General features: G+C 41.4%; 5 protein-coding genes and 2 pseudogenes across 16 annotated transcripts; 4 read left to right on the top strand and 3 right to left on the bottom strand.

Annotated features, from left to right (window-relative positions):
• The first annotated feature begins 20,992 nt into the window (after positions 1-20,992).
• On the top strand, positions 20,993-51,086 carry RIMKLB (ribosomal modification protein rimK like family member B). 5 transcript variants are annotated; one of them, XM_079774140.1, is made up of 8 exons: positions 21,026-21,135; positions 21,362-21,443; positions 23,037-23,842; positions 36,367-36,598; positions 39,014-39,244; positions 41,402-41,488; positions 43,123-43,326; positions 47,655-51,086. In XM_079774140.1, the coding sequence occupies exons 4-8, from the start codon at positions 36,424-36,426 to the stop codon at positions 48,116-48,118; spliced, it is 1,161 nt and encodes a 386-aa protein (XP_079630266.1). In that variant the 5' UTR covers positions 21,026-21,135; positions 21,362-21,443; positions 23,037-23,842; positions 36,367-36,423; the 3' UTR covers positions 48,119-51,086. The 5 variants fall into 5 exon arrangements, with proteins under 5 accessions (XP_079630265.1, XP_079630266.1, XP_079630263.1 ...); XM_079774139.1 differs by lacking the exon at positions 23,037-23,842 and having other exon boundaries at positions 20,993-21,063; XM_079774137.1 differs by lacking the exon at positions 23,037-23,842 and having other exon boundaries at positions 21,027-21,135.
• A 23,225-nt stretch (positions 51,087-74,311) lies between these two features.
• A2ML1 (alpha-2-macroglobulin like 1) lies at positions 74,312-113,198 on the top strand. The gene is made up of 36 exons (XM_079773822.1): positions 74,312-74,402; positions 75,156-75,339; positions 75,717-75,879; positions 76,429-76,481; positions 81,291-81,311; positions 82,096-82,255; positions 82,537-82,621; positions 83,105-83,231; positions 83,703-83,817; positions 84,143-84,252; positions 85,351-85,518; positions 88,621-88,848; positions 89,704-89,764; positions 90,269-90,414; positions 90,869-91,018; positions 91,664-91,858; positions 93,104-93,197; positions 93,498-93,624; positions 94,238-94,466; positions 94,663-94,789; positions 96,263-96,384; positions 96,977-97,028; positions 97,394-97,477; positions 98,915-99,091; positions 99,269-99,350; positions 99,907-100,063; positions 102,476-102,550; positions 102,730-102,892; positions 103,603-103,817; positions 106,637-106,852; positions 107,035-107,162; positions 107,333-107,423; positions 109,128-109,196; positions 110,416-110,518; positions 111,569-111,610; positions 113,025-113,198. The coding sequence occupies exons 1-35, from the start codon at positions 74,338-74,340 to the stop codon at positions 111,607-111,609; spliced, it is 4,383 nt and encodes a 1,460-aa protein (XP_079629948.1). The 5' UTR covers positions 74,312-74,337; the 3' UTR covers position 111,610; positions 113,025-113,198.
• A 24,959-nt stretch (positions 113,199-138,157) lies between these two features.
• On the top strand, positions 138,158-159,684 carry PHC1 (polyhomeotic homolog 1). 4 transcript variants are annotated; one of them, XM_079775313.1, is made up of 15 exons: positions 138,158-138,471; positions 141,365-141,522; positions 142,596-142,706; positions 143,660-143,740; positions 144,258-144,407; positions 144,996-145,151; positions 150,909-151,404; positions 153,093-153,871; positions 154,615-154,762; positions 155,230-155,441; positions 156,050-156,164; positions 156,826-156,934; positions 157,152-157,302; positions 157,707-157,938; positions 158,725-159,683. In XM_079775313.1, the coding sequence occupies exons 2-15, from the start codon at positions 141,409-141,411 to the stop codon at positions 158,877-158,879; spliced, it is 3,009 nt and encodes a 1,002-aa protein (XP_079631439.1). In that variant the 5' UTR covers positions 138,158-138,471; positions 141,365-141,408; the 3' UTR covers positions 158,880-159,683. The 4 variants fall into 4 exon arrangements, with proteins under 4 accessions (XP_079631439.1, XP_079631437.1, XP_079631438.1 ...); XM_079775311.1 differs by lacking the exon at positions 138,158-138,471 and adding an exon at positions 138,531-139,559 and having other exon boundaries at positions 158,725-159,684; XM_079775312.1 differs by lacking the exon at positions 138,158-138,471 and adding an exon at positions 138,531-139,559 and having other exon boundaries at positions 145,020-145,151.
• Positions 159,685-159,846: 162 nt separating this feature from the next.
• Positions 159,847-172,748, bottom strand: M6PR (mannose-6-phosphate receptor, cation dependent). Of its 3 annotated transcripts, none has more exons than XM_079775316.1 (8): positions 172,536-172,748; positions 168,024-168,194; positions 167,496-167,697; positions 166,021-166,187; positions 163,833-163,942; positions 163,432-163,562; positions 161,663-161,789; positions 159,848-161,193 (listed from the first exon to the last, which is right to left on the bottom strand). In XM_079775316.1, the coding sequence occupies exons 3-8, from the start codon at positions 167,672-167,674 to the stop codon at positions 161,071-161,073; spliced, it is 837 nt and encodes a 278-aa protein (XP_079631442.1). In that variant the 5' UTR covers positions 167,675-167,697; positions 168,024-168,194; positions 172,536-172,748; the 3' UTR covers positions 159,848-161,070. The 3 variants fall into 3 exon arrangements, with proteins under 3 accessions (XP_079631443.1, XP_079631442.1, XP_079631441.1); XM_079775315.1 differs by having other exon boundaries at positions 168,024-168,197; XM_079775317.1 differs by lacking the exon at positions 168,024-168,194 and having other exon boundaries at positions 159,847-161,193.
• Positions 172,749-178,165: 5,417 nt separating this feature from the next.
• On the bottom strand, positions 178,166-227,188 carry LOC307100998 (alpha-2-macroglobulin-like). The gene is made up of 36 exons (XM_079773710.1): positions 226,998-227,188; positions 223,898-224,081; positions 222,923-223,082; positions 222,709-222,761; positions 221,803-221,823; positions 221,359-221,527; positions 220,829-220,913; positions 220,165-220,285; positions 219,308-219,422; positions 219,046-219,155; positions 216,958-217,119; positions 214,539-214,766; positions 214,249-214,312; positions 212,763-212,905; positions 211,642-211,791; positions 206,791-206,955; positions 205,999-206,113; positions 204,166-204,283; positions 202,918-203,146; positions 201,311-201,437; positions 200,842-200,963; positions 200,387-200,438; positions 194,879-194,962; positions 194,248-194,424; positions 193,840-193,927; positions 192,873-193,029; positions 192,520-192,594; positions 191,856-192,036; positions 189,558-189,781; positions 186,751-186,969; positions 186,461-186,588; positions 184,317-184,407; positions 183,578-183,646; positions 181,984-182,086; positions 181,495-181,536; positions 178,166-180,948 (listed from the first exon to the last, which is right to left on the bottom strand). The coding sequence occupies exons 1-36, from the start codon at positions 227,078-227,080 to the stop codon at positions 180,932-180,934; spliced, it is 4,431 nt and encodes a 1,476-aa protein (XP_079629836.1). The 5' UTR covers positions 227,081-227,188; the 3' UTR covers positions 178,166-180,931.
• Positions 184,822-185,275, bottom strand: LOC307101000 (small ribosomal subunit protein uS8-like; annotated as a pseudogene). Its single transcript has one exon. The product of its transcript is annotated as a small ribosomal subunit protein uS8-like (transcript).
• LOC307100999 (small ribosomal subunit protein eS24-like) lies at positions 185,511-186,454 on the top strand (annotated as a pseudogene). The gene has a single exon. The product of its transcript is annotated as a small ribosomal subunit protein eS24-like (transcript).
• Positions 227,189-248,777: the final 21,589 nt, after the last annotated feature.

Consider the following 248,777-nt stretch of genomic DNA (forward strand, 5'->3'; position numbering starts at 1 on the left):
TAATTGGAGTCTTGGATCCGAATTCTTTCTTAGCCAGAACTCAAGTACCGAGGTTGCTGAACACAGGTCCTGTCTGACTCCACAGGTCTAACACCTGCTGTCATTTTGCAGCCGACAATACTAGTCTCCCAATATCGAGAGCCACTCCCAAAAACAGCCAAAAGGAAGACTTAGACAATTCCCTCGAGAGCTGGCAATAGCTGGTGGCACCGCTGTTGTAAGTGGAGTGCAACTCACGTGTTGTCCAGACATATCTAGTCATAAACGTGGTGCAGGTCACACCTCTGTCCAATTCAGACTCTCGTGAATTTGGTATTTGGGAGTACCCATTGATCACTGATTCTGTCTCAGGTTCACCTATTGCCTTCTTATTTTCCTTATTTTGTCCTGAGAGCTTAGCTTGTCTTTCTGCCTGCGTGGGGCATTGCAGGTGATCAATTCTTGTGTGTACAGGCAACTGACCAGACAGAGATGTGGGAAGAAGAAACTTCCTTCTACCCTTCAAGGTTCTTTCGGGTTTTTTAGCGGGTCTAATAATTATATCTTCATGAGACAAATTAAAAAGAGAAAATAACCACATTTAATTATATACATATGTATAGAAACCCCACAGAGACACCCCCCACCCCATACATGAGAGATCCAGGGGCTGAAAGGTAAAATGAAGTGTGTACGTGGCATTTCAAATGAAGGAGGAGGTGAGTTGCCTCGGGGCTTCAGAGCAGAGGAAGGTCATTGCAGGAAAAGCAGATGTTTATTTGCCCTGCCCTACAGATAAGTCCAAAAAGTTATCTCTGATCATCTCTTACGTGCAAGGCTCCTCATTTCGATTTTTCTAGGTAGTTGGGGTCAGGTGAGGAGTGGGGAGGGGACAGACGTTTCTCTGCAGCCCACATACCACAGAGGCACATTTGTGACTTGTTCTGAACACCTACAGAAGGGACAACATGAAATTTTACCTGCCTCTCTCAACTAGGCACCGCAGATTAGAGATCTGAGAGAGATGAATTTGGTAAAGAATTCTCACCCTTTGCCAGCTTCTGCCAATTTTCTCGGGGTCCTACCTACAGGCTCTGAAGGAAATGGGGTGTCCTAGTGGGTCTTATTTTGTCACTAGAAAGGATCGAGGATAAAAAAATAATTTCCCCTCTATTTTTTATAGCCAGTACTTAGTTGAGACCCCCTTTTCTTTAAGGCACCTCAAAAATGGATCCAGGTGAAATGTTTCCTACTGTGGCCACTGTCATTCAAGACTACCTTTTGTTCAGCCCTTAAACAAAATTGTATTCACCTGAGGCCTCACCCTGGACCCAATCCAGTTTAAGTCAGACCTGGTCTGACCTCCAACCTAGTTGGGTTTCTTTTTTATTGTTGTTTTTTTTTTTCTTTTGTTTTTGTTTTTAAAACCAGTTGGGTTTCTAAGTTGGACGCTGTCCAACTCTGGCTGGTTTCTGGACCTAATCTGGAAAAAAAGAAATGCTCAAATAAAGTCAGGTAACTCATAACCCCGAGAGGGGCTTGCCTATGACCACCAGATGGCAAGAAAGCAGGAAACTCAGTGGGCTAGGTAGGTACCTACACTTGGTTGCTTCTTGCTCCTGGAGGTCACTGGGGGAATCGCCTTTGGTTCCTTCTTCTGAAACCAGAACTGTTAAAAGATAAACTTAGGCATGTTACATTTTTTAAGAGTTTATTTGAACACAAATAGATTAGGATTGGGTCACACCAAACAGGAGCTCTGAGAGACTTTTATAGAGAAAAGGCGAAAGCAAGGAAATTATTGATTGGCTATAGCTTAAGCCTAGCTGGCTGTTTGTGACTGCTTTTCCTTAGCTTTTGATTTCCCAACCTTGAGGCATTTGTATGCCTAGATTTCTGCCTTGCTTACATAAGCCACCATGGTATTAGAGCCACTTCATTCTAATGCCCCTTTCTTTAATTAATTTAACTTTTTTTCCCCTGTTATACACACCGCTACAGTTTATTATAGTAAAAGGATACAGATTAAAGTCAGCCAAGGAAAGAGACGCAAAAGGCAGAGTCCAGGAAAGTTCAAATCATGGACCTTCCAATTGCCCTAATTTAACATTTTTAAATGCAGATTTATGGAGGGTTCCATGGAAGAATTATAAGGAAGTCAGTGATCATCAAAATCATCCAATGTATATCAAATAAAGATATTTTTCTTTTTTCTCTTTCAAATAAGGATTATTGAGCTCTTTATTTGGTGATTTCTTTTTATTTTATTTTTAAATCTTTATTGTTAAAAGTATTACATATGCCTCCTCCCCCCCCCCCCATTTACCCCTTCTAGCCCGCCCCCCACCCCAGGCCTTCACCACCCTATTGTGTGTGACCATGAATTACGCGCGCGCATGTGCGCGCGCGCACACACACGCACACGCACACACACACACACGCACGCACACACACATGCATACAAGTTCATTGGTTGATCACTTCCCACCCATTCACCCTCCCCCACCTTCCCTCTGAGGTTCTGCAGTCTGTTCCATGCTTCTACGTCTCTGGATCTATTTTATCCATCAGTTTATTTTGTTCCTTAGATTCCACATACGAGTGAGATCATGTGATACTTGTCTTTCTCTGACTGGCTTTTATTTACCTTAAGCATAATACTCTCCAGGTCCCTCCATGCTGTCTCAAAGGGTACGAGATCCTTCTTTTTCAGTAGTAATGTTTTCAAGGAAATCTTTTTTTTCTGTGCAATATGTCCCAACAGTGGGCTTAAAGGAGTCAGTAAACCACATCATAAACAGACATACTGCTATCCAGGCACAGTTGTTTTATTTATAGGGCATAGGTAGAGTATATGCAGCATAATTCTTAAGGACCCTAGAATTTTCAGAATGGTGAATGAGCATTGGCTTAACTTAATGTCACCAGCCACATTAGCCCCTAACAAGAGAGTCAGTCTATTCTTTGATGCTTATTGACTTCTCTCTAGCTATGCAAGTCCTAGATGGCATCTTCTTCCGCTATTAGGCTGTTCCACCATTGAAAAATCTGTTTAGTGTAGCCGCCTTCACTAACTATCTTAGCTAGATCTCCTGGATCATTGGCTGAAGCATCTATATCAGCACTTGGTGCTTCACCTTGCACTTTTATGTTATGGGGACGGCTTCTTTTCTTAAAGTTTATGTACCAACCTCTGCTAGCTTTAAACTTTTTAAAAATGTTTTTTAAGTTGATTTTTTTTTTTTTTTTTGAGAGAGAGGTGCTGGGGCTGACCAGCAGACCCTGAGTGATGGATGAATGATTACTCTGACACAACGTTTGCTGTGAAAGAGAGGGCTGAGGGACTGCCAGGGTAAAGGAACCAGGCAGCCTTGATCGCCTACCTCCTGAGGCTTTTATCGTAGCAGCAGTTTGAGATAAAGCTTATCTTTTAGATACAATCAGTAGGGTAAGTAATCTCGGGAGGACACTGTGTTTGCAGTGTCCTTTAGGCAAGGACACCTAACGATCAAGCATAAGGAGTCCAGGAAACAGCCGGGGGTCTGCACATGCACAGGCTAGTTTGGGAAGGCCAAGGAATAAGGAGAAGCGCCGCCTTCGGCACTCCCCGAAGTCGGAATTCTGACAAACAGGGCGGGCCACCTTCAGCCCACTTCCCTTTTCTCGGAATGTCCTCCTTGCAAACTTTCCAACCGAGTCTCCCTTGCTCCCAACAGAGAAGGGAGAGGGAGAGAGAGAGAGAGAAACATGGGTGAGAGAGAAACATCCATCACCTGCCTCCTGCACACGCTCCACTGGGGATTGGGCCTGTAACCTGGGCATGTGCCCCAACTGAGAATCAAACCAGTGACCTCCTGGTGCATGGGACAATGCTCTATCCACTTAGCCACACTGGCTGGGCTGACACTTTTTTTCCTAAAGCTCCCTAATCTCTCATAGTTTTCAGAGAATTTAAGAGAATTAGAACCTTGCTCTGGATTAGGCTTTGGCCTACGACAGCGATTTTCAACCAGTGTGCAGCACAGAATTTTAAAACATGCCATGCCCGACTATTTAGTCAGGGGCACGGACCTCTTTTCCCTCAGACCGTCAAAAAATTGACAACAGCCAACACAACAATAGTCATCTGCTGAGAATGAATCAAAATTATACCTATTTTTTTGTCATATTGGCAAAAAAATATATATTTTTGGTGTGCTGCAGAATTTTAGTAATTAGTTTGTGTGTGTCATGAGATGAAATATAGAAGGGCTAGATAAATTTGAATTTCAGATAAACAACTGATACATTTTTTAGTGTAAGTATATTTCAGATACTGCAATATCTGGGACAAATCATCAAATAGATTTTCTCTCCCAGCATCATGAATATAAATTAGTAGTTTAGACCTTCCTTGTGGCAAATATTTGAGATAGTTATCTATTTTGTCATTTTTAGGAAATTTCAAAAATATACAATCTATCAGAAGAATATTCTCTTTATCGCTGATTCTCTTATTAACCTTTCCTAAGAAGGTTTTGTCCTACTTCTCGGGTCACCTCAGGTAACTTACTGCATCACAAAAAGCTCAAGAAACTGTTGTGTAACTAACGCTTCACACTTTTGTTTCTTTGTTTCTCCTTTTCCTTTGACACCTACTGACCTCTCTCCTCCTCTGCTCTCCAGTATTTCCTTCTGAGATCCTTGTCTCTGTTTTTGTTCAAATTGTCTCCATTGACATTTTTACCAAGGTTTTCTCTCTTTTCCCCTTTCTTCACTCTTTTTCTCTTTCTCTCTTCCTTCCTCTTTGCCTTCTCCCCAACCCTTTCATGTCAAAATTATAATCTGGCCCTAACCGGTTTGGCTCAGTGGATAGAGCGTCGGCCTGCGGACTCAAGGATCCCAGGTTCGGTTCTGGTCAAGGGCATGTACCTTGGTTGCGGGCACGTACCCAGTAGGGAGTGTGCAGGAAGCAGCTGATTGATGTTTCTCTCTCATCAATGTTTCTAACTCTCTATCCCTCTCCCTTCCTCACTGTAAAAAAATCAATAAAATATATTTTTCAAAAATTATAATCTGTAGAATCAAGTCAGGGTGCCAGGGAACAGCTTACATACAGTATTTTGTTCCAGAAGGAGATTCTGTTCTCAAAGTCCTTTGGCTACAGCCACTTGCCCGTCAGGGAAAAGAGAGCTTCAAGGAACAATTGCTTTCCCTGAGGATCTGTTGGGAGGGTGATGGATGGCACTGCAGTTACTTCAAGAACTGCAGGAAGAGGAGGGGAGTCATTGCCAGGCAGCGTGAGGGGAGGAGGTTGCTGGGAGAAAGAGCCAGTCAGGAAGAGTTTATAAAAGGGGTGGAGAATGCAGTCTGTGTGTGCTGCCTGCAAGACCTTTCTGCAGATATGGTGTCTTTGTGAGCTGACTGCAGAGGCCGTGTGCATGCGGAATGTATGTGAATGTGCGTGTTGCTGATTTCAGATCATGGGTCTGTGTGAACTGCTGACTGCAAGAAACGGGAATGTATTGTTGAAAGGATTTTGCAGTCACAGTGCTTGTTTGTGGTTGGGTGGTATGTGTGACCGATTTTTTTTTTTTTTTTTTTGCCAAATGCACTGTTCCAATTCCAGCTCTGGAAGTTTAGTGAAGTCTGGCTGCCCAAGCCAAGACACAATGAAGTCAGAAGGAAAGAAAGAGAGAAGCTGTTGCAACAGGAGACGAGAAAAAGAAGATTTGGAAAAGGGGGGAATGAGAAAACAGAAGATAAACCATATAAATTCCTTCCTTAGAAAAGGAACAAATTTGAGAGGAGGGGAAGAACAGAAACATTTCTCCAGAGATTGTTTACCCTACTTCTTCTGATACTTTGAGATAAGATAGTTGCTAGTTTTTCTCCCTTATTTCCTTTAGACATGGTTTGTGTGGACATATATGTTATAAGTATATTTTAGTTATACCCGGGACATTTAAAAACTTAACAATTATCCAGAAAGGAGCATTAATAGTTCTTAGATGAGAAAAGAAGGAGGCTTTTTGTTGTTGCTGTTGTTAGACAGGAGAGCTAAGGAACATAATGGAAAGACATTCAGATTTGATCGGAGATTAATTGAACAGAATTGGAGAATTATTTTTTTTGTGATTAAAATAATATGCGCAGTGCATGACATATTTCAAAAGCAAGGGTGTTGAAATACACTCTATCTCCATCCACATTCCAAGGATAGTTATTGTTATTACTGTGATAATTAGAATTTAACGGGGGCCACCTACACCTGGATTTGAGGATTTAACTTAGTGGGACGTCCAGTCAAGATGGTGATGTAGATAACCGAGGTTCTTGCTTCCTCCCACAACCACATCAGAATTACAACTAAAGTACACAACAGCCATCATTCAGAACCACCTGAATTCTGGCTGAATGGAAATCCTACACCTAGGGAATGAAAGAAGAAGCCACACTGAGGCTGGTAGGAGGAATGGAGACACAGACCCGGCTGGTCCCCCACCACATGTGGCAGATAAAAATTGGGAGGGATATCTCGGTTACAGAGGTCCCCCCTGAGGAGCAAGGGGTCCCAGCCCCACATTAGGCCCTTCAGCCCAGACTTCTCTTTCCAGTGACGGGAAGAGAAGTCCCCATAACTCCTGGTTGTAAAAACCAGTGGGGGATCTAGGCTGAGGGAGATGGAGAGCTGCTGGAATCCCAGGCAGTTCCTCTGAAATGGCTCATACATGGACTTACCCTTACTCACTTCCTCTGAGCTCCAGCACTGGGGCAGTGGCTTGAAAGGCAAGAGACACATAGCGGGAGGAACAGAAATGCCTGGCTTCAGGGTGGGGGCACTTCTGTCTGTCAGAGGCCCTCCTCCCCCAGAACTAAAATGTTGCTATTTACTTCTACTCTTTTATTCAGTCTCTTGGAACATGAAGTACAATATATCCAAACCGAAGACAAAAAGAGAAGCATTATATTATCAAGGGAAGCTTGCTCACAGAGATATTAACGCTATGAGAATCTGGCAAAGATACATAGGAAAATTGACAGGGGGGAAAGTTTGCATAACTGTTACCCGGAAACCCCCGGTTGGGCTCGGGCTGCCTGTCGCTGTGTCCAATAACGAAGGCAGTGTTGAATCATATTAGGCATTTGTTGAGAAGGCTGGCCATCCAAGAAGACGGGGAGCTTACAAGCATCAGATCCTGCCTTCCAGCAAGGTGCAGGGGACAGGATTATAAAGGGGAAAGGGGCTGGGGTGAGGAATGCAGCTACGTGCAGGCCTGGGGGGTCCCCAGACGTCAGCTATTGTAATTAGTCATCAGACGATGAGATGATGTTTTGACTCCTGGTGGGTTGGCCTGACCATGCTTATTGGTTCTGCTTGCTGGATCCTCAATAGCTTCACACAGGCCTTGAAAAGGAAACTTTAATAAAAACTTAACCCCCTATTCACATAAGTATATGTGTTCTAAGATTTAAAATAATATTTTCCAGATTAATTCAGGTGCTCTATCTATCAGGTTATAGGCTCTCCCCTACCATGACCCTCTCCCCCCCCCCACCCCAGCAGAGGGTCAATAATACTTAACCTATCCCTCAATCCCACTCACTGTTAAGAGCCCAATTCATGGTAATTGTACATCAGAAAAAGTAGATTATATTGGTGAAACTGTGGATAGAGCGTGCTTAAACTATTAACACACAGGCTGGGTCACTTGCCTTAAAAAAAAAAAGGGCTCCCATTCAATTCTATGCACTGTCACTATGTGCCAGACACATCCTTAAAGATTCTTAATGCATGCAAAAGGATTGCTTTTCAGAAAAAAATAACTTTTTTTTTTTTTTTAAAAAACAAGACCAATGGGAAAAAAAAATAAGGCCATATTGCTTCAACAGATTACGTAAGATAACTAGAGGCCCGGTGAACAAATTCATGCATGGGTGGGGTCTCTTGGCCTGGCCAGCGATTGGATCCGATCGGGGCTGCAGGAGGTTGGCTGTGGGAGCACACTGACCACCAGGGGGCAGTTCCTGCATTGAGCGTCTGTCCTCTGGTGGTCAGTGCACGTCATAGCGAGCAGTCGACCTGTCGTTTGGTCACTTAGGCTTTTATATATATAGATAGTTACATGAATAATGATCAAATTTATACTTCATATTTTTACATGAAGTAATAAAGCAGACATTATTTTTAGCATTTCCTTTTTTTCCCAAAGTACTTCTATTTTACCAAAGTATTACATATGCCTAGTTTTTAAAGTCAAATAGTAATATTTTTAGCATTTCCAAAATGGGAAAGCAAGGTCCAAAAGGTACATTTTCTTAGATTCAATTATAGTTTTTGTGCTTTCATGGTTGATATTTTAAGTAGCTTGTCTTGGGTTAATCATGCACCACTCATTTTTTTAACTAATAAATTAAAAATTTTCAGGGGTTTGGGGTCAGATGAATTTCTTGGGAAGACATGAGTAACCTAGCATCTCTGGAGTCAGATGAGTCTGGTTTGAAATCACAGCTTTATTTTCTAGTGGCATGGTATTGTTGCTAAACCTCTATAAGCCTGTGTTCTCATCAACAAAATGGAGATTAAGAACTTCATTAAGTTACAAGGATTAATGCGGTAACTCATATAATACACTACATAGTAAGTGCTCAATAAATATTAGCTGTTATAAGATTTGATAACAAAAATGGTCAAATATCAATGTTTAGATATGTGTGGTAATAGTCCCAAGAGTTATAAATATTTACTGCATGTCTCTATGAGTATGAGACAATCCTATCTAATAATAGAGTAACATGTAAATTACCATCACTCCGCTACGCCCACGATTGGGCGGCGGGAGGCTGGGGGACGAGACTCAGGTTGGCCTATCCGGCCATTGAGAGGCACGGATCTGCTGCCACTGAGGGGGGCTACCTTGCTGTTGAGAGGCGCAGGGGGGCGGGACTCCCACCCCCTGTGCCTCTCAACGGCCAAATCCGCGGCCGCTGAGGGGGCCTGCCGTGGACACCCAGCTGCGCCTCTCAACGGCAGGGTAGCCAGGTGTCCGCGGCAGCTCCCCTCAGTGGCCATTGAGAGGCGCAGGGGGCGGGAGTCCCGCCCCCTGTGCCTCTCAACAGCAGGGTAGCCCCCCTCAGCGGCCGTGGACCATCAAAAGTGGGGGAGCTGGGTGCCTGTCTGCTCCGGCACCAGGCCTTTCAGAAGCCACCGAGCCGGAGGCTTCTGAAAGGCCTGGTGCACCAGCGGACAGGCGCCCAGCTCCACCGCGAAAAGCGAAAGCGTGTAGGGACCCTACACGTGCATGATTCAATCATGCACTGGGCCTCTAGTTAACTATATATGACTGTTTGAAATGTACATATGATCAGGACACTTCAGTTAGTCAATCAGATTATCTCATTAGAATATAATAGCTAGATTTACAGCAAGAAACATTAAAAAAAAATCCTCACCCAAGGATATGTTCTTACTGATTTTTAGAGAGAGAGAGAGAGAGAGAGAGAGAGAGAGAGAGAGAGAGAGAGAAACATTAATCAGTTGCCTCCCATATGCTCCCTTACTGGGCATTGAACCCGACACCTTTTGGTGTATGGGACAACTCTCCAACTGAGCTACCTGGTCAGGGCAAGGAGAATTAAAAATATATATATATATTGTTAGACAATATGAAGATACTAGGGGGAAAGCGAAGGTTTGGTGAAAACAAATCTCCCAGGTCCAATCAACCCCGTGTCTCTGATTCTACTTGTGTTGCATTGGTATATATCTACATCAGCCAGAAAAGCATAACTTACCCATTATCTAGATTGCACGTCAAGCAGAAATCTCTTAAGTACCCCATAGACACCATCTGGTGCAAATCTTTTCCTCCTGGGTTTAAAGACAAGAAAACAAGCTGGGAATTGATCAAAACTAAAAGTATAAAGAGAAGAATTCTAAACAAGAATGAATCCAGGGTTGTTATCAGTGCCTAAAATTGTGTTCTTTATGGGGCACTTAGAGAAAAGGTAGGGGGTGTCTTCTAACAGACCCTACACTAGCAAATAAGGGACAGGATGGGCAGCTGCAGTACATCTAGCTCACCTCACTGCTTCCTCTCCCGGAGCCAGCCGGCTAGAACCAGCCCGACAACAGTCTTCACAGTTAGAATAGCTAAACACTGATCTAGCCTTTCTCCACCCACAGCCCTCCTCCTTTTCCTCCACTCCGTTTCTGCACATTAAACTGAGCGCCTCTCTAACTATGCTAAGAAAATGCCCATGCCAGACACAAAGGAGGAAGGCGTGGGAAAGGGAGGAAAGACCGTATATTGGCTGAATCAGAGAAGGAAAGGCTGTAAAGAAAAAAAATAATAAGAAAGACGAGCAATGTAGGTTTTACTTTCTTCTTTAATTGTACTTGGTTGTTAGTAGTATTTATTTGTCTCTACTACAAAGAAATAACCTAGGATGCTAGTTTAAAATGCAGCTTCCTTAGCCCTCATCCTTGACCTTCGTATCAGTCTGTATTTGTATCTTTGAGCCAAACTCAAAGCTTATGGAATCAGCCATAAGTCTGCATTTTAAAAAATCTTTATTGTTGTAAGTACTGCATAAAGTTCTCCTTTCCCCCCCATTAACCTCTTCTAGTAAGTCTGCATTTTTATTTATTTATTTTTTATTTTAAAAAATATATTTTATTGATTTTTACAGAGAGGAAAAGAGAGGGATAGAGAATTAGAAACATTGATGAGAGAGAAGTATCGATCAGCTGCTTCCTGCACACCTCCTACTGGGGATGTGCCCACAACCAAGCTACATGCCCTGGACTGGAATCAAACCTGGGACCTTTCAGTACATAGGCCAACGCTCTATCCACTGAGCCAAACTGGTTAGGGCGTAAGTGTGCATTTTTAATAAGCATACCAAGTAATTTTTAAGTACATGAAAGTTTAACAATAGTGTCTTTTAAAAATGTTTTTTGATTTTTTAATCAGAGTTGACAATATTACATTAGTTTCAGGTGTAGAGCATAGTGGTTAGACACTTATATAACTTACAAAGTGATCCCCTGATAAAGCTAGTACCCAACTGGCACCATACATAGTTATTAAAATACTAGAGGCCTGGTACACAAAATGCATGCATGGGTAGGGCCCCTAGGCCTGGCTGGTGATCAGTGCTTATTTGTAGGGTGACCAGCAGGGCGATTGGGGGTCCCCGCTGGCACCCCCCTTGGCTGGCCTGGTGCCACCTGCTCGCTGGCCCTGCCCCCCGCTGCCGCCACTGGTTGGGGCCTGCAGGCTGGGGGCAGCTCCTGCATTGAGTGTCTTCTCCCTGGTGGTCAGTGTGCATCATAGTGATTGTTTGTTCTGCCGGTCGTTCCACTATTGGTCGATTCGCATATTAGGGTTTTATATATATAGACTAGAGGCCCTGTGCACAAAATACGTGCACAGGAGTGGGGGGTCCCTCAGCCCGGCTTGCACCCTCTCCAATCCGGGACTCCTTGGGGCAGTCAGACATCCCTCTTGCAATCTGGGACTGCTGGCTCCTAACCGTTCACTTGCCTGCCTACCTGATAACCCCTAAACCCTCTGCCTTTCTGCCTGATCGCCCCTAACTGCCTCTGCCTGCTGGCCTGATTGCCCCTAACCACCCTCACCTGCCAGCCTGATCGCCTCTAACCGCCTCTGCCTTGGTCCCCGCCACCATGGCTTTGTCTGGATGGAGGACCAGATGACTGGAAGATGTCTGGTCGACCCAGTCTAATTTGCATATTACCCTTTTATTAGTATAGATTATTGAATATATTCTCTACTAGGGGCCCAGTGCACGAAATTTGTGCACTTGGGGGGGGTGGTCCCTCAGCCCAGCCTGCTCCCTAAGGGGAGCAGGCCTAAGCCGCAGTCTAGCCTCACTCTGCAGGAGGTGACCGGGCTAATCATGGGAAGGCGCCATCCCCATCACCCTGCTGCTGCTGCCACTGCCAGCCACTGCAGCCGCCAAGGTGTTTTCATGAACACGGACTCCAGTCCCTTCACCATGAAAAAATGCCTGTGTCTGCTCCGGGCCTGCTCAAGCTGCGCCGCAGTGGCTTGGCCAGGCCCCCCTGTCTGTGTCCCCACCCACCAGCTCCTGCCTGCCAAAGCCTCTGTCAGGAGCGGCCTCCACCTCTGAGACAGAGTGACCTTAGCCCCCGTCCCCACCCCCATCCCCGCCCGCCAGCTCCTGTGCACACGCAGCCTGTTGACCAGTCGTGACTGGGACACCATTAGGACCAATTAGCATATTACCTCTTTATATATATAGATTATATATATAGATGCTGTAGAGAATAGTGTCTTAGACAAATTACCATTTGTAAAATATTCTTGATTTAAAGTACTCATAATTTATAAACTCATTTTGGCCTCGAGCAACCTTTTAAGGTTGAGCAAATGTTGTTAGTCCCCTCTGACAGAAGAGAAAATTGAGGCTATAAGATAAAATCATTGGTGGTGATTTCCTAGTCACCTGATTCTTGGTCCACTAGAATACCTTGGGCCCTAGCCGGTTTGGCTCAGTGGATAGAACATCAGTCTGCAGACTGAAGGGTTCCAGGTTCGATTCTGGTCAAGAGCACATGCCTGGGTTGCAGGCTCAATCCCCAGTGGGGGGTGGGGGGGGGGTGCAGGAGGCAGCTTATCAATGATTCTCTCTCATCATTGATATTTTTATCTCTCTCTCCCTTTCAAAAATACAATAAGAAAAAAAAAAGTATATCAACTTGGGAAGACTGAAAGAAGAGAGAATGGAATAAGTAAATGTAGAAAGGCAGTTCTCTCTTAAGATCAAAGGAACCATCTAGTAATAAGGGGAAAAAAGAAAACAAGGGACACCCCCCCCCCCCCCCCGCCGCCACACACACAACACACAGTCCATGCATGGAAACATGACAGAATTGGTAGACATTTCAACAACAGAAGTGATGATATTTAAACCACACCAGGGCTGTGCGGATTTGTCACACATGGCAGCACCCTGAATGACTAACAACTTTTACGGACTGACTGACTGAAAGAATTCTGGAAGCACCACTATGATTGTCCTGGTTTCCTCTGCTGTCTTTTGCATGTTGGGAAGTTAGACTAGGCAGCACCATTCATTAACCCAAATTCATTTAGTTATCTTCAGTGAAAAGAAACAGTGCAATTTAAATCTATCCTGTCCAATTCTTTAGTCCTTATTATTATTTTTTTCCATTTTGTTTTCAAATCATTTTTGCTATGTTGGTTTTCAAAACCATATTGGTCATTGAGCTAGAATTAAAAAAAAAAAATCATCCTTCCTTTTCCTATTACGTTTTTCTTTTTTTATTCAACTCCACTTGGATTCCCCAAACTAACTTTTTTTTTTTTCCCCTAACTCTTTTCTTGAGTTTTCGTCTCTCCCTCAGTGCTTTTCAGTTTGGGGTTCATCCTAACAGCTTGATACAAGATTAAAAGAGACAGTAAAGAAAAAGAAAATCCATGTTGAGTGACACACTGGAATTCTTAGGCAAATCTCTCATGTATTTGTTTCTATCCTTTGGGGCTGTTTCCCAGAGGCGATCAGGCCGGCAGGTGAGGCTGGTTAGGGGCGATCAGGCCAGCAGGCAGAGGCAGTTAGGGGCGATCAGGACAACTTAGACAGTTTAGGCCAAGATAGAGGATCTGCAATCCTGGCTTGCAGGCAGAAAGGCAGAGGGTTTAGGGGTTATCAGGTAGGTAGGCAAGTGAGCGGTTAGGAGCCAGCAGTCCCAGATTGCTTGGTAAATAAATGGTGAATGAGGAAATTGCCATAGAAATATTTGAAGCATATATAGTTATATATCTGCCCCCGACCTTATAATAAAGCTAACACTTCTTAGAATATAGAATGTGCTTGGAACTTTTAACATATATAAACAGTTTAATACTCCCAATAACACTACTGGTTTTGAGTATCTTCTATTTACCAATGAGCAAACTGAGGCGCAGAGAAGTTGAGTAACTTACCCAAATTCATAGCTAGCAAGTGGCAAAACCATGACTTGAATCTAAGCCTCACAGCACATGCTCTTAACCACTTCTTTGTCAGCAGTTTCCCCCCCACTTCTTACTATGTGAAGTTTTGTTTAGATATCAATGCCTGCTGCTTTTGCTTATGTCTACAATACCATATACAAACATTCGAAAAATAATGGTACATATATATTTGAATTTGTCACAAAGGATCTAAGAGCTCATTAACCAAGCATGCTTATAAAGATTCAACAAAAGATTATTACTAATATATGTGTTCTCCAAATATGTAAAAATTCTATTTTAATCAACAAAATACAAATCCATTAAATGAATTTGCTAAAGTCATAGAAAAGGGTTTTTTTTTTTTTTTTTTTAATCTCTATGCTTTTTCTCACACTTCAGATACTAACAATTCAACTACTATCTTGTGGGAGACTGAAATGTATTGAGGTTTTAAAAGGGATCCACTGACATGCTGGACAAAAAGGGTTTAGCAGAGAAAAAGAGGCTGAGCGCCTAATAGAAAAGGGCAAAGTAGGTCAGTCCCTTGGCAGTCACAGCTGGTAGAGAGTGATGTCACTGAGAAATGAGGTGGGGGGTAGGGGCAATGAAATTTAAGGTGGGGAAGTAGGGAGACACGGAGGAGGAATTTGCAGAGGCAGACTTAAGCCAGCCTTTTATAGGCTGATGGCAGAAACAGCTGAAGCACCACTTTCTCCTCCTCCCTCCCTCCCTCCCTCCCAGCTTTCTCCCAGACCCCCTTCCCTACTTTCTATCACCATCAGACCCCCTCTGCTGGAGACAAAGACACCCTAGAAAGGAATGAGGAGAAAAACAAGCCTGAAAAAGAATTGTTTTGTCAAGGGAGAGAGTGGTGAGGAAAGAACTGAAAGAGAATTTTAATCAAATCCTGGAGAGGAAAAAACAACAAAGAAGGAAGGTAGGTTTAAAAAAAATAGTAGAAAGAACTTGGGGTGCTGAATACACAAAAGAATATATAGATGATATATTATAGAATTATACACCTGAAACCTATACATGATTTCATTAACCAGTGTTACCCCAATAAATTAAAAAGAAAAAACAGAAGGAAAGGAGGAAAAGATGGCTAAATGAAACAGAAGACATCTATGAATTGTTAAAAAAAAATAATTCTAGTGATTTCTAATTACTTATTTTTTAAAAATGAAGTGAGCAAAAAGCTGAGAAAGATGTCATAACAGCTGCAATTTGAAATATTCAAAAATATGTGGTATTATGATAACACAGCAAAACTGAGATGCTCTCGACTAAAACCTTCACCCACACCCAAGGTCAAAGTTATGCTGTCTCTGTGTTTATCTGTCTAGCTCTAGAAGTTCCCACGATTAAGTTGAATCTCGACATGTATATTTTTTAGCTTTAAAATTCACCCTGGGCCAGAGATTTTATCTCCATGCGTGCCATGCTGGGGTAACTGTAAAGAAGCACAAGAGAGCTGTTGACAATATCATACTTGTCATACTTCAAAGTCCAAATCCTTTCTAGTTTCAACATTTAGGCAACCAGGGTAAGTCCATGGCACTTGGTGTTAGCCCCTCTCGCACTTTCAGTATCCTTTTCAGCTTGTAGCTGGAAGGAGGCAGAAAGTTCACTTTTTCTGTAGTATTTTGCATCATATTTATATGTTGAGTAGTTTGTTGGCGGGAGTCTTGGTAAGGAGGCCATTTCTTCTCTGTGCTCTATCCTACTTTTTCTGAAGAATGAGGGAGGAGCTCAGAGAGGGTAAATTCAGGGACAGCTCTTCCCAGGAGGTCTGTAAAATGTGCCTCTAGCTACACAAAGTTGGTGTAAGGCAAAGAATGAGCCCTGCAATCAGGAGATCAGAATTCCAGATGTAGCTCCACCTTTATTGTGGGACCTCTGTCCATCTGAGTCTCACTTTCCTCTCTGCTTAAAAACAGTGCTTAAAAATACTGCCTTGACTTATGCCCTGAGGTACCTAAAATGAGGATAAAAATGAGACTAAAATGCTTATTAAACTGAAAAGTATGTCGATATGAACATAGCACTCGTGGATTTTCTTGTATTTAATATGGAGAGTGTTTCAAGATGTACAACACACTGTGTTTGAACTGCCAGCAGCCTGAGGGGCTCATCCTAACAAAGACTGCAACTATTCAAGGTAGTACTAGCTAGAGGATCACTACAGCTGGGTGGGATGAGGTTCTACAAATATGTATGGCCTTCAAATGGGAAGCTTACTGGCAATAGAATTTGGAATAGAACTACTGCTCTTCTTTCTATCATACTGCTTCTCTCTATTTTCTTAAAAATATTTTTTTATTTTTCAGTTACAGTTGACATACATTTTTATATTAGCGTCAGGTGTATACCACAGAGATTAGACATTATATAACTCACTAATGATCATCCCAAAAAATCTCGTACCCATCTGACAGCATACATAGTTATTAGAATACTAGTGGCCCAGTGCACGAATTCGTGCACATTTGACAGGGAATTAATTAGAAGAAGTATTTTAATATTGCTATTTGCCCTTTCTCTAAATGGAAGTATCGGAGATGAAAGAAAATTAGTAAAATGTACATGAAAGTAATATATAAATTGATTAATAAAAACCAATAACATGATATAACAACAAATGTTTTCCATGAAAATTTTACTGTCAGAATCTTCATTATTAATTTTTTAAAATATGCAGGGTATTCTGAAAAATTTATATCATTTGGACAAACTTTGCCTTTGCTGCAACATTGAGTAAAATTTCCATCAGATGGTTTTTCATTGGAGAAATTTAGGGATAGGCAAAATTGACATGTAACAGTCATTCCACCACAACTGTGTTTGATAATTGCATCTTCATTTACCCCATTTTCCCTATGAAGGCAGTTCCTACCAGTATTGGTAGTACTTGTCGATGACTGTTCTTCAGACATATTCTGTCTATGACGTTGCTTTCTTTCGGCTTCAGAGGTACATTATAGCAATAGTTGGTCTTCAGACATATTCTGTTGACAATTTCGGCTTCAGAATGTCAACAAAAACGTGATGTCATTACCCAGCGCCCACAGACACCGTTTGTGGCCTGGGCTGAGCGGGGCTGTGGGCCACATTTTGCGTCATGGCAGCGTCAGCTGCGATTTGGTGGGCTGTCGCTCCGGGGTGGTGGTGGGGCCTGTGTCCCACGTGGGGGAAGCTGAGTGTTGCTTTGTCAGCACCAGGTCCTTCGTGCCGTTTCTCTGTGTGCTTCACGGTGGCTCCTGCGTTGAGTGTCTGCCCCCTGGTAGTCAGTGCGTGTCATAGCGACCAGTCATTCCACCGTTCGATCGATTTGCATATTAGGCTTTTATTATATAGGAAGGTTATTGACTATATTCCCATTGCTGTACTTCACACCCCATGACTATTCTGTAACAACCAATCTGTACTTCTTAATCTCTTCGTCTTTTTTGCCCATCCCCCAACACCCCTCCCATCTGGCCACCACCAAAATGTTCTCTGTATCTATGAGTCTGCTTTTGTTCTTCTTATTTATTTTGTGTGTGTTTTTTTTTAGATTCAATCGTTAATCAATATATAACTGTCTTTCTCTTGCTGTTTTTAAGATTCTCTCTTTGTCTTTAACCTTTGGAATTTTATTTACTCTTTTTTTTTGAGGGGAAAAATATCCAGCATGTGTTTTCCAACAGTCAGCATTAGCAGGAAAAACTACAGGGTTTTACCTTGAGCATTTTAATTATGATGTGTCTTGGTGTGGGCCTCTTTGGGTTCATATTGTTTCAGACTCTGCGCTTCCTGGGCTTGTATGTTTATTTCCTTCACCAAGTTAGGAAAATTTTGTCATTATGTTTTCAGTAGATTTTCAACTTCTTGCTCTTTCTCTTCTACTTCTGGCACTCCCATGATGCTAACGTTGGTATGCTTAAAGTTGTCCCAGGGGCTCTTGACACTATCCTCACTTTTTTTTTTTTTTTGCTGTTCTGATTTGATTCTCGGCTTCATCTCCTCTACTGATGATTTCCTGTAAATTATTCTTCATTTCAGTTAGTGTATCCTTCATTTCTGACTGGTTATTTTTTATGTGTTTGAAGTTCTCACTAAGTTCAATGAGCATCCTTATAACCAGTGTTTTAAACTCTGCAGCGAGTAGATTACTTGTCTCCATTTTGTTTAGTTCTTTTTCTGGAGTTTTGTTCTATTCTTTCATTTAGAACATGCTTCTTTGTCTCTTCATTTTGGCAGCTTCCTTGGGTCTTTCTTATGTATTAGGTAGAGCTGTTACGTCTCCCAGGCTTGGTGGAGTGGTCTAATATAGTAGGTGTCCTGTACGGTCCAGTGGCACAGCCTCCCTGATCACCCCTTGTGGGCACTCACGGTGCACCCCCTACAGCCCTGTGTGAGCTGTGTACACCCTCCTCTTGTCGTTGAGCCTTGGTTGCTGTTGGCATGGAAATGGGAAGGATTTACCCCCAGGCGGATCACCTGCAAGGACTGGCTGTGACCACTGTGGAGGATCAGTTGTGCTGGGGCCCACCCCACAGAGCAAGACGTACTTCAGCAGGGCTCTGGTGCCAGTTGGGCCGGACCTGTGAGTGTGTTGCTTGTGGATGTGGTTAGGTGATGATGCTTTGACATGGTCTGAAGTTGTCCACTGGGTGTGCTGGCTCTAAGGCCTCCTGGGAGGTACAGGCCAAGGTCAGCCATTGCCTGCGTTCTGCCTGGGACCACACATCATGAGCTACAAAGGGATCTGCAGAAGGCGGCTACTTGTGCTAAGCTTGGAGGTGCCCAAGCTGTCAACCAAAGCTGGCTGCTGCTAGTACCGGGCATGGAGCCACTTAGTGAGAGGTCTCAGAGGTTTGGGGCATGTTGAGGCCAGATGCTGCTTGTTTGAGGAATTTTAGGAAAATCTGAAGCATGAGCCAAGTCAGGCCATTTGTATGGAAAAGCCACTGGAAACAGTTTGTGTGAGCCCTCAAGTTCCGTGGGGCAGAGCCTCAGGGAATCACCAGGGTGGGGTGAACAGTGTGAGCCAGGTTGATGTAATCTCAGATATGGTGGTGGCCTTTAAGTTCCAGGAGACTGAATACCAGAGTGGAAGAAAATAGCAACAATTTAGTTTTGTCTACTTTCTCCACTTTCTTCTGAAGATAGTATATTGTATAGTGCATTTCCCCCCTCTAAACATGTCCTTTGTGAAAATAATTTACAATCCTAGGTTACTCTCAATGGCATGACACAGCAGCAGTGAACACATAATAGTACTTGCTTTGTGCCAGGCATGAAGTGTTATACACTCTAACTCGTTTACCCCTTATAACAACTCAGTGAAGCAGGTAACTATTTTTATAAAGTATTTTTATAGTTAACTTTTGTAGTTGAGCAGATTAAGATTCAGAGAAGTTACTTCAGAAGATCACATAGGTTACGTGGAACTTGACATCTGATCCAGTCCAAAAGTTTCACGCTAGGTCCCTTGAGGAAAATCATCAGAAAAAGGCAGACCCAAAAGACTGTGAAAGGAGTGCTGAGAATTTATTGGCTGAGATGACTGAGAAGGGAGATGTGACCTGCAAGAAGGCAAACTGGTTAGGGCAATCTTTTTATATCTGGGATCTCCGGAGGTAATAAATGATGGGCTATTTGAAAATGAATCCCTTGCCGAAACCGGTTTGGCTCAGTGGATAGAGCGTCGGCCTGCGGACTGGAAGGTCCCAGGTTCGATTCCGGTCAAGGGCATGTACCTTGGTTGCGGGCACATACCCAGTAGGGGGTGTGCAGGAGGCAGCTGGTCGATGTTTCTCTCTCATTGACGTTTCTAGCTCTCTATCCCTCTCCCTTCCTCCCTGTAAAAATCAATAAAATATATTAAAAAAAAAAAAAGAAAATGAATCCCTTGCCGAAACTGGTTTGGCTCAGTGGATAGAGCATCGGCCTGCGGACTCAAGGGTCCCAGGTTCGATTCCTGTCAGGGGCATGTACCTTGGTTGCGGGCACATCCCCAGTAGGGGGTGTGCAAGAGGCAGCTGATCGATGTTTCTCTCTCATCGATGTTTCTAACTCTCTATCCCTCTCTCTTCCTCTCTGTAAAAAATCAATAAAATATATTAAAAGAAAAGAAAAGAAAATGAATCCCATGTGAAGTAGTACAGCCCTCGGTTGCTTGGATTTTATTCCTTACGATCTAGAAATGTAGTAAGGTAGTTGAACATAGTCGTATTCTTAAGCCTCCTTATATTTTCATATAGCTTGAGAATTTGCACAATGCTCTTAAATATGTTATCGAATTTCACTCTCGCATCTTTTCAAGGCTCAGAGGAAGTTAAGGGACTAATTTGCCCAAGGCTTCTACGCTGGCTCTACCACACTACCCTGCCTACATCTGTCCAACGTGGTCTCTCGAAAGCTCCGAGAATCTACGATGCTGTAGTTAAAACTTTGCCTCACAATACACAGAGGCATTGTCCTTTCTCCGTGCAGGGCAAAGGACACGAGAGATATTAATGACCTTTGTCCCCAAATCGTTGCCTCCGGATTGCAGGCGGAGGCCGTCCGAAAGGATGAGCGGGGAGGTGGGCTGGGGAGGCAGAGGCGCGGACCCTGCGTGGCTCGGTGGGCTCGGGTGCCCGGCGTGGATGAACGCCGCCGGAGAAGGGAGTGTGAAGGCGGGCAGGGTGTGCAACGGAAGGGATTCATCTCGCGGTTTCCCGTCGGGAACAAACCTCGCTCCCCCACCCGTTTCCCTTCCTCCGTGAGGACCGTTTGGGGCGGGTGGGGAAAGCGCGCCCTCGAACCGCTCTCGCGCTCCCGGTTCAGTGCGCGCGCCCCCTCGCCTCTCCACGTCCCGAGAGGCCGGCGATGGTCGCCCGCGGGGGCCGGGGAGCCCGGAGGGCGGATCCCCGCGCAGGTGTTAGACCGGCCGAGGCGGGTTCGGCCCGCCGGCCGGGCCTCAGCCCCCTCGGCCGCCGGCCGCCGCGCTGCCGCGCCAGGAGGGCGGGGCCCGGGCGCGCGCGCGCGCGGGCGCGGGGGGCTCGGCGCCGCTCCGCGGTCTGGGGGCAGCGGCGCGGGGCGGCCTCGCCGGCGTCGTGCGCGCGGAGTGAGCGGGGTCTCGCGCGCGCGCGCGCACACGCCGGGCGAGTGAGGGAGCGGGGAGCGGCTGGGTGTGAGTGTGAGTGTGAGTGTGTGTGTGTGTGTGTATGTGTGTGTGGGGGGGGGGTGGGAACGAGCGTGTGTGTGGGAGTGGGGGGGGGTGAGGGCGAGGCGCGGCGACCTGCGAGGCTGTGAGGAGGGTGGGCGAGTGTGCGAGGGCGCCCGGCCTGGCTGCGGGAGCCGCGGTGGCGGCGGAGAAAAGAGGCGGCTCCCGACCACCTCCCCCTTTCTCCTCGGACCTTCAGCCCGCCCGGCAGCCCGCGCTTCCCCTCCGAGGCCCCAGCCCCGCTCCGCCGGTCAAGATCAAGGGAGGAGCCGCCGCGCCAGGTGAGAGCAGCCCCAGCGCTTCCCTCCCCGGGGTGTCGGGGGATGAGGCGAAGGCGCGCCCGCCCCGCGTCCCTCTACCTCAGGGGGCGAGTTCGGCCGAACGGGCTCGGCGACCGGCTGGGGGCGGGAGGGCTCGGCCGGGGCCGGGGCCGGGGCTGGGCGCGCCCGCCGCGGGGGGCTCGGGCTCGGTGAGGGCCGGGGGTCGGTCCCGAGCCTGAGGCGTGGGGGGCGGGCTGCTGGGAGGGGGTCCGTGCTGGGGCGAGCGTCGGAGCGGCGGCGACCTCGGGGCGCGAAGTGAGGGCTCCGTGTGGTGAGGGGGTGTGGTAACCCCGCCGGCCGGTCCCCCGGGCTGGGGGGCTGTGCCCTGCCTCCCGCAGACACACATTCCTGCGGTGTGACCCGGGGAGGAGGATGTGGTGTTCCTCCCGCAGCCCTCCATTCCCTGTTTTCGTCCTTACGTGTGAATTTCGGGGAGGGTGACCGTCCTTCCTCTTCCCTTTGGTGGCCCTCCGGTAAGAATGGGGTGACAGAGAGTTGGTTGTTTTTGTGTGTTGTGTGTTGTGTGTGTGTGTGTGTGTGTGTGTGTGTGTGTTTACTGTGATGCAATTGTTACCTCCCCCTGATGATCCCTTAAAAAAGCCAAAAATAGGGGATCATTTCAAATTCACTTTCCTGTACCTGAGAGCAGATGTGTATTGATGAATAGGGACGGGGGCGTTCATTATATTCTGTGAGTGGGTTATACTCACCGTGGTGGGTGTAACTCGGATGTGAACTCAGTGTGTGCTGTGATTTCCCCCCTAATTATGGAATGGTCCCCACCTCTTTGTGCAGTTGGGTTAAACTGGAAATCTGTGTGGAAAGTATATGGGCATCTTAGTATGGAAGATAGTTCTGCTTTTTTTTTTTTTTTTAAATATATTTTATTGATTTTTTACAGAGAGGAAGAGAGAGCCAGAAACATCAATCAGCTGCCTCCTGCACACCTCCCACTGGGGATGTGCCCGCAACCAAGGCACATGCCCCTGACCGGAATCGAACCCGGGACCCTTGAGTCCGCAGGCCGACGCTCTCTCCACTGAGCCAAACCGGTTTCGGCGATAGTTCTTTATTTTTGTGGGCTTGGCATTCTTCTTATTTTTATGGATGCTTTTAATAACTGTAACCATTAAAATTTAAATGCTGTTTAAATCTCATGTTAAGTCTTTTACAACATTGGGTCAATTTTCCCTGTTTTTTTTTTTAAAACAATTCATTGTCAAAGACATGACAAGATATTCATTTGGAATAAAACATTGTCTGAAATTTCCTAACTTTTAGAATGAAAACCTCTTAATTTCCAAAATGAAAGTTACAGTTAAATTTTTTCTTATGGTTACTGTTATTTGGTTAGTGTGTCAATGGGGGGGGGGGAGGAGGAGGTCTATTTAGTGTTAAGGTGACCTTTTGGTTTATTGTTTTCTATGTAGGTTATGGCTATTAATTTCCTCCTTTCATGTCGTAGGGTTAGTTGTTAGTTTGGCTACGTGGCTGTTGATGTTTTTATCTTTTTCTGTCTCCCTGTTTTTCTCTGTCTTCTCTTACCCCCACCAGGTGCTGGAGTCTGCTTGTCAGGGAGGGGGGGCAGTCTGATTCTGAGAACAGAGCCAAGAAGGGGACAGCAAATTCAGTCACATACAGTTCTCCACTCAGGCAAGAGCCACTTCTTCCCACCTTTCCCCCTGCAGGGGGTAAGGAGCTGCATATCTAACCTTTAGACTTCTGGCTACCAGCTAAAATGTCACTTTTCTTAGTTTCTGTGGAGATAGCTTTTAAAAATTTTCTCATGTTTCCTTAGAGTCCCAAATGATAGCATCTGGGGGTGGTAGGGGACAGTGAAATCAAGGCTATCCTTTTTTTCCCCTTTTCTCTTCTCATTCAGTTCCTTTTTCCTCTCCGGAGGGAAATTACCAGCAACATCTTATAAATTCTCTACCCTTTTCAGCTGTATTGTGAAGAAACATACTAAAGTGAACACTCTTTTTTTTTTTCTTTCATTTGGCCAATGAATACCAATGAAGCTTCAGGCATTAGTTTGTTGGGGCACAGGATGAGCCAAATCATTTAAAATATCTCCTAAGTCTTCCTTGGCCCAGTTTGTGCCACCTGGGATTTGCTACTGGGGTAACACTGATTTCTCAAAAACTTCTCCCCATCCTGTGAGCTGAAAGACTGAACACCAGGGGGATGGGGACAGAGCAGAGTTGAGTTGCTCCACACTTTGGGAAGTAGTTTTTATCATGTTCCCTTGGGGAGCAGGCATAGAGACCTAAACTGAGTGAAAATGGGTGGAGGAAGAACTTCTATACCCACGAACAACATGTGAAGAGTGAGAGAAAACCAAACATAAAGTAAGGAGGGTGAGTTTTTAATTGTATGTTGCTTGCTTGTTTTGCGGGGGACTTTACTGATGTAGATTTGTAGAGAACTTATGGCAGGTTAGTTTAATAAGAGTATTCTCTGCAGGTGGGATTAATCCTATAGGTATATGAGAAAAGGGCCTTTAGAAACTAGTAGTTACGTTATTTTAAAATATGAGTTAGTAGATTGTGATAGGAACAATGAAAAAAGTATTATTTTTTTAAATGTTAGCTGTCCTGGCATGTACAGTTGTTTCAAGAGAGGTTGAATAGGGGAGATTAGGTACAGATGTTGGGGAAATTGTCTTTCATTACTTGGGAATTTTCCTGTTTGTCACATTAAGGGTTGTTAAGAAATAATAAAGTACCTCCAAAAATATCTATACATAACATATTTTAGATTCATGTGCCATATGTATCTGTGAACATGTTAGGTTTGCAAAAGAGAAGTAATGACTTTCTGGCTTCATAGTAACTAATGCACTAACGCCATGGTGTTATTTTCAATGGGTTTTGTTGTGTGTTTTTTTTCCCTTTTAAAATTGGCTTGGAGGACAAAAGCCACAGAGCTCTGCAGTTCTACTCCCTTAGAGCCTGGTTCTGCATGGAATCCATCTGCTTATATCTTTTTTCTTACTCTTACTGAAATTGCTCCCCTCCCCCAAAAAAACTTTAACTGTTAACAGTGCTAATTATTTCAGTTGTATAATGATGATGGAAAGTAGCATTAGGCTTGCATTTCTTTGTTTTGAGAAATGTCAGTTGGGGTACATATTTGCATGGTATTTAATATTGAAAATACCTATGGTTTTTTGAGATTCCTTTATGATTCAATTTAGCAAACAACTTTAAAATATCTCCTAACCTCCTGGTATATGAGATTCAGTGTTGCCCACTGGGGATAACAGAGAATAAAACAGGAATTCTGTATTTATGGAGATTACATTCCAATTTCATGATCCCTGTACTTTTCATCTGTCATTCAGTTCCCCCAGCAATATAAGAATGTAGTAGAGTAGTCTACTACATTCTTATATAAAATGTGTACCAATTTGTGAATTGAAGAATTAGCAAAACAAATGTGTGTAAACACTGATATGCCTGATTCATTTAGAAAGTGACAACACATAACCAAGTTGTGACCCCAAAAAATAAACAAACCTTCTCCTTACTTAAATGTCTTTAATCTATTCAACCCCTTACATATTTCATTCTCCCTCTCCCCTATCCCCTTCTGATACTTGCTCTTGGCTTCATATTCTTAGTAATAAGATCTCCAAAATTGAATATGAATTTGCTATATAAGATGAGACCAGATTTCTGTTATTGATCTGCTGTTCTATGTTGGATAAGTCTTACTACATCTTGAAACTCCATGCAGATTTGCCCAAATAGCAATTTTGGAATTCCCTGATGCTTTGGAGTTATCAGTTATTAGCCATATCTGTAAAGCCTTCAGCTTGAATATATTCATAGCTTTCCAACCCTTTTTCAAAGTAATGTCCAAATGTTCAAAGAAAATTTGGCCCAACATCTAACATGTCAAATGTAATGAACTTGAAGCTATACTGTGCATTGTGTCTCCGGAATGTTTTTCAAATCTTGTGCCATGTTCCAGAGATACTTTGATATAACATTCCTCTGTTATAAATTTATAAATCATAAATTTTATTTGCATTCCAGATAAAACTACTTTTTTAAAAAAAAGTTTAATAGATTTTATATACTACAGACTGTTTTAGGAATTTTAGTAACCAAGGTACAGGTAATTTAAGTAATACTTTTCTCACCCTTTAGTTGGAAATGTGTGAAAATTTACTTGTTAATTTGCTCATGTCATTTTTATTCCCTTTTCCAATTTTCCTTTTATTATGGTAAAATACACACGAGATAAAATTTAACATCTTAACAGTTTTTAAAGTTCACAGGTTAGTGGTTAAGTACATTTGTATTGTTGTGCAACCATCACCATATCCATCTCTGGAACTCTTTTCTTTGCAAAACTGAAATGCTCTACCTGTAAAACATTAGTTCTCTATTCCCCCAACCCCCCAGCCGGTACTTTTTGTCTCTGAATTTGACTACTTTAGATACTAAAGCAGATCATAATGTCCTCAGGGTTCATCATGTTGTAGCATGTATCAGAACTTAACTTCTTTTTAAGGCATAGTATGTATATATTGCATTTTGCTTATTATTCGTCTATTGATGGACACCTGGGTTGCTTTTACCTTTTAGCTGTTGTGAATAATGCTACTATGAACATGTGTGTACAGATACCCCTTGGAGACTCTGCTTTCAGTTCTTTTGTGTATATACCTAAAAGTGGGTTTGCTGGATCATATGGTAATTCTATTTTTAATTTTTTTGAGGCAGTGCCATACTGTTTTCTATAGCAGCTGCACCATTTTATTGCATTCCCATGGACAGTTTGCAAGGCTTCCAGTTTCTCCATATCCTTCCCAACACTTTTTTGTTTTTGTTTATAGTGGCCATCCTATTGTGAAGTAGTTTCATCATTTTGATTTCCTAATGTTTAGTGATGTTGAGCATTTTTTCTTACTCATGACATGGTAACATCAGATAATTTTTAGCTTTGTGAAGGCTGGGACTATTTCTGTTTTGTTTACCATGGTATTTTTAGATACAGTGCATTGTAAGCACTCAAATATTTTTTAAAAATTTAAATTCTTTATTGTTTAAAGTATTAAATATGTATCCTTTTTCTCCCATTGACCTCTCCCTGGCCACTCCCACCCCCCAGCATATGCCCGCACCGCCCTACTGTCAGTGTCCATTGGTTATGCTTATATGCATGCATACAAGTCCTTTGGTTGATCTCTTACTTCCCACACCCACCCTCCCCTGCCTGGGTACTCACGTATTAATTGAAGGTATTACTTAATTGAATACTTAGTTTTATGTTTACAACTACTTTTTAACTTTGAACACTTTTCTTTTTTGGGGGGAGAAGTATAGAAATACTTCTGTAGGAATGTTGTGAAAAGGAATATAAAAGTAAAATGAGCCCATCCGGCGTGACTCAGTGGTTGAACTTCGACCTATGAAGCAGGAGATCATGGTTCAATTCCCCATCAGGGCACATGCCGGGTTGCGGGCTCAGTCCCCAGTGAGGGGCGTGCAGGAGGCAGTCGATCAATGATTCTCTCTTATTGTTGATGTTTCTATCTCTCTCTCCCTCTCTGAAATCAAATTAAAAAAAAAAAAAAAGTAAAATGATCTTATTAGTGTAAAAAGAAAGTTCCACTTAGAAACAGTACCACTGCTTGCCAACATACGCAAGCTTTGATGTCAAGGTAATAATTTTCTTTAGCTTTTGAGCAAGGTATGGTAGAGTATATTTGTTAAGGTAAGGTTTAGTGGCCTAGAATAAAGAATCCCCAAATATCAATGACATAAATAAGGATAGCAGTCTATTTCTCATGCAAAAGAGTAAGTAGTTAGTCAGTCCAAGGCCATGACATACACAGTTGTTAGGGATTCAAGTTCTTCTAACATGTTGTGCTTTTCCAAGGTGGACTCCTGTCCTCATAGTCCAGAATTGTTAGGGTCGTAGCCATAACATCCACACTCCAGGTAGCAGGATGGAGCAAGGACCAAGAAGAGCCACTCCTCTTAAGTAGGCTTTCTGGAAGCTTACGTGCAGTATTTTTCACGTAGCTCTTCCTTTTTCATTCATAATCCTGTATACATAGGTGAAAATGTAGCTAATACGACCACATCTAGTTTCAGGAAAGCCTATGGAATACAGTCTTTATTTACATGGCATTGTACTCAGCTTAATATTAGATAACTTATTCCTAAGGAAAGTAGAAAATGGAAGCAAGTGGGCATCTCTCATAGAGTGGATGAAATTTGAAGCATTCTGGGCTCTACCACTTTCTAATTGTGTGTATTTAGACACCTCAACTAACATCTCCACTAGAATAGCTTCACTTGCCAAATAACGACAATGAAGTGTCAAAGAGATGGTTGTGAGAATTAAATGAGGAGATACAAATAAGCTGCCTAATGCACGCAGTATGACTGGTGAGTATACTCACTCAAAATGTCAATTTTTTTTTTCTTATCTAAGTTCCCTGTGATATCTTTAGGTATAGTGGAAAAGAGTACAAAGAGACCAGAAAACCTGACTCTCTGTCCTGCCTCTACTATTATGATATCGTAGACAGGCCAGTTTTTTAAAATGGGACAATATATGTCTGTGTTCCTCACAGCATTATGTGAGATTAAATGAAAAATATATGTGGAAGGTACTTTGTGAACTGTAAATGGAGAATGTATTTAACCTTATCTGTATGCATTGTTTTGCCTTTGTCCTGCACATATTTTTTTGTGTGTGAAGAAAGGGAATTTATAGGTACTTATATACGTAGTCCAAAGTGTTGCCTTCTGCCGAAACCGGTTTGGCTCAGTGGATAGAGCGTCGGCCTGTGGACTGAAAAGGTCCCAGGTTCGATTCCGGTCAAGGGCATGTACCTTGGGTGCGGGTACATCCCCAGTGGGGGGTGTGCAGGAGGTAGCTAATCGGTGTTTCTCTCTCATCGATGTTTCTAGCTCTCTATCCCTCTCTCTTCCTCCCTGTAAAAAAATCAATAAAATATATATATTTTTAAAAAAGTGTTGTCTTCTGTACCTTTAGTGCTTTTTCTGTTTCTGTGTAAACATTCATGTTTTACCATTATTTTTCTTTAATAGTCTGATAAAGAACCATATTGAGTTTAGTTAGGAAAATTATTATCCTCCCATTTTTTCATCCATAATCATGTATACATGGATGAAAGTTCTATAAGAAGGAGATAATATGAGTGATTGTGTCATATAAATTTTGGGAAATTAGATGTTTGTTCTGTTTTTGAGATAATGCTCTTTCAAGTATAAGGAGGGTATCATGGGGACTGTCATACATTTCTTTTCTGTCACTGTAAAGTCAATTTTGATTAATATCTAGTCTCCTGTCCTATTTTCACAGCATTCCAGTCTACCTTCAAGTTAAGGTAGTAAAGAAAATGACATTGTGCCGAAACCGGTTTGGCTCAGTGGATAGAGCGTCTGCCTGCGGACTCAAGGGTCCCAGGTTTGATTCCGGTCAAGGGCATGTATCTTGGTTGCGGGCACATACCCAGTGGGGGGTGTGCAGGAGGCAGCTGATAGATGTCTCTCTCTCATCAATGTTTCTGGCTCTCTATCCCTCTCTCTTCCTCTCTGTAAGAAATCAATAAAATATATTTTAAAAAAAGAAAATGACATTGTATGAACTCAGAACACATAACCAGTGATATTATTTTATAACTAGAGGTCTGGTGCATGAAATTCGTGCACTGTGTGGAGGGGGGGAGGGTCCCTCAGCCCAGCCTGCGCCCTCTCTCAGTCCAGGAGCCCTCTGGGATGTCCGACTGACAGTTAGGCTGCCGCAGAGGTGGAAGAGGCTCCTGCCACTGCTGCTGCTCTCACCAGCCGTGAGCTTGGCTTCTGGCTGAGTTGCGCTCTCCCTGTGGGAGTGCATTGACCACCAGGGGGCATCTCCTGTGTTGAGCATCTGCCCCCTGGTGGCCAGTGCGCATCATAGTAACCAGTCATTCCACTGTTCCGTCAATTTGCTTATTAGCCTTTTATTAAATAGGATAAGTGGCATCTTAGCTAAAGGATGTGATTATATAGGAAATACCTAGTTTCAAACGGACATTCTTTTGTGATCATTTATTGATGAACATTATTAGTGAGTAATGGTGTAACTGCACTAACACTATTAGGTAGGTATTTCTGAGACTCTTCTGAGCTTTTCATCTTATCATTTATTTATTTTCTGTACCTTTAATATTTAAAAAACCCAGCCCCCTCCACAAACAGGGTGGTTCTCCTTTTCCCCATTCTTTTTTTTTTTTTAATTCTTTATTGTTGAAAGTATTATATACCGTATTTTCCGGCGTATAAGACGACTGGGCGTATAAGATTTTCCTGGGTTAAAAAGTCGTTTTATACGCCGGAAAATACAGTAGTCCAATATATCTAATCCATTATATCTAATCCCATCAATATAGTCCAATATACCATATTTTCCGGCGTATAGAACAACTTTTTAACCCAGGAAAATCTTATATGCCCAGTCGTCTTATACACCGGAAAGTACGGTATGTCTCCTTTTTCCCCCATTGACCTCTCCCTGCCCACTCCCGCACCCCAGCACAGGCCCCTCTACTGTTTGTGTCCGTTGGTTATGCTTTTATGCATGCATAAAAGTCCTTTGGTTGATCTCTTACTGCCCCCACCCCCCTCCCCACCCTCACCTTTCCTCTGAAGTTTGATGGTGTGTTCAATGCTTCTGTGTCTTTGGATCTGTTTTTGTTCATCAGTTTATGTTGTTCATTATATTCCACAAATGAATGAGATCATGTAATATTTATCTTTCTCTGACTGGCTTATTTCGCTTAGCACAATCCTCTCCAGGTCCATTAATGCTGTTACAAATGGTAAGCTTTCTTTCTTTTTTACTGCAGTGTAGTATTCCATTGTGTGGAAGTACCACAGTTTTTTAATCCACTCATCTGTTGATGGGCACTTAGGCTGTTTCCAAATCTTAGCTATTGTAAATTGTGCTACTATGAACATAAGAGTGCATATGTCCTTTCTGATTTCTTGGGATATATTCTTAGAAGTGGGATTACTGGGTCAAATGGGAATTGAATTTATATTTTTTTGCATTTGTGTTTTTATTTCCATTCTTTCTCATTTCTATGAGCAATTCAGATCTACTTCTGATGGTCTATTGGATAAAGGAAAGGAAAGGAAAAAGGGTAAAATTTTATTATTTCTAAAATACATATTTTTATTGATTTCAGAGAGAGGAATGGAGAGGGAGAGACAAACATCAGTGATGAGAGAAAAATCATTGATCGACTGCCTCCTGCATGCCCCCTACTGGGGATTGAGCCCGCAACTCGAGCATGTATCCTGACCCGGAATTGAACCATGACCTCCTGGTTCATAGGTCGATGCTCAACCACTATGTCACACTAGTCGAGCAAGTGGGTAACATTTTTTATATATATATTCCAAATTGTTTTTTATTTGAGGCAGATTGAAAGAATTGGGGACATTAGAACTCATTGAGAGAAAAAACCTTGATAAACAACAGATCCTTGGTTAAAACCTGAGGCATCACAAAGTTGGCATTAAAAGGTACTATTTTATTATTAAGTCACATGACAGAGAGAGAGAGAGCGTAAGAGAGAGATAGAGAGAGAGATTAATTTTAAGGAACTGGCTCCTGTGATTGTGGAACTGGCCAATTCACAATCTGTAGGGGCTGTAAACAGGAAGGTTGTAGTTTTGATGCAGAGTTTCTCTGGGAAATCTCAGTTTCGCTTTTTAGTCCTTCATCTGGTTGGATGATACCTACCCACATTATCTCCTTTACTCAAAGTCAGGTGATTATAGATGTTAATCACATTTACAGAATATCTTGACAGCAACATGTAGACTAGAGTTTGACCAAACAATTGCATACCATTGCCTGGTTGGAGAGAGAGATTTAATAGGTCAATGATATATATTTGAGTTTCATGGTAATAGTTGAAACCTGGTTGAGGATGACATTTCTAGAGAAAGGAGAGAAGAGTTTAAGAAACCCAGAGGGTTATGTGCAGAAGTAGAGCTGTCAAGAAAAAGCGGTCACAGAAAAAGAGACTACGAAGGAGTGCCTACAACTCAAGATGCACATATTTGTTATTTTTCTCTATAACCTGATCCAATTTCAAATCCAAGACAGAATGATGTCATTGAAAGCACATCTGTAGTAATTGCCAAATGGAGTAAGTTTTAGTTTGTATATTAGAATTCATTTTTTCTTCTCTAATTTTACTCTTTCTCAGTCTTTTGATTCTGGGTCCATATACTATGTCTTATCTAGAATAAAGAATTTTTTTAATAATAGTAAGCAATGCCTTAATGTGTTCAGATGATAGATTGTGATTTTGCTTTTTTTCCTACCAGAATAATAACCGTTGGGAAGGGACCTCACAAGAAAAATGAATCAACCACTTTATTTATGATTCCTATTTAATTAGCTTTGCCTAGACTGTTTGAAGATGACAGTGATTTGTTAAAATTGGTCTGTCATCCAGAAGTTTACATGGGAATACTATCTCTAATATAAAAGTAAATTCTTTTTGAATTTCTTTTTATTTCAAAACTATTTTAGCAGTTTATTAGTAGCATTTATTTGATATTTGATATTGATATATACATTGTTTTTCTTCTTGATACTCTGAGGGAAATAGAGTAGGGAAACTACTTGATCTGAGTTTATATTCTAAGAGGAGAGATTATATTCTTGTGTATATATGAACATTTGCAAATGTTGGAGAGTAAACTCTTTTCTTACAGATATCTTATTGGGTAACTAAACCAACTCCTATAAATGTCAGAGGGAAAAAAAAATCCCAGTTTATTTTATAGACTCTTTTCTGTATTTAAAAATAGTGAATATAATTTGAACTTTTCTTTTTTTTTTTTAAGGACTCGGGACTATAATTTTTTGTGTGTATAGATTTGGGCTTCTGGACTGTTCACTATTATGCTTTTGTCTTATTCTTTTTTTTTTCTTTTTTTTTTTTTTTGCATATAAGCAACAGCAATTAATTTCACACAGTTCTCAAATCTGGAAGTCCAGCCTGGTCAGATTTTGGCCAGGATCCTCTTCCAGGTTGCAGACTGTCAGTTTCTCGTTGTATTTTCACGTGGCAGAATCTGCTTTTGACTTCTTATAAGCTTTTTTGTGTTTTCTTTTTCCTTGATGTTAATGGACGGGAAAAATAGAAAAGCAGATGTTTTTATATAATGTTTAGGGGAAGGAGAAGGCCATCAGAGGAGGTGCCAAACTATTGGTCTCTTTCGGGTCACAGGAAGGCAGTGTTGCCAGGCCATGGGGGTGGGGTGGGGATGATGAGCCTCTGCCGCTGGGGCTGGAGAGTCTTCACCCGAGAATTTCTTGGGTCTGGTTAGATGTGAAGCACAGTGGAATAGTCTTAAAAAGGCAAGCAGCCTCCTCAGCAGCAGCCCTGAGCACCAAGGATGGCCAGCCTCTCATCCTCGGGAAACAGGCGTGAGCCGTTGGGTGGAGGAGAGGTTGTGCCCTTTCATTTCCTGGTAATAAACTGGTCTCAGGAGATCACTAAAATTATAGTGGATAAAAAATCTAGACAGGTGTCACTTAAAGATACCAGCACCAATGAAACAATAATTAGCAAGCTGAAGGTTGTTAAGAAGTAGATGTGCCATTTACAAACTGAGGATGTCATCTACTTGGTGTACAGAAACAGAGAGTTGGAACACACTATTGCATACCTCTAGGAATCTTTACCTGAAAATTAAGGTATAACACAAGAATCTTTTGAAGCTGGTAAAGAAAATGTATTCCACATGACCAAAGATACCTCAGTTCCAAGTTCCTGCCATTTTCGCCTGCCATTTAGGCAGGCTTTGAGAAACCACAGCTGTTGACACTGATGTCAGACCTCTTCATCGCAGCCTCTACTTCTTTCACAGAGTCTCCTTTTGTAGGGGGAGAGAGCATCCTTTCAGTTCTAGATTCTGGGGTGCAGGCATCCCTTCTGAAAGGATGTATTCCAGTTGTAGCAAGTGAAATGATACCTTCAGCTTTGCTTCACCTCTCGCAGACAGGGAGGGAACATCATTTTCTTTGTTTGAACCCTAGGATCAAGAGAATTTGAGCCCATTAAAAAGAAAATGAAAGCCCTAGCTCAGTGGTTGGCAAACTGCGGCTCTTTGGCCCCTTGAGTTTTTAGCAAAGGCCAGCTTAGGAGTACCCTAATCAAGTTAATAATGTACCTACCTATATAGTTTAAGTTTAAAAAATTTGGCTCTCAAAAGAAATTTCAATCGTTGTACTGTTGATATTTGGCTCTGTTGACTAATAAGTTTGCCGACCACTGCCCTAGCTGGTGTTTGGCTCAGTGGAGAGAGCATTGGACTGCGGACTGGAAGGTTCTGGGTTCAATTCTGGTCAAGGGCACATGCTCGGATTGCGGGCTCGACCCCCAGTAGGGGGCGTGCAGGAGGCAACCAATCAATGATATTTCTCATCATTGATGTTTCCATCTCTTCCTCTCCCTTCTTCTCTGAAATCAATAAAAATAAATTTTTTAAAAATGAAGAAAGAAAGAAAATGAAAGAAGATAGCCTAATCTGAACATGCAGTTATTTGTTGCATACCAGTATAGAAACACCCAAACTTTATGTGGCCATAAAGTCAGACAAGATGGGATGCTCATGTGCATCATCTGTCGGGATTGCTGCACAACAGTGTGAGATTGCAGTCTTGGAGTGCTTTTATTGTTTGACTGTAGAATCACTGAAAATACCATGTGTGTTACTATTGCATCCTGGGCATTTTTTGAGAGCTGACATATCAGTATTGGCAGACTGTTCCTGCTTTCCAGTTGCCCGTGGCTGTAACATCCCATCCTGACTTCTCTTGGGGCCATAACTGCTGTGCAATTTATACAATGAGATTCAATCATTGGTGAACAGATGATCTTCAAGAACTAAATGTCAGGGGAGGCACAGAGATAGCTTTGGAGTTTTGGAAGACAAGGAGAGGGTGTTTCAAAAACTACCCAATATAAACATTTTAAGGGCATTTTTTATAGTTTGTCTCTCAAGGGCAACTGGGATCTCTATATTGGGTACTCGGGTGTGACTTTTCTTTTGTGGATCTTTTTCTCCTGAGTGAGACCCTTCCTAGTGGCCTGGAAGACTCTGTAAGGCCACATCCTGTCTTCCCAGTGTGTAAGTTGAGTTATTACCATATCTTACCTAGGACGCTAGTGGGTATGTTCTTGATCACAGCTAAGAAAAAAGGGTACAGAGGGCCAAGAGGCTCGGCATGAGGCATTCTCTTTGCTGGTTACTTGGGTCTTGGCCTGATGTATTAACACAGCTGAGAGCTCCTCCCTCCCATGTTTTTCCATTGCTACAAGCCCTCTCTCTTCTGTGTATCTCCCAAATTATTTTATTTCTTCCCTGCTTTCCAGTGACTGATGCCTTTGAGGCCATAGGTCATGGGGCAGGCATGGCAGGCCAAGGTGTGTGTGTGTGTGTGTGTGTGTGTGTGTGTGTGTGTGTGTGTGTGGTGTGGTGTGTCTTTCCCACCATGTTCTGGTCTTCTTTTTTATTTTAAAAAAAATATATTTTATTGATTTTTTACAGAGAGGAAGGGAGAAGGATAGAGAGTTAGAAACATCAATGATAGAGAAACATCAATCAGCTGCCTCTTGCACATCCCCTACTGGGGATGTGCCCGCAACCAAGGTACATGCCCTTGACCGGAATCGAACCAGGGACCCTTGAGTCCGCAGGCCGATGCTCTATCCACTGAGCCAAACCAGTCAGGGCCATGTTCTGGTCTTAATCATGTGCGCATCTGTGGAGTAGGCCCTTCTGGCTGAGACCCTGGAGAGGGTGTGAATGGTGCACGAGAAACCAGTTTCAGCTGTGGGGATGCTGGAGGCCATCCATCTGTATGGCCATTGCTTCCTCTAATCCTTGCCCTTGTTCTTTCCTTCAGAATTAGGCTTGCCGTATCATCTGGAATAGTACTGGAAAAGAAAGTTTTCTTTTGTTATGTTTGTTAGTAAAACAAGTTTTCATTTCTCTGAAAACTGTTTTCAACTCTTGTCTTGCTCATGATATAAACTCTGAGAAGCAAAACTATTTGCAGAAGCAAGTCCTTTTTTTGTGTTCTAGTAAACAAGCTGTGTTTACTTTTAAAAATTCTATTTAAAGAAAGAATAAAAACACTGAGTAAAAGCATGCTTCCTGATTGAAATAAACACATTTTAGTGAATGGACTTTGGCATTTATTTTGTTTTTTAAAGGTTTTTTTTTTCTACATTCTCAAATTATTTGATTAAAGTTGCTGTGTAAATTACTTGTGTTGATGCTCATCCAGTAATGTTGGTGCTACTATCTCATTTTTAAAAATGCCTATAAAAATGTTTATAAAATATACATATAACAAAATAAGGGAAAAAATTAAATAAAAAACTACAGATACATGAATATACATGACTGGAACTTATAGTGATGGGAGAGCTATGGGAATATATTATTGATAATAGTCTCTATTTTGTATCAAGAAGGGATTTGCATTTCGGGGGAGGGGATAAATTAGGTGATCAGATTAGAGTATATCCTAGACAATATATAATAGAGGGAATGACATTGAAAGTTTCTGATAAGTGATCTGCTGTAATTATAAAACTGCAGTGCTAGCTTCCCCAGTGGGTAATGGAGAAATCTTATTTCAGGGGAGGTTATCAGTTTCTAGTGGTACAAATATTTTTAATTTGAATGAAAGGGGAAAAGTCATATTACCCTATTAACCTGTTTGTATAGTTAGTAGGAATCACAGCATTTATTGGGTGAAAGCCAGATATTAAATAGATTTCTTGATTTGTATGTTTATTTTCTCTTCCATCTAGAAAGAGTTTACATCCAGGAAGAAATAATCCAGGAAAAGGAAGAATAAGCAGGTCAAGATGTGTAGCTCCGTGGCGGCCAAGTTGTGGTTTTTGACAGATCGTCGAATCAGGGAAGACTATCCCCAAAAAGAGATCTTACGAGCATTAAAGGCCAAGTGTTGTGAGGAGGAGCTGGACTTTAGGGCCGTGGTGATGGATGAGGTGGTGCTGACAATCGAGCAAGGAAACCTGGGTAAGTCTTTACTAAGTAATTTTTTAGATTTTTACTTAGAATAAGGTGACACTGCATGTTTCAGGAATAATTATGACAAAGGCATATTTAAGAGCCTTAACATACTAAGTATTACCTAATCTTATAATCTAGTATATTTTCTGGAAGAAATGGAAACAGCAGTATTTATTAAATCCCTTATTGTGCTATTTAAGAAAACAGTTGGGAGGGAAATTAAAGATAACCTACTAGTTTTCTTCTGTTATTACTGTCTTCTAGTTTTAAAATACCTTGTAATCCATTGGGTGAGGGGGGAGTAAGTTAAAAATCCATGTGTGGTTCACTTTTTTTTATTTAATATTTTATTGGTTTTTAGAGACGGGGAAGAGAGAGGGATAGAGAGATAGAAATATTAATGAGAGAGGACCATCATCAATTGGCTGACTCCTGCAGGGCTCCCACTGGGGATCGAGCATACTGGCTTGGTGGTGATGAACTCCTTCAGCTTTTTCTTGTCTTTGAAGCTCTTTGTCTGACCTTCCAGTCAAAATGATAGCTTTGCTGGGTAGAGTAACCTTGACTGTAGGTCCTTGCTGTTCATCATTTTGAATATTTCTTGCCACTCCCTTCTGGCCCGCAAAGTTTGTGTTGAGAAATCAGCTGACAGTTGTATGGGCACTCCCTTTAGGTAACCAACTGCTCTTCTCTTGCTGCTTTTAAGATTCTCTCTTTGTCTTTAACCCTTGGCATTTTAATTATGATGTGTCTTGGTGTGGGCCTCTTTGGGTTCCTCTTGTTTGGGACTCTCTGTGCTGCCTGGACTTATAATTCTATTAGTTCATCAGGTAGGGGAAGCTTTCTGTCATTATTTCTTCAAATAGGTTTTCAATATCTTGCATTCTCTCTTCTCCATCTGGCACCCCCATAATGCGAATGTTGGTATGCTTGAAGTTGTTTGTCCCAGCGGCTCCTTAAACTATCTTCATATTTTTCTTTTTGCTCTTCTAATTGGGTGTTTTTTGCTTCCTCATATTCCAAATCCTTGATTTGATTCTTGGAATCCTCTACTCTACTGTTGAATCTCTGTAAATTATTTTTTATTTCAGTTAGTGTATGCTTAATTTCTGACTGGTCTTTTTTTGTCTTTGACATTCTCACTAAAATCCTTGAAAGTCTCACCAAGTCCCTTGAAGCTCTTAACCCTTCGCACTCGCTTGCTTTTTTCTCGATTCCTTTATTCTAATGCTAACCATGTCGAGTCACACTCGACATCCGAGTGCAAAAGGTTAAGTCCCTTGAAGCTCTCATTAAGATCCTTGAGTAACCTTATAACCATTGTTTTGAACTCTGTATCCATTAGTTTGCTTGCTTCCATTTCTTTAATTTGTAACATGTTTCCTTGTCTCCGCATTTCGTCTGCTTCCCTGTGTTTGTTTCTATGTATTAGGTACAGCTATTCTGTCTCCCGGAATGGGTTGGGTGGCCTTGTATGATAGGTGTCCTTTAGACACCTGTGTGCTGCAAAGTCTTGTTGTAGTTGAGCCTTGATTGGCGTCACTGGGAGGAATTGGCATCACTGGGAGGAATTGGCCTCCAGGCCAATTGGCTGTGAGGACCAGCTGCATCTACAGTGTCTGCCTCCTGGTGGTCAGTGCGTGTCATAGCTACTGGTAGGACGGACACGTAGCCTTTTACATATATAGATATGTCATCACTTAAAAAAGAATATAATACAGATAATTACGTGGAGCAAAATGTTAAAGTTCCCTATTTTACCTTCCTCTTCCTGCCTTGCCATCCACTCACACTCAGAAATAGCCATTTATATCATTTATCTTTTCATCCATTTTCTATGCATATGCAAACACAGATAAAACTTATTCTCAGATTTGCTTTTTTTTTTTTTTAAAGTTCAGCATCTGGAAATTTTCTATTTTTGAACATGATTATAACATTGTTTTTAATGGCTATGTTGTGTTTCTTTGTATCTATTTATTTTTTATTTTTTGTTAATCCTCATCCAAGGATATTTTTCCATTGATTTTTAGAGAGTGAAAGGGAGCGGGAGAGACAGAGAGAGAAACATCGATGTGAGAGACACATTGATTGGTTGTCTCACACACACACACCAACCCGGGCTGGGAATTGAGCCAGCAACTGAGGTATGTGCCCTTGACTGGAATTGAACCTGCGGCCCTTCAGTCCTGGCTTGGGCATATTTCTTTTTATTGACACCTCCAATTATATATTTAACCAGTGAAGTTTTTTTCATTAAAATTTCTTTTCCTTATAAAGAAATATAATTTAAGGTGAGATGTCTCTTTGTCCCAATGATATATTAACAACATAGTACATTTAGTTTTGTGACTCGAGCTGTTCCTGTATTTTATTGTTTATTTCATTTTCACGGTTTTGATCTGTTCCTGTATATTTCAGGTTTGCGGATCAATGGAGAACTAATTACTGCCTATCCCCAGGTGGTGGTAGTGAGAGTACCAACCCCTTGGGTGCAAAGTGATAGTGACATCACTGTTTTACGCCACCTAGAGAAGATGGGATGCCGGTTGATGAACCGACCTCAAGCCATCCTGAACTGTGTGAATAAGTTCTGGACCTTTCAAGAGTTGGCTGGCCATGGTGTTCCTCTGCCCGATACTTTCTCTTATGGTGAGTTAACTAATAAGAATTTATAGCCTTAAGTTTTAGAGAACTGCTAGTTTTGAAAGCCATATTAAACTAACAGGGTTATGCGATATAAGGAAATATGTAAACATGAAAGGCCTTCCTACAGAAGTAATGTTCAGTTTTTACAAATTAGTTTTGTGATATGGGTAGAACAAATTCAGAAAACTTTGCTTGGAAAGGGCCAGATAGTCAATATGTGACCCTCCGTAATGCCGCTGTCCTGTGAAAGCTGCTATAGAAATGCTTAAGCAAACGAGTGTGGCTGTGTTCCAATAAAAGTTGATTACAAAAAAAGCAGGGGCCAGTCTGTCCCTTAGGCTCTAGTTTGCCAGCCTCTGTGGTAAAAGATAATAGACTTTGATGACATCTCTGTTTAATTTCTGTTTATCTTAATTACCATTTTCATGGTAATTCTTCATAAATACTTTCTTTTTTCTTAAGAAAATGACACTACACCAGGCATGCTTTAAACTCGTGCTTCTAAAACTATCCGTGGTAAAGGATCTTTTTTGTTCTTTTAAAGACCAGTTTGCTGTGTATCAATGCCCTTATAAAGTACAATATAAATATCACAGCAATGCCAACTTCCTATAAAAGCTTTTAGTGCTTACTCTTTTTGTATTTATCTGGTCACCTATCAATAGCAAAGAAGTCAGAAATTAGGCACAGGTTACTAGACCACACTGTGAGTAACACTGCTATAAATAATATTGTTGATATATTTTCTTTCTTTCCTGTTCTTCTAGTTTGGAAAGGGTAAGTCAGTCTAGTTTTTCATAAAGATATTTCTCCAAATATCACAAGGGTGAGTGCCTTGACGGGGATAGCTGGATCAGGGGTCACCTGGGACTCTTGACTGCAGTATTCATATTTGGCTACTCCACTGTGGCAGCCAATGTCCAGTAGAATGGTAGGAGAGTTAACAAGGCTTTAAAAAGAAAGCCCTGTCCTCTTCTTATTTTTAATGTTTTAAAGAAGGAAACTCTTCAAGTCTTTATAATATGTGATACATTTGCTGTTTTTAGCAGTTGCACAAGAAGAGGCCAAATGAATAGTTTGAGAATTCTGTCTTCCTGATGTTTATATCATGGCTCTATAATTCTGATTTTAAGAGAGTGGAAAGAAGGAAAGGGTTAACCAACTGAAATATTACCGGTGCTCTGAAGTTGAAGGCTTCATATTTGGGCATGGATCATCTTAATTTTTCTAAGCTGCTAATTTATGATATTGCAGTTAATAAACTTTTTCCTATTTCAGTTTTTCTATATCATCATGTTAATTTTTTACAACTACAATATATATTTTTTTTGCTTTAATCTTGCTGCTGTATCATTTGTTCCTTGGCAATATAAACAGTAAGAAGCACGACTTAGCACATTGGTACTGAGTAGTTAGTGTAGAAAGGACTATGATTAATTAATAAGAGGTAAGAAAAATTAATTTGTGTTTGAGACAGAAGGTGTGTGTACATATGCATACTCCATTTTCAACCATGGATAAGTCTTCTCAACTAACTCTTTCTTCTGTTTCTTAATCCAAACAGGGAACTGCATATACTAAAGTAGGTCTTGAGATTTCAGTTATTTGTATGGTGGAAAAATAAGGGATGAAAATATGAAAAGCCCTAACCGGTTTGGCTCAGTGGATAGAGCATCAGCTTGCGGACCGAAGGGTCCCAGGTTCGATTCTGGTCAGGGGCATGTACCTTGGTTGCGGGCACATCCCCAGTAGGGGGTGTGCAGGAGGCAGCTGATCAATGTTTCTCTCTGATTGATGTTTCTAACTCTATCCCTCTCCCTTCCTCTCCTTAAAAAAATCAATAAAATACATTTTTTTTTAAAATATGAAAAATGGTATAGAATTGGGAAACATTGTTTTAACTGAAGTATACTTAATTTCTTTAGGTTGGATATTAGACTATTTATAGTTTAAGATAGCTCTTACCCATTTTAAAAGGTGTGGTTGTTTTAAACAGATATTTAACTGTACTTTCAACTTTTATTACTTTCTCCAAGAAAAAGAAAATTTATCATGAGGTTCTTAACTTCTACCTTCCTTGTGTTGACATTAGTGTAGATAAAATTTGTCACACCCTACATCTATTGATGATGTTTTTAAAATTTTTTGTGCCCAAATCAGGTGGTCATGAAAATTTTTCTAAGATGATTGATGAAGCAGAAGTACTGGAGTTCCCAATGGTAGTGAAGAATACACGAGGTCATAGAGGTGTGTATGTTGTTGCTATGGTAACATAATTTTGACATTTACTTTTGATAATAAGGGTGATTGATTATATAGTAGATTTTTTTTTTCCTCTTAATCTTATCTAAGCAATTATTTTCTTTGTCTTTGCTCATGGTTATTGACTAGGTAGTAGTCTTGTCAACTGAAATTCATAGCTTTTGAAGCAGGGCTTCTGAAGAAAAATTAGAGGGAAATTATTAGGTGCATGGTACCTCAAACTTATAGAAGGCTACTGTGAGTTGTTTAGCTTGGCTTGAAGCTATTTCTATTCATTTAGTGATTATCCTAGAGATTTTAAGACACATACTTAATTAGATTGAGTCCCAAGTTAATACCTTTGTCTTATTCAAGAGTTCAGGGACTTTCACTGACTCCAATCATTCTCCTTCCCAATTTATGTAGTTGGAAGACTTAAATGTATAAGGCAAAAATAGACAGCTTTAGAAGACAGTGTATAAAAATATTTTAATGACTTTAGATTAAGAAAAGATTTCTTAAGGCATAAAGTGATTCATAAAATCCAAGTACTTCACAAGGGTGAGTGCCTTGACGGGGATAGCTGGATCAGGGGTCAGCTGGGACTCTTGACTGCAGTATTCATATTTGGCTACTCCACTGTGGCAGCCAAGAAATCTGTGGCTCCTACAGTGGATGCTCCAAAGAAGCGGCATGAGCTTTTATGACATGGCCTCAAAAGTCATATAGAATTTGCTTCTGCTCTATTCTGTTGGTTGAAGCAATCACAAGTCCTCCTAGATTCAGAGGGATGGGACATAGATTCCCCCCTTCGTGATGGGAAGAATGTCAAATGATTTGTAACTATGTTTTTAAAAATTTGCAAATAAAGCAATGGAATGGACTAGAGCCGTGGTCGGCAAACTGCGGCTCGCGAGCCACATGCGGCTATTTGGCCCCTTGAGTGTGGCTCTTCCACAAAATACCATGGCCTGGGCGAGTCTATTTTGAAGAAGTGGCGTTAGAAGAAGTTTAAGTTTAAAAAATTTGGCTCTCAAAAGAAATTTCAATCGTTGTACTGTTGATATTTGGTTCGGTCGACTAATGAGTTTGCTGACCACTGGACTAGAGAATTCAGAAACCAAAGTTAGGTATGTAGTGACATACTGCTATTTTAATATACAAAGTGAGCAAAAGTAGGTTTGAGTACATGAAACACAGTTCATAAAGGTATTGTAATAATCATAACCTGCATATCTTTTTCCATACGAACAACTATTAGCCTACTTTTGCACACCCCTGTATACAAATGAAGTATATTAATATATTGTACAAATTAATGACATGTTTTAACTTAGAGGGAAATGTTTTTCTAATAAGTGAATGGCATTATTGGCTAACCTGGAGGAATATAAATTTTATATCTCTACCTCACAACATATATTGAAATAAATTCTAGATTACTGTAAGAGTTTGGAGATTGAGAGACTCATGGACGGTGATTATTAACTTTTTTATGTACAATTTTTGCATTGTTTACTAATTGTAACTATATTACTTTGGTTAAAAAGTAATTGGTTCTGAAAGAACAGACTGGGACACAAGATGGAGGCAGTAGATATCAACCTACCCACAGATTTTTTATTTTTTTTCAATCACAGGCAAAGCTGTTTTCTTGGCTCGAGATAAGCACCATTTGGCTGATCTAAGCCATCTTATTCGCCACGAAGCTCCATACCTGTTCCAGAAGTATGTTAAAGAGTCTCATGGACGGGATGTACGTGTCATTGTTGTGGGAGGCCGTGTGGTTGGCACCATGTTACGTTGTTCCACAGATGGGAGGATGCAAAGCAACTGTTCACTAGGTAAAAATGATGCAGCTGTCTTCTAGTATATAAAGTAATATTACGGCTTGTCCAAGGAGTATTTGTATATAACTACAGATTTTTACTTCATAAGTTGAAAAACACATTATCTTTAACATCTAAATATGATTAATAGACTATGACTATAATACATATACTTTTGAGGTTTTTTTTTTTCAGAAATGAAATTGGATTTCTCTGAGTCATGAATTTATTTTCACTCAGGCTCAATTTGTAACTCAATGCAAACATGTATGAAATGTCTGATTAGATTTAAGGATACCCTGTTTGTTGATATACTTATTTTGTTTATAATTGGAATTCATTTAAGATAGATGTATCCTAACTCCTTTATTTTATCCATTGTTCTAAACAAGATCGCTGATTTTGATTTATCTAAATGTGTATTTTCTGAGATCTCTTATTGTTGAAATGCCACAGAACTTAGTCTGGGTTTTTTCTCTGTTTATTTCACTTTCTTGGTAAATTTATCTCGCTCCTGGCTTTAGATAAGATCTATATGTTAATACTCTCAAATTTATATCTCTATTTTAGGCTTTCTCCTTGAACTCCAGGCACATATAAATAACTGCCTACTCAGTATCTCTGTGTAGATGTCTAATAGACATTTATTTATTTATTTATTTATTTATTTATTTATTTATTTAAAGCCTTGTTGAAACAAGGCCACCAAAAATTTTGGTTGCCTCCAAAAAAAAAAAAAAATGTTTGGGAGAGAGAGAGATTATGGACATTTATTTTAATTTTAACATGTCCAGAACTGAGCTGCTGATCTAAGTCCCCCTCTTACTTGTGTTCCATATCCAGTTATCACTTAATGGCAATTCTACCTTTCCAGTTTATACCAATATCCTTATAGAGTCACCTTGTTCTCTCTCCTTTCCCTTTTTCTGTTTTCCAAATAAATAACTGGTTGTCCCAGAACTCTTTATTGAATAGTCTGTTTATTACTGGTTTGTAATACCACCTATTTTATGGATTGAATTTCCCATATATGTATTGGTTTGTTGAAGGACCCTCTTTTCAGATGCTATTCTTTCCCTGTATGAATGAATATCAATCTTAATTCTTTTGGTATTATGCCTAGGTATCTGATAGAGCAAGAGCCCTACTATCTTGTTCTTCAGAATTGAGTACCCTTATTATTTTATCTCCAGAGAGGCCTTTTTTATGATGAATGTTCTCTCATATTCAGTATTAACTGTTGTAGCAGCATTTTGTATATAGCAATGAACAAAATAGATAAAAATCACTGCTTTCATGGGCTTTGTGTTCCAGTGTTTTGCTGAAAAAAATTTAAGTTTTAGTCATAGACCATATTAGAATTTCTCTTATGTTTCAAAATTCTTATATAGTACTTACATGATCTATTCCTAGGTAGTCTTTAAAAAACACACAACCATTTAGAGTTGATTGTACCTATATTGCAAGAATCATTACTCACCACTGTTTACTCCCCAACTTTAACTTCCCTTATCTTGAGGTCTCTCTTCTTAATCATTTTCTGTTATGTTAATATCTTTTCTTGATTATTTTCCCTGGTAGGGGGTGTGAGTGATAGATATACCCCCTCTTATGTCTTTCTTTCTTATTGTTTGAGATTGGATTCTTAGATTCCAAGAGTTAATTTTCAATTCTACTGCTTTATAGGTTACACTAGAGGCCCGGTGCACGAAATTCATGCACGAGGGTGTGTGCCCCTCAGACCAGCCTGCACCCTCTCCAATATGGGACCCCTCGAGGGATGTCCGACTGCCCATTTAGACCCTACCAGGATTGGGCCTAAACGGGCAGTTGGACATCCCTCTCACAATCCAGGACTGTTGGCTCCCAACTGCTTGCCTGCCTGCCTTCCTGATTGCCCCTAACCGCTTTTGCCTGGCAGCCTGATCACCCCTATCCACTCCCCTGCAGGCCTGGTCACCCCTAACTGCCCTCCCCTGCAGGCCTGGTCCCCCCCAACTGCCCTCCCCTGCAGGCCTGGGTCCCCCCCAACTGCCCTTCCCTGCAGGCCCGGTCGTCCCCAACTTCCTTCCTCTGCAGGCCTGGTCCCCCCCAACTGCCCTCCCCTGCAGGCTTGATCACCCCCAACTGCCCTCCCTTGCAGGCCTGGTCCTTCCCAACTGCCCTCCCCTGCTAGCCATCTTGTGGCAGCCATCTTATTGTCCACATGGGGGCAGTCATCTTTGACCACATGGGGACAGCCATCTTGTGTGTTGGAGTGATGGTCAATTTGCATATTATTCTTTTATTAGATAAGATAGAGGCCTAGTGCACGGGTGGGGGCCAGCTGGTTTGCCCTGAAGGGTGTCCCGGATCAGGGTGGGGGTTCCCTTGGGGTGTGGGGCGGCCTGGGCAAGGGGCCTGTGGTGGTTTGTAGGCTGGCCATTCCCCCCGACGACCCAAGCGAGGCCCTGGTATCTGGGATTTATTTATCTTCTATAATTGAAACTTTGTAGCCTGGAGCGGAGCCAAGCCTCCTGCTCGCTCCATGGCCGTAGCCATTTTTGTTGGGATTTATGTATCTTCTATAATTGAAACTTTGTATCCTTAAGCAGAGGCCAAGGCAGGCCAGGGCTGCAGAAAGCTTGGCTTCCTCCATCGCTGGGGACAACTCAAGCCTCCTGCTCTCTCCAGCTCCGTGGCTGCCGCCATTTTTGTTGGGATTTACTTATCTTCTATAATTGAAACTTTGTATCCTTGAGTGGAGTCCTGGACCTGCCAGGGTGTACGGAAAGCTTGGCTTCCTCCATTGCTGGGGAAACCCAAGCCTCCTGCTCACTCCGTGGCCGCAGCCATCTTGGTTGGGTTAATTTGCATACTCTCTCCTGATTGGCTGGTGGGCATGGCCTGTGGGTGTAGTGGAGTGATGGTTGATTTGCATATTACTCTTTTATTAGATAGGAGGATTGTTACAGTTGAATGGTCAAATTGTGTTTTATTTTGGTAAATCACTTATTCTTTCTAAGTCTTGTCTTTTCTTTTTAGCTCAGATTTTTTCAGGATTTATTTATTTATTGTTAATCCTCACCCAAGGATATTTTTCCATTGATTTTTTTAAAAAAATATATTTTATTGGTTTTTTACAGAGAGGAAGGGAGAGGGACAGAAAGCCAGAAACATCGATGAGAGAGAAACATCGATCAGCTGCCTCTTGCACACCCCCCACTGGGGATGTGCCCGCAACCAAGGTACATGCCCTTGACCAGAATCAAACCTGGGACCCTTCAGTCCGCAGGCCGACGCTCTATCCACTGAGCCAAACCGGTTTCGGCTCCATTGATTTTTAGAGAGAGAGGAAGGGAGGGGGAGAGACACAGAGAGAAACAAATCGATTGGTTGCCTCCTACACACACCCCAACCAGGAATTGAACCTGCGACCCCTCCCGTGCATGGGGCAACGCTCATCCAACCGAGCCACACTGGCCAGGATAATAGCTTGTTATTTTTTTGATTGTTGTCTCATCATGGCTCTGCTGTGGTTGTTTGGAGAAGCAGTCATTTAATTCATGGGGTAATGTGCCAGGCTCCTACTGAGGTACTTTAAAGAAGCCTTTCTATTTCCTGGACTCCCCTCCCTACTCTTTCAGCTTCAGTGACAGGTCTCAGCTCACCTATGCAGTTACTTTTTGACCTTTTTGGGATCAAAGACATTAGGCATATTCATGTAATGTTGATCTCAGTTTTCCTCCTGTGGATACACAGCGCTATTTGAGCCAAGCTCTTCTCAAAATTCTTTGCTGCCTAGTCCTTATCTCAGAGCTTCCTGAAGCTAGTCTCCAAATGAGAGAGTCTAACTCTAATTCCTTTCTCTCAGATGCCAGCAAACCTTAAGACTTCACCTGTATTCAGTCAGCTCCCTTAAGCCCCGGAATCCTTTTGGCTGAGGAATGGAGACTATAGAAGAAGAGTGCCATGTTTAGGTTCCCTTTGTTGTAAGATTTTATCCTATCCTCCATCCATATTATGCATCTCTGCTATTTTTGTCATAATTGTATTTATGTAAGAGTTCTGCTTGGTCTATATTATTGCTAGTAAGGTAGGCTTCCGTGAAAGTTGAATGTCTTCTTCAGAATAAATAGCATATTGAAAAAGTATGAAATTAGGAATTCTCTGAGAGACTGGGTTAGAAAGGGATTCCCTAAATGAAGGAAACTTAGATTTCAAAGTCCCAATTTTACACGAGAAGAGCACCTTTGTTTTAACTACTGATTTACAAGAAAGGGCTAGCCTTAGAGGCCAGCTTTATTTTACTCCAGAAATTTATCATTTTGGTAACTTCTTATTTTTTTTTTCTCTTTTGCCAGGTGGTGTGGGGATGATGTGCTCATTGAGCGAACAAGGGAAGCAGCTAGCTATCCAGGTGTCTAATATCCTGGGGATGGATGTGTGTGGCATTGACCTGTTGATGAAAGATGACGGCTCCTTCTGTGTCTGCGAGGCCAATGCAAATGTAGGTTTCATCGCCTTTGATAAGGCTTGTAATCTAGATGTAGCTGGTATCATAGCGGACTATGCCGCCTCCCTTCTGCCCTCTGGCCGGCTCACCCGGCGTATGTCCCTGCTCTCCGTGGTGTCCACGGCCAGTGAGACTAGTGAGCCGGAGCTGGGTCCCCCAGCCAGCGCTGCTGTCGACAGCATGAGCGCAAGTTCCAGCTCTGTCGACAGCGACCCTGAAAGCACCGAGCGAGAACTGCTCACCAAGCTCCCAGGGGGCCTATTCAACATGAACCAGCTGCTAGCCAATGAAATTGAACTCCTGGTGGAGTGACTCCACTGGTAAATAATTAACCAACAAAACCCTGTAAAACTTTCTTTTTTTTTCTTCTTATTTTTTTAACCAACTTGCAATGCTGTTCATGGAATATGCTCAGGAGGATGAGAGAAAATTGAGTAGGATTAGTTAGAAGAGAAGAAAGAGGGAGATAGACAAGACCTCTGCTAGTAAGATGTTACTGTCTTGCATTTACAAATGATACAGATAGGCTAGGCAGAAGAGGTGAGATACAGAAAAATGTCAGGTTCTCATAGTTACCCTTTTAACTACTCAAAAATGTGCGTGTTCTCAGGCCATAAAGAACATACAAAATTTTTTCATGGTTCCTTGCTTTTGTTTTTGTACAGTTGGTATAAATTTCAGAGTAGCATAACTTTACATTGTGTGGCAAAGATTTATAATGGGTTTAGGAAAACATCTATCTAAATTACAGGAATTTTTTTTATACAAATCTGAAAATTCTGCCTTTACCATATTAACTAGCAGCTTTATATTCATAGTTTATGATGTCTTGAGGGGGCTCTTATTGGGATTTATTATTTCTGTTTTTAGTTTTTCCCTTAATTTGAGAGGGAGGGCAATGTGAATATGACCCAATAAAGGTTTTTTAAATGACAAAATTGGCATGTTTGCATGATAAAGGGGAAATGAACAGTATTGCAATGTCTGGTACACAAAATATCATTTACTCCAATGTAGATAAAATTACACTAGTTTAAAATATGTGCATTGACTTGTATTTGTTAGTGTTTTGGTCTTTTTTGAAAGATATATGCTCTGTTAATGTTGCATTTTTTAAAACATCCTAGTCTAACATTCCCTGATCTATGCCTGCATCTTTAACAATGGCCAAAGTGAAGAAAATGCTACCTTTTTTGTTAACAAGACACTGACTTCAAACATGCGCATTTAAAGCCTTTTATTTTTGTTCCCCTTTTTTCTTTTGGTGGTTGGGCATTTAAAGAATAAGGACAAGGAAAAATATTTTGGGTGGCAAATCAAGGGCCTGTTAGTTCTTAAGCATAAGCTGAAGTGATTTCTAATTTTTCAGCATTATATTGCATTTTTCACACTTTAAGAGGGAGTATATGTGTGTGTGTGCATGCATGCATGTGTATATGTTTTGCTTTTTGTTTACACCAACCAGTCAAAAAGGATAGATTCTAGAAAATGGAGCATGATGGGAAACACTTTTTTTTTTAACTTTAAAAAGCAGATTAGTTGTTTTCATAACTGTACTCCACTGGGGTAGAGGTACTCACCTAAAAATATAAGGAAAATAGATGCTTCTTAGGCCTTTTGGTGTATATGTTGTTGTTTGTTTATTTTTTTCTTTGTTTCTGGACTGTTCAATGTATGATTTATTCAAGGCTACACGCTTTTTTCTTCAATGCTTCTGTGTGTTTTCTCCTATTTACACATAGGTTTTGGGGTGGGGTAGACTGGGCGTTTTTGTTTGGGGACTTAGCAGTATTGAGTCTCTTGTAGCCCTACTCTGAAACCTTCAGTACTCTCCACCATTTATATTCCTTTACTTTCTGGATTTATAAAAGCCCCCAAACTGCATATAATATGAGCCTTTACAACCTGGGTAAAACTATGCCAGTGATGGTTATGAAGGAGTATTAAGAAATGGAGGTGCTCCAGAGCTCAACGTAATTTTTTTTTAAGCAGCAAGTTCCATCTCCTTACAATCCTCTGAAGCTTTTACCCAAGTCCTTTCTTGCCTCTCCAGTGCTTTTTTTCCTTCAGATGGACCTTAAACTTAATTTCTTGGACACTACTAGAGAGACTTCGAGGCAATAATAAAAGACCAGTATTAACCAGCTCTAATGATCTAACAGAATGATCATGCTTACTTGTACAGTTTTCCCCAATTTTAAAAAGGAATGTAATAAAAAATTTTTTCCATAGAATTAAATAATATTGAAATTGAGTGAAAGGTTGATTGTTGACAAATAGAATAGTACTTCTACTCTGTGCAGTGTTTCATTTCACCTGAAAAATATATACATAAGAGGAGTTTCTAATATTCTAACCTCATCTAGAAGAATTTGACTTGCACAGGGTTATTTTGGGACTAACATATATAAGTACCCCTGACTCACTAACAGAAAGAAATACTTGATACTTCTTTCACTGAATGACCATACTTTGGAGGATGTATCATATTTGGGATAAAGAAATAAATGAGGGAGAAAGAACTGCTTAATCAAATCATCATTCATATGTTTGTGTAGACACCATCTGGTTGCCACCTAAATTATGTTACATATGTTTTAAATAGTTACATATCACGTATATAGATTAATTAATTTTAAATCACAAATACCCTCTCTATTTGATGAAGAACTCAAAGGTTTGTGTCGGGTGGAATAAGGCACCAGGAAAAATGTAGGTATCTTTTTAAAAATTTTTACCAAATTAACCAATTATAAGAAATATCAGATTATTTCACCTTTGGTTTTATTCAGTATTCATCTTTCGTGCATTCACATTATATTAAAACATAGCTTTACCAACCTATTTCTAGATCACATACTCTCATGTTAGAATGAAAAGGGAAGAAATGGTCATCTTAGACTTTAAAAACATGAATATTTTCTTGAATTTCTTCAAAAATTAAGGTGAAGAATATGAACAAATTATTCTGGAAAAACCCAAATGAAAACAGCCCATATATTTAAGTGAAAGTTAAATATATTTTCATATTGTTTAATAACTTTTGTTTATTAATCTTTATTGCTATTATGAGAGGTAAAAATGTATTTATTAAATATGTATAATCATCATGCCAAAATTTGAATTACTGTAAAATTATTGTATATTATTAAAATTGTAATTCTGAATTGTATTTTAAAAGTAATTCTTTCTTATATTGTTTTTATGTTACTCATGATGACAACTGGACTATATATACATACATACACATATATAAATATGAACTATTCCATTTAAAAATTTTAATAGTTTTTTTTGTGCCTAAAATTAATCGGTCATTTCTGCTGGCTTTTACTCCACTGAACTTTAAAACCTTTCTGTACGTGCTATCAATAAGAAAATATCCTGGGACATCATAAAAATCCATCAAGAGACTTGCTTTCATCAAGCGCTTTATCAGACTTTGAGAAATGATTGAAGGCATTGAACGAAGTAATTGACTTTCAAAATCATCTCTTCTTTTTCTCAAGAAGAAAATGGAAAAACAAATTCTCTTCATTCAGTGAGCCCCCAGTTTGGGGTTTGGGAGCCTAGAGACATTGTGAAATCAAATCTTATCTTATTTTCTCCTGGCTCACTCTTTTTGAGAAGGTTAATGGGCTATATGGCTGGTGAGACACGATCCCCTCCTAAGAAAATGTAGGTGCTCAGACAGGTAACCTCTGCTGCTACTGTTTTTATTTGTTTGTTTGTTTGTTTAATTTCATTTAAAATTTGTTTTTGTTGTACTAGGATATTTTTAAATGTAATATATCACAGGATTTATAACCAGGTTTATTGCTTTCTTTCTTTTTATTAAAAAAAACAACAACAAAGTTTCATTTAAGATACATTTAGGCGCCTTTGAAGCTTGGATTTTGGAATGTTTCAGTAGTGGACAGAAATCTGCTGTTGGAATCTTCTAGTCCTCCAGGTTTAATTTGAAGTTTTTAGTTTTGTTTTGAATTTTTGTGTGGTATTTTATTTCCTTTATATCAATGCCCTTTACCATGATGTTTTGGGGTGGCTGCCTAACTCTAGTGAAAATGCTTTCTATATTAACGAAAATTTGGTGTTTGAAATTCCTTAATGTTTTGCATTTTTTTAAATTGTTTTTAAAGAAATATTCTAACTGCTTTTACTGTTACTGTTCTTTGCCAGCCTTTTCAGGAGCCAAAAAAAAACCAAAAACAAACAAACAAAAAAATACCCAGAGAAAAAACTTTCCTTCTTCCCCCTTCCTGATGATGAGTGAGAAGTATTGAGAACTTTCGGGGTCAGTGCCCTTCTAAACTCCCCTTCCCCCAATAATGCAGCTGTATAATGAATGGTAAATGCAGCGGTTTGGATTCAGGCACAGCCCCAGCCTGCTTGCAGGTAATTTGACTCTTTATCCTTTCTTTTCCATCACAAGGCTAACTACTTTCCTTTTAAAAAATTTCTTTATGTGCTTTCAAGGTAACCATGGGTTTGTAATAGCTCTCATTTAAAAAAATAATGCATAACTCTATCTAGCAAATAATTTGATTAAAGAAGAACATTTGGGGATAAAATTTGAATTGGTTGGGATGAACTCAGGACTTTCATTGGGGATGTGCTTAAACCATACAGATAACTCCATTCCTTGCATTTATGTCTATAATTACTTCCGAGTGTGACTTTTTGGCTTTGTTTTTTGCTTTGGGTTTGTTTGTTTCTTCCATTGTGCTACTCTGGCTTAAGCTTTTTCAGGGGTTGGTGTTCCGAGCACACAGTGAGCTCACAGTATAAAGACATCAATTAGGAGTTGACAGGTATGGAAAACTAGAGTTTTGAAAAGGTAAACTTAGGTTCTAGATTATATGTACGGTAAAAATTCACCATAGCATTTAGTTGACTTCAGTGCTTTTCTTTCTGTGACATCAATAAAAGTGAAAGGGAATGATGAGACAAAGGTAGCAGAAAGAATTGTAAGAGCAGCATGATTTCAGAACTAATTTATCATTTCAGACACTAGTGCTAACAAAAATAGATGTGAATAACTTGAGATTATCATAAAATAAAGGTTCAAACATTTAAAAATTATAGGTTTGAACAGATTGGAGGCCATTTCTGAAGCACAAGATTGTTAAGTAGATAAACAAAGGCCATAAAGTTATTGGCAGGAATAGCGATACAACTTGTCCATTTTAATACCCTTCCTATTTTTTAGTATACTATCCCCTCCTCTGTGTACCCTAATCCAATATATGAGTTATCATTTTGGGAGATAATCCTCTTCCTAATAGGTAGAATTTTAGTGACAGTAGTCAGGACCTTTTCAAGATACACTTCTATGTAATTTTATCCTGTGGCTCTAGATGTCCTATCCAAAGAGACTGTCCAATAAATCACTAGTTAGTGAGTAGAAAATCCTGGCTTATAATGCTATTTCTACAGCTGAAGGTATAAAATAAATCGTTAACCTGTTGTGCTTTATTTCACTCATATAAAATAAGAACAGAAACTTCCATAAGCATTTTAAGACAAAAATACTTACATGTGAACAGAAATTTACTAACGAAAGAATCCCAGCTGCACTCCTGTAGAAATTTATGATGTATGCTAAAAAAGGCTTGTATAGGAGAACCTTGTTCTCTTGTTAATGAGAATGGCCAGCTTTAGAATGTGTGGAATATGATTGCATGGGACATGGAGAATTTAGCAGCCTTCATTCTGCTGCCTCCATGAAGATCACTGACTTGATAAGAATGATCTTGCTTTTAGGTTTTACCATCATCACTTATTAGGTGGGCCTTATATAGCCTATATGCCTGGCTGCTATGGTGGGGTTTGGGAACATGAGGGGTGGGGTGAATTGTTGTTGTTTTAGGTTTCAGTCAGACAGACATCCCTGTGCCCCAGTTCCCAGAAGCACAGCAGGCCTGTAGGATCATCCGTGGGAACGGCGCAGTCCTGGCATCACCAACTCTCCTGCTCAGGCTCATCCCATATACAGAGGTCAAAAGGGTGGGGTTTGAGATGGGGGAAGGCATAGAAAGTAGAAACTGTCACGTCAGTGCTACTGTTGGCTAGCCTTTGGTGCTTATGTCAGTGTTTTATTTCTTAAGTTAGTAAAACTACATATTTTTATTTTGGGGTAAAGGTGGGGGTTGGAACAATCACAAGCCTTTACTAGCATTACTAGTTCATTATTGAACACTGTTCTTTAGTAGCTAATACAGAGTAAATTTGAAACCTAGGCCCCCAATGACAAAGAGAATGGGTATAGAAATGAATTTCAGGATTTTAACAAACAGAAAACATTAATGTGGTATTAATTTCTAGTTCTACAACTGCTATTACATTTGTTATTCTGTCATGCTTTTTTTTTTGTCCTAATTCTTTTATGTATGTATACAGTTTGAGGAAATGTGCACTTGTGGTCAGTTCTTTTAAAAGGACTTAATGGATTTATTACTCTTTTTGCAAAAAATATTCCCAATGCTTATATGGGCATACAAATGCTACCCTATTTTAAATGTAGGTGGCGTATGTGTTCGTGTTTTAATGTATTCAGAGACATTGGGCAGTAAGCAGTCCAGAACATTGAAAACTCAAGCAGGTAAAGCACCTAACACCCTTAGTTTCTAGAATTACTTTTAAAAACTCCTTTATTGTTGCATCTTCCACAATTCTTTTGGTAGTCTCTGAACTGAAAATTTGCAGGAGTTGTAGACTAGTTAACATTTTAAGTTATGCATTTATTCATAAAATTATAGGGATAGGTGAAGGAGGAAAGTATAACAGAAAAGAAATAGCTCCTTGAGATGGCAACTGTTGTGTCTAAATCTTTGCACCTTTTAAATTTTTTTTATTTTCCCAGCATAGCGTGAATGAACATTGATCATACATTGTTTGATTTCCAAAATTGGGATTTTTTTGTTGTCTTGGATTTTGGCGGGGAGGTCTTGGGGGAAACAATGAGGAAGTTTGTGCACATGTGAAAATATGAAATGTTTAATAAAGGAATTTTTCTGTTTAATCTGAATAGTAAGCAAGAACTTTTTCTGTATACCCTTCTGCTGCAGCAGAGAAATAACTGTTAGGTGGCAGCAGAAGAAGGAATTGTTCAGATTGATGACTACTGACAAAATCTGCATAAAAGAGATAGAGCATGTATACCAAGTCAAGTAAAGTTGGCAAAAAATGGAAACTGGACTAAGATTTCTAGATTCAACTCTAAATGGTAAGTCATTTTCAATTAAGAATGTATTTTCAGTACTGGTGTTATAAGTCACTGTGATGTGTAATCATAAATGCCAATAGGTCCTTGCGTTAAGATGAATTTCTTCTACTTTGAAAAAAAATTGAGCTTTATGTAAAATTAGGGATTTATCTCTAGTTAATTAATATATGTAAACCCTGTTTTCAGTTTTAAGTAAAATTGATGGATACATTTTTAAGATATTTAAAGAGGAGGGGGAAGAGAGAGAAGCATCAATCAGTTGCCTCCTACATTCGTCCTGATTGGATCGAACCCACAACCTGGGTATGTGCTCTGATTGGGAATCAAACCTGCCATCTTTTGGTGTTTGGGACAATGCTCCAACAAACTGAGCCACACTGGCCAGGGCACGCTTTTACTTTTTAATGATAAGAACATTAAATATCTTCCATCTCAGAATCAGAGTATATCTTTTCCAGCTGAGGTCACCAAGGTAAAGTGTGGTAAAAAAAAAAAAAAAATGGTTGTGAATGTGTGTGGTTTTTTTTTGTAATCTAAACAATTTGTAATATTGTGATGTTAGTTAATTTTTTCTCTTTATCTTTTTTCTCATCCAGAGTGTTTAAATCTAATTTAAGTGAGTTGTCTGTGTTTTCCTCCCTAGGTTCTTTTGAAGTAACCAGTGGTATTTTTTGCTTATTACTTCATTCACAGAATGGATGAAGATACGTTCAACTGTGTTTTTTTTCAAATGGAGGATAATATATAGTACAAGGAAGCAATAGCTCTAACCTGTTGATTCATTGTGTTTTCAAAAATAAAAACACCAGCACTGGAAATGAAGTAGCATGGAGTACGATTTGTGTTGTTGGCAGCTATTTCTACCCACTCCATTTCATATGCATTCACTTCAGTGCGTATGTCTACACTTGAAGTCTAGCTCCACATGTGTCATTTTCAGTATTCTTTTTTCACTTTTTAAAGATGAAACTGCTTTGGCTTTTGATAGACTAATCTCTCTACAATGTATTCTAAAACATTTACTCCTCCTTTTGGCACATAGGTATGTATCACATGTTTTAGAGCTTCCATGGGTACTACATGCTGCTCTCAGCCCACAAAAGCTGCCGGGTTCAAAATGCAATGGCTCATTATAGAGAACTGCCAGGAGCTACGGAGGAACTGCCAGGTAGTCTTCCTAGTAAGGGGTATATTGAGGAAAAAAGGAGAGCTGACATTATGGAAGATGGTTGAGTCAAGAACATATGTTTTTCCCCTTAAACGAAGAAAGCTCTAAACTTTCTACTGCAAAGATAGAATACATGTGGTTGAAGGCACACACAAGGAATTAGAAGGACCTTTGGCATTCATTTGTATTCACTCCTGTTTTTACTTACACTGTACAACTAATCTCTTGAATATCAAAGGAAGAAGATTTTTTTTTTAATTCACCAATTATATTGGTAGGCAGACAAGTACTTTTAGAAAAAACTGTTGCTACTTTTTTTTTTTTTTTTTTAATTAAGAATGATGGTATTGAAACAGTTCTGGAGATGGATAGTGGTAATGGTTATTCAACAGTGTGAATGTCCTTAATGCCACTGAACTATACACTTAAAAATGCTTAAAAGGGGAAATTTTGTTATGTGTGTTTTACTACAGTTTTTAAAAAATTAAACATTTGTAACACAGTTCTACCATTTAGTTTATAAGGTGCCAATTTCATCACATCTTTCATCAGCATTAAAAATCTTGACAAATTGATTTTAAAAAAGAATGATGGTATTGTATCGCAATTCTCATAGGAATTCTGTGAATTCTAATGCGAATAATATTTTCCAAGTGCATATCCAAACTCCTGAAGTTCTGCTCTTAGACATTTTTGTCCTTTGAAATCATGTTTTTGAGGCATTTCAGGCCGAGTTTAATATCAGGTCCTGCTTCCCACAGTTTGAGTCACTTGATCCCCATTTCAGCCCAACCTCTAAGTTAAATTCTGGTCTTTGGTAAAACACATCAAATATCTCTTGTCCAACAATAACACTTGGCATCAAATGGCTTTTGTTACTGGCAAGATTCTGATACTATACTCCATTTTTGGTAATTTGATTTCTGTTTTGTCTCCTATGGCTGAGTGCCTGTTTTTGTAGCCTTCCCTATACCCTAAATGCTCTGTGATTGAACTCAGACTTTCACTTAAGGGTATTTTAAGGGTCTACTATGTCCATGCACACTTTAGGTGCTGGGGTTAAATCAGCGATTAACAAATAATCTTTGCCATCACTTACTTTATAGTAAATAGGGGAAACAGACAGCAAATTATAAACGTTGTTAAGCTGGAAGTGTGCCTGGAATGTCTGAGGAACAGCAATGAGGCCAGTATGCGTGGAACATTGAGAGCCATCGTAGAGCAGAGAGGTAATAAAGGGTCAGGCAAAACAGAGCCTTAAAAGAACTGCAAACACATTCTTTTATTTTGAAAGACATTGAGAGGCATTGGACAGTTTTGAGCAGAGAAATAATATGATCTAACTTATATTTTAAAGGGACCATTTTAGCTATATTGATAACATGCTCTGAATAGTCACAGAAACAGGCAGACTACTGTGGTAACACCCGCAAGAGGACTTCTGCTCCTGGCCAAGATGAAGTAACTGAAGAGACTGAATTTACCTGGCCATCTGAAACAACGGAAAAGTGGGACATGGTTTATGAAACAATGGTTTTCAAATATTGGACATCAATTAGCACAAGGTTTATTTCTTAGAGGTGGACAGCAACTAAGGTGAGCCCTGTGATTGCCCCAGGTTACTCCCAGGGGAATTTCCAGGTCACAGTGCAGAAGAAGGCAATCCAACAGGAACCTAGTGGTCCCAATGAGGTGAAGAAATGGAGCTGAGAATTATAGGGCCAGCATAGCTAGAATTCTCAGAGCAGAGTGCCAGAGAGGAAAGAGGCACAGAGAATACAGAGATCTGCTGAGGGTCTCCCTGAGTGTTTGGGTGACTACTGCTTAGCACTTGCATATGAAGAAACTGCCCAAGGGCAGAGGGGGAAAAAAACCCAACAATAAAACCTGAAATTATCAGTGGGAAGTCCCTAGAGCTCACAAAAGGACCGGAATAGTTTGTATTCCCACCAGCCAGAGTGGAAACACTATATCACGGGACAAAAAGTAGGGAACTCAAGTGAATTTTCCATTTCAGTTATTTTAATTTTCAACTCCAGAATCTATTTGAGTCCTTTTAAAAATGTCTGCCTTTTTTTGCTCAGCCGGCATGGCTCAGTGGTTGAGCTTTGACCTAAAAACTAGGAGGTCACTGTTCGATTCCCAGTCAGAGCATTTGCCCGGGTTGCGGCCAATGCCCCAGTGCGGGGTGTGGGGGAGGCAGCCGATCAATGATTCTCTCTCATCATTGATGTTTCTATCTCCCTCTCCCTTTCTGAAATCAATAAAAATAAATATTAAAAAATTTCTACCTTTTTATTGATATGCTTTATTTGGTTAGACATTGTTCTCATTTATTTTGTAGACATGGTTTCCTTTAGCTCTGAATATATTTAAAATAATTAATGTAAAGTCTTTATCTAGTAAGTACAACATCTGGGCTTCTTCGGGGACTATTTCTATTGATTTCTCTTTTTATGTGTATAGGTCATACTTGTTCCTTGTAATTTTTTTGTTGAAATCTAAATATCTCAAGTAATGTGACATCTCTGGAAATCAAAATTCTCTTGCCTATTTTGCTGCTTGTAGTACTGGTAATTGTCATGTGTTAGTGACTTTTGGACTAATTCCATTTTTAATGTCAGAGTTTTTCAAAGTCCCTATGGATATCGCATTCTGCAGCTTTTCATTTTAAGCTTTTTGGTTAGTCTGTTGTTTGTGTCATCATCTCAAACAGCTGTGGTGTTTAAAACCTAGCAGACAGTTCAAATAATGACATTTCTTTGGAAATAAGATCCTCTCTGCTCCCCCCAGGATTAGGAATGCAGGCTGTTATTTCTCAAGGCTACAGTAGAAGTGGGGAATGGGGGATAGACTAAGGTAAATTAAAATGCCACAAAGCTCACTGCTCACCAAGATCCAGCTGTTTTTCTTAACTAAATGTCCCCTGAATTGCTGCAAGCATAGGGTTAATTTTGAGCTCTAAAGCTGATTCTGACTATTTGTCTTTTATTTTTTAATCCTCACCCAAGGATCTGTTTTATTTGTTTATTATTTTTAATTTTTAATATACTTTTTTTTGTTGATTTCAGGGAGGAAGGAGGGGGGAGAGAGAGAGAAACATTAGTGATGAGATAGAATTATTGATCAACTACCTCCTGCACACGCCCTACCCACCCCGCCCCCCCCCCCCCCCCCCCAGCCCCGGCCAGGGATCAAGCCCGCAACCCAGGCATGTGCCCTGACCAGGACTCAAACTGTGATCTCTTGATTCATAGGTCAGTGCTCTACTACTGAGCCACATTGGCTGGGCGGGAGGGAGAAAGAGAGAGAAACATTGAGAGAATACATCAATTCGTTGCTTCCCTTACATGCCTCATTCGAGGATTGAACCTGCAACCTGGGTATGGTACCCGAAACCTTTCGATGCTCTAACTGAGCCACACAAGCCAGCACCTGACCATTTTTTTTGCCAGGTTTTTTGTTTCTCATGAAGGGATAAGCTTTTGGAAGTCTTTACTGTATGATTTTTTGCTGAGATCTTTTGCTCTCATTTTTCGTTAATTCATATTTCTTAAATGCCTACCATAGCCAGATACTGTTTTAAGTGGGCTGAGAAGATACAGCATGTTCTCTGGGCTCACATGTTATATAACCACAGTAATAAAATAGTGGTTTGTGGTATAATGTAATATTAACTAATATCTGCTATGAAGAGTTTGTAGTCTTCTTGTTCTTCCTCTCTCTCTCTCTCTCTCTCTCTCTATATATATATATATATATATATATATATATATATATATATATATATATATATATATAGTTGATTTCAGAAAGGAAGGGAGAGGGAGAGAGAGAAACATCAATGATGAGAATCATTGATTGGCTGCCTCCTGCATGTCCCCTACTGGGGATCAAGCCTGCAACCCAGGCATGTGCCCTTGACTAGAATCGAACCTGGGACCCTTTAGTCCGCAGGCCAACGCTCTATCCACTGAGCCAAACCAGATAGGGCTCTTCCCCTTTTTAAAAGAGTTTTATTATTAACTAGAGGCCCGGTGTATGAAAATTCATGCACTGGAGAGGGGGTCCCTCAGCCTGGCCTGTGTCCTCTCACAGTCCGGGAGTCCTCAGGGGATGTCCTACTGATGGCTTAGGCCCACAGGGCCTACTGGTCATTCCGCCATTCAGTCGATTTGCATATTACGCTTTTATTTATGTAGGATATTTTTATTTTCATGTAGCTAAGCAAGTATTTTGCTTCCTTTGGAAATACTTGTTTCAAGTTAAACCATTCCTTTTATACCTACCAATTCCCCAAGCAACACTGTTTCATTAAGTGTATTTTAAATTTCTTTATGAAAAATAATAAGTCAACAAAAACAATTTTTTGTTTTGCTCTACTCTTTGTGGGGAAAAAAAGTGCTATTTGTAATAATATTCATTTTTTAAGATTACTATTTTTATAGTCATTTAAGTAAAAACCAAAAACAATGTCTTGGGTTAATACTGAAAAGTTTGGTCTATGTTGAATTTATAGATTTAACCAACTTGTTCTTTTAAGCAGTCAGTGAAAATGTACTGAATGCTTCCTATGTGTCCAACATTGCTGAGATTCTAGGAGACCTTAGTTCCTCTCTCCCATCAACCCCTTATACTCTCCTTTTGCAGAAGAAAGTTTATACTTCACAGGAAGCACTTCTGTCTGTTCCACCACCTTTCTACTTCCTCACCTCAAAATAGTACTGTTAAATTCCGAAAGGGTGGTTTGATAGGGATTAGCAAGTATCTCGTAGAGGGAATGCTATGATTGGGACTTAGGGGGAAGGGCTTATCTTTCACAAAGGAGCCCCCCTTTTTTTTTTTTTTAATTTGGAAGAATTTAAAGTTAAAAAGTAAGAGTAAAAACATAATGAAAACCTAGGTTAAAGAGGTTCATTGAGGCTTCTCAGTTTCATGCCATACTCCATTGAATTTTTCCTTATAACTCTAACCCAGCCCACAGACCTATCTTCTATGAATAATATTTATCATCAGTAGCACACGTTAAGTACAAAATCATATGCTGTTCAGTGGCATTTCTTTAATATTTTTTGCTTGTTATTGGACTTTTCATATGGGAATATATATTTTTTAAATACATTTTTATTGATTTCAGAGAGGAAGGGAGAGGGAGATAGAAACATTAGTGATGAGAGAGAATCATTGATTGGCTGCCTCCTGCACACCCCACACTGGGGATCAAGTCCACAACGCGGGCATGTGCCCCAATAGGGAATCAAACTGTGACCTCCTGGTTCATAGGTCGATGCTTAACCACTGAGCCATGCCAGCCAGGCCACATGGGAATATCGTATGTTATGATATATTTTCCTTGAAGTCAAAGAAAAGGTCTTCAAATATATTCTCTATTTTCAATTATGACCGATATTCTTAAAGTAATATATGTTATAGAGATAAGAGATATATAGAGAGATTTATAATTGGCTCACATATTTGTGGAGGCTGTCAAGTCCAAAATCATAGAGGAGGCTGGGGCAACTGGACCCTATCTCCAAATACCATACAGACACATTCTCAGACACGGAAAGTTAGGACTTCAATATATGAATTTTGAGGAGACACAATTCAGCCCATAACAGTGATCAATAAATATTTGTTGAAAAAGTCTTTCTCCCTAAGTGTAATCTGAGCATGTGATCTCTATGATTCTCCTTTGCCTCTTTGAATGTGAACTTTTAGGTTTTTGTTTTTTTAAAACTAATTTTGTACTTTTGGAAACGAAATGATTCATTTCCTATCTGGGTTTGGGTGTGGTTGGGTGGCAACCTCACTGAACTTTGACACATTGCATAGTTCACTGGAATGAATTTGGAAAAGGAAAAGTGAAGCCTATAATTAGTAGAGAAGGGTGGAGGAAACACTGAGGCAAGCAAGGAGTGGCCCTAGCTTCAGCTGGAGTCATCACACGGGTTCCTCCCTCCTTTGTCTCCAAAACTGTGTCTTGCCGAAACCGGTTTGGCTCAGTGGATAGAGCGTCGGCCTGCGGACTCAAGGGTCCCAGGTTCGATTCCGGTCAAGGGCATGTACCTTGGTTGTGGGCACATCCCCAGTAGGGGGTGTGCAGGAGGCGGCTGATCGATGTTTCTCTCTCATCGATGTTTCTAACTCTCTATCCCTCTCTCTTCCTCTCTGTAAGAAATCAATAAAATATATTTAAAACAACAACAACAACAACAACAACAACAACAACAACAACAAAAAACTGTGTCTTGCATTGATTAGCCCCTGCTCTACGCAGGTAGAGCCCCAAATCATCCCTTCTGGAGTGGGACAGAAATAGGCCCCTCTCTTCTGGCCTCTGGTATGAGGAGAGCAGGAAGCTGGCTTGTTGAGAATATCATCTCCTAGGTCAGTGGTCGGCAAACTCATTAGTCAACAGAGCCAAATATCAACAGGACAACGATTGAAATTTCTTTTGAGAGCCAAATTTTTTAAACTTAAACTTCTAACGCCACTTCTTCAAAATAGACTCGCCCAGGCTGTGGTATTTTGTGGAAGAGCCACACTCAAGGTGCCAAAAAGCCGCATGTGGCTCGCGAGCCACAGTTTGCCGACCACGGCCCTAGGTGATAGTGCCGAGGTATTTCCCAGGAAATTACCAAGTCAAGTAGCTTTTGGAGAGCAAAGTATTAAAAGAAAATGGAAGACCAAAAACTATGTGAAAAAGTAGAAATAATCTAGAAATGATAAAATAACATCCTTGAGTACAATGATGCAACTAAAATATAAATTATATTAAAAAAGGATCAGGGAAACTGGAATTATATAAAAAAGAACTCCACAAATACCAGAACTTTTTTTTTTCTTTTTTAGCTATACTGATGAGTGCTTCTCATCACTAATTTTTTTGGTGTGGATAAATTGGGAACTTATCAGTACTTCTGAATAACTATTATATACATACACATATAGTTATGCCTAAGATAATATACTAGAGGCCCAGTGCACGAAATTCGTGCACAGGGGGAGTGGGTGTGTGTGTGTCCCTCAGACCAGCCTGCACCCTCTCCAATCTGGAACCCCCTCGAGGATGTCCGACTGCCCTCTCACAATCCAGGATTGCTGGTTCCCAACCACTCGCTTGCCTGCCAGATTGCCCCTAACTGCTTCTGCCTGCCAGCCTGATCACCCCCTAACCACTCCCCTGCCAGCCTGACTTACGCCTAACTGCTCCCCTGCCGGCCTGATTGCCCCTAACTGCACTCCCCTGCTGGCCTGGTCACCCCTAACTGTCCTCCCCTGCAGGCCTGGTTGCCCCAAACTGCCCTCCCCTGCTGGCTCGGTAAACCCCAACTGCCCTCCCCTGCAGGCCTGGTCATCCCCAACTGCCCTCCCCTGAAGGCCTGGTCACCCCGACTGCCCTCCCCTGCAGGCCTGGTCCCCAACTGCCCTCCTCTGCAGGCCTGGGTCCCCCCTCAACTGTCTTTCCCTGCAGGCCTGGTGTGTTGGAGTGATGGTCAATTTGCATATTACTCTTTTATTAGATAGGATAGCATAAGATAATAAGCTATTATCTATATATAAAGACCCAGGGTTTGTAATGACCGAAGGCTCGACCTAACAGCAGAAGTAAGGGCTGGGTTGCCATGGCGATCCAGCACTAACTGCAGCCAGTGCCAGGGCAGTGGACCCAGCACTGACTGCCAAGGGGGCTGTGGATTAGGCCCGGAGAGAGGCTTGCAGAGACAGAGGCAGGGTCTGATCTGCAGCCTCAGTGGCAGCTGTTGATCAGCTGTTGCCTCTCTCTTTCTCTCCGGGCTTCACCAGCAGCCATGCCTCTGTTTCTCTCCTGGCCTCCTGGCTGCTGATTAGCCCTGCCTCTCTGATCAGGCCCAGAGATAGGTCCGGAGACGCTGAATGGCATAGAAACCGACCAATCAGAACCAAATCTGGGTGAAGTGCCAGGAGCCAATGGCTGCCTAGGAGGCGGGGCTTTTGATGCTGCCTGGCATAGAAATGGACCAATCAGAGCCTAATCTGGGTGAAGTCAGAGGAGCCAATGACTGCCTAGGAGGCAGAGCTTTTGACACTGACTAGCATAGAAACCAACCAATCAGAACCTAATCTGGGCGAACTATGAAGGCAGAAGCTAAGGTGGGGGCTGAGGAGGGGTTTTAAGGGCAACAGCTGTTTGGTGTAAGGTGTAAGAAAGCAGTTCAATTTTTTAAAATATATTTTATTGATTTTTTACAGAGAGGAAGAGAGAGGGATAGAGAGTTAGAAACATCGATGAGAGAGAAACATCGATCAGCTGCCTCTTGCACACCCCGCACTGGGGATGTGCCCGCAACCAAGGTACATGCCCTTGACTGGAATCGAACCTGGGACCCTTGAGTCTGCAGGCCGACGCTCTATCCACTGAGCCAAACCGGTTTCGGCAGTTCAATTTTTTTATGACCTCTTTGGCAGTATGGTGCATATGGCTGGCTATCAGTCCAGATATAGGGATTATGTGTTTTTCTCTGCCAAGAGCATCTCCTCCTGCTGAAAAAGCCCCCCCCCCCCCCATTTAAGCAATCCCATCCTATATAATCTATCTATACTAATAAAAGAGTAATATGCTAATTAGACCAGGAGACCTTCCGGACATCCTTCTGGACAAAGTCATGGTGCTGGAGCCAAGGCAGAGGTGGTTAGGGGCGATCAGGCTGGCAGGGGGGGGGGGGCGGCAGTTAAGGGCATGCAGGCCGGTGGGAGGGCAGGTGGTGGTGATCAGGCCGGCGGGAGGGCAGTTGGGGGCAAGCTGGCTGGCGGGCGGGGGGTGGGCAGTTGGAGGCCATGAGGCTGGCCAGGGAGGGCAGTTGGGGGCCATGAGGCCAGCCAGAGAGGGCAGTTGGGGGCCAAGAAGCTGGCCGGGGAGGGCAGTTGGGGATGATCAGGCTGGTGGGGGTGGGCAGTTGGGGGTGATCAGGCTGGCGGGGTTGGGCAGGCCGGCAGGGAGGGGCAGTTGGGGGCAATCAGGCCAGCAAGGGGGTGCAGTCGGGGGCGAGCAGGCCAGCAGGCAGAGTGGTTAGGGGCAACCAGGCAGGCAGGTGAGCAGTTAGGAGCCAGCAGTCCCAGATTGGAGAGGGTGCAGGCCGGGCTGAGGGACACCACCCCCCATGCACGAATTTTGTGCACTGGGCCACAAATAAGATAATATTTAATTAAAATATAATTGGTATAATTCTTACTCCAGAAATACTTTTATTGTTTACAAGAAAGGTCCACATGAAAGAAGGATTCTGATACACAGAATAAGCAAGGATTCTGATACACAGATCAAAATTCATTGAGTCAACGCTTTACAGAATCATCATTAACATGGCTATTTTATCTGTATGTGCCACACTAGATGCCAGGAATAGGTTTTATGCAGCCTAAATTTTGGAGGTTATTAAATCCCGTACATTCCCCCCACCAAATTCCAGGCAGATTATCAGGCTGATAGCTAGATTAAATGGATTTTAAAATGGATCAGAAGAGATAAAAATAATTGGTGGGCCAATTTGACTGACACAAGAGCAGTTAGCCTCCTAGCAGAGGAGTTGGTGTCAGTGGAGCTGAGTGAGTCCCCTTAGCCAGAGAGCAGAAACAGAGTGACAGGACAAAGGAGAGACAAGACTTGCTAAAATCAAGTTTATATTCTGGGCCTTTGAATGCTAAACTAACTACTCCAGGGTGGAGATTAAATTTTACATTCATGGTTTCCCTTATGCATCAATGCTTCTATGGAAGTATTTTTTAAAAAATTATAGATGATTTTTACAGGCAGCCCCTCATATTTTCTGAGCAACTCTCCTTTTCCATCGAGGGACAGTTCATCTGGATTCATTCCATGGAGAGCTCATTATTGTTGGCATCTTATTTCTTCTACCCCATATGGCTACTATTTTCATTTACTCCGGGTAGCGGAATGCCAAACTAAAATTGCTAACAATAAGCTCAGAGAAGTCCTGGGAGGAACAGACTGCAAAAGAGAAAGGATGAAGAGAGAAAGGAAGATAGTTCCATGGCCTCTTTCTATTGGACATTGGTGAGAGAAATGCAGAAGAGAGGCTGACATTCTGCACCTTTATTTTTATTTTTTAATATATTTTTATTTATTTCAGAGAGGAAGGGAGAGGGAGAGAGAGATAGAAACATCAATGATGAGAGAGAATCATTGATCGGCTCCCTCCTGCATGTCCCCTACTGGAGTTCGAGCCTGCAACCCAGGCATGTGCCCTTGATCGGAATCGAACCTGGGACCTTTCAGTCCTCAGGCCGACGCTCTATCCACTGAGCCAAACTGGCTAGGGCTCTGCACCTTTATTATCAGAATCTTGCTCCACACTCCAGGAAGGTATTCTGATTAACTGCTCTCAGATCCACCATACAGCAGCAGTTCTCAAAGTGTGGTCCCTGGGCCAGCAGCATCAGCATCACTGGGGAACTTGTTCAAAATGCGAATTCTCAGGCCCACTACAGATCAAAGAATCAAAAACTCTGGGACAGGGGCCCAGCAAAATGTGTTTTAACATTTTGTCATGTCTTCCTTACTTTTTAAAAATGTCTTCCTTATTAATAAATCCATTGAGACAGAATGGGATGTTAGCTGCAGAAAAGAATAATTAATTAATGATTCCACTAATCATAAAAGTCATACCAAACAAGAGCCTCAGACAGGGAAGGAACACTGAAAGAGTTCAGGAGATCAGGAGTAGAGGGGATTAATGTGTAGGAGTTAGGAGATGGATGGATGTGGGGTCATCTTTGCCCTTGGCCCCTCACTTAGCATTCATACTGAGTACCTAGGCTAGGAGAAGAAGGATAATCTTTGATTTTCACTCTAAAAAATTTAAAAGTATGGGTGGGGAAAAGGAATTCAAATAAAGAGTGACAAGACGGCTAACGCTGTGGTCACATTCACTCGGTCCTGAAGTTTGGGGCACAGAAGAAAGAGGAATTAGTTCTGTCTGGAGCAGTGGAGACTATGAGCTGAGTTAGAAACGCCTTCATGGAGTTGCTAGCTGCATCTGAAGGACAATGAGAAATTCTCCAGGTAGAAAAGGAGAAACGGCAATCCAGGTAAAGGGAATGGATGGCATGGACAAGAGCACATGTATGAAGAAGCTGTCTTTCAGGGTTTTCCTGTCTGCTTTGCTGTGTTTCTCTGTGCCTTCTGCAGATCATGTGGAACCCTCAGTGCACCCTAACAGGAGCAAGCATCTGTCCATAAATCTTTCCCTTTTTAATGAAAGTTACAAGCTTCTTAAATGTAAGAAATATGAGAATTAATTTACTTGGTACTATTTTTACCGCCCTCAAGATCTTTCTTTATTGTTATTATTTTAATTGTGGTAAAAAGTACATAATGCAGCCGAAACCGGTTTGGCTCAGTGGATAGAGCGTCGGCCTGCGGACTCAAGGGTCCCAGGTTCGATTCCGGTCAAGGGCATGTACCTTGGTTGCGGGCACATCCCCAGTAGGGGGTGTGCAAGAGGCAGCTGATCGATGTCTCTCTCTCATCGATGTTTCTAACTCTCTATCCCTCTCTCTTCCTCTCTGTAAAAAATCAATAAAATATATATATTTTTAAAAAGTACATAATGCAAAACTTACTGAAGCACAGAGAGGTTAATAACTTATCATGGGCACATAGCTAACAAATGGCATTCCCTGTACAGATTCCTTGCACCATTTTCTCTCTTCTGTAAGAATAGTGCCTTCTGGTTGCCAGGGCAGTAAATAGCTGTTTTAAATCTCCCTCAGCACTAATGCTGACTTCCTAGAAATACAAGCTAAATACATTTACTGTAAATAAGCACCTCTCCCTAGCTCAGGCATTACTGTTGTTTCATTGCAATGGCTAATATATTACCAGACATACAGATAGCCCCATAGCTAGAACCATACCGGTCTCCATTCTAGCTTCTCTCTTACTAGTACAGCCACAGATTGGAAAATGTTCAATAGAATTCCAAAGTTAACAAATCTTATCTGATGGAATGAAAGGGCAAGGGTAAATGAAGATTCATGGCTGGAGAGAATAAAGACAACTTTACTGGGATTTTAGAAAAGCTGAGAGAACTAGACATGTGTAATGGTGGCCCTGAATAAGTTAAAAAAAAAAAAGGGAGAAAAATTTAGAGTCAGAAAATTAAAAATAGGAGAGAAGGAAAATGTGCCAAAGGAATTATGCTAACATTCTACAGTGTCTCTTTATTTTTAATTCCCTCTGTGTTGATTTGTAAAAAATGCCTCACTCCTGCATTATAACTCAGAATGAACTTTTTTTTTTTGCTTTAGGCAGCCATTTATCTTTTAAAGTTATTAAAATTGATTTTCAATGTCTTTTATATTTATTTTATTTGATAGTATTTCCAGATATCTTAATTTGTGATTCCTTAAGTCTACCATAGTAGCACAAAAACAAACGAGTGTAACTATGCTCCAATAAACCTCTATATTCAAAACCTATGGCAGGATGAATTTCACCTGCAGGCCACAGTTTGTCAACCTGAGTCTTGTATCTTTTGCCATAAGAACTCCCTTTAATATTCTTTGTTTTTTAATAGTATGTATAGGATCCTATCATTTTTCAGGGATCAGCAAACTTTTTTTTTTTCCTTTCAAATCCTCACCTGAGGATATTTTTCCATTGATTTTTAGAGAGAGTGGAAGAGAGAGGGAAAGACACAGGAAAATATCGATTGTGAGAGAAATACATTGATTGACTGACTCCTGCACGTACCCCGACCAGGGCTCGGGCCAGGGAGGAGCCTGCAACCCAGGTACGTGCCCTTGACCGGAATCAAACCCAGGACCCTTCGGTCTGCAGGCCAACTCTCTATCCACTGACCCAAATCGGCTGGGGCAGCAAACTTTTTTTAAAAGTATGTTTTTATTGATTTCAGAGAGAGGAAAGGAGAGGGATAGAAACATCAATGATGAGAGAGAATCATTAATCAGCTGCCTCCTGCATGGGGATTGAGCCCACAACCTGGGAATGTGCCCTGACCTGGAATCAAACTACAACCTCCTGGTTCATGTGGCGATAATCAACCACTGAGTCACACAGGCCAGGCAAGAACTCTCTTTGATATTGTTGATAACACAGATCTGCTGATAATAAATTCTCTCAGCTTTGGTTTGTCTGAAAAAGTATTTTCCTTTTTTTTATTGATTTCAGAGAGGAAGGGAGAGAGAGCTAGAAACATCAATGATGAGAGAGAATGATTGATTGGCTGCCTCCTGCATATCCCCCACTGAGGATTGAACCCACAACTGGGGCATATGCCCTGACTGGGAATCGAACAGTGACCTCCTAGTTCTTAGGTCAAAGCTCAACCACCAGAGCCATGCTGACAGGGCTCCCCCTTCACTAGCCTATCTAATAAAAGGGTAATATGCAAATTAACTGCCACTCCATCACAAAGATGGCGGTGCCCATAGCCACAAGATGGCAGCACCTAGTTCTCTCAGCCCCACTGGAGTCCCCCAGTCCCAGGGGAAGGGAGGGCTGCCGCTGAGAGCAGGCAGCATGAGCGGCCTGGCGGAATGCTTGCTTCGTCACCACGGTGATGAGGCAAGCATTCCACGCCGGCCCCAGAGGGCCTCTGAGCAGCGGACGTGGAGTGGCCAGGCCCCGCAGAGAGCTACTGGCGCATGGATTCGTGTGCAGGGCTACTAGTTGAAAGATATTTCTGTTGGGTACAGAGTGCTGGATTTTCTTATACTATTTTCAAAATGTCAATCCATTGTCTTCTGGCTAACATTGGAAAAGTTTGCTATAATTCTCATCTTTGTTCTTCTATATATAATGTGTCTTTTTTCTCTGGCTATCTTTAGGACCTCCTCTTCATCTCTGATTTTCAGCAGTTTGAATATGATGCTACTAGGTGTACTTTATTTTGGTATTTTTTTCTTGCTTGGAGTTCTCTGTGATTCTTGGATTTGTTACCTCTTCTCTTTTTGATGATGTCCATTTTCCCCCCAGTCTTTGTGTTTCAGTTTGGATCATTTCTTTTCTTTTCTTTTTTAAAATTAATCTTTATTGTTGATATCATTATAGGTGTTCCTCTTTTTCCTCCCATAGATCCCCTCCACTGGTTCCCTCCCCAACCCAGGCCCTCGCCACCCTATTGTCTGTGTCCATAGGTAATGCATACTAGTACATGCATATAAGATCTTTGTCTAATCTCTTCCCACACCCCTTCCACACTTCCTTCCCTCTGAGAATCGTCAGTCTGTTCCATTTCCATGCCCCAGATTCAATGCTATTCACCAGTTTATTCTGTTCATCAGATTTTTTATTAATTTAATTTTTAGATTCACTTGTTGATAGATATGTATTTATTGTCACTTGGTTGTTCATATTCTTTATCTTTATCTTTACCTTTTTCTTCTTCTTCTTAAAGAATACCCTTCAGCATTTCATACAATACTCTAGCTGGTGGTGATGAACTCCTTTAGCTTTTTCTTGTCTGTGAAGCTCTTTATCTGACCTTCTAAATTCTAAATGATAACTTTGCTGGGTAGAGTATTCTTGGTTGTAGGTTCTTGCTATTCATCACTTTGAATATTTCTTGCCATCCCTTCTGGCCTGCATAGTTTCTGTTGAGAAATCAGCTGACAGTCATATGGGCACTCCCTTGTAGGTAACTAACTGTTTTTCTCTTGCTGCTTAAGATTCTCTTTGTCTTTTGCCCTTGGCATTTTAATTATGATGTGTCTTGGTGTGGTCCTCTTTGGATTTCTCTTGTTTGGGGTTCTCTGTACTTCCTGGACTTGTAAGTCTATTCCTTTCACCAGGTAGGGGAAGTTTTCTGTTATTATTTCTTCAAATAGATTTTCAGTAACTTGCTCTCCCTCTTTTTCTGGAACCCCCTAATTTGGATGTTGGTATGTTTGAAATTGTCCCAGAGGCTCCTTACACTATCTTCATATTTTTGGATTCTTTTTTCTTTTTGCTCTTCTGGTTGGGTGTCTTTTTCTTCCTCATATTTCAAATAATTGATTTGATTCTCAGGATCCTCTAATCTACTGTCGAATCCCTGTATATTAATTCTTTATTCAGTCAGTGTATGCTTAATTTCTCACTGGTCCTTTTCCATTTTTTTTTTTTTTTTTTTTTAGCATTCTCACTAAGATCCTTGGAAGTCTCACTAAATTCCTTGGAGGTTTCTAGACGATTCTTGAGTAACCTTATAACCATGGTTTTGAACTCTATATCCAGTAGTTTGCTTTTTTCCATTTCTTTCATTTGTGACATGTCTCTTTGTCTCCGCATTTTGGTTGTTTTCCTGAGTTTGTTTCTATGTATTGGGTAGCTACTAAGTCTCCTTGAGTTGATAGAGTGGCCTTGTGTAGTAGGTGTCCCATAGGGCCGGTGGCTCAGCCTCCCCAATCACCTGAGGTGGACACTCTTGGTGCACCCCTTTGTGGGCTGTGTGTACAGTCTTGTTGTAGTTGAGCCTTGATCGCTGTTGGTGTCTCTGGGAGGAATTGACTTCTAGGCCAATTGGCTGTGAGGACCAGTTGTGACTACAGTGGGAGAGCTGCTGTGCAGGAGACACCCTTATGGAGCAGGACTTGCTTCAGTGGGGCCTTGGTGCTCACTGAGTCTGCCTCTTGAGTGTGTTGCTTATGGTTGTGAAAAGTTGTAATCTGGTATAGTCTCACACTGACCACTGGTACACTGGCTCTTGGGTCTCCAGGGAGGTGCAAAGTCAGCCACTGCCTGGGGCCATCCAGCAGGAGCTACAAAGAGATCTGCAGATTCCTCCTCTTTATATCGGGTTTGGAAGTGCCCAGACAAGGCCCAGTTGTGAAGCAAGGCAGGCTGGTGCTGATGCTGATGTGGGGGCATTTTATTGACAGGTTTGAGGCTCCCTGACTCAGCTGCAGCTTGTTTAACAGAGTTTTAGCCTGAGAAAGGACAGACCATTCATATGCAAAAGCTGGTGTGCACAGCTTGGGTGGGGTTGTAAATTGGTAGGGCAGTGTCTCAGGGAATCACCAGGGTGGAGCAAACAGAAATGGCTGCTAGTCAGCCCTGCACCGGGGAAGTCCCAGCACAGGATCCTCTAATCTATTGTTGAATCCCTGTCATTACCGCTGGGAGCACCTCCTGCCCCGATGCCAGACCATCCAGTTTCTCCTCGTATGTGTCTGGGTCCCCCAGAGCCTCACCCGGCACTGGAGCTCAGAGGAAGTGGGAGCTTGTAATTCAGTTCATGGTGCCGGCCTTTTAAGAGGAGCAGCTGGGTCTCCAGCAGCCTGTGTGTCACTCAGCCCCAACCAGCACTGGTTTTTACAGCCCGTAGTTCTTATGGAAATAATAATAAAAAAGGTGAAAAGATCAAATGGGTATGAGAATTTGGAATGAAACCAGAAAAAAAGGGCGGAGTCCAAAATTTGTTCTATGAACATCACCACTGTGATTTCTCTGGGACCCTGGGCTGGGGGTCTGGTGTGGGGCTGGGACTTCCTGCTCCTCCAGGTGGGCCTCCTACAGAGGCGATCTCCCTCCTGATTAAAAAAGCGGCACACCCGGGTGCCGGACCAGCCCGTTCCAGGCCTCCACACCTCCTACCAGTCTCAATGAGCTTTCTTCTTTACCTCTCTAGTTGTAGTACTTCCACTCAGCCTGCTTTCCCTCGGTTCTGGATGATAGTTGTTCTGTATTTTAGTTGTAATTTTGATGTGGTTGTGGGAGGCAGAAAGTACAGGTGTTTACCTATGCTGCCATCTTGGTTCTCTGCACTTATTTTAGTTTGGATCATTTTTATGGACCTGTCTTTAAGATAGATATTGGCTGATTTTTCCTCAGCTCTGTCAAGTTTACTTATGAGCCTGAAGAAGAAGCTGCTCATTCTAATAATGTAGCGTTTCTACAGAGCCAAAGCAGCCCTCCCCAGTCTCTCTCCTACTGTTTTCTATCCTAGGACCTTCCTTGTTTCACTGTCCCAGCTTTAATAAATGTACTCTCAAAATCACCTGGATTCCTTTTGTGAAATCTTTCCTGCACAAAGCCAAGAACCCATACCCCACCGGCCAGCCCTAGGCATTCCCCCTCCCGGCTTGGTCCCCTTCCTGGTAACGGTAAGAGACAAGCAAATAATGTTACCGGAAAGGGACCAGGATTGAGGCAGATCTGCTCCCCTGCACAGTGTGGAATGTGTAAACCACTTAATTAAGGAAGATAAGATCTTGTGACATTACCTGGCTGTAAATTACTCAGCCCTTTAACTACCTGTCTCAATATCCTCGTGCCAAGGAATTTTTCTCGCTTCTTTCTGCCAGTATCAAGTCTCTAGTTCTAGACCATAAAGTCTTCAGCATTTCTCTGGTTCCTTCAGTTCTTTCTTCGTATCTTACCCATCCCAGTTACCAAAAACTCTTTTTGTTCACGTTGGTTTTAGGTGGTTTGGTCATTGGTCCAGAAAGTATTCTCACTAATTGATATTCTAGGTGGCTTTTAAGTCATGCATTGTAACGAGCACTACAAAGTAAGTCAACGTAGATTCTTTTTTTTTTTTTTTTGCATGTATGCATGTTCTCTTTTCCCATGAAGAAGCATTTCCATAGGTGTTGCTGGGTCAAAGAATATGCAAATCTGAAAAGCTTTTGATGCTCAGTGTGAAGTTATCTTCAGAAAGTTTTGGATCATTTTTATTGACACAATATTGAGTAGTGTTAATTTTTTTAAATTCCCAATTAGATAGAGGTATTCTGGTTTCCTATGGATACTGCTCCCATACCTGTGATCCCAAATACGTCTTAATAGAATAATAAAAAAGGTGAAAAGATCAAATGGGTATGAGAATTTGGAATGAAACCAGAAAAAAAGGGCGGAGTCCAAAATTTGTTCTGTGAACATCACCACTGTGAATTCTCAGCCCTGGCGTTTCCCCAAAACAGGTATGGACTGGCTGAGCCAGTATGAATGTTTCAAGGAGAAATTAACTTAAGGAAGTGAATAGAATAGAAGCCCTTCCCTCATTTACCACCATCACCTGAGGCCTCAGTAGGTGATTGGTTGGCGCTTCAATGGTAGCTCCACTCCCAGCCTGGGGAGTTAAAATATATGCTCCAGACGGGGAGCAGACCTCATCTGTGTTACCCTCAACGATGTGGGCTCAACTCCTTCTGGGAATATTGGCTCTATCACCAGCTATTGCAGAACAACTCCTTCCGTAAGTGCTAGAAATCAGAGCTGCTTTGTCTACCTTTCTCAAACCTAAATATGGGGGGAGGAGATAACCTTTGATTTATTGTAATTTCTTTCTCATCTTTTCCCTTCTTTGGTTGCATTTCCCCTTTACCCGGAGAGAAAAGTTGAGGCCTAAGAGGAAGTTTAAAAAAAAAAAGAAAATATTAAAATACAGTAGACTCCCTGTACCCTGTTCTCTGTCACAGAACTAATTTCCTCCTTGGTATACTAAGCATAGACTCTCAGTGATGGTTTCCTGATTGTGGGAGGTTTAAGGGTTGTGCACTGAGTTATTTGTCCTCTTCTTCTTTGTAGAAAACTAGTAGCCCTGTGCACGAATTCGTGCACCAGTAGCTCGCCAGTAGCTTGCTGCCACCCTCCAGTAGCTCTCTGCCTGCTGCCCCACCCTCCTGTAGCTCCCCCTGCTCTCCCTTCCCCTGTCCCCCCCTCATAGCTTGCTGCCCTGCCCCCTCCTGTAGCTCTCTGCCACCCGCTTGTAGCTCGCTGCCCCATCCTCCTGCTGATCCGTGATCCGGTCGTTAGGCGGTCGGTTGTTATGCTTCACGGTGTAATGACCATTTGCATATTACATCTTTATTATATAGGATAAGGTTTATGGAGGCAGGGGCTCAGTCTATTTAATTCACTGCTATATGCTGAGTGTTTGTGAAAGGGCTTAATTTCCCACGGAATGGATGAATCATTATGTCCTCAAACCCTTTTGCTTCTTTAACAGAAACTACCTGGTGACATTACCAGCCCAGCTTCACTTCCCCTCTACTCAGAAGGTTTGTTTGGATCTGAGCCCTGGGTACTATGATGTAAAATTCACTGTTACTCTGGAGACCAAGAACAAGGCCCAGAACTTGCTAGAACACCATGGAATGAGGAAGAGGCACTTACACTGCATGTCCTTTTTGGTAAGCACAGACTTAGCCCCGACTCTAATCCCATACTTTCCTATTCTCCTCCCTAGATACTCACTATAATCTAACTTTGTTGTCTTACTTTTGTCAAGGCCCTTAAACCTATCTCCCCTAAACCTGACTTCAATTCCTGGCCATAACTCATCCATTATTTCCCTGACCTTGCCTTTCTTCTTTTTGTTCCTGACCTTAACCTCTGACTATTGTTTCCCTTTCTCCTGGCAACTTGTTTTGTGGCTCTACCCTTGCTACTCCCATCTGACTCAGTCCTTTCCTTCTACTCTCCCATTCTTGGGTTTGCAACCAGTAGTAGATTCTGTGCCTCAGTCTCCTCCTCCTCCTCCTCCTCAGAGCTCCCCTCTCTTGGCCAGGTACCCCCTCCTGCGGGTGGCACAGAAGAAGTGGCTACAGTCCGGGTGTCGGGAACTGGAAATAACATCAGCTTTGAGGAAAATAAAACGGTTCTAATCCAGAGGCAGGGGCATGGCACCTTTGTGCAAACTGACAAACCCATCTACAAGCCAGGGCAGAGAGGTAAGAGGCACACATACAGGGTTGGACAAAAGGCTGGGGACACAGCGCAGGTATTGGTCAACAGGGGCCTTGTGATTTGGTGGCAGGCATACGGAATGATGAGAGCAGAAGAGGGGAAGGTCTGGGGGGATGCCGGGTTCCACACGCCAAAAGGCAGTAGGTAGAGTGGCTCCTGTGTGTGTGTTTCTAAAACAGGAGTGCACGTTTCTTCTGGAATAAAATTTGCAAGTATAATTGGATTGCTGGGTCCTTCAGCAAGCTGCTTGTATGTGAAATATGCAAATACACATTTGGCTTGAGCTCCTGTCACTTGCATTTGCTCCTTCTTACTTAGAGGGGCATTCCACTCTGAGGTTTCGGAGCCTGCAGCGGTGAAGGGAAATCATTTGAGGGCTTCATTTTCTCTCGGACTAGGTTTATTTTTTAAAAAATAAATCCTGATGGGGTTTTGCTGACTCAGAAGTATGTGTGAGGAAGTAGAAGGGTGGAAGGAAGAAAGATCCGAAAGAGGAAATATCCCCTTTGCTAATGATGCCTGTTTCCTCCCAGTGCACTTCCGCATCGTCACCCTGGACAGCAACTTTGTTCCAGTGAATGACAAGGTGAGAGTTTAGTTGGGAAGAAGGGAAGGGAAAGGGGTAGGACAGGCTGAGGGAATAGGGGAAAGAAGAGGTTCTTTCCAAGGGTGTGAGGAGGCGAGGCCCTCTGAGATGCAGAGTGCAGGTGGGAATTGAGATGCAAATCTAAGACCTCCTTGCCCCTGTCTGCCTGAAAACAAGCAGATACATCTAGTTCTCAGGTCCAATAGCTGAGCACATCAGTGAGGTTAACATTCCCGAGAGACGGTTACATTCCCTGCTGTTCTAAAAAATAGTTTTTGCGAACTTCAAGACTTTCCAGGAATGACACCAAGATGCTTTGCAGTTCAAATCTGAAGAAATAATTCAGGAGTGTGTTTAACAAAAGGAAGAAATGAGGATATTCACCACCCCCTCACCTTTTTTTTTTTTTCTTTTCTATGAGGCAAGGTAATTTATAACTTAGACAATTCTCTTAAGGCAACATTTAAAAATACCAAATTATAAAATAGACAGTTCTCTGAAGGCAACATTTAAAAAGTGCCAAAGGTAAAAAATGTGGTAACATTTGGTGAATACTTAAATTTTCCTTTGTACAGCTCAACTGCTAGAATCATAAGCCTTATGTGAGGTATGATCTCAATTCAGGACTTGTGTTGTTTCTACATGCTTGTGAAATACTTTGCTCTAACACACCCTTGCTGTCTTCTTTCGCCTTCAGTCACAGGCCATGAATTCAAAGGACACTTTTAACGATAATTATAGGGAGAGCATTATTTTATGTCCCTCTCCATGTTCTCAGAGCTTCTGTTTCCTTTCCCTGTGTACGGGGAGGCTATGGGCTTATGATCAGTAGCCTCCCTCATCACTGCTTTCTTTCCCAATTTAGAATTCTTTTTAGTTTCTCCTTCCCCTCATCTGTATCCTTTCTTTATCAAAAGTTTGGTAGAGCCCTAGCTGGTTTGGTTCAGTGGATAGAGCGTTGGCCTGCAGACCAAAAGGTCCCAGGTTCGATTTCGGTCAAGGGCACATGCCCGGGGTTGCGGGCTCGATCCCCAGTAGGGGGCGTGCAGGAGGCAGCCAATCAATGATTCTCTCTCATTATGGTTGTTTCTATCTCTCCATCTCCCTTCCTCCCTGAAATCAATAAAAATATATTTTTTCAAAAAAGTTTGGTGGAATATTGAATCCCTATTGTTTAACAAGTTGTTGATTCCAGAGCTAAAAAGAGGCCATGCTAAGGCGAAAGTGTAGCCACAGCCAAAGTTATCTCAGACGCTACTGCCTTCGAGGTTGATCTCATTAACCACCCCTGTTATATGATCTTTCCTGTGACCATTTCCTGAGAGGTGCTCTGATTTCTACAGTGACACTCTGTTTCTGATGTAAAATTACTCCTTCCTCTCCACTCCATTTCTCTAGCCAGCACCCTCACCCCAAGTTCCAGTTTGAACACTGAAAATTTGAAATGCTTAATTTGAAACACTGAAATTACCCAAAGGAATTTTACTGAGAAACGGAGAGACAAAAATTATGAGTATACAGAGCACAGTGTTTTAGCCTCAGGCAACTAAAGTAGACTTGAGATGAACTGACCCTGACTACTTTGGTTGCTACATCCATTCATCCAGAAACCTCAGGCAGCTTCCAGTTGGAAATGCTATCGTCCTAGTTGAACACTTGTTTCCTTTGAGAGAAAAGCGAACTGGTAACTGGTGTCCTCCCCGCCTTTTGACTCCCCGTGTGAGAAAAATACTTTGTTATCTGAGGAAGTGTTCTTTTTCTGGAATTTATAAGATTCCATAATAATCTCAGAGATAGTTGCCTCCTTATCTATCGCCTATGTAGCCCTGGTTTGTGGAAGTCCTGTCCTTCTTTGACCCGGAACTAGAGCAGAATAGGCCACCCCAAAATGTGCTGCTTTGTCATGTGGGCTATTTTGAGCTGAAGGCAGTTAAGACTCTGCAGCCCTAGCCAGTTTGGCTCAGTAGATAAAGCGTCGGCCCTTGGACTAAAGGGTCGTGGGTTTGATTCCAGTCAAGGGCACATACCTTGGTTGCAGGCTTGATCCCTGGCCCTGGTCAGGGTGTGTGTGGGAGGCAACCAATTGATGTGTCTCTCGCACATCCATGTTCCTCTCTCCCTGTCTCTTCCTCTCCCTTCTACTCTTTCTATAAAAATAAATAAATAAATAAATAAATAAATAAATAGGAAAATATCACCAGGTGAGGATTAAGAAACAAAACAAATGACTACAGACTCAAGAAAAAGTTTACTTCTCCCTTAACTGGCTGAAAGATTTTAGATGGGGAGCCTGTACCAGAGAGAGCTATTAGTCATCTCTGATCAGAGATGACTTTTTCTATATCTGAAAGACTTACTTGCATGGCAGGGCAAACATCTGGTTACCAAACATCTGCTTTTCTTCTCTTCCTGTGAATTGCCCTCCTCCGCTTGGAAGCCCCAGACTCCTATTCCATTCCTTAGCTCAGGGTGGCATCTCAGCCTCAATTGCCTGACTCCTTTTCAGTCTCATTGTCTTTGTGGTGCTCCTATATGGACGTAATTAAATTTGTTTTTTCACTATTAATCTGTCTTAGGTCAATTTAATTATTAGACTGGCCAAAGAGCCTAGAAGGGAAGGAGGGAAAAATTTTCCATCCCTACAATCTTTATCTCTCATTTCTGGCGTGACTGAGGGAATTGTCATTATCCTTGATATCAAGGCTGCTGTTTGTATTTAATGACGCTCTGCTTCTTCACTGGTCGGCATCACATGGTACTTAGAGCAAGAATCAAAGGCAAGCACCAACTAGGTTCCATTCCGTCTCCCTTCCAAGTGAGATCCAAACTCTGTACCCTCTCTAAGACCCCCATATCTAAATTCAGCTTTCAATCTCATTTAGTTGTAAGTCCTTTTAAAAGTGTGTAATACTGCCCAGCTTGTATGGCTCAATGGTTGAGTGTTGACCTATGAACCAGGAGATCACGGTTTGATTCGTGGTCAGGGCACATACCCAGGTTGCGGGCTCGATCCCCAGTGTGGGGCATGCAGGAGGCAGCCAATCAATGATTCTCTCTCATCATTGATGTTTCTATCTCTCTCTGAAATCAATAACAATATATATTTTTAAAAAGTGTGTAATACTAACTGGAGAGCCCTGAGTCCAGCAAATGTCTAGTCTCTAACCAGATTTTTAATTATATTCACACCCTAGATGCTGTAATTATCTATTTCCATGGCCATGATTTTGTAAAATTCTAAGAATTACAGTTAAAGAATTAAAACATCTCATACAAACAGAAACAATACAGTAAAAAGATAATTATCTCATAAGAAAGTTATCTTGAGCAGTCATTTTGTTTTCAACTTTTAATTATTAGAATTTTCAAACATAACACCAAGAGTCAATGTTTTTTATTTTGCTACATTTGTTTTAACCTATTATTTTTTTGCTAAATAATTTACTTGTAAATACTTTAGCATATATCTTCTAAAAAGAATATCTCTAAAAATCTTAATATCATTACCACATCTAATAAAATTAATAATTATTATTTAATATGCAGCCCTAAATCTGTTTTTCCAAATTTTCAGATTAGGAGCCCCACCCCAAAAATCCATGTATTACATTTAATTATTATGTTTTAAATTTTTCTTAATATAATATAATCTCTCTTATTTTTTTATTATATTGACATTTTTTGAGAGAGAAAGAGATCAGGTTAGATAGCTTTTATTTTTATTTTTTAAAAAATATATTTTTATTGATTTCAGAGAGGAAGGGGGAGGTAGAGAGAGATAGAAACATCAATGATGAGAGAGAATCATTGATTGGCTGCCTCCTGCAGGCCCCCTACCAGGGATCAAGCCAGCAACCCAGCAACCCAGGCATGTGCCCCTGACTGGAATCAAACCCAGGACCCTTCAGTCCGCAGGCTGACACTCTATCCACTGAGCCAAACCAGCTAGGGCTAGATAGCTTTTAAAATGTCTTCATTTTGAAATCTGACACTGATCTTAAGGAAACCTACTTGTCTTACAGAATATTTGACATTCTTAATTTGTCTGATTATTTCTTTATTGTGTGATCTGACTTGTTCCTCTGTCTTCTGGAAGTAGGTATGAGGCCTTAATTAGATTTAAGCTAAACATTCTTGGTAAATAAACTTGGTAGGTCATGCAGTGAACCTCAAATGTGTCTCTTTAGGAAGGAAGCACATAATGTCTCTTTCCCAGGATTAGTGATGATGACTTTGATGACTGGTGAAGGTGGTGACAGCTTAATTTCCCCAGTGGAAAGCTATGTCTTTTTTCCGTTTGAAATTGGCAAGCGCTTTTGGGGTGCTACTCACACCTAGCACAATGACCTGCTCCCCACCAACTTAATGGCCTCGGCATCCATTTTCTTGAGGAAACTATACATGATCCTTCAATGGAACTCTTTTAAACATTTCTTTAGAAATTGTTTTGCAGTGATTGAGAATAAGGTTCCCGCCCAGTGGCATCCAAATAGCAGAGGAGGGGCGGGGAGATAGTTGGCTCCAAGAAGAGCTCAGTCACAGAGCACTGAGGGATGCTGAAGTGTCTGAAGCTCCATTTCTTTAAATATTTTGGGAGACCAGCAACCCCTCTGAGGAAATCCCTTCTCTCTCCTCCACTAGCCAACAAGCCTTTGCCCCATTGTTACCCTTATCAGAGCAGCACAGAGCCATCTGAAAGGAAGGAGTGGGCAATGGAGAAAGAAAGGGGCCTTTGTGAACTTGCTTTCAACAAACCTAACCTTGTTGCGTATCCTGCTTTAACCCACATTATCTGGTTTTCCTTTTCAGTATTCTGTGGTGGAACTGCAGGTAAGTAGAAGTTTTTTTTGGTTTTGTTTTCCTGTCAGTGGTGGAGAAGGAGGAGTGAGTGTTTGGTGCTAAACTTGGAAGCCAGACAGAACTCTGAGATCTTGGCCCAGAGCCTGGGACTGCCCAGCACCGAGTGCCCACAATTCCACCTACGCTGTGCCTGTTCTCTTGCCTCTGCCCGCCCCAGTCCTCTCAGCCCTACACCTCTGTAAGGAAAGTCACCAACCTCTGCTGGGACTAACCCTTCCACGCTGATTCCTGTAACTTCTCCGTGCCACGCCAATGCACCTGGTTCCATACTCCTCTTAGTTTTCAGTGATGAGCTCTTGTCATAGACACTCGACAGTTGGCTATGACATGAATGCCTGTGAGAAGCGTTAAGAAGAAAAGGGGCTGGAAGTGCGAATTCCCCAGAGCCTCCCCTCCACTTCTCTGTTAAATGACCTATCTCTCATGCATCTTACAATCAATCCGTTTAGCGTTGTCCCTTAGTAGAGACCAAGAATAGAGTAAACATTCTTTGTAAAGGACATCCTAAATCCCTCTTTCTGAAACTGGTCATAACACCTTAGAGGACTCAGTCTGATCATTTGAAGGACCCTTTTCTTCCAAAATGGGGGCTGAGCCTATCTCATGCAGCAATGAGGAGAATAATAAATAACCCAGGTGCGGTTTTTCCTGGACATGGGGAGACCATGGGAGAATGCTGTACCTGCTTTTGGCAGTGCAAAGTGTAAGCCAGACTGGCAGGTACATCAAGAGGTTTCTTTTTTCACGGACACAGGATCCAAATAGCAACAGGATTGCACAGTGGCTGGAAGTGGTGCCCGAGCAAGGCATTGTGCAGCTATCCTTCCAACTGGCACCAGAGGCCACGCTGGGCACCTACACAGTGGCAGTGGCTGAGGGCAAGACCTTTGGCACCTTCAGTGTGGAAGAATATGGTAGGTGAGAGATCGATGAGCTCAAAGTGTTCGATGTAATCTGGTTACAAAATCAACAATAGTAAAGTAAAAACCTGCAATCCGAAGGGGTATTTATTCATTTTTGAATCAGTGCTAAACCGGCTAATAACTTCAGGAGTATTTCACCTTAACAAAGCCCTCCTTAATTGATTGATTGATTGATTAATTAATTAATTACTGCTTTTATACCCCACTGTTCACTACCTATATGGTCAAGTTCTTCTCCTATTCCTTTTCCATTTTCTTTCCACTCTCTCCAGTGCTGCCTAAGTTCAAGGTGGAAGTGGTCGAGCCCAGGCAATTATCAACCATGGAGGAATCTTTCTTAGTAAAAATTTGTTGTAGGTAAGAATAAGTCTCTAGATCTGGTGGAGATTAAAGCTACGTTGAGAAGTATGTTGAGGAGTGTTATGGAGAAATGGAGGTGGTGGTTAAAACTTGGGATTTTTTATGCAGTCTAAAGTCAGGACTTCTCCAAGAACACATTTCCTAATGTGTTTTTGCTCTTCTTCCCACTGCTCACTCAGTCAGCATTATGGATTTTGAGTCTACTTTGTGCTGAACGGAATGTTGAATCCCATGGAGAAATAGGAGTAAGGAAAAAGAAAGCCGCTGTTCTGTCCTTTGGATGGCACTTATTGTGTAGTGGCAATACTCTAAGGGTTTGAGTAAAGTAGGGAAATGAATGAGAGCTGCTGAAGGGTGGGATTGTCAGAGTACTTGCAGAGGTTGGAGTGTGGGAAAGAAGGAAAGTGGTGTTTTGGGGGATGAAGGTTGGCTCTCAAGTGGAATTTCCTAACTCTGACTCTGCATGCTTCTCTGGTTTAGGTACACCTATGGAAAGCCTATGCTAGGGCCAGTGCAAGTATCAGTGTGTCAAAAGGCACATGCTTACTGGTTTGGAGATGCAGAAGGGAAACAGCTACCTGACAAATGCAGGAACCTCTCTGGACAGGTGAGTAAATGGTATTTAGAAAAGGCACCCTATTTACATGTCCTAAAGAGTAAGTACCTGGTAAGCACCAACATAGAAACGTGCTAAAAAGCCTAGAGTAGAAAACATTTCACACAATTGTTATCCAAGTTTCAAAGAGCAAAGGAGTCTTTTTTATCCAAAATAGATAAAGTCTTTTAGAATCTGCCTTGTAATCAAGAAATGAACTTAAACCCTTGGGAGATAAAGTTTTCCCATTCTACAGTTGGCTCTTTTCATCTTCTCATATCTTGTAGCTTCAAAGTCATTTCATGACTATATATGTGTAGGTGTATACTCTATGCTATTGGAGAGTTTTTCTATCTTAAAGATGGAGAAACTAAAGTACGAAGGTAAGAAATTATTTCCTTCTACACTACATTATGAAATGGAAGTTGGGATCATATTATTCATCCTCTACTTCTCCCTCCTTCTCTCTAATCTACTCATTAGACGGACAAAGCAGGCTGCTTCTCAGCTTCTGTGAACATGTCCACCTTCAACCTCACTGGCTATAGGTACAGCCACAGCATCAGTATTGTGACTACTGTGGTGGAGGAAGGGACAGGTAAGTGGGATACTTCTTGGTTCATTAAGAAAAAAGAAAGGAAAGGGACTGTTTCAGGGACACACCTACTCAGAGAATTCAAGACCTACCTTCATTAGTTTGGGAGTGACTTCTAGTTCACAAAGGGAAATGCCAGATTCCAATCTGCCGCCCAGTACCTATTTCCCCCAAACATTTGGGGAGGAGGAGTTGGTTTGGATCTTTGGCTAGAAATATATTAAGCTTTATACTTCCAGAGGCACCATCCTTTCAGAGATTTTGTATTAAACATGAAAATGACGATTTCAGGCATTTAGATTAATGTACATCTGGTTTTCCTCTGCAGGCGTGGAGGCCAATAGCACTCAGGAAATCTACATTTCTTCACAAATAGGATCAATGACCTTTGAAGACACCAATAATTATTATTACCCCAATTTCCCCTTCAGTGGGAAGGTATGTTGAAGCCTGTCTCTGCACAGACAAAAATAATTGCTTACCAGCAACTGTTGCCTCCTTTCTGTAGACATCAAAATAAAACTACCAACATTGTTCTAAGTACTCTATGGCTATTCACTTATTCAATCTTTACAACCAATCCTATGAGATAGACACTATTACTGGTCCCATTTTACAGATAAGGAGACTGAAGCAAGAGAGGTGAAGTGATTTTCCCAAGGTTATATAACTAGTAAGTAATAACTATGATAAAAACTAGGCAGCCCGCATTCAGAATATATACTCTGAACTCCTTATGTTGTGCTGCCCTTAATCTCACATGAGATATATCTTGAATATTAGTGTGACTTTAGTGCCCTTCCTAATGCCAAGGGCTCATATTCTAATGTTCAAATATTTGAATTTTAGAGCTGTAAGATATTTGGAGAAATCATCTAGTCTGAGCTCCTGCATCTAGGCAAGGTTAGTATCAAACTTTCCTTGACAGAGAGCCATTTATAGATCCTTAAGCATTTTTTAAAGAAAGTTTAAAATTTTCTTTGTTAATATCTTCTGTCTAATACCTAAAATCTACCCCTCTCTCCAGCGTATTCTTCTACATTCCTAGGACAACTGGTCAACACAATAATGTACATATTTAGATCCATTTATTCCTTAGTCATCTTTTCTCTAGATCAAGAGCAGATCCAGATTTTCTTAGTCTAATGTTATACAATTTGGGAGTAGAAGAGGTTAAATCATCTGTAAAATAGGGCCAATAATAGTGTCTATCTCATACGACTGTTGTAAAGATTAAGAAAAAGAAAGCAAAAAAAAAAAAAAGAATAAAAAGAAAAGGAAAGCAAAATATTCTACAGAGCCTTAGGAAGAGCCTGTGTAGCTAATGAAGGGCCCTAATACTTCATAGCAAATATACTTCTGCTCCAGGCTAAGCTACTTCTGTTTGTTTCTCAATTCCTTGTAGATCCTAGTTTGCAAACCTTGAATACATTTAGCTTTTTCTGGACTCTTTCCTGAAATGTATTCTTAAGAGTTTCTGTTATCACGTCACTTGAACCTACTCCAAACCTAACTCTAATGACCTTTGCCCCTCAGATAAGAGTTAGGGGCCATGATGGGTTCGTTCTCAAGAATCATACAGTGTTTCTGAGGATTTTGGGCATAAATGCAACCATCAACCATACCTTAGTTACTGACAACGATGGCCTTGCTTCCTTCAAGCTGGATACGGTTCATTGGAATGGGACAGACATTTCTCTGCAGGTAAGCACTGGGGAGGGCCAGCTTTCCAGCAAGGAAAACTTCCTGAAGGAAAAACTTCAAAATGTTTCTATTTCTTTTCTTCCTCTACCACCCCATTTGTAATTCCATCACTTGCCAATTCTGCTGCCCAGTTGGCAAAAACTTCTTCTGTTTGCTTTTAATATTAATTAAATAAATGACTCTTTTTTTTTTATTTTTATTTATTTATTTATTTTTTTTATTTCTTTATTGATGAAGGTATCACATATTTGTCCTCGTCCCCCCATTCCCATCCCACACCCCTCCCCACACATGCCCCCACCCCCCTGTTGTCCTTAACCGCTGGTTAGGCTCATATGCCTGCACGCAAGTCCTTTGGTTGGTCTCCCCCTTTACCCCCACCCTTCCCTACCCTCCCTCTGAGGCCCGACAGTCTGATCCATGCCTCCTTGTTTCTGGGTCTGTTCTTGTTCATCAGTCTATGTTGTTCATTATTTCCCCTAGATGAGTGAGATCATGTGCTATTAGAAATACACTTATAAGAACCGAAAATGAGACAAGCAATAATGGTTATGGTGACAGGCAAATGAATCAGTGTGTAGTGAGTTTTTTTCTGGGCCAACAGTTCTTTTGAGACCCAATTTCAATGTCCAACAGTTCCTTATGTGTACATGTCAGCACTGACATTTCAGTTCTGGATGGTGGACAAATGGTGGTAATGCAGGTCCGACTCTGTCCGGTTTGGTCCTGGGCAATCTGCAGTGATGCACAGCTGCTAACTGCTAGTATGGGAAGGCCACATCAGCGTCTTCCGTCTCTGGACTGCTTCTCTTCTGTCTTCATGGCTGGAGTAGTCCTGTCGATTCCTCTCTTGCTGGAATCCACATGGTCTCGGAGTTGTTTTCTGAAAATATACAAACATATTCTCGACCAAAGGTTAATAAAGGAATATTTTCTATAAATTTGACTGGGGATCCTTTTTCAATTTTTGCCCAAATGATTTTCCTCTGGCTTGTTTTGTCACCTTGTGTGTTTTTCATGGGTGTCTTGCTTTTAGTCTTACAATTAATTTTCTAACGTATTAATTTTCTAGATGTAATTTACTTACAGGATATTTTTCCTTACATGATATTCCTCTACTGTCCCCTCCTTTTTTGATTTAAATGTTAGGAGGCTTTTGAAAATTTTATAGTGTATTCTTGGTGGCTTTTAAATTTTAATTTTTTGCACTATAATATAGCTGTTTTAGGTTCATTATATGGTGCACACTTTTATCATGAGATGAAGTACCAATAAAAATTTTAGTTGACTCTTTAGGAACACCTTTTTGTCTGGTACAATTAATTTTTCTAGAATATTCACTTGTTTCAACTAGCCAATTTAAATTTGTCTGAAAACTTGACTACTATTTTACTGTCAAATTTATTACTCTAACAATAATCTTGTTTTACCCTGTAAATATTGGTGGAAGGGATTATTTGCCTTCTTGAGTAGGTCCTGAGCATTCCTGGTGGTAGGCTGGATTTAGATATCGTAAACCCCCTTCCCCACACCATGGGTACAGGGCAACTCAAACAATTCTTGTTGGAGTGAGAGGGCAGCTGCTGTTGGCCAAGTCTCTGTCGGTCACCTGGGTCCTGATCTGAGCTGGGCATGGGAAGCACAAAGCAGCCTTGGGGGCAGGAGACCTCCCTCAGAAGGGGCTAGGATTCAGGCCCCTGCAATGTTGGGGGGGTGAGGGTCTGTGCCCCACCTCTGTTGATCCCCAAATTCTCTCCTGATGGCCCCTCTGCGACTGTGCCTGTCTTAGGTTGTTCCTTCCTTGAGGAATCTTACCCGTCATTGACTAACCAGCCATCCTCCGGGGCCAAGCAGGGTGACGTGAGGTTCAGTTTTGTCTCCTTGGTAGCCTATGCCCCCGTGGCCTCCATGCCCAGCACCTGCCTTGGGATCCCCTCGCCTGCTGGCGGGGTAAATAAATGACTCTTCAGATCAAAATTGCTCTTTATACTAATTCATCTTGTAACTTATTCCCATCTTCTAATTTGAAACCAGGAAGGTAAAAATGGTCCAGAGTTGTCTTCTTCCTCCTGTCCCCTTACTCATCCTATATAATAAAAGCCTAATATGCAAATTGTCCCCTCGACCTGGAGTTCAACTGGGAGTTCAACCAAGAGTTCCACCAGGGGGCAGCGGTGGCGGCAGTGGCAGGTGGAAGGGTCTCCCCAGCTGGCAGCCGCAAGGGACCCTACCTGTGCATGAATTTCATGCACTGGGCCTCTAGTTACGCATAAAAATGGCAAAGAAGAGAACTCTAGATTTTGATACTTATAAGGAAAACTACTTGTATCAATTATCAACTGACACAATGCTGCTTAACAAACAACTTTAAATTTTAGCATTATACAATAAAAAGCATGTATTGTTCATGCATCTGGGGTAGTAAGTTAGGCAGCACGAAGTATATTCTTACGTTAACAATGAGGTGCAAGAGCAAAAGTGGACATGCAAGTGCTTTTTCAAGCCTCTGCTTATCTTGCATATGCTAACATCTATTTTCAACAAGTCACCTGGGGGCCCACTGTAATATTACATAGTAAATGATGTTGATGCAAGGAGAGATGAAAAATTAAAGCCATTAATGAAATCATTTAGCTACACTACTTAAGCAAACATATGCTATTTGTCTGTGGCTAGTAGAATTATTTTTTTCCAGGCATCACTTCATCACTCTACTTAGAAATAATTATTTTCAGGCCTATTATCTTCTATACCTCATTTTTTTGTTTTTGTTGTTGTTGTTGTTGTTTTCAGAGAGGAAGGGAGAGGGATAGTGAGGTAGAAACACCGATGAGAGAGAAACACCAACCAGCTGCCTCCTGCACCCCCCCCACTGGGGATGTGCCCGCAACCAAGGCACATGCTTCCGACCAGAATCGAACCTGGGACCCTTGAGTCCACAGGCTGACGCTCTATCCACTGAGCCAAACCGGTCAGGACGACATGCCATTCTTACACAGTGAAGATTTGAGAGAGATCTATTTGAAAATCATAACAAATGATTGTGGTTAAATATGGTTAGGGTACATGCCAAAAAGAGCTTCTTTTCCCTCTCTTTCTCAGGGCAGGTTCCAAATGGAAGATTCGGTATATAATCCAGAACAGGTACCTCGATACTATCAAGATGCCTACCTGTACCTGCAACCCTTCTACAATACAACACACAGCTTCCTCAGAATCAACCAGCTAAATGGCATCTTACAATGTGGGCAGCCCCAGGAAGTGCTGGTGGAGTATGACATTGATCCAGTTGATGTAAACCCTGACCAGGAAGTCACCTTCTCCTACTATGTGAGACTGGGAAATGAGGGTTGGTGAAAATGTGTCAAGAAGGAAAGGGAATGGGGAGAGTGAACTGGAGAAATTGGATAGACTATCCAAGTAGAGAGAATGCAAGCAACATAGGTAATTTCAAAAATTTTTAAACCCACACTAAAAGAAATGGAAAACACAAGCAAAACTCAATTTTTAAAATATATTTTATATGATCAGTGTAGGTGTAAAGGAAGGGGGAAATGAGGAATAAAGAGATTATGAGCAAGATCCCAGGGAAATTGTATGGGGAAAGAAGATGAGGAATTAACAAGAAAATGTTGCTGGCCAGGGATGAAAGGGAACTGGGTGGGTGGGTGAAAGGGAAGGTGAGAAGAGAATGGGACTCAGAATAAAATTCATTCTGTGTTTTATTGACCAATATTTTACAATAGATGATACAGGGTTAAAATTAACATTGATAGCCTTGTTGGAGAAATAAAATCACAACTTGGAGCCTGAAGGAAATGTACAAAGATAAGTAGCTTTATTGGTCATCTCGGTGAGAGTGAGGATTAGATTCCTGTAGAGCTCAGGTTTGATGGTACAGAGTCTCTTCATTCTGTTATCATCCCCTCAAAGTCTCTGAGAGACTTTCTCCCTACTGAATCATCCTAGTATTTTCTATCATCCCCATGCTTTCATTAAGCTAAAACAATCATCCTGACACAAAAGAATAAGAAGGATTGGGTGGAAAATAACAAATACTGAGTCAGGCTCTGGAACTATGAAAGGAGACTCTCCTTATAGAGAGATGCAGGGATGCTCCAGAAGTAGGGTCAAGATTAATCTCCCATAACATCTATGCTATTGATTTTTTTTTCTCTTTCATAGTTAATAGGGAAAGGACGTTTGGAGATGGAGGGGCAGAAACACATAAACTCCAAAAGGAAAGGTGAGTGTTCATGCTTCTTTTGTTTTGTTTTGTTTGTTAATCCTTACCCAAGAATATTTTTTCCATTGAATTTTTAGAGAGAGTGGGAGAGAGAGGTAAAGACAGAGACAATGTGAGAGAAACACACTGATTGGTTGCCTCCTGCATGTGCCTCAACCAGGACCCAGGCTGGGGAGGAGCCTGCAACCAAGGTACATGCCCTTGACCAGAATTGAACCTGGGACCCTTTGGTCCACAGGCCAAAGCTCTATCCACTGAGCCAAATTGGCTAGGGCCATGCTTCTTTTGGAAGAGAAAATAATATTTTAACTTCCAGGAAACAGTTCTTATCCATAGAAGCAATGAGAACAGAACAGTAACAATAACCATAGAAGAATAGGAAAATGAGAAGTTACTTGCACCATTGGGCGTGCTGCTGGCCCAATGGGAAATGCAAACATGTGGTCGGATGTTGTGGGTAAGTGAGTACACTCTCATCCCTGTGTATGTCCTCTTCTCTTCTAGGACTGAAAGGCTCCTTCTCTCTCTCACTGACCATCAATTCCAGGCTTGCCCCTGATGCTTCTTTGGTGATCTATGCCATTTTTCCCAGTGGAGGTGTTATAGCCGACAAAATTCAGTTCTCAGTAGAGATGTGTTTTGACAATAAGGTAAAATAGCAGTTGAGGAGGGTGAAGAAAAAAATCTGGGAATAGAGAGAGATCTTGTGTATGCTAGGGTTGAGATAAGGCAGGGGCTGGGAAAGAAGAAGATAAGATGTCATATTGTATTTATACCTTTAATATCTTCCATTGAAATTATTTCTCTTCTGCTTCTATTTAAAAAGTCATGTCGGGAATCACACATATATAGCTATTCCAAATATAGCTAGTCCAGATGCTTTCTTATCTTTTAAACATCTATATCATTCTGCTGTGCTGCTCACTTTTCTCAACTCTATCATAAGACACTGGTTCTCAAGGGCTAGACTTTACAAAGGGAAAATCAGTATAAAAGTCAAAGAGTGGGCTGGATACCATAGTTAAAGCGGATGATCCAAGTGACGTTTTTGTATTGTCCTCTCCAGGCCTACCTGATTCCCAAGTTATATGTGTCCTTCTTCAGGTTTCCCTTGGCTTCTCACCTTCCCAGCAGCTTCCAGGATCAGATGTGGACCTACAGCTGCAGGCAGCTCCAGGGTCCCTGTGTGCCGTCCGGGCTGTGGATGAGAGTGTCTCACTACTTAGGCCAGAGAGAGAGCTGAGTAACCACTCTGTGAGTAGTCGGCTACTAAGGTGGGAAGAGGGAGTTAACAGAGAAGATAATCCGGCTATGTTAGAATAGAGGGTAGATTTCAGGGAGTGGGAAAGAAAGTCTTAGGAAAATAGTGCACCACCATAAGGTGGTAGAAAAGCGGGTATGAAAATAAAGGTGGAAATGATGGGAAAAGAAGAGCATGGTTAATATGGACATAGAGATAAAGAAAGAAGATGAGCCCAGCTGTTATGGCTAAGTGGTTGAGCATCGACCCATGAACTAGGAGGTTGCGGGTTTGATTCCCAGTCAGGGCACATGCCCAGGTTGTGGAATCAGTCAATCCCCAGTAGGGGGCATGCAGGAGGTAGCCAATGGATGTTTCTCATTGATGATTCTATTTCTCTCTTCCTCTCTTTCTAAAATAAATAACAAAGAAAGGAAAATGATGAAATAGAAGGTAAGTGTGACAGATTATGAAGAAAGGTGAGATAGAGGTTAAAATTTAAAAAGTAAAGGAAGAGGTTATGATGAAATAAATATAGGAAGAATTCTGGAGTGATGAAGATAAATAATATGGGAGCTGTGGCACCAAAATCCGAGAGAAGTTTCTCAACTGATTTCACTGTGTCAATACTTTTATTTCTTTTCCCCCTTTTATTTCAGGTCTATGGGATGTTCCCATTCTGGTATGGTTACTACCCCTATCAGGTGGCTGAATATGATGAGTGTCCAGTATCTGATCCAAGGGACCTTCCTCAACCCCTCATTGTCCCGGTGCCTGAAGAGCGCTGGAGCAGGCGTTCAGTTATGCAGAGATATTGGTTCTCTAGTGGCATGGACCTTTTCAGGTTTTTTCAGGTAGATAGTCTTACCTATTTTTTTTTTTTTACCTATTTTATTTTTATAAAACAATGGTAGTGGGAGGGGGGAAGGAAAGTCCATATTTTAAAAAATGTTTTTTTTTTATTTTTTATTATTGATTTCGGAGAGAGGAAGGGAGAGAGAGAGAGAAGGATAGAAACATCAATGATGATAGAGAATCATTGATCAGCTGCCTTCTGTATACCTCTTACTGGGGATTAAGCCCACAACCTGGACATGTGCCCTGCCTGACTGGGAATCAAACCCGCAACCTCCTGGTTCATGGGTTGACCCTCAACCACCGAGCCACAAGAGCCGGGCTGAAAGTCTGTATCTTAAAAAGCAGAGAGAATCATGTGTGCACTGACAGGGATAAAATCTTGAAAAAACCTTCTGATATATAAGGCAGTCTCTCTTAGTTCCTATGCTTGAAGAAGTTGTTTCATTGGAAGAGAACCACCATGAGAGGCTGAACACCTAGTTTTCTCAATTGGTGGTCCCCAAAGATTGATTTTCATGGATCAGTCAAGAAGGAAAATGAGAAAAGGTAGACCAGCAGTGTCTGTTCATTATTATATATTAAAAAATATTGCACCTGCCCTAACCGGTTTGGCTCAGTGGATAGAGTGTCGGCCTGTGGACTGAAGGGTCCCAGGTTCGATTCCGGTCAAGGGCATGTACCTTGGTTGCGGGCACATCCCCAGTGGGAGGTGTGCAGGAGGCGGCTGATCCGATGTTTCTAACTCTATCTCTCCCTTCCTCTCTGTAAAAAATCAATAAAAAATATATTTAAAAAAATATATAAATTGCACCTATTTTATGAACAGAAGTTGGGATGCTATGGCCCAAGTCTGACCAGGAGGCCTCTGACAGGATCCATGTCTTGTTCATATTTGCATTCTCTCTAATGCCTGATCCTTCATCATGCTCAATGTATTTTTGTTGAATTGATTGAGCTAATATGGTCCCTGGTCTCTGATAATAATATCTTTGACTAATATTTGAAAGAACCATTAAACATATTTAACAATGAAGTAAGTTTACTTGAAAGCCTTTCACGCTAGGCTGGAACAGAAGTGAACCAATCTTGGCTAAGTATTGGGTAAAAATCACCAGTATCACCACTAATAGGACACAAATGTCTTGGTTGAACCCTTTGAGGGTACAATTCCTAGGCAGTAGCCCTTGTATTAAAGGAGAGGACTTAACATTTTATTCTCTCCTCTCTTTGACACCTATCAGAACATGGGACTGAAAATACTGTCCAACGCCAAAGTCAAGAAGCCAGTGGATTGCAGTCACCACTCTCCAGAATACAGCAGAGTAATGGGTGGAAGTAAGCTACCTCTGTGACATGTGCCGTCACTGAGATGTTCGGAATCGTGGAGCTCTGAACGCTCCTTCTTTGCCTCTGGTCCTTGTCCTGAGCCTCTAGCCTCAGAATAATGGCTGTGAATCATAGATGTAGGCAGTTTCCCAAGGATATCTCTGTCTGGGGAGGGCTTTTGAAATCTGAAGGCCTTATCTATTCATTCCCTGGCCAAATGTCCTTGTCCGTCACTGGACTTGTGACTGGTAGTCGCTTCACATAAATTTATCTCACAACAGAAGTCTTCTAACATTCCCCTATTCTTAGGCTCCTTAGAAAATGATGATGCTATTCCACTGGCTTTTGGGCCCTCATCTCCATCAATTTCATCAGAGGATTCTCAGGTTCGCCAGTACTTCCCAGAGACGTGGCTCTGGGATCTGCTTCCTATTGGGTAAGTGATGCCTCAATGGTACAGCAAGATAATACAGTGTGGACTCAGCAGAAAACTCAAGATAAAATAATTTTTACGAATCTAACTCTGAAGCTAAGAAAATTGAATGGGAATACGGGAATGTATTTCTTTCCTGAATTCTTATACAATTATATACAATCACTCACAACAAATTCACGCATCTTCACATTTACACTAAGTACAGATAGTGCATTCTCACTTCAGATCTACAAAATCTTAAAGGGACATATTGGCATTAGTTTAGTTCTTGCTCACTGCTTATCTGCTCATTTCGAAAAGCCATAAGAACAGTGCCTTCATGGACTCAGAGGGCAGTGGCCTCTCTTTCAGATACATTTGCACACAGACGTGTCCACCCACACATACCACCTCCAACATACTCAAGCATCCCACTTCTCCCATATTTGTACATCTTCATTCACCTGAAGATTCACACTCTGAGATTCACGTGGTCCCCCAATTCAGTTGCCTCTTTGCTTTTCCACCCAGGCACACATCAGACAATTCACTTCTCAGCTGACTTTGTAACTTAATTCTCAAATGCTCTCTCTCATTTACTGTCTGCCTCATCTGGGTTCTTGTTTTCTCACAGTAACTCGGGGAAGGAGGCTCTCCACCTCACTGTTCCTGATACCATCACCAAGTGGAAGGCCATGACTTTTTGTACCTCCCAGTCCAGTGGCTTTGGTCTTTCACCCACTGTTGGACTAACTGCATTCAAGCCATTCTTTGTAGATCTGACTCTCCCTTATTCAGTAGTTCGTGGGGAATCCTTTCGTCTTACTGCCACCATCTTCAATTATCTAAAGGACTGCATCACGGTAAGAATGGGGGGTACAGGAAACAGGTGCCAGCCTGGGAACCACAGCCCCCACTGTAAGTTTTCTCTAAATTGGAAGCATACCAGTTTCCCCTGGGAAAGAGATGCGATGTCGGTGTCTCAGCCCCCACGTTTTCCTAAGCCTCTGTGTTCTGTCTCTTTACTTGTACCCTTTATCTCTTAAACATCCTCTTCAGGTTCAGACAAACCTGGCTCAATCAGAGGAGTACCAGGTGGAATCATGGGCAGATTCTCATGCCTCCAGCTGTCTCTGTGCTGATGAAGCAAAAACCTATCACTGGAATATCACAGCTATCAAGCTGGGTAAGAGAAGAATGAGAACTCCATCCTTTCCTCCACTGCATTTGCTTTGTTTCCTCTTTCTTTTTTTTCTTTTTTCTTTTTTTTCCATTTCCCTAGCCTCTTTTTTCCTCCTTTCTATGTCTCTGTTATAAATAAATAAGCAAGTACCCTTTGATAGATAACTTAAAGAATTATCCAAACTGGGTTATTTTGAGTGTGAAAGGGGTAACTTTTTAATATTTAGGCTACAAAAAAAAAATGTATGCCAGGACAAGGGATATATGGTCATGTTGTTAATCTGGACCAGGCATTATTCTAACTGCTCTACATGTGGTAAGTCATTTAATCATCACACTAACTCTAGGAGATGTCATTTGCTCATGGATTAAATCCTTGCAACTCAAAGTATAGTCTTCCAATAACTAATACTAGTTATTTATTGATGCTCAACAAATCACCCTACAATTTTGTGGCTTAAAAGAACAAGCATTATTACATAGTTTCTGTGGGTCAGTAATCTGGGTGCAGCTTAGCCAGGTGCCTCTGGCTCAAGGTCTCTTATGAAGTGCCATTCAAGATGTCAGTCAGGGCTGTGTTCTCATCTGAAGGCTTGACTAGGAGGTGATCTATTTCTAAGCTCATTCCACAGTCTGTTCCTCACAGGCTGCTAGACTGAAGGGTACAGTACTCACCTCAGTTGTTGGCTAGTGGTCTCCATCAGCTTCTCATCACATGAATCTGTCTACTGGGTGCCTCATGACATGACATCTGGTTTTCTCCAGAGCAAGGGGTTCAAGAGAAAGGGTGCACCCAAAACAGAAGCTGCAGTCTTTTTAAAAATGGAATCTCAGAAATGACATCTTATTACTTCTGCCCTGTCTTCTGCATCAGAAGTGAGTCATTAAATCCAGCTCACATGTAATGAGAGGTCATTGCACAACAGTGTAAATGTGAGGATGCACAGCTCTAGCTGGTTTGTTTCAGTGGGTAGAGTATCGGCTTGTGGAATGAGGGGTCCCAGGTTCGATTTTGGTCAAGGGCACATGCCTGGGTGTTGTGGGTTCAATCCCCCAGGAGGGCGTATAGGAGGCAGCAGATTGATGATTCTCTCTCTCTTTCTCTCTCTCTCTCTCTCTCTCTCTCTCTCTCTCTCTCTCATCAGTGATGTTTCTATCTCTCTCCCTCTCCCTTCATCTCTGAAATCAATAAAAAATATATATTTTTTAAAATATGAGGATGCACAGATCATTGGGGGCCCTTAGAGGCTGCCTACCACAGTGCACCAGCATCATTGCTGTCACCAGGAAGCTTGTTGGGAATGCAGAATACAGGCCCCTACCCCAGATCTACTAAATCAAAGTTTGTAGCATAACAAGATCCCCAGGTGATTTGTATGCCATTAAGTTTAAGGAGCACTGGTCTAGAGGGGATGAGACCTCATTGGTACCTCTGGCAATAGGTATAATGCTTTCCTTTATCCTTCTTTCTTCTCAGGTCATGTAAACTTTACTATCAGTACTAAGATTGTGGACAGCAATGAACTCTGTGGGGGCCAGAAAGGGTTTGTTCGAGTAAAGGGTCGGAGCGACACACTCATCAAACCAGTTCTGGTCAAGGTGAGTTTTCTGCAGGCCTAGCTTCAGAGGTACAGAGAGCCACCAAGCCCGGGACGTTCGGTGTGTGTCTAACACACCAGCTAGTCTCTCACAGCAGCCTTATTCCAACTCCAATCGGGTAGCTCACCTTTCTCCTTCCCTGGTCCTTATCTACTTTTAATGATTTGCTTAACCCACACCAACGGTCTATGAAAAAGCCTAATGCACTTTATTAGTGCCTGGTACTTCATAGTCACTCAATGAATGTTAGTTTCTCTTATTAAGTTCACTAAAGTTATCATTAGCTACTTTTTTATCCTATCACGAACCCCCATGGAATTCTGCTTCTTAGAAGTTTCCTAAACTTGTCCTTAGCTCTTGTCCTTGCCCAGAAAGAATTTTACTGAGATGCCCATCCCGTGTTGAAGTGGAGTCCTCCTGAGCTACAAAGAGTAGCTCCATCTCTAATAGAAGCCCGGGGGGGCGGGGGAGGGCGGGGGCACAGGAACGACCTCTTCTCTCCATTTCCCTTCCCCTGCCTATACCTTCTGTGCCGCCTGCCCTGACATTCATCTTCATCGTATTTACTCATCTATGTTTCTTTTTATGTCAGCCTGAGGGAGTCCTTGTGGAGAAGACACACAGTTCATTGCTGTGCCCCAAAGGTGGGTGAACTCAGAGAGGGGTTGGTAGTGAGGATTCCCTTAGGTAAGCGGAGATTTTCTTAGGCAAAAAGATGAATATACAGGACAAAAAGGTATAGCAGCATCCAGGGGTGTCATCCCCAAAGGGGCCAATTAGCTGGGAGGCAGGAGGAGGAAGAGAAAATGTACAACACAACCATGACTCTCTTTGGAAGATATTTTCAGCAAGGCTCACTATGAATAGGTTTAAAAATCTGTCTCCATCCAACAGAAAGCCCTGGATCCAGAAAACTCTTAGGAAAAGTTTTCCTCTGGTTTGGGCTTCAGAACCCCACTATTTCCACCTTCTGCCTTCTATTGTTTCACCTTTTTGTTGTCTCTCACAGGAGACGTGGCTGCAGAATCCATCTCCCTGGAACTCCCTGTGGATGTTGTTCCTGATTCAACCAAGGCTTATGTTACTGTTCTGGGTAAGCAGTTAGAGATTCTTGGCTCAAAAAAGAAAGGAGGCTGCCAAGGTGTGGAGTGGGGTGGGGCATGTGGACCCACCTGAAGGAAGGTGTGGTGGGTTAGAAGTGACGAAGGAAAAAGAACTTATTTTATATAGGGGGCAATATGGCCAGGTACAGCTAGATTGGACAAACGTAGACTCTAGTTAAAAACAGAAAAGAATGTGGGCAGGAGGAAGTTGAAGGTCTTTGAAATTTCGTATGTATTTAGGTTTAGGTGATCTATCAATTGGGTGGAGGGGAGACAAAATGTTTACAGCAACCTTTTAAAAAAATGAGCACTTGATCTAGTTGAGTGTAGTTTGGGAAAGGTTCAACCATATTTACATAGGCAGGACACTTCACTCCTTTGGGCAAGGAGAGGGAGTGAGTAGAAAAGCATTATCTTGAAAATCATATCAAACTGAGTTAGGATCTCAGTTGTGCCATTTAACAGTCATGTGACCTTGAATACGTTAGTGAACCATTCCAATCCTTCTTTTTTCTCTGGAAGGCAGTGATAATAACCTCTCTCTCAGGATTGGTGTAGATGAAATACAAAGTTCCCAGCATAATTTATAGCTTATAATAGAAACCCCTAAAGTGATAGGTTCTTTCTTTACTCTTAGCCCCTTTCAAGATCCCTTCCAGGTTAAGATTTGTCCATTTTGACTATATTTGATTCATATCTCTGGGATAGCACTCACAATGCTATAATTGAATTACAGCTCACTGCCTATCTTATACAGTGCATTGTGAACTCCTTGAGGATAAGGGCCATGTCTTTTTCATTTATGTTCCTAGTACATTTCCTACAACACAGTTGACATTCAGTACATATTTATGCATTTGAATTGGACTCTATGGCTGAAATGCAGGTAGATGTTCATCATGAGTCATTTAGTTCAGGCTTTCTGGCTTATGAAGTATATGGAGTGGTTAATAGATATAACTTGGAAAGCAGTATCAGGATTATGTGTATTTGGGAATGACATGGTGATTTGGAGGGTGGTATACATATATATAGTGGAAGAACTTAGAGATTGAGTCTAAGTATTGACAGTCTTGTTACATCACTCACATCTCCAGTGACATGTTTGTTTGTTTGTTTGTTTTTAAGCCCAAAACTCCCTCAGGTGGCCTATGTACCTCTCCATATACTACAGTACCTTGTACATTCCCAATATTGTACTACTATATTATATTGTTTACAATAAATTATAATTGCAATGTATTGTAATTTTTTGCTCCTCTGATTATGAGCTCTTTGAGGTAGAGACATGTTTGACTTACTGTGATCTCCAAGATCACTGAGTAGATCCTCACTAAATGATAGATAATAATGTTAATTGAATGATAATAACTCTTATGGGTTCCTTCTTCTACCACCACCTTCTTTCTCTCTCCTTTGGATCCCAGGAGACATCATGGGCACAGCCCTGCAGAACCTGGACAATCTGGTGCAGATGCCAAGTGGCTGTGGGGAGCAGAACATGGTGTTGTTTGCTCCCATCATCTATGTCTTGCAGTACCTGGAGAAGTCAGGGCTGCTGACCAAGGAAATCAGGTCCCGGGCAGTAGGTTTCCTGGAGATAGGTGAGTTGGTTTAATATTTCTTCTTGGTCACCTTGTCTAGGGCCAATGATAGCTTGATAAGATACAGGGAAGTTCAGCCGCTGAAATGTCCCACATCCTTGGAAGCCATGGGGGGGGGGGGGGGGCGGTGTTTTTTGAAGTTGTCACTGTAATCTAAAACTATATCTGGCTTCCCAGGGTACCAGAAGGAACTAATGTACAAACACAGCAATGGCTCATACAGTGCCTTTGGGGAGAAGGATGGAAATGGAAACACATGGTAATATGTCCCAATTATCAATTCACTAGATGCCCGGTACACAAATTCATGCACAGGGGGGGTCTGGCTGGCCTGCCCTGACTGGGGCTGATTGGGCACCCCCGATGGGGGGGGGGGGCTGATCAGGGGCAGGGCCGGCTGGGGGGAGGGGCCGTGGATGGTTGGCTGGCCAGCCCTGCCCCCTGGTTGAACTCCCAGTTGAACTCTGGTGAAGGGGACAATTGGCCTATTAGCCTTTTATTATATAGGATTCTGTACCCTAGAGCATAATTTCTGAATGGAACCATTCCTCTACCTGCCCCCTTAATGCCATTCCTTCTTGCACTCTATCCTCTACCTCTTTCATTCTGTTTATTTCAGCCACTTGTATGGTCTTCTCCCTGACCTTATGCCTCCCCAGTTCTTGTCCCCATTAATGCCTATAAATGCCTTCCTTTTCCAGGCCTTCTAGGGCATTATATTTCTTCAACTTCCCTCTGGAACCATACACTATTAAACTATGGCACCCTCACCCAGAAATCCCCCTTCATGCCATGCTTCCCTCTTTACCCAATAGGCTGACAGCCTTTGTCACCAAATGCTTTGGCCAAGCTCAGGAATTCATCTTCATTGATGACAAGAACATCCAGGATGCTCTCAAGTGGATGGCGGGAAATCAGCTCCCCAGCGGCTGCTATGCCAATGTGGGAAAGCTCATGCACACAGCTATGAAGGTACAGATCTGCCCAGGCCCTGCCCCCACACTGTTTCTGGGAGATACTTGTACCTCTGACTGAGCTGAATCAGAAGAGCACTGGCCTGGGAGCTGGTGTTGTTCAGGTCTCAGTCTAGTCTCTGGGTGGCTTGGTCAATATACTTAACCAGTCTTAGCCTCAGCTTCCATGTCTATAAAATGAGAGTATGAACGAGAGCATGGTTCTCAAAGTGTGGTTCCAGAACAACAGCATCAGCATCATCTGAGAACTTGTTTGAAATACAAATTCCAGCCCCAGCCCCAGAGCTACTCTAAGAAACTCTGGGGGTGTGGGCCAGCAATTTGTGTTTTGGGAAGCCCTCATGACTCTGATACTTGCTACAGTGTTTCTTTCTTTTTTTTTTTTTCAAGGTTTGATTATTTTTATTCTTTAAAATATATATTTTATTTTTCAACTACAGTTGATATTCAATATATTCGTCTCAGGTGTGTAGCACAATGGTTAGACATTTATATAACTCTTCCCCCCATAAGTCTTGTACCCATCCAACACCGTATATAGTATTACAATATTATTGACTATATTTCCTAAGCTGTACTTTTACATCCGCATGACTATTTTGATACTTGCTAATGTTTGTTTTTTAAAAATATATTTTATTGATTTTTTTACAGAGAGAAAGGGAGAGGGAGAGAGAGTTAGAAACATTGATGAGAGAGAAACATCAATCAGCTGCCTCCCGCACACCCGCCACTGGGGATGTGCCCGCAACCAAGGTACATGACCTTGACCAGAATCGAACCTGGGACCCTTGAGTCCACAGGCTGACGCTCTATCCACTGAGCCAAACCGGTTAGGGCGATACTTGCTAATGTTTGATAACCAGTGGACTAGAAGATTTCTGAGCCTTTTATTATATCTCTAAATCTGAAGCAAAGTGATTTGCTTTGGTGGGGACTAGTAGGCAGCCCAGTCATTTGTAAGGGGTTTTACTCTCTGCTGGGCACTGTTCTAAGTACTTTATTTATTTGATATATTTTAATGTTTACAACAAATCGTTGAACTAGGTACTGGTATGCCACTATTAATCACATTTTACAGATGAAGACACTAAGGTTCAGAGATTAAGTAGATTGCTCAAGGTGAATGCTAATGAGTGGTAGGACTAACTTGAACCCAGCAACTGGACTCCAGAGACACTGCCCCTGCCCATTACTCCATTGTCTGTCCCTCCCAAACGCGGGGGAGGTGTTGATGTGCAGGATAGCTTGTTCAATTCAGAACATGCCAGTGAAAGAAAGATTTGCATGAACTTTCCTAAAGAAATTATTTACAGTGCTGTTGCAGGACCTGGATTAAAAATCTTGAGTTTTGGAAAAAAATCTCAGTATAAGATTTGTTAGTATTCCTTATGCAGAATTTTATCTGTACCCCCCAAGTCTCTTTCTTCACTTATGCCCTGTGTGACATATACCTGGGAGTAGTACATGCCAGAAATTGAACAAGATCTCAGAGGTTTTTGTCCTCCTTTTGGATTAGAGCTGCCGATCTGTTGACTATCACATGTATGGTCAATTTTAGTGGTTTGCATAGGAGCTCCAGGGTTAAACTCCCTGGACTCAAATCCCAGTCCTGCTTATTAGCTGTGCAATCTTAAACAAGCTATTTAAATATCTCTGTAAGTGTTTTTCCTTTTATCTATAAAATGAGAATAATAATTTAGACGAAATATTTTTTAAAATTTGCTAAATCTTTCTGTGAAAGATGTTAAACAGGGAAGGTGTCACTTAATCTTCCCTGGAGAAGAGGCTGGGCTTTGTGCTACTTGAGGGGACATCCACTTGAGGAGGCTCAGATTCCATAAGAATCTGAGAATAAGAAGTCTCTTTTTACCACCGCCCTCTTTTTTAAAATCTCTCTTTGTTTCTTGGGTTCCTCAGTACCTACTCAGAGCTGAAGACCTGTTACCTCCCATAGGCTACTGTTTAAGGCTGTGCAGCGACTGAACTCCACCAGTTCTCCCTCATTGTGTGCCCTGGAGTCGGCCTGTGGAAAGGAGTGCTTTTGTTTACTTCTTTTTTCAAAGATTTTTTTATTGATTTTTAGAGAGCGAAAAAAAACACACACACATTGATGTGATAGCAAAACATCAATGGGCTGCCTCCTGCATGCCCCCTACTGGGTATCAAGCCCACAACCCAGGCATGTGCCCTGACTGGGAATCAAACAGGTGACCTTTTGGTGCATGGAATAAGGCTCAGCCAACTGAGCCATACCATCCAGGGCTTTTTTTTTTTTTTTTTTAATAATCCATCCATTTAGAGGGGGGAGGGGGAGGTGGCGGGTAGGGTGGCACCATTTTTTAATTTGCACACAATTCTTGCATGTGCTGGCTGCCCCCTGACTTACTGTCTCCCTGTTTCCCTTTAGGGTGGAGTTGACGATGAGATCTCCTTGACGGCATATATCACAGCTGCTTTGCTGGAGATGAAAAAGACCACAGATGTGCGTTTCTCTGCTCCTCTTCTTTACATTCTTCTTATCTTGCCTATTTCTAGATAAATTCACCTATTTTTTGCCCCTGCTCAGCCTTTTAAACTCAAAGAAGATATGATGATTTCCTCATCCCTTCCCATTTTACAAGAAATGCCTTATACATTCAGTTCTTCACTTTCACTTTTTAGGACCCAATGGTGAGTCGGGGACTGCAGTGTCTCAGGAATTCTGTTTCCTCCACCACCAACCTCTACACACAGGCCCTACTAGCTTATACTTTCTCTCTGGCTGGGGAGATGGGCCTCAGAAACATTCTTCTGGAACAGTTAGATCAGCAGGCTATCATCTCAGGTATGTTGGCCATGTGAAGAGTTTTTGGAAATTGTGAAAATATGCTGTGAGTTATCTATAATTTCCCCTCGTCTCCATAGTCCCATATATATTCAATTCTAGGATTCATTTTAGTAAAAGTTATTGTCATAAAATCATTGTTGAGAGTTTTGTGGGAAAGCCCATGTAAGCCCTCAAGTCATTGCTATACTTTTAACAGGAAGAGGAGATAGATGGTCGAAGCTAGTCAGAAAACTTCCTGGCATTGTAGCATCAGCCTTTTGCAGGCATTAAACAATTCTTTTGAGTAAGATCACTCTGATTAAGTAAAAAAAAAAAATGCTGAGAATTAATAAAATTTTGTTAGCCAAAAACATGCCCTAAACATGTAAGATTCTTTTAGGAAGTTTCTACCTATCTATCTCCATTAGAAATAGAATTTAGAGGGCTGTTTTCATATAATTGCTAGAGGCATTTACTGGTGCTCCCAGCTTTACTTTGGGGAATTATGTGTGAGTGTACACACACACACACACACACACACACACACACACACACACCTGCATGTATATTAGGGCCAGTAAATCAGAAGATTTTGAGAAATAATTTTTTGTAACTCATGATTAATTTTTGTCGATATTTTATTTGCTTTAAGGGGTAGCATTTACAAAGTGAATATGGGAAAGTCATTTCCTCCCAAGACCTTCCTAATTATGCTTCTTTCTCCATAGGCGAGTCCATTCACTGGAGCCAGAAACCTACTCAGTCATCGGATGCCAGTCCTTGGTCTAAGCTTGGGGCTGTAGACGTGGAACTTACGGCATATGTATTGCTGGCTTGGCTTAGCAAAGCCAGTCTGACTCAAAAAGAGATAGCCAAAGCCACTGGTATAGTGGCTTGGTTGGCCAAGCAACGCAATGCATATGGGGGCTTCTCTTCCACTCAGGTAAATAGCCTGCTCTCCACTGCCACTTGTCAGGTAGGGTGAGATCCCATGTGGAGATGGAGGAAAACCTATTGCTCTTGCCCTCTAGGTCCAGGCACTTATAATTCTATAGAGAGGGAGAAAAAGCATGTAAAAAACATATAGAAGGAGTCATAAATTGGGTCTTGTGAGTCATAAATAGCACTATATGCATTTAATGCTCTTTCTTTGCGGAGTATGAAGCATCATGAGATTCATATTGTATATGTAAAGAGGACATGTATAAGTATGGATAAATTTATATATTATATTAGAAAGCCAATTATGGGGGCTGTAAGCATAAAAGCAAGATTTTATGGGCATACCTCTTTCTACTATTTCCTAGGAAGGTATAGTCTAAAAAGTTTACAACCTAGAAGGAAAGCTAGGAAAAGTTCTATATATTACAAAGCAGGGTCTGGTTATCTACACTAATAAAAGAGAAATATGCAAATTGACCATCACTCTGCTACACCCACCAGTCAATCAGGAGGGAATATGCAAATTAGAAGGACAAAGATGGCAGCCGCCCAACTGCTCCAGGTGTGGAGCGGCTGGGCAGGGCAGGATGCCTGCTATGAGAGGGAGGGTGGGAGGCGAAGGGATCTACAGGAGCGGCATTCCAGCGCAGCGAAGACGAAGACTGCAGACTCCAGCTGGGGTCTGCAGCAAAGATGAAGATGGCAGACTCTGGCCTGAGTCTGCAGCAAAGACAGCAGACTCTGGCCAGAGTCTGCAGCGAAGACGAAGAAGGCAGACTCCGGCCGGAGCGAAGGCCTGGGTCCCGGGTGCTGGAGAAAAACCGGTGCTGGAAGCCAAGGGAAGGAAGGCCTATTGCACGAATCTCTTCGTGCAATGGGCCTCTAGTATAACATAAGAAAGATACAAAAGATATAAATATTGAATTTCAAAAAGGAGAGGGAGCTCTCATCAACTTGAGAGATAAGAAGCGTCTTCACAGGGGAATTGCATTTGAGGTAGATCTAAAAGGATATGTAAACTTTTGGTAGGCAGCTATTGAAAGGAAGAGGAATTTGCAAAAGTATAGAGTGGTTGTTGGGGAAAACTGATTTGGCTGAAACACAATAGGACTTAGGTTGGAAAGGTAGGGTAAGTTCATATTATGAAGAGCCTTTCATCAGACTTAAGATTTTGCCTAATTCTGAGGAGCTATTAATTTTTTTAACTTTGTTTCAGAAAGATTAATGTGTTACTTGGTGTATGGGATGATTTAGAGGTGGAAAATACTGGATTTGAAGAGATCAGGAGATTATTTCATTTATTTAGATTAGGAGTAAGGAGAAATTGAATTAGTGGGGTGGCAATTGGGGAAAAATGTATGATATATTTAAATAATGTCATAAAATGATCAGATGATCACAAAGAGAGTCATGATTAATTTATTTGTTCTGCAAATGTTATTAAAACATACCATGTCCAGGTTACTGAAGATACAAAAGTAAACAAGAAAACACATTTCTTGTCCACATAGAGATTATATTCTTGTTGATATTAGGGCCATTTTCATTGAAGTTATAACATATAAATTATACATGGAAGAATGAACAGATTTTAACAGGTAGAATGTCTGGAAAGATGTTAAGTGCACTGAGCTTGAGTATAGTAATAATTTAATTGGAATTTTAAAATATTATATGGTACACTGCCTCCTTATTTCAGGGAAATTCTTGGTCTAGGTTAAGGAAAGACTTCCTTCTTCTTGTTGAACCCTAAATAACTACAATATATAATTTTAAAAAGCAGTGTGTTAAATCTTTAGAATTCTCAGTGACAGATGTATGCTAGAATTGTTTTTAACTATAATCCTTGGCTATTCTAAGAAGTCACATATTATCCACATCAGTTTTTGAGGTGATGTGTGGTCCCATTACTTGAATTGTTTCACATGGGCAAGCAATAAAAACCTCCTTGGCTCTAGTTCACAGAGGGTAGACAAAAAGTTGTTTGTAGATTGTCAAGCTGCACAACTATAACTTGTTCACAGCTTCCCCAGGAGGGTGACAGGTCTTCTTCTTTTTATATGACACTGTAATATCTAAATGCAACTGTTCTTTTTCATTTGGTTCAGGAGGAAGTGGGTTCCTTTGTTCAGTAATAGCTATCATATTAAGTGTTGCGAATGTAGAAATTCCCATAACACAGAGTAAGAGAGGACAATTTTGCTGAATACCTCATTCTCCCTTACCTCCCAGCCCCTTGCAGTTGTAATTTATATAAATAAAGATAACATGTTTTCAGAATGGAAAGGTTCAAGCCACATGATACCATGTTCTGTCTTATTCCCAGATGAGAAAAAAGGATTGTCACATGGCATAATGGCTAAGAAGCCTTGGCCTGCAAGGAAGGATTTCCCAACACTCTCTCCAACTGTGCCATAGAAGATTATTACGTAGTTAAATAACTTTGAAAAATGTGCACTTTCTAGGGCTATCAAGTTGCTGTTCTTTCTTCCTCAAATAAGGAAACTGCAAAATATATACTGTTATCCACTTGCTTCTAACAAGAGCCCGTTCTGAAGCCAGGTTTGATTGCTGAATATGAATATATGAGATTAGCCTAGTGACTTATGGATGTTCAATAATAACTTAATTGAGATTTTATATACAGGTGAGATATTACGATTTCTATGTCAGCTTCCCCAGTGTGGGTGAATGTGGTTCTTAGATACCTAGAAGATATATCAACTAAGCTAGCAAACCACCACCAGATGTATAGGGTTGTTTGAGGTTAATAACAATGCCTCACAAAATGGTAAGCATATGCTTGATTGTTTTCCTCAGGATACTGTAGTTGCTCTCCAAGCTCTGGCCAAATATGCCACCACTGCCTATGTGCCATCGGAGGAAGTCAACCTGGCTGTAAAATCCACTGAGAATTTCCAGCACACTTTCAATGTTCAGGCTGTCAACCGGTTGGTATTTCAGCAAGAGACTCTGCCCAATGTCCCTGGGGTGTACACCTTGGAGGCCACAGGCCAGGGCTGTGTCTATGTGCAGGTAAGCAGTGATCCATGTGAGAACAAGTGTGTCTTGGGAAGGTGGGTCTGAGGGCATCTTCCCTTCCAGTAGAACATCCCCTCTCTATCTGTCCATCTTATTTGTAAGGAAAATAGTTTGAATTATGCAATTTCTAAAGTTCTTCTCAACTCAAATTTGGATATCTTGTTTTTTCATATTAGACAGTGCTGAGATACAATATTTTCCCTCCTAAAAATGTGGAGACCTTTAGTCTTAATGTGGAAATGGGAAAAGCTAGATGTGATCAACCAACTTCACCTCGATCCTTGACTCTTACTCTCCACACAAGGTGAGGAAGGCTGAAGTTGTGGTGGGGGCACCTGGATCATAGAAGCTGAGTTGGGAGTGTGTGTGTGTGTGTGTGTGTGTGTGTGTGTGTGTGTGTGTGTGTGTTGGGGATAGAGTATGCTGCGAGGGAAAATCATGGGCTCACACAGGCTTGCGTCTTTCTGTCCTCAGTTATGTGGGGAGTCGCAGCTCTTCCAATATGGCCATTGTGGAAGTGAAGATGCTTTCTGGGTTCAGTCCCATGGAGGGCACCAATCAGCTAGTAAGTCACTTCTCTTTTCTTCATTTACTAGCCCTCAGGAGACCTAACATTATCATAAAAAGCTGGTGAGCCCTAGCCAGTTTTCTCATTGGTTAGAGAATTGGCCTGCAGACTGAAGAGTTGTGGGTTTGATCCTGGTCAAGGGCACGCACCTTGGTTGCAGACTCAACCCCTGGCCCTGGTTGGGGCACGTGTGGGAGTCAACTAGTCTCTCTCACAATGTCTCTCTCTCACATTGATGTTTCCCTCTCTGTCTCTCCCCCTCCCTTCCATTCTCTCTAAAAAAAAATCAATGGGAAAAAAATATCCTTGGGTAAGGATTAACAAAAAATGCTGGTGAAATGAAATATATCCTATCTAATAATAGACAAATATGCAAATTGACCATACCTCCGACACACCAACAAGCCACGCCCACCATCCAATCAGAGCGAGTATGCAAATTAACCCAAACCAAGATGGCTACAGCCACAGAGAGCAAGGTTTCCTAGGTAACAGAGGAAGCCAAGCTTTCTGCCAGCCGTTGCAGGCCTAAGCCTCCACTCAAGCTACAAAGTTTCAATTATAGAAGGTAAACAAATTCAAACAAATGGCGGCAGAATGGAGCTTGAGAGAGCAGGCCAGCGTTGCCGGCGGCAACAGGGGAAGCAAAGCTTTCCGCACACCCTGGCCGGGCCCACCTGCTTAAGGCAACAAAGTTTCAATTATAACCCCAACACAAATGGCTGCGGGCCTCGGAGGGAGCCCCAGGCTTGGCTCTGCTCCAGGCTACAAAGTTTCAATTGTAGAAGGAAAATATATTCCAGATACCAGGGCCTCTGCTTGGGTTGCCAGGGGGCGTGGCCGGCCTGCAAACCACCACAGGCCCCTCACTCAGGCCACCCCATGCCCCAAGGGAACCCCACCCTGATCCGGGACACCCTTCAGGGCAAACCAGCTGGCCCCCACCCCTGTACCAGGCCTCGATCCTATCTAATAAAAGAGTACTATGCAGATTGATCATCACTGCAACACACAATATAGCTGCCCCCATGTGGTCAAAGATCCTGCCCCCATGTGGACACAAGATGGCCACCACAAGATGGCCAGCAGGAGAGGGCAGTTGGGAGGCACCCGGCCTGCAAGGGAGGGCATTTGGAGGTGATCAACCCTGCAGGAGAGGGCAGTTAGGGGTAACCAGGCCAGCAGAGGAGGGAAGTTGGGGGCAAACAGGCTGGCAGCAGAGTGGTTAGGGGGTGATAGGCTGGCAGGCAGAAGTGGTTAGGGGAAATCAGGAAGGCAGGCAAGCAGTTGGGAGCCAGCAGTCCTGGATTGTGAGAGGGATGTCCGACTGCCCGTTTAGGCCCGATCCCTGGGATCGGGCCTAAAAGGGCAGTCGGACATCACTTGAGGGGTCCCAGATTGGAGAGGGTACAGGCTGGGCTGAGGGACAACCCCCCTCCGTGCACGAATTTCGTGCACCGGACCTCTAGTGTATATATATATATATATATATATATATATATATATATATATATCATGATTGTAATATCTAAATGGCTACAAAGGTGCATCTGATATATGAAATGGGACCTGTAATAGTCTTTGTTCCTTCTCTTACCTTTTCCACCGTATACATTGTTTCCTTGACCATGTCAGAGCTTTGGAAGCTGGGGACAGGGAAGGCTCTGGCTCTTAAACTCTTTTTTCTCCTTTCTTATTCAGCTTCTCCAGCAACCACTGGTAAAGAAGATTGAATCTGGAACTGACACACTTAACATTTACTTGGAAGAGGTAGGTAGCCAAGAACTGAAACAACTATATTTTCTACAACCAAAAAAAATAGTAAGAAGAATGTCAGATTGTTTTCCATTTTTGCTTTGCCATCTGGCTTCATTGAAGAGAGTGAAGTTCTATCTGATTCTGTAGTCAATCCACTGCAATATCACACGTCAAATAGCCCCTGTACACATGTACATCAAAGAGAGTGAGAGTGAATAAAAGCAGTATTCCAAAAATAATTCTGATCTCGCAGAACCCTTGATACAGTCTTGGGGTTCTGTGAGAATTCCTGGACCACGTTTTGAGAGGCACTGTACCTTAAAAATTTCCTTTTGGAAATCTCTTCCTATTAGGCATTTTTAATTCCATATCCTAATGTACAACATGAATCTTATTTTCTTATTGTATTAGATTAATTTATACAATTGTCTTAAATTCTCCATTTATTCAGTTATTTAACAAATATTTACTGAGCGACCAATCTATGCCAGACACTCTTCGATGTGATGGAGATGCAGCAGTAAAAATAACAGACATGATCCCTGTCCTCATGGAGTTAATATCCTAGTGAGAGACAAACGATGCAAATTAAAAAATACATATATATGTGTTCACACACACATTCAGTAGTAATTTCAATAGTAAGTGCTATGAAGGATAAAGGGATAGAGTGATGGTGGGAGTAGGCCAGGATGTGACTATTTTAAAATAAGGTAGTCAGGAAAGGCCTCCTGAGGATGTCATTTGATCAGAGGCCTGAATGAATAGAAGAAAGAAAGAAGAAAATAAAAAAGAAAGAAAGGAAGAAAGAAAGAAAGAAAGAAAGAAAGAAAGAAAGAAAGAAAGAAAGAAAGAAAGGAAGGAAGGAAGGAAGGAAGGAAGGAAGGAAGGAAGGAAGGAAGGAAGGAAGGAAGGAAAGTAGGGAGAGCTGTTGGAGAAATGTCTATGTTTCTTTGGCCACTTCACTTAATTTAGTGGAGGAGTCATGGGTTAAAGTAGACTGAGGACGGAGGGAACCATTTTACAGAAGGGCCAGGAAGCTGTAAGATCCTGAGAAGAAAGAGCCAGACAGTCAGCAGGAGGCAGTACCTTTCAGCCTGGCATAGGTCAGAAGGGACATATAGAAGAGTTTCAGAAAATCTGTGTGAAGAAAAAAATATTTTAACCTCCACATCACATGCATTATTTCCATTTTAATTTTAATGTAAAATTGTGTCTATCTTCCCCATAGCTCAGTAAGAAGACTCAGACCTATACCTTCACCATCAGCCAAAGTGTGTTAGTCACCAACCTGAAACCAGCAACAATCAAAGTCTATGATTACTACCTACCAGGTGAGGGCTGAGCTTTACCTGCCTCTGCCAACATAGTTCTCATTCTTTAAAATACCTTTCCTGCCCTGGCTGGTGTGGCTCAATTGGTTGGAGTGTCTGGTCATTCCAAAGGATTGCAGGTTAAATTTCCAGTCAGGGCACAAACCCAGGTTGCAGGTTCAATCCCAGTTGGGGTGTGTGCGGGAGGTAGCCAATCATTTTCTCTCTTGCATCCATGATTTTTTCTCTCTCTCTTCTCTCCCTCTCCCTTCTGCTCTCTCTAAAATCAATAAAAACATATCCTCAGGTGAGGATTTTAAAAAATACTAATAAAATGAAATATCTTTTCTAATTTTACAAATATTCCTTCCCAAGACAAGTATCATATAATTATATTAGAGGCCCGGTGCATGGATTCGTGCACCGGTAGGGTCCCTTGGCCTGGCCTGCAGGAATCAGGCTGAAACTGGCTCTCTGACATCCCTGAAAGGTCCCGGATTGTGAGAGGGCACAGGCCAAACCAAGGGACCCCACCAGTGCATGATCGGGCCGGGGAGGGACAGCAGGAGGGCTCCAGGGCTTGTCCAGCCATCTCACCCAGTCCTGATTCTGATCAGCTGGACCCCAGCAGCAAGCTAACCTACCAGTTGGAACGTCTGCCACCTGGTGGTTAGTGCACATCATAGCAACTGGTTGGACAGTGGGAAGAACACTTACTAGTAGCATATTAGCCTTTTATATAGATAGATGATCTGATCTCTTAAGATACATTAATTCAATTATATGCCATTTTAAAAAGTCTTCTGCATTAGAGATATTTTATAGGATGTGGTCAACAGACCAAAAGAAAAATGTGGACCATTGTTCTGTAAGAGCTAACTATTAATATTCTTGCTGTGATTAATAATTTACCATAAGAGTGCAAATATTATTGTTTGGAACCTTCCTGTAATTCTGAATATAACCTGTAGGGATTCTTTGAGAAGGGCTAAAACAATAGCTTTTATGAAATATTTTCTTTCTAATGTGTGAAGCCTGCAATGTAGTAAAATATGTCATTTCATTTCACAGATGAACAAGCAATAATTCAGTATTCTGATCCCTGTGAATGAGGTAAGCCCAGAAGAGAGAAGAATGGGTTTTGGGGTAGTGTGGTAATATTCAGAAGTTAACAAGACCTTCTTCTGAGTTACTGTTATTGTCTTTTGGTAGCTTATTTTTGATAGAAAGTGGGCTTTTCTTTTTTGCCCTAAACTCTTAAAGAGGGAGTAATAATCTCCATAGTTCACATCACAGAAAGTTAATAATGCCATTTGTATGAGGGGTTCTATATGATTTTTTTTAAAAAAAACATGTTTTTATCTGATTGAAAAGAAATGAATTTTTCTAATTATATTTACACTAGAGGTCCCGTGTACGAAATTCATGCATGGGGCGGGGGGTGTCCCTCAGCCCAGCCTGCACCCTCTCCAATCTGGGACCCCTTGAGGGCAGTTGGACATCCCTCTCACAATCCAGGACTGCTGGCTCCAAACCGCTTGCTTGCCTGCCTGCCTGATTGCCCCTAACTGCTTCTGCCTGCCAGCCTGATCACCCTCTAACCACTCCCCTGACAGGCTGATCGACACCTAACTGCTCCCCTGCCAGCCCAATTGCCCCTAACTGCCCTCCCCTGCCATCCTGGTAACCCCTAACTGCCCTCCCCTGCCAGCCTGATCACCCCTAACTGTCCTCCCCTGCAGGCCTAGTCACCCAATTGCCCTCCCCTGCTGGCGTGGGTCCCCTTGTCCAACTGTCCTCCCTTGCAGGCCTGGTCCCTCCCAACTGCCCTCCCCTGCTGGCCTGGTCTCCACCTACTGCCTTCCTTTGCTGGCCTGGTCACCCCCAACTGCCCTTCTCTGCCAGCCCAGTCACCCCTAACTGCCCTCCCCTGCAGGCCTGGTCCCCCCAATTGCCCTCCCCTGCTGGCCTGGGTCCCCCCATCCAACTGTCCTCCCTTGCAGGCCTGGTCCCTCCAAACTGCCCTCCCCTGCTGGCCTGGTCCCCCACAACTGTCCTCCCTTGCAGGCCTAGTCCCCCCGAACTGCCCTCCCCTGCAGGCCTGGTCCCCCCAAACTGTCTTCCCCTGCAGGCCTGGGTCCCCCCAACTGTCCTTTCTTGCAGGCCTGGTCCGTCCCAACTGCCCTCCCCTGCTGGCCTGGTCTCCCCCAACTGCCCTCCTCTGCCGGCCCGTTCACCCCTAACTGCCCTCCCCTGCTGGCCTGATTGCCCAAAGTGCCCTACCCTGCAGGCCATCTTGTGGAAGTCATCTTGTGTCCACATGGGGGCAGCCATCTTTGACCACAAGGGGCAGCCATCTTGTGTGTTGGAGTGATGGTCAATTTACATATTACTCTTTTATTAGATATTTTTGTGCATTTGTGTGCTTTTTGTTTTGTTTTGTTTTCAAATGGGGATAAGCTCCTTTATAACTGTGAAGACTTTCTGAGTAACATGTTCTTCCATTTTTGTTTTTGTTTCCCCCTAGGATAGAAGTTGAAAAGAAACTGCATCAATCCTCTGTGACATTATTGGACAGCATTCTTCTGTCTCTTAAAGCAGAACTCATTCCATCAGATAATTTGATTTCTCTGATTGTCTAGTGAGTAGGTAACAGATGAGCGGCCTGGAGCTCAGCTACTTCTGACTACTTCACAGATACTTAGATGCCAAAATAAAAGTTTGGGGGATAAGGGCTAGGGATGGTTACACAAAGGAGCAATCACAGAGGAAAGATTGCTGGGGGAGATGTGGTTTAGCCAGTTAGGGGACGCTCCAGAGAGGAGCTGGTGGTAGAGAGTGATACAGGGAAGATAAGGATGTTTTCCTAGAGGTGAAATCTAAGGGAGGGTGTAATTTAGGACTTTTGGAGTAGACTTAACATAAATAAATAAATAAATAAATAAATAAATAAATAAATAAATAAATAAATATTCTTTTATTGAAAAGAAAATCTGTGTACTTGTCCCTGTGAATATTTCTGTGGACACCAAAACTCACATTTTGGCTTCTTCCTTAAACCTTTTGACCCATGCCAGGCCAGTGTTGCTCAGTGGTTGAGCATCAACCTATGAACTAGGGGATCACGGTTCGATTGCCCATTAGGGTACATGCCTGGATTGTGGGCTCAATCCCCGCCAAGGGGGAGGGTTATACTGGAGGCAGCCGATCAATGATTCTCTCTCATCATTGTTGTTTCTATCTCTCCCTTTCCCTTCCTCTCTGAAATCAATAAAAATATATTTCAAAAACTACAACCAAATCCTTTTGACCCAGACTTCTCAAAGAATCAAGATAACGATTCAGGGAAGGGTCAGAGTAGAGAATCCTAGTTGAGCGACTGTGTGCAGCTGGCTGTCACTGTAGGGCAAACCGTGATTGATATTTCTGCTTTTCCCCTGCATGACCCCCAGTGCTTCCGCACATGGGAAACCATCATCGTGTAAACTCTTCCTTGGTGCAATGGTTTTATTTTGGAAACAGGTTTGGAGGCAGAGGGATGGGGGAAATATGGGTGATATTGAAACTGAGAAGATTCTCTAAATAATTACACGCTTTACCCTAGATGTCCACACTCTAATATTGCTCTTGAAGATAATATACTCTGAATGACAGAGTCAGGGAAAAGTAAGTCCATGATGTAGAAATATCTCCTGAGCCCAGGGCCACATAGACTATTCATTCCCTCTCTCCTCCACCCAAGACTCTGCCCTGGTCCTCCTAGGAATTTCCAAAGTAAGAGGACATGGGGGACACACCTAAGGAGGCCACCCCAAAGCTTGCCTTACCCCTCAGGTATCACAGAAAGAGAACAGAGAGAACTCTAAAGAACATTTGGTATTATAGTAGTACTTATAGTAAGTACTCAACACATACATTTACTACATGCCAGGTACTTTATCAAGCCTGGTAATGCAAAGATAAATAAAATGAAGTTTTTATCCTCAAGGACCTCACAAACCAGTGGAGGCAAAAATAAACAAATTAAGTTAAAATACAGTGTGCCAAAATATTGGGTGTCTCAAAATAATGTATACACACACTTTGACTAATTATAAAGGCAGTGTTTATTAAAATACATTTTATTTTCAAAATTTAGCTATCAGCTGTTAAGTATATATATATATATTTTTTTGGGACACTGTATATTGATAGAAGAAAGTACAAAAAGCAATGGAAGTACATAGGCCTCATCTCCAAATGCAATCATATTGAGGATTAGAGTCAACATATGAATTTGGGAGGAACACAATACAGTCCATAACACATCTTCAAAGAGATTTTTAACTGACTAATCAGAACCACCAATTTTGTTTTCCGTGAAGCAAATATGAGAAAAAACATGAACTTTAAACATTTTTTATTGCAGATCTCCTAAAAGAAAATTTTTAAAGCATGCATTCCCTTGAGTATTTTCAACATCAAGAATTTTCATCTTGGAGAAAAACCAAGATGGCGGCATAGGTTAAACACCTAACCTACAGCCGGGCACAACAATTTCAAAAACACAACTAAAAATCAAAACGGACATCATCCAGAACCACAGGAAAGCTGGCTGACTGAAATGCCCACAATTAGAAGGAAAGAGAGGACCACAAGGAAAATCAGGGAAGCCGTAAAAGCTTGAGGTATGGAGACATGGGCGGAGACACGAGCCCGCGCGCGTGCGGGGAAGACGGAGCCAGAGAGGAAGGGGCGGCTGACGGCCTGGCTGGCGTTCTCTGGCGGGAAGGAGATAAAAGCGCCAGATTGTGCTGAACCCCAGCTCCGACTGCACTGAACCCCAGTTCCAGGCGAAACCCTGGGAAGCCGGGCTCATGCTGGGGGAGTCTGGGCTGTGGGGCGGAGATACGGAGGAGTTGCGCCGGAGCCGCGCACGGGAATGTGCGCAGAGGAGGGTCTGTTGCCTGTGCAGCTGGATTGCCCTAGCGGGAGGGAGACAAGGGCTCCGGACTGTGCTGAACCCCCAGTTCCAACTGCACTGAACCCCAGTTCCGGGAAAGACCCGGGGAAGCCAGGCTCATGCTGGGGAAAGCTGGGCTGTGGGGCAGAGGTGCAGAGAGGCGGCGAAGAGCAGAGCACCGGAGGCGCGCAGGGGATTGTGCGCGGAGGATGGGCTGCTGACTGTGCCGCTGAGTCGCCCTGGAGGGAAGGAGACAAAAGCGCCAGACTGCGGTGAGCCCCAATTCTGACTACACGGAAACCCAGTTCTGGGCAAGAATCTGGGAATCCAGATTCATTGGGGGAGAGACTAGACTGTTTGGCAGCGCGCGAAACTCCAGGGCGCTTTTCTCTCAGAGGTGTTTGCTGGGAGTACAGAGGGACACTGAGACACAGGAACCTCATAGGGCGGGGCTGACTGGAAGCCAAGGCGGTAGGCTCCGCCCTGTAACTCCGCCCCATCCAAGCTGAACACAGAGGCTTTTACAATTTTGCAAGTCTAGTTGAATGGGGCTGTCTCCCGGCATAGACACAGCTGATCCTCACAGCCAATTGGACTGGAGGTCACATCCTCCCAGTGTACCAACAGCAATCAAGGCTTAACAACACCAAGACTTTGCACTCAGCCCACAAAGGGGGGTATCAAGAGCGACCACCTAGGGAGATTGGGGAAGCTGAGCGATAGGGAGGCAGCCAAAAGGGGAAGACACCGAAACAGGTCACGAATATAAGGGATGCTGTAATTCATGCTGAGGGGCCACAGGCAGTAGCTGACCTACACTCCATTGGAGACCCAGAAACGAAGGCATCTAGTGGTCGGTGTGAGATGACACCAGATTTCAACCACTACCATAAGGGACACATTCAAGAGGCAGACGCAGTGAGCGCCAAAGCCTTGCTGCACCAAGACCCGGCAAATAAACGTGTCTCCCGCACAGCAACTCTTCCTTTATAGACACAGAGGGTCCGCACGACCAATTGGCCTGGAGGACAATTCCTCCCAGTGACACCAACAACAATCAAGACTTAACTATACAAACAAGGACCAAGATGGAGGCATAGGGCAGAAGCCTGATTGCTGCCTACCACAACAATTTTGAGACTACGACGGGAGAGCAGAGCAGACACCATCCAGAACCACCGGAGGGCTGACTGAGCAGATGCTCTACAACTAGAATAAAAGAGAGGGGTATGCGGGATGAAGCTGATGCCGGTGACCCAAAGACCACACTTTAAAAACTATGGCTCAGGCGACACAATGGCGGCCTGGATCGTGCTCGGCGCAGTTCCCCCAGCGGTCTCCGGCTGAGGGGAAGGCTTCACTCGCTGCCGAGCACGGACAGACGAGCCCCTGGGAGACATGGGGTGGGAGACTACGCGCTTGCTGACTTCCGAGTCCTTCAAGAATCTCAACGCCCCGGAAGCGGCCAGGTGCGCACGCTCGGTGACCGGCCACCGCTGCAGACCCAAGGGCCGACGCAGCCACCCCGGACCAGCCCGCCGCCGCACACCGGGCACACCGGAGCTTCGCCGAGCCCGCCGCCCAACGAGTTCTGCGGTGGCTGCCCTGGAACTCTGAGAAAATGGCCGAAGGAATTGCTGAGAGGGAATTGACCAACAGGAATTGGGATCAAGAAGATGAAACCCCACTGGGTCCCGGATCCGGGTGAAGCCGCGTGCCCCTGGGTCCGGGTGAGGCTGGGAACTGGGTCAGGGTGAGGCTGGGCCCCGGGTCCGGGTGAGGCCACGTGCCCCTGGGTCTGGGCAAGGCCATGCGTCCCTGGGTCCAGGTGAGGCTGAATCCTGGGTCTGGGCGAGGCCGTGGGCCCCTGGATCCGGGTGAGGCTGGGTCCCGGGTCCGGGTGAGGCCGTGGGCCCCTGGATCCGGGTGAGCCTGGCCCCGGGTCCGGGTGAGGCCGTGGGCCCCTGGATCCGGGTGAGCCTGGGTCCCGGGTCCGGGTGAGGCCATGGGCCCCTGGATCCGGGTGAGCCTGGGTCCCGGGTCCGGGTGAGGCCGTGGGCCCCTGGATCCGGGTGAGCCTGGGTCCCGGGTCCGGGTGAGGCCGTGGGCCCCTGGATCCGGGTGAGCCTGGGTCCCGGGTCCGGGTGAGGCCGTGGGCCCCTGGATCCGGGTGAGCCTGGGTCCCGGGTCCGGGTGAGGCCGTGGGCCCCTGGATCCGGGTGAGCCTGGGTCCCGGGTCCGGGTGAGGCCGTGGGCCCCTGGATCCGGGTGAGCCTGGGTCCCGGGTCCGGGTGAGGCCGTGGGCCCCTGGATCCGGGTGAGCCTGGGTCCCGGGTCCGGGTGAGGCCGTGGGCCCCTGGATCCGGGTGAGCCTGGGTCCCGGGTCCGGGTGAGGCCGTGGGCCCCTGGATCCGGGTGAGCCTGGGTCCCGGGTCCGGGTGAGGCCGTGGGCCCCTGGATCCGGGTGAGCCTGGCCCCGGGTCCGGGTGAGGCCGTGGGCCCCTGGATCCGGGTGAGGCCACGCGACCCTGGGTCTGGGAGAGGCCACGCGCCCCTGGGTCCGGGTGAGGCCATGCGCCCCTGGGTCCGGATGAAGCTGAATCCTGGGTCTGGGCGAGGCCGTGTGCCCCTAGATCCGGGTGAGGCTGGATCCCGGGTCCGGGTGAGGCCGTGGGCCCCTGGATCTGAGTGAAGCCGTGCCCCTGGATCCGGCCGAGACCAAACCAGAGGGAGTCGGACCTGCATTACCACCATTTGTCCACCATCCAGAGCTGAGGGGTCAGTGCCGACATGTACTCATAAGGAACTGGTGGACATTGATATTGGGTCTCAAAAGAACTGTTGGACCAGAAAGAAACTCACTACAGACTGATTCATTTGCCTGTCAGCATAACTATTATTGCTCGTCGCACATTCAATTCTTATAAGTATATCTCTAGTGACACATGATTTCGCTCATCTAGGGGAAATGATGAACAACATAGACTGATGAACAAGAACAGAACCAGAAACAAGGAGGCATCGATCGGACTATCGGGCCTCAGAGGGAGGATAGGGGAGGGGGGGGGGAGGGGGGAGAGATCAACCAAAGGTCTTGTGTGCATGCATATGAGCCTAACCAATGCTTAAGTTCAACAGAGGGTTGGGGCATCCATGGGGAGGGGTGTGGGATGGGAATGGGGGGATGAGGACAAATATGTGACACCTTAATCAATAAAGAAATTTAAAAAAATATATATATAAACAAAGAATTTTCATCTTAAATTTAAATAGTTAAAAGGATTTGATTTCTGGATATTATAATGTTGGCAAGAATAAAACTGTTATATCACTTAAGAAGTATTATCCAATGGAATGTAAAGTCCATATAGTTGATATCTACTACCCATTAAAAAATTACACAAAGAAGTTCAATAGTTAGAATTTTGACATTGTTCCTTTTTTTCCCTTCAATTCATGTTTCCATCCACTTTCATGATGGAATTTTCTTTCTAATATATTTTATGCTTAAAAGTTTTATTGATTACCCTATCAAACATAACTTGAAATAGCAAAGAGTTTATTTGTAAAACATAACAAAAAAACATACATAACTTGAAATAGGAAAGAGTTTATTTGTATTTTATAAGACTCAAAGAATTCTTGTGGATTGACTTAACAATAGAATTATTAAGAAACACAATGAGCCCTAGCCAGTTTGGCTCAGTGGATAGAGCATCATCGGCCTTGTGGACCGAAGGGTCCCAGGTTGGATTCCGGTCAGGGGCACATGCCGGGTGGCAGGCTCGGTCCAATGTGCAGGAGGCAGCCAATCAATGATTCCCTCTCAGAGATGTTTCTATCTCTCTCTTCCTCTCCCTTCTTCTCTGAAATCAATAAAAATATATTTTAAAAAAAGAAACACAATGAATCAAAACAGAACAACTTTTGCCTGGTTGGTGTGGCTCAGTGGTTTAGTGTTGAACCATGAACCAGGAAGTCCTAGCTCAATTTCCCATCAGGGCACATGCCTGGGTTGTGGGCTCGATCCCCAGTAGGGGATATGCAGGAGGCAGCCGATTGATGTTTCTTTCTCATATATGTTTCTATTTCTCTATCCCTCTCCTATCCTCTTTCTAAAATCAATAAAAATATATTTTAAAAGTATTTAGTATATAAGACAAAATAAAGAGAACACATTTTAAGAATAAATGTGGGGAAACACGGGACTTGGTTGGAAAGTCTGTAAGGAGGATTCTCCGAAAGGTCAGAGGCCTTTAGGGGGACCTTGCCGAAGGCGACAGCCCCTGCTTTGATTTTTCCAAACAAGTCCGAACCCCCGGGTATTTTACTGGAATCTCTATGTTTAGTCTTTAGACCCGACCTTGTAGAAGCATGTCTTTCTCAAGGATACTTACCCTGCTGATGGTATCTATTAGTTAATTTTAGTTCAAGCTGCTGTGACAATAAAAGCCTAAGGAGGTAGGCGAACAGGGCTGTTTGGTCCCTATAGCCAAGCAGTCCCTTAGCCCTCTCTTTTGCAAAAATGTGTGTCAGAGTAATACATTCATCCATTGCTCAGAGTCTGCTGGTCTGTTCAGGCAAATAAAAAGTTAAACAATCATACTTTGTTAAATAAATATTGAACATAAAATATAAAATAGTCTAGCCCCGTGGTCGGCAAACTGCAGCTCGCAAGCCACATGCGGCTCTTTGGCCCCTTGAGTGTGGCTCTTCCACAAAATACCATGGCCTGGGCGAGTCTATTTTGAAGAAGTGGCGTTAGAAGAAGTTTAAGTTTAAAAAATTTGGCTCTCAAAAGAAATTTCAATCGTTGTACTGTTGATATTTGGCTCTGTTGACTAATGAGTTTGCCGACCACTGGCCTAGCCTGTTTGGCTCAGTGTATAGAGCCTATGACTGAAGGATCCCAGGTTTGTTTCCGGTCAAGGGCACAGGCCCGGGTTGCGGGCTCAATCCCCAGTTAGGGGCATGCAGGAGGCAGCCGATCAATGATTCTCTCTTATCATTGATGTTTCTATCTCTCCCTCTCCCTCTCTGAAATCAATAAAAATATATTTTAAAAAATATATATAAAATAAACTCAGAAACACTGTTCCTAATGAGATGGATATAATTGTTTTCCCCCCAATTTGCTCATTTATCTATATATGATTATTTATTTCTAGAATGAGATCAGAATCAGGATTAATTTTATTCCTATTTTTAATTTCTATACATGCATTCTTTGAGCAGTATGACTTCTGTAAATAAGTAGGAACAAGGAGCATTTAGCTTTAGCAATGTCACTGAATTTTCTGAACTCTTTCACATTATATTTCAAAAAGCATATAATAATATTTCATCAAAAATCATTCTTAGTGATTTATTATCAGTACTCAGCTTGATTAGGTTCTTCTTCAATTTAGTTGAAAGTATTGTAAATCTTGACCTGAAAAAAGAATTTTCTATTAAATTAACTTACCTACACAAAGTGACAATATTTCAATTAAAAAAAAACCCACCCAGAACAGGAACAATGCACCATGGAATAAACTGAAGTTATACCTTTTTGTAAAGTGAAAAGAGAGAGGGAAAAGAGGAATGATCATGAAGCTTCAACTCCTATACGCCATTCTTAGTGAATTGTTGAGATGGAGATTTCTTGTGGAAGTTGATGATCTAGGAATTTAAGCCCTAGTACCTTTTGGAAGTCTTCACACACCCTAGAGATACAGTTTGGAAATTGCTGATTTAGTGTTCATATAACAGCTCTACAACTTGACTGACTTAGGGCAAGTTATTAAACCTGTCTACACCTGTTTCCTCCTTCTTAAAATGGGAGTAATGGAACTTAAAGAGTAAGGTGAAGTTGAAATAATACTATCTATGAAAAGTGTTTAAAAACGTATCTAGTCCTGGCTGGGTGACAAGCTGGTTAGAGCATCCTTCGTCCTGATACTCCAAGGTTGTGGGTTTGACCTCTGGTCAGGGCACATACAAGAATTAACCAATGAATGCATGAGTAAGTGCAACAACAAATCAATGGTTCTCTCTCTCTCTCTCTCTCTCTCTCTCTCTCTCTCTCTCTCTCTCTCTCCCTCTCTCTCTCCCCCCTTCCTTTCTCTCTGTCAAATCAATACATTCTTTAAAATTAAAAAATAAAACTTATCTAGCCCTAGCTGGTTTGGTTCAGTGGATAGAGCGTCGGCCTGTGGACTGAAAGGTCCCAGGTTCAATTCCAGTCAAGGGCATGTACCTTGGTTGCAGGCTCCTCCCCGGCCCGGGGCCCTGGCCAGAGCTCTTGCAGGAGGCAACCAATCAATGTGTTTCGATCACATCAATGTTTCTGTCTTTCCCTCCCTTTTCCACTCTCCCTAAAAATCAATGGAGAAGTATCCTTGGGTGAGGATTAAGAAAAAATAAAAATAAATAATAAAACGTATCTAGAAGGAGGGAGGATAGTTAATATTACACTTATTTTAGAAAGACATTTTAAAAAATATTATTTGGCATTTAGAAAGTATTCCATAAATATTACCTGTTATTGTGAGGCAAGATCCTGGGCATTTCTTTCCAGGAGTTAACATTTCCATTCTCATTTAGGTGCTCTGCGTTGTCATTGAGGCCCTCCTGTCATCCCTTTCCCCAGTCCCGGGTGAGCTCAGATGGAGGCAGCTTGTACCTAGGCAAGCATGACACATTTAGGTCAGAGAGGAGAGTACACAATGGTGTCTTCTGCATTTTTTTTAATGTATTTAAATTTTGCTTTGTTTTATTTTAGCTTATCATTTATTTTGGAGTAGATAAGACATACCAATGTAAAGATTCAATGGTACAAAAGAACATCTTTCACATCTTTTCTTTCCATTCCCTCTTCAGAAGTAGCCTCTGTCAGTTTTGTCCTATGCTAGCTCCCTGAAAACACTGCCCAAACACCCACTGGATAAAGCTGGGTTTATTCAACCCGTAGTGAGGGAGGACACTGCATTGAAGGAGCCTTGGTAATGACTGGGAGGGGAAGACGAAATCTGGATATTTGTGAAGTTTTGGGGTCTGGTTTAAGTTGGGGTGTCTTTCAGTGTAGGGGTTTGATTAAGACTGGGTGAGGATCATGGTTAAGTCTGTGGACATAGTAAGGTGAGCGTTTTGAAAAGTCTTCGAGAATAATCATTTGATAACTGTCTATTGAAAAGCTGAGCAGTTTGAAATAGTTTTTCTGGATGTTTCTGACATGAATAATACAATTATTTGCAACTTTTATTTTCTGAGCAGGAGTTTCCGGGAATATTAAAGTCCCGTTGATGAAGACAGTGGAAAAGTAAATGCAGACTGTGTGGGTGTAGATGGCTCTCAGTTTCTTGTATATGTTTTCAGAAATATTCTGTGCATATTCAGTTTTGCATGTGTAAATTTAAGAATCTTTTACCCTATAATGGTGGTTGTAGAAATCCAGAAATTGAGTATGAGATATTCCTTAGATAATAGCGATCCAATAGCATTTGCTTCGCAGTTATAGGTAATGTACTTTTTTCAGAGCATGCATATTTTAATTATTTGCATTGAGTAGAATTACTGTTTGAAGCATTCTACTCCTGTTTCCCCCCTCAGCAATGTATTTAACAGATTATGGTTTTGGCAAAACCACTGGGGCACTTTCGCTAATTCTTGGTTTCTTCTTTCCCATCATAAAGTGTAGTTACAGGGCGGCGTGGCAGGGGAAAGAAATATTATTCTACAGCACTGAACTATACAGGCAACCGGAGAGGCCTTCATGAAACATATTTGTTGGGCACCAACTGAATGCCAGGTGCCGTGCCAGGCACAAGATGAACATAACTATACTCTCTGCCCTTGAAGGGCTTGGAGCTTAGTGAGGAAGATAAATACCGGATGTATAGCTATGAGTGGAATGAATATAACAAAGGGCAGGAGTTATGGGAACCTAACCCAATCTTGGGGCTGAAGTCAGGATTCCTAGAAGTGATGCTTGCTCTGCAGGCTGAAGGATAAGCAGGAATGATACTGGTACAGCGGTGAGGTATGGGAGGAATGTTCCAGACAGAGCAAATAGCTTATGCATCCTCTGGAAATTGAGGATGTTTTCCTGTTTTCTGTGTCAGGCATTTGTTCTATGCATCTTGTGATAGTGCACACATAAAATTTCCCAGGTCAAAGTCATCATCCTGAATACATAAGAATCTATCCTGTGACTAATGTCCCTCATCAGTGTAAGCCTTTCATGTTAGTGGTCTTAAGGGAGAGACAACCCTGTACTATTTCTGTTTTTAGGAGATGCAATGAAGATCATTGTCTGAATCCTGGATAAAGTTCAAGAACTTCCCACTATTGGCAGAAAAGAGAATTACAATTTTTAAAAATTAGAAGTTTGCCCAGCATGTGTTGCTCAGTGGTTGAGCCTCGACCCACATGCCAGGGTTGCAGCCTCGGTCCCCAGTAGAGGGTGTGCAGGAGGCAGCAGATCTATGTTTCTATCTCTCTCTGAAAATCATAAAAAATGTATTTTTTAAAATAAAAGTTTCTTTAGAAATCACCTAGAAAGATCTCTTGAACTGAAAAAATTAGGAAACTGAGACCCAAAGTGCAGAATTCTTTATGATATTCAAGACAAGCAGCACAGGAAATCTGAGGGCTACAGAAACTGAACAGGTTACAAACTCACAGAAGATCTGAGGTGCTGGTGTGTCTCCCCAACAATTAGCCATTTTTGAAGTGTGGGAAATAGACTATTTAAAATAAAGGATAAGGCACCTGTTTATCCTAGGCACCGGTTTATCTACTTACTTATTTACTTTTTTAATCAGAAAAAGAAAATGTTACTCTGGAGACATTCTAAACAAATGCCCAGAGAGTCTTTTACCTAGGGGATGAGGAGTTTCTTTAATTGGGTCCCAATTTTGTTCCCTTGGAGGGACTCACCAGTTCATGTTCTGGGTGATTATGGCTGCCCCCTATGGGAGCTCTGTCTTTCCCATTATCCTTCTTGGCCACATCTGAAGATGGCTTTGGATTACTGAGCAGGTTTTACAACTTGCTCATTGCCTGCAGAAGATTAAGAATCCAGGAGTTGCCCTACCCGGTTTGGCTCAGTGAATAGAGTGTCAGCCTGTAGACTGAAGAGTCACGGGTTAGATTCTGGTCAAGGGCACATGCCTGGGTTGCGGGTTTGATCCCTCATAGGGGGTGTACGGGAGGCGGCCAATCAATGATTCTCTCTCATCATTGGTGTTTCTATCTCTCTTTCCCTCTCCCTTCCTCTCTGAAATCAATAAATATACATTAAAAAAAAAAAAAAAAAGAACCCAGGAGTCATTTTTCAGTGACAATTTTCTTAACCTACATTCATGGTTTCAAAATTTAGTTAGTTTCTTATCTATTTTATTATTGCCAGCTCCATGTGTCAGTAGATGCATTTATAATTCTTTATTTCAAGACTTAACTCTTTCTCAACTGTGAATACTTTAAACCTATTAAGCTTTGGTGGAGAACTAAATACTAAGCCTTTTTTTTTTCCTAACTGAAAGGATTTGCTGGGTAATACATTAATCCATTTGAGGCAATGCTTTGATTTGATCTTTGCCATAAAACTAAGGTCTAGTTGGCCAGCCTTTATCAAAAGCTTTCCTATGGGAGTGAAGGCATGTGTTGGGGGGTGGGAACAGCCAGGGAGAGGTCAATGGGGGTACAAGGAGACATATGTAGTACTTTAAACAATAAAGAATTTTAAAAAATTAGCTTTCCTATGAAGTTGCCTCTTCCAAGCCCATAAGTCTCCAAATTTATAGACTCGTTCTTACCCCTAACATTCCTGATTGAAAACTGGCCAGTTCTTTGTTATGGTCATCTCTTGTAGTACCTTGTCAAATTCATTTAAATGAAGTAACCAATATATGCCACTGATATTCTATTTTCAAACTTCTAGAGCTAAAAGATCATTAAACAGATGATCTGACTTTCAAGTTATTGTAGAAAAAATAAGAACATATCGTCCCAGACTTTTGGTTTCCACTAAATTTCTTCATCATCTGCTGACTGGTCCTTGAGCGAAAGTTACATATTTTAGGAATTTAATGAGAACAGCACCTTCGTTTTAGTACCAGAGTAAGAATTGGTTAGGTTAAGTCGCCAAAATGAACAACCTCAAAACTTAGTCCTTAAAGTAACAATATTCCTCATTCTACGAGTCTACTGAGGGTTGGCTAGTGCCTATGTTCTTCATTCCAGTAACCGAGGCGATTGACCAGCTGCTATGGTGAATGCTGCTCTATATTGTGGCAGAAGAAAAGAGAGGACAAAGTTAATCCTGTGCACTGGCTCTTGAGGCTTCTGCCCAGAAGTGATGCATATCATATCCACTCATATTGCACTTGCAGGAGCAAGCCACATGACTTCAAGTGGGCAGGGAAGTATAATCCTACTATATGCCTGGAAGGAGAAAGATCTGGAACTTTTGTGACCAATCTTAAAGGCTTCCTCAACATGGTAAAAACAGTTAGAGATTTAGAATTGGATATTAGGGTTTTGGCCCCGCTCTTATATTTATGTTATCATGGACAAGTCATTTTGCATATCAGTTTCGGTAACCTCATTTAAAAAATTGGAGAAAGTAGTCCTTAATTCAATGAATGCTTGAGAGGATTAAATAAGACATCACATGTAAAATTACTTAGCCCAATAAGTAATTTCCTTCTTTTCTTCCACTTACTGCCCAGAGATAATGTATCATCTGGTTCTAATACTTTTAGTAAAGAAAATTTGTATGTGTTGATTGGCTGCTTCAATTTACATCAGTAATTTCCGTCTACCCTACCATACTATAAGCTTTTTGAGAACAGGGCCAATGTTTTAGAGTTCTTCTGTACCTCTTACACTGCCTAGCACAATGTCAAAAACATAATATGTACTAAAAATACATGTATTGATTATTTGCTCCTGAAAAGTGTCTTACTTCAATGGGTTAACTCTCAGATAAAGTTTTCAATAAATTTTAATTTTCTCTCCTAGAACTTTTGTTTTATAGCCTTTTCCAATTAATTATTTTATTTTATAATTACAATATCATGGTGGCACAAATGATATTACACTTATTCATAGTTAAAAAATTGAAATTAGGGGAGCTTTTGTGGGTTCATCCCACATTTCACCTTTTGACACAAAGAACCTCAGAGGCCTCCACGCCAAGAAACCACTGACAAGCTTTTTCCCTGGTTGCCAAGGGACAAGGAGGGTCAGTCAGTGGGGAAGGTGCTGCCTATTAACAGTGGTTCTTCTGTGGATCTGGCTCCTCCCTAAGGCCTTCCAGGAGACCAATCAGAGACAGAGCTTGAATACAGGCTCACTAATAACCCCCAAACCTAGATGACACACTGTAATGATGGCCTCTCAGGATCCATGTGAAATTAAATGGACAACAAGTAAAAATCATCTAGCATAGTTAGTTAATGTAAACATTGTTGAAGTTGCCATTTGGCCAGTTTGATCAAGAGATAAGATTCTTACATTGTCCCTCTGATTCCTTCATATTCTGATCAAATCCTACTTCAAACATTATTTTTCTCTTTATCTTTTCTCTCTCTCTTTTTCTCTCTTTTGCTGACCAGATGGGGACATGGGCATTCTTGAGTAAATATATTCTTCTTATACAGCTCTTATCACCATCTGCTTGCACTGTAGTTGTTAATATCAACAATCAATTATATTGAATGCTTTCCAAGGACAGTCAATGGACTAAATGAATTCTGTGTAGCATTCACTTAATTCTCATAACAACCCTGAAAAGGTAGGTAGGCCCTTCATTTTACAGATAAGAAGAATGAGATTTACAGAAGTGATGTAAATGGCAGAATTAGTAAGTAAGTAGCATAGTCAGAATCCAAAACCAAATCTCAAAGTTTGTGCTGTTGGTCACATTAAACAATATATATACTTGACTTTGTTTTCTAATTATATTAAGTTACTTGAAAGGAGTGAACATTTTTTTCATTTTATTGATTTTTAAATTTTTTTAGAGAGACAAATGTGGGTGGTGGGGGCGGGGGGGGGGGGGGGGGGGGGGAGAGAAAGAGAGAGAACATGGACTGGCTGCCTACCATACACACCCCGACCAGGCATCAAACCCAAAACCCAGGAATGTGCCCTGACCTGGAATTGAACCCACTATCTTTTGGTGTACAGAAAAATGCTCCAGCCAACTGAACCATACCAGCCAGGGCAGGAGTGAATATTTTTGTTTATCTTAGTATGTTTACAAATCATAGCACAATACCTTGAACAAAGGGAATAATTAAATCATGGGAGATATTTACTAATTCTCGAAAGGGTGTTATGTTTGTGCAGAGAATAATAGATTCAGGTATATGAATTTGGATTTACTGAGTGGTACATTTGAAGGGTATCAGAATATGCTACTCCAAAATGTGCCACATTGGCATACAGATCATATTGAGCTGAAGGCAACTGAGAAACAGCAGATGCAAGAAAAGCTCTCTACCTCCCCCTGTCTGCCTAAAATCCCTTTGTAAAGGTGGTCCCCCTTCCCTTCCTCATACCAGGAAGAAGAGAACAACTGATTCTTGGGAGACAATAAGGCAGGCGTCCTCAAACTACGGCCCGCGGGCCACATGCGGGTGTTTTTGCCGTTTTGTTTTTTTTACTTCAAAATAAGATATGTGCAGTGTGCATAGGAATTTGTTCATAGTTTTTTTTAAACTATAGTCCGGCCCTCCAACCGTCTGAGAGGCAGAGAACTGGCCCCCTGTTTAAAAAGTTTGAGGACCCCTGCAATAAGGGGAAGATGGCACTTAAACGGGTCTGCACAAATAAACCGTTCTAAGGTAATTCTTATTTTCCATTTGTTTTCCCCATATATTTACCTTCTCACAATTTATTGCACCTAGAAGCCCAAACCCCTCTTTTCTTTGTCTTAGCACTTTCCCACAAATTTATTGCCCCTGTTAAAATGATAATATAAGCTCCCAGGCCTAACTGCTTTTTGGAATTTTCGGGTTTTTTTTCCCCATGTGCATACAAAATAAAAACTTTCCTCCTATTAATCTTTCTGTCAGCCCAATTTGCAGGCCCTAGCTATAGAACCTAAGAGGGGAGAGGAAAGATTACTTTTTCCTTTCCTACATATTCAAAGCTAAGAAATCAGACTATTTTTGTGACACTCAGACAGTAAAATAATCACTGTTATCAGGACTACAGAACCATTAGGTCCAGAAGCCATTTCCTGCCTGGGATCAATGTTGTTCCTTTCTCTACTTGAGTCATCATTATACGTTGTTCCCAAGACAAAAATGAGAGACACACTGACCATTCATGTGATATTATAGTTGATACTTCAAAAATCTAAACTTGTTGTCATCTATATACATATCAAGTTTGAATGTATTGGGGAAATGGTTGAATTATAAAGTGTAGAATTACTAAAGCTGAGCACACCTATATAGACCCTGGGGCAATACTCTCAGACTTCACACTAATACTCTTTTAATTTTTAAAAGTATTTTTTTTTTAGTATATATTTTTTATTGATTTCTGAGAGGAAGGGAGAGGGAGAAAGAGATAGAAACATCAATGATGAGAGAGAATCATTGATGGGCTGCCTCCTGCATGCCCCCTACTGGGGATCGATCCCACAACCAGGGCATGTGCCCTTGACCAGAGTCAAACCCAGGACCCTTCAGTCCACAGGCTGACGCTCTACCCACTGAGTCAAACTGGCTACAGCCCCACTAATACTCTTGATGCCAGAATCCATTTGGGCTTGCTTTTTCTATTTAGTAATTTTGATTCATGTGCAGAAAACTCATTCATGGTCAATAATATACTATTCTCAACCAAGCCAGCATTTTGTAAACATACAATGTTGGTCCAAGAAAAAAACAAAAGCTCAGCATAAATTTATCACTACAAACAAAACTATCACATGGGTGTATTCTATTAATAACACGTCATCTTTCTATGGGAAGTATAGCTTATTTTCCTCTAGCAAGAGTCCATAGGAGATGTGTTTTATGTGGGTGGAGGTGAGAGGATTGGTGGTAGTTGTATATAGAGGATTGGAAAGGCAGAGAAGGACAGAAAAAATTTAAAAGATGAAAAAAACTTAAAGATGAAAGAAAGCCCTGGCTGCTGTGGCTCAGTTGGTTGAGCATCATCCTGTGCACCAAAGGTTCCTGTTTTGATTCCTAGTACGGGCATATGCCCAGGTTGTGACTTCCATCTCCAGTCGGGGGGCAACCGATCAATATTTCTCTCACATTGATGTTTCTCTCTCTTCCTTTCTCTCTCTTTAAAAATCAATAAAAATATTTTTTAAAATTTTAAAAGGTGAAAAAAGACTATAAAATTACAAGGCATAGGTTAGGAAGTCATCTAAAAACATAGATTTTTAATTATTCAGCTGCCACAGCATGTTTGAGAAATATTATTTTTACATGCCATCCCTATTCTGCCTGATTCATTTCTATAAGGGGCCCAGGATTATAGCTAATTCTGGCTGGAGTATTAATTTACCCACTTAAGAAAATATAGGAGTACAACCTCAGTGGTTAGCAATTTTGTAATAGTTATCCTATATAATAAAAGCCTAATATGCTAAGTGTCCGCCTGTTTGTTCGACCATTTGACCCGTTGCTATTATGTGCACTGACAATCAGGGGGCAGATGCTCTGACTGGTAGCTCTAAAAAAAAAAAAAAAAAAAAAATCAATTAAAAATCTTTACAACAGAATGATTCCAAAAACAAAGGGTTTTTTTGTTTGTTTGTTTTGAATGTTGTTGTTTTTCCCCCTAGACAACTGGAATTGCCATTTTCTAAGCTGGGAAATCTGAGGGAGGAGCAGGTTTGCCATCCACATGTCTAAAGTTAGTCAAGAAGGAAAGCTCAGCCTTAGATGGTTTGGCTCAGCGGATAGAGCATCAGCCTGCAGACTGAAGGGTCCGGGGTTCGATTCCCGTCAAGGGCACATGCCTGGGTTGCAGGCTTGATCCCCTGTTGGGGGTGTGCAGGAGGCAGCCGATCAATGATTCTCTTTCATCATGGATGTTTCTCACTTCCTCTCTGAAATCAATAAAAATATATTAAGAAAAGGAAGGAAAGCTCAGACAGAGTGCTCTGATGGGGAGATTTAGTCTCCCTGACTCTGGCAAGTCTTAACAGTTTCTTTACTCAGATTTATAGTTGTCAAAAAAAAAAAAAAATCTAAAAGTTAGAAGTGGAACCTAGAGCTTACCACTGGACTTGATTGAGCCTTTTACTGACTTCCAATTGACTGGTTACTTTACAACTCTGAAGAAGCAGAGAATTACTCATAAGTGCAAATAGTCTCTGCCCCGTAGAGGAAAAGATAATTCTTAAGGGTACAGTTCATGAACCAATTTTGGATCCAAACCAGCAGTCTTCTCTAACATTCTCTTATTAAATTGCATGTTAAACACCCAGTTTCTCAAATGCACTTTGAACTGATTTTAATATCTCACTGTTTTTTTTCATGAATTGAGTTATATAAAATCTTTGACACAAGTTCATTCTATATTTGCATGAGAGTTATCAATTCTACCTTTCTGAAAATTATACTTTAATAGCATTTTTCACCCAACTGAAAAGCTGTCCCTCACAATGATCCCAAGCACCTACTCATTGATTAGACCAAGCATGTGATACAATACATTCTCCAGCTGTTAGCCAACAAAAGAGTAATGAAGTTGGCAATTGGCTGGACTTTAGGCATCACAAAAGGTCTAAGATTAGCTGCTGCTTTTTGAAACAGTGATTAGCTTATGTGTTAGCTTTCTATTGCTGTTTTAACAAGTTAGTGGTATAAAACAACACCATTTTATTACCTTACATTTCTGTAGATCAAAAGTCTGCATGTCACTGGGTGAAAATCAAGGTGTTATCAGGGCTGTGCTCTCTTTTTGGAAGCTCTAGGGGAAATCCCCCTCCCCTCGCCCGCCCCCCCGCCCCCCCCCCCCCCCAGCCACCCCCAGCTTCTACAGGCTTCCTAGATTGGCCTGCTCCTTCCATCTTCAAAGCCAACAATGGAAGCATGAGTTCTTCTCACATCACATTACTCAACCTGTCTCTTCTACCTCACCTACACTTTTAAGGATCTTTGTGATTACATTGGGCTCAGCCAGATAATCCTATATAATAAAAGTGTGATATGCTAAGTGTCTGACTGTTCGGTTGACTGCTCAACCAGTCACTATGATGTGCACTGACCACCAGGGGGCAGACACTCTGACCGGTAGGTTAGCTTGCTGCTGGGGTCCGGCCGATCAGGACTGGGCAAGAGGGCCGGACACATCCTGGAGCCCTCTCGCAGTCCCTCCCAGGCCAGCTGGCCCCCATCGGAACTGATCGAACTGGGCGAGCCGGCTCTGATAGGCCCCCATCGCCAGCCAGGCCGAGGGACCCCAACCATGCATGAATTCGTGCACTGGGCCTCTAGTCTAGGATAATCTCCCTATTTTCAGGTCATCTTTTTATAACCTTAATTCCATCTGCAACTTTAATTCCCCTTTGCCTCAGCATAGCACATTCACAGGTTTCATGAATGACAACATCTTTAATGCCATTATCTGCTTACCATAATTTATAAGCAGAAAAGGGAGAAAACAGAGAATTTAGAGAAATAATACATATATATCTCTATTGTTTGCTGAGACATCTCCCTAGTGTCTTTGTAGACTGATAACTAGAGCTATTTCTATTGTTTACAAAGTCAGAATGGGCCTTCCATTGCATGTATTGACAATGGCAAATGCTAACCTTCTTTGTACAAACATTTATGCGTGTGCTAAGCATTTTAAATAGACCTGCATTACTCCACTTTCACACTGTGAATGATGTGATGTAGTTATGAACTTTGGGGTCAGACAGACCTAAATTTAAATTCTGACTCTATTGCTTACTACTCCCATGAACTTGGAACAATTTGTCTAACCTTCCTGAGCTTTGATTTCCTCATCTGTAAATTAAAGATTAATAATAGCTAACAGAGAAAGGTTATTGAGAGGGTTGAATGCAATAATGTCTGTGAAGCCATGAACAGAGAGAGGCTCTAATTATATTTTGAATATTTTTTCCCTTTAGACTTCTTCCCAGGGGTTTAGCTCTCTTGGCTTAGGATACAAACCCAGATGGTATAAATAAACCAATTTGTACCCAAGTCCTGGAAAAGTAGACCAAAGACACACCTGAAGTCCCAAAAAGATAAATTTTGTACACAGGAAAAATGGAATACTCTTTTCAAATAAAATGATAGTAATAAGGGGATCAGAATATGCTGCCCCCAAATAGACCACCTTGGCATAAGTATTATTTTGAGCTCCAGGCAATTGAGAGTTAACAGATGCAGAAAGAGTTCTCTGCCTAATAAATTTCCCTTTGAAGAAGGTCCCCTCCAGTCCCCCACCCCAATCCCCACCCAGGGAGAAGAGAGAGCACTTCTCCCAACAATTTAGCAACTTATGCCCCTGAAAGCCCCAAAACCTTTTCCTTTGTTCAGAAGGGTATAGAAGCTCCTCTAACAGCCTCTTTGAGTTTGCTTTTCTGTGAACTCCCATACAAGTAAATAGTTATAAAAATTGTGTGCCTTTTCTCCTGCTAATTTGGCTTTTGTTAGTTTAAAGCACGGACCCCCATTAATTGAATCTAAGAGAATAGAAGACAAGTGTTTTCTCCTCAACAGTAAATTCATGAACTCATAAACTTATTATCTAATTGTGAGTTTAGAAAGTTATGATGTAGGCTGACAAAAAAGAGTGATTTAGATACATTTGGTGATGACAAAAATATACTGGGTTACTAAAGGAAACTAATAATAGCTTGAACGATGTCAGTCACTGTATGAAATACTGTATAAACATTTCACTATTCCAAAAACAATACTGGGTGTTATTCCCATTTTACAGAAAGAAAACCAAAGCTGAGAGGTGCATGATTTGCCCTTAATCGATGGTAACTGTCTAAACTGTTGATGCTTTGGTGGGAGTGTATGTCTCTTTTGAAGGTAGTGATACATGGAATATTGAGTTGAACCAATCAACATAGTAATTTTAAACTTTTGTTCTAAAGAAAAGGAGTATGGTGGGTGTAGGGTAGGAAAAAGCTTTCCTCAACCCTTAGGGTCCCTGGCAGAGTCAGAAAATTAAACTGACAAAAACAGATTAACAGGAGAAAAGCATACGAATTATTAAAAGAATGACTAAAGGAGCCCTAGCTGGTTTGGCTCAGTGGATAGATCATCAGCCTGTGGACCAAAGGGTCCTGAATTTGATTCCGGTCAAGGGCATGTACCTTGGTTGCAGGCTCCTCCTCGGCCCAGGCCCTGGCAGGTCATCTTTTTATAACCTTAATTCCATCTGCAACTTTAATTCCCCTTTGCCTCAGCATAGCACATTCACAGGTTTCATGAATGACAACCTGGCAGGGTTGGTGCAGGAGACAACCAATCCATGTGTTCCTCTCACATCGATGTTTCTCTGTCTTTCCCTCTCTCTTCCGCTCTCTCTAAAAATCAATGTAAAAGTGTCCTCGGGTGAGGACTAACAAAACAAAAACAAAAAGAATGACTAAAGGAGACAATTTAGGGGACAAACTTTAACACTTCATCAAGTGGACAGTCTCCATTAGGAGGACTGCAAAATCAGGTGCAAGGCAGGAAGCTTTGTAGGATAAAGAACAACAAAAAAGGTAGTAATATACAGCCCAGAGTTGGCCTGGCATTTGGGGACTGGCCGACTGGATAGACTGTTTCTGGTCGAGTGGAACATTTGCAGCGACATGAATGTTATGTAAGTTTCAGTTTGCTGACGGGGGAACCCTAGGCCGGAGTGGCTCCATCTTGGGCCTACAAATTGATTTCAACAAAACTTATTTGAGTTGTATGTGACACGAAAGCCTTCATGAAGAAATGAGGAACCAAAGCAAGTTAGATTGGTGTATTTTTAAAAAATACATATTTTTATTGATTTCAGAGAGGAAGGGAGCAAGGAATAGAAACATCAATGATGAGGGAGAATCATTGATCGGCTGCCTCCTGCATGCCCCACACTAGGGGTCCAGCCCGCAACCTGGGCATGTGTCCTGACCTGGATTCTAATCATGTCCTCCTGGTTCATAGGTCACTCAACCCTGAGCCACGCCGGTCAGGCTAGAATGGTGTATTTTTATGCTGGGTTTGATGAAGTGTGCATAGTCATGGAGGAATATCGTAAGTTAAGGAGCATGAGGTAAGTGAATTCTTCTTGTTCTTTTGTCTTCAGAGATAAGGATCCTCCATTCCTTCAGGGGCACCTCTCAGAGGGTGTTTTGACCTGGCTTAGGAAAGAGGAAAGAAGGAAGAAGTCAGAGTGACTTTCCTGTTGCTACATTTTTCTCAAACTTCTTTAGCTTTAAATAACTAATATACCAAGGAGCTATGCTAGTATTTGGGGCATGTCCTGAACACCATCATGGGTGTTAGTGGTGAGGAATGAGAAGTCTCCTTATATGTTTTAATTCCTCCCCCCTCCCCCTTTTTTTTTTTTCAGTTGAGAGAAAGGAGAGCATCTAGGAAATTAATTTAATTAACAAATATATTTGGACATCTATTTGCCAAGTCTTAGAAAATGTTCCCCTTCTTCATTCATCTTTTAGTCTTCAATTTTCTCCACTCAAAATTAAGGGGCTTGGATAATTTTAAAGTTCTTTTTTGCTTTGACTATCTATAAATCCCCATCATCTTCATTTCATCTCCCAAGTAGATGTTAAAGTGGCATATAGAATTGTGGTGGGATGGGGTGGGATGTGTATGATGGTTTACATCCCACACTGGTGCTGGTTAGAGTAAAGGTTTTGATTTCTCCCCCCACCCCCTCCCTGCTTCATCCTACCCACATTTACATAAAAATGTGATCACCCCTGCTTACTTGCTTGGTTACTTGTAAATACACACATTCCAAGGATACTAACACCTCTAGGGTTAAGGAGCACCTCTTCCTTCACAATGCATTGCACAATGCGGGGCTTAAAAGAGAAGCCTGAAGAATGCTCAGTCAATGCTCAGTTGATATACAAAATCACATTAGCCTATTTTCTCTTCTATTTGATTTAGTTGCTTCTAAACAGTTGATTTCCTTCCAAATCCTGATTTTTTCCTTATTTAGATTAAGTTTGCAGGGGGGAGGGGTCGGTTTCCACTCACCAGATAGAATGCATTTCCTTTTCACCTATTTAGGCTAATGACTTGCAGTGTTATGCAGAGTCAAGAAATTATTTAGCCTCCATTCACAAGAACTATTTGGTTTGAAAAAGAAAAGACTCATTCCGGCAGGATCATTAAATGAAAATGAGAAAGTTTAGAAAAAAGAAAAGAAAAGCCAGTTGTGCCTTTTCTAGGAATCACAAATTGTTTCGCTCCATTTAGGTGGAGAAGCAATTCTGTACCTGTTTCCAAGCTGATTCAGCCCACATTGACTGTCTTATGAATGGAGGTTGTCTACTACTTCGCTTTACTGTTGGATACATTTCTTTTTTTATCCTGAAATTTTCTTTGGGAAATTGCTTAAACCTATGACCCAGGAAGACGCCTGTATCTTGGAGAATTATGAACTTGAAACGAATGACTGCGACATATGGGGTTAAGTCTCTGCCTAAGTTAAACCACTGGCTCATAATTAATGAGGCATGCTCTGGGACAGAGTATTCCTAGGCTAGACTTATATCCGACAGCCAACAAAATTATACTTCATCACTATCTTATCCCCTGACATCATCTAAATGGGTAACTCTTAGTAGATGTAGGGGCCGAAGATTCAGGAAATTAAAAAAAAAAAAATCCTTAGAGGTGGGATGTAACGAAGTGAATTGGTAGTGGTTCTGCTCCACGTTTAATGGGGCTGAAATGGCCAGCCACCCATTAGGTATGCAAGTTCCATAGGCGACTGGAAAAAAAAAGACACTCGTGGCATGTGGCCGCCTTATCCTTGAGAAATATTACAGGGCTTTTGTAGACACTCAGTGATGATTCTCCCACAGAACCCATGAAAGCACAGGAGTAATGTTTCTGGACCCGCATATCATATCATCTGAAAAGCATCTATAGGTACAACTTGTTCTTGGTGCTCGGATATTCCGCTTCGGCTCAGCATACCCGTCCTAAGCCTTCCCCAGGAGGCTTTACACGTTGGCAGGCCCCAAGTCTAAATGACTAACGCCTTACCTAGTGGTTCCCACGAAGGCTCTGCCAGGAGCTTTTCAGTTCATCCTGAGCCAGAGCCTGTCACTCACCCTGGCGACCTGCCCTCCCACCGCCCCGCCCCGCAGGCCTGCACGTTGCCAGCCCTTTGGCTGCCCTCTCCGTCCTCCCCTCGCCTCCTAGTCTGACTGGTTCCCCGAAGCCTGGCCTTGATGCTCCTCTGACACAAACCTGGCTCCTGCCGATGAAGAGCCCACACACTGCTCTCTCAATGCCAACCTGAACGGGTCTAACTTAGAAACAAAGGGAACACGTCTCTATCTCCTGTAAAAACAAGTCATGCATCGGCTTTGAAAGGCGAGTCAGGAGTGGGTGGACAAAGCAAACAACCGGCTGGAACAGAGGTTGGAACCAGGGAGGAGGTGACAACCATTGGTGGGCTATGATAACCACAGAGACGGCATCACCCGGTGTGCCTGGCCCCGTCTGCAAAAGGTTAACGAGGGCCATTAGCTCTGCCGCGCACTCAGGTCACCCAAGCCTCCAAGACAGCGAGTGGCGCAGGGTAAGGGCTCCGTCCCTGGGTGCCAAGGGTCCAAAGTTGAAGAGAATAAAAAACGGGCACATGACAAAGGCTGCTGCCTAGGGGGGGTTGATGACAAATATGTGATACCTTAATCAATAAAGTAATTAAAAAAAAAAAAGGCTGCTGCTGCCTTATCCAATGCTTAGGTGCTCCTGGATCCAGCCCCATTGTTCTCCCCTTCACACCGCTGCCTTCTCCCCGGTTTCTGTCCTTCCCGTTCACACACACACACACACACACACACACACACACACACACACGTTTACAACTAAGAACGTACGGGGCCACAACACCCCCGAAATGACAGCCTCCGACGTGCCATTCAAAGCCAGGGAGGCGCGGCGGCCGCCGGGAAGCCAATGTCCGCTCCTGCCGGGCTCCCGGTTTCGGCGAGCGTCCTTTCCCGCCTTCGGGAGTTGAGGGGAGCGAGGCAACCGTCGACGTTCCCCCTCCTTCTGCTCCGTCTCGGCTCTTCTCCCCTGTTCTCTCCTCACCCCGCCGGTCGGCTCCCCGGGGCCGCTGCCTGCTCTGGCTCCCTCTCCGCCTGGGGGTCCCCTGGAGGCTTTCTTTCCCCCCCCAGGTCCCCAGGCGCTCCGGGAAAACACCTTGTTTTCTCCCCTTTCCACGTCACTTCCCCCCCTTTTTCTCGGAGAGGTGCCTTCCCCACTAGAGGCCAGCACTCGCTCCGTTTCGTCCCTTCGTCCGCGGGGCCGAACTCGGGAGAGAAAGAAGGAGAGAGAGGAGAAAGGGACGGCGAAAGAGGGAGGGGGGGGATCCACCCCGGGCCTGGAGCGCGGAGGCCCGGGAGCGCCGTCGCCATGGCAACGGGCGCCGGCAGGAAACGAGGGACCCGCGGCGGGAGGGGGAGGAGGGCGCCGAGGGGAGGGGGGCCGGGGGAGGGGTCCGCTGCCCCGGAAGCACCTCCCCGCCAGCCCCCCTCCTCCAGCCCGGCCCGCAGCCCCCGGCCGGCAGCCCCCTCCTCTCGGCCCGGCAGGAAGTGACAGGCCCCGAGCGCGTCCCGGAGGCCTGGCAGCCCGCGGCCGGGCCGGACCCGGAGCGGCGGGAGGGGCGGGGTGCCGCGGCCGCGCCGGGCGCCTCCCACCCCGCCCTCGGCGCCCCCGCCCCTCCAGGAAGGGGAGGAGGCGAGGGGGAGCCCGCCGCTGAGGCCGACGAGCCCCCCGCCCAGCCTGGGGTCCCCCTGGCCCATGAGGTGGACGCCCCCCGGGAGCCCTCGGGTGCGGAGCCAGGCGCGAAGGTAACCCCGGCGCCCGCGGGGCTGGGGCGGGGCGGACCCCGGGGGGCTTGGCCGCGCGGGGAGGTCGCTCGGGCCGCCCCGCCGCGGGCTGTGTGACGCCCCAGGTACCTCCCCCGGTCCTCTCCCTGCCCACCTCCGGCGCTCGGCTCGGGGTCCCCCGGCTCGGCCCGCCCTCGTCTTTCCGCTGCTCCCGTCGCCGTGCTGGATGCTGTCCGTCCGTCACCCTCGCCGCTCCTGACTGCTCATTTTCTCATTCATTTTCCCTCCTCTGACTTGGGTTCTCCGCTCCAAGCATGCTCGCTGTCTAGTCATCTCCCCGCTTTTTAGGGTCCGCGGGGGTCCCTCAGCCTCCAGTCCCCCGACTTCTGTCCGCCGCTCCCCTGCCGGTCGCCCCGCTCTCGTCAGCGCAGCTCCCGGCTCACTTGGGTCCGCGCACTCCCGGGGCCGCGCCGGCCGCCCCCTGCCCCCGCCCGGTGTGTCCGATCTCCCTTTGGAGCCTCACTTTCCATCAGGGGTCTCCGGACAGCCAGGGACCCCTGGGCGTCTGCGGCCCCTGTCCCCCGGATTACTTCCATTTCTTTGGCACAGCCTTCCCCGAGCACCCCCTTCTCCCGCCACCCCCTTCCCATGCCCCGTCCTTTCTGCGAGGCAGAGGTTTGTGCCGAGGGAAATCGGTTCCCTCCCCGGAACGCTGGGCTCCGTCGGCCCTGCCCCGGGTCCACGTCCGGATCCTCTCCCAGCCCCTCCCCAGGGGGATCTGTGCTCCTACCCACCCAGCCCGTGCACACCTTTCGGGGGGACCGTGGGCCAGCCGTTCTGGGGACCTCTGTGGGTCAGCTTCTCTCACTCTTTCTCCCCCTTTCACTCGGGAAACTTTTAAGTTCACCGTGCCGCCCAAACTTTTTGTCGTTTTTATTTTCGGTGCTTGGTTTTACAATTCCAACATTGATCACCAACGACTAGGTTTGTGAGCCCCGGGATCCAGGAATCCTGGTTTTGATAACTTCCCTGGGTTTATAGCAAAGACTTCAAAGCCGGTCCCTTTCTTTCCATCTCTCCAGTCATGTCACAATCTGAAGACATTAATAGTAAGGATTGTATTCTGGGGGGGGGGGGGGGGGGAGTGAGGGATCGATCGTATAGTTTATTGGCATTTTCACCTGTGAATGTAGGAATTAGTGCCCCCCCCCCAGCTAGTAAAGGGGTCTCCTGTCTCCGAGTCCCGTCCGTGATCTATACAACTGTGCGTGCTGCCTCTAATCCTTACCCACTTTTTTTCTTCACATGCTGATAATGAGGATTCATGGGTCTGTATCTGTTTAGTGCTTTGATATTTTGGCAAAAGATGTGGGGAGAAGATGGACTGGAGTGGAAGCTGATATGATTTCTCCTTGTATTCGTCCTGGGTTATACTCGTGTCTTCAGTGGCATTTGCTATTTCCAAGTGAAACTGAAGAGATGGGTAGTTCTTGGGGGATACTGCTGCGATCAGGTGATGCTGGGAATGGGATAACAAGAAATCTCCCCAACTCTGCTTAGCAGGCCAAGCGGTTTGATTTTATTGACTTTGTTTGCTTGTTTTGGATGCAGTCATTAAGATAAACCCACCATAATAAAACGGTGGACAGCCCTTAGCACAAATTCTGGGTTGATGTCTACGTTTGTAAACCAGATAGTGCTTTGCTGACCTAATATTTCTAGTGGCCCCTGTTCCTCAGAAGTACAGACTATAGTGTCCAGGTTTAACAAGAGAGAAAAAGTAAGAATGAACAAAGACAAACCTTATCATTTAGAGCTGCCTTGGAGGCATACATGTCTTCTTGTTTCTTTTTTATTTTTTTTTGCCTGGTTTTTACCAGTGAATGTTCGTGTACACCCCAGAGGGTAGATTGCGATCATTTTAGTGGACTAAAAAAAAACTGAATCTTACTCTCTTACTGATTTTCATTACTACCTATTTAATGTTTAATACCTGGGAGTCAGTTGTTAAAACGACATATTACATTCAGTTGTGAAGCCTTTGCAAATGGGGAAACTGAGGTATAAGAAGGGAAAGTGTTGTGAGTAACCTGAGCTGGAACCAGGCCTGAGGTGTTATTAGTAACCTGAGCTGGAACCGGGCAGCCATTTGGGCTCTCTGGGCTGTAGCCTCGCTATTCCACCTCCCAGTTTTATGACTTTCCATGATGTATTTAACATATCTGAATCCTAGGCCCCCTCCTCCATAAAATGAGGACAATGAGTACTCACACTGAATGATCCTGCCTTAATCACAGACTTCTTTCTGGTTTGAAGACATAGCATGTGCTAGTATAAAGACTCGATACTTACTAGGGAAACTTCTTTAATTTCAGAAAACCTCATTTCCACAGTTGTCAAGTGGGGTTGTTATTATTTACCCAACAGCACTGGGAGAGATACTGTATGTGAAGAGAGAGCCTGGCTCTGTGGGAGGAGGCACCTAGTGGCTTTTCAGTAAATGGTCACCGTCGTTAAGATGATGCTGATAAGAATGAGTTAACCATAAGTTTTAAGCAGATGCAGATAAAAATGGGATAGCTATAAGTTTTAAACGGGAAGATTTTAAACTGTTACAGAGTGTTTGGGGAATGTAAAGTGGCCTTAGTATTATGAGGTGCTGTCTTACATTCCGGCTGTTTTATGTTAATGACAGCTATGTTGGAATATGTAAAGGTTGTTTCTTTTGAGACACTGCATAACGTCAAAAGAGGGTGTTGGGTGAGGGGGAAGAGTGTATTGCAGATTTGGTAGTTATAACACTAGAAATTGTGGATTATGGAAGAAGAGGAAGATTCTTATATCTAATTTGAATAACATGTAATAAAAGGTTGAGATCAGGTGTAAATGTTAATCCTTTGCTCCTTTTATCCAGGTCTTGAGTCAGAGCACCAGCCTTGGGGACCCTGGACCACTGTCATGGAGACTGAGAGTGAGCAGAACTCCAACTCCACCAATGGGAGTTCCAGCTCCGGGGGCAGCTCTCGGCCCCAAATAGCTCAAATGTCACTGTATGAACGGCAAGCAGTGCAGGTGAGGCTCAACTCTGAGGGGCTGTGATCTGTGAGCATTGGCGTGGGGTAGGCAAGGGTGCTGGAAGATAATTGCCCTTAGTTGCTTTCCAGAAAACTGGGGGAGTTAGATTAGGTGATGACTAAGGTCCCTGCTAGCCCTGAGAATCTTAGGAATTTATAACAATTTGAGCAAGCAAACAGAGAATGAGATTCAGTCTTTAAACTAAGGTGTTATTTTTTTTGTTTTGTTTTTATACCATTCAGTTCATATAGCTAGATTCTAACCATTTCTCTTCATGGATTGCCAGGTTTTTAATCTTCAGTCTTTTGTATAAATCATTCTGAGTAATGGAGTGTAAAACTCTTTAGATTAAAGCTTTATTTTTAGACAAATAGTAAATTCCATGTTTTTCAAAATCTGGGAATGGGCCTTTTACTTAAAATATTTAGGTTACTAGAATAACTATGCACATCATAAGAATAGCTCTGATTATTAGAGAATATTAATTAACACTAAAACTGAATTACCGGTATCATGTTTATAAACACCCATTAGCATTATACTATAGATATTTGAAAATGCCAGTTGCTTGAAAATTTTACCTGATAGAATCTTTCATAAGCTACTACTTACTCTTATTTTTTCACCCTTTTCAACCCTTTAGGGCTCTATTACCTCTATTGTACCCCTAGAATATGGTCTTTTATTTTCTTCTCTTTACATTAATTGACATCTCATTGATTTTTATCCTGTCTAGTCCCAATTCTTTTTCTTGCTGTATTATGTATTTCCAGATTCCATTTTGGGAAATAAGCGTTCATGTGAGTTACACTGCTTTACTTTTCTTTATATACAAGAATAGAATAGAGCATAGCAGAATTAATTGCTTCTCCACTTTGTGAGGATTATATGAACTTACTGGTTCTCATATAAACAAACTGGACAAATCGGAAGTTGATGATTTAGCCAGACTCCCATCTTCCTTTGTTTCTCTACTTGCCACGAGTCCCTTTCACAGGATCACAGCGATTTGTGTAGAATAGGAGTTGGGAGTGAGTCTAAGTGGGCTGATCTTCTCTTTCTCCTCCTAGGCTCTGCAGGCTCTGCAGCGTCAGCCCAATGCGGCTCAGTATTTCCACCAGTTCATGCTCCAGCAGCAGCTCAGCAATGCCCAGCTGCATAGCCTGGCTGCCGTCCAGCAGGTGAGAGGTCAGCAGCCAGCTGGCCCAAGAGGGAAGGGAATGGTGCTACAGGTGGGTAGGGGCATACCGCATCCTCCACCAAGCCACGCTGGAAACATAGTCTCCTCTTCCTATGCTCCTCCTGTGGGAGGACGAATGGATCTTAGCTGCAGGGGTTGCAGGAAGAACTGGGGAAAAACTCCCTTTTAGAAGTAGGATGGCCATGTCGAGACCTGCACTGTGCAGTGTGGTGGTCACTAGCCATGTGTAGCTTTTGAGTGCTCAAGACGTGGCCAGTTCACATGGGGGCTGTGCACTGAGAATTTGGATTTCAAAGACTTACTAAGGACAAAAAATAAAATATCTTAGTCGTTTACATTGGTTACATGTTGAAATGAGATATACTGGCTTACATAAAATAAAGTGGAAGAGGGTAGAGGAGGATAAATGGTGATGGAAGGTGACTTGACTTGGGGTGGTGAGCACACAATACAAGATGATGTATTATAGAATTGTACACCTGAAACCTATATAATTTTATTATCCAATGCCACCACAATAAATTCAATAAAAAATTAAAGTGCACTTCTCCTGTTTCTTTTTTCTTTTAAAAAATGTGCATACTAGAAAATTACATATGTGGCTCGCGTTATATTTGTATTGGACAACTCTGGGTTAGGCTTACCAGGGACTCGTGATGTGACCTGACCAAAGGTTCTTCCACCTAAAAGAAAGTGGGAGGACAGGTTGCCTGGCTGTCCCAGGAGGGTTATGTGGGAGTTGTTGGGTTAACACATGTGGTAATGCGAGGGTTATTGGCATAGTGAATATACTTGTCCTTGCTCCACAATAGAGTCTCTCAGTTCTTATTGGAAATGTCTATTATGTTTTGTGCCTCTGATTTATTACTGGAAGATTCACAGCCTTTTCCTTTGTTGTTTCTGCTCTTTCTTATTTTCTTTCATCTCTAACAGGCCACCATTGCTGCCAGTCGGCAAGCCAGCTCCCCAAACACCAGCACTGCGCAGCAGCAGACTGCCACCACCCAGGCCTCAGTGAGTGCTGCTTCTCCCCACGGAGCGGCTTCTCTCTTTGGGTCTTCGTCTCTGGGTTAAACTTTGTGCAGCTGATCTGGGAGTGTTTATTGAGCCATCAGTGGTATTTACTGCCCTTATGTAGAGAAAGTTTGTAAAAGGCAAAGTGACCAACTTGGATCTGTATGCGTCTTAATGAGGAGGTCTAAGAAAGGAGAAAGAAAATGCTGGGGAAGAAGAAGACCTAGTAAAGGGAAGGGGCTAATCTCTGGACCCTTCAATGACAAGTAAAATTTGTTCCGTTTCGTTCCTTTGCCTTTTCAACTGTTAGCTAGTGGTTAGGCCCCGTTTGTTTACTTTGGTAATACCCTGGAGTAGCCAGGATGACAGTTGTGGATAGGAAGGTATTCATTTTCCCCTGACTGTATGAAAGTGAGATATTCTGTTCTTGACCGGGTCACTCTGAATTTATCAGTCATTTACATTTCCTTTTATGTCTCCTAAATCCTTAGTCCTGGTTCCTTTCTATACCGCACAGATCAATCTGGCCACCACGTCGGCCGCCCAGCTCATCAGCCGATCCCAGAGTGTGAGCTCTCCCAGTGCTACCACTTTGACCCAATCTGTGCTACTGGGGAACACCACCTCCCCACCCCTCAACCAGTCCCAGGCTCAGATGTATCTACGGGTAAGCCACAGACACAACTGCCAGTGTCCCAGGGGCATAATGGTTTTGTCCCTGGCTAGGACTTGAGCAAAAGTTGTTTTATTTAACCATAGTTACCCAGCTGTTTTAAGACAAGCTGATCTACTTCTTCCTTACTTATCTCTAGAAGTAATGCTCAGTATTCACAGGTAGCCTGCAGATTACATGGAGATCTCAAGTTAGAAGATGCTCACCTTAACATTTGACTACATTAGCATCAGATACTCTGATCTTTAGGCCTATGGCTCAAGTACACAAATCCTGAGTGTTCTCTTAGCCTATCTACTTACTGTACATAAATACTTGTTCTGAAATTCTCATTGTCTCAGCTTCTTTCATGTTTGACTCTTGGTTATCAACCTGTAGTTTTATACACATTCCAGGTTTTCTTCTGGATGATTCATCACATATGGAGCATAAGGGTCTCCTGGGTTGGTGTGGAAAGGGGCAGGACTTCGCTGTTTCGTATCTTCTGTTTATTTTGTCTTGTGGTCCTTCCCTTCCATTTCTTCTGTCTTTCTTCTTTTCCTCTTGTTCTCTTTCCTCTGCTCTTCCTCCTCTCCTTGCCAGCCACAGCTGGGAAACCTATTGCAGGTAAACCGGACCCTGGGCCGGAATGTGCCTCTAGCCTCCCAGCTCATCCTGATGCCTAACGGGGCAGTGGCTGCAGTCCAGCAGGAGGTGCCATCTGCTCAGTCTCCGGGAGTTCATGCAGATGCAGATCAGGTCAGTGGCAGCATTGACCTGTGGACGGGCACTGGGGAGGATGAAGGGAACGACCACAGACTAAGGCCCACCCTTCTGCCTCGTTACCACTTTTCAGGATTCTTATTTTTTTTTGCCTTTAATTTCTATAGAACTTGAATCCCTTACAACTTTTGAGTTATTTGAATTAGGCAGGAAAATAGATTTGACTGAAAATAGCCCTCTGGATCTGGGAAGTCTTATTTTTAACATAGGGCTGATTTCCTTAACATTTTTTTTTTTTTTTTTTTAGCCTTCGATGGCTCAGTTTATTCAGGAAGTCTTTAATTCTCTCTTCTTGCAGTACTGTCTCTGGAAGATGAGGGATGGTTGAGGGAATTCTGTTCCATAGATGTTAAGCTGACATGGCTGAGTTGCTGGCAGAATATTTGATTCCTTCTCTTTATGAGTTCCTGTAGCTCTCTCTGCTTCTGCTCACAGTGTAGTCCCAGTGAAATCTTTCTCACCATTGCTTCTCACCATGCCTTATCTCCCTGCCTCCAAATATATATAAATATATATAAAGTGTTAGTGTTGTATACATATTTTGAGCCTGAATTTTTTTTATCTTCTTATGAATGGGATATAAACTGGGATCTCATAATACTTATTTTTATTTTAGTTTATCAGTTAGCAAGTAAATATTGAGTTTTCTATTGATGTGCTCAGATGTATACTAGAAACTTAGGAGGGCTGATAATAATTATGTGTCAAGTCTTTATAAAGAGCTTGGAGAACCAAGAAGTACAAAAGTAAATTGCTCTAACTTTGAGTGACACAAGTAGAGAAGAGTGGCTGCATTACTTCTCAGTGACTCTTGGGATACTTGAGCAAATTTTTGGAAGATGGGTATGATTTGATTTGGAGTAAAAAGAAAAGAAAACTGGAGACAGAACAGTAATGTGTAAGGCATAATTTCACATACGTGACTATGAGTTGCGGTGAGTGGATTAAGAGGAGACAACATGCTTGATGATAGAAAAGGTCATTGTTAGGGAGAAGTCTGAAAGCCAAGTAACTCCATAGGTAACAGTGGTCATTGCTGGTTGTTGAATAGCTGACTAATAGGATAAGGCAAGTACTTTAGGAAGAATCATCTAGAAATATGTGCCTGGTGAAGAAAGAAAAATTAGGGAACCTACTAAGAAATGGTTGGGGTCACCCTAGGTGATTTGGCTCAGTGGATAGAGTGTTGGCCTTCAGACTGAAGGGTCCGAGGTTCCATTCCGGTCAAGGGCCCCTGTCCTGGTTGCGGGCTTGATCTCCAGTAGGGGGTGTGCAGGATGCAGCCGATTGATGATTCTCTCTCATCACTGATGTTTCTATCTCTCTCCCTCTCCTTCCTCTCTGAAATCAATAAAAATATATTTAAAAAATAGAAATGCTTGGGGTCATTTAGTGAGAAGGTCAGACCTTTGTTTTAGACTCTGGTAATAGTAGTAGGATCAGAGGATGTGGTTGAGACTGCTTCTATATCCAGTTGTTTTATTTATCCATCTACTCATTGAGTGTCAACATGTGGAGGGACAGAGTAGTGGTTAAAATGTGAATCTGATGTTTGGCTCAGATTCCAGCTTCATGACTTATTATATAACCCTAGGCAAATGACCTAACATCTTTTGGCCCGTTTCTTCATATATGAAACATCTACGATATTATAAAATATCTACCTCAAGGTGTATTGTGAAGACTAAATGAGTTGATATGTATAAGTGTTTGAACAGTGCCTGGACATAATGAGTGTTAAGAGTGCAAGCTATCATTATTATATATCAGACATTCCTTAGCCTTGAATGCCCTTCAGACATCGAATAAATAATCACCTGGATGGTTTGATAATTGCTTCATTAGAAAGTACTGAGTGCTCTGAAAGGGAGTTAATGTAGCCTTGGGAAGGCCTCCCTGAGAAGGTGACAGTTAAATTGGGTCTGTAGAAGTTGGTCAGGTGAAGACATTGAAGGAATGGTGAAGGCAGAGGAACCTCATGTCCCAAGATCCTGAGGAGGGAAGGAGTATTATATATTTGAGGAATTGAAAGAAGACCTGTGTTCCTGGAGTTTGGCAAAGAGGATGGAGATGATGCCTGAGATGGTCAGAGAAACCTCATCTTGCAAGACCTTGGGTGCTGTGTTTAGAATTTGGAGCTTTATCTGAAAGGCAGTGGGAAGCTTTGGAAGGATTTTAAACATGGAAGTGACATGAGAGATTCGATTTTTGATTTAAAAAAATTTTTAAGACTGTTGGCTCCTCTATGGAAGATAAATGGAAATGGTTTGAGTGAATATGGGAAGAGCACCATCATAAATGGTAGTTGTTGAGATGGACAGAAATGAATAGATTTGAGAAAAACTTAGGAGGTTATTAAAAAAGAACTCATTCAGTGGTAGAGAGTTGATGGAGATGCCTGAGGTGAGCTGTGGCACTGCAGAGAATTGGCTGGTAGTGATATTTATGAGATGAACGTTGGAGAAGTGGATTTGGGGTGAAGTTCACTTTTGGATATGCTGGTTTAGAAGTGCTTGCTACCCAGAAGAAGATACTGGATCAGCAGTTTTTATGTGGTGCACGAGCTCTGAGTTGGAGGTAAACATTCAAGAGTAGTAGGCATATAGATGACAATTGAAATCAAGGGAGTGTTTGAAATTTCTTAGGGATATGGTATGGATTGAGAAGAAAAGAGCCTTTCAGATGGAGCCCTGAGGGTTAGGATGAGCCCTTAGAAAATAGAGGAGTTTGAGGTTGAGTAAAGGTTGATGACTGGCTAAGGGGAGTAGTAAAGAGTGACTGACAGAGACAAGAAAAATCTGGATTGTGTGTCATGAAGACAAAGGGTCAAAATGGAACAAGATTGGCAAGGGTCCTTCATCAAGTGCAGTAGGGATGGCAAGAAAGATGGAGTCACCGACATGGATGAGAGCTAGTTCAGTGGAGTCATGGGGTGACGCAAATGACTGGATAGTGGGAATAGTTGCAGTGAATGTAAACAGTTGTTAAGAGTTTAGCAGTAGCCCAGCCAGTGTGGCTCAGTGGTTGAACGTCGACCTATAAACCAGGAGGTCACGGTTCAATTCCTGGTCAGGGCACATGCCTGGGTTGCGGACTCAATCCCCAGTGTGGGGTGTGCAGGAGGCAGCCGATAGATGATTCTCATCATTGGTATTTCTGTCTCTCCCTCTCCCATCCGTTCTGAAATCAATAAAAAATGTCTTAAAAAAAAAAAAAGAGTTTAGCAGTAACAGAAAAGAGGATGAAACTGGGGGAGGGGAAGTGAGGTTCCAGGATGCTGATGGAAGGGAGCCAATAGAGGAGAGATTGAAGAGACAGGAGAAAATTGATTATATAAGCTTCTTGAAAAGTAGGAAGGATAGAAGGAGAGAAGGGAGAAGTAAGCGATGGGTGCTTTTGCAGCTGAATGTATAGGTTTGGTGGTGGAACTGATGAAGCATCATGCTCATATAATGGTTTTATTGTTTCCACAGGGGTGGGTGAGAGGGGAAAGAGGAAGTTGTTCTCATGTATAGGGAAAGTAGAAATGTTTTAAGTAGCCATTATGGAAAGGAAGCTGACTAGAAAAAAACTGTATAATTGCCAGATAATATTAAGTGCCCCAGCACCCAATCCTGATGATTCTTGTAAACCATTCTCTAAAGCTATCATCTCTTCTTCTTTACTCCTACTGCCTGAATCCAGGTTCTTTTCATTTTTTACCTGAATTACTATACTAGTTTTCCAATTGGCCTCTTGACTTCAGCCTTTTTCTACTTCTAATCCTCTTCCACATTACTGTCAGAACAAGTTTTCTTAGAAAATATATGTTGTTATTAGCATTTTAAATTGAACTTCTGATATGCAGAATTTGATAAATCATAACCCTTGGCTCATGACATTCTCATTAATGGTCCATTCATGGTGCACTTTTATTTATTTACTCAGTAAGTTTTAATAATACAATAAGCAATCTCAGTTTCATCTACTGCCTGCCTCTACCCAGGGTGAAGACATTCTGATTCCTACTAGTAAATTCATCCTTCCTTTGTGTCTCTTTTTATATGGTTTTATTGTATTTACATATAATAAAGACATTTTTATAATGGAAAATTTTAAACATATAAAAATATGAATCTCTACGTACTTACCATCTAGCTTCAACACTGATGAACACATGGCCAATATTTTTAGGCCTTACACACACACACACACACACACACACACACACACACACACACACAAGGGTTGGCAAAAGTAGATAAATAATAACAATAAATAATACAAGAGTAAACTTTTTTATACTCATAACTGTAAACCTACTTTTGCCCACCCCTGTGTATAAAAATATATAAAAAATACATTTTATTTTAAAGGTATTTGTGCTCTTCTCAATCCATAAAGTGCTGTATGCAATCTTTGAGAATGCTTTCTTAATAGCTATTGTCATGATCCATCCATATTGTTGTATGTCATTGTACTTTATTAATTTTGATATCCATATAACAGTCCATTGTGTGAATATTATATAGTTCATTTATCTTCTCTTCTGATAATGGCCATTTGGGTTGTTCTAGGCACTTGTTACTAGGAATAGTGCTGTTGTGAACATTTTTATACATGCCTCCAGTTGTACACAGCAAGGGTTTCTCTTCAGGAATTCCTGGAGTATAGCATGTGCGAATGTTCATTTTAGGATATGATGCCAAACTGTTTTCCATAGTTGTTGTACTCATTTCATGTACATTTCCATCAGCAATGTTTAAAAGAATGGTTTCAACTGTAGATTTGATCATGTTTATTCTGATTAATATTCTTCAGTGGCTTCCTGTAATCAATTAGGTACTCGTCATTCCTTCTCTCTATTCATATTTTGGAGTACTTACTATGTGTCCGGAACTGTGCTAGGTGCTGGGAATGCAACAATGAAGACGATAGATACACGTTCTGTTTCCAAACTGAAGTTCAGACTCTCCTTATTTTAACACACCAAGCCCTTCATGATCTGGCACCTTTCTACCCGCCTCGCCTCAGCCTACCTTCCTAGTTTCATTTCTTGCCACTCCCTCTAACCCACTCCAAACATAAATGAAATATTTATAATTTCCAAAAATGCTATTCTTTTTCTTGGCTCAATGGTGTTGCAAATGTTACCTATATCTTCAAACTCTCACCTTCACTATTACCGATTGGGCCTCAGGTCAAGCATCACCTGTGTTAGGAAGTCCTCCCTAATCTTGTATTCTGAGTTACTCTTCCTATTCTGGGCTCCCATAGCACTTTGTGCATACCTGTGCATAGTGTCATATCGTTATTGGTGATTTTCTTGTCTTTCTTTTCTAGTAGAAAGTACTCATTAGTAGCAGGGATTGTGTCTTTCATCTCTGCATTCCCAGTACCCAGTGTAATACCTGAAGCATAGTAGGTATTTGGTAGATATTGAATGAATGAATGAATGAATGAATGAATGGAGAGAAAAGGGAAAATCTGAGACATTTTGAAGGAATAAATGACTGTACTTGGTGATAGATTTGATACTGAATAAAGGAGACTGAAAAATAATATTTGATGTAAATTTTTCCCTGGGTGACTGGAAAGCCTTTAATGTATATATTTGGGAAATGGAGCATACAAGTTGAGGTGGGCTGTGGAATATCTGTAGCGATCTTTGCTGCTTCTGAATCTGTCACTGAAATCTTTGACCCTAGTGCCTCTTGTTCACCTTTTCTCAGTCTTGTTCTTCTTATCTTTCAGGTGCAGAACTTGGCAGTGAGGAACCAACAGGCCTCAGCCCAAGGACCTCAAATGCAAGGCTCTACTCAGAAGGCCATTCCTCCCGGAGCACCCCCTGTCTCCAGCCTCTCCCAGGGCTCTAGCCAGGCCCTCGCTGTGGCTCAGGCTTCCCCGGGGGCCTCAGGCCAGTCCCTCAACCTTAGTCAAGCTGGTGGAGGCAGTGGAAATAGCATCCCAGGGTCCATGGGTCCAGGCGGAAGTGGCCAGGCCCCTGGGGGCTTGGGGCAGCTGCCTTCCTCAGGAATGGGGGGTGGTGGGAGCTGTCCCAGGAAGGGCACGGGAGTGGTGCAGCCCTTGCCTGCAGCCCAAACAGTGACTGTGAGCCAGGGCAGCCAGACAGAGGCAGAAAGTGCGGCAGCTAAGAAGGCAGAAGCGGATGGGACTGGTCAGCAGAACGTGGGCATGAACCTGACACGGACAGCTACACCTGCTCCCAGCCAGACCCTTATTAGCTCAGGTAAACAATCATTTCTCATTATGTCATTATTCTCAGAACCGTTTGAAAGCTTCAGGATACATTTCTTTCTTTGCCTTTTTCTTGCTTCTCCTTGTCACATCACCCTTGATCATATTGGTCCAGGGAGCAGGAGGACAGGCAACAGAGATCTTTTCTGTTTCCACCAGGCAGCAATCACTTTACAAGTTGCCTTAGGCCCTGAGTTCTTTAGTTTACTTTCTCTACCTATTCATTCACCCAGTTCTTATTCAGTTGCGTACTATGTTCTAGGACGGCCAGGGTTACATCTCTGAAAAATAGATCCCCTGTCCTCATGGAGCTTAACAATCTAGCATAAAGGATGAATACTCTCCTCATCTGTGTTTAATGGTGGTTAGGTAGCCCAGTGTAGAGCAGGGGTTGTATAAGTGTCCTAGGGCACTTAGGACTAGCATATAGAGCCCTGGTTTAATATAGTCAACTTGTGCCTGGCTGGTGTGGCTCAGCATTTGAGCATTGACCTATGAACCAGGAGGTTACAGTTCCATTCCCGGTCAAGGCACATGCTCGGGTTGTGGGCTGGATCCCCAGTGTGGGGCATGCAGGAGACAGCCGGTTCATGGTTCTCTCTCATCATTGATGTTTCTATCTCTCTCTCTCCTTTTCTCTCTAAAGTCAATAATATATATATATATATATATATATATATATATATATATATATATATATACACACACACACACACACACACACACACACACAGTCATCTTATGATCATCTGTGTCAATGATAAGGGTGAAAAAGAATTAATATAATAACCCCAAATAGTTTATACTTGCTTTCAGATTCTGGTTAGATATAGTTAGATATGTGTACCTTACTTGGTAATGTTTTTCTTTTTACTTGGTAATGTTTAATTTTACCTTCCTTGTTTCTAGCACTTTAGTTGTTGCTACATATGGATAATTTATTTACAAAAGTTAATTATCAGTTGTGTTGCTAATAACTTAGTATTTACATACTATAGCAGTTCTGTTTCCAAAGTGCTTTCATAACAGATATGTTTTCTGGACAGTCTGGTAGGCGTATGAGCGGGGAGTGAGGTTGTCACCTCATTTACAGTGGTGGAAACTGGGCAAAGTCAGAACCTTCGGCTGCTGCCTCCCGAGACTTCTCACGGTGGGGACCTAAACTGATGAGTCTTAAAAACTAACATTCGTGCAAAGATGTTTGTATATTTACCTCCATGGACATTTATTCTTTTAGTGACAGTTAAGTGTTTCTAATGTGCTGGGCTGGATTCGAGGGAAGTAAAAATGAATAAAACATGGACTCAGCCTTGAGGAACTCAGAGTCCATTCACATAGAAGATGGGCCAACTTACTTGACTGAGTTCAAAGTAACAGGATTTAAGTATAGCAAAGGAAATAAAAGTTAGGTACATGTAAGAAATTACTGGAGGTCATTAAACGACTGAACAAGGGAGTTCTTCTCTTGAGATCTTTAAGATTGGAGATAGTAATATCTGGCAATGTCTGACTCAGGAAAGAGAATGAATGAGGTGATCTCTTAGGTCCTTCTAGGTTAGATTTCCATCCATTGTGTGATTCCAAAATGGTACAATTTGGAAAGGCGATTTTACTTCCCATAATGATGATTATTTTCTGCTTTTCTTCCTTTTTGTTCCATTCTGGACGTGGTTCCTATAGCCACCTACACACAGATCCAGCCCCATTCCCTGATTCAGCAACAGCAACAGATCCACCTCCAGCAGAAACAAGTGGTGATCCAGCAGCAGATTGCCATCCACCACCAGCAACAGTTCCAGCACCGCCAGTCTCAGCTACTCCACACAGCCACACACCTCCAGTTGGCCCAGCAGCAGCAGCAGCAACAGCAGCAGCAGCAGCAGCAGCAAGCCACAACTCTCTCTGCCCCTCAGCCACCACAGGTCCCACCTACTCAGCAGGTCCCACCTTCCCAGTCCCAGCAGCAAGCCCAAACCCTGGTTGTTCAACCCATGCTTCAGTCTTCACCCTTGTCCCTCCCACCTGACCCAACTCCCAAGCCACCCATCCCTCTCCAGTCCAAACCACCTATAGCACCGATCAAGCCTCCTCAGTTAGGGCCTGCTAAGATGTCAGCTTCCCAGCAACCACCACCCCATATCCCTGTGCAAGTTGTGGGCACCCGACAGCCAGGTACGGCCCAGGCACAGGCTTTGGGGTTGGCACAGCTGGCAGCTGCTGTGCCTACTTCCCGGGGGATGCCAGGCACAATGCAGCCTGGTCAGGCCCATTTGGCCTCTTCGCCACCATCATCCCAGGCTCCTGGTGCACTGCAGGAGTGCCCTTCCACATTGACCTCTGGGATGACCCTTGCTCCTGTGCAGGGGACAGCACATGTAGTAAAGGGTGGGGCTACCTCCTCCTCACCTGTGGTAGCCCAGGTCCCTGCTGCCTTCTACATGCAGTCTGTGCACCTGCCGGTGAGTGATGTCTGATGGTTTGGAGGGTACTGTCACTCTCTTTTTTTTTAATTAAAAGAAACATTTATTGATTGATTGGTTTTAGAGCGATAGAGAGGGATATGTTGCTACACTTATTTATGCATTTATTGGTTGATTCTTCTATGTGCTCTGACCGGGGATTGAACCTACCTACAACCTTGGCGTGTCAGGATGACACTCTAACCAACTGAGCAACACAGCCAGGGGGGCACTGTGGCTGAGTAGAATTAGAGCTTAACTTAGTAGGGGAATGAAGAGTTTAGAAAGTATTTATTTATTTGTTCCTTGTGTGTGAGAGATTAATGGAAACTTAAGATACTGGTATTCTTTTTGTAAGAGAGAGCGATGTTAATGTATATAATATCTGAACTTCATACTCCTAAATCTGCTACTGAAGTCATTCTTGGTTTTTGGATCTGTACTAGGTTAGATCAAGATAGCTGTAGCCACCTAAATAATCTTTAGAAAACAACAGTTCTTAGTTGGGCCATATGAATCCAGGGTCTCAAGGTCTATGTCAGGACTAATGAACATTGCATTTTCTTTTGTCCTGAGGTGGAAGTTAAACTTCTTGGGAACGACCAGGAATTTTAATGTACCGTGAGAAGTATACAAATTGGGGATCTGGAACTAAGGAAATTTTCTCTGAAAATATGGAGTATTTATGGTTCCTTATCTTTTACTTATAACTCTTGGTTTCTTTTCTGTTCTGTTCTTTATAGGGCAAGCCCCAGACATTGGGTGTGAAACGCAAAGCTGAGTCTGAGGAGGAAAGAGATGATGTCTCCACATTGGGTTCCCTACTTCCTGCCAAGGCATCTCCGGTGGCAGAGAGCCCGAAGGCCATGGAGGAGAAGAGCAGTTTTGGAGGTGAGAGACTGACTCCTCAGGGCTGTTGGAGTCCACAGAGATCAACGTGCTGAGTGAGGGAGCTAACAGTTAAGTCTGGTTCCGTAGAGTATGGGTCTGAACTTGGTGGACAAATGAGTAGATTGAGAAAACGGAATCCAGGGTGAATGAGCAAAGGTGAACATGCAGCCCGGCTGGTGTGGCTCAGTGGTTGATTGTGGACCCATGAACCATGAGTCACGGTTCGAATCCCGGTCAGGGCACATGCCCATGTTGCTGCTCGATTCCCAGTAGGGGGCATGCAAAAGGCAGCTGATGGATGATTCTCATCATTGATTTTTCTATCCCTCTCTCCTCCTCCCTTCCTCTCTCTGGGAAAAAAAAAAAAGGTGAACATGTATTATTGTCAAAGATTAGGCTGGCTTGGCTAATAGATGGGTCAGTTACATTATCCCATATCTGTTCCTTAATTTGTGTTTATTTTCCAGAAAAAGTTGAATCAGTGACCAATGTGAATGCTAATACCTCAAGCAGTGAACTAATATCCTTGGCTCCTGCCCCATCAGCACCACCTCCTACACTAGCCATGGTGTCCAGACAGATGGGCGACTCAAAACCCCCACAGGCCATTGTGAAGCCCCAGATTCTCACCCACATCATTGAAGGCTTCGTTATCCAGGAAGGAGCAGAACCTTTCCCGGTGAGGGCAGGGCCGGAAGATGGGATTTTCAAGTCGGGGGCTTGGACTGACTGTTGTCTTTTCAAATGCCACTAAAATCAGAAGGCTCAGAACTATTTAGTTACTAGAGAATGATTCAGTTCTGCTGTTCATTTGGTGAGTTGTAAAGGAAGGAAGGGAAAATGAAATAATATGTGGACTAGAAAATGAAAGTTTTGGGAAGAGGAGAAGAAAAGGCAGGAGGTGACCTTAAAAGCTGTAATATTTTGTTAGACAAACTAGGTTTGGTTTACAATGAAGAGAATTGTGGTAGAAAGTTAATGGACTATTCTAAGTACCACGAGTTGCAAAACTAGAATGTAGGTATTCTGACTGCTAGTGCATTCCCTCAACTTAGTAAGGAAAAGGACAAAACAGGGAGCCAGGGTAAGAATCTGTTCTCCAATGTTTGTCTGAAAAAAGCCTGTTATAGACTCTTGATTCCTGTATTGAAAATGATTCTCTCTGAACCAGACTTGACCATTAGCTTAGAAATCCAGCAAAGGCATGAGGGTAAGAAATGCTGGGGAAAGCTATGGAGAAGCAGAAAGGAATTAGGCCAACTTAACTGTGACCTTTTTCTGGGACAGGTGGGTTGTTCTCAGTTACTGAAAGAGTCTGAGAAGCCTCTACAGACGGGCCTCCTGACAGGGCTGAATGAGAACCAGTCATGTGGCCCCTTGGGAGGGGACAGCCCATCTGCTGGTAAGTATTTACTTAGAGACCCGTCTGGGGAAGGAGGCTCATGCAGATGTGTTTGAAGACTCAGTATAAAGTAGTAATCATCAGTTTAAAGTGGGAATTATATAATGTGCATCCAGACACAGACACTGTATCACATACTAGAATATGTAGATCACACAAAAGGAATTCCACAGGATTAGGGGGAATTTTGTCAGGCTAAAATAAGCTGTTAAATTATTTACTGTAAGGGTATATTTTTCAAAAGATAATCTAAGTAAAATAGGATATTTCTAAATTTCCAGTTCTCTTTAGGTTTTATAATCTATATTAAAGACTCTTATTTACATTTCCTTTCTGCTTTTGGAAACTATGGGAGAGGGATATCTTTCTAGGCATTAGTGATTAGTTCCTTTCTCCTGTTCAGAAATGCCGTCTTGTTTGAAATCTGAGAGTATAAATTGGGATAAAATTAGTAATCAAAATAGAAATAGTCTAGCTTAAGGATAGGAAGACTGAAATGAACATGCCTTTATGATTCTGGAATTTGAACTTTATGCTTTAGGGTGGTGTAGGTCTTTGGGGGGAAATTCGGAGAGTAATTAGAGTCCCGCTCTGGGCCTCCTGAGGGTTTGAGCAGCAGCAGAAACCCATGGCAGCTTTCGAGTGATGCCTTGTTTTTCAGAGCTCGATAAGAAGGCGAATCTCCTGAAGTGCGAATACTGTGGGAAGTACGCCCCTGCAGACCAGTTTCGAGGCTCCAAGAGATTCTGCTCCATGACTTGTGCCAAGAGGTACTGGAGGCACCCCCTCCTCACCTTCAGCAGTGGCTTTTTCATCTAATATTATAGCCCTTCCCTAAGATCATCAATCTCACAGCTGATACTTGAATGTCTCCTTTGATTTCATAGCCTCCCTCAAATCAGCTCTTAAAATACTAATTCACCTTCAGCTTAGGGTAACAAGGTAGTTTTCTGTAGCACCTTTGATCTACATGTGCCTGATCTGTAGGTATAATGTGAGCTGTAGCCACCAGTTTCGGCTGAAGAGGAAAAAAATGAAAGAGTTTCAAGAAGTCAATTATGCTCGTGTTCGTCGGCGTGGACCCCGCCGCAGCTCCTCTGACATCGCCCGTGCCAAGATCCAGGGCAAGCGACACCGGGTGAGCTGCTGTCCCAGTGCCACCTACTTTTAAAATGGGCCTAACCAGTGTGAGATCAGAGCTCTGGTTTTGCATTGATTGCCTTACTCAGATTCCAAGATCCTGACTTGTTTTTTCTCCTCTCCTCTGATTACTGGTTTATGTATCCATTAATCCTTACATTACATTTGAGTAGGGAACATCTAGCTCATTGGTAGAAGGGGAGAATCAAGATTGATAGTTTATACTTGAAAGGTACTTGAGAGTAGACAGGTGACTGGACATTTGCAAATGAAATACAAATTACTTCACTTGTGGTAAGATTCACTTTTCCTTCATGCCCGATATGAACCCAAATGCAGGGCGGTTGGGGAGGGCAGAGGAAACTTATTCATGGCCTCACTGTTTTTCGGTTTTCTTTATAGGGTCAAGAGGACTCTAGCCGGGGTTCAGATAATTCCAGTTATGATGAAGCACTCTCTCCAACATCTCCTGGGCCTTTATCAGTGAGAGTGGGGCATGGAGATCGAGACCTCGGGAACCCCAATACAGCTCCACCTACCCCAGAATTACACGGCATCAACCCTGTGTTCCTGTCCAGTAATCCCAGCCGTTGGAGTGTAGAGGAGGTGTATGAGTTTATCGCTTCTCTACAAGGTACTGAGGGCCTATCCAAAAGAACTCAGGTCACATATATAGTTTTCCTGAGCTCTTCACACAGGCCTTGAGAACAGGGAACATAACTGACTTTTAAGCAGTAGAGGCTTGAAGGCTGTACTTATATTTATTCAAGTTACATGCCCACAGGCTGGTCTACTGATTCCATCTGGATTGTCATCCTCTGTTATGTCAGCAGTTTCAGTGTTTTTCATCTCCTATGATTCAGCTTTCTTACCAATAATTTTTGGATAAAGCACATTTTTATGTGTGATTGTGATACCTCCCATGGATAGACTTTTTCAGTGGAGAAGGGGATTAGAAAGTAAGGGGCCATTGTTGCCCCACTCTCTTCAAAGCAGGAATGTTTATGAGCTATTCTTGACAAAGGGATGGTTTTCTCCAGAAACCACCCTGCCCTTTTTGCTATTTGTCTGAGTTCTGTGCTCTGAAACAAGTGTCACAAAGGCTCATTTGAACTTTTCTTGCCAGTGTAAAAGAAAACATTTATTTTTGTTCCCACCATTTCCCCCCCACCTAAGGCTGTTTTGAATGAGGTTATTTCTATGGTTGGAACTTAGTTCCTCCATGATCTTGGCTTTCTTTTAAATAGCCAGTTGCTGATTTCCTTTTCTTCCAAAGCTTGTCATCTCAAATCTTCATATTACTGAATTTGGGACACATACTTTGGGATTAACCATTGCTACGTTTGCATGTTTTTCAAGTCTTCCCCTCCTATGTGGTGCTACCATATACTTTCTCATACATATTCCCATTTTCTTCTAGGCTGTCAAGAGATTGCAGAGGAGTTTCGTTCCCAGGAGATTGATGGACAGGCCCTCTTATTACTTAAAGAGGAACATCTTATGAGTGCCATGAACATCAAGCTGGGCCCAGCCCTCAAGATCTGCGCCAAGATCAATGTCCTCAAGGAGACCTAAGGTGGCCTTCTTGCACAAAGCAGCCTAAGGCAGACACTCCCCATTGTCCAGGCTATAACCTGCCTGGTGCCTGCAGACTTTACAGGGAATAAATAACTTTCCCAATTACATGAATCTGTGGAGGGGATTACTAAGACAGGGAAGGAAAGCGCAAGAATCGGTTGCTGGTGCTACATGGTGGAGCTTGGACATTTTCTCTGGGTTCTACATTTTCTAAAATCTTTATAGTTCTTACATTTTCATCTACCCTCTTCCAGTCTTTATAAAAATGAACTCTATAGAGAACGAGCACTGCTCAGCCTTTTCCTGGAGTGGAGTAGCCAGGGTCTCAGTTCTCCAGGAAGATACAGTATGGTAAGGCAAGGAAATGGGTGGAAGGTAGGTGCACCTCCCCAATGGGAGGAGGGGGGTTCTTCTAGCTTGACACAGCGGTAAAATCCAGTACTCCCTCTGGATCGTCTGACTGTAGCTATGGCCGTTTTCTTTGTCATCACTCACTCCCTTACTATTAAACATTTTCTCCTCCATCCATGGCAGGCTCACCAGCTAGTGGAGGCACTTGGCTGGCATCATTCTGATTTGCTGCAGGGACTAAAAGTGTTTGGTACACATGTGGCTGTTGTCCTTCCTGTATCCCCCCTACTCCCTTCCAATTTATCTGTTCTACCTTTTTAGTTCCAACTCTGCTGTGTCCTATAGCTTTATAAAACAGGAGTGTGTGGAGCTGAGGTCAGGAGGATAAATGCCTGCCCTAGGCGCTATTCCTTATACAACAAAAACATTCAATATTTTTTTCCTCTCCAGTAAAAGGATAAAAATTGGTCTCAGTTGTCTCTTACTCTAATCCAGTGTTTCTAGTCTCTACCTTCTTTCACACAAATGACTAGGCCAACATGTTGTTGTTGTTTTTTAATCTTTCAAGTGTTTTTGTACAAAAATGTTAGGTTTTTTTGCATTTTTAAAACACTAGAGTGTGGGGGAAGGGTGCAAACAAATAACAAAAAGATGTTTTTTGTAACATTATTTTCCCTGTTTATAAAGAAAAAAGTCATTCCAACAGTGTTTAAAAGTCCAAGGATGAAATAATTTTCTCCTCTAAGGCTATAAAAGGCCCCTGCCGGTGGATTCCATCCTCTTGTGCCCAGTGGAGCCAGGTTACTCTTCAATGGCACAGGTTCACTATTAAATAAAGATCAGGCCAGGTTTCTGGGCACATGGCCTAAATAGAAAGGTGGAGAGCATTAAAAACTCCCCACACAGAGATGTGGGCAAGAAGATACTTCCCTGAGCCAGAAGCAGGGACAGGTATAGTAGAATCCCACGCCCAGAGCAGAGAATGCAGAGCCCTAGATGTCATGCTTCTATCTCCATTCCCTTTCCAGAAGATTGAAAAAAATAAAATAAAAATGACAGGCCTGTGAAGAAAGTGCTGCATGTTTAGAAACACTGGTAAGAAAGGCTTTGCCAACTTCTACTCCAAGTGGGAGAGATCACTTTCAGTTTCCCTTTGTAAGACTAGATTTGTGGGTTAGGTGTTTTGGCTACATACGGACTAATAACTGCAAGACCACAATCCAGGGCCAATTCCAGATACAAAGTTACTATAATGCCAATGAACGATGTGATCCTCTAACTGGGAAATTTCACATTTTCCCATCCTAACCCCACAGGTGGGTGAAGCAGGTCTACCACATCCCCAGGTTCAGACCAAATGACTACTTGGACTACAACCAAGTATTGACTGCAAAGTAGTCCCAAGCAGCAAGAATTTACATGCAGATTCTCATGGAGACTATGAGCATGAAAGCAATCAAAACTTGTATAAATAATGTTTCTTTGCTTTTTTTTTAATTAAAGAATTCCAGTGTCTCAAAAACTTGTGAAAAGGTGTTTGAAAAGGCCAGCACATCTGCCACATGCTCTTGCTCATAACTAAACCTACATGTACCTTCCTATACCAAGACATAGTGCCTTTTGTCACAGGCCTTATTATACTACCTCTCCAGAGGGAAAAACACATAGAGAACAAAGGGAAGGCATTTCTATAGGAGGAAAGGATGTAAACCAAAAGCAAACTGAAAGCAAGAGCAACATTAAGGGTAAGGTGAGAGGCTGCAACAGACTGCTTAAGAAATCTGGCTGAGTATGCTTTGGTTCGGGGGACTGAAGAAGCTGGGCGTATAAAGTGCATTCACATTGGTAGTAAATGATCATCCCTTTCTTCTGAATCCTCCCCCAGCTGATCATCCCCCACACCACGATAGGTAGCAGGCACATTTCGGGGTTTAGAACGGCACACAAAGTCACAACCATCCTGTAGGGAAAGAAACAAAGAAAGAAAATGGTCATTTGGAATAACGAACTTTAGGGTAAGGCAAAGTATATTTATGGTCTAAGAATGTGGCAAGCACTAGTTTTCTCCAGGTATAATGAAGAGAAACCCTCAAAGCTCCACAATCAGCCTAAATTGAATGTGGAGGAAGTAGGAGAAAAATTCTAATTAGGTCTCACCTTCTTCCTATCTGGGCCTCTGAACAGCTATATCAGATTCTTAAATCTAAGCAGCAGTGCTGCTCTTCCAGCCAAGTCTTAGCAAGGCCAGACAGTAAGAGGCTATGTTACTTAGTACTAGGGGCAACCAACTGACTTGGTATGCTGGGCCCTTTTGTGGTTTTAGCATCCAAGTCCTGTGTCTCAGGAAACCTCAGTCTGGGCAAACCAGATGGTTGGTCACTCAACCTTGTATGCAGGCTACAGGCCCGGCCAGCTGCCCTGTTACTTACTGCTACCAGGTTGCCAACATCCTGCCAGAAGGCTAAGTGAGGAAACTGCTCCATTCCCTTGGCTCCCACCACCAATCGCTGGTATAGGAACCCCCCGATGATATAGACAGCAACCAGTGATGCAAACCTGTTGAAGAAAGAGCTATACTTAAAAAACCAAGAAATAGTAAAACTCAGGTACTAAGGATAATCTCTGCACTCATTGTTAGCTGTTTTGTAAGCTGTGTTTTATAAAAACAAGGGGGAAAAGGCAGTGAAATTAAATGAAAAAGGGCTGGTAGCTCCCCTAGAAAACCAATTGGAGCACCGTCAGTCTGAGGAAAGGAAATCGCTCACGAAAAGATGACTAACTTCTGCCAGCAGTCACTCTTAGATACATGATTCTGTCTGTCCAAACGTTCTAATAATCTAATGCAGCAATTTTTAATCATCTCATGGAACACATAAGCTATTACCAAAATTCTGCAGCACATCAGAAAATATATTTTTTGCAAATCTGACCAAAAAAAAAGTGTAATTTTGATTCATTCATACCAGAGGACTATTGCTATGTTGGTTGTTTCATTTTTAAAAAAAACTTAAAAATAACTTTTTTAATCCTCATCTTGGATACATTAAAAAAATTAGAGAGGAAGAGAGGGGAGAGAGAAACATTAACTGGTTGCCTCTTGACCAGGGCTCAAAGCTACAACCTAGGTATTTGCCCTGACCAGGAATCGAACCCACAACCTTTCAGTGTATACAATGATACTCCAACCAACTGAGCCACACTGGCCAGGGCTAAAAAAACCCCACGATTTTAGAGAAAGAGTAAGGGAGAGGGAAAGAGAAACATTGATGGCTGTCTCCTATATGCACCCGGCATGTGCCCTGACCGGGTTTGAGAATGACCTTTTGGTGCACAGGACGATGCTCCAAGCAACTGAGCCACATCAGATAGGGTGGCTATCATCATTTAAAAAAAAAAAAAAAAAATATATATATATATATATATATATATTTTTAAATTGATTTCAGGGAAGAAGGGAGAAGGGGAGATGGAAACATGATAAGAATCACTGATCAGCTGCCTCCTGCATACCTCCTACTGGGGATCCAGCCTGAAACCTGGGCATATACCCTGACAGGAAATTGAACCATGACCTCCTGGTTCATAGGTCAATGCTCCACTAGTGAGCCACCCCGGCTGGGCTGTTGTCATTTTTAAATTTGATAATCTAAGGGAAAAGAGGTCAGTACCCTTGATTAGTCCGGTATTGCATGTTTTAAAAATTCTTGCAGCACACGGGCTGAATACTGCTATTCTAATGGATAGTATTAAATACTGTCCAGCCCTCCAGTAGGGAAAAAAAAAGGCACCTTCAAATGTGAATATTTATTATACATTCTCTGTATAGTAAGAGTTTAATGAGGATTTTCACAGTTTTTCACCCTCCAATGATCTCTCTTCCTCCACCCCCCCCCCCCAACAAAACTTATGCCCATATGCGTCCAAGAAATTATGAATTAAAAAAAAAAAAAAAAAAAAAGGGAGCCCTGGCTGGTGCAGCTTAGTTGGAGTGTCGTCCCAGTCAGGGCACATACCAAAGTTGTGGGTTTGATTCCCAGGTTGGGGCTCGTGTGGGAGGCAATCGATCGATGTTTCTCTTTTTCTTCCCCCCTCCCTTCCCCTCTCTAAAAATTATTAAAAACATATACTCAGGTGAGGATTTAAAAAAAAAAGAAAAAAGAGAAAGGCTTGGACTGATAAGGGAAAAAAGAGTACTTACGTGACAAGTAAGATAGAACCCACACTGAGGTGGGAGACCTCTGGGGGACAGGCCACACTACTCTCCATCTCAAAGAGGTAGAAACACTCTTGGACTTTGCCTCGCTCCTCAGACACAGGGATAAAATTGTCCTGATGATGAAAGGACAAAACACATTTAAAATGTTTTGACTCCCATCTAAATAAAGAAAAAACCCCCACTAAACTCCAAAACATTTGTTTTCCTGGTCCAATAGCCTATTTTCCATGTATACTGGAAGATGGGTGTCTCGATACAGGGAAGAATTGAACCTCGAGTTTTCCCTATTCCATCCCAAAGTATCTTGTACCCTCTGGAAAGTCTCTCCCACCTCAGGTCAGTCCTTGTATCTCTTTAGGCTCATATGCCCCAGGGCGCCTCACCGCTAGGGTGTGTCGATTGCAGGAGATCATCACCACTGCACGACGCTGCTCCTTGCCACAGTGATTGTCATATTCATCACCCCCTTTATAGATCAGCATAATCCAATTACCTGAGGAGGGACAAGGAAAATGGAGCTTTGGGGGTGGGGGAAAAGTAGAGGCAGACCTGGATACTGTGGTAAGATGGAATTGGGACGTTCAGACAAATTTGTTTTAATGAAAATAACCCTCATCAGTATGAACTCTGTATACTGGAAATGCCAAGCTAAAACTTGGCTTTATGTTCCCTTGCTTAGACAACTAAGAATCAAATATTCATACAAGAATCTTAATTTTCACCTTAGCCAGTTTGGCTCAGTGGATAGAGCATCGGCTGTGGACTGAAGGGTCCCAGGTTCAATTCCAGCAAAGGGCACATGCCTGGATTTCGGGCTCAATGCCCAGTAGGGGGCGTGCAGGAGGCAGCCGATCAGTGATTCTCTCTCATCATTGATATTTCTATCTCTCTTTCCCTCACCCTTCCTCTCTGAAATCAACAAAAATGTAAAAAAAATAAAAATAAAATCTTAATTTTCCACATTAAAGGTAGACACCTGATAGCGCAAAACTAACTGTGATCCATTCCTTAACAATGGTGCACATTTGCTGACCACCTGCTAACATCACAGGAAGAGGCCCCTCACAATTAGTGGGTGGCGGGGAAAGCCTAAAATTTAAATTAGCCACAGGTAAGTTCAAAGTGGATGTTTTTAAGATTGGGAGGCATTTCTTCTTCTTTTTTTTTTTTCTTCAGTATTTACTGTGTTCAAATTTCTTTTGCAAAATATTTGATTCAAAAAGCCCTGTAAGCTCAATAAAGTAAGGTTTCTGCTTCCAATTTTGCATATATGAAAACAGTAAAAAAGGTGAAATGATTTCTCAGTCACTAAAGTCAATACGATATGGGTCAAAACTCAGTCTTTTGTCATTTATATTATTTAGCACTGGGGGGATAATTTATCAGCTTAAGGCAGGGGTGGGGAATGCCTGGCCCGAGGGCTGCATAAGGGCAGGGAAATCATTTGGTCTGGCCCCACGAAGGCTTTAGGGCTAAGTTAATTAAATGTTTGGCCAAATATAGGAGGCTAATTTCTATTTTATTTTTTATTTATTTTTAAAATATATTTTATTGATTTTTTATAGAGAGGAAGGGAGAGGAATAGAGAGTTAGAAACATTGATGAGAGAGAAACATCCATCAGCTGCCTCCTGCACAGCCCCTACTGGGAATGTGCCCGAAACCAAGGTACATGCCCTTGACTGGAATTGAACCTGGGACCCTTCAGTCCGCAGGCTGACGCTCTATCCACTGAGCCAAACCAGTCAGGGCAGGAGGCTAACTTTTAAATTGATAATGGCCTGCAAACGATATTACAAATATCCAAATGGCTCTCGGCAGAAAAAAGGTTCCTCACCCCATCCTTAAGGGAAAGAATCCTATATAAGAGAGGGATATGCTAATTATCCGTTACACCATAACATCACAACCAATCTACAAATGGTGGAGAGCTACAGAAGGGCGGGACAGCAAGCTAGGAACGGGGAGAGCTATAGGAGGGCGGGGCAGCAGGTGGAGAGCTACAGGAGGGCGGAGCAGTGAGCTACGAGCAGCGGAGAGCTCCCAGCGGTGGTGGGCAGGTGGCCAGTGGAGGCAAGCGGCAGCAAGCTACTCGAGCACGAATCCGTGGTGGTGGGCGGGTGGCCAGCTGAGGCAAGCGGCAGCGAGCTAGATTATAAGTGCTTACATAATCTTTTCCAGCGATAAGACTGACTTTTGAGAAATATTATCACAAGTTGGTGGAGAAATTTTTGTAGACTGGTTTGCAAAACTTGATCTCTTATCACTTAACTGGCAAAGTTTGATTAATCTGATGAGAAAAGGTTGTGGTTGATATTTTCAAGCCCCAGTCTATATAATTCCACTAAATTCTTCTTTTTTTGCATAAGCTTTCCCCTAACTTTAAAACAAACACATAAATGTCCTGAGCATTGGCTCCAGAGGAGCTGTGGGACTAGGTACCCTGTGGTTTATAGTCTCAGGCATGCTGAACCACACATTACCATATGATATTCTGAAGACTGGGAGAGACATATAGGACTGCCTGAGACTGATTTGGGATCAATTAATCAGACAACAGTGAGAGTCTTACTTCCATTGTAGATGTGAGTCTCGTTGATTCTTCCCACCACTGTCTCCTTCCCGTTACTTTTGTTGATCTGCACCAGGCCTGCCCCGGAGGAGTGGTTACCAGCTTCCCTGCACACCCTGAATTTGTACATATAGGTGTCTTGACCCTGGCCCACAGTGCTCTCAAAGCTGTCAGGAAATGAGGAGAAAGAAGAAGAGGAGAGTTACTGGCTATTAGCCTTTCTTCCTTTTACCCTCCAACCTCTGACCTCCAAAAAGGTGCATTCAATTTATCTGATGTCATGGCTAAATGTAATAGTGAATATTTGCTAAATCATGAGACAACAATGACCCTGACAGTCTTCCTGCATATTCACCAGAAGAATGATGAATAAGAGATAAAACAGCCATAGTACCTAAAACTTGGCATTATCTACTTTAATGTCTCATCAATTAGGACAGACCATCCTAATTGTCGATGATGACTGATTAAAATACGCCACCCAGACAGCTAGATATTCCTAGAATATCTCTGCTCTAGACTATGCTAAAGTGCTAGCTACCATTTCCTTATGAATAAGGGTCTATGTTCATGGGATACTCCCTTGTTCCTTAAAGGTCCTCTTCAGATTTATATAACTGAAGATTCTAGACACTGATGATGAAGTGTATAGGCATAAATATGCTTATCTGATACGTCTAAAGTCCTATTACATGAAAGCATTTAATAATGCTTTTTAAATTCCTACAAGCTGGTCTCTTGGATCCAGCCTTAGAAGCAGCTATTCTTCTGCATTAGAGAAATGCACAATGCTACTAAAAACTGGGTGAGAATTTGCTCTGTATCATAAAAGAAAGCATGATAGCACCAGCTATCCCAGATAAAGATAGAGGAGGGTATTATACATGTATTCCCTCCATATTCAATAGTAATACCAAAATAAAATCAACAAGAGTTGAAAAAGATTCTTTTAAAAAAGCCCTTCTTTGCCCTGGTTGGTGTTTCTCAGTGGTTAAAGCACTGACCCACACACTGAAGGGTCTCAGGTTCGATTCCCCATCAAGGGCACATACCCGAGTTGCAGGTTCGACCCCCAACTCCCTTCAGGGCATGGGTGCATCAGGGCACTTGCGGGAGGCAACCAATCGATGTGTCTCTCACATCGATGTTTCTTTCTCTCTCTCCCCTCCCTCCCTTCCATTCTGTCTACAAATCAATGGAAAAAATATACTGGAGTGAGGATAACAACAAAAAATCCCTTCTCTGGTATCACCTATAACCACCTCCCTCCAAGAGCCCTGGGGCCCGGGGTACTGGGGGTGAGGTGGGGGAGGTTAGGGTCTGTTGGGTCCTGGGGTCCGGAGATCTGGGGACTATCTGAAGTTGGAGAGCTGGGTCTGTGGAGGTGGGACAAGTACCAGAGCTTGTCTGGAGAGGCTAGGTGGGAAAAAAAAAAATTATTTTCTCTAGTTCTTTAAGGTTCTTCTCATTTTTACCTTTTGGTAAACAGTGGTGTCATTCTCTTCAGTACAGCCAACTCTCTCTCTGATTCTCTACCCGTTTCTCCTACCAGGTCGCAGGTTTTTTCTTCTGCCTGCCAGGATTCTCTTACCGTGATGGCCAGGAGGAGCAGCAGCTGTAGTCCAGTCCCCCAGCAGCTGTAGAAGGGGGACATCCTTTTGGGAGAAAGGGTATATGCTGGGAGAAGGGGGGAGGATCCAGAAGAGAAGGGAAAGAGATAAAGCATATGAATGTGTACTAAATGAAGGGTATTTTTAAAACCTTTTTATCTTCCACCTATCACCTCATATTTTACAATAGCCAGTTTTCTTCATTATTGTGAAGTTGGTTTTGTTTCTTGTATCTGCCTATTTCAAACTTTTAGCTCTCATCCAAGTTATTATTTTCCTGTTTCCTAATATTCTCAATTGGATTCTTAGGTCTCTAAGCTTCTTATCTCCCCGCCCCCCCCGCCCCCCGCAATTTATTTTGAAAGCCTCTTTCTAGCTGACACTATTGCTCACCTGCTGTCCTTCCTGTGCCCCTTCAGGACAGGCCTCAATGTACATTCAGCAAAGAGGACAGTGCTGGCCTTGATGAAGAGTTACTGTCTACAGGCTGTTGTTGACAATTTCTGCAAGGTGTGCTTAAAAAGAATATCTCAACTTCCAAAGCAGTTTACCAACTCCTCAGTTCTACTGGGAAAAAAGACACATTTTTTTGTTTATTCTAGGAACTGTCAGAAGGGCCAACCAAGGTACAGAATACTTAGGTACTACCAATGAATGATATTTCGATTATGCAGAAAGTGTAAGATTCTTTGGCATATGCAACAAATAGTAGATTTTAATATCTCTGCCAAAAGCAACTGCATCAGGAAGCTCGTATATATAACCTCCAGTCTAATTCATAGGTAAATCCAGAAAGGAAAAAGATTTATGACAGCCTGAGTAGAGACATCCTTGCCTCTTTACTGTTTGGTGAAGTTAGATTGCAATAGCTCACTTAAAGTTTAATACTTTAAACATTGTGCAGTTTCACTATACCGGCCATGCAAGGCTTAATCTTTGACACAAGAATACGCTCCTGGCAGGATCAAACAGGTTTTGCAGGTCACATATTTAAAGGGAAGAGGTTGAGGCCAGAGGGATGGGGGCTCTGCCTGCAACTTGCCATAAACATAGGAAATGAACAGCTGAGAAGTGTGTACAGGGGCTAGAGTTCATAAATATTGCTTAAACCAGTGGCCCTCCCTAAGATAACATTCAAATTACAATCTGATACTTGATAGGGTCTGTAACACTCAAATTACACTTCAACACTTGAAAGGTTCTGTTTGAAAGCTATTAAGAACGATATAAAAGAAAGAGACTGAATACTTTGGGCCCTGTCTTATACTGATACTAGAGGCCCAGTGTACTGGGGTGGGGGGAGGGGTCCCTCAGCCCGGCCTGTGCCCTCTTGCAGTCTGGGACCTCTCAGGGGATGTCTGCCTGCCAGCTTAGGCCGGCTCCCCGCTAAGCTGGCAGGTGGACATCCCCCAAGGGGTCCTTAGCGCTGCTGCAGAGGCGGGAGAGGCCCCCGCCACCATCGCTGTGCTCGCCAGCCGTGAGCCCGGCTTCTGGCTGAGCGGCGCTCCCCCTGTGGGAGCGCACTGACCACTGGGGGCAGTTTCTGTGTTGAGCATCTGCCCCCTGGGAGTCAGTGCATGTCATAGTGACAGGTTGACTGGTCATTCAGATGTAACGGTTGCTTAGGCTTTTATATGTATAGATAGGAAGAAAATTCACTAGGTCAAAATGAGTAGTTCGAAGAAGTCTTCCAAAACTCAACTTAAGGCTCTACAAGTCACAAATTTCAAGGATTTCTAGATTTCCAGTAAGTACAGTTATCTTTCTACACTCCAAATTCCTGACAATCCTTGGGGGTCACCAAGTCACTTTACAATTTAGTAAATCCAATTGACTTGCTGCTTGTATTGCTCTAGAATAGAAACAAGGAGCTCTGTTAACCACACTTGTTTTCTTTTATTTATCTTCATACCTAGGACACACCGAATTACCTCTGTAAAAAAGACTTCACTCTGGTATCATTAATGACCCTTTAGGCCACTGCTATTTGTTAATTTCATAACAGTATCATTAATTTTTCTGATACAAAGATTTAATTCTTTCAAATCTTTCTCATCCTATATAATAAAAGGGTAATATGCAAATTGACCCTAATGGTGGAATGACAGGTGGCTATGATGCGCACTGACCACCAGGGGGCAGATTCTCAACGCAGAAGCTGCCTCCTGGTGGTCAGTGCGCTTCCACAGGGAGAGCGCTGCTCAGCCAGAAGCTGGTTCATGGCTGGCCAGCGCAGCGGTGGTGGCGGGAGCCTCTCCCTCCTCTGTGGCAGCACTGAGAATGTCCAACTAACGGCTAGGGCCTAAGCCATTAGTTGGACATCCCCTAAGGGTTCCCAGGCTGCCAGAGGGATGTCTGACTGCCAGCTTAGGCCCAGTCCCCCCAGGGAGCAGGCCTAAGCTGGCAGATGGACATCCCCTGAGGGATCCTGGACTGTGAGAGGGTGCAGGCCGGGCTGAAGGACCCCCCCCCCCCACCCCAGTGCACGAATTTTCGTGCACCGGGCCTCTAGTATATAATAAAATGCTTCCAATATTATAAGTCTGGACTTTGGTTCCAATACTCTTTAAAGTCCTCAAATTCTTTTCCATGCTTGCCCACTACCTTCACTGCATTTTTAGAATAAAAATCTTGAAAACAGGCAGAATTTAAGGTGTACCACTAAGTTTAAAGATAGGAAAATGGAAGCTCTGAGCCCTGAATGAATTTTCTCCACTCCCCTAAACAAGTTTACATTTGACCTACGGTTTCCCACACTCCACAAGGACAACAAATGCGTGGAAAGTTGTCTCCCTGACTTTGTGTACTCCAAATATTAATTCACTACGGTAATATTAATAAGGTGTTTCCACAGAATATTTAAAGCCAACCATAAAGCCTGAGGGTCCCATAACCACATTGAAGACACCAATAGGACACACTTTGAGTACTTGCCTTCTGCCAGGCAGTGTTTGAAGCACTTCACATACATTAATTAACCCTTACAAAAACCCTATGCAGTAAATACAATTACTATCCCTGTTTTACAGATGAGAAAACTGAGACCGAGACAGTAGAGTGAACCAGATAAGAAATTTCCACTGTCTTTTCTCAGAGCTGATAGTCTATATTTACATGCTATATGCATATCTGTCTCCTTTCACATCAATTTTTGTGTGGGATCAGAGTAGTCAGCCAAAGCTTTGCTTTCTTTTTGACAAAGAAGGGGAATGGGAAGGGGAAGTGACGCCTCACATAGTTCACTGTATAGGAGGTGGAATAAAGAACTCAGACCTCAAACTCCCACCTTCCCTAAATTAACTCATTGCTCAACACACAACATGACTGGCTGAGTTACTAAAGAGAAACAGAAGATATCCTTTATTAGACTGATTTAGCATGCCATTTTCCTTATACTCTCTAAGGACCTAATTTAAAGTTTCAACATTCTAGGCTTTCAAGATTTCTTCCTCAGGACCCAGTTTTTCTAGAGGGATGTTCAAACAGAAAGCTGTGTTCTTTGGCCTCAAAGTCAGTTCCTCATCCGTTGATGACTTATTTTCCCAAATTAGAACAAAGAATCTCACAAAACGGGGCAAGGATGGAAGGCTAAACACCCTGCAGTCAGCACTAGCTGAGTTGAGCTAGTTTTCATCTGTTTATTGGTTCAAAGAGTTAGGATGAGAATCAATTTACATTCTTCTCTTTCTAGCTTAAGGTGTGACTACATGCTTGCGCTGCTTCTCTCCGATTCGGTGGCCTGTGCTGAGTGCTTTATCTCGATTATGATCCTTAATCTTCACAACCCAGAAAAGTAGATATCATTTCTCCCATTTTAAAAAATGAGGAAGCTGATGCTTTACAGAGGTTACGTTACTTGCCCTAGGTTATATATAAGCATTAAATACGTACGAAGTTATTGGAGCAATTTGGGCGACTCATGGCATAAAGGCAGTTGCTGGAAATTTTCTGATAAATACAGGGGTGCAAAAATGTATCAGGAAGAGTATGAAACCCAAGGGCTAGGCAGTCCCTCTTTAATGCGCTACAATTAGATCCTCAAGGTGCGGATTTGCCTAGATAATTTCGGAAACGTGGGGCAGGACTGTAGATTTTGAAAAGCTCCCTTCAGTTTCCTCATGAGATGACAGATCTATTTGGCCATGCTGAAAAGCTCTTCGTCAGTGGGATGATCAAAAACTAAACCAGGAACTGGGAAGCAATTTCCATCACTGAGTCTCTGTACCGTTCTCTTCCTCACCCAAGACCAGCCGTGAGTTCCACTTTTCAACGAAATTCCCACTGTCTTTTCTCTGACTCATTTCTGATGTGCACACCGGCCCTTCTCTTCTGTCTCCGGCACCCTACGCTTTTGGAAGAGCAGCCTAGTTAGTTAAAAGGCCCAGTGCTGAAAGGCCTGAGGAGTAGCTCTGTGTGTCTCAAGGGCAGAAGCTCGCTACAAAGAGAAACACAAGAAGAATCCCGGTACTGGCTACCCTTCTCCACACCATACACTCACCCCCCGCCCCCCAAACTTCTCCCAGGGGTCTAGAAATTCTAGTTTCCTAACTTTCCAACTGCCGAGGGCCGATGCTGCGACTTGACCTCCCTCACGATGCAGGCCAAAAGTCCTTCCAAGGTATCCAGTGACACCTCGAGCGCACGCCAGACCTAGGGACTTTCCTTTCCCTCCCTTCCAAATACACGTCAATTCCCTCTATGGTCTGGGGGGAGAGGGAGCGGGGGGTCCTTTCTCATCACTCCCTTCCGACTCTGCGGCTCCTGCCCTCTCGCCTACGCCTCCATTCTGCTCCAGGGCTCCTGGGCTGTATTTTGGGCTAGGAACCCGGACCAGGGAGACTTCCTGATCCCGGCCCCTGTCACAAGACGCCGAGGTGTGAGCGATCCCCAACCCCTCCTACTCACGTGTCGTGGGCAAAGGGAGTAGCCGAAGTTCAGACTCCCCAGGGGAGTACCTGTCCGGGGCCGGGCGACAGGGCCAGCGAGGGGCCAGCCGCAGACCCCCGTTCCCAGGGACCTGGTCACAGCCAGCGCTCCCCACGGCGCCTCGCGGTGCTCCACTCCGGGAACCGGAAACAGGAAGCGCCGGGCGGCAGCTGGGCAACTGCTCCTCCCACTAGACCCCGCGGCTGGTGACCACAGAACCTTCTCACCACCTTTCCCTTCCCTGATCATCCTGGGCGCTGATTGGGCAGTATCACGGGCATTAGGCTCCGCCCTTGTCCTATCAATCCAATCACTATCGAGATTTTCAAGTTTAGTTCCACCTTTTCGGGTTGCCTTTCTACCAATGGATTCCCAGAGTCCCGCCTCCGGGCTTCTCCGCTGGGGCGGAGGAGGGGGGGAAGGGGGGGAAAGGGGTGCGCTCGTCACGTGTGGTCACCCGCGATCACATGCCCGGCCCGCTTCCGGGTGGGTCTGCTGGACGAGAGCACGTGTGAGAGCGGAAGCGGAAATACGGTGGGGGCCTGTGCTCCAGGCCTTCGTGGGAGTTGTAGTTCTCATTCCAGGTCGCCTCCTCGCGGTGTTTCCCCAGATGATTGGCCGCCTGCGGGAGGCGCTGTTTCGCCGTATGCCGGCCTGGGGTCTCGCTGTCACCAGTGTGGGTGCCTAGAAGATGTGGGGAGTGATCGGGTCGTGGCCGTGCTGGCTTTTCTTAGCGACGCCTTTGTTCTTTCCTTTCTACAGTTGAGGACCTGGGGGTGTGCTGTTACTTTGTCACGCTCGTCTTGATCATTCCCTTCCCGTCTCGTGGCATCCTGCGTGACAAACACTCTGCCATCACTTCTGTTCGCGAGGTTTCTTCTGCATCCTCAGCCCACGCTTGTCCATCCTGGGCGCATTTCTGGTGTCCTGAAGAGCAAGTAACTCATTTTTAGTCTTTGTGCCTTTGCTGAGAACCTCGGCGGGTCCCCTCAGGGTTATTAGCCGCCTGTTGAAGTCCCAGGGATTCCTAGAACTCAGTTCGAAAGCTATCGCTCCTGTGACTTCCTGGGTTCAGTCTCTTCAGAATTCTTAACTCCGAAATGCCCGCTCCTTGCTGGTACATGGCTCTAGCCTGATTTCTTTTCTTTTTAAAAATCTTTATTGTTGAAAGTAGTATATAGGTCCTCCTTCCCCCCTCCCCCCCCCATTAACCTCTTCCAGCCAGATACTATCCCGAATTCTCCCCCCACCCCCCCTTCCCCCAGGCCTTCACCTCCCCATTGTCTGTGTTCAAGGGTTATGTTTATATGCACACAAGTTCATTGTTTTGATCTCGTCCCACCCACCCTCCCCTGCCTTCCCGCTGAGGTTCAACTGTCTGTTCATGCTTCTATGTCTTTGGGTCAATTTTTGATCATCGGTTTATTTGGTTCATTAGATTCCACATATGAGTGAGGTCATGTGATACTTATCTTTCTCTGACTGGCTTATTTCACTTAGCATAATGCTCTCCAGGTCCACCCATGCTACTGCAAATGGTAAGAGTTCTTTCTTTTTTATTGCCGCCTAGTATTCCATTGTGTCAATATACCACAGTTTTTTAATGTGCTCATCTGATGGGCACTTAGGCTGTTCCCAAATCTTAGCTATTGTAAATTGCGCTGCTATGAACATAGGGGTGCATATATTCCTTCTGATCAGTGTTTCAGGTTTCTTAGTATATATTCCTGAAGTGGGATCACTGGGTCAAATGGAAGTTCCATATTTAACTTTTTGAGGAAACTCCATACTGTTTTCCATAATGGCCTCACCAGTCTGCATTCCCAATAGCAGTGCACTAGGGTTCCCTTTTCTCCACATCCTCGCCAACACTTGTCATTTGTTGATTTGTTGATGATAGCCATTCTGACAGGTGTGAGGTGATACCTCATTGTCATTTTAATTTGCATCTCTCAGATGATTAGTGATTTTGAGCATTTTTTCATATGTTCCTTGGCCATCTACATGTCCGATTTGGAGAAGGGTCTATGATACGTTTGAAAACGATAGGGAAGAAAATGCAGACTGGTCTTGCCTGGCGAACTCCATTTTATCTGTGAAATAAAAGACAAGGTCACATGCTAAGAATGGAGGAGGAAGTGATAGGTTTGGGATGTGTGGAAGTCAGAAGTTTGGAATTTTCACAAAGGGAAAAGAGAGACATGTGGTCAGAGGCAGTTTGCTGGTCAGCACTGAGAGCTCAGATGAGGCAAGAGGCCCTACATTTTTAGTGACTTCAGTTGGCACTATTGCATGACTATTGGCAGCAACCTATGTGAGACTAGTTGTAATTAGCTGTAGGGGACCCTGACGTGAAGAACATGCTGGATAGAAAAAGATTTGGGAGTAATAGTAGAGAAGGTGAACTAAGTACTACAGTGAACATTTTTGTTCATTATGTCCTATTTCTCTATGATAGATTCCTAAAATGTATGCCAAATTAAAAATGTTACCAGATACTACCAGATTACTTTATGAAAAGACAGAAGCAATGGATGAGAATACTGATCCTCCCTGCCCTTCTCAGTTTTAAATTTTGGCTTATTATTATTGCATAGGGGAGAGGGGGCATGCTTTGTCCCAGCTGGGTTTTACTAACTGCTAGTTTGTCTGAGCATCTTCTCAAGTTATTTGTATTTTCCTCTGAATTACCTGTTGTTGCAAATAATTTCCTTCTCTCTATTATTTGTTTTTAGACATCATGGAGACTTCTTTTATTCATGCATTTTAAATTTTAATAAAGGCAATCTCTCACACTCCCCTGCCCCCCATTGTGGATTCTGGTATTCCCCCTACAATCTCCTACCTAGGATCAGACATACATCTTCCAAAATTTCTTTCTAGTTAGTTTATATTATTATTTTGTTTCACATTTTAATCACAAATTCATTTCTGCTGTTTTGAGTGTAGGTCTGTCTTAGAATTGAGAAGAATTCTGAGTTCTGGACCCACGTCCTGGATCACTGTGAGGGAGGGAGCAGGTGTGAGGATAATGACAAGAAGGAGCAGAGTCTGGGACAGATGGCACAGGCCTCAAAGGAGCCATTTTTATTGTGTGTGGTAAAATATACATGACATAAAATTTATCATTTTAACCATTTTTAGGTGTATAATTCAGTGGCATTAATTATATTCATAATGTTTTGCAGCCATCACTATCTAGTCAAGGAGCCATTTTTGTTGTTAACCTTCACCAGAGGATATTTTTTTCATTGATTTTTTTAGAGAAAGTGGAAGGGAGGGGGAGAGACAGAGAGAGAAACATAGATGTGAAAGAGACACATTGATTGGTTGCCGTCCAGATGCACCCAACTGGGGCTGGAGCCTGCAATGGAGGTGATGAGAAGTCTCATATTGTACAGAGAGTCCTTAGACACACCCCATAGTCCCTTCCACACTGATCTAGGGACAATTACCAACAGCGCATATAAGGACAAAATAAAGACTGATTACAGGGGCAAATTCCTTTTTTTTTTTTTTAATTAAATGCAGTTGTTTTTTGTTGTTTGTTTTTTTAAATATATTTTTATTTATTTCAGAGAGGAAGGTAGAGGGAGGGAGAGATGAGACATTAATGATGAGAGAGAATTATTGATTGGCTGCCTCCTGCATGCACCACACTGGAGATCGAGCCTGCAACCCAGGCATGTGCCCTGCCCAGGAATCAAACAGTGACCTCCTAGTTCATAGGTCGATGCTCAACCACTGAGACATGCCTGCTGGGCTAGAGGCAAATTCTTTGAAGGAATTTGTGGCAGAAGAGCTGGCTGGGGTGTTCCCCACCCCACCTCTACCCCTCAAGCCAAGTGAGAGGGGAAGCTAGAGGACACCTGGGGGAGTTTGGGCACTGCTTGCTGGACACAGAGTCATACTTCCTGTCTAGGGGAGGAAAGGTCATCCTGGGGACGAGGTCCCACCCTACAATTGTCCTTTGTTAGGCATCTAGGGCTTTCTGCCCTGGTGACCTTCTGTATCTGGCCCATCATCTTTGCTTTGCTCATGTCTGTCTAACTGCCTACCACATATCGATCTGTGTCTGGGATCTTCTAAAACCCACCAAAGTGTCCCATGAGAAATTATTAGTATTTGTGTATTGTATCAGTCAGGATTCAACAAGAGAAGCAGGTTTAGTAGGAAATACATGTTAAGAAATTGATTGAAAGGAGTTTGCTTATGCAGTTGTGGATTTCGCTAGGCAAGTCCAAAATCTAGAGGGCAGGCTATCAGGAAGGGCAGACTAGCATCTCCAGCAGGGGCTGAAGCTGCTGTCCACAGGTGGAATGTCTGTTTCATCAGGGAAGCTTCTACTCTGCTCTTAATACCTTTCATAAATTGAATGGAACCCACCCAAATTATCTATGAAAGTCTCCCTTACTTAAAGTCAACTGGTTGTAGGTTTTAATCATATCTACAGAATACCCTTAAAGCAACATCTAGATTAGTGTTTGAATAACAGGGCACAGTTGCCTAGCCAAGTGTACACACAAAATAATGGCCAGATAACAACCAGCCAGAGAAACTTTGCCTTTTTCTTCTAATCTCTATTTCCTGAGGGTGGAGGGCTGCCTCACTTCCTTACTGCTGGTCTGTGGAAACAAGGGTCAGAATTGAGGGACGTGTAGGCAGAAATTTGAATAGGTTACAAGATTGACATTTTGATTTAGATTGGATTAAAATTTTCTCGTATCAATTTGTACACACACAAAAAAATCAGGATTAACCAGATGGTCTTGTTTTGGTTTCTGCACGTGTATAATTTAAAAAAAAAATTAAGCATTTCATATTCCTTTTATACTAACTTTTTTAGTTTCTTCTCTTTTACTGAGTTGTCACTTTTAGAACTGATGTGTAATAACCTCATTACTGTATTTAATTCCCCTCTTATGGTCAAAGCCAATGATTGCAGTGATAATGACAGTTGCTAAACACTCAAAGGGCACTGAGTTAAGATATTCTTCAGTTTTTTTGTGTGTTTTTTTAAATGGTCAATCAAGGGTAGAGTATCCACTCTTCAATCACTAGAGGAAAGAATATTTTATAATTATCTTGATTCTACAATAATTCATGCATTGTTTTTACCTTAGATATGAATAGTTCATTTGTGTCCTGTCATTCCCTTTGTCACTATACATTTTCAAGATAGAGATCTAGGATAATTTAATTAGCAAGATTGCCTAGACACTGCATTCAAGGTCACTGCCTGTTAGAATCCTATCATTATATACATATATATATATATTGATTTCAGAGAGGAAGGGAGAGGGAGAGAGAGAGGTGGAAACATCAGTGATGAGAGAGAATCATTGATTGGCTACCTCCTGCACACCCCCTACTAGAGATCGAGCATGTGCCCTTGAATGGAATCAAACCTGGGACCCTTCAGTCTATAGGCCGACGATGCTCTATCTACTGAGCCAAACTGGCTAGGGAAGAATCCTATCATTCTAATCTTAGAATGATACTGAATGGGTAAGAAAGAAAAAAATGTAACATTCCATAGCAAGGAAAGTGGAAATATCAGTAGTGGGAGGCTTATTAATGAAGAAAAGAACAAAAGAAGATAAAACAGAAACATATCATATTTTTAATAAAAAGGTGACATTTGATTACAGGATATTAAACTTTCTGAAAAGTAGGAGGAAAGGGAGAAAAATTAGGGTAGAATCAAGTGGTAATCTTGTTATCATTTTGCAATGGTTCATAATCACAGATACATAATTTTAGTATATGGCGTAGTCACACAGTGCTAGGTCCCCAGGCTATTTCTGTCCTTAAAAGAATGACATGTAAATGGAGGGACCTGGAGAGCATTATGCTAAGCAAAATAAGCCAGTCAGAGAAAGATAAGGATCACATGATCTCACTCATATGTGGAATCTAATGAGCAACATAAAGTGATGAACAAATAGATCCATGGACATAGAAGCTTAGAACAGACTGTCAAACCTCAGAGGGAAGGCAGGGAAGGGTGGGTGGGTGGGAAGAGATCAAACAATGAACTTGTATGCATATAGGCATAACCCAGGAATACAGACAATAGGGTGTTGAAGGCCTGGAGTGGAGGGCGGGAGTAAGCTGGTAGAGGTCAATGGGGGAAAAAGGGGACATATGTAATACTTTCAACAATAAAGATTAAAAAAAAAAGGCATGTTATTGAATTTTCTGCACTCCATGTACAGACAAATGTCATACTATCCATTTATCTGTTTAAGTGCTTCCCATTTTAGGGTATCCAAGTCAGGAAATCTTTCCTTGGTGTTCTGTAGGAAACATTAGGCTGGAAATCAGGAGATTTTTCACTTTTTGACTGTGTTGGGTCTACAAAAATTGTACTTTCATATAGTTCAACCTACGTGTTTATTATCCTGTCATTAAATAGCCATGATATATTTGGAATGTCAGCTAGCTTTTCTATTCTGTGCCTCCCTCCCATGCTCACCTCTGGTATTCAGTATTACTAAAACTTATTCTCATTTAGAGTACAATTCTTCTGAATCATGTTCAGACTCGAGTCTTATACACAACTAGAGGTTTGGTGCACGGAATTCGTGCACTGGGGGGGGTGAGGTACTTATCACATATATATGTGTGTGTGTGTGTATATATATATATATATATATATATATATATATATATATAGCCTAAGCGACTGTTACGACTGGTTGACCAGTCGCTATGATGCGCACTGACCACCAGGGGACAAACACTCAACACAAGAGCTGCCCCTTGGTGGTCAGTGTGCTTTCCATAGCCAACCTCCCATGGCCAGCCAACCTCCCTCGGTCCTTCCCCCCTGCGCCCTGCTGCCGGTAAACCTCCTGCGGTCCCTCCCCCTATCCGGCAGGCTCTGTCAAGCAGGCTTTGTTTTATTCAAATTTGTATCATACCATGGAATATAAATGTTTTGGGAATAAATCTTCTCAGTTCAGGAGATAAAAGTAATGATTTGCAACAAATATACCCTTTAAGTACATTTGAAGTCATGATTTTCATATGAACAAAGAAAAAAGTGATGGAATATATTATAACCCTTTTATCCTATTTCCTTTAGCCATACCCCTAATTTCTTTTATATTCCATGCTCTGGATTGATGCTTCATTGACACTAATTATAATGTTTATTCAGCTCTGAAACATGTTTTTTCCGGCCCTCTTGTCTGAAGTGGGTTGGAGAGGCAGCATGGTTTTAGGTTTTATGAGTGTGGACTTGGGAGCCAGACTTCTTGCTATTGAATTCTAGTTTTGCCATTCACTAGTTGAAGCACTTTGTGCAAGTTCTATAACTCTGTGCCTCTGTTTCCTCACTTGTTATAATAGTACTTGATTCATAGGGTTGATATATTAATACCTGTTGGGTTCTTAGAATAGAACCAGGTACAAAAATGACAGCTTTTATCTTTTATTTTTTTCTTAGCCTGGAGACAGAGCTAAGGATGCTTGAATTTCAAAGTCCTTGAGTTTTTAGCTTATACCATCCAGGATACTGTTAAACTAAATCAAATGGAGATAAGAACTCCTAGGACTTCCCCAGAGATCTTCCCTCTATAAAATCCTGAAGCTTTGGCACCTCCATCCATATAATAGATGACTTCAATATTTACTCTATCTGAATACCTCCTTGAGTTTATATCTAGTCTTTGATCCTGGCTCAAAGTTTCAGAAAAAAGGTGATCCAGTCTAATATTTGAGTGCTAATATATTCTTTCTTCTAAGGAAACTCTCTTCTACATGTATCACCCCTTCGAAGTTTTCAATCTATCATCCTTTATTGATTCTGAAACCCAAGGTTAACTGACTATTTATATTAGTCAATGGAAGCTTTGGCTCTGAGAACACATAACCTCCAATTCAGGTAATGTCCTAGTTAATTATGCTGTCTCCTATTCAACTTTGTATTTCATTACTTCCCTTTAATGTGGGAAGTCTTCTCTAGTTATGTTAGTATTTTCTTTTCTTATAAAATTCACTCTTTGACTTTTTGTAGGGTATTCCCATGATCAAACACATTTTACACTATTTTAGTACATAATTTAATATTTTCTTCTTTTCCCTGCAACACCTACATGAAGCCTACTCAGACCAACATCACTGTAACGTTTTTCATTTTCTGAAGTCTCTCAGCCCTTGATTGCTATAAATTTTTATTTCATGAACTTTATTTTATTTTTTATGAACTTTATTTTATATGAAAATGTAATAAATGTTTATTGAATGACTGCAGATACCAAGATAAGGATTGACTAGAAGCTTCAGAGTTACAAAAACTATTTTCTTCCATGGAGACCTGAGTTTGTGGAACAGGGACTCCAGCAAAGCCATTTTCATTGACGTAGTCTTCATTCATTTCCTTGATCTGTGTGTGATAGTGGAAAGAATAAAAAATTTAAGATAAACTTGGATTTTCTGATCAAATGATGATTCCTTTTCTTAGATCTGGGTAATATATTGTCTAAGGCAGGGGTCCTCAAACTTTTTAAACAGGGGGGCCAGTTCACTGTCCCTCAGACTGTTGGAGGGCCGGACTATAGTTTTTAAAAAAACTATGAACAAATTCCTATGCACACTGCACATATCTTATTTTGAAGTAAAAAAACAAAACGGCAAAAACACCCGCATGTGGCCCGCGGGCCGTAGTTTGAGGAGGCCTGGCCTAAGGAAACCAATTAATATAGTGGTCAACAAGATCCATTACTTATAATGATCAAATCAGCAATCCTCTGAACTATCTGAGGTTTAACCAGCAGTGGTCCTCTCCAAATAAATGCAGTTTTCTATAATAAGTTACACTATGAGCAATATGATGTCAATGAAGAATGCTGAACCAAAATTTTATGGAGGAGATTTGCGGAACAAGACAAAGGGGTTCTGACTGCATTTGGAAGGAGTGTGACTTACTTACCTTTGCTGCAAGGAGCATTGTACTCAGCAATTGCAAACTCATCTGCATAAAAACAAAATCATTAGGTGAAATGAGAGAGATAGCAAACATTTAAGGGATATATAGAAACATCAGCAGCATTCATTTGATGCATTGCTGGCTACCTTATGTTGTTAACTTTTCAAATACAGTACGTTATGTTTTCCTTTACCTCGTACTACTGAAGGACAGTTCAATGTTGAACTTATTTAAATCTAATATTGTTGTACAGTTGATTTAGCTGAAGAAAAGGGAATTAAATATCCTACAGGTGTTTCGTATTAATTGATATATTTACACTATAGGCAGTTTCTATAATGTATGTATAGAAGGCAGAGAGAGGAGAATCAGATTTGATAGACAAAACAAAGTGATAAGAACTGTTAATGTAATAAATTTCCCCTACATGTTTCTGAAATCTAAATCTCTGTGATCAGGAATTTAATTTGTGTGTGAAAGTTGCTCACTCACCTGTCTCATAGTAATCGTAGACTTTCACTATGGCTGGTTTGAGATCTCTTACTGGGATATCTTGTAGAACCGTGAAGGACAAGCTCAGTGTCTGATTTGTCACCTAGAAAGCAAAAGGGAATTAAATGAATTTTCTTCTCTTTTCTTTGAATGACTTTAAATATTCATTTGTTTTGGGGGAAAACTTTTTAAATTTTTATTATTATTTTTTAGTTTTGCTTAATCATCACCTGAGGATATTTTCCCATTGACTTTTAGAGAGACTGGAAAGGAGGGGGAGAGACACACAGAGAGAAACATTGATGTGAGAGAGACACATCAATTGGTGCCTCCCGCATGCACACTGAACAGGGCTGGGCATTGAGCCTGCAACTGAGGTATGTGCCCTTGACCACAATCAAACCTGGGACCCTTCAGTCCATAGGCCAATGCTCTATTCACTGAGCAAAACTGGCTAGGAAAAAACCCCATTAAAATATAAATCAACTAACAGGGTTCTTAAATTGTGCAGAAAGCTCCCCAATTGTTTCTTAAACAAATAAAACAATTCATATATTCCCATCAATGTTTTCTTCACAGAGGTGAATGATATATGATTTTTATTGATAGGATAACTAGGTTTATTTTTGAATATCCAGAAATTTGGCACCATTTAATTTCTCTATCTTGCAGAAATACGTGTGTTGACTAAAAAAGGAATATAAGAGAACAATAATTGTAACCTGTTTAAGTTTAATAAATTTGTAAATTATAAAATTCATCAATCTATAAATAAATGAACTATGTACAACACATAAATATAAAATTAGAATGATTTATTGATGGGCTGACCTATTTACTTTATGGCCCAAGTCCCTGCTGAGATTGACAGTATTTTCCCTTTTTATATTGTTTATGTATTATTGCTATAATAATTGGCAAACCCAATGGTTACTTCCTTACATTACTCAGAATAACTTGAGGATATAATAAGCATATTTTGTAGAGAATTTCTTGCTTATAAAGTCCTAGAAATATGAATATCCCAATATTATAAGCCATTTCTTTCCATAGTCCCAGATGAAATATAAATAAAGAAGGAGAAGAGAACATGTACTGGAATTAATGTTAGAATTCTCAAATATTTAGGATATAAGTCATGTCTCAAAAATGCCTTCATTCATTTCCTAGATACCTCCCTTAGAAGGATTATTATCTCTACTAGAGGTCTAGTGCATGAATTCGTGCACCAGTGGGGTCTCTTGGCCTGGCCTGCAGGATCCGGCCAAAACCAGCTCTCCGACATCCCTGAGGGGTCCCAGATTGCAAAAGAGTGCAGGCCAGGCTGAGGGATCCCACTGGTGTATGATCAGGGCTGGGGAAGGATGCAGGAGGTTGGCCAGCTGGGAAGGGACCGTGGGAGGGCGCCAGGGCATGTCCAGCCCATCTTGCTCAGTCACGATTGGCCAGATCCCAGCAGCAAGTTAACCTACCAGTTGGAGCATTAGCATATTATGCTTTGATTGTTTGAACGGACGACTGGAATACTGGACACTTAACATATTAGGCTTTTATTATATAGGATTTTTTGCAACTAGACTGGCAGGACTCTCACCTTATCCAGGTAAATCAAAACATGGTTGTTGGTGACTTCTGTTCGGCTCACATCATTAGATCTTTCAAGCTGAAGAAAATGAAGACATTACAAATGTTAATAAACAGAAGAAAGCCCCTGGGAAACCCAGAGAAAAGAGGAATTTTTATTACCAAATTAAATTAAGCCTGAGGATAACATTTCTTCTAGTATTTTTTTGTAAGTAAAGACAATAATGTTGTACAATTAAAAATAAAAGTTAATTTGGATGTAGGATTTAATATGGCCTGTGTATAAAGTTGATTTATCTGAAGAAAAGGAACTAAATACTCTAAACTTGGGAATTGCATATATTTCAAGGTTTAATCACATTCTATTCCTTAATACAGGAGATGATTTTATTTTTGTTACTTCTTTTGCTTGCTTTAATTTATAGCAATCTCATTTTGTCTGACCTTCTGTAATAGTTATACTTTATGTCAATCTGTCATTTTCATATATTTTTCACTGGTCTATATGTAGATACTTTACAAGATTCTGAGCTACATGAAAGTAGGAACCTGCTGACATTTTTTTTTTCTAGTAGGTGTGGCTTTCAGCAGTGTGCTATGCACATGTGGGCACCAATACAAACATGCTATATTATATTTCTAAGTTTGGAGAAAGTATCAGTCTTTCATAGAGGTTGATTTAATAGGGTTATAATATATTGTCTTAGTCTAGAAAAATATAAAACAATAAATAAAATAGAGACCCCTACCATTTTCACGGTTGGTTTCAGAGGAATGAAGCCAGATACCATCTTCACATCAACAATCGCCATGTTGGAGGCAGGACGGTTCCCAGTGTAACTGAAGATCCAGGGAAGGAAGGAATTGGGGTTTTCTTTGTTAGTGAATAGTCTTTTTTTCTATTTCCACAGTAAGCACTCAACAGCCCTAAAAGGTTTATGGGAGTCTTCCTAAGTGTCCTACTCAAGTGGATCAGAAAACTGGCTCTGCATTAGATTTTCAGGGAGCCTGTTAAAGCCACAGAGATCAGGTCTACTCTAGACCTGATGAATCAGAATTTCACACGTGTGGACTCTGAGGATGTGTGTTTTAAGAAAGCTCTACAAGTGATGCATAGCTGGACTTGAGACCTCTAATCTGTGTCAGTTATTTGTTACATATACTTTATCTTAACTTTTTTCCTGAATAGTATTTCCAACCAGGCTTTAATATTCTTGGGTACAGACACATTTTCTTTGGGCCCATTGAGGCATTTTATTTGCACATATATATTACATTCCCAGAAAAAGAATCCCAGGATTTTCCCTCCTTTGTGTTTTCATCTTGCTTCTTCATGGTCCATGATGCCCGCTGAGGTTGTCAATACACTAAAGCCAATTGATGGGATGGAAGGAGGTTTTTCTGCCATTTTTCTAGATCTTTGAGTTGCATATCAAATCTGGGGCTGATTACTCCACACTTGTTTAACCTGCCCATGAGGTTCACAATAATTTTCCCAGCTCTGTAGTCATCAGTAATTTTAAATTTGCCAATGTAACCGTGCTGCATCATCACGGGTTAGGAACTGGATCATGACTTTAGAGCATGGTCTAAGAAACTAGCATTTGCCTCTCTTTTCAGTATTGTTGATACTCCTGAGAGCATCAGGCAGGACATTCATGTGCACCTTTATGGCACAGAAGGATGGCAGAAAGAGCAACAGATACATTTTTTATAAGCCCTGTAGCTATTTGAATACTGTTGTGTGTGTATGTATCTCTATATCTCTGTATCTATATATGTATATCTCTATATATGTATTTTCCCCCAAACTGATTTTTTTGGGTATATAATCTGAGATTTAATTATTGCCAGTAGAAATTTTAACTAGAGGGGCATGATTTCCTTCTATTCATGCTTTTCAAGAATTCCTCATCTCACTTTTCCTCCCTGGCTACTTGAAGATTGCTGCCATCATGAACAACACAATAACTATCCAGACCAGGAAGTTCATGACCAACAGACTACTTCTGTGGAAACAAATCACCATCGACATCCTTTACCCTGGGAAGACAGCAGTACCTCAGACAGAAATTCAGGTAAAACTAGCCAAACTGTATAAGACCACATCATCTTTGTGTTTGGATTCAGAACCCATTTTGGTGGTGGCAAGACAACTGGCTTTGGCAGGATTTATGATTCTTGGATTACGCAAAGAAAAATGAACCCAAATATAGACTTGTAAGACATGGCCTGTATGAGAAGATCTAACACCCCCCCACCCCCCAAAAAAACACACACACAACAAAACACACACACAAAAACAAACAAACAAACAAACAAACAAACAAACAAACCACTGGGAAAGGAATGCAAGAACAGAATGAAGAAAGTCAGGGGGACTGCAAAGGCCAATGTTGGTGCTGGCAAAAGTGAGCTGGAGATGGGACAGCAGAAGGAGTAAAGATTCTTCAGTGACTATTTGTGGTGACTGCAGATTTTAATGAAGGGATTAATAAACTAAAAAAAAAATAAATTCCTTATCTCTTTTCTGGATAGGGCAAGAATAGTATAGGATTTCACTACTATAGAATAAAATTAGGATGAATCATTACATTATAATGAAATGAGAAATTCAGGTCAGAGGCAAGGGATAATGATCTACCTTTACTTATTATTGAGGGAAATTAATAACCTTTAAATAATGAGATGTGGCAATAATGGATCCTGGAAGTAGAGGAAGTACAATGTAAACCTCATCACTGAGAAATTCTGTATCAACATAAGAACATATTACTTTTTCGGTAAATGTAGTACAAACATTCACCATCCCAATGCTCGGCTTAGTGAGGAGTTCCAGTAAGAAGATTGGTTGTTATACACAGAATTAAGTGATTCAGTCAGAAAGTCTTACCTGACATTCAGTGAGACCTGGAAAGTGGTGTGGGCTTTGGGTCCATCACAAGTTTGGGGCAGAGTCTGTACTCCCAAAGCAAATGGGAACTCTTCTTTTTGGGGGAGAACATTATATTTCAAGGATGTCTGTGGAACATCAAAGACAGATATTTGTGTTTTCCCCTTCCCCATTATTTCTCCAAACTTTCTCAACACTTTTTGATTTGTTCCATCATTTCCTGAATTAGGACTTTTCAGGGAGAATGGTTACTACGGACCCTCTGTCCTCATCTGCTCCAAGAGTCTCACCTGGAGGTAGACACACCCTTTTCCTGTTGCTGTCATGCTGTATTCTCCAGGCACCTTTGGCAATGAAATCTGCTGCAGTAGCAAGCGGTTGTCGTTGTCCACTTGGAAATTTGTGGAAAATGTCCCTGAAGATTGAATGGTTACCTGTACAGCCTTCCCAGTCCTGGTGAAAGTAGCTGCTCCATATTTGGACAAAGCATGGAGAGCCACCACTGTGTCCTGAGAGAGACAAGTGAAAGAACCTTTTAGGTATGATAACCCTTTGAGGACTCAGAGGCCCAAGTTAACTGCCACAAAAGGCCCTTTGATTTCCTATTTCCCTCACTACTTAAACACTGGAGTTCTAATTTAATTACTGGTTAGAATCCTTAAATAGATGACAGCCCCATAATATTCACATAGCTTCCTTGGACTATATGCCCTAAATTTTATTTTATTTCTGATAAAATTGATCCTTTTCTTTCTATAAATATATGTGGGATATAAAATGTAGAAAATATACACATAAATTGGAATCATTTATTGGCATTAGCTATTTGCCTAAAATATCTTTTTTAGTGAATAATATTTTTTATTCATCAAATCGTTTTTTTGGGGGGTCAGTAATATTATAAAGCTTAGTCATAACTATGCATTTTTCTTTTGTATTATTCTTTTTTTATTGTTTAAAGTATTACATATGTTTCCTTTTTCCCTCATAGACCCCTCCCTGGTCATGCTCACCCCCCAGTACCTCTCCCCCTAGCATCTGAGTCCATTGGTTATGCTTATATGCATACATACAAGTCCTTTGGTTCATCTCTTACCCACCCCCACACCCTCCCCTGCCTTCCCTCTGAGATTTGACTGTCTGTTCGATGCTTCTCTGTTTCTGGATGTATTTTTGTTCATCAGTTCATGTTGTTAACTATATTCCACAAATGCGTGAAATCATGTGATATTGGATTATTCTTACGTATTAATTACCATACACATTAAAAGTCTAGATTACATATACATACTAGAGGGCTGGTGCACGAAATTTGTGCACTGGGTGGGAGGTGGTGGTCCCTCAGCCCGGCCTGTTCCCTCTTGCAGTCTGGGACCCCTCGGGGGATGTCCGCCTGCCAGCTTAGGCCCACCCTCTGCGTTGATTGGACCTAAGCCTGAAGGCAGACATCCCTCTCGCAGTCTGGGAGCCCTCGCTCCTTACTGCCTGCCTGCTTGCTGCTCTTACTGCTCAGCCCGCTGCTCCTTAGTGCTGCCGTGAAGGCAGAAGAGGCTCCTGCCACCACCGCTGTGCTCGCCAGCCATGAGCCCATCTTCTGGTTGAGTGGCACTCCTGCTGTGGGAGCGCACTGACCACCAGGGGGAAGCTCCTGCATTGAGCGTCTGCCCCCTGATGGGCAGTGTGCATCATAGTGACTGGTTGTTCTGGTCGTTCTGCTGTAAAGATTGCTTACACACACACACACACACACACACACACACACACACACACACATATATATATATAATATACTTTTTTCACTTTCAATTACATATTGAGAAAAAGAGTGAAAATAAGTTCAGTTATCACTCTTGAAGCATTTGAAAACTTGACAACTGTGGTTATACCAAAGTTCAGCTGTGCGCTAGCCCCCAAATTAAATTCTGCTCTGCTGCTGAGGTCAGTGCCTCAAAAGAGCCCAATGTCCTTGGTAGCCATGATCAAGGTCATGTTTCAGTTTCTTCAAAGGAAATAATTATAATTATCTCCTTGATTTATTGGCATTTTTATTTGGCGTTTCCTTTTTTTTTTACTGGAAGTTTGAATTCTCCTGTTCATATTCATATTTTTAATTCTCATCAACACTGAACCTGGATGACATCCTGAAATAATCTATATATATAAAAGCCAAAGCAACCATTACGACTGGTCGACCGAACAACTGGTCATATGATGATGCACTGACCACCAGGGGCAGATGCTCAATGCAGGAGCTGGTGGTCAGTGCACTCCCACAGCCAACCCCCTTCACTCCCTCCCGCTGGCCTGCCAGTCCTGATTGGCCCCAGTCACCGGCCATGCCCAGGGACCTCACCCATGCACAAATTCGTGCACCGGGTCTCTAGTATATTTATACGAAATAAATGCTAACCATTTTAACAACATTATTTAGTTTTTATCCATTCATATGGAACAATAAACATTAAGTACAATAGAGAAAGCATGGAATGGCATTTTGTAATGGGTGTATAGGCTAACAGCTAAATTCTCTGAAGATAAAACTTTCTGCTGTGTATGTATTGATAAATTTTTTAGATTTAAAATTGTATTGTTAGGCTCAGGAGGTTGGATGAATAAAGATAGTTCTTTATGCTTCTGATGAATAAATGGATAGAGGAAGCATAAAATGTGTCAGCTTTAAAAGAAACCAGTTAAAGGAGACCTAAGAATGAAAAGATGTTCAAGGAGAGATCATTGGGTTTTGCGTAGTATTTCTGGGAACTTTGAAAGGGACTCTTAGAACTTCCAAAAGATTGATAGATTTGTAAATTCATTCTGCTATGGTATTGACAGTGGTGCCCCATTATTGCCTTAGGGGAGGTAGAGTAGTTATTGGAAAGAAGAGACTGTGATAACATAGGGATGGGTGCCAGAATTCTATACATTTTCTTTTTAGCTCTCTTTGACTTTCATTTCCTTTTATTTCTCAGAATTCTAATAATATTTTCCTCATTTCAAAGTTTTCTCATCTTTATGTTGTATTCTTGGATATGTTTATATCTTGTTCAAAACTTTTGGTACCTGAAGGTGAAGTAAAAGGTTCTGAGAAACTACAAACCTGGGTGGAGGAGAAGCCCCCTTGAGAATTCTGTTGCTTTGTGATCCACTTCACAATGTGTGATGCGGAAGTCAGCTCCTCTGAGGTTGGGGCAGGCTGGGCAGTGAGGTGAGCCAGGAGCACATAGGATGTCATCTCCACCTCAGCAGAGGGAGCCTGGGGTTGGTAAAAATGTTCCATTGGTGCCTTGGGTTTCTGAGGTCGTGTCCAGTGAACAGAATTATCTGGGGATGAGAAAAATCAATGTATGAGTGACTATATATTCACCGTTAAGGTTAAAGTACCCAAGCCAGAGCTGAAATGAGGATTGCATTTCTATAATAATCTCTTGAACTTTATCTGGATGATTTCCTTCTATGTAAATCTGAACATGGTTTGTTTTAGCAGGGTTAAGGAGGAAAATGTTGCTGGAATGAGAAGACCATATTCATCTGTTTTCAAATGGTTGCTATAGTTGGGTTGGTGGGAGAGCAAAATAGCAGAGCATGTTCTCTCACTGGTGGTCATATTTTTCTGTTTCTGATAATTTGCAGACCTTATCTGGGTTTTGTTAAATTTTCTATCAAGCCTGCCCAGAAGATCACGAATTACTTGAGATAATAGAATTCATACTCATTAGATCGGAAAAAAAAAATACAGTAATCCTTAAAATACCAAAGACTGACAAGGATGGGAAATAATGGGAACTGATTTACACTGCTGTGGGAAGTGAACTGCTCTTCGGAGAGCAATTTGGCAATACCCAGCAAAGGGGAAGATGTGCTTAGCCTTCTATTCAGCAATTACACTTCTCAAGTAATAACTTAGAGAAATTCACACACATGCACAAGGAGACATGTATGTATTCACTGCAGTATGGCTCGTTATAGCAACAAATAAGAAAGAAGAAAAGATCCATGAGGAGAGGCACTCCATATAGACCATGACCTTTTATGTATTGTAATATATTGTACAGCAGTGAATATTAATGAACTAGAGCACAGCTGGCATGGCTCAGTGGTTGAGCATTGACCTATGAACCAGGAGGTCACAGTTTGATTCTCAGTCAGGGCATATGCCAAGGCTGCGGGCTCGGTCCCCAGTAGGGGGTGTGCAGGAGGCAGCCGATCAATGATTGTCTCTCATCATTGATGTTTCTATCTCTCTCTCCTTCTCCCTTCCTCCCTGAAATCAATAATAAAATTTTAAAAAAGGAAAATTAATGAACTAGAGTTACAGGTACCCATATAGGGGACTTCTATTAGCATAATGTTGAACTTAAGAAAAACAAAAGACAAACAAACAAACAGATAAGAAAACAAGATGCAGAAATAATCAAAAGTATGATACTGCTTATCTAAAGATGAAAAATGTAAAAATTTTGAATATTACTTAGGGATACATTTGCAATAAAAATATTAAGAAATCCACAGAAATTGTAATGAGAAGTTCAGGATAATGATGCCCTTTGGGAGTGGGAATGGTACACAGGGAACTTTTCCTACAATGGTAATATTTTATTTTTTAATCTTGAAGTATAAAGGTTTTTGCTAATTATTCTTTATGACTTTTTGTATGTCTGAAATATTTCCCAATACAATTTTAAGAATAAACAATTAATGGCACTGTTAAGGGAGAAAGTTAGGATATGCTTTATTGGATATCTTATTATCATTTGGATTTTATTTTCTATTTCTTTGACACCCTCCCCCCATATAGACCATTGTTTACAAAGAAGTATTATGTGACCATAAAAAGATTTGTCAACATTATCAGTCTTGTGAAATGAGCATAGAATACCAAAAGTTGTTCACATTGCTACTTCCTTCAGACCTTTCTTATATTTCAGATGATATGATGCACCAGGTAAAGGTTGGATATATATATTAAGAACTGATATCTTAATCATAGTGGCTCATAATTTTATAGCACTTACTATGTGACATATACTCTACCAAGTGCTTTACATGGATTAAATCATTTAACTCTGACAACAACCCTATGAGGTAAATACTATTGTTATCACCATTTTACTGATGAGAGAACTGAAATATAGACAAGTTAAGTGACTTGCTCCAGGTTACTTAAGTAATACATTTTGGAGCTGGTCTCTAGGGGCCAAGCTTTTCCCTATTACAGTATCCTGCCTCTTCTTTTTATTGTGTGAATTGATTAAGAAACCCTAGATTTTATAATGATATAGACAAAAAAAGAAGGAAGGAAGGGATCACAGGAGGTAGGTGGAAGAGATTTTTGCAATTTAGTAGTATTTGATACAGAGAATGTGGGATGGGAAAAAGATTTCAGGTATGCTCTCACCTTCCTTCACTGCTTCCTCATTAAGTGACTGGAGTACTTCATTCCTCTTTTCCTGGTTACCTGCCAGGGCAAAAGCATAGGCCAACAGTGCCTTGGTGTAGACATGGCTTCCATGGCGTCCTTCCTTTGCTGACTTCCAGGCTGATTCCAGGCAGAACATGGCATTACGGACAACAGGGTGCTGTGAAGGGACAACAAGAAGGGAACTGAGTTGTGTGAACAGGGAGGCTAGCATTCCCAGGTAAATGCAGATTGTAGAACGGAAGTGAAAAACAATTTCAAATGCATTTGTCTATCCTCATTCTTATGGAGAGAGAGAATAGTATTTTTTATCTGCTATTCTCTCATTTATAAGGCAGGAACATAGGCCACATCTTTCGAATTCATTGTGTGTGTGGTGTGTGTGTGTGTGTGTGTGTGTGTGTGTGTGTGTGTGTGTTGGGGAGGGGGATGGTTAGGGAATAAATAGCCCAGGAGCCTCACTGGGAAAGTGTAAATCTTTTTTAATGGAGTGACCAAATTCTCTATTGAGCTGGGAAGCATTGGAATTGCATAGAAGGAAAGCTGACACTTGGCTTTTAGTAGGGTGATATTTCACACAGCAAGTTAGTAGTTTCATGGCATCCAGAATCAAGCTTCAGCAGGGGAAGGAGGTGGTACCTACAGTGATGGGGAGAGGTATCTCCAGAAGGGCAATGGTGATATAGGCAGAGAGGGTCTCTTCATCTTCTACTCCACCCTGTAAATATGAGTGAGAGAGATTTGAGTAATTTAACTTCTGACAAGACTCTTAGTCAGCTCTCTGTTTTCTATTGTCATGGGATTTATCCTTTCCCATATTCATCCCAAAGGGGCAACATATCACAATCAACCTAAATGCTATCCCCTCTTTCTTGCTACTATCCAGGTTTCATTTTCTTTTGATACCTTCCCTAAGGAATTCCTAGGTTATTACCACCTCTTCTTATCCTTGATTTGCCTCAGAATGGGCAAATCAAAGGTGTGAGAACACTTCACCTTAATGGCATTGTTGAGCAGTGACCCAGAACTTCTGAAACAGCCATTGTCCTTCTGTTTTTGGGAGAGCCAGGTGAGGGCTTGATTAATGTGTGCTTCATCAATGAAGATGTAACTTCGAGCCTGAGCAAAAGTCTTCAGTACAAAGGCGGTGAGCCTGACAGGGGAGGAAGTGATGATGATATTGATGTTGTTACATAAATGGTTTTACAACCACTGTGCAGCATTAGGCTTCATAGGACACTTTTTACATTGATATAAGTCATCCAACAGGAATTCTTGTGTATGTAGAGCTTCCATCTCCTTTGGACTGCTAACTCGAATTAATTTGCTAGGTCTTATATTTCCTTGCTGATGTACATCCTCTTTGCTACAAAGAGTCTAAGTACTTCTAATGTTACTTTAAAAAAACACGTATTTGAGTAAGGCTTTAAATCTTTCTTTTCTTTAGAGATTTCCTTTGGTAGATGGCAGATCTTCTCATATACAACTCTTACATGCAATAACAACCTCTAATAATGCTTTGCCTTAGAGATTTAAAAACTGTTTCATATCATAGGTCCTTCTCATTTCTTTCCTTCTATTGGTGAATTTATTCTCAGTCAAGTTGAGTATGATCTAAACATAATATAATCTGAAGTGAACGTGAAATTATATGATATGTTCATTGGCCATATCATTAAAATGCTCATGATTATGGGAATAGTTTTTAGAAAAAAACCCCAACCTATTTTAGAAAGAAGACCTTGATGTATTATTAACAGGATGAATTTTGGGGTCAAGTGTAGCATACATGTATTTGAATCTCAGCTTTTCTGTTTGTTACCTTGCTAATCTTGCTGTATTTATCTAGTAGAATCAAGTATAAGCTTAATAATACATATTTGATAAGATTACTGTGAGTATAATTATGATAATGTATGTAAATGAGCTGGCACAAAAATAGCTCAAAAACTCTTTTTCTTACCAGGTATTGCCTACGCTCCTGCCATATGTCTCCCCAAACGTACTATAGGAGCCATCAGAGTGCTTGTAGTTCAGCTGTCTTTGGTAACCTGGAGTGGAAGTTTATGAAACAGTATGAAAGATTGTACATGCTGTAGCCAGAGAATTATCAAAATGCTTTGGCCTTGTGATATTTTTTAAAATTTGCTGTCATATGTTAGAAGGTTCTCAGTCCAAAACATTTTATTGGAGTTTGGACCCTGGATAGTTACCATGAAATTAACTTTCATAGTATTCTTATCATAAGAACTATCATAGTATGATAAGCTAATGTATCATAGTATTGATAAGTAACTCAAGCCTATTGGGAAATCCAATCTATTATTGAAGTAATACTGTGAAGTTTTCACTCACTCATTCAGTCACTCACCAGTATTGAGGAAGCCAATGGCCTTGGACTTGACCTCTGGAGTCAGTTGCTGTGTTTCATTTAGATAATTCAGAACATAGATATTAGGAGTGAAGAGGACCATATTCTGTTCTCCACAGCCATAGGGCATTTGTAGGAGATTCTGTGTGTTTCTCATGGCAGAGGCTAATATGTCTCCTAAGGAATGGGAGAGATGGGAAGTCATAAAGCTTATCAATGATAACTTATCAGAATCATAAGTAAATAAATTATTAGCTGGGGTAAAGAAATGAGGATTTTTAGGAAAGGTAAACCTTCCAGGGATAGAAGTATGATTGGAATCAATAAACAAGCCTAAAAAAGGAGAGAGAAAGAAGTTTAAATTACAATTGTTATTTTGAGAAAGTATTTATGGAAAAAAATGTAGTAGAAACTGTCAATATCTGTAATAATAAAAGTGTAATATGCTAATTAGAGCAGGCATCCTTCCAGACAACCTTCCGGATGAAGCCGGGGCTGTGAGGAAAGCCTGGGTCCCAGGTGCCAGAGGGAAGCTGGTGCCGGCAGCCAGAGGAAGAAAGGCCTACTCTTGCATGAATTTCATGCATCGGGCCTCTAGTACTAGAATAATCTACTTGGGCTGGAGACTTACCCAAAACTGAGAAGGAGGCTCGGGCAGAGTCTTCTACCACATTTGGCGGCAGTTTCAGAGATACTTGATCAGGCACCTCAGCACCTAGAGAAAAAAACAAGTCATAATGAAAACTATTTCTGCTATATATCTTCCTGAAGAGCTCTAAGACCAAGAAGTCAGAACTATGCCTTATCTAAACTTCTGAAAAGCTGTGTCTCTTTTAATATTCCAGTTTTTTATATCTTAAATGTGTATGAACAGGCTTCTGAGATTTTCAGAACTTGTCCTCCCCCAACCATTTTTTCTGCTTATGTATAGAGATGCATTCTAAAAGAAGCCTACATATTTTCTAGTGCCCCTGATATCATCCCATGGCTGATACAAGATGGTTATCACAAAATGCTGTATTTAATGTCCATCCCCAACCTCCTTACTCAACAGTTGTGAGAAAAAAAAAAAACACAAAACCCTTATGTATACATAAACAAAATTAAAATATCAAAAAATTCCCTAAATTCTATAATAATGCTCTGTCTTAACTTTCATCAAATTTCACCAGATATGAAAATAGTATTTTTATGGAAGCCCTAGGCATAGGGGTGAGACAAAATTTGACTCATTGAAAATAAATAAGATAATTGCTGCTGATAAGCATACATTTGCTGCCATTCTAATGTTGGTGAATTACATGAAGATGAAAAAAAGTGAACTGTATTTATCTTAATGCTACATTTCTTACTCGTAAAATTAGTAAAATTTTTGTCAAAGGGTACAAGGTTTTAGTTACTCAAGATGCATAAGTTCTAGAGATCTGCCATTCAGCATAGTGCCTATAGTTAACAATATTGTATTGTATACATAAACACTTGCTAATAGGATAGATCTTGTAGTAAATTGTTCTTATCATCTCTATATATAAAAGCCCAGTGACTGAACAGTGGAATGACCAGAACGACCGGTCGACCAGTTGCTATGACGCACACTGACCACTAGGGGGCAGACGCTCAATGCAGGAGCTGCCCCCTGGTGGTCAGTGTGCTCCCACAGTGGGAGTGCCGCTCAGCTGACTGGGATGAGTGGCTGCTCCTGCAGTGGGAGCAGCCGCTAGCAGATCCAGTTGAGGCTGAGTCTCTGCACCTATCAAATACTTGCGACAATCAAGACTCTGGCCTGACCCTAGCTGATGCAGGCCCTCTACGGTGTGTTCTAGAAAGTGCATGGGGAGCGGGCATAGGTGGATGGCAAGAGGGGTTGTGACTGTGGACCCCCCGGGGAGGCTGTCCTGATGGCTAAAGACTCTGGAGCATGGCTGCCCTGAACATCCCCGATGGTGTCAACAACCTGGCATCACACATCAAGGACATTCACTGAGTGGCTTTGGGGTGCAAAGCTCTCTGCCAGTTTCCTCCAGGACACAGAACATGCCTTTACCCAAGACATTACCCCAAAATATCAGCTCAGACTAATTTCCTCATTCAGCAGCTGCTCAGAGGATGAGTCCACAGCCACTTGGCTGACCAGAATGAATGGCTGCCCCCTCAGCGGGCTGATCCCCACAGGCCACACTACCCACCAGTGCATGAATCTGTGCACCAGGCCTCTAGTGCAAAATAATAGAGTGGGAGGAAACTTTTTGAGATGATGGTTAGGTTTATGGTAAAGGTTGTGGTATATACTTAAATCTTCAAACTCATCAAGAAGTCATGTATGTTTTTAATCATATTAGTTATATAATTAAATTTAAATCCAATCATGTAATTAAGTATATAATGTAGTTATGTATTTAATACATATAGTTATATTAATTATGCATACATTATTTGTATGTTAAAAAACTCTATTACTTAAAAAAAAAAAGAAAACTTCTGTAAGGAAACAGACACCATAAGTAAAATAAAAAGACAAACTACCAACCAAAAGAAAAGAAAATATTTGTAGCCCTAATCAGTTTGGCTCAGTGGATAGAGCATCGGCCTGAAGACTGAAGGGTCCCAAGTTTGATTCCAGTCAATGACACTTGCCTGGGTTGCAGGCTCAATCCCCAGTAGGGGCTGTGAAGGAGGCAGCCGATCAATGATTCTCTCTCATCATTGATGTTTCTATCTCTCCCTCTCCCTTCCTCTTTAACATCAATAAATATATTTTAAAAAACCCAAAACCAAAGTTAGTTATTAAAAAAAGGGAAAATATTTGTAACTTATTCAATAAAGATTCAGTGTCCTACAGTTGAATCAGAAAAAGGACAAACTATTCCAACAGTTTAGAATAGTCAAGGATATAAAAGCAATTTGTAAACATGTATAAATAAGCTCATCCTCACTTGTGATTAGAGAAATATAAGTTAAAACAACAATATATTGTTTCATCCAAATTTTTGGTTAAAATTAAAAACTTTTATGGTAATAGATGATGGTGATCATCGTGGGGAATGTAAATTGGTGGAAATATAAATATGAATTTAAGTAAAAATTATTTTATTAAAACTAAGAATATACTTACTACCTTCTAATCAGGAATTTCACATTTTGATATCTACTTTGTATGTGCACAGGGCGCCTGCATTTGTGTATGTATGTACAGAGTGGGGCAAAAGTAAGTTTATAGTTATGAATATGTGGAACACAATTTAATCTGTATTATTATTGATCAACTATTGAATTATTTTCCATATATAACTGTAACAACTGTAAATGTACTTTTGCCCCACCCTGTATGTATGCATGCATATATTTATTTATCCATGCATGTATTTATTTATTCCTTTATTCTGATGAATAATTGGAAAAAACAATTTGAGAATGACTATAAAAACCAAGCAGAACTGTGATATATTATAGTATGAAATTAAAGGAAACTTAAAGGAGTTACCTAGATTTATAATTTAACATGGATAAATTTTGAAGACAAATTGCTGAGTAAAAGTAAGCAAGTAAAAATGAAACTTATGCCATATAAATAAATCATAAATACACAAACAAATTTGTCTACACATATTATTTCTAAACATACATGGATGATCATTAAAGTATTGAAAAAGGCTATAAGGGGGTGACATTAGCCTTAATATGAAGGTTTTTTTTTTTTAAAGGAGAATGCATTTTTGTATTACATAGTTAATTAAAGTTAATTATAATAAAGCTAATTGATGATTAGCTCTAGATAGATGTATAAGAGATAAATTAAAATGAAGAACTCAGAATTGGAGGTGAAACCATGATAAAAGGATTTGGTGATAACACTAAATTCATTTTAATGTATAATTAAGGCTAAACAACCAAGCCATTATATTTTTAGTACACATTTTATATATTTGAAGTCTTGACAATATATAAAAATCATAATGGGCAGAAATTAGTAGGTAGACAGAGAAAGGCAAGGAACATATATGTGATGTTGATTTGACATCAGTTTGAGGTAAGAGCACATTGTGTTGATATATTTCTTAGTGTACTAAGTTTTATAAATGTTTTTGTTTAGGCTAGAAAATTCTCCACCAAGATAAAGTTATATCTTTTACTGTAAGCTTCTTCAGTCCCTGCCAAATGACGGACAGAGCCTTAGGTACAGGATTGACATCATACAAATACTGACATAACAGTAATGGTACAGGATATGACAACTTCTTCAGGAAATAGCATGGTCCCATTATCAAATGCTGTTGGGTGGCCCGAATTTAGCTACTCATATATTGTATTACTAAATATTCAGGAAAATATATCCTTGGCAATATTCTGATTCTACCCACTTTCTACCTATAGCCACATCACACATTGTTCAGAAAGACATTTTGGTGGTTGCACAGCTGCTGTAAGAGAAGAAGACTCAAAATGCATGAATTCTGGATATTCTCCTGATCAAGTTACTTGACCTCTCTAAGACCACTTTTATCATTTGTCAAATGGGTTGATGCCTCTTTGGGTCTTACTTAATTGATAGGGTGCATGTAGAAATCCTATATAGTAAAAGGGTAATATGCAAATTGACTAAACAGTGGAACAACTGGTTGCTATGAAGTGCACTGACCACTAGAGGGAAGACGCTCAATGCAGGAGCTGCCCCCTGATGGTCATTGCACTCCCACACAGGGAGCGCTGCTCAGCCACAAGCTGGGCTGACGGCTGGCGAGCCCAGGGGCCCACCTCTGCGAGAGCCCTAAGGATGTCCATGGGGAGCAGGCCTAAGCAGTCAGTTGGACATCTCCTAAGGGCTCCCAGACTGCAAAAGGGTGCAGACCGGGCTGAGGAGACCCCCTCCCGATCCCTGAGTGCACGAATGTCATGCACTGGGCTTCTAGTCCTACCTAATAAAATAGTAATATGCAAATTAACCATCACTCTGCTACACCCACAAGCCACGCCCACCACCCACGCCCACCAGCCAATCAGCGAGTATGCAAATCAACCCCAACCAATATGGCTGCCACCACAGAGAGCAGGAGGGAGGCTTGGGTTTCCCCGAGAATGGAGGAAGCCAAGCTTTCCACACACCCTGGCCGGCCCAGGCCTCCATTTAAGGATACAAAGTTTCGATTATAGAAGATAAATCCCAAGAAAAATGGCGGCAGCCATGGAGCTGGAGAGAGCAGGCTAGGGTTGCCCCCGGCGACAGAGGAAGCCAAGCTTTCCACCTGCCCTGGCTGGCCTAGGCCTCCACTCCAGGCTACAAAGTTTCAATTATAGAAGGTGAATAAACCCCAACAGAAATAGCTGCTGCCATGGAGCAAGCAGAAGGCTTGGCTTCACTCCAGGCTACAAAGTTTCAATTGTAGAAGATAAATAAAACCCAGATACCAGGGCCTCCACTTGGGTCTCCGGGGGGCGTGGCTGGCCTGCAAACCACCACAGGCCCCTCACTCAGGCCGCCCCATGCCCCAAGGGAACCCTCACCCTGATCCGGGACACCCTTCAGGGCAAACCAGCTGGCCCCCACCCATGCATCAGGCCTCTATCATATCTAATAAAAGAGTAATATGCAGATTGACCATCACTCCAACACACAAGATCAAGATAGCTGCCCCCATGTGGTCAAAGATCCTGCCCCCATGTGGACACAAGATGGCCACCACAAGATGGCCAGCAGGGGAGGGCAGTTGGGGGGACCAGGCCTGCAAGGGAGGGCAGTTGGGGGCAATCAAGCCTGCAGGGGAGGGCAGTTAGGGGTGACCAGGCCGGCAGAGGAGGGAAGTTGGGGGCAAACAGGCTGGCAGGGGGGCAGTTAGACATCAATCAGGCTTGCAGGGCAGTGGTTAGGGGGTGATCAGGCTGGCAGACAGAAGTGGTTAGGGGCAATCAGGAAGGCAGGCAGGTGAGCAGTTGGGAGCCAGCAGTCCTGGATTGTGAGAGGGATGTCTGACTGCCCTAAATGGGGTCCCAGATTGGAGAGGGTGCAGGCTGGGCTGAGGGACACCCCCCTCCCCGTGCACGAATTTTGTGCACCAGGCCTCTAGTAATATATAAAATTCTTTGAGCTTCAAATGTTATACAAACTTTAGTTAATGTTATTTTAATTATTAAGGCTGATTCTTACCTGATGGGCAAAGCAGGGAGTTGAATGTTGCTTCCTTCTCTATTCCTTCAGGCTTTATAGGGAAAGAAAGGAAAATTAGAGGAGAGAATGGACTGATTTTCAGGACACTTGTATTGATAGGGTTACCACAAATTTCTTGGTAGTAAAGAGAAGAACTAGAACTGATTTTTCAAATGTATTATATAAATAAATTCTATAAGCAAAAGCAATATGAAGGAGACAGATTGATAGATGAGAAAGTGAGGGAAAAATGTGAAAATAAATTAAGAAAGAGATGGAAAGACAGAGATAGAGACAGATACAGATATGTATATCAATATCTACAAAATAATATTATGAAATATCTCATGACCGTATATTTGCAGCCCTTCGTACCTAAAAGGTATAATCTCAACTGAATTCACCGTTTTTTTTCATTGACACATTGTTACCTATAAATGGGCAGGCTTACTCACTTCAACCAAAAGGGGCTTGATGATTGTGTCTTTCTTTCCATATTGAGGGACCACAGCCACCTCAGTCCCACACAGTTCTTGAGACGCCAGTGCCTCTGCGTTCACGGTGAAATTCACAGTCCCTGAAAAAAGGGCCAGTAGAGATGAGCACGATCTCCCCTTTCTTCCATACCTCTAAACTCCGAGATTTAGAAATGTTCTATACCCCCCTTTTTTGGTTTTGTTTTAAAAACACAGGAGCAGGAATAGAAGCAGCACAAACTAGAAAATAATGATACTGAGCATCTGAGTTGGAAATGGAGGTGAGGGAAGTAAAAATATCCTAGACATCCTAGAATAAAAGACAAAGAAAAAAAAAATCCTACCATCTGGGGTGGGGGTGTCTGCCTGAGGGAAGTAGAACTAGATATAAGAATCCCACTGATATACAATTTTGGAGTAGGATTGAGTAGTTTTAGGAATCTGTCACCTAATGACTTTGGAGTTACTGCCCAGGACACGGTTTGTCGTCCATTCCCACAGATGCAGTGAGAGTCTTGTTCCTTCTCCCCTGGGACAGCTAGGAATGCAGGAGAGGCTTCTAGGTGCACACTGACCTGAAATCACACATTAGACAGAGATGAGATCAGAGGACCAAAGAAGAATGGTGTGGAATAAAGCATTTTGGAGAGTGGTTAGGTTTCAGGTTGCCTAATACTGAAGACCTTATACGTAGAATTGAACTTGAGAGATTAGTATCTATATATATAAAAGCCTAAGCAACCCACCAACTCTTCACCATCTGACTGGTAGCTATGATGTGCACTGACCACCAGGGGGCAGACGCTCAATGCAGGAGCTGCTGAGCTATGGTGACTTGGCAGCAGCGGTTCTCGGGTGACGCACCCCGGAACCAGAGGGGAGGGAGCCCGATTCCTCATGGGGCCGTATGATTCCACCTTCGGCCGTGGGTTGTTGTTGTTACTGGGGCATTGTTGGCCCCAAATCTGGTTTACTGCTGAGCTGCGATGACCGGTGACTGCAGACGCCCTTCAAGCTGTGGCGCCATGGGCAGCTGGAGAGGGACCGTGGGAGATTGGCTCCAGGGCATATCCAGCTGTCTTGCCCAGTCCCACCCTGCTGGCCACCTTCTAATTAATTTCCTTTCAATGTGCATGAATCCATGCACTGGGCTATTAGTTTTGGTATAATCTGCTCTTTCATGTGGTAGGACCAGAGGTGAGGAAAAGTCATGATGACATGTGCCTGTGGGAGCTCTACTTCTTTGGCCTGAAATCTTGACCATTCTCTCAGCTTTCCCAGCAGAGTACACGAGATTTGTAAACAGTTATGGTTTCAGCAGATGTAAGATGCTCACAAATAATTTTTAATTAATGATACATGAAAAGTTAAATATATGGGAATATAGAGGTTGAAACCTTGAAGAATCTAAGACATGTAAATGATGCCTATTGATTTTTGATGTCCATATCAGAAATCTTCATACGACACAAACTTCCGAACCTTAGAAGTTTGTGATGAGTCAGAAACTTGAGACAACATGGATGGACTTTTAGAATATGATGCTAAGTGAAATGTCAGTCACAAAAAGCTAAGAACCATATAATCTCACCCATATGTGTGATATAAAATTGAAAATCAAGACACAGACAATAGTATGGTGGTTACCAGAGGTAAGAGAGTGGGGGTAGCAAAGGGTAAAGGGAGTCAAATAGATGGTGACAGAAGATGATTTGACTTTGGATGGTGGGCACACAATGCAATGTACAGATCATGTATCATAGAAATGTACACTTGAAATCTATATAATATTATTAACCAATGTCACCCTAGTAAATTTAATTTAAAAATATTAGAAATGGAAAAAAAAAGGGACTCAGAAACTTGTTTTAAGTTGCAATCTGGTATTTGGAGATATCAACAACTATAGTTATGAATATGCATATGAATATCTAATAGAACTCTTCTTCTGGTAAGCACATTTTTCACACAGGAGTTTGATACTAGTAGTATTCCTAGGAATGCAATTTTAATTTAATTAGCCTTGTGTTCAATTTAGGAAAGCGAGGTCCTTACCCGGATGCAATTGGGAAGGTAGTTTAGGACAGTAGCCTTGAGTGTGAAGGCCTCTCCACGGACCACAGAGTAGGGCATTGTGAGTTCCACAAAGAAGGGCTGGAAGGCTCGGAGAGTGGTGGGAAGAGAGAGGCCAAGTCCAGTGTCATTGGACAGGCAGAAGGCCCCTGCCTTCCACTCAGTGATGGTATCAGGGACTGTTACTCCTACTTCAGCCACGCCTGATGAGCTGGGGAGGATGGCAATGTGAGGAACAGAAAGTAAGCAGTTAAATAAATCCTTTCTAGGAACCCCTATAAATGATTCTATTGTCATGATTTGGATGTACTCAGAAAAAATACTAATAATGAAGAGTATAAACAAGGCTTAAAATAGGATCACATAACTCCTTTTCTTCCAAATCAGTTCATTTTAAAGTCTAGTCTATATTAGAATCTTCTCTAGACATATAGCTGTAGTATAATCTCTTATAGACAATCCTATAGAATAAAAGTGTAATATGAAAATCGACCGAACGGCCAAACAGTGGAATGACCATCTGGAGGACCATCCGGGACCACGCTATGACACCCACTTGCACCAGGCCAGCCAAGGCAGGTGCGATGCAATTGGTTGGGGCCCAGCTATTGCCCCATGATTGCCCCACAGAGGGAGGCCCAGGTCACTAACCAGTGGGCTTTGGCAGGTGGGCGGGGCTTCCCTCTTCAAGGGAAGCCCAGGTCCCGGGTGCCGGCAGCCGGAGGGAAGGAAGATATGGGAGAAAAGAGAAATCATATCCTACTCTTACACGAATTTCATGCATTGGGCCTCTAGCGTAGTTATAAACTAAATATGTAATTTGAAAGTGTTCTTAAATTTTGATCTCTAAAATATTGTTCCACTGAGGGCAAGTTTATAATTTTCTATTCTACCACTATTGTGTATAGTTTGCCTTACTGATTCTGTTCTTGATTCAAGAATGCTGACCAATAAAGGGTTTCTTTAAATTGTTAATCTATGCAGTGCTTGGTTTTACTTAGTCTTTATTCCTGTTTTCTGGACACTTTTGAATTAAATTTGTGCAAAATTTCTTAGCTCTGATGCAATTTATTAGTGAGCTGTCATAGCAGAAGTGGTTATGTCCAATTTCTCCTAAAAAAACCAGCAATGTGTCCAAAATAAATACTGGGACATTGAAAAATTAACTAAAAATTGAAAATTCTGAGGAATATCTACTGTTGTATCTTATATATAAAGGAAGTTACTTACTCTACTACCACCAAGTCCCAGATCCACGTCTCAGGAAAGTATTTTCTCACAGTCTCTGTGACAGGCTCTGGAGCATGTACTAAATAAGCATTGCTGCTGCCTCTCAATGTCATTGTATCTATGGTGGGTGAGGAAGGAGACAGAAACAATAAATATAAAGGTCAAGCTTATAAAAGACTGTGATAAGTGCTACAAGAGAAATAAACAAGGTGATCATATAGGAACCAGGAGAGGACACTTGGGTGTTAAGGAAAAGCTTCTTTGAGAAGGTAATATTTTAGCTGAATTTTCAACTATTGAAATAAGCTAGGAGTGAGGCCGAGGAAGAGAATCACAGAGAACATAGAGACAGAGGCAGAAAGAGCCTTGGATTGTCTGTGGGGCAGAAAGGAGTCCTCTGTGGCTACTGCACATTGTGCAAGTGAAGATTTCTATGACATGGGGGTGGGAGGAGGGAGGAATCAAACTTTCCATTTGGTATGTTTCTCTGTGGGAGAAAAGAGAAATCATATCCAGACATCATGACAGGGGCTTTGTAAAACAGTTCATAGGAGTGAAAGGATAAAGGATTCCAAAAAGAGTACCCGGGTTGCTTGATAGATCCCGGTCCTGGTGGGGACACATGCAGGAAGCAACCTATCTATGTGTCTCTCTCACATCTCTTTCTCTCTCCCCTTCCACCCTCTAAAAATCAATGAAAAATATATTTTCACTCCTCAGGTGAGGATTAAAGAATAAAAGCTCTTTATTTCCTTATGTGTCAGTTAGGATCTCTTATCTTGTTTAACTTCTGTTAATGATGTACTGGTAACTATTTAACAAAGCTCACTGGAAAAATATTTGTGCATATATATACTTGTACATACATAACTATAAATCTGATGAAAGATTATAGAATATAATTTATAAATAATAATACAAATATACAATAATTTAAATTTAAATTCCAGATAGACAATTCATCATTGGTTGGTGCCAAGGTGTAAGCTGACAATCATTGAATTTTTTCCCTTTTAAAAATATTTTTATTGATTTCAGAGGGGAAGGGAGAGGGAGAGAAAGAGAAAGATCAACGATGAGAGAGAATCATTGATTGGCTGCCTCCTACATGCCTCCTACTGGGGATCAAGGCCCCAATCTGGGCATGTGCCCTTGACTGGAATCAAACCTGGGACCCTTCAGTCCGCAGGCCGATGCTCTATCCATTGAGCCAAACCAGCTAGGGCAAATTTTTTTCTTGATATTTGACAAACTCTTTGGTTTGTACTCAACCTGTATTCAACCATGATTTGACAATCTCAGACTAGAAGCAAATGATTGATTACTATCTGGCTCATCAAAGAAACAGCCCATATCATTGACAAGTGAGTGTTATTTCAACAAGAATATTGCCTGATGTTATTGGGACATTAAGGAACTTCTTCACTTGATTGGTGAGAATGTAGCCCCGACTTGTGAACATTTCTGTTTCTGTTTACGCTGATCCTATGCCTGAAAACTTTCTCTTCTTTTTTGAACTCCACATATTTTTATGTACTAGATACAAATTCTTTATGACTGGCTTTCCCGATTCCTCAATCAGAATCAATCCCTTCTTTTATTCTGCACATCTCCCCCTGTCTTTTAACACTTTTCACAATCTGCCTTGTGTTCTCTTCAGCTTTACGTATGTGGGGGCTTGACACAATCAGAATTTTGGGGGTCATATTGCTATGTAACCTTGATATATCTGAATCACAAGTTTCTTTTTGGTTGATTTTAATCAGATTTTATCTTCTAATAATTCCTTTTAGTTGGTTCAATATATTAGGCAATTTATTATTATCATTTTACCTGAATAATCGTATAATCTTGCAGCACTTCCCACTGCATAGTGTTCGGGGTGATGGTATGGACACACTTTGGGTTTATGAATCTTTGAGTTGGTGAACACCTTTAAACCCATATCCTGTGAAGAAAATGATCACCTAATCAGTACAAAAACATTATAAAATATATAGGCACATACTTTTAAAAATTGAAATTAATAAACAATCCAATTAGTTTAATATAAAACTTAAAAATTAAAAAAAACATTTTATATTGATTTCAGAGAGGAAGGGAGAGGGAGAGAGAGATAGAGACACATCAAAGATGAGAGAGAATCATTGATCAGTGGACTCCTGCACACCCCCTACTGGGGCTCGAGCTCACAACCCGGGCATGTGCCCTTGACCAAATCAAACCTGGGGCTATTCAGTGCGCAGGCTGACGCTCTATCCACTGAGCCAAACTGGCTAGAGCTAATACTAAACTCTTAATATTCACATTTGTATAAGGGATGTAGGTATACCTACCGAGGTAATTTCATTTTTTAAAAACACTTTGAACAGTAATTATTTTATATATTTGATATTTATAAGTATAATAAGGAAATGAATTTCAGTCAAAAGAAGAAAACTTGATTAGTAGTCCAAAAAGTTACAGTACTGGCTCTTTGCTATTAGTAGATCTGCTACTTATAGTGACCTTGGAGAAGTCACTTGATCTCTCTATGATATGAAGGCATTAAGTAAATAATTTTTAGAATATATATAATAGTTTGTAAACCTTAGGAACTGACCAGCTACAATAGAAGGAATTTACCTGTAGGAAGCTATACATATCTTTTTCATTTGTACTTGACATTGGGGAATAGATGATTCCATTGATGTGGATCTGGTCACTGACACAGTCACCATTAGCTTCCTCCTGTTGATTCAAACTTTCAGGGAAATCAGTGAGGTCCTTTACTGGTAGCAGGTTATAAACCTGTAGAAATGCAAAGGACAAAGGACAAGCTGATTTGTGGTTTATTTTTCTTATGTGCAAGGATAAAAGAAAAGAATAATTACCATTAGTCTTTGAGGATCTTCATTGCTTAGATATTTTATAAAGAAGACTAGAGGCCTGGTGCATGAATTCATTTGGTGGAGGAGGGGGGAGGGACCGTGGGAGGTTGACCTCCGGCCCCAAGGAAGGAGCTGGCCCTTGGCCCCCTGGGTAAGGGGCCGCATCTGCCACCTCCCACCCCTGGTTCCCTGTCCCAGCCTGGGCCGAGGGCCCCGGTAGGGTCAGGAGAGGAGGTGACAGTCATTGGGCCAGGGGTGGAAGTAACGTACACCGATGCCACCGTTGGCGCCCCACCACTGCACAGTTCCCCCACTTCTCCCCGCCCTTCTCTTTCCCTTGCCACTGTGCTGCCACCGCAGTGGGCGCGCGGCCCGGCCCACCCCTGGGGAAGGGAGAGGATGGGAGCGAGACAAACCCTTGTGTCGAGGGCTGACTTTCAATAGATCACAGCGAGGGAGCTGCTCTGCTACATACGAAACCCCGACCCAGAAGCAGGTCTCTACTAATGGTTTAACACCAGGGGCTGATGGGGGCTGGCCGGCCAGGGGGAGGGGCCGCAGGAGGTTGGCTGTGGGAGCACACTGATCACCAGGGGGCAGCTCCTGCATTGAGCATCTGCCCCCTGGTGGCCAGTGTGTGTCATAGCAACTGGCTGACCGGTCGTTTCAGTTATTCTGGTCATGTGGTCATAATGGTCGCTTAGGCACATATATATATATAGTAGAGGCCCAGTGCACGAAATTCATGCATGGGTGTGTGTGTGTCCCTCAGCCTGGCCTGTACCCTCTCCAATTTGGGACCCCTCGAAGGATATCCTACAGCCTGGGTGAGGGGCTGAGGGCCATTTTCAGGCTGGCCACAACCCCTTCAGGGTGGGGGTCCCCACTGGGGTGCCTGGCCAGCCTGGGTGAGGGGCTGATGGATGTTTGCAGGCTGGCCAAGACCCCCAGTGGGACACTCACCCCATGGGGGTGTGGCCAGCCTGGGTAAGGGGCTTTTTTTTTTTTCTCAGCGCCTCCTTGAGTGGAGGCCAGGGCTGGCTGGAAGCAGGTATCTGGGTTTTATTTATCTTCTATAATTGAAACTTTGTAGCCTTGAGTGGAGGCCAGGGTCAGCCAGGGCAGGTGGGAAGCTTGGCTTCCTCCATCGTCGGGGCAATCCAAGCCTCCTGTTCGCTCCAGCTCCGTGGCCATGCCATCTTTGTTGGATTAATTTGCATACTCGCTCCTGATTGGCTGGTAGTGTAGCAGAGTGATGGTTAATTTGTATGTTTCTCTTTTATTAGTGTAGATAATATAAAGAGGTAATATGCAAATTCACCATCACACCCTCACACAAGATGGCCACCCCTATGTGGTTAAAAGATGGCCACAAGATGGCTGGCAGAGGAGGGCAGTTAGGGGAGACCAGTCCAGCAGGGGAGGACAGTTGGGGGGGGGACCAGGCCTGCAGGGGAGGGCAGTTGAGGGGGCCAGGCCTCTAGGGGAGGGCAGTTGGGGGGACCAGGCTGGCAGGGGAGGGCAGTTGGGGGCGACCGGGCTGGCAGGAGAGCAGTTAGGCGTCAATCAGACTGGGAGGGGAGTGGTGAGGAGTGATCAGGCTGGCAGGCAGAAGTGGTTAGGGGCAATCAGGTAGGCAGGCAGGCAAGCGGTTGGGAGCCAGCAGTCCCAGATTGTGAGCAGGATGTTCACAATGGGATTGGGCCTAAACCGGCAGTCAGACATCCCCCAAGGGGTCCCAGATTGGAGAGAGCACAGGCTGGGTTGAGGGACAAACCCCCCCCCCCCCCCCCAGTGCACGGATTTCATGCACCAGGCCTAGTGTGTGTGTGTGTGTGTGTGTGTGTGTGTGTGTGTGTGTGTATGATTTTGAAAATAAAAATTTTAGGGAAAACAAATAAACCCTGAAACATTGCCATATAAACAAGGATCATAATACTTTGTTACATAGTTCAAAGGCAAACCTTAGACTCTATGGTAGAAAGAAATATAACTATTAAGAGAAATTGAGATCTGCTATACTTGAGACATTGTACAAAGCTTTAAGATGGTAGAATGAAATGATAGCTTTGTCTCTAGCTGGTGGTTAGCAACTGACTCAGTGTATAACAAAGTTAATGGAAATATGTTCTAAACAGGTACACAAAGAAGTATATATTCTCTAACAGGGTAGTATTTTCTTAGGTATTATTCATGGGAATAAAATGCTCCAGATCTTTACAAATACATAAAACTTTAACTGTAAAATACTGAAAATGATGTTTTCAAATTCATTAGAAAAGGAAGAGTAAGACAGATATAAAAATGAATTATATGAACAGGAGTTTAAAATTGATTGATTAGATTAGCAAAGTGAGTAATGAAATTAGACACTTCTCCATATTCCTTCTCTGCTTATTTTTTTCCAAAGGAATATTACAGAATTATTGTCTATCTAATCTATGAAAATGTTAGTTCCATATGAGCATGGATTTTTGTCTTTCCAGTAATTCACTACTAGATCCCTAGAACTTCAACACACAGTAGACAAACCTAGGACATATTAGGTACTAAATATGTGCTGGATGAATGGCTTATGCTATCTGAAGCAAAGTGTTTCATTAGTAAAACACTATCAAGGATTGAGAAGAACGAGCGTTCTCACTCAGGCCTACTACTAAATACTTGAAAGCTTCTGCTTTATTATTAACAAATGAATAGGATTTCCTACTTTTTCTACCCACCAGGGTTGTTATAATTAAAACTTTGAGAATTATAACATTTTGTTATGCAAACACAAAACATTGATGTCATTTCACATATCCCCTTATTCCCACTATTGAAATGTACTTGATACTTTCTTTAAAAGTATTCTAATACTTTCAAATAAATTTCACTAGAAGGACCAAAAAGTAATCCTTTTTATAAATTTTTCTTTTAGGGAAGTAAAAATATAAATTTCCCTTTGTAAAATTTTGATGGTAAAAACATCAATAAGAGGTTATTCCAATTGGCCACATATTAAACATTTTAAGATATGAGCAAGTGACTATTAGAACATGTTGTTAAGTAGTTTCTTATTGTTCCACACCAGCATACCCTTTTGCTATATTTTGTTAACCCAATATTTAAAAAAAATTCATTAATTGTCATTTATCATATAGTAATTTATTTTTCTTAATTTTTACTTTTCAGACATTACAACATCTTTCTTTAGAAATTGTGTTCAAATCAGGATATCCAGTATTTCAACTGATATAATTTCTATGAAAATAGAAATCTGATATTTCATTTAACCTGTGCAGTCTTTTTTTTTTAAAACATGTGCATTCTTTTTTTTAAAATTTTTTTAAATTTTTGTTTGAAGTATTACAAATAGTGGTACATATGTCTCCCCCCATTGACCTCCCCCTGCCTCTCCTACCCCCCAGTACATGCCCTCACCTGCCCCCCCCCCCCACCCAGTGTCTTGCATCCATTGGTTATGCCCATATGCATGCGTACAAGTCCTTTGGTTGATCTCCTACAGCGCCCCCCCTCAACCTCCCCTGCTTTCCCACTGTAGTTTGGCAGTCTGTTCAATGCTTCTTTGCCTCTGTATCTATTTTCCCCCCCATTTCTTTCCTAAACCTGTGCATTCTTAATATAAGTAAAGATACTATTTTCATTAGGCTTTTCAAAATGTTAAAACTAGTTAGAAAACTCCATTATTGGTTTCATAAAGTTCTAGGACTTTAGGGACTTGGGATGTAATATGATTTTATATATATACTAGAGGCCCAGTGCATGTGTCCCTCAGCCAAGCCTGCACACTCTCCAATCTGGGACTGGGCCTAAACGGGCAGTCGGATATCCCTCTTAAAATCCAGGACTGCTGGCTCCCAACCGCTTGCCTGCCTGCTTACCTGATTGCCCCTAACTGCTTCTGCCTACCAGCCTGATCACCCCCTAACCACTCCCCTGTCAGCCTGATCGACACCTAACTGCTCCCCTGCCAGCCAGAATGCCCCTAACTGCCCTCCCCTGCCAGCCTGGTTACCCCTAACTGCCCTCCCCTGCTGGCCCAGTCACCCCTAACTTCCCTCCCCTGCTATCCTGGCCAGCCCTAACTGCCCTCCCCTGCAGGCCTGGTCCACCCCAACTGCCCTCCCCTGCAGGGCTAGTTTCCCCACCTCAACTGTCCTCCCCTGCAGGCCTGGTCCCCCCCAACTGTCCTCTCCTGCTGCCTGGTCACCCCTAACTGCCTTCCCCTGCAAGCCTAATTGCCCCCAACTACCCTACCCTGAAGGCCCTGTCACCCCTAACTACCCTCCTCTGCTGGCCTTATTGCTCACAACTGCCGTCCCTGCCAGCCATCTTGTGTCCACATGGGGGCAGCCATCTTGTGTGTTGGAGTGACGGTCAATTTGCATATCACCTCCTTATTAGATAGGATTATAATCTATCCATCTATCTAGCTTCATATGTAATACCTTTCTCACCAAAAAAAAAGTGTACCTGAAAGAGCTCAAAACGATTTACTCCCAGATGAATATAATTGTAACAGATCCTATCTACTCAAAAAGGCATTTCTTCTTGCTTGGAGAACCTTACCTGGCCCTTCCTGACCCAGGCTGAGGGAACTCACCGAGGACGGGGAGAGCTCTGCCTCAGGCTTCATGAGCAGCACGCTTTGGTCCACTGCACGGAGGGCACAGAGCGACTGAGGAGAAGCTGTGACTCGCAGGTGGGCGTGTGAGGCTGGAAGACTTAGTTCTGGGCTGAAGCTCAAATCCACCTGTGAAAGTGGAGAGAAAGATCAGAAAAACAAATTTCCTGACTTAATCATGTATTTACCAGCATTTTCTTTTTAAAAAAATATTTTTATTGATTTCAGAGAGGAAGGGAGAGGGAGAAACATCAATGATGAGAGAATATTGATCAGCTACCTCCTACATGCTCTACACTGGGGATGGAGCCAACAACCCAGGCATGTTCCCTGTCCAGGAATTGAACCATGGCCTCCTGGTTCATAGGTCGATGCTTAACCACTGGGCCATGCTGGTTGGGTCACTTTTCTAAGTGCTGCTTACACTCAATGCATAATCACTTTGTTGGACTTTGCAGGGGTTGGCACTGTGCGAGACCCGAGGCTTTTTGTCCCCTACACTTCACTTTGATTTCCAAGAACCAGTTAAGCCATTATAATGACATCTAATTATTTTTACAGCTTATTAAATTTGAGATGCCATTTTTATCTTTGATATACGGTGTAATGTTCGTTCACTGCAAGGTAGAATGCAAATAGTTCTGGATGCTCTTGTGTTTTTCTTTTGGCTTTTTAGTAGTCTTAAAAACATATTCCCCAACATTTCATCAGAGGAGACGGGAACAAGGGACTCTGAATCCTATCATATGGTAAGAGATAATTCATGAGAATTCTGCACTAGGAGCCCAGTGACATGGCTTCTTTTTTTTTTTTTTAATAAATTTTTATTGTTCAGATTATTACAGTTGTTCCTCTTCCCCCCAACCCCCCATTGCTCCCCTCCACTTGGTTCCCAACGCCCCCTCTGCCCTTACCCCCCCAACCCCCCGACTGTCCTCATCCATAGAGTGACATGGCTTCTTGATGTGACTCTGCCATTACCTTGCTGAAGTCCTGTAGGAGTTCATTTAACCCCTTTAGTCCCAATGCTCGTATGTAGAAAATAATAATGATAGTAACTTCTAATTTAATGTGAAAAATTTATGGTATGAAGCACCCACCTTGTTGGCCAGACAGTTTTCAACCTCATATTTTGCAGAATCCCCAACCACTTCCCCATCAGGTAAAACGGCATAGATGAGCAATCGAGCGACTGGAGCGATGTCTGGTTCCACAGGGACCGACACAGAAAAATGGCCTTTCACTGGAGCACAGAGACAATGAGGAAGGGATTACAGGTTAGGCATATCCCCAGGGCTAACGTGGATGTTTTCTATCGCACAAAGCCATTTAGGAGCCTGGTCTGGTTAATACCATTTCTATTAGTAGGTGTAATGGATATATTAAACAGCGTGTAACAAATGGATGACTATCCCTAAGAACTCTATATCTCTAAGAACTCTAGCTTTAGGGAAAAAGAAGCCTTATTAAAAGTCCCCTTTTTCTTTCTTAAATGATGATTTATCACCAATTTTAAAGTTCTTATATAAAATTCTGATGCTATCTAAGTGTATGGAGACATCTTGGTTGCCATTTGATCTAGACCTCACATTAGAGAAGGGAAATAGAAGGTGAAGTTGTGAATTATAATATTAAGAGTTTAACACATTGTATTTATCCTTATGTCCTTTTTAAACCTCTATGAACAGCATATTCTATTTTTTTTTCTTCTTAAGAGGAACATGGTGCTTCTTTGGAAGTTATTTTTTGATGTCTACATAGATTCTTCAGAGGTTGCATCAAACTTCTGTGTTGCTATGAAAAAGCAACAGAAGAGCAGGTCACAGTTAGTTTTCTAGTAAGTGTTCTTTCAGATTTCCTTGGAATAGGAGAAATCATCAGAGATTTATATTGTTCCATATTCGTTCATGGGAAGAGTCCAATTCAATGGTGGAAGTACCCAATTAAATTCTTCATAAATTGTAACTATCTTTGAAGAGGAAAAATTATATACAAATATAAATAACTCAGCACAAAACCTAGTACATAGAAAGCACTCCCAAATTTTACCTTCAGTCCATTGATTAAAACTATTTTGAAATGTTTTGCAAAGGTGGTCCATGAATATTTATGGTTTGAAAGTTTGGAATAAGAATGGATTATAAGAAACACTACATCTACATTTTAAATAATCTGAACAGAATACACTGAAGGAAAAGAAATATTGGGTGAAAAAAAGACATATTTTTCTCCTCTCAACTTCTTCTTTTTAAATATATCTTTATTGATTTCAGAGAGGAAGGGAGGGAAAGAGAGATAGGAACGTCAATGATGAGAGAGACTCATCGGCTGCCTTCTGCACGTCCCATAATGGGGATCAAGTCGGCAACCCAGGCATGTGCCCTTGACCGGAATTGAACCTGGGACCCTTCAATCCACAGGCCGACACTCTATCCACTGAGCCAAATCAGCTAGGGCTCAACTTCTTCTTTATTGGGGTTATATGTAGATTGCCTCTCTTTATTTGAAACAAATCCTGATATTTCTGCAGTGTAAGGTTGAATGTGTCAGAGTGAGGTGGGAATGTGGAATTATGAAAATACTCACTGTCTTCCTGCTTCACAGGCAGTACATGAAACCCAGTTCGGACAATGCCTCCCTTTGCCATTATCTGGGAAAAAAAAAAAAAAAAAACCAATGAAAAGGATCTTACCTCAACTCTTGCCCTCTATGTGACAGGCTTATTTTTTTTTGCACCCCTGCTTGCAAGAATTAATTAACTCTACGAGAAGTCAAACTTTCAAAAGAGAAACAGACTTTCTCAAGCGTTTCATAAATCTTGCCCCACAGACAGCGTTTGTCTACAGATGACTCAGTGCTATGGTCCTCCTTCTCACCAGGTAATAGAACGTGAGCTCCTTTAGCTCCTTCAGGACCTGTCCATTCAGAACATAATGTGCTTGGACTGTTTGAGTTTGGCCACAGCGCAGTTCATCAGACACGGACTCCAGGTGGACAAAGCTCTGGCTTGGAGAGAATACACGAGTAGCAGTGTGATAAGCATCTCTGTGCTCTTCTGACAGCCATCGGTGGTCATAACAGTGGCTCTGATCCTTGTATTTGACCTAATGAATTAGAAAAAAACAGTATTATTGTATAATTTATATCTCATAGAGAATCAATGTCCTCACAAAACTGTATTAGTTGACTGTCCTACCTAAACTAACACCTAGAAGTCTTTTGCTCCATAGTAAAGAGAGAGAAGCCCCCTCCTTTTCTGGTTTATCTCTGTTGCAGGCATGGTTTGTACCTTTGCATTGAAGAGGTTCCTTGGGTTTCTGTGTATATTTTTGAAGAACATAAAGGGAGACATCCTTTGCTCTGACTAGCTTGCTCGACATTTCTTTGGCCACTTATGTGCAGACAGAGACACTATGCAACCTCTTTAAGGAGATTAAATAATGTCCAAAACCTGAAGAATCACATTCACAAATTAAAGTCAATGCCTCATTCATGATGAGTTGCAAATAGGTATTATGAGTAAATATAATATTGCAACGTTAAGGGTCTTGAGAATACGTTCCATAAATAGCATTAGTTCAAGAGTTGAGTTGGTAAATTGGCTAAAGTCCACCTCTCTTGAGCTGTTTTTAATGCTTCTTGTGATTCTGGACTCTTAAGCTTCATAGGAATTATTTGGGTTGTATTTCAATTTTTCTCCATGTAGAAGTTGTTAGTTTTTTTTTTTTTCAGGCTTCCACTATCCTCATCTTCACCTCCTAAGTGGCATGAGTGAATCTTTGGTCAGCCAGACATTTTGTTCATATCTCAATGTATGTTCCAGTGATAACATATAAATACTCATTAAAAAGAGTAAGCATTTAAAAATAATATTTTCATTTTTTAGGACTAGCACAGTGTCTGGTACAGAGAAGGTATTTGAGATACTTCTTAATAAAATAAATGAGTAAACATTCAATTTTCACTTTTTAGAGGTATAGGCTTTTATGACAACTATTTATAGCTTAACTAAGAAAATATTATTTATCCCTTTTTATATTTATATGAAAAATTCCAACAGGTAGGGGTTTTTCATCACTATTACTATGTAATATCTATTGTGTAGCCATATATCCATAAATGTATATCTACATCTTCATTGATGAATAGAGGACTGTATGCTATAAAAAGCAAACTCTGTGGGTATGGAGACTGTGGAGAAAATTGAATAGCAGGACAAAAATAAAGTAAGGGCAATAATGTAGGGAGTTAAAATGCTAATGTTAAAATGGGCTTTTACAGCAACAATATTTAACAGTTAAAGGGGCTTACTATGTGCTTTAATATATAATATCTCTAATCTCACAACAATTCTAAGAGTTGTGTCCATTTTACAGGTAAGAAAAGGAAGTATAGAGGTTTTTAGTTATTTGCTCTTAAAAAAGAGTTGAGCCAGGATTTTAAGTCTTATTTATTTGATTATGGAACCTACACCTTTAAAAAAAATCGTGGTAAGAAACACACAACATAAAATTACCATTTTAACCATTTGACGTACAGTTTGGTAGTGTTAAGTAGTGTACAACAGATCTTCAAAATTTTTTCAGTTTGTAAAACTAAAATTCTACATCCATTAAACAACAATTTCTAATTTCTCCTTTCCAGTCACAGGAAGCCGCCATTCTACTTTACATTTCTATGACTTTGACTATTTTAGATACATTGTATAAGGGGAATCATACAGTATTTGTGTTTGTTTGTGTGTGTTTTTTGTGTGTGTGACTGGGTATTTCACTTAGCATAATGTCATCAAAGTTCATCTATATTATAGCATGTGACAGGATTTCATTCCTTTTCAAAGTTGAATTTTATTCCATTATATGTATATACCACATTTTATTTACCCATTCATCTGTTCAAAGATATTTGGGTTGCTTTCATTTTGTGACTAGTGCTGCTATGAGCATGGGTGTGCAAATATGCCTTTGAGACACTGCTTTCAATCCTTGTGGCTATATTCCCCATAAGTGGGATTATGAGATCATATGGTATTTCCATTTTTAATTTTTTGAAAAATTGCCATATTGTTTTCTATAGCACCGTTTTATATTCCCAGTAATAGTATACAAGAAGATCCCACACTTCTAACCACAAGAACTTTTTAATAAATTTTTTCAAAGTTGACCTTAAATTGGTTTCTAGTTTCTAGTGTTTTTCTCTCCACAGGACTGAACAAACTTGGAGATCCCATCACTTTAGGTTGCAAGCATTTTTCAAGGCTACTTCATGTTATTGGTAACTTCTTTCCAAGCTTACCCTGACAGAGAGGGAGGAATCCTTAATGTTGGTGGTGTTGATGGAGAACTGCGCTAGGCCAAACTGGTCAGTGGTGGCATTCGAGGCATGGTTAGCGGCGTTTGCTGTGATGTAGATGAGTTTATTTCGCATGGGGACACCTTTCCCATCCACGAGGCGCACCTGAAGATTAAAAGCTGTTGATCAGTTATATGGCTAATCTCCAATGGGCACCCAACATATTCATTTTATCAGAAGTATTTATTGAGTGCATCCTATATGTTGAACACATTTCCAAGCATTGAAGCTGTAGCAGTGAACAAAACAAAGGTCCTTCCACCATAGAGCTTACAGTCTAGTAAGGGACAGATGTTAAATAAATGCATAAGTAATATACACTTATTTAGTAGTAATCAGTCCTAAGAAGAAAAATAAAGCAGTATTGTATGGGGCCAGGTGGGTACTTGAAACATCATGGGGACCACTCTGTAAAATACATGTTTATCCATCCACTATGCTGTATATCTGAAACTAATACAGAATAATATTGAATGTAAACTGTAATTGAAAAATTAAAAAAAAAAGCAGTGTAAAAGGATAGAGCGTGATGGAGATCATAATTGGGGTGACCTGAAAAATGTATTCTGGGGCTGTGTATTACTCTTGCAGAATCACAGAGCACAAGAATCATACAGCGTTGAAAATTTTTGACCCACTCCCAAATTTAATTGAGCTCCTCTTATTGTGTGGCGGACAACTAACTTTCTGTGGTGTCATGTTCTGTATAATAAGTGTACAAGTGAGCAATTAATACATTGTCCGGTGTGCTTCTCTAGTTGTTTTATGCATGATATCGGCTTGTCAAGCTAAATTTTCAATCCTTTGGAAGGTAGGCAGATTTTATGAGGCACTTGCCATGTAAAAATGTAAAACTGAGAAGAAGCACACCATCCTAATAAAGGCTTAAAGTCACATTACTGTTAATATTAAACTCAGCAGATGAGTCATCTGGTTCCTATCATGAAGATGTTGATTCTTTCCCAGTATAAGCTACTTATTATGGCAGCAAGAAGCACAGGAGCAGACTTGGATCAGCATTTGTAAGTGATGAACAAAATCTAAGTTTGTCACTGAACTGTCGGTCAGCTACATGTACAAAGAGAAGGATAAAATTCCGATTTTTCTCCTCTGATGAGTCTTATGACTAATGGAACAATTATTTAGCAGGACTGAAATATCAAAAATGTACAATATACCTGAGAAATTTAAAAACATGAAGTGTACTTCCATTTTAGAATGTGACCAAAGTTTCTGAATATGTTTGCTGTCATAACATAATCAAAACATTCTAAAATTCACTCCACCACTCCTTTGTGGAGTCTAGTCCCTCTGTCTTTCACACTCTCTGCAGCTGAATTTTTATAGCATTTCCATTAAGAATATGACATACAGTAATTATACATGAGCTACACCCAACTGTTATCTCAGACTCCTGGAGTCAGAAAGGTCCATTTGCACATCTGCCTATGCTAGAAAAATAACAATAAAGTATTTCTCTGTAGATCTGTGAGAAAATTTATATTTTAAAAAGCTGGGAACCTTAAATAGCAGTATTTTACCATTGTGTATACTGTTTTACTTGCATCTATAGAAAACGTGTTATAAATACAATATCCATGAAAGAAATTCTAGGCATAGTAGCATCTTTTATGCTTCAAAATAAAAATTGAAACCATCTACCCACTCATTGCCATGTGAAATTAGTGTTGGAAGGATAATGTTTGTGGCCACCATGAATTCTGAGATGCTTGTGAGAAAATATCATAAAAACATGAGACTGCCTGGGAAACTATGGAAAGGAGATTGAGTGACACCACACAATGCTGTTCCAGAAGTGACAAAAAGCGTTCTAATTTTGCGGGTGCTTTAGAATGATTTTATAGATTTCCTATACAAATTTACAGAGGAACAGATGTGTTTTTATATGGTTTCATACCTTTGCTTGTATTAATCAGCAGGTAACAATAATCAGGTATAGTTTTAGCAGAATATGCTGTGCTTATTAGATGATGATGCACAGTTTGGTTTGTGAATTGAAAAATACTCCACCTGCCCAAAGAAGGGGATCCCTTGTCTGAAGTGTGGGTCCACTTTCACAAATGAGAGTTTGGTTATAGTTCTTGTTATTTCACTGAGCCCTCTTCCAGTTAACTCCACCTCTGAAAAAAGAAGAAAAAAAAATAAGTCATTTTTTGGAAGGATGATCTGCCTGAACTTTTTATACTACCTTCCCCCTTTCAAATCATACTTTGGCAAAGGATATACATCAATGCCCATTGCCTTTTCTCCCATACCCACATGGTACACAAACCTGTTCCTTCTTCTTTGATCTTGGCTTCCACTTCAAGTTCCATTTTATAACCTTCTCTCTTCATCTGGAAGACCTTGGTTTTTACTTGCTGAGAGACGCAACCCTGGCTGTTGAGCTAGGAGAGAATAACATAAAATACAAGAACGTAATACTAGACAGACCAGGGGTCAGTTAATCTGGTGGGATTTTCGCAGGACAGGGAACATAATTTAGGTATTTTCTATAAGAATGCAATACCTCTAGGGATTGGTTATTATTACATTTTACAACAGTATCTGGTTTATAATTGACAGGTGTATTCCTTAGTATTTGAGATTTCCTAGAGTGAATGAGACAGAAATGCACTAGAATTTTGGGGATAAGTTTTACTGTAATAGGCAGCCAACCCTTCACCAGTCTGGCTCCCCTTCCATAGTGTACAGCTATGGCTAGAAAGTCGCTGCCTATCTGGGAACTGTGTTTCCTACCTCATTGGTATCTAAGTGGGGCCATGTGACACATTCTTGCTCATAGAAAGAATGAAACTGACATTCTTCCCAGACAAGGTAGTTAAAAGGTATTTTTTTCCCCTCTTTCCTTCATACAAATGGATGCCAAAGATGGCTTTGGATACCAGTTATTGGAGTTGGCTCAACTTCCATCATGCTGTGTGTTTGCTGCACCAAGACCATCCATAATGGACAATTATAAGAAAGACATAATTCCTACAGTGCTAATTCACTTATTTTAAAGAAATGATTATAGCTAGCATAGAATTCTCTTATAGGGTGCTATCTTCCTGAGTTAGCGCCACGTTGTGACTCACTGCTTATTAACAATGCCTTTGTCATTAGTCCCTAGAAGAGTTTTCCACCTACCTTCTGACTTAATTTCTCACAGAGAGCTTGTGACTCTCCACCAAAACAGTTAGAAGGATTATGATACTTTCTGCACATGCTCACAGTCACATGTCCTGGGACTGGTTTTCCATACGTGTACCTGTCATAAGAACATCGCCAAATGAATCAAAGTAGACATTGAAAATCCACATTTTATACCTATGAATATTTCCTCTTTTAGCTACAGTATATTTACTCCTTTCTCTTCCCTCTAATCTGCACTTCGCATTTGCAGGCTCAAACATTATTGAGCACAGTCAAGTAACGACCCTTCTCTTCTAGAATTCTCCAGTGCAATATGCTGAAACTTACTATAGTCTTCTTTTATCATGCCTTCTTTTCTTCTTAATTTTTAATTTTCATCTAAAAAACTATCTTTTGTAGCCTAGTCTCTGTAGGGACAGTTGCCTGTGCCATGATAGTTATAATAGTGCTGGTAAGATCGTGAAAGAAAATAAGAAGGGAAAATAGGAAGGCAACAGGAGAGGAAAGTTCTAGAGGTGGGATGCTCTCATGTATTTCAAGTATTTGTGCTGTCACTGCTCCTAGAAACACTAGCCAAAATATCCCAAATGGTGAGTCTTTTTAAAATAATCCCCCCCCCCCAAAAAGATTAAAAAAAAATAAATCCCAAAACACTCACAGGCCACACACTGACACATTCACCTCTTCGTCCAAGATAGTGATTATCTTTGGCACTGTTACTTGCACTTCAAACTTGGGAAGAACTGTTGATAGGAGATAAAGGAAGTTTGTGATTAGTTTTCAACTTCTGGGGAATTAGTATTTTCAGGTTCTTTGTAATACATCTCTAATAATACTTTAGGCTCCTGAAGAGGCAGCTCTCTTCTCCAATACATCTACCTTGCTCAAATGGAGACAGGTTGAAGAACGAGACAGACCCTTGTAACCTTAATGCATTAGCAAGATTCTACTAAAACAAGGATGTTTTCTATTTTTTTGGAGATGAAAAATTGCTATAAATATAACTAAGTATATGAAGTCCTATTCACAAAGCATTAATTGTCTTAATGGGAGTAAGGTATATAATTGGTTCTACTCCAACCCCACTGTCACCCAGGAAAAGTGAAAGGATTCAAAATAAGCTCAAATTCTAGGCCCGAGAAGTTTAAATATGAAGAAAAATATTCCATGATTTTCCATAATTCATACCAAATTCCTCCACGGTGAAGGGGTGCTCTGTCATTTCACCTGATTCTTTCTGTACCACCACCTTATAGGAGCCCAGAAATGGCTCTGATGAGAGGGGAAAGGCCAATTGCTTGAGGCCACTCTCTAACTTGAGCTTCTGCCATTGTGCGATGCGATTTCCTTTGGGGTCCTATAGATACATTAATTGAAAATTACAAAAGAGCTTAGAGCATTAGAGACAATTTAGGGAATCTATAGAAACTCTATGTTATCCACAAAGAGGAAAATGGGATCGTCACAAGGAGTGGGGAGGGGAGATGAGTTAGAACCATCTGTGCTATATGAGTTTGAAGGCTTCTCCCTTAATGACAAGTTTCTGGAATATTGTAAGAATCTCTCAAATAAGAACATTTTCCCTAAATTTATTACTTTACATGTAATAATGGAATGCTTTGTTTCACTTACCTCAATGCATACTAGTGGAATCTGAAAGAGAAAAGAGAAATAAAGGAGTTTAGAATTGTTCACAAATATTCTCAATTCTGATTTATAAGCAAGATAGTTTTATCTAAAATAACTTTACCTGTAGTAAAACACATAAAAAAATTACAGGTTAAGTTTCACAGAACTTTTAACTAATCATTTAAAAGCAATTAATAAATAATGATAAGAACGTAATAGGCTGTCAGCAACAAATACATATATGCACTTACCATTCATTAGGAATGGGATTTACTAACATTACTTAAATGTGTATGGCATCCCAGGGAAGTACACTCTTTTGATTTGAAATTTTATAGGCTGAGAAGTAAAATACCAATAGAGCTATAAGTAACTATGTTCAGACCCAAATATTAAGATGGATCACAGAATTCTTAGGTCGTTCTAAGAATAAAGAAGAATGGCAATAGCTCCTCTGCTATCAATGTTTATTCATTATTAAAAAATAATATTTATTAAGTGCCTACTATGTGCTGTGGGTCACTATAGGTTCTGGGAATATTGCAATGCACAAAAGAATAATATATCTGCTTTCAAGGAGCTTACTTTCTAATAAGGAATAGATACAAAAGTATATATGTGTATACAGTTGAGACATATATTTCATATCTATATATATTTGAGATTGAGAACTTTCTAAGTTTAATTGAGTGACAATTGCCTAAGTTCAGTACCAAGACAGAAAAACTTAACTACTCTCTTGACCAGGGATACTGTTTAAAATGAGGATCTTACACGATTGTGATGCCAGAAATTACTGTTATCGATACCAGATTTCTCCTCTCCCTGGTCCTCCCCCAGCACCCAAAACAGACTCCCAACCAGGTTACCCAGATAATAATGATTCTGTATAGATATTAGGAGACTCACCAACTCACTCAGGGGGTGAAAATTTTCATCCAATGAAACAACACGAAACTTCACTGAAACAGAAATATTTTTTATCACTAGCAATGTTAAACCAGGCCTATAGGCTGGTAAGACAAACTATTAGGAGACCAGTATTACAGGGCATTTGACTGGGAGACACGTAGGGGAGGGTCTTTCCTTTTTGAAGTTGTCCTGGCTGTTGGCCCCTTTGTACCTGTCTGTCCTGGTTTGTAGATAGGTTTGTCTGTCTGGACAAAGACCAGGCTCTCTTGGTTTTTAACCACCACTGTGGTCTGCCTTCTGAATTCGTGGGTTGCTCCTTTCACTTGGACAGAAAGAAACATTACCTCTTCATTGGATGAAGTTCTTGGGACCTGAAATACAGGCGAGATCCGGAGAATCCATTCAGTCTTCAATGTTTCCTCCTCCATCCCTGTGCCACGCCTCCCTGGAGATATTGCCTCTTTTACTTAACTTCACTCCCTCATTCTTATCACAGAAAATTGGCATGGGCAGAAATTACTCTTGTTATTTTACAAGTAGGGAGACAGGACATAAGATGGAGGAAAATACCTCAGTAAGAACGGTCATAAATGAGATTCACATCACCTTATAGAGCAGTCTTGATTCAGTTATACACTGAACTTGACCAAGTTTTTATGTGCTGACAGGGCATGGTAAAAGCATATTTAAGCCTATGAGGAAGAAAACTACAATATTTTATTACTATAGGTTGTGAGCATTTTATATATGGGCAACACTGAAGAGTTATTAGATATTTGCTCATGGTAATTTCTATAACTTGCACTCTTAGAAAGAGTATGGGGTGATGTATTCTTGTCAGCCCACCACTGGAAGCTTATGTTGAATATTGGCCTAGTTTGCTTTTTTAATATGTTTTTCTCATTTAATTTTAAGAAGTCACCTTTTCCCTTTATCTAGTGCATGCTGCTTTTTTTTTTTGCTAATAGAAACTTTCTTTGATCATTAAGTTGGTTTAAATATGCTTATAAATATTTGTATCTCATAAATTCTTGCATAGCTGCTTACTTTCTACACTTAGTTGCTGCATTTACATTCTTTTCTGAAGTCCTTGCCAGCCTCTCAGAGCCTTATCTTGACTGGATTCTGGATCCCTGTGACCCCGACTAATAGAAACAAGTATATTCAGCCAAACAGCCATACTCACAGTGAAGGAGACACAGTGGAATAAGTCCTTTTCTACCACCAGGTTAGTGAAGACGCTCTCATTCTTCCTGAGAGAATCCAAGGAAGCACTTATAGTCACTGTCTCATTCAGGTGGCTCAGAAGGATGCAGGCCTTCTCAGGGGTCTCAGTGTGGAGCAGGGAGGGGACCAACGCCATATATTGCCTGGAAATGGGGAAGTCCAATTAGAGGAGAGGCATTGTTATCAACAGCAATATTTTCTATAGAAATTGTGGGTACTATCATTGGTTCTATACCAAGAGAAGACGTATTGATAAGCATGAAATTAATCTTTGCTATTGAACAGCATATATGAGAATTATTCCCCTATCCATCACCAGTGCTATGGCAGGGAACATTTTGCTTGAGGTAAGCCTTAAATAGATTAAAATTAGTAGGTTTACCTTCCTTTAAGAAACCCAAAAATGTAGGCATCTGAATTAAAATAAGGAAATACGCTAATTATATATATTTATGTTGTAAATCTATTTTACATTAGGATTTTTGGTAGAAAGCAAGCAAGCTTTCAGGTGAGACACTGAAAAACCAATCAATTTACAGAACTTTCATTTAGTATATTATATCTATATCTGTATCTATCTATCTATCTATCTATCTATCTATCTATCTATCTATCTGTCATCTTCAACAGCCCTGAGAAAAATGGTATGGCAAGTAGTTGCTTTCCACTTTACAGATGTGGAATCTGAGACTTAAAGCAAGTGAGTCCTTAATTTAAGGTTTCAGATGTGGTAAGCAACTAATGAAACCTTAGGGTGTTACATAACCCTGGATGTTTGCACTTTAAATATTTGCCTTTCAACTTCTGGCTAGACAGTGGCTCCACTCAAAAATGGTCTTCTAGTGATTGACTTTTGAGTCTTGGTAACTCATAAGCAAAACAGAAACATTTCCAATACTCTCATATATACTTTTATTGGCCCTGTAGTTTTCAAACAGTTTTTAATTGAGTTTATTAGGTGACATTGGTTAACAAAACCATACAGGTTTCAAATGTTCTCTTCCACTTCCCCCAGCCCCCTTTCCTTCTGGCTATCACTGGACTGTTACAGCTTAATCCTTTCACCATTTTTTCACCCAGGATTTTTGTTTACAGAACTCTTATAATAATTTTTAGACAGCATGCAGTCCTTACATATTTTCAAGATAACATCGAGTCTGCAACCTGGGCATGTGCCCTGACCAGGAATCGAACTGTGACCTCCTGGTTCATAGGTGGACGCTCAACCACTGTGCCACACCCACTGGGCTTTATGATGACATTTTAAGATAAAACATATTCTTGTATAACTTTTCCATGGAGTCTTAAATGTCATAGACATAAGATACCCAATATAACTTATTTTAAAAATAAATCAATGCTCAGCGGGTATGGCTCAGTGGTTGAATGTCGACCCATGAACCAGGAGGTCACGGTTCGATTCCTGGTCAGGGCTTATGACCGGGTTTCCAGGCTTGATTCCCAGTAAGGGGCATGCAGGAGGCAGCTGATCGATGACTCTCTCCCATCATTGATGTTTCTATCCCTCTCTCACTCTCTCTTCCTTTCTGAAATCAATACAAAAATTTTAAAACATATTTTAAAAAGAAATAAAAATGTTTTTGTTGTAATGATCAGAAATTTAACATCTTTCCCCTTTTCCTCATGCCAATTACCACACAGAAGTTTATCCTAAGATTTTTATGCTTCAAAATATTTTATGGATCATTCTTGCTTTTTTATATACAAGTATATATATGCATATATACTGATAAATATAATATTATATGTGGGTATATAAATTTAACTTTAACTTTTCTTTTATATGTAATGTGACCCTCAAGTTGTAAATATTGAACACTTTCTTCCGGATTAAGTTATTTTCAAAAGTCCTACTCATATAACAAAATATATAAAAACAAATTAATATATGTTGTAAATTATAATGCATACATATTATATCCTTATTATATCCTTATTACCAGTTCTTGTAAACCTTCTACATTAAATGCTAGAAATCACCCAGTGCCCTATTTATCAAGAATTGCTTCACCCAGCCGGCAAGGCTCAGTGGCTGAGCATTGACCTATGAACTAGAAGGTCACAGTTAGATTCCTGATCAGGATATATGCCCAGGTTGCAGGCTCGATCTGCAGTGGGGGCGTGCAGGAGGCAGCTGATCGATGACTCTCTCATATCATTGTGTTTCTATCCCTCTCTTCCTCTTTCTTCCTCTCTGAAATCAATACAAATATATTTTAAAAAAGAATAAAGCAACACCAATTTGTTAAAAAAAAAAAAAGAATTGCTTCTAATCATCTTTCAGCTGGTTATTTCCTTTAGGTCTTCCTTCAATTTTGTTGAAACAAATAAATTGTCACCACATGATCTACTACAGGATTTTTCCCCTTTCCTTAGAATCCTTTGCTTTATCAAAAATCAACATCAGTTTTTCAAATTGTTCCTTTCTTTGGCACCCTGATGATTTTTATACTCCAGGACAATGCTCCACAGTAACATTTGACTGAGGGAAAGATTAGTTTTTCTCTCATCAAGTGGAAGATGGGTAATTAAGAAAGGGGAGGTAAGGAAGGATAAATAGCATGGTCTCCAGCAGATCAATATGAATGTGAGAATCTGACAGCTGATACCACTAAAACTATCCATTTTTAATGCCCCTTAGAAAGTCGTAATATATATATGGATAATTTAGAAATTCAGAGTTCCAGAGAATTAGAGAAAAATGGTTAAGAAAAACTAAAGAATGAATAAACCAGATTTATAAAATATCATCTTTGAAAGAGACCTTAGAGATAAGAAAGTGACAGTTTCATAAGGAAGATAAATGAATGACATAAAGAAGAATCTAAAATAAAGGAAAGAATTCTTTTTCTTAACTCTTAAAAGTGCATTGTAATGAACCAAGCAAGAGTTTAAAACACACACACACACACACACACACACACACACACACACACACACACACGGCTGCTCACAGAGTATTTCAATTCAAAGCAGAAAAAAAATAAAATAAAAGGAAGGAAAGGACTCTTTAAGTTTATGCTCTATGAGAAACTCACGGTTGTCCAGAAACTGAGGCATCTGCAGGCAGGAAGACCAGAAAAAGGACAATAAGACTTGGATGGAGTTTGTTCTTCTCCATGCTGTAGGGAGAAGACACCTGAGGAGACCAGACTGTATTGTGCTTGACTCCCTGTAGTTGGTCTGGTCTCAAGCCTTCCTCAGAGCAACCAGGCCTTTTGTTGCTCTCTGAACAAACAGGAAGTTCCACCCCCACCAGATGTCTAAACAAACTAAAAGTCTCTGAATGTTCTCTGGAAGGGTCATTGCGCCCAGGGGCCTAATTACAGTAAAGGGGTCAAGGTTAATTCCTGGCGGGGTAACTAGAATTCTTGGAGGGATAAAACCCACATTCCTGTAAGTGCTCACTTTCTTTGGGTTTTACTATAAAGCAGCTAATCGGCTTTTAAATCCCTTCTCTCTTTTACTCCCTCCTTCCATTTCCCCACAGCACCTTTTATGGCATTTCTCATGTCTTTTGCATGAATAGTTGGTAGGGGAAATGACAATTTAAGCAATACTGCACAGGCCCAAAATAGATATTTTACTCCAAGTCAGTGAGCCTGAAAGTCCTCTGTTACATATGCCTACCTTAAGTGTGGAAGCAGTTTCAGAATTCAGGAGTCCTCTGTGGAAATGACAATGGACTCAACTAATAGGTTTTTGACTTTAGGGATATCACTGGATTGCAGATGAATAGCCAGTCCTGGAAGAATAACTGAAAATATTTTCCTGTATGAAAAAAGTGAAAAGATGAAAGGAGAGGTAGCCAGACCTCAAAAACAAACTTGGACCTACTGTGCCTAACAAAGATCTCAGTTGCCTTCACCATCAACTATGCAAACAAATTTTGTTATTGATTTTTAAATATGCTGCTCCTTACCAATCTTTAATCATATACACTATTTCATCCATTTGTTCATCCAATTATTTGTTTTTTTAAAAGAACTATTTTATAGCCTAGTATGGGTAGGTATCATGTAAAATCATGGAGATAGAATGGGCATTGATACACTTACCTAGGCCAGAGATGATGGTATTTTGAACTAGGGTATTCATAATGAGCTTGAAAAGAGGTTGACAGATGTATATCACTTTTAAGAGGTGAAATTATAGTATACAATGAATATATGAATGTGACTGATAAAGAAGAATGTGCTTTACAATTTTCCTGGCTGGTCACTGAGTGAATTGTGTTGCCTTTAACTGATTGAGTAAAACAGGAAACAGGGTGGAAACAGAAGGACAGGGTGGCAACTGAAGGTTGGAAAGATAAAGAGTCTAGTTTTAGAAAGAACTTGTGGGATATTCAAGTATTAATATTCACAGGGGTTTTATTTCCATCTAGAGTTTAGAGCACTGTGGTCTAATAGAAATACTAGTAAATGTGAGCCTCCTATGGAACTACTTTTTCTAGTAGCCACATTAAACAAACAAAAGGAGCACAGAGGTTGAGCATTGACCTATGAACCAGGAGGTCACAGTTCGATTCCCAGTCAGGGCACATACCTGGGTAGTGGGCTCCTTCCCCCATAGAGGGTGTGCAGGAGTCAGCCAGTCAATGATTCTCTCTCATTGATGTTTCTATTTCTTTCTCCCTTTTTCTTCCTCTCTGAAATCATTAAAAATATATTAAAAAACACACACCAAAAAGATGTCTTCTTTCAAAAAGGTCCTTTGCCTATTTTTTGATTGGATTGTTTCTCTTCCTTTTGTTAAGTTATATGAGTTCTCTATAAATTTGGATATTAAATCCTTATGAGAGATAACATTGGCAAAAATGTTCTCCCATGCAGGGCTTTTTTGTTGTTTTGTTGATGGTTTCTTTCGCTGTGCAGAAGCTTTTTATTTTGGTGTAGTCCCATTTGTTTATTTTCTCCTTAGTTTCCATTGCCCTAGAAGCTGTATCAGTAAAGATATTGCTACGACAAATGTCTGCTCTTTTGCTGCCCATGGCTTCTAGGATTTTTATGGTTTCCTGCCTTATGTTTAAGTCTTTTAGCCATTTTGAGTTTATTTTTGTGTATGGTATAAGTTGGTGGTCTAGTTTCATTTTTTTGCATGTATCTGTCCAATTTTCCCAACACCATTTATTGAAGAGACTGTCCTGACTCCATTGCATGCTCTTGCCTCCTTTGTCAAATATTAATTGAGCATAATGGCTTGGGTGGATCTGTGGGTTCTCAGTTCTGTTCCATTGGTCTATATGTCTGTTCTTGTGCCAGTACCAGGCAGTTTTGAGAACAGTGGCTTTGTAGTATAGCTTGATATCTGCTATTGAGATTCCTCCAACTTTGTTCTTCTTTCTTAAGATTGCTGCAGCTATTCGGGGTCATTTTTTATTCCAGATGAATTTTTAGAGAGTTTGTTCTAGGTCTTTGAAGTATGCCCGTTGGTATTTCAATGGGGATTGCATTGAATCTATAGATTGCTTTGGGTAGTGTGGACATTTTAATGACACTGATTCTACCAATCCATGAACACAGTATATTCTTTCATTTGTTTATGTCTTCCTCTATCTCTTTTTTCAGTGTCCTGTAATTTTCTGAGTACAGGTCCTTTACCTCCTTGGTTAAATTTATTCCTAGGTATCTTTTTTTAAAATTTTAACTTTTTTCTTTATTGATTAAGGTATTACATATGTGTCCTTATTGCCCTATTGCTCCCCTCACTGCCCCCCCCCCTCATGCCCTCACCCCCCTGGTGTCTATGTCCATTGGTTAGGCTTATATGCATGCATACAAGTCCTTTGGTTGATCTCTCCCCTTACCCCCACACTCCCCTATTTTCCCTCTGAGGTTTGATAGTCTGATCGATGCTTACCTGTCTCTGGATCTGTTTTTGTTAATCAGTTTACGTTGCTCATTAGATTCCACAAATGAGTGAGATCATGTGATATTTATCTTTCTCTGACTGACTTATTTAGCTTAGCATAATGCTCTCCAGATCCACCCATGCTGTTGCAAATGGTAGTATTTCTAGGTATCTTAATTTTTTTGTTGCAATGGTAAATGGGATTGTTTTTTAAGTTTCTCTTTTTGTGAGAATATAATGAACAACATAAATAGAACCAGAGTCATAGAAGCATTGAACAGACTGTCCAACCTATGAGAAAGGCAGGATGTGAGGGGGTAAGAGATCAACCAAAGAACTTGTATGCATGCATATGAGCATAACCAATGGACACAGACAAGGGGGTGTGTGAGGGCATGTGCTGGGGGATGGGGGCAGCTGGGGAGAGGTCAATGGAGGAAAAAGGAGACTTATGTAATACTTTAAATAATAAAGAATTAAAAAAACACACACAGATTAATTTTAATATTGTTTTACTTAGCTCAATATATCCAAAATATTATTTCAACATTTAATCATTATAAAAATTAATGAGATACTTTACATATTTTTTGTACTAAGTCTTTGAAATCTGGTGTGGAGTCTATACTTACAACACATATCAATTTAGACTAGCCACATTTCAAGTGCCTAATCACCCAGGTAGCTACCGGTTACCATATTTGACACAGTAGGCTTAGAACAATGTTTCTCAAATTATAGGTCACCATTATAGTGGGTAATGTTATCATAATCACTGAGTCATGACCAAGATTTTAAAAGATGAACTAGAATATAATAAAAGAGAAAGTACAGTTTGTCAAAAAGAGTAAGTGAAAATATTGATTTGGGAAATATCTGTTTCACATAATTTTAGCAGAAACTGCTGGTTGTGTCCTACTACCCCTTCTCCAATTCTATTAATAATGGAACTTCTGAGTTTTAGCTGGCCACAACTGTCTTTTATTTCTCTCTGGAAGTGGACATGGCTAAGTTCTGGTGATTGGAGTGCGAGTGGAAGTGATGTATGCAACTTTCAGTTCATGACTTAAAAAAGGAAGGGTTATTCATAGCAACACAATTTATAATACCTAAGATCAGGAAACAGCCTAAGTGACATCAGTAGTTGAGTGGATAAAAAAGCTGTGATACATTTACACCATGGAATACTATGCAGCTGTAAAAAAGAAGGAACTCTTAACATTTGAGACAGCATAGATGGCCCTGGAGACTATTATGCTAAGCGAAATAAGCCAGTCAGAGCAAGACAAGTATCAGATGATCTCACTCATATGTGGATGGAATCTAATGAACAAAATAAAGTCATGAACAAAGTAGATCAAAAGACATAAACCATAGAACAGACTGATGAAACTCAGAGGGAAGATAGAAAGAGATTAACCAAATAATTTATATGCATATATACATAACCCATGGACACAGACAATAGGGTGGTGAAGGCCTGGGCAGGGGTTGAAGGGGGAAAGGTGGACTAGAAGGGGTCAATGAGGAAAAAGGAATACTTTTGTATAACTTTCAACAATAAAGGTAAATAATAAAAAAAGAAGGGTTAGATTTGGTGCTACTCCTTTCTTCTTTCCCACTGGGTGTAATGCAGACAGGATGATTGTAGTCAGAACTTCCACCATAGGGCATAAGGTGTGAGCCATATGACAAAAATGGCAGCAGAATAACAAGTAAGACACTCTTTCAGTCCTGAATCATTTAGACGGATTTTCACTTAAAAGAAAAAGGAGTTCTCTTATCTAAGCCATTGCATTTTGAGATCTCTTTGGTAAAGCAGTAGAACTTGTATTTTAACTAATATATTTTCTCTTTCTTTATCACTATCTCTATCTCAATTATTTCTACCCATTGTAACTATGAGTGTCCTAGATCACAATATAAAAAATTTACATTGTGAAAGTATGATTACAGTGTTATATTTATAGTAGAGGCCTGGTGCACGAAATTCGTGCACGGGGATGTGTGTCCCTCAGCCCAGCCTGCACCCTCTCCAATCTGGGATCCCTCTCACAATCCAGGACTGCTGGCTCCCAACTGCTTGCCTGCCTGCCTTCCTGATTGCCCCTAACCGCTTCTGTCTGCCAGCCTGATCACTCCCTAACCACTCCCCTGCCAGCCTGATTGATGCCTAACTGCTCCCCTGCCAGCCTGTTTGCCCCTAACTACCTTCCCCTGCAGGCCTGCTCACCCCTAACTGCCCTCCCCTGCAGGCCTGGTCACCCCTGACTGCCCTCCCCTGCAGATAAATAAAGTTAAAGCAATCTGAACTCTACCAGTTTACAAGATTCAGAAGATAAATAAATCCCAACAAAAATGGCTGTGGCCATGGACCTCTCCCTGGCCGCCCCCACCCCCCTGCACTTGCCCTCATACCCCCCCCCTCCAAACTTCCCTCCTCTGCTGGCCTGGTCACCCCTAACTGCCCTCCCCTGCAGGCTTGATCACCCCTAACTGCCCTCCCTTGCAGACCTGGTCCCTCCCAACTGCCCTCTCCTGCTGGCCATCTTGTGTCCACATGGGGGCAGTCATCTTTTACCACATGGGGGCAGCCATCTTGTGTGTTGGAGTGATGGTCAATTTGCATATCATTCTTTTATTAGATAGGATAGAGGCCTGGTGCATGGGTGGGGGCCGGCTGGTTTGCCCTGAAGGGTGTTCCGGGTCAGGATGGGGGTTCCCTTGGGGCATGGGGCGGCCTGGGAGAGGGGCCTGTGGTGTTTTGCAGGCTGGCCACACCACCCGGCGACCCAAGCGGAGGCCCTGGTATCCGGGATTTATTTATCTTCTATAATTGAAACTTTTTAGCCTTAAGCAGAGGCCAAGGCAGGCCAGGGCAGGCAGAAAACTTGGCTTCCTCCATTGCCGGGGAAACCCAAGCCTCCTGCTCTCTCCGTGGCCGCAGCCATCTTGGTTGGGTTAATTTGCATACTCGCTCCTGATCGGCTGGTGGGTGTGGCTTGTGGGTGTGGTGGAGGTATGGTCAATTTGCATATTACTCTTTTATTAGATAGGATTGTGAACTGACTAATGAAAATGTACAAAAATTATCGTAGGTTAACGTTAAAGCAATCTGAACTCTACCAGTTTACAAGATTTAGCCTACTTATGTAGATTAAAGATTTGTCAGCTCATTGGGAGAGCTGATGCTATTGAAATAGGTGATAATACCCAGGTAGGATATGCTGATGAAAAAAGAAAGAGCACAGGGCAGACCCTAAGGAATACCACTGTCTAGGCGACGGGCAAGGGCACGCAAATGGAACAAGAAGGGCCCTAGCTGGTTTGGCTCAGTGGATAGAGTGTCAGCCTGTGGACTGAAGGGTCCCAGGTTCAATTCTGGTCAAGGGCACATGCCTGGGTTGTGGGATTGATCCCCAGTGGGGGACGTGCAGGAGGCAGCCGATCGGTGATTCTCTCTCATCATTGATGTTTCTATCTCTCTTTCCCTCTCCCGTCCTGTCTGAAATCAATAAAGATACATTAAAAAAAAAGTGTCTATCATTTAAAAAAAATGAAACAAGAAGGGAAAGAGAGAAAGGGAGAGGTAACCAGGAAAGGGAGAAATAACCAGAAAATCCCAAAGAAGGGACAATATTAAGAAAAAAATAGTCAAGAGAAGATTTTTACTAGTCAGAGTAATTGGGGCTTTAGCCAAGACATTAAAAAAAAAAGCATTTTAAAAGTTTGCATGATTTTATAATGTGTTAATTCAAAATATAACAGAATTTAAATTGTTTTTAACAAACTAGAAATAATTAAACTCTTATTTGTAAGATTACTTACTTAACGTAAGAGGGGGACAATAATAGCATTCATTTGGTGCCTTGTGACGAATTACAAAGATGATCTGTAAAGATGGTCTTGCTAAATCCCTAAGTCTATTGCTAAATCTATTCATCTCAAATGCCACAGTGAAGTAAAATAATAGGTTGTGATTATTTTTCTGTTGTTGTATTTAGGAACAAGGAGAATATCAGAACCCAGCTATTTCAGCGACTGGGTAAGGCAGAAGCTTGATTGCAGGTTGTGGAGTGAGAGGAACGAAAGGCATTTGTCTGAAGGAGAAGAGAATAATAGGGATGTGAGCATGAGAGGGAGTTTTCTTTAAGAGGAGGGAGATTTGAGCAAGTTTAAATGAAATGTTGCTTCTATAAATGCTGACTGGGAGAAGCAGATAAAAGGGCAGAGGTTGAACATTGTGCTGTGAGAGAGGACTCTAAGGATACTGGAGGTGGCTGTATTAAAAAAGCAGACGGGGGCATTATACACAGGAGAAGTGGCACCTTCAATATAATCATTGATACAGAGGAAAGTTTTATCTAAAATGCTCCATTCAGCTCTCTTTTTCTCTCTCTCTGGAACATGCCCTCACCTTTCCCGCTTTTTCTTCCATGAGGCACAGTTTTATTTGCCTTTCTTCTTCTAAGCTATGAGGGCCCTTCTTTTGAACTCCATAACTTGTTTTCTGAACCCACGCAGCCCAGCTGGCTCACTTCTTCCACAGCTCATTTCTCCCATCTCTGTGACTTTCTAAACAAACTTTTGCTTGTGAAGTTAAAGAAAAAAAAAAAGCTCTGTTCACTAAGATGAAACTTTATCTTCTTGGGAAGAGGGAAACCAAGCATGACTGAATCAGTTTTCAGGACACAAGTCCTATTTCTGACTCAGCCTGGATAATGACTCTGAGCCTGTTTCCTTGTAAAAAGGTATGGGAGTAATAATACCTGTGCCATCTGTCACCTTCATGGGGTAGTTTTACACAAGAAGCTATCTATATGTAACAGTTTTAAACCTGTAAATCTTATTGTGTCAGTGAAAGTTAATATTTATATTTTGAATCTTAATGACTGAGGAAGAGGTCTGTTTCATAACTGCTCTGGGCTTTGGTATAAAATGGCATCCAAATAAAGAAAGTTAGGTTTCTTAAGTAACAAGTCCTTGACAGGAAAAAGAGAGCACAACTTGGACAAGTTCTATAAAACTTTGAAGTATTTAGCAAAAAATTAGTTAGAAAGCTGAGATAAAGGAGTAAAAGAGAAAAGAAAAAGAAAGACAGTTCATAGAAAATGAAGTAAGGGAACAAAATGCAGGAGAACACATGCCATTAAGAACAAAGGAGGATTTTGTGGGAATTGAGAAAAATTGGATTAGAATGTATATGGGCCTTAATAAAAATAGGGAAAAAAATTTTCCTTGTACTGATGTAGTGCTTGGCAGAAATTGAATACATCTTCTCTAATGGTACCAATTGTTACACTTAATTCTCTTTGCCTGAGAAAAGAGAGCATTTAGACTAGTGTAGTTCCTAGTAATAATGATAATGAGGGATATTTTAGCTGGTTACATATATTTTACTTTTTATTATTTATCTACTGATTTTAGAGAGAGGGGAAGAGATTGAGAGAGAAAGAGAGAGAGAAATATTGATTGGCTATATTATCTTTGCTTGTTATAAGATTTCATTAGGCAGGTAGCTTTTTTATGTTACCAGCTAGTTATAAGCTCTTTCCCTCCCTCCCTTCCCTCCCTCCCTCCCTCCCCTCCTCCCTCCCTCCCTCCCTCCCTCCCTCCCTCCCTCCCTCCCTCCCTCCCGTTCTCTCTCTCTCTCTCTCCCTTTCTTTCTTCTTTCCTTCCTTCTTTCTTTCCTTCCTTCCTTCCTTCCTTCCTTCCTTCCTTCCTTCCTTCCTTCCTTCCTTTCTTCCTTCCCTTATTTCATTTAAAGATGGTTGCAATAAGCAAGACTATTTAGTTGCTAAAAACTACATAGTCTGACACATTGTAGGCATTTAATAAATATTAATATTTATTAAATACAATCATATTAAATCATTATTAAATTGATGCAAATATATATTATTGTTGAAAGCTATTGCCTATTCATCACCATTAATTGATGATAAATTCATTAATTTATTCAGTGAACATTATAAATTCTATTGGTGACAATGCAAGCGTAAATATATGGTCAATAGTATTTGAGAAGAGATGTACAGAAGAAAGTATTTTTAATTTTTTTTCAAATATTCCTCTAAAAATAATACACACTTATCATAAAATACATAGGCACAAAGACAATAGAAAACAAAACATGAGTTTCTACTCTATTTCCAGTTCATAAAAATTATTGTACATAATAATATATTTTAATTGGATAAACCACAAAGCAAAATGTATAGTATAATAAAATCACACTTTTTGAAAAAAATCCATCTTAAAATCTCAAGGGACCCTGAAGAGCCCAAACAATTTGGAAAAAAAAGAAGTTGAAGGATCACACTTCCTGTTTTCAAAACATTACAAAGCTATAGTAATCAGTGTGTTAGTGGCATAAGAACAGATAAATAAATCAGTGAAAAAGAATAGGAAGCCCAGGAACCAATCTCATGTATATGATCAAATGCTATTTAACAACAGTACCAAGACCACTCCATGAGGAAAGGACAGTCTCTTCAACAAGCAGTGTGGGGAAACTGGATATCCACATGCAAAATAATCCCTATCTTACACCATATGCAAAAGTTAACTCAATATGGACTGAAGAAATAATAAATGTAAGACCTAAACCTATAAAAAGGCCATAAGAAAACATAGGGGAAAACTTAATGACATTGGAGGTAGCAATGATTTATTGGCTGTGACACCAAAAGCACAGGCAACAAAAACAAAACAGATAATTGGGACTGCATCAAACTTAAAAACTTTTGTACATCAAAGGACACAATCAACAGAGTGAAAGACAACCTATGGAATAGGACAATTTGCAAATCATTTATCTGATAAGGAGTTAATATATATATAATATGTAAAGAACTCCTACAACTCAATAACAAAAATTAAGTAACTAGAGTTTTTTTATGAGCAAAGGACATGAATAGACATTTCTCCAAAGATGATATACGAATGACCAATAAGCATATTAAAAGACATTCAACAGCACTAGTCAATCAGAGAAATACAAATCAAAACCACAATGAGACATCACCTCACACCTGTCAGAATGGCTATCAATGTTAAATCAACAAACAAGTGTTGATAGGAATGTGGAGGAAAGGGAACCCTAATACTCTGTAGGTGGAAATATAAATTAGTACAACCACTATGGAAAATAGTGTGGAGTTTTCTCAAAAAATTAAAAATTAAATTACCTATGACCCAGCGATTCCACTTCTGGGTATATAATCAAAGAAATCCAAAGTACTATTTCAAAACAATATATGCCACCCATGTTTATTGCAGCATTATTTACAACAGCCAAGATATGGAAGAGACCCAAGTGACCATCAATAGATAAATGGTAAATACACACAATGGAATACTACTCAGCCATAAAAAAGAAGGAAATCTTATCTTTTGCAACAGCATGAATGAACCTAGAGCAGTAGTCGGCAAATCGTGGCTCGTGAGCCACATGCGGCTCTTTGGCCCCTTGAGTGTGGCTCTTTCACAAAATACCACAGCCTGGGCGAGTCTGTTTTGAAGAAGTGGCGTTAGAAGAAGTTTAAGTTTTAAAAATTTGGCTCTCAAAAGAAATTTCAATCGTTGTACTGTTGATATTTGGCTCTGTTGGCTAATGAGCTTGCCGACCACTGACCTAGAGGGTATTATGCTAAGTTAAATAAGTCAGACAGAGAAAGACATATACCACATTATTTCATTTACATATGGAATATAAAGAACAAAATAAACAAAATAAAAATAGACTCATAGATATAGAACACAGACTAGTGGTTGCCAGAGGAGATTGGGGTTAAGGGACTGGGTGAAAAAAGTGAAGGTATTAAGAAGTACAAATTGGTAGTTACAGAATAGTCACAGAGATGTATACTACAGCATAGGGGATATAGTCAATAATATTGTAATAACTATGTGTGGAGCCAGGTGAGTACTTAAAATATTGGGGGGGGGGGGAGTTACTCTTTAAAGTACATGATTGTCTAACTGCTATGCTGTGTACCTAAAACATTGAATATAAACTATAATTGAAAGATAAAGTAATAAACTGGAAATAAATAGCAGAATAAGACACACACAAAACACACACACACACACACACACACACACACACACACACACACACACACAATGAGATATCACCTCATGCACATTAGGATGGCTACTATAAAAAAACTGGAAAAATTGGAACCCTGTACACTATCGGTGGGATTGTTAAAAAAGCAAACACTAGCCGAGACTGGTTTGGCTCAGTGGATAGAGCGTCGGCCTGCGGACTCAAGGGTCCCAGGTTCGATTCCGGTCAGGGGCATGTACCTTGGTTGCGGGCACATCCCCAGTGGGGGGTGTGCAGGAGGCAGCTGGTCGATGTTTCTTTCTCATCGATGTTTCTAGCTCTCTATCCCTCTCTCTTCCTCTCTGTAAAAAATCAATAAAATATATATATATATAAAAAAAAGCAAACACTATGAAAAGCAATATGGCTATTCCTCAAAAAAGTAAAACTAGAACTACCATATGATCCTTACTTCTGAATATATATATATATATATATATATATATATATATACTATTTTAGAGATACATTTTAACATCAGCATAAGTATCTATATTAAGAGAGATGTATTTTTTGAATAATTATCTTATATATGTATTATAATTAATCAATGCCATTTCAATATTCAAATAATATTTTTGTTATTCTAGTTATTGCATCAATGCACATGCTTATCTTTGATGAGTATTTTGTACTGTAAATTATTAGAAGCAGAATTACTGTATCAAAAGGTTACTATTAAGATGAAAGTTTCACAAGGGAAAATATTTTGTTCACTGCTATATTCCCAGTGCCTAGAATAGTACCTGATGTGTATTAGGTGCTTAATAAATACTTATTTAATTTTGAAAGAAAAATATATACAAATTTTCTAAATTTCCAAATTATAATTAAGGAGATATTAGCTGAGTAGACTATGGCAGATGCTGATTCTGGCTTAACTATCTACACAGCATTACTCTCCCTATTCATCATGGCTGGCTATTTGACCTAGTCTGGCCAGTGACATATAAATTGAAAACTTCTGGGTGAGCTTATGGAAAACTTTTGCTTTCTTAATAAAAAGAGGAAGTTTGAGTGGACACACCACTGAATGTCCTTCTTCATTGTTCCTGCATGGGAAATGGATGTAATGCTTGAAGTTTTAATGGTCAACTTGAGATGACGAAATAACAAGCGGGAGGAAACATCTGCATGCTAAGCAAGTCCAAAAGATAGAAAGGGCCTTAGTCTGCCAGCATTATTGGGCAATAGCATCAACCTTGGAATGTCAACGTAAGCATGCCTTCCTTATTTGTTTAAGTAAATGTTAGCTGCTTTTCTGTTATTTATTGCCAGAAGGATTCTTAGCTGATACACAGACATCTGCAAAATATACTCTAAAGAGATAGCTGGGAGTGACCAAAGACATGGGGTTGTGAAACAACCTGGGGTGTTGCGTGATCTGCAAGTGCAGAAGGAGTTCGGCTTGGCTGGGGCTTAGGGATAAGACTAGAAGAGAGAGATTTAGAACCTGGTGTGCTACAAGGAAGAATTTAGATTTTATTCTTTAGGCAGTTATAGAGACAATGAGGTAAGTTAGGCGTGGGAGAAACATGATCACTCTGGTAGGAATATGGCACAATATTGGAAAAGGGCAGTGGAGGAGGCAAGGAGACCATTCAGGAACCAATTTCAATGATCAGGTGAGAGAAATGAAGGCCTAAAGAAAGGCTGCAACAGTGGGGTGAGGGAGAAAAATGTGGATTTGCAGTATCATGGGCATGACTTAATTACTTTAATATCAGTGGGCATAAAAGAGAGAGAAGTTATATTACTGCATTTTATCACATCTAAGACACCATTGGTATAAAGGACACCATTATCTAATATGCTATTTAAAAGAAAACCCTCATCTAATTAAATTATGATACATTACTGCTGGTCAAACACATCCTGATTAAAAAGATGTGAAAAGAGGTGTATCTTAGGAACATTGAAAGCTGGTAATAGCTAATCTTTCTAGGTACTGTATGTTTTGATTATTTTACTTAATGTTTTAAAAATTTATGAAATAGTTATGTACTTTTCCATTTTAGAGATGATAAATAGAGGATAACTCTAGGTTCCTCATTAGGGCAAATGCATGTATGACCTTGCTAATAACAGATGTAGAAAAGGTAGGAGGTAGTATTAGATATGTTGAATTTGAGCCCTCTGGAGGTAACCAGTGAAGCTCTTCTGTAGGGAGTTGGATATAAAGTTCAGAAGTTAAGGGGAAAAAGAGATTGATTAACTGAATCATTCATTTATTTAGTCCATATTTAATGGCCTGCTATGAACCAGGCTCTGCATTGGGTACTAGAGATATTGTGACAAGCAAGCAGTCAAGTGGAGAAGTTGGGTATTATTTAGTCAGTCCACATCTATTTTAATGAATACTTTGCACTAGACAGTATTTTGTGGTTAACAAAAAACATGTATCTCTGCCATCGGGGAGCTCATATTCACTTGCATCAAAACTAAAGAATATGGCTGGTGAAAAACATGTGAGCATGCTGACAGATTTAAGTTCATGACTGCGAACTTTGGTACAAACACAGTGCCTCCTTGCAGTACTACTGTATTGCTCAAGTAACTTAATTCTCCTGCTCGCCCACCTTTTATTATCTCTTCAGTATTCCAAATGACTTCCTTCGTGTATTCTTTCAGTCAATGACATTGCTTATTTCACTGTGAGAATTGAAGAAATCAGAAGTCAAAGTTCTGATCATCTTCCCCCAATACAAAAACTACCAGCTCCTTTGCATCAGTACCTGAGTACTCTGTCTTCTCTTGAGTTATTCTGGATGGGCTGTCTGTGCATCTAAATCCAAACCATGATTTCAGTTTTGTACTGGGCCTTATTCCTTTTTTGCACACTCAAAACTTCATTACTAAAATTACTTCATTCTACTGCACCATGAAATTTTTCCTGTTAATATCATTATTCTCATATAAATATATATTCCATCTGTGAAAAAAGCAAAATCCTTATCTATACATTTTCCTCAACCTACCACCTAATATTTTTGCTCCCTTTGTCACAATATTTGTCCAAACTTACTGCTATCACTTTTTTTTATTCCTTTATAAACCTACTCCCACAAGAATTTTGAGTTCCTTGTTTCTCTGCACTCAAAAACACTATTAATATTATTGTAATGGGCATTGTGCTTTGCTGTGAGAAATTGCTCCACCAGGGCCATCCTGACTGCAATGTTTATTCAAGTCATGTCCAGGCCCCAAATGTCAATGTTCTGTGTATATCAAGATTTTACATCTTCATGAGTTTACAAAGAAAGAACCTCATGTATTTGGGGGAAGAGTTACCATTGGACATAAACAGTTCTCTTTAAAAAAATATTTTTATTTATTTCAGAGAGGAAGGGAGAGGAGAAAGAGATAGAAACATCAATGATGAGAATCATTGATCTGCTTCCTCCTGCATGCCCCCCACTGGGGATTGAGCCCGCAACAGGGCATGTGCCCTTGACCAGAATCAAACCTGGGACCCTTCAATCAAAAGGCTGACTCTCTATGCACTGAGCCAAACCAACTAGGACTCTCTTTTTATTCTGTCTTTCAGAATTAACTGACATATTTGCTCACTCTATTCTTGAAATCCTTCTTGAAGGAATTTCTTCACTTTGGTTTCAATACACCACACTTCTTTGATTTTCTGTCAATTATTTTCAGAATCTTTTGCTATCTTCCTGACACTTAAACATTGCTGTGTCTCAAAGTTCAGTCCTCTGACTTCATCTCTTCTCAAGTCATACTCTCTCCTTAGCCTGCTTTTTATTTTTAATAGCACATTTCATTGTGTACATGGCTATATAACATTATAAATAAGTCTGCACAATTATATGACAGAATATAGCATGTAATCATATATTATGTATATTTGCAATATATACAGTATACATATACATATTAATGCCTAGAATAGCACCCAGTTGTTCATAGTAGGTGCTCAATAAATGTTGAAAGAAAAAATGATTAAAATCAACGTATAAAAGAATACTGTGTGTTGACAAATAAGTGCTGATTTCTACCTTTAGTTTTTCAAAATGATTCCAATGTCCACAGAGTTGTCGTTCCCAGCACTGTGCTATTTGCAAAACTGATAAGCATTCCTTTTGTGTGTTTAGTCACTTGACAGAACATGTAGAACTGAAAAAGACTAAATATTAAGGACTTGACGTGTTCTGTTCTATTAGAGAACATTTTCCAAGTTAAACATATTTATTAAACTTCTAGGTATAGTAATTTGATTGTAAATTAAGCAATGAATTCACTAACAAATATGTGGCTCACATTTCTCTAATTATTTTTCATAAAGATATCATGATTTCTTGCCAATATCATGTTATAAAATGGCTACCTCTTAATCTATACTAGCAGTAATTCATTTAATTGATTCTTTTTCTTTCCTTCCACTTACCCATTTACAACATTTATTGAGCCTGCACTGAGTTCAAGATGAATAACTCTTCCCCCAAATACATGAGGTTCTTTCTTTGTAAACTCATGAAGATGCAAAATCTTGATATACACAGATCATTGACATTTGGGGCCTGGACATGACTTGAATAAACATTGTAGTCAGGATGGCCCTGGTGGAGCAATTTCTCACAGCAAAGCACAATGCCCATTACAATAATATCAATAGTGTTTTTGAGTGCAGAGAAACAAGGAACTCAAAATTCTTTTTACAAACTGAATATAGCATCGACATTCAAACCTGGCAAAGGTAACACAAAGCAACTAATTTCACTTGTAAATACTGAAAAAATCTTAAATGAAAAGTTAGTAAACATAATCCAGCAGCATATGAAAGAATTACCAATTTTAGCCCTAGCCAGTTTGGCTCAGGGAAAAGAGTGTCAGCCTGTGGACCGAAGGGTCCCGGGTTCTATTCCCATCAAGGGCACGTACCTAGGTTGCAGGCTCCTCCCAGTCAGGCCCTGGTCGTTGCGTGTGTAATGGGCAACCAATCGATGTGTTTCTCTCACATCAATATTTCTCTCTTTCTTTCCCTCTCCCACTCTCTCTAAAAATCAATGGAAAAATATCCACAGTTGAAGATAAAATAATAATAAAAAAATAAAGAAAATTAAAAATTACCGATTTTACACCATGACTGAATTAATTTCATTTTCATAGATGTAGGAAGGTACTTGACAAAATTAAACATCTATTATTCATAAAAATACCCAGTAAAAGAGTAACAAAGAGTAAGCAATAGTTTCATAACTATGTGTTTTACATGTACATACTAGTATATTCTTACCCTATAAGCTAGTGCCATGCTTAATAAGAAAACATTATTTACAGTAAATCAGAAATAGGATAAGAAGTCTACCTTCACTACTCTTCAAGTTTGTTCTACAGGCTTTAGCCAATACAAATGAAATAAAATAGAGATAGTCAGTATAAAGGGAAAAGGTAAAATGATCATTATTTGAAAATGAGATAATTTTATACCTTGAAAATATAAGAGAATCAACCAAGAAATCACTTTGTAAAATAGGAGAATTCAGTAAGACAGCTCACTAAATATTTGCCAATATAAACAAAATCTACCTATCAAAACCCTAATTACCCACACACAATTACACAAACCATTTGACACAGCAATTACATAGTTAGGAATTCAGACTATGGCCATATTAACACTCTTGTGAAAACATTATGTTCCAGGTCATTCGTTTCAGTTGTTTGTAGTAGGATAGCCTGGAGACACTCAAATTTACAAAAACAGGGAGCTGGGTTAATAAATTATGGGGCATCCACACAATGTAATGCTATGAAGCTGTGAAAAAAAAAAGAATATATATGCACTGATGTGGAAGCATGTCTAAGGTATCACCTATGTGAAAAGAAAAAGTATGTTTATGTTACCTTTTATGTTAAGGTGAAAATAAGAATTAGTAATAATATTTGTTGTGGAATCAACAAAGAAAGTTTGGAAAATTACATAAAACACTATTTGGGGGGTGCTCAGCAAAAAGTGGGCAAATTAGGAACAAAGGTGAGAAGTTGACTTTCATTGTGTATCTTTCTTTTTTTAAATTTATTTTTTATTTTTTAAAAGATATTTCTATTGATTTCAGAGAGGAAGGGAGAGATAGAAACATCAATGATGAGAGACAATCATTGATTAGCTGCCTCCTGCACGCCCCCCACCGGAGATGATCCCCCCCAAGCCAGGCATGTGTCCTTGACTGGAATCAAACCTGGGACTCTTCAGTCTGTGGGCCAACGGCTCTATCCACTGAGCCAAATCAGCCAGGGCTCATTGTGTATTTTTCAATGTTCTAGTATCTAGCGTGTGGCTGCTACCCATAAAAAATGTAAATTAAAAATTTCAAGGAAAACAAACTGACTTGTAAAGTTGGGTGAAAACAAACTGACTTGTAAAGTTGGGTGAGTCCTGAAAATTTTTATTGAAACTATCTGGAAAACATCGTTAACTGCACAAAAACATCAATAAATCCACAACCAAAACACAAGATTGTGCAGATCTGTAATGCCACTTTGTGTAAACAATAAACTCATTTCACAATCACTCACACAATTACTTTGTATGAGGTGCTCTGTCATTCATGAAGATAAAAAGCCCAGAGAAAACTTAATCTAGTGATCGACAGATGAGTAACTAATGACATCACTGTGCTTCAAGTGCCTTGAAAGACTCAAATGTAGAGTTGAGAAGGGGTTAAGGGACACCTGCATCTGACAGGGGAGGACGTTCCTGCGGATGATACCCATGGCTTTGAATTTACCAGTAGAAGGAAGAGAAGTTATTCAGATGATAGAGTTGGAAGAAGAGAACACATAGATATGTGAAAAGGCATGGTCTCATTGATGCACTGTACATAGTCAAAAACAGATGTGAAGAACAGAAAAGGAGGAGGTGGGAACAGACAGGGAGGCAAGGGCCAGAATGTAAGGATCTGGGGGCTAAGCAAAAAGCCTTTACTTAAAGATTCTAAAATAGAGAAGTGACATGGCCAATTTTGTGCTTCATCTTGGTGACAATGTGGAAGACAGAGTAAGCAGGTATCCAGAAAAGGAAGTGATATTTGCATCCATCTTTCCAAATGCCCTGATGAGAATGAATCCTAGTTTTTATTAGAGCTTTCCTCACACTGGGATTTGTAAAGCAACATATTTTGGAAGATTGCTCTAGTCTTTGTTTGAAACGGATTACTCCTGATAAGACCATGCCACTCTCCAACTCGTGACGTCTGGTTTGCCTGGCTGCTTCTATGCTGTACCAGTATTTGGACACAGGAATATTTGCCTTCACTGTGAGCTCTGTGACCCAGAGTCTGGCTTACCCAACTATTTAACTCAGAGGTCCTGTCTTTTCCCCTGGGTGCAAGGATGGAGGGGACCCCAGGTGCCACTATCCTGGGTCCCACAAACCTCCGCACACCTCCTGGTTTGGGATTCCCCCTGCCAACTAGGCTTCTACGCTCACTTTCCTGCAAAGGATTTCTTTTCATTCTTCTTCGGGAGAACCTAGAGTAATTTGCTCAAGGAGCCAGGCTCTCACAAAGTTATTTTTAAGCAACGTCTGCTGCTAACCTTGAAAATTCTTAAGGCAAAATAACACAAGGGCCTGGCTACGCTTTTGAAAGAGGAAAGGAAAAATACCAGAGGATCAGAATCAGCATGGATCACATTCTTTCCAAATCCTTTTCATCAGTAAAAACAAAACACCGGTTAATGTTTCAGTCCATTATCCTTCCACGTTAGTCAAGGAAGAAAGCTTGGAAAACAAATCTGTCACTTATTTGGGGAAAAGAAAAGGGAGTATGTTTAGGTTTAGTTAAAGTATAGCGAAGCAACTTTTCTTTTTCTGTTTTGAAAGAAAGAGAAAGAAAAAGATAAACGGAGGTGGAAGCTTGTTATCGTTTTGGGAATTCCCATTCTCACATACATATCTCCATAACCTCACATTGTTGATTAAAAACAGGCAGAAACTTCTGGTACTAGGCTCCCAGGTCATAATTTTCTGATGCAATAGTGGATACAATCATCCCCTTCCCTTATTTCTTCTTTGATAGTCATTACCACACCCTGCGTGTATTCTTTCTGCTTGTGCAAGTAAAATGATGGTCCTAGAAATCTGGAATTTTAATCCCAGGATTCTCTAAAAAGCACTAGCATTAAGAGAGAACTGTTTTTCTGGAAGCAGTGAGATACTGATAAAATGTTAATCTCTGTTTCCTGTTGTTCCAATTTCTTATGTGAAAAATGGACCAGCAACACTTAATCTCACGAGATAGGGATCAAAATGTATAGTGAGAAGTATGCATTATTTGAGGGAAGAAGCTAGTACACAGTTTATTCTTTTCTCTTTGGACAACATGAAGGTGAAATTAAAAAGTGGCTTGGAGAGGGAGAGCATTTCTTAGACTTCTGGCTGACCTAGCCTCCTGTCCCTCCTCTTGTTTTTCCATTTAATGCCTATGATTGAGCAACCTCTTGTTTCTTACCAAATTCTTTCTCACATTCGAATTCAGATTGTTTTTGGATCATATTTAATGATTTTTTTCCAAGTTTTTTTTTTTTTTATGGTGAAACACTGTGTCATTTGATTCTGGTCTACAAGAAAGTGAAGGAGAGAGGTTTCTCACACTGCCGGCCTCAGGGAGCAGGGGATGTGTCATCCCTGTCTGTGCTTGCTCACCCTTTTCACCCTGCCTGTGTTCATGTCATGATTAGATTGTATTCCATTAATTAAACACAAAAGTTATATGTCTCAGATATATAATATGAGTGGTGTACTCATTCAGATATTACAAAACAACTGAAACTGCTTTATCTCTATTTATAAAGGATTCTCCCCTCTTTTTAAGAGTCCCTCTGTCCCACTACTCTAAGCCATCAAAACTCACAAATAGGCATTATAGCTCAATTAATGGCTATCCTCAAAGCTTCTGCGATCAAACCTGGCCATTTCGCCAGCATTAAGTATATAAATAAGCATACCCTCTATTGTTTCAGCCTCTCCTTTATCCTGATAAAATTAATTTTATTACTAAAAATTTTTCAGATTACCTTCTATGTTTTGTTTCATCAATTGACACAATATAAAGACTCATAGTTGGGTAAAAACAATAGCTTATATACAATACTAGAGGCCTGATGCATGAAATTTGTGCAAGGGGCTTGGCCCCCGCAGCCCCATTCCCTGCCCACTGGTTGTTCTGGAAGGTCACTCCAGAAGGTCGTTTTGGAAGATCGTTCCACCATCTGGTCTAATTAGCATATTATCTCTTTATTATATAGGCTATCCCTTATGTTTTCTTCTGGCTCTTCTAAAGTTTCTAAAGTTCAGTTTTGGCCTAGGCCCAAATCTATGCCATTTATTTTATTTTATTTTATTTTTTTAATTACTTTATTGATTAAGGTATCACATATTTGTCATCAACCCCCCCCCCCCCCCAATTCCCATCCCAAACCTCCCCACACGCATGCTCCCATCCCCCTGTTGTTCGTGATCACTGGTTAGGCTCATATGCAAGCACACAAGTCCTTTGGTTGATCTATCTCCCTTGTCCCCACCCTCCCCTACCTTCCCTCTGAGGTCTGACAGTCTGATCAATGCTGTTCTTGTTCTTCAGTCTATGTTGTTCATCTTTTCCCCTAGATGAGTGAGCTCATGTGATACTAGGAATACACTTATAGGAACCGAAAATGAGACAAGCAATAATGGTTATGCTGAGAGGCAAATGAATCAGTCTATAGTGAGTTTCTTTCTGGGCCAACAGTTCTTTTGAGTCCCGATTTCTATGTCCAACAGTTGTTTATGTGTACATAACAGCAATGATATTTCAGTTCTGGATGGTGGACAAATGGTGGTAATGCAGGTCCGACCCTCTCTGGTTTGGTCCTGAGCAATCTGCAGTGATGCACATCTGCTGACTGCTAGTATGGCAAGGCCATTTTTTTTTTTAATGTTTATTGATTTTAGAGACAGAGGAAGGGAGAGGGATAGAGAGATAGAAATATGGATGAGAGAGAAACATCCATCAGCTGCCTCCTGCATGCCCCCTACTGGGGATCAAGCCCACAACCTAGGCATGTGCCCTGACTGGGAATCGAATCAGTGACCTCCTGGTTCATGGGTCGATGCTCAACCACTGAGCCATACCAGCCAGGCCCAAATCCATGCTTTTGTGGCAATCATACATTCTGCATGATTCTATTTGTATGAAGCTTATAGATGGGAAAAAATAATTTATGGCTATAAAAGTCAGAATATATTCATTACCCTGGATGTTGAGATGAGTTTTGACTGAGAGTGGACATGTGAGAGTCTTTCTGGGATTATGAAAATGTTTTCTAAGGTTTAATCATAAATGAAAATTTATCAAGCTGGGCCCTACATATTTGTGCACTTTATGGTATATAAGTTATGTCTTAATAAAATCGAAGTCCATAATAAATATTTTCATAAATAACTAGCTGTTTATATAATAAACCACATATACATTTTCAACAAGAATACAATGAACTGCCTAGAAAGGAGTAAAAGAAATGTGTATATTCTATATGAGAAAAGAACTTTAAAATAGCACTGAAGCACACACAAGAAGACTTGAAAAATTAAAATCCTAATATATAAAAACCCAGGGTCATAACATCCAAAATGACTGAAGGCTCTACCCAGCACTGACTGCTGAGGGGGCTGCAAATCAGGCCAAAAGAGAGGCCCAGGAGAGAGAAGCAGGGTCTGATCCATAGCCTCCATGGCAGCTGTTGATCAGCCCTTGCCTCTCTCTTTCTCTTGGGGCTTGGCCAGCAGCCACACCTCTCTTTCTCTCAGGCCTCCACTGGGGCTGCTGATCAGCCCCGCCTCTCTGATCAGGCC

This window comes from Cnephaeus nilssonii, assembly GCF_951640355.1.
Source record: "Cnephaeus nilssonii genome assembly, chromosome: 6".
In the NCBI taxonomy this organism is placed as follows: Eukaryota; Metazoa; Chordata; class Mammalia; order Chiroptera; family Vespertilionidae; genus Cnephaeus; species Cnephaeus nilssonii.

Excerpts from the sequence above, each read along its gene's own strand:
- RIMKLB (XM_079774139.1), top strand. The coding sequence starts at position 36,424 with ATGTGTAGCTCCGTGGCGGCCAAGTTGTGGTTTTTGACAGATCGTCGA. Across the intron at positions 39,245-41,401 it reads GCCCGATACTTTCTCTTATG|GTGGTCATGAAAATTTTTCT; the intron begins GTGAGTTAACTA and ends TGCCCAAATCAG. Across the intron at positions 41,489-43,122 it reads GAATACACGAGGTCATAGAG|GCAAAGCTGTTTTCTTGGCT; the intron begins GTGTGTATGTTG and ends TTTCAATCACAG.
- A2ML1 (XM_079773822.1), top strand. The coding sequence starts at position 74,338 with ATGTGGGCTCAACTCCTTCTGGGAATATTGGCTCTATCACCAGCTATT. Across the intron at positions 89,765-90,268 it reads CATAAACTCCAAAAGGAAAG|GACTGAAAGGCTCCTTCTCT; the intron begins GTGAGTGTTCAT and ends CTTCTCTTCTAG. Across the intron at positions 99,351-99,906 it reads GATGGAAATGGAAACACATG|GCTGACAGCCTTTGTCACCA; the intron begins GTAATATGTCCC and ends TTTACCCAATAG.
- PHC1 (XM_079775311.1), top strand. The coding sequence starts at position 139,535 with ATGTCACAATCTGAAGACATTAATA. Across the intron at positions 141,523-142,595 it reads ATGAACGGCAAGCAGTGCAG|GCTCTGCAGGCTCTGCAGCG; the intron begins GTGAGGCTCAAC and ends TTCTCCTCCTAG. Across the intron at positions 142,707-143,659 it reads GCCTGGCTGCCGTCCAGCAG|GCCACCATTGCTGCCAGTCG; the intron begins GTGAGAGGTCAG and ends CATCTCTAACAG.
- M6PR (XM_079775317.1), bottom strand. The coding sequence starts at position 167,674 with ATGTCCCCCTTCTACAGCTGCTGGGGGACTGGACTACAGCTGCTGCTC. Across the intron at positions 163,943-166,020 it reads GACTCACATCTACAATGGAA|GTAATTGGATTATGCTGATC; the intron begins GTAAGACTCTCA and ends GTCCCTCCTCAG. Across the intron at positions 161,790-163,431 it reads GGTTCTATCTTACTTGTCAC|GTTTGCATCACTGGTTGCTG; the intron begins GTAAGTACTCTT and ends TTTCTTCAACAG.
- LOC307100998 (XM_079773710.1), bottom strand. The coding sequence starts at position 227,080 with ATGGAGAAGAACAAACTCCATCCAAGTCTTATTGTCCTTTTTCTGGTC. Across the intron at positions 220,914-221,358 it reads CTTCACCGTGGAGGAATTTG|TTCTTCCCAAGTTTGAAGTG; the intron begins GTATGAATTATG and ends TCCTATCAACAG. Across the intron at positions 194,963-200,386 it reads CTCCCTGCTTTGCCCATCAG|GTGCTGAGGTGCCTGATCAA; the intron begins GTAAGAATCAGC and ends TTTTTTCTCTAG.